We start from the raw sequence: 288,358 nt of genomic DNA, 5'->3' as shown, positions 1-288,358 counted from the left end.
ACAGTGGATACATGTCCAGTTGCTGGGCAGAAATTGACAAGACTGAACTTCCACACCTTCTCATATACACACACACACAAAAGCTGTTCTTTTTGTGTAAGGGGACTTTTTCTGACATACCCAGTAGCCTTCTCTGTCACACTAAAACAGATCTCTCTCCCTGTGAATGAGCAGCGTCAGTCTCTAAATAAATCACTTATATCCATGTTATTTATCCGTTTGGTTCACTGAGTTTACAGTTTTATGTGGAGGTAGAAAATGCACTCAAGCAGCTAGTTGTTTTCAGACACGATGGAAGGAAAAGACGGACAACAGATTAAAAAATAATATTTTTTATAAGATTTTGTTTTTTTCAGTACAGGTGACAAAAAGAGAATAAATAACTTAATATCTACAAAGAACTATTAACAGATTTTTTTGTACATCATTTACAGTTTTACATGTTTTTATATTAACATTTTCTTACATTTTTGACATTTTTTAGACTTTTTTTGACACGCTTTCAGTATTATTTTGTTCATACAAACATCCTCTGAACAGTTTCAAAACACCACAGACTTTTTTTTTAGCTACTAAAATTGGCAACTTTGAATTTAAACCAGGGTCATACGTACACACACACCAACAAACACACACTCGTTAAACGTTTTAAATCTGAGCACCCTGTGTTGTCAGCAGGGTTTGAATCTGAAGGAAAAGTTTCAGAGCTGATTCAGATCCCTCTCCCGGCTGCCTTTGAGGAAAAGTCCTGACATCGAGAGCGACCGAACGCTTTCTGACCCATCAGTTTCCCTTCAGATGCAAAACTGAAACCTCCAGTCTGCCCATTTAACACTTGAAATGAGATCACAATAAAACTGTGCAAATGAAACTGGTACAGGAGATGAGAGTGGCCATGCTCGCTAACGCAATTATCTTAAGAAATGACAAGTGATGCTCAAATTTAGTTCTCAACCCAGTTATCACTGCTAAGTGCTGATCAAGACTTCGACAAACTGGCGACAAAACATGGACGTGGTTGAGTTTCGATAATTATATCAGATCCCTTGTTGAATCCAGCTACGTTCATCTTTCAACATTTGAAACTTAAGTTAAAAATGAAACTAAAAATAAAGCTTCAGTGGAGATCTCGGTCTGTTTTACCAACAAGGAAGCTACAGTTTGCAACATGAGACAACAATGACAAAATCCTGTTCCCAAGGTAACAGCTGGACGTCTTGTCAATGTGCTTTCTTGTGTTTCTTTGAATAACTATCTGAAACTATAAATATGAGCACCAAAAATGGCACTCTGTCATAAGATCTTGCAGATAACGAGCCTGCAGCCGCTCTCAGCCTCTGTACATCAGAGAAACTCCTCCTTACCCTTATTAAAAACAGTCTTAGATTAATAACAGTCAAGAAACATTCTATTAAATAAACACCTTTTTTTTTTCATTTTGTCCATAGGATGAACCGTTTCAGGTCTGAACTGATGTCTCAGTGTTCAGATTTTATCCTTCCGCAGTGTCTGCTAGCTCAGCACCATTAGGACGCGTTGAACTCATCTAACATCAAGCTTATATCCTTAAAATCTTTGCGTCCCGGAATGTGACATCTCAACATGCACCAACACGTCTACGAACTAAAAAAAAAAAAAATCTACCAAAGTCTACCAGGAAGAGTCCAGACTGCTCAGCTGCCAGTTGTTGTGCGATTATTCCCCACCAGCACCGGAGCTTATTCGACAATAAATTAAAGACGTCGGGTTAAAGAGGTCTTAAAGAGGTGGGGGCGGGAGGGTGGAGACGGCGAGGCACGTGGCGGCGGAGGGCATCAGGCGTGGAGGTGTTGGCGGTGTTTTTGGCGGCGGAGGTGCAGAGGGAAGAAGGGCCCCTCGGCGTCGCTGCCCAGAGAGCTGCTGAGAGACTCCTCGCCTGAACTCATCACGTCCTCGCAGGAATCCTCACTGTAGAGACACACAAAGGAATGGATTGTCAGTATACACTCGTACACACACACACACACACAGGTGATTCAGATGCTTAGCTTTTCTACTGTTTCTCTTCACCTTCATGTATTTTAATACTCGTCTCCATGGTGAAAAACAGCCATCCCCGTCTTAGTGACTGATGCTGAACTGTGAGTTTATACATTTTTTTGTAATATGTTTGAATAAGACCAGAGTAGAAATGACATTTCCTTAGCAGACATTACTATTTATGTTTCTTTGTCATGATTAGTTTTATATCAATACTGGAAAGTGCTGACAGTTAGTCAGGTAATTAATTAGTCAACAAACAGAAAAATAATTGACAATTTTGACAATCAAATAATTTCACTCATTCATAGGGCCAAAATTGTCTTGTTTAAGGCAATTATGAAAAAAGCACAGGTTACTTTCTTGTTCATTCTTTTCTCTTAAGTACGAAAACATAATGTGATAATTTTGTCTGTCATAATGTGAAAATATCTTTAAGGGCCTGAAAATGTGAAAAACATCTTGTAACAAACTTTTCACATTACAACGTGACACTGATTAAATGTCTTGTTCTGGCATGCCATCAAATACACTGCCATAAAAAAAAGCTACAAGACTTACATAACTTTATATCTGCTAAATTTACTTTTAGTTTAGTTTTCGTGGCTGTTAAGCAAATGGATGCAGTAATCTGAAGATTAAAGTTGTCAGACATTGCTCACAATTTCTGGTGTTTGAAGGACTAAACAAGAAATATGGGTAAAGCTTTGAATAAGACATAGGGATTAACTGATCCAGCCCTGTGAGGATTTGATCCTTCCTGAGCTTGTTAGCATTCATGTCACGCTGGGACAGAAGAAAAAGATGACTGTGAAAAGAACGTCTGTTTCATCTGCTGATCTCATGTTCTGACTTGTGACAATAAAAGTGTGACTCAGCTGACTGTCACTGTGTTAACATCTGCTGATGTTGAAGTTTGAACGTCATTTAAAAAAGTTTCAAACAGCAGATTTGACTGAGCTGCTCTGTGGGTTTAAGATCATTGTTTACTGGAATCAGCTGGTGAACGTGTCCGTGCTCACTTCCTTCTTTTTCTCTTTACACACTGCCTTAGGAAAAAAAAAGTTGTGGCCTCACATGACGTCATGGAAACGTCTGTGTCAGTGGGACGTGACCACCGACTCGCACACGTCCCATTATGCAGTGCTGGGAGATATGAGAGGCCCTGACAGGCTCAGACAGTCAGAGGGGCTGGGCTGCGTGCGTGTGTGACGTGTTGTTACAACACATCAGAAACTTGTGTGTTGCTGTGGCGGCTGGTTGCCTCACAGGAATGTTGAAATCAATCTTCAAGGCAGACTTTTCTCAACATTGATCCGTGTTGTGTTGCTATACAAGCTGAAACTTCTTGGGTGTGTGTGGTGACACACAGGGTGTGTCTGGTTCCTTTTAAAATTAAAAGCCTCTGTTGTTGTCTGCCGTGTTGGGTATTTTACAGCAGAGTGTACTTGCTGTGAGCTGTCACATGATGTCATTTGATCTCTGTCTGACATCTATCAGAATCAAAACAGAAACCAGTAGAATCCCCTTTCAATTAAGCAACTCAAGTCTGATTATCGAAGTTTGGTTTGAAGCACAATACATCAGATTTCTCCTAATTTAACATGAGTCTGTTGTTTTTATTTCTTATGTTATTTGAGCAGAGTAATTTTAGTTTGATCACACTTTTCTGCATTTTTAGTTCCTAAAATCTCTGGATTGATATTTGTTGTGTTCATTTCGGGTGTGTTTGGGGTCCTGACAGAGTTAGTGTCTTGCTCAGGTGTGTTTGGGGCTCTGACCTCTCGCTCTCGTCCCAGCAGCCCTCTGGGATGGTTGGCAGCTCGGGGATGCTGCGGTGGCTGTGCAGGTTCTGGGCGGTCCGCCGCGACACGATCCACTGCAGCTTCTTGTGGTTGGGCTTGCTGCATTCAGGGGAGGCGTAGTCCGACAGACAGAGGGCCACACGCTCGCTCCATAGCAGCAGCTCGCTGTCCGCTATCTGAAATCGAAACCACACGCAGCAGTTCAGTTTAGCTGTCTGGCCCTCTGCCCTGTTCACTGACTGACTGATAGTGTGTTTAAAATAATCTAATCACTTCACACAGAACTGTACAGTATGTTGCTGTCTCCTGTAACAGAAACCTGGTTTCTGTTTACAGGTCAGGAGGGTAAGAGAAAACGAGCTGAAGCAGCTACTGTAGGTTTGTGCTGAAACCTGATCAGCTGGTCACGCAATGCCTGAACTTTAAAGGGGTAGTTCGTTTTTATTTGACCGGGGTTGTATGAGGTACTTGTCCCTCGTCAGTGTATTTCCTTCAATTGGTGGCGGTTTGGAGAAGCAGGTAGAGGCAGTAACACTGGCTGAATTCATTAGTTTGTTTGTGTTTTTGTCTGACTTTGGTGAATCCCAACTAACTCTTTACTCATAAAATAACACAAACAAACTAACCGATCAAGGCAACGAGGAGTCTGGTGACTTTGTTAAGGGCGATAAAACATGTTTTGCTGCTGACCCTGTCCACAGCAGTACATTGCTTAGCTTCCCACCCTGTACTCCTGCTGCTTCTCCAAACTGGAGGCATGTCAGACGCCATCTACTGCAGGTAATACACTGTCTCTCAATGAACCCCACTTCAAAAATCCGATCTGTCCCTTTAAAGTGTGATGTCAAGCATTCACAACACAAGATACCAGGTTACATAACCACAGCCGTCAATTGAAAAAATGTTTTGGACCAGAGCTGGGCTAAGAATAAACAGACGTCCTGCCTCCCACCCTCCATGCTGCTACTCACAATATGATTTCACATGATTCCACGTTGTATTCGCTTCCCTTCTGATCAGCCAGAAAGTTTCACATTAAAGTAGAAAGCCTGCAGATTGTGCAGCTGGTTAAAAAAGTTGTTTGTCATGTTAATGTTGTGGAGTTACTGTCTCTGTAGGTTTCTAAAAAGTTTTCCTCTTCGCATCTGATCCGTGAAATTATGAGCTGAAACAGACAGTTAATTTTACTTTTATGAAACCACTTGAGTCCCACGAAATGAAACCTTCAGACTCTCATTTCCTCTAAATTAATTTGCCGTAAGCTGCTGTTATGAATGTTTTTGCCTCTGTTGTGGAAAAGCAAGGTTTTATTTTGCTTTTTGGGTCTCCACAGGTGTTACTTTCCCTCCCTGGATGAGTTGTTGTGTAATGAAGTCGTGTGTGTGTTTACCTTCAAGTGTCTCTGGATGTGATAGGCTATCTCCAACATGTCCTCTGACTGAACGGCTTCGATCTCCTGCCTCAGGAGGGACAAGGCTAGGACGGACGGCTGGATGGACAAACAGAAACATGTTAATGTGTTACCAGAGTTCCAGAGTTGTTGTCAGAAAAACAACAACATAACACAACTAATATATGACAGTGGTCTTAGACTGCTGAGCCACAGTCTGAGCTTTGACCCCTTAAATGAATTCTTACCTTTGCTTTAGAGAAGGAGATCCGGCACAGACAGGCTTTGAGCTGAGCCTCCAGCTTCTCCAGGCTCAGAGTCTCCTTCCTGTTCACACAGACAGACACACACACAGTCAGATTCAGGTGTGTTTTCAGGTCAGTGATGTTTCCCAGACAGACCGAAGCCAAATGCAACTATTGACTCATCACAAGATGTTTAAGCTCTTTTGAGCTGCTAAAACTTGAAACATTGTGAAAACTAAATCTGATGTAAACTGCATGTTTTGGGTTTCGAAGCTGGGCACGATAAAAACAATGCGCTGTGCCAGGGTTATGTAATTGTGAGGTGTTGGTGCCAGTTGGCAGCCGACAAGAAATCTTATCAGTGCACTTCGGTCAGACGCTGAAGCTGGCCGATAGTTAACTGCTGCCCCACATCAAGTGGAGCTGCTGGGACAAACAAGCAGTGGTGTGGAGGAGCTCCACCAATCAAATCATGGGAAAATCTTTGTGTTCACACAGCAATCTGAGTTCCAGTATTTTATGTTGACATTCAAAGATGTGAAACAAATCCTGAATGCCTCAATGAGGGCTACTAAAGTGTGACATTCAGGAAACACCTTGTGCTAGTGGTTTCAGCAAAAGACAAAATAAAGCTGACTGTTCACGTAGATTTTCATGGAAATGAACTGAACTGACTAAAACTTTACAGAGCGGCAGATAACTTCCCCTACGCGATGGTCTCACCTGTCTGTGGAGTGTGAAAGTGCGATCTGGTGGTACAAGTGCAGAAAGGTTAAGGCAGTGATGGCTTTGGACTTGAAGTTGAGCTTCTCGGCGACGATCTTCTCCATGCGCCCGAGGTCGGACACGGTGAACCTGCACTGTCCGATGCGGATGAGCTCGTCGGTGGGCGTCACGTTGCACTCCTCCTCCGTCACTTTGGCCGCCATGTGGAGGCAGCTGAGGCTGACGCAGGACAGGTGCTTCGGCTGGATCTGAGGCGGGACAACACGCGGGTAAGACACGGTTTGAAAATGACTGGTCGAGCAAGAATTTCTCATTAAGTCTATTTACTGTACACATGAGTATTTTTTTTTTTTATAAATCCCATACTTGTTTACTGTAAACGTCTGAATGCACCTAAGGTTGCTGCATCATACTGTGCATATTTGCTCATCTACATTATTGAATTCTACTGTAATAAGAAAAATGTAATTCTATTATTGTCGTATTACTAGGAAAAATTAAACTAAATTAACTAAATTAACTAAAGTTGCAGTTAAAAAACTGAATTCCATCATAATCATGTTACTAAAAAAAGTTAATCTACATATTAGAAAATGTAATTAACATTTTGTGAAGTTATAATAAAGCCTTTATTAGTGTTAAAGTCATAATTAGTGTTAATAAATAAGAATAATTTACTATACTACAATATTTTCTAACACTGTTATCGTAGTGTGAAAATCTCATACTGCTGCAACTCTATGTAAATAACGTATCATTTCATTTTCAAATTAACCAGACAGTACATTTGTTTAATCCTGTTTGTGTCTGCGTCTGTTAAAATTACACTGAAAGTGCCTCAGGCTTTTACAAACCACACTGGCAACCAAACTGTGTCACTAGACTGATTAAAAACCCCAAGTGCCCTCTGCCTGGTCCTATCAGACGTGAACGTGTCGTACCCTCATCATGGCCAGGAATCTGTCCAGCAGGTTAACAGCCAGGACAAAGGTCTGCGTGCTGTAACCGAAGAAGCTGGTGAGACTCCAAAGATCCTCCACTTTGGCATCTCTGCACTTGGCTGAGATCCGACTGTCGTCCTGGAATACAAAGACGTGCTGTTAACCTCATTCATCAGTCACAACACAGATGAATAATTGCATTTTTGCAGAAAAGTTTAGAAGGACAGACTTGGATTATGACATGGAATTTGTTTGACTTTATTAATAAACAGTTTTTTTTTTTGTTTGTTTGTTTTTGTTAAATGTGCTCACCTGCATTGTGGACTCGATGAGGCTCAGGCCCGTCTCTTTGGGGAGATAATGAACCTCCTGTTCATAATTCACCCTCAGCTCCTTCATCAGCTTGAAGGCGTCCATGTCTCTGGCACTGACTGGAGTAAATAATCTCTTTGTTTTCACCACAGTATTCTTACTGCAAAATAACAAGGGAACAAGATCCAGCAAGAGTTCAGGTCAGAATACTTCCTGACCAGTTCACAACACAAACCACAAACCACTAAAATCACAACTGTAATCAATGTCAATAGACTGTTTTGTATCATAGGTACAGCTGTGTTTACCCCACTATTGCACATCTATAGGGTTGTTGTGCAAAAAAGTCCATTCAATCTTTCTAATACATTTTTCTTTGGCTTTGTAATACAGCACTTGTAACTAATTTTCAATTTTATTTAATACAAAATCAAATATTTGTACCTTTTCTCTGTTTTATGCAATTTTATGATTAATATGTTTGGGTTCTGACAAAAAAACAAACACCAGAAGACCCCAACATGAACACTTTTAATCTATAATGAAAATAATTTTTATTTTCAGCTTGAGTAATAAGAGAGAAATCATCAAACACAACAGCATACACATTTGTTTCACGACCCTTCTGAAAAAAAAAACACTAATAAAATAGAAAATGTCGAGTTATATCTGTTGTACAACTGTTATATTGTCATTATATACCCGTGTTTGGTAAAAACCTGTGTTATTACTGTACTACACTGTATCTGTATGGCCTATATTCAGTCTGAGCTCTATCAGGGGTCACAGCTCGGAGCCCAGCCCACTTCTCTCAGCTGGGCTCTAGTGTCAGATTTCCTCTGGTAGACGCCTTCTCTGTCCTCTTGACCGAAAAACAACTACCTTTTCAAGGTTCCTTCTGTTAATAGACAATCTAAAATACACAAAACATAATCCACACGGCTGAAAACCCTCCTTTTTGATCCGTTTCAGTTGATGGTAACAGAGAAAGCTAACGATAACAGCAGCAAGCTAACGTTTTAAATCCTCTCTGGTAGGAGCGGGGGAGGGGCTGCTTTTTCCCATTCCTCAGACGTTAAAGGCCTATTAAATTATACTGCACAACACGGTTATCAACATAAAAACTAATGTTTTTATAGATTATAGCGCAATACTCATGGATTAAATCGATTTAAGCGAGCTTGTGGCGGTTTCTCTTATGAATATAACCGAGGTGAAATAACCCTGCTCTAAACCAGGAGACGATCCAGAAGATCCAACAACAACAGAGGAGCAGAAAAACAGCTTTGGCTTAAGGAAGGAAATCGTACATGCAAATTGATATTAAATAGTCATTTTGAATCTTAAAACCACGACAAGAAAAAGCAAACACTTGCCGTAAATGACACTATTTCCTTATTTCAGAAACTGAAACTAGAAAATAATTTTCAATAACATTTTTAACGAGTTTTGTCGAAATTGTGAGATGAGAAATTATTTGCAAACAAAAAAGAAACACGTTATTCATTTTGTAGATAATATTTATTAAAATAACAGCTAAATTAACGTCCCATTGTCGACCGTTCACTTTCAATAGCTTTTTTCTCCTTCTCCTTCCTCTTTCGAATTAACCTAAGTGGTAAATGTAGTTCAGTAAATACTATTATGCTATACTACATATTATTTCAAAATATTTACTATACCTGTTATTACAGGTTAAATCCACATATCTTCCTCTTGTGTTGTAGCGTATAGTCCCTCTCGTCTTCTCTCCTCTTTCTCCTTTTTCTCTCTTTTGTTGATGTTCTTAACGATCACGCCCACATGCGACGTCACATAGTAGCAACCAATCAAAGGCTTCGTTTCAAGACGTAGAAAAAGACAGAAGTCACCCCTTTTCGGGCTTCACCGTTCAAAGAAATTAAAATATTAACGCTTTAGTATCATTTTGTCTTAATTCCTAACAATACAAACGAGAAGAGTGTACTTGAGGTCGATAATAAATCTTCAATTCATATATAAACGCCAATGAGGTTGAAATGCTGCCTATCTATTACATGAGACGATCCCCCTCTGACTGATGTTTCCGTTAGCCAATCAGCAAGCAGCAGTTTGGTATGTTCAAATAGTCCGCCCAAAATGGGACGCTTTGATTGGCTTGTGGTTATACAGTCCTGACGCAATCTTAGCATTACGTAGTGCCTTTTGACCGTCTTGTATTTATTGTCTTCAACAAATTGTATGATAAAGCTCTGTAGTAACGTCTGTGCAGCTTAAATAGTTTCAGACTGAATGTGGGCCCGTTGTGCTACTAACAACAAGAAGAAATAAATGTCCAAAAAACGTGAGAAGACAACAGTCTGTATTTAGGAGGATAATTACCCACCAGAAAACCATTTAAATGCAGTTTTTCGTGATATTATAAACCCACATCTGTCTTGTTGTGGTTAAGAGAAAAAGGTCAGTAAATACGTCTTTTCTTTGGAGCTCCGCTTTATTGAGGAACCACCACATCCCCATATCACGATTACATCATAATCAAAGTTACACAAAACTCCCCCAAAAACGTCACATTTTGTAAACTAATCATAACTCATCTTTACATGCTTCCATGCTCACAGCTATATCCAGACTGAGATCCAGAAGGATGTTTTGTGTTATTTGTACTGATGTCTAGATCAAACTCCCAGATCACCTTAGATCTGTTATAACTATTTATGCAACCAGAAGTATTACTGAAAACTTTTTTGTGTAATTGCAGTAAATGTGGGTTCTTTTGGGTGGGTGGGTTTGCAAATGTATTTCGATGTAAAGCAACTGAGTTTACTTGTAATAAAATGTCCTATATAAATACAAACGTTTTCACATAAACTAACATTAATATAATGGAATGTTCCACAGAGGGTATGATTGTTTTGTCCTACCGTTGTGCCTGGAGGTGGGCGGAGTCTGATTTCGTTCTCTCTTCCCCCAGTCCCCTCCTCGGAAGTAGACGTATCTGTCTATATTCCGTTCTTTTATTTTTATATATTTTTTACAAGAACCCCTTTTCCCCAACACTTAGCACCATGGACGCCAAGATGGACGACTAAACCGAAGAGAGGGTCCCCGATTCACCCCTTTATTTATCGCTGAACTGAGAGGACCGGATGAAATCCAACTGTGGTTTTCTCCGCTTCGCAGGGGAGGTAAGGCTCGGGGCTACGACTACTTACTGGATCCGAGTCAGCCATTTAAATGCCCCTACATATAGTTAGCGCTGTCGGTGCAGTAAATGAGCTAAAACTCCTTTTACATGACACAGTCCGAGGGTATGGAACAACGTTTTCAACATTAATAAGTTACACACGCACCAGTTTGTGTGCGACGTCAGGTCAGCTATGTTAGCGTGTTGCTAACGACGCTAGGCTGTCAATTTAGCTTCGTACCAGGGAATAGTCGTATTCAGGGTAATAATGGAAGGGAAAGCTTGGCAGTGCACCTGCTCCGGGAGGCCCGGTGCTTCCCAATACAGTGGGAACTCCTGCGGGGGGCTTCACGGTGGTTCCTAAGGAAATATTAAGACTTTTGCTTCACTTTGTCACGGTTTAAACGGTAACTGATTTCATTACAGTTAGTTAGATTCAACGCTACCTCTAAGGTGGTTAGTTGGCTATTATGTAACTTACAGTGAAGCTCAAAAGTTTATAGCGGGACACAGAGGTTGTTCTCATGGGGTTTCTTAAAAGAAACGGCTAACGTTTACACGGTCCGATTGCGGTCTGCTTCCACCAATAGGGGAATGATAACTTGACTGATGCAACCCTCAGCATCTTCAGTGGCCTGAATAAACAAACAACCCCTCAGGCAAGACCTCTCAACATCTCTGATCCTGTCTTCAGTCTGTTTCGTACTAGGTTAGGAAAGCAGACAACAAATATTTGGTTAACACAAATTTCTGATTATTATTTTTAGTCTTTGCTCCAGGGAGGGGGATTTTAATTCATGTCTGTATCCTCATATCTACAATGTTATATCACTTTATAGATAAAATATTTTCTGTAAAATCTTCAATTTCTTAATATTTTAATGGCTGAGAAAGGAATGTCTGATTTTTGGTTAGTCCAAATAAAATACCTGACAAATCAAAGAACTTCATCACATTTGTGCAAAACTCATATTAAAATCAAACCCTGCAGTAAAACAGATTTGCTTATATGTTTGACATATTGTCCACAAGGGATAGTAGCCAAAATACAACAAATTTATGCTGTATTGTCACATGACAAATCGCATCATATCCCCCACTTCTTTTTTGTCAGGATTTTTTCTTAATCGTTACTCACTGAGTCATTTCACCTCATCAGTCCTCTAAAAAGTGTAAATTAAGAATTACCATATTACAGTTGTATGCCTTCGCCAACCAGTCAAGTTGCAGTTGAAGGAATGTAAAAGTTTTCAATAATAGTCTAAGTCTTCACTTAAAGACTATTTTTATAGAGGAGTACAGAGGACTGATAGAGAGCTGAACATTATGATGTCACAGTGAGGTTGATCTTTGACCTTCTAGATATAAAATGTCATCACTTCATCCTTTTATCTTGGTAAACATTTGTGTCGGATTTTGTCATAATTATGGCTGGATTTCAGGCATGGCTGTGTTGCATTACAGTTGCACCATGTCAGCCAGAGCTGATTAATGCGATTCTACACAGTGCTTGTTTCCTCCAGCAACACCTCGGTGCATCTCAGAACGGTTCTCCACGGTCACTCCACTTCAGATATGTGTTGAGTCTATTTATGGTGGATGCCACATCAATATGAACAGAGCAGATCGATCAGGCAGGAAGTCAGACACCGAAGAAACAGAGAGAGTCAGGTTAAATAAAAACCCCATGTGCAGACTCATTAAGACAGATGGAAAAGCAACAATTTAACCACCATGATAGAAGCACAAAAAGCACGCAAAAAGGACCAAGTCAGTCAAATCTGACCAAGTCAACATAATCAAACAGGCAAAACACTCCACTGCTGAAACACTGCTTATGGGGTTTTGCAGCCGCGTGGAGGTCAGATCAAAACCATGGTGCAGATGTGCTGTGTCCAGTGGAATCAACTGGTTAGTCTGAGAGGGAAAAGCTACACTGGGACTAACTGGGCACAATGTTTTTTAACATATGCAACCTGTGACAAGGGACCGCAAATACATCCCACTTCATTTTTAGCCTCACCAGGCCACCTGTGGTAAATATTGTCCATGAAAACATTGTACACCACACACCATCATTCACACCTCTGCCTGTTCTCAACCACCAGTGTTTTGTATTAGAATGAAAACAGTGGTATATTACCATAACTGAGAACATTGAATGTACTTCCTTTGCTCCCTTGGTCGCCAAACTATTAACATGAAACATCAAGATTTACGAGAATCTTTCATCGTAATTCTAAACAATTGATACAAAATGTGACATTGTTCGTGCAAAGTTCAAATCAAGCCCACCAGTTTTTGATTGATTATTTGAGTTGCAGAATGTGACATTCTGATGTGCTGGTTCCCTTTGCAGGTAGCTGTATCCAGTGGGGAGGTAGGCTCAACCAGGGGAAGACAGAATGAAGTTCTTCGAACCCTGGGGACGCCAGAGGCTGTCTTTTCTTCTGGAAAAGGCCGCCTCTAGGGAAGCCAAGATGTGGAGGATCTACGTGCCAAAGAAGCCCCCCTCACAGGTGAGCATTTACCTTTAGTTACCTCCATTCATTAAACAAATACATTTCACTGACAAAATGCTCTCAACATTAAGAAAAAAATGCTATAGTTTGGGACAGTGACTTTTTATAGAAAGCCGTCTGTTTTCTTGTTGAGATAGCGATTTTCTTCCCAGTGCATACTCTGTTCCTGGCCCTGATGCATCAGAGACATGACAGTAAATAGCCTAATAATGAAGCAGCAATGTATCAGAACCACAGTGAGTCACAGGACAAAGACTCCACTGACAGAAACGTTTTGTTTTATCACACCACCAGACCCAGCTGGTCTCACCCAGTTTGTACGTCTCAAAACACATTCTCAAATAAAGTCATAAGTGTTTAGTTTCATCACACCCTCAGCAGGGCTCACCCCATTCACGGGTGCGTCCTCACATGGTGTCAGATACCTGTGAAATTGCTCCAGACCTTCTTGTCTACTTTGAATCATTCAGTACTTCTTTATCATATGAATTATTGCAACCCATTATTTTTGCATTTTGTGAGTTATTGATCATTTTTTGTTTAATTAAATAGTAATGATGTGTCAGTTATTTTTAAATGACCTAAAGACATTACTCATTATTATCACTTACAAAAATCCAAAAAGTGACTGATTAATTACATATCAGATTGTTAATTGTACAATTCAAAATGTTAAATATAGTGAAGTATATTCTAGAAATCAAATTAGCATTATGTTCGTTGGTTGAACCCATTCGCTTGGTCACCAGCTTCAGTTTTCCTTTTTTTCCTCTCTATCAGGTCATGACCCAGGTCAGCCCTCTCCCTGTTTCATATTTTACAGAACTACAATTGTTGTATGACATGACACAGGGTTTCTTTTTACCTGCTGGTGGAGGTGTGGCTCTCCCTGGTTTCATTGTTTAACCCTCACCCAACACATAAGACATAGACTATTGTCTGCTGAATGTTGATACTGTTGTCCAAATACACCTGAGAGGCACTGCAGTAGTAGTCACGGTAACACACGTCACATGAATTTGATCACATAAGTGTTTTTGTGGTCCACATTTAAATTAATAGTTCAAGATGTACAGATCCACTTTTTTTCAGTTCCTATCAGCTGATACCAATATCAGCACTCTTTTTCTCTTGATGATTAATTGTATTATTATTATTGTCATTAATATCATTGTTAATACTTTTTACATTAATTTTAGGTTGACAACTGGGTGACAACTAGCTTTTTGGCTGATTCTGGTGTATTTACAGTGATGTTAAGTAATATACGCTGTCCCGGAGAAATACATATTTTTAGGAGTATTAAGATTACATAAGGCTGACACTGAACTTCAATCTGGAAAGCTTGTTTAGTTTGTGTAATTTAATTTGTGTAATGGCGTCCTCCAACCATAGTGGGACGGAATGATGTTGTAAGTCTTATACCCGATGAATGTCTTGCGTCAGTACAGCTGTTGGATCAGATTGGTCTCATCTCTGTGAAGGATTAAAAGTGCGCCTATAGTCAAAGTTTTTTGGATATCTCTGTCCACATACTTTTGTGTAGTTTTAGTCTAGGTCTGTTTTTCCTCCTGCATTAGTTTAGGCCCCTTAGGTCCAGGAAAAAAAAATCGCTCTATGATATTTTAGACAATAGTGTTCTCAGAACTTTGTGTCAACAATTTGTGTTTGACCCTCCCCTGTTTCAACATGGCAATTCCCCCATGCACAAAGCCGAGTTCATAAAGAAAAGGCTTTCTCAGTTTGGTGTTGAAGAACTTGACCCTTACCCTGACCTGAACCCCGCCCCAACACCTCTGGAATGACCTGGAAAAACAACACCACTGTCAAACTTACACATTAATGCTCTTTTAGCTGAATGTGAGCAAGTCCCAGTAGCCAGGTTCCAATATCTGGTGGATAGTAAGAAACCAGCAAAGTGGAGCCTATTTCAGCCACACAAATCACATGGTTTTGGAGTGATATGTTCAGCAGTCACATAGGTGTGTAATGTCCAGGTGACCACATACTGTTAGTCATGAAGAGTATCATCGAACTTCAACAAGATTTATATTCCATCTAATTTTTTGTTGAGCTCATCTGCCCATCTTTTTACCCTTCATCTAGTACTGTAATATTTTCCTGGAACATTTTCTGTGTGTGACTTGTTGCCATGCCTTATCCAACATCCCATGAAGGAGTGATTGTAACTTCATCTCATCAAGTTAATCATTCTAATTGAGCTAATGGGATTCACAGTGGGATGTCCCTAATCACTTATGTGTATATGAGAAACCTGCAGTTACCCAAATGGAAAAAAACAGTAATGCATGTAGATTATCTAGACAACAAACAAAATGTTGATCTGTGAAAGTTGGTCATGACAGCACTGATGTATGACCAAGATATGTGTGTTAAATCATATTTTTAAAATTATTTTTCTTTGCTCACTCATGTTTTTTAACATCTCAGACATCTGTGTGTTTTATTTTCTCCCTCCTCTGGTCTGGTTGTGTTTGTGACACCATTGCAGCTACCTGCAATGTTTGTTTCCGTATCACAGCTGATCTAAATGTGTAGCTATCCAAATTAAATGGAATTAGCACTGTGTTAATCTCTGACTGTTAATCCAGATCTGCTGCTGCTGAGTCACTGCAGCACGTTCTCACACACACAACGCTATCGACCTTCTGTTGTCGTCTGGTTTTGGGTCCCAGATTGTAGCCAGGTTTGCCAAACCTTTGGTCCATTAAAGCACTACTTTTTGTTATTTTCCTACGTTAATTGATTATGTAAAATTTTGACAAAACTTTCATTCATGCATCAATTTTTTTCTGGATATCTGGGGTTGGTTTGTGGTGGCAGCAGGCTAATCAGGTTGTTCAGACATCCTTCTCCCCAGTAACATTTCCAGCGCCTCCTGCAGGGTCTCGAGGTCTTCACGGGCCAGACAAGATATGATCACCCTGTGATCTCCTCCCTGTTTGACATTCCCAAAACACCTCAAAGGGAAGGCATCCAGGAAGCAACCTAATCAGATGACCAAACCACTTTGCTGGCTTCTATGGTTTTACTGCAGGCTCATTACAGATTTTTCCAAGCCCCTCACCCTATCTCTAAGACTGACCCCAGCCAACCTCCAGAGGAAAGTCATTTCAGCCATTTGTTTCCACAACCTCATGGTTTTGGTCACCACCCAAAGCTCTTGACCATACATGAGGGTTGGAATGTAGATAGACTGGTAAATCGAAAGCATTGCTTTCTGGCTCATTTTCCTTTTCATCACGACCGTCTGGGACAACACCCACATTACTGCTGACGCTGCTCAATGACAAACAAAGTATGACCTTAAGATAAATGAATTTAGCAGAGGGACAATCTCTAGGAAAAGAACATCTCCTCACGTTCTCAAATTCATACATATCCTGGAAGAACAATCCAGTAATAACCTGAACAAAGACTAGGACCTTTAAACAGTGGCTCAGAAGTGGCACAGAAACCACTGCCGATGTGGGCTAGTAAAGCTTAATGAGACACTTAATGATATCAAGATAGACAGATAAACCTGACTTTATTTGAAGAGTAACAAACATCTGTTTGTTTAGTCCCTAAACCTGCCTATTTATTCTTTGGCACTGATAATGAAGTGGCTGATAAAAGGTAGTAAATGACGGCACTGATGCAGTTATGACACATATCAGTGCCTTTGGCCGAGTTAGCAACATGTGAAATGGTCAAGTCAAGGAGGCAGTCGGGCTTCTCAGAGGCCATATAAACTACGGCAGTGTTGCTGGATAAAATACGCTCCTGCAGCGATAATGTTTGTCTTAGTTGAATCAAATGTTTCTGTGATTATTTGCCTAATCTGACTGTATTCAAAGAGTCAAGACAGAAAGGCAGCTGAACAGCATGAAACTTAGAAAGCAGAGCTGGCATGCAAATATATTGTTGATGAGTTATGACTGTACTTCTATACGTTTGCACCATAAACCAGCTTTGTTCTGCACACAATCTAGACTTGTTAGTCAGTGAGCAACAAATCCAGGGGAAAAAAAGCTGACTTTAGATTTTACCTGGTTACCTGTAAAGAAAACTTGCTGTACTTTAGGTCTCCAGATGATGATGGTTGTTTGCTTTTTGAAAGGCCTGATAGATGAGAGTAATTCGGATAGATTTAACAACAGCAAACCACTTTTTGACACTTTCTGAGTTCTTGCAAACCATCAGCTGACTCAAGACGTTTCCCTAGGCTGTACCCAGCTGAAGAGCTGCTGAGTTCAAATGTTGTCAGTGTCAGGCAGTGGAAGGAAGACTTTTGAGTAACCTGACCAACGACACCAAGTGGATGACAGCAGATGAGTGAGCTTGGCACCACGGTCACCATTCTCCTTTCCTGTTGCCTGTTCTTAGATATGCTAGGCTTTGACATTGCACCTGTAAAGCAACATATTACCATCTTAAGTTGACAAAAAAATATTTTAATGCTAGCTAACTAGCTAGCTAAGCCATCAATCCTTTAATCATCAAGTATTTTGCTGACACAAACTGTGTGACTATATGTGATGTTTACAGTAAAAAAAAAAAGTTAACCAAGTTTCCAAACTTGCTCAACTGTGATGGGAGCACAGTGCAAAAGCTGCCCTTTGCCTTCCACAGAATCATGTGCAGGTTTGTTAATTCATTTGAAGGTTGTGTGCATTTTTGCAGTAGGCCACTCCCATTGCCACCCCACCTTTAGCCAATTGGCATTTAGGCAAAAACACACCTTCACATACCTGCGCACACACTCACACTTGACTTTCATGCCAAGCGTCATTCCCCTGAAAACTGTGGCTGCCAAAGAGCAGGAAAATTTTTGTGGACTGACCAACCAGCCAAGTGATAGAACAAGCAATAGATCTAGGGCTGCAGCTAAAAAGACTAATGTTGGGTATGCGCCAGTTGCCCTGAACTTGTAAAAACACTAAAAGGACTACATGTCCCTGCAGGATCCCTCAGAAAGAGCTGAGGAAAGTGTCACAGGAAAAAGAGTGTCTGGACTGCCTTGCTTATCTGGAGAAGCAGCAGAAAATGGATGTCACTGTCAAATTTTGTCTTTTTTGTTCACCAGTGGAAAAAGTCTGGAAGTAGGCCAGTTGTTTTTAGTTTGAACAGCTAAGACCGAGAGGCTTCCTGGTGTAAAGTTGCAGATTAGCTGGCCTACAGGGCCAGTTGCCCTCTGACCTTTGACCCCTCCTGCTTGTCCAGTGTTACACATTCCATTCACTGAAACAGTGTTTGAACTCACTGAGCCAACCTCTGAGATGAATCAAAAATTAAGAAGTGATTCAGAAAACGGTCTTGCTGTGTGGCCAGATGTTTGGCACCATCATGGCCAGCCACAACTGGTCAGCTTTACCAGCAGCTTTCAGTTGTATAGACTCAGCATAAATTCTGACATGTAACCAACTATCACATGGGAGGTCTGTGGTTTTGTGAAGCTATAGTTGGTTGGTAGAAGAGTGAAACTATCTTGTAATTTGGTGTTAAGAGCAGCTTTGGGGAATACTAAATATTATCTATCTTAAACCACTTTCACCCACTAATGAATATGTATTCAAGCCGTTGTTGACCCATTCAGAACAGACTTCTGTAATGAAAACTGTTGACACTGATGTGTGGGGAGTAACAGTAACAGTGACAGGGTTTCTGGAAAGATGTGCTGCTGTTGAGTCATTTGTTAGTGCTTTTCGCACAGGAGATAAAATCACCTCAGTTGTAGTGGGGGTGATGGAATAAGTCTGTACTATCTGTGAGAGCTGCAATGATTACTTGAAAATTAACCAACAACTATTGTCATGATCAATTAATCATTTTAAGTCAGCTTTCAAAAACAAATGCCAAACACTTGATAGATCCAGCCTCTCAAGCGTGTCCTGTTTTTTTGTATTACTTTGTAATAAATCAAATGTTTTTGGCTTTTGGACTGTTAGTTGGACAAAACAAGACAAGACCACTGACATCACCTTGAGCTTTAGAAAATTGTTCTGATGTTTTATGGACTAAACAAGTCAACTAAAATTATTTATATAGCGCCAAATCATAATAGTTATCTTCATACTCTTGACATATAGAGCAGGTCAAGACCTAGTTCCTATAACATTAATAACAGACACCCAACAGTTCCCACCATGAGCAAGCATTTGGTGACAGACGCAAGAGGAAAAACCCCCTTTTAACAGGCAGAAATCTCACACTCTGCGTGGGCAACGATTTGCCTTAAGTGGTTGAGTTGATTTAAATTGAATGATCTAGAAAATAAATGGCAGTTTAATCAGTAATGGAGAAAAAGCTAGTTATTGCCATGTTATCTGCATGGATAATACATCACCCATTCCTCTTCTATCCTCATTCAAAGCAAAAAATAAATAAATTCTAAGCGCTAATGCTAACAATTGAATAGTTTGGCATTCAACATATTATATAATTATTCTGTTATTAGCCTATTGTTCCATCATCTAGCCCTTGTACAGAGAAACTGGTGTAATCTCAGGTTTTTTTTTCATTTATTAGCTCTTCTTATCAGAGGTTTATGCAACAACTGACACTCTACAATCTGTTTCAAGTCTCTGTTGAATTAACAAGACCTCAGTCTGAGACTCAGACTGCATCTGCATCTGTTGAAGAAACCTGTGTTCTAACATTCACAACAAAGCAAAATTGTGTCTGCGAACTGTTCAACACGGGTCCGCTAACACATGTAGACCCCCGTCCAACCAACATCTGACGCTGGTTGTTACTTGATCCTGGCTTCATGTTTAGTCCAAAAACCTATCTCAATATGCTGAGTATGCAAATTAAAATCTTAATAAGAAACAGCCTCCATACAGTATAACATTTGATAGACTTACATTGGATAGAAACATTTGAAAAGGAAACGTCAGCTGGTAAATTATGTCAGCTGTCAGATGGAGAACAAATGGAATTCCTGGAATGTTCTTGGATCGGGTTTTAGTTCAGTTGTCAAGCTGACTTAGGAAACCCATCCTGTTTCACCTTTTAGTGGAAGTGTGTCAGTAGCAAAGGCCTCCCCTAGATCCTCACTTAATATCTGAAACTAGGTGATTCAGTTGCATCAGTAAGTCTTGTTTAGCAGTGTTTGGCCCTGCATTGGAAACCAGGCCAAGTGTTGGCCTGAAATAGTGCTGCAGTCTTAGAGAGAGAAGAGAAGCTCCTCACGCCTCACCCTTCCTGTATTGTATGTTTGTCCAGAAAGAATTTCCATTGTGTCTGTTGTAAACATGGTTTTTGCAGTGGAATTGGCTTTTGGATCATTATGTATTGATAGAAATGGCAGACGGTGGTTATAGACAGATTTTTCTTTTAGTTTATGGATTTTAGTGCCCAGATGTAAACCAGCAAGGTGAGAAACTAGACGTTGATGGAATCTAAATTAGTGCAATCTGGCAGTATTTTGATCTACAAAATGAAAATAAAGTTGTATGTAGGCTTTTTCTGAATAAACTAGCATATAACCACTTGGCCAGAGCAATGTGTAACCACATGCTCCTGGTGGTAGCACTGCTAACGTTAGCCACACTCATTAAACTGATGTTTTGTTTTTTTTACTGCCTTTGAGTGTTTTCTTACTTTTTGACCAGTTAACAAGTCTAAATCTAAATTTTCAGTTAATCTACATTTGTCATCAGGAACATCCTTATTGCTTTTTGCAACTTTTATTTTTAGTAATATTTTCATGCAACAGGAAACATAATACTTTTGCAGCTTCTGAAATGAGAGGATTTGCTGCTTTTCTTCAGAATATATCATAATAAATAAACTGAATATCTTTGGATTTTGGAGTGGCTTAACTAAACAAAACCATTGATGTGTCATATTACTAAACAGTTAACTGGAAAAATAGTCTCAGTTGGCATCAGTTGAACTTAGGTTAGGTTTATATTTCCTTATTACCCATGTCTTGGGTAGAGATGAAATATCTTGAGATAGCAAAACATTTTGTCTTGAGCATGAGAAAACCTTTCATGAACATTTTCATATTCTAAATGTCTCATACTTTTTCTTATGAAGGGCTCTGTAACTTCAGATATCTGTGTAAATGATCCGCCTATACATATTTGAGTGCATGTGCCTTAATGTCCCAATAATTCCATATACACCGTAATGTTAATTCATCAAACTGTTATTGAAGAGTTTGAAGGGGTTGTTCATAACTGAGAGAAAACTCAAAATGTGAGAATATTGGTGAATGTGGCACACCAGTGAAATACAAATCGGTTTGTACAAGAGGTTCTTACATGAGGCCCATTCTGCCTCATTATTCTGTGTCCTCAACATAATAAATAACTACTCTGTGACCTCATCACAGCTAACTGTTAAAACTGTTTACTTGTAATAGCAGAATATAATTTCATTATCACAGGAAAACAAACCAAAGCTGGATTGTGATCAAATGCATCTCAACAAAGAAGGCTTTGCAGGGAAAATCTGCCTCAGTGCGTTTCAGTGAAAACAGGTTTAAGTGCACAACAATGTTGCCTTTCTAACAAAGCAAGACCCATTGAGATGAAGCTGTTGATGTTGTTATTAACCTTGCTGTTTGTTGTTTATTGCAGAATACAGACATCTCCCCGGCCCAGCGGGACGAGGCCGTGCGCTGGTTGACGGAGCTCCATGGCAGACTGCAGCTGTACCCAGAGACCCTGGTGTTAGCTGTTAGTATCCTGGACCGCTTCCTCGCCCCCATCAAGGTAAAAAATACCACCAGCACTACTTTTTTGACTATTAATAAACCAGTAGAAAATATTAACCCCACCTCTGCTTTTAACTCAAAATGGATACTCTGACAAGAGAAACCATAGTATGTTGGGTGTTGGTCAAATGTATTCTGTGGGAGGCTCTTGGTAGCTTTGGCTGCTGTACAACTATGATGATGAGCCTTTTCTTACAGCTGACAGTCTGCATCTACACAGGAACAGGAAGTGTCAGTTCTGAATGTCCTGTCAGGTTAAGGCAACATTCCCCACCACAGACAGGAAGTTAGTGGTTTTAATCTGAAGAATAATATGTCCCTTGAATATCAGAGGGAGAACTATGTGTATCACTGATAAGAAACTGCGCGCGTGTGTGTGTGTTGTAAGCATTAGAAATGTCATACCTCTTTCTTCTTGTGATCTCAGCCACCTCATCAGTAAATACTGCTGCTGTTGAAGTAGAGGGCAGACTGCTGACTCATGTTTTGTGCTTTCTTCCTAGCACAAAAATGCTGATTCATGTTTTACATAGTCGTTGTAGGCATTATTGATAACCAGTGCTCTTGAAGTGGATATTGATCACTGCCGCTTTGCTACAAACAAAAGTGGAAGAACTTATTAGATTGCAGTTATGACTTTAATTGGATAATCTTCATATATTTTTCTGAAGCCAGTGACAGCAGTTTTCGGACGCTCGTGGCATGTCTGGCACTTTTCTCCTTTTTAAAAAATAACTCCTACATGGATGTGACAACCGCTCAGGTGTTTAGTTGCCTAAAAATCAGCATATGGAACATCAAAAACACCTGTGTGGGTGTACAGGGGCAATAAAAGGGGCATTATCTGCTAGCCATAATGGACAGTGTAATTATAACATGATAATATCTTTGAGTAAAAAGTCAAGTCAAACTTTAATTATATAGCTCAATATCACAAATCACACTTAGCCTCAGGAGGCTTCACAATCTATACAGTGTGTTTGTCTTTAGACCCTCCTTTCAGGTAAGGAAAAGCTCCCCAAAAACCTTGATTAAGGGGGAAAAATGGATCTCCCAAGACAGACAGAGATGGAATGGATGGCATGTCTACAGATCAGACCAACAAAATAATAACATATTCAAAATTTATGATAGATGCAGTGGAAACCTCTTAGAGTTAATACATCTGTCCAGATCAAATTGATCACTACAAACAGATGATTATTATAACGAAATAGTTTTCTCTTTCTTTATTTCTCATGGAAATAACCATCTAATTTACTTTTTTATATTTATTACATTAATATGAAGAAATGAAACAGCTTCCCTATTTTTCCCTCAACATTGGCTCTTTGCGTGAGAGGTGCTTTCCCCGTACCTATTTGTTTTCTGTCTCCATCATGGCAGACTGCTTTTCATTGTGTTTGTTGGCTCGTTTTTGAACAGTTTGTCCTAAGTTCAAGGAAACAATGTTTTCCATTAAGAGAAAATGACTTTCTTTTTCCCGTCAGGATTTCACTGTGCACACAGCCTCAGGTAGCCAGCTGGAAGCTGACAGATTACCAAAAGGCAAAGTATGAAGGGAGTACAGGAAAATAAAAAACCTAGCCTACCAAAGCAGAAAAATTGTTGTCCATATGTAGTCATGTATGAAAAAACCTAAAATGAACACTGTAACTGGACTACTTGATTACTAGAAGCAAATTATTTAAACAGCATTTGTTGAGGAATGATTCTTTATCAAATCTTTTCATCCATATATTAAATAATGTATATTAAAGATAATGGATCCAGGAAGGTTTTGAACCTCATCAGACGTCACTGAGTGTTGGCAAGTGGAACCAGAGCCATACAACCTCGTCTCCACCATGGAGACCGGGAAGAGGACAGGCCCTGCAAAGACAGAAAGAGAGAGAGAGAGCTAGAGAGGGGAAGAGAAGCTCTCACAGCTTGAAGAGGCATGTGAGAACAGAAGCAAAAACAGAGAGTTAGATGTTCTAATAGACTTGTCAGCTGGGGTAAAGTTGACTTCAGTACACTGGGTGACTGTAAACGTTTTATGGATTTACTGACTGATGGCTTGTTTGTCTTCAGGCCCGTCCAAAGTACCTGCGCTGCATCGCCATCGCCTGCTTCTTCTTGGCTGCAAAGACCTGTGAGGAGGATGAGGTAAACACACCAACGCAATACACATATACATACACAACAAAGCAAAGACATCAAATTTGAATGTTGTTTGTTTCCACTTCCTGATCTCGTAAATGGGTCAGAAATCTGCAAGCCCAAAGTCAATTCTTAATTGCCCTTGCACAAATGTTTTTATTTATTTGTTAATGAAATAACGACAAAGACCAAAGTCAATTGTCATGTTTTTCAAAGTCCAGAGTGAAAAATGTGTCTTTAAATGTCTTATTTTGTCCATCTAAAGATAGATAGAGGTAGGATAAGATATGACAAGATAATCAGTTTAATATGATAATTAACAAAGAAAAGCTTGAATTCTCCATATTTGAGAGATTTTCTGCCATTTTGCATGAAAACTTACTTTAAGATTTATTAGCCCAACATGGCATTTTACTTGTGAGCAAGCATTATTGTTGAGTCCTGGATACTAGGGGTGTAGAAAATGAGTATGTAAAGGAGTGTTAGAAAGCATAGAGGGTCAGATACTGTATGCGCAGTTCACTGCAATAGAACAATCCAGGTAACTGTGTTTGTGTGTGTTTGTGTGTGTTTCAGCGTGTGCCGTCTCTGAAGGAGCTGGCTGCCTCCAGCAGCTGTGGCTGTTCACCATCAGAGATCCTGAGGATGGAGAGGATCATCCTGGACAAACTGAACTGGGATCTGCACACGGCCACAGCACTGGACTTCCTGCACATCGTACGTCTGTCTCACACACACACACACACACACCCTCACTGTGTCACATGATCTAAGCTACATTTAAAGGCCTTCAAAGTTAACGATTTCTAATCAGTGCAGGAAGTGACACCTAGTGGCAAAAAGATGTTACTGCTGCCTTCCGACAGATAATCCTCCTGGACGATGGTTTTGTGTCAAGTGAAACCAAATCTGGCTCACTAGTAAACATTAGGTTCTTTCCGCAGTTCTTTTTTGTTTGTTTGTTTTTAATTCCTACCATTTGTAGATGTTAAACTCACTCAACATTTTAACCCCAATCTGGCTTGAAGCCATCATCATGAGTAACAACATAAAAGTACTGTATTACATAGGTTTGGCTTGCAAACATGGTGAGGTACTTCAAAGCTTTTTTGCTGAGTTGCTCAAGCGTTACTTGTGATAACATCTGAACAGAAGAATATGAAGGACCACATTTGTCATTGTTTTACCTCACTTGACAAGCCAAAGGGCACATTGAGCCTGAGCACATAGAATAGTTAATAGGAATAGGAAAAGCAGCAGGGAAATAGAAATGCAAATGGGAAAGGGAATTGCCCTTTTAAATGTCTGATTAAAATTTGTAGTCTTAAATCAATTTGTGAAACCGGTTATGGATTTACTTTTAAAATTCATTTTCAAATAGATTTCCATTGATTCCATCATTTCTTTAGGAAAGCATTCATGTATTCTTTTATTGGTGTGTTTTTCTGTTAAATCCCCTTTTAATTTGAACTATTTATTGATGGGCCAATATTGCATTCGTAAATTCTTTTTATAATTCCTTTTTTTTTCACCCATGAAAATATAGTCAATTAATTTATTCCATAAATTAATATTAAAACACATTTATTAACTATTTCTATTAGTTCTTAATCAGTACTATTATTATTAGGACTTAATCATCTCCTACAAAAAGTGAAACTGTTTTCAGTGTGATATTATCTGGTTTGTTTGAGGATTTTTCTTTGACGTGATTATAGATTTGTCTCAATAAAAGAACAAAATATGTAGTACTTACAAATGTACATAAATGACTTAAAATGTAATTCTTAACCAACCAGCTAAATGTCTGAAATAGAATAAGACTCATAATAATGACTGTTTCTCTCAATCCCCACCTCTTCTTCCTCTTCCTCTCCCATAGTTCCATGCGATGGTGTTGTCGTGTCGTTCTGGGTTTTTGGACGCCATGTTGGGGCTAAACCGCTCTCAGCACCTCGCCCTGCTCACACGCCGACTCTACCACTGTCTGGCCGACCACACGCTCATACAGGTACACACATACACTCTCACTGTTCTCAAACACACCATGGAAGCTCACGTTTTCATACATCTGAACTTGTCCCTCATGGGTTCCTGTAGCTCAGAGGATCCATGCTGGCCTTGGCCCTCATCACCCTGGAGCTGGAGACCTGCTGTCCTGACTGGCTGGCTCTAACCATCGACCTGCTGAGAAAGGCACAGGTACCACACTGACTCTTGTCATTATCAGCTACAGCTTGCAGCCAATCGGAAACTCTGAATGTCCGATGTGGACCGTCTGACCAAAGCAAGCAAACAGACGTGTTGATGGTGAAGCTACTACAAGTTCACATTGAGCTTCTGTGGAAAAACCACAGCAAAGAGGAAACTCATGTTTAATTTAGTTCCTCAAATGGATCAACAGCTGTCACCTGTAGAAACAGAAGAACCCTGCCAGAGATTTTCTTTAAATCGAAGCTGAGAGTCTGAGCAAATTCAAACAAACAGCCTTAAATGATAAAAAATAAACATGCAACAAATGTAAAAAAAATAATGTTCAGATTGCTAAAAAATGTACTAATCACATTCATATTCCTCAAAGGCAAAATGTAGATAAATGTAGGTTGAATAATTAACTGTTTGCTGCATATTGTTATTTTATGAAAACTGTTTACAATGTTTACTGTTTATTTATTCATGTGTCCTTTATTTTCAAAGAAAGACACATTGTTTTTTAAAGGAACAGTTCACCCCACCTAGATTTTTTGGTGTGAGTTGCAGAGTTTTGGACATATCAGCTGTAGAGATGTCTGCCTTCCCTTTAATATAATGGGACTAAATGGCATTCAGTTTATGGTGCTCAAATCACAAAAAAAAATACATGTGAAAAATTCAAAACCAGTGTCTCTTGCCATAAATCATGACCTGGTTATTCAAGATAATCCACAGACCTTGTTATGAGCAGTTTCATTTGGAGCTACTTTCTCCCTGCAGTGGAATCTACCAGAACTACTTAAGTATCTACTGGAACTACTTTCTTTTCTACTAGAAAGAAAGTACTTCTGACATGAAATTGCTTTCAACAAATTCTGTGGATTATCTTTAGTAACTGGGTCATGATTTTTGGACACTGGTTTTTAATTTTTTAGATGTACTTTTTGTTGGTGTGTTTGAGCAGCACAAGCTAAATGCCATTCAGCAACTCACACCAAAACTATCTATCTATCGAAACAACACTACAGGCCAGGGGGAAAATATGTAATTTTCATTTTGAGGTGAACTGTCCCTTCAAGGTCACTTCATCTGGATGGACTAACCATCATGCTTCATTTAAGGAACTATGTTAGCAGGATGAAAATGAACAGGAAAGCTTTAGCTTGATAATGTCATGTTTTGCCACATTTGAGGAACAGGACTCTAATAAGGCTCAATTAAAAGTTAAATCAGTATGTTGATTCATCTTCATCATTTTCATACTGTGGCTTTATTGAAAACAACAGGTTCTAGAAGACACGCTGTATGTCTTTCTTATTTTCTGTCTCCCTCTCCTCTGTCCTTTCCTCCTCTTCCCCCTCTCTCTCAGATCGACAGCTCCGAGTTGATTCGGAGCCGAGAGCTGGTGGCTCGTAGTCTGTCCACACTGAGAGCTTCCCTGCCTCCAAACACTGTCTACATCTACCAACCCCTGCAGAGCCAAACCACCCAGCAGGAGGACCCCACAGGCCCCTCCTGCACACTGGGTATGTTTGAAGGGGACATGTGGTTCCATGTTTTGGGGAGTACTAGTAGAGGAGTTATGCTACTAACAACATGAGCTGCTACTGGCATAACAAACTCAAATCTCTGACTGAATTGTCAGTGGTCAAGTTGGATTGTGGGTAATGTAGGTGTCAGGTTTTGACAAAGAAGAATGTGTGAAGTGGAGACAAGACAATATCTCTGTTTTTGTTTGTTATTTGAGTACCAATTTTTACTGCAGAACCTTCAATGTCAGTCCAGAAGTAGTAAAGTGTTTCTGTGAATTTTCTCTCCAGGGATCACCACCTCCACCACTGAGTCTTCCAGGGACCACGCCCTCGTCACCGCCGCCTCTGCCCAGCCGCAGATACCTGCTGGTGTGGAGGAGGGGAGCCAACATCCCTGGAGCTCCATCTCTTCCACCAACAGCAACATCCCAGCTCTGCTGTCTCCACCCAAACACCTCCGCCATCTTAACCACCTGCAGAAGGTCACGCTCCGCTGCAAGGCCTCCGCCAAGCGCAAGGTAACACTATCTCTAAAACTACAACCGTGCCAAGTTTGGACTTGGATAGAGCAGAAAAAAACTTAGTTTGTTTGCATTTTCTTAAAGAAAAATTGTGCAAAAGCTGGAAGGTTGCTGCTGCAGTGTGTGTGTGTGTGTGTGTGTGTGTGTGTGTGTGTGTGTGTGTGTGTGTGTGTTTGTAGCTGCTGCTGTTAGTGTATTTGTCAGTAATACACATATTTGTGCTCTGCATGAGCATTATGTTTGTCTCCACTAGAATTGAAAAACCTGTTTATATCAGTAAAAGTCCCGCAAATATAGAAAAAACAGTGTGTCAGTCAAAAATCCCCCCATAGAAGTCGGCTTCAGTGAATGGAGAAGTGAGCCTCCTTTGAACAGTTTATTCACAGAGTTAATAATAGCTTGGATACTTTCAGAAAGTTCCCCGTATTTGGAAATGATAGATAAAAAGCATCACTATGAAAATGAATAGTTATATGTCTCATCCCTGTTATCGAATCTTTGTGAATGGTAATTGAGTAAGCATTGTATGATAGCCTGTTACACTCTGTCAAGAGGCACGTTCTCCTTTTTTTCTTTTTTAAATATACAAATACTAGTTTTTAAATTTGTAATGTATACTTAAATATTAAAAAGTGTAATCAGAAAAAAATAGACCTCTGCAGCACAGAAACCTGACACTGGGTGGCAGCACTGCCTCAAATGTTGAGTCGTCTTACACTAAGATAAGATACAATTCCTGTGGACTTACAAAGTATTATAATGCAGTAAAGTGACAACACAAACTAATGTTTCAAAGCTTCTCTGTAAAGTCTAAACAGAAACTGATATATTATTGTATTGTATAGGTCATAATGTCATTTAGTATAACCTGTGTATTCATGTGTTGTGAACATGCATAATTTTCTTTTTTTTTTTTTCATTCTTAGATTCTCTACAATCTTCTAACGATATAGTTTAGGGTCTTATGTACATAATAATATGGATACAAAAGTATTAGAAATCAGATTTAACCCAAATTGAATGAACTATTCCCTTTGCTGTTTTTTTTCCTGTGTTCAGAGATTTACTAAACAATTAATTCCACAAATCCATCTTAAAAAATCTGCATCAGTTGCTATGTTCATGCAGCAAAACTTATCTGTTCCACTGCTGCAGCTGCTCTCTGAGTCTGAACAACTCAACATTATATCACTCTGTTAACACAAATCAATACTGGTTTAAGTACACGCTGTATTTAGAACATTGTCCCCACTTAACTTGTCTGACAAACTTTTCCAACAGCGAACTGAAGCCATCATGTGTGCTCGTTCCAGCCACAAAACTCCATTGAAAAACAGTCATTTTCCATATCATGTATGCATTTTCACTATTGCAAGCCAGGTGTTCAGTGGCTTTACGAAAAAAATCCCCACAAAGATAGAAACAACTGTGTGTGTTAAGCTTAATATAATAAGTAATAATAATACATCTTACAGAACTGTTCCAGCTTTCTCTTAAAATCAGTTAACTCATTAGTCAACTGACAGAAAAAATAATTCCTGTAAATTCTGATTATCATGTAAAGGCATTTTCTTTATTTTCTGACCTTTTCTAGAGCAAATGATTGACTGATTAGTCATGAAAATAATCCAGTGACCAACTGATACTGAACATAATTGTTTGTTGCATCTCTAGACCTGAGTGACAGTGTAAGTCCATGTGTGTGTTCAGGTGGAGGAGATGGAGGTGGACGACTTCTATGACGGCATCAAACGGCTCTACAACGAAGACGTCACCACTGCTGTCCAGGAGGGGGCAACACCTGCGATGGGGGCGATAACAACAGGTGGAGGAGGAGGAGGAGGAGGAGGACTGGGTGTCTGCAGTGTCCTGTTGTCCCGACAGGAAGGCAGCTCCTCCCCCTGCCCGCCTCTGCAGCCAGTCAGTGCCTCCTAGAGACCAAACTGGAACCTGTTCACCAAAACCACCTTCTCAACTGTCACCAACTTCCTGTTTCCCTTTCAAAATTTAACTCCACAAATTGAAATATTCAAACTCTATCTGTTGGCAACAGTGGTGGGCAACTTCCTCAGCAATAGGCAACAGAGTCAGAGAAAGAGAAAGATTATATTCTGTGTTCCAATTTGCATCAAAAAGCAATATAAAGGCAGCTCCTCAGGAAACGTTGCCTATCAGAGTTGCCAGAGAAACTGTCTGTTACATCACTGGACAGGAGAAGAAGAAAATATTGATGTTATAATACAAGTAAAGCAGAAATACTGATGGTTCCAGTGGTTAAGGTGGTTTTGGTTTCAGTACAGATGACCCCAGTGTGACCCCGAGCCGTTCAGCTGTCCTGAGCTCAGTTCCCATCATCCCCTGCAGCCGGAACACAGAGCCCAAAAAAAAATTAAACATTCAAAAAATAAAAAACCTGCTGCTGCTACTATCTTATTAATTATTATATTTGTTGAACACAAATACAGTATTACAAAAGGTTAAAAAAAAATTATAAATAGAAAAGTTACCTTCAAAAAAACCTAGGATTGACTTCTCTACCCCGGTGTCTCACTCTCTGTCCTGTTGTGGAAGATTTCATCGTTTGTCAACTTATATTTGTTGTTCACACCTTAACCTCTTTTCTTTCATTTCACATATTTATGTTTTTTTTTTATTCTATCTTCATCCCTTTCCTTCCTCAATCTGCATGTGTTCATCTCTATTTATAACCTCATGAAGTCTAAATCGAATGTATCTATGTAGACGATCTGTATTACTCGCCCAGATAGAAAAAAAAGATTTGTTTTGTTTTTTTTTGTTTTTTTAGTGAAGTGCAATTTGATTGTTAATAAGACGCTAATATAAAAATCCCTCCTATGAATTTCTCTGTTTTTCCCCTTCCCTCTCAGCTTGTTGTGACGGCTTGACTGGATGAAAGTTTCTCAGGTTGTTTTATTCACATAAACTCTGAAGCTGCTGCTTAAATCTGGTTTTTACTGAAGAGAATCAGGGGACTTCAAAGTCAGATTTCTGAGAATGAAGTTCTGGCTTTAGTAATTCTGACTTTAAAGTCAGAATTCAGATGCTAAACATCTGACTTTATTCTTAGAATACTTAATTTAAATTCAGAAGTCTGACTTTAGTAAGCCGGACTTAAAAGTCAGTATTCTGACATTATTAATTCTGACTTTATTCTCACAATTCTGATTTTGTTCAGTCTCACTTTAAGGTCAGAATCCTTAGAATTTTGACATGGTTGTAAACCCCAGGCCATCTGGCACTCCTGAGAATTTAAAAAATGTGTCCAAAGTTCTGAAGAACCTACCACATTGTTGTCCAATCAGGGCCCTGTTCTCTAAACGTGGTTTATGTAATCCAGGCCAATGTGATGTTATCCAGCTAAAACGATCCTGCCAATTCTCATCCAGCTAACTTGGTTCATTAAACGTACAGACAGAGAGATAATTATTATTTCCCCATTACTGACATGCTCTCACCTAAAACCTTAAAAAGAAAAAAGGGGATTTACAATCAAGCTAACACTGTTGTCCTCGTACAAAGAACAGGGCCTGAGTAAAAATCAGACTGCATGTAATGTCTGTGTTGAAGCAGCCAAAGTATAAACATATCCATGTGTAATAAAACAGCCTTGAGTCATTTAAAGCATTTTAATATTATGCTAAAAGACAGAAATGTGGTTTTTGAGTTGATGTCTGAGCTTTAGAAGGAGAAAAGTGACAATCTTCACTTTGATGGTCAAAAAAAAAAATCTAAAACAACACGCTGTTTAAATCTCTTGAAGTTCTGTTTAATATATTTTTATTCCTGCAAAAAGCTCTGTTGTTCCTGCTGTGGGAGCTGCTGGCGGCTGCTCCAGGTCCCTGAACGCACCGTGGCACCAATAAATAAAGAGTATGAAAACTGAGCAAAGTGTTTGTCTTCATTTTATCATACAAAAAACACCAACTCCTTGAATCATAATCTTTATTCATGTTCTAAAAGGTCAAAACCTGCAAGTCAGTAGATCGAGCACAGCAGATGAATAGAGAAGTGTTACAAAAGGAAATCAGAGCTGAGAACAGTACCAAACAGGACGTTTGCATTGATTCTGCTTTTCTTATTAATTGATATATAAAGTGAACAAAGGAAGGAAAAGGTAGAGGAAACGAGGAACAGAGAAGATGTCATGTGGCTGTGTGTCCTGTGTTGTGACAGTCTGACGATTTAGATGCTCAATGACCCAGTTTATTTCTTCAGCCGAACCCTTTACTTGTTCAAAAGGAAATACTAGCTCTAGTAAGAGCTCTAGCAGGTGGCCATAAACAATGAACCTTCATGTTCCCTGCAGCGTCCCAAACAAAGTCTGGTTGGCTGTTGCTCCACTGTTACAGCCCGGACATTCGTCACATCAAAGTCTGGGACATTGTACTAGTGGATCCCTGCCAGCTGCTTTGTTTCCACCTTCCTTGTTCTCTACCTTTCTCTTATAGGGCTAGTTTGGATTAGTTGAAATGTGGTTACATGATGTACTTATCCATACTGAGTGTTACCTACAGTGGATTGTGGCTGACATGCCCCTAGTCTGGAGAAGCAGCAAGAGTAGCAGTGTAGGAAGCTAAGCAATGTTCTGCTGTACAGCAAAATGTACTTTTTACACATTCAAAAAATCTGTATCAGTTTAAATGTACAATATATTTAGGATATTTTCACTACTTTACCTTGCTGACACACAGCCTTTTCAGATGGGAGACCAACATTATATAAGTTAAATATTACTCTCTCCAGAGCAACAAAACTTCATTGGCAAAAACAATCATTTTACCTCACAGAACAGAGGAGTTGCTGGTTTGCTGCTGCCTCCATCAGTTAGTGTTATTGTGTGAGTTCATTGTCTTAAAGGATTAGATCAGATTCACCAAAGTCACACAATAATGCAAACAAACGAACAGATCACGGCAGCAGTAGTTCAGCAACTCCAGTGTTCTGCAAGGTAAAATCACTGTGGAGTTTGGTTGGTTTGGAGAGCATGCTATTTGGCTTATATAACGTTTTATCAGTTCATGTTGACAGAGCAAACAGAAAATAAGTGTACATATATGGAAACACTTTTTAAATAAGTAAACTTAAATTACTTAATATTATGTTATGCGTGTACACAAAAGTACCGAGCCTGCAGATAAAATACAAACATGCATATCTATGTATACCTTAACATAATATTGTGTACACATAGATACAGGCTGCACCCACAATTCAATCCATGAGAAACATGGAAAATAATATGGATTTTTTTTTCCATCACCTGGGTGTAAAGAGCTCAGCAGTCTGAAACTCTGTCAGGAATCTCAGTGTGCACTCAACAACAGAAAATCAAATGAACCCACTGTCCCACTGATAGATCATCAGCTGATAAATTATACTGGTGATCAAAGGTTTGCAGAAATACTAAATATGTGAGACCACATCTGCAGAAAAATAGAATATTTCCATTTGATTGAATGCAGGACACAAAAATGTGACTTTTTGCCATTTTAGAAAACTAAAGTATTTTTCTTTGTTGGGTGCATCATGTCCTTTCATTTCATGCTGTTACACTTTATTTTTAAGGCTATCAATTTATTAAACATTTAATGAAAGTTTTAAAAATCTATTGGATGTCTATATTTTTTGGGGGGGTTGTAGCTTCTTTTGTAGGATTCTCTGATTCATTGGCTTCACAAGTCAGATCAGTGCTTGTAATTTATGAAGACCCAGGTTTGACCCTCAGGTTATTTCTGAGGCTTCTGTACAACAGCAAGACTGAAAGGGTCTCAGAAAGAGGCTTGAGGTATCTGTGATTCATTGGTTCATCTGTCTAGCTAGATAGATCACTACTTTCAAGTTTGAGGACCCTGGTTCACTATTTGACTTACTGTTCAATCCTGGTGCAACAGGAAAGAGTGAAAAGCTCTAATAAAGAGATTTCATGTCTCTGATTCATTGACTTTGGAAGTTATTACACTGCTGTTAAGTTCTGAGAACCCAGGTTCAATCCTTGTTTTTTTAGGCCTGTGTTCAATGGAAAGAGTGGAAAGCTCTAAGAAACAGACGTCAACTGCCTGTTCAGAATCACAGTGGACTGTCTTAGGTTTCATTCTTATGAGGCTCAGTGAATTTTGAAGTCCAGCACCCAAAGTGAAGACAGAAAACCATTCAGACAGGACATCTTAGTGCAAAGTGGCCTTTTTGACATGCTGGGTTGATTCATGACAAACTAAAGTCATTAGCTCACTCAGTTATGTATTGGATGAAGGATGTCAAGGTTCTGGGTTCAAACCTGAATCCTGACAGAACTTTTTGAAACCAGAACTTTCTTCAACAACTCATAAAGAATCCCAAACAAGCTGAACTTGCTGCAGAGATCAGCTCAGGAGGCTAAGAGGCTAAGACTGAAGTCGTCTGATCAGTGTTGGTTTGAATCCTGCTTGAGGACATGTGTTATTGTCTTGAAAGACACCAGCAGAGCAACGCCCCCTACAGACTGCTCTGATTCACAGTGGATGTGGAGATGATTGTTTTTAAGACAAGAAGATTAACCTTCATCTGCAGCCACTTACCTGAATGATGATCAATTGTTTATGAACTCCTGCTGTTCAGCCTGTCAGTGTAACAGATTCATATCTCAAAAACATACTATGCCTACACTCTTAATGGCATGTTTATAGAGCGTATGTGGGAATATATATATATATAGAACTATGGGTCAGAATGGGGTTATTGAACCATCAACCTTGGGACACCAAAACCCTGGAGACTAGCCTCCAAGTTAATACAACCACTCCACCCGCCTCCTTCAGCCAGAATTGACTTAACTGTGGCACTGAGTATACTTGATATGGCTGATGTTCATAAATGAGCAGGTGCTCCTACCCAGAATACTCAGTCTACCAAGTCTACCACAGTCCTGTCAAATCATGATGAGGTGTTATTTGTTGGGGTCTGTACCAAACAAACTTATTTTTCATCTTTTCATCTGGAGATACATTTCATTGCTGACTCTGTTCACAGCAGTACATTGTTTAGCTTTCAGGCTGGTGACCAGCTCTTCTTCTCAGAACTGGGGGCCGTTGTACCGCTGTATTTACACTTATATGTATAATCAGAATGAACAGTAGAAAGTGGACTAACCTGAAGACTCCTCTGTAGTTTCCCACAGACAGTGTGAAGAGCAGAGCAGTCCACCTGGAACCATCTACAATCAAACACAAAATAAATTCAGAAAGTTTGACAAAAGCGATATAAAATGATATGTGACTTCCCACAATAATCTCACAATTTTCCCTTCATTTTAAATTTGAACTTTCCTTCATTTATTCGGGTGGAATGGCCGCTGCGCGGTTTGTTTATCCGCCTCAAACTTAATGTACCCACAGGTGTTGAGACAGCTGCTTCAAGTATAATTGTCTCTGTGTCACTCTGTCTGCCTATGAGTCTGTTTCTGTCTGTCTTTGTCTTTCTGTGTCCAATTTTGACATTTTTTGTCTGCGGTCTATTTCAACTGTTCATAAATTACAACCTTGATCTGCTTCAGGTTAAATTATTTTTCTACTTTGGTCCTTTCAGTATTCAGATTTGTCTGTGCTGTAAAATACAGGTGATTGGCCAGTTTCACCAACCTGAGGCTGGTCCTGTCTTCTGACTGGTGGACTGACCTAAAGCTGTTTTTTGACAGTTAAAACCTCATACAGAGAGAATTACCCATATACATACAAACATGCATGATAACGCATGCACATACACAGAGACACACACACTCACATACATACACACATGAGTGTGACAGCACGAGCATGTGCACTCACACAGACACACACAACCTCAATGATACATCTACTGCTATTAATACTTCTGGCAATATGGTGGGGATACTAGTCAGCAGAGAGCATCACTCAAAATTTCGTTTGAAATTTTCTAGTTCTATTTGTTGTCTTGTGGTTATTTATTTGTTTTTCTTATGAAAATGTTTTATTCTGTAATTCCAGTCATTCCAGTACAGCTTAATCTTTAATATGAGAGTGAGAAAGAGGATTATGTAAGTCTACATACACCACAGGTCTAACCGGCTGCTTCAGAATGTACACACCGACAAACTTGTTCAAACAAAACTCTACACACACACAGGGTCATGAGCAAACACGTCCTCCAGCCTGCAGTGTTTCTCCACACAGATTGAACATGTTGTTGCAGGTCTGAAAACCACCAATGACAACACAGGTATCAGTGCAGGGTGGACCCACTGAAGCTCCTCGTAAATGATCCAATGAAACTAAATGCCACTGAGCTGTTCACATGTTTGTGCATCGTTACTGTGCACTCTGTCCTGAGACCAATCCTACTCAGCCCCCAGGTTTCAGTGTGTCAGGTCACTTTGGAGTTAAACACTATTTTATTTTGGAACAGTAAAGGTTTTAAAGGCACAGTTCACCCCAAAATCAAAAGTGCACATTTTTCCTCTGGCCTACAGTGCCGTTTATCCATTTGGATTATTTTTTATTTTTTATTTTTGGCATGAGTTGCAGAGTTTTGGAAACATCCGCTGTAGCGATGCTGTGAGCTATTTCATGTAGCAACTACTTTCTTTTAAGCGGAAAAGAAAGTAGTTCCAGTAGATTCTACTGCAGAAATAAAGTCGTTCTCACATGAAACTACTCACAACAAAGTCTGTGGATTATCTTGAGTAACTGGGTCATGATTTTTTGGAAAGAAACACTGATTTTGAATTTCCAGATATACTTTTGGGTGTTTTGATCACAGATTTTGATGAAGTTCCAGTCAATTTAGAAGCGTCAGAACACACTGAATAGATTTGATTGCACAGACAACTCTGCTGTAAATTATAGGATGTTTATGAACACAGTTATCTAAATGGGATTTTAAATTTATCCCAAATTAAAAATGCATATTTCAACACACAATAGTATAAATTAGCATTCAGCAATAGATCAATATGAGTTTTGTCAGGTAAAAAAAACAGCCTTGTTTCAGCACAATTTCTTTCAGTTTTTAATTGCGTAGAAAGACTAATGATCATGTAAAATGTGCTGATGAGATTAAGATTCAGAAACCCAGTAGCTCATGTTGTAAGAGGATGGCTTGGAAGTCTGAGATTGTGTGTTCAATCCTTATCACAGCAAGGAAGAGTGAAAAGCAAACCAGGTTTGATTGTTGGTTTAGTTTTGAGACCAGTGTCCAACAGAAAGAGTGAAAAGTTAAGGAAAACAGTTCTAGCGCCTCTGAAATGTTAGCTTAAGAAGGTAGAGCACTATCTGGAAGTTTTGAGGACCCAGGTTTGAATCTTGTGTTATTTTTGAGGGCTGTGTCCAACAGAAAAAGTGAAAAGCTCTGAAGAGACTTCCACTATCTCTGATTCATTGACTCAGGAAAGAAGAGCACTGCTTGAAAGTTTTGATGACCCAGGGACGAACCCTGTGTTAGTTTTGAGGGCTGTGTCCAATGGAAAAAGTGAAAAGCTCTAAGAAAGAGACTTCCAGTAGGTCTGATTCATTGGTTTAAGAAGGTAGAGCACTGTTTGGATGTTTTGAGGACACAGGTTCACTCCTGGTCTCAATTTTGAAGCCAGTGTCCAACAGAGTTTAAAGAAGGTAAAGTGCTTAAAGCCAGCATGTCATGACTGAAAAGCTTTGAGGGAAGACCCACAACAAGCCAGAGGTATTAGCTCATTCAGCTGTGCATTGAACTGAAGACGTCAAGGTTCTGGGTTCAGGCCTTAAGTTTGACAGAGAGTTTTGAAAGAAGAAGTCTCTGGAACATCTCTAAAAAAAATCACCAACAAGCAGAACTTTATGCAGAGAGATAGCTCAGGAGAATGAGCTGCTGAGATTGAAATTGACCGGGAAGAGTGGGTGATACAGTGGCTTTAGCCTCATGGTTGGACTCCAGGGTTTGTTGCATCAAGATTCATGGTTCAGTTCCCCTTTCTGCCACCCAGTAATCATCTACTGCTGAGGAGTGAACTACTTAAAGTCTTTAACAGTGTCTTACAGAGCATCCAAATCACCTCCTAGAAATCTTTATTTTAAAAAGATTCAATATACCCGTGTCTGTAGAGACACCAAAACTTTGTTTCTAAATGGAAAAAAGAAAAAACTCCTTGTAATCAACCAAGTTCATGTAACTTTATTGTTCATATGACATGATGATGATGATGGATCACCTTCATATAGTGCTATATGCTGCACATGCTATTTTTTGACTGTTCGGTATTTGAATGAAAACTGCAGGCGACTCTCACTGGTAACCTTTCCTACATTTTCTTTATGTTTTACAACAGAGATAAGTCAAGTTTACGACCACCTGAGGAATAGCTCAACAAGATAAGCAGTTAATTTCTGGTCCTTGAAGTGGGAGAATCAAATCCAAGCTCACCTGTCTGAAAAGCTCAAAAATGAGTTTAAGGTTGTTGGTTTGATCCTTATGAGGCCCAGTGAGTTTTGAAGGCCAGAGTCCAAAGAAAAAAGTGGAAACCTCTGAGAACCAAAGATAAGCTGCTTAATCCAATAGCTCAGGTTGTTAGAGGACAACTTGGGCAGTTGAGGTTTTGTGTTCAATCCTGATCACTGTGAGTGGATTTTTGAAGTCCAACACCCAATGTTAACACTTAAAAGCACCATGTGACAAATACCATCTAGTCCCATTATACTGGAGAGAACTATCAGTCTAAACAGATAAATAACACTACAGGTCAGGGGGAAAATATGTATTTTTGATTTTGGGGTGAACTGTCCCTTTAAATTAGATTTTGACCTAAGCCCGCTCTACCACAGGGTCACAAATTTAAGTAATACTGCAGGACACACCTTAGTTTATTTTGTACTTTAGACGCTCACATTCCATAACACGCGTGCAGTCAATCAATTCATTTATTCTATAAAATATCAAAAAATATTGGAAAATGTTGATCAGTTTCTCAAGAGCTCAACGTGATGATGTCAAAAGTTTTGTTGTTGCTGACCAGCAGTCTCCAAAACAAAAAGACGTTCAGTTTACAGTGACATAAAACAGATAAAAACAGCTAATCCTTCTTATAGAAGATGAGAATATTTGGAATTTTTGCTTGAAAAGTTACTGAAAAGATGAATTGATTATTAGTGTAACAGCAGAAATTGAAGGGACTGCATCAGAGAATAATACTGCAAGTTATCAGCTAAATAATAAAAAATGGGTGGAAGGAACTGATGTCTGATGCTGCTTGTATTAATTATAATAAATCTTTTGTTATGGGGGAAATATTTTAAACTCAAATAAACTAAAACCGAGAGCAAAGCAGGGAAATATATATACATAACTTTATACTTTGTTTAACCGATCAGCTGATAGAAAAGACAAAAAGAAAAAGTAGCAAACTTAAGGAGTAGACAACAAAATAAAAATGACTTAATGAAAACTAAATTTATTTTACCAACTTTACCAACTGCTAACATGACATTTTCTTTGTGTTCTCCATTTAATCTTTTAACCAGCAGTATTTTGATTGAAATCTTCAGTTATATTTTTGACTTGTCTGATATTTTTTTTCTGCCTTCGTCTGTCTCGGGTCTCCACAGAAATCAGCTCAAACTGTAAAATAGTTTGACGAGAATCTGAATGTAAAACTTGAGGTGAAAACAGAAAAGTCTTTAAATACAAATACACACAACACCACCAACTGTGAAACATATTTAATACTCAAGAGTATAAATTTTGACCAGTGGTGTGAAAAATACTGTACACCTACATCATGGAACATCACATTACAGTAAAATTCAGACTGCAGTCATTTACAAACCAAAACACACCATGTTTGTCCTGGTGTGGAGAGTTAAAGGACAATGCTAGTGTTTATTTTACATGTTAGCCTAATCTCGAAACTGATGGATGATTTTTGCCAGTGTTATGAAAAAAAAAGATCCTGTAAGTCATTATAATGAGAAACTTGTGCTCATACAACTCATTCTTTTAAGAAAGTTTCTCATTATGACTTAGAGGATCTTTTTTCATCACAGAAATATGCATAAATTGCTTCCAAAGAGAGTAGTGTAGTTATCATTTCTGTATTCTCTCTGCAGCTGACTGTTCTAAGAGTAAATCACAGCTTCAGAGTGAAACTGGAGCTCACGTTGCCCTGTGGCTCATAAACTTCCACCTTGACATCAGACAATCACGCTAAAAACCAATCCGCTCTGCCAAGTGCTTCAAAGTCACCTCTTGCTTTGAGCCATCACGTGTCTCAGATCCAGCAGTCTTTGTGATACAGTCTTTTGTTTGCTATTCATATCCAGTGAAACCGAAAGCTCAGGCACTGCAGAAACTTGCTGCAGTTATTGGACTGAGCTCAAGGTTTTAGGCAGGAAGGGATCCAAGCACCACGAACATCAGTTGATATGAGTGCTGAGAAAAAGTCAGCATCAACTGTGAGAAACATGTTTCTCTTTTCAAGTCATGTATCTCCTGCAGAGCAGAGAACAGACCTACAGGTTGAGTAAAAACTTGTGTTTTTTGCGTCCACAGTGAAGTAAATGTAGCTTTCAGAGCAGCTACAGTAGCAGATCATGAACAAATCCTGTTAGTCCTGTTTCATATCATTTTCATACTGACAGGAACATTGCAAAGTGGTTTATGGTATTGATTCTTGGTGGTAAACAGTACTCATGTTCCACTATCAGATACTCCTCTCTGCGGCCAGGTACCATGTCAAATTGGTTGCTTTTGCCACTGTAAGCTCCCTGGTGAGATCAGGCAAAAAGCAATATTCACTGATGTGTCTTTGTGAAGTAGGTGGTGCTGGAAGTTTGGTGACACAGTGGCTGCTTAGAGGGTTTGGTGAGCTGACGGACAACATGCTAGTTATTTGAGCTGATGTGAAAGCTGTCAATCAAACTCCAGTGCGGACTAAAAAGAAAACATAACACGACACAACAGAGACCAACTGAAAAGGACAGTCTCGAGTCTGAGCTCACTCTGGTGCAGTTTATTTGTGACAACCAGCCACAGGATTCTAAATAGTTAGTGATTTCAAAAACTAAATTACGAATAAATCCATCTGGTGATTGTGAAATGTTCATAATCAATCTGTAGAAGTGATGTCTATGATTACATAAATCACTTGGTGACCATGGAAATACATAAGCGCATGAGTGCAGGAATAGAGAGGTGAAGTAATACCCCTTCAGGGTGGCATTTGAATTATGAATGGTAGTCAATGGCGAGAGACAAATTATTTTTTGATTCTGTCTGAACTGCGACACAAATCATACATATATTTGTCAATTTAAAACATAATTTTACAAGGCAAGAAAGTCTCAGTTTGTTGTAGTTTAGGTTTATGTGAAATCTCTCTGTGAACTCTGTGAATCTCCTGCCTTGTCAGAATATACGTCACTAACACTAATCTCGCTGTTCCTTTTAACATTATCTTACCTGAAGTGTTTTATCAGCGACTCTTTTATCAGCCGTGAAGAAAAAGATCGAGTGAGACCCGCGGCTGTGTGACTACATCCCGGTGTGAAAACACACAGGCATTGTAGCTTCAGCGACTAATGTTAGCTTTTGGAGGGACAAAGTTATGATGCGTGACTTCTGGGTGTTTAGTCTTTCTAACTACGTACCTTCACAGTCTGATGCTTTAGTAGTTTCACAACAAACTGAAACTTTATTGACTTAAAAATTATCTTTTAAATTGACAAGCATCATATGCATGATTCTTGGCACAATTCAAACAAGATCAAAAGATAATTTGTCTCTTGCTCTGGACTACAGTTCATATTTTCTGTGAAGTAATGTCCCATGGTGGTCCACCAGAGGGGGTGTGACTTCAGCTCTCTGTTTGTCCTGATCAGTAAGGACGGTCTAACACAGTAAAAACTGCTGCTGTTGGGCTTGTTTTCCTACTCTGTGTACTCTGGCAGTTCATAACAGCAGTACACAGTAATACTCCCATCAAACTGCTGAACAACATGTCTCGACCTGTTTGTCATTATTCTTAACACACAGCCGATTTTCAGTATAATATTACTAGTAATGCTCACAATCAGTTATTCCTAGGTGAGCCCTTTGAGACACCACAAAACATAAATATATTCATCGGGAGCATTTAAGTGCTGCACAAACATTTGTCAGTCACCAGAGTTTGATTTCCCTGCATGCATCCTGATGATGCAGGATGACTGCCAAAACTGTCCAACCACTGTGTTGCACTGCGGGACTCATCAATGGAAGTGACTCATCTTGAACAAGCAATGGCGGCTCCTGAAGAGGTCAGCGTAGATAATGTGACAGCACTAGTTATATCAGAACTGGAGAGTATTTCTTCAATGAGCAAAGAATGACACTGAAGGCTTTTCTCAATGGAAAAGATGTTTTCACTTTTCTCCCGACCCACTGCAGCAAGAGTTTGATCTGACTGGTTGAAGTTATCCCGTGTTAGACACGACAGACAGACAAGTGTTTTTTCAAAGTGCCTGCCCTTTTCCAAACTGTTTCAAAGGACAACTTCCCAGTTGGTTCTATGTAACAAACTGGCATGTCAGGGTATAGGTGAGTATCATATGCTTGCAGAGACTTCTGTCAAGCCTAAATCAACTGAAGAGAAACGGGAATGGCCACTAAAAAGTTGTTACAGCATGTTTCACAACAAAAAAAACTACATTGTGTCATCGGGTGTGTTTATGTCGGCGACATGAGGCTGAAATCAGGTTTAAACCTGGTTTCTGTTTGTAAACCAAATTTCACAAGTCTCCAAAGAAAATCCAGCTTAATCCATCAGTGGACGTTTTTACATGGACGATTCAGATTGGTGTCCATGAAAGCGACGCATCGATTTGTGTTTGAGGAACGCAGCGAGAGATGACGACCTCTTGACCCTCACTGTGCCTGCAATGGTCAGAGGCCTCTCTCCCGAAGCTGACGAGAAGTGATGCCGCCGCCGCCGCCGCCGCTGATGCGGATCCGGTCTCCTGGTGGAGTCTGCTCTACTGACCCCTCCCTCTGCTCTCACGGCGGCCCGTGGTGGAGCTCCCAGCAGCTGGAAGACGTCTACGGAGGTGGTGCAACCCAGGTACTGCCAGGGCTTCTTTCCCGCCGTGTCCCTCAGCTTCACATCTGCGTTGAACTTGTTGACCAGCAGCCTCATTATGTTCTTGTGGCCATGCATGGCGGCAATGTGGAGGGGCGTGTGGCCACATGTTGACCTGGCATTGATGTCAAAGGTCAAACCAGCCTTTTGAACTCCATACCTGAAACCACAGCCAGAGAACATCTGTGTCTGTAAATATATCTGCCTCTGATGTCTAGACATAAACAAGTTTTTACAAACTAATTTACTAAATATTCTTAAGTGTATTTTGATACTGTAAGACATTTGTTAAAGGGACAGCACACCCAAAAATGTATTTCCTCTGGCCCTTCAGTGCTATTTAACCATCTATACTGTTTTGGGATAATATGCAGAATTTTGGAGATATCAGCCTTAGCAATGTCTTCTTTCTCTCCAATATAATGGGACTAAATGGGACTCAGCTTGTGGTGCTCAAAGGATCAAAAATATACATTTGAAAAATTCAAAACCAGCATCTCTTTCCAAAAATCATAACCCAGTTACTAACGATGATCCAGACACCTTGTTGTGAGCAGTTTCATATAGGAACTACTTTCTTTCTGTTCTCCCAACGCCCCCCTCCCTTTTCTAATGGAAAAGGAAGTAGCTCCTACTTGAAACTGCTCACAACAAGGTCTGTGGATTGTCTTGATTACCATGATTTTTGGAAAGAATAGCTGGTTTAAAACTTTTCAAAAGAATCTTTTGGCGCTTTAAGCACCACAAGCCGAGCGATATATAGTCCCATTATATTGGACAGAAGGCAGACATCTCTACTGTGAACTGCCCCTTTAAGGTCAGTTTTTCACCACACAAAAAAATAAGAAAACAAATAACTTCTGATGGAAATTCAAGTCAGCTAAAGTGCTGGCAGTTCTTTTAGCTACATTAGCATGTGGGTCATTTGGTGAGAGTGAATATTTCACAAGCAGCTGTCTGGACTGTCATGACATTAGACAGACATTCATGGTCCACAGAGTGTTTCTTCTGACTTTAAGTGCCATTAGCAGGACAACAGTCCCACATGTCCAACACTTCACTTCATAACAAGACAGCTTTAAAACTGATGACCTCCCTCTCAGCCTCAGCTCTACTTTGCTCCTGATGCAAGATGGAAAGAGTACTGAAAATCTGTACTCAAGTACAAGTACTATTACATTGCTAAAATATCACTCACTTACAAGTAAAAGTACTAGTGTTAGAAAAATACTTAAGTAAAAGTACAAAGTATTTATCAAAAAAAAAAATATTCAGAGTATTATTTACTTTTAGCCGATGATGTCACCATCACCTCTCCAGACTAGGGCTCTAAATTTTCTGTGTTTTGCTTTACCAATAGTTAAAACACTAACAATCAATTAATCATTAATAATTGATTTGATATAATATTTTTTTCCCTTATTTTGATTGGCTGTTTTTTTTTTTGTCTTTTTTCTCAAGTGTTTATTTCCTTATTCAGCAAATGTCTCCAGCAGACAAAACAAAGTTAGATGAGGTGCAGTTACTGCCACAACTACTGATTAAATATCCATGAATACATTTTAACTGGTTAAATTCTTAATGAAAAATCAATTAAAGAGCAGTCATTAAATATACTTTTTTTTGGTTTTGTTTTGTTTTTTGTCCATATGTCCTGGTTTTCGTTGTTTTTTTGCTATCAAATCACTTTATTGGCTATAGAAATGCAGATAATAGGTCTGGATATGAATTCAAATTGTACTCAGCACACAACTATGATTTTAAAAGTAACTAAGTCAATTACATGGCATAATGAATACTTAAGTACAAGTAAAAGTACAGACTTGAAAATCTACTCATAAAAGTACCCCAAAAAACTACTTAATTACAGTAATTTGAGTATTTGTAATGAATTACTTCCACCCCTTTAATGCTTAATGTTACATGCTAAATGTGTTAACTGTTAGCACTGTGATACATCAATATTAGCATGTGAGCTTTAAACACAGCATTAAACTGTACCTGCATACAGCTGAAGGTGACAACTCTCAGTGTGACACGAAACAAAGTTTGGTTTTGTCCTTATTCATTTTCTGTGGGACATGAGTCAATGACCTCTCAAAGCATTGTGACTGATACAAAACTTTGAAGATCTTCATTAATTTCTTAATCCTTAATTTTGTATTTCCCCATGCATTTAAGATTATACATTTTAAAGAATAAAGGGTAACACTTTCTATGTGCGAGTGTCATGATTACTGTTATAAAGCATCATGAACATTTTTGAGTGCCTATCACTGTAATTATACATTGCTGTACACACAGTATAAGACATTACAGGATGTTTATCATGTATTACAGACATGGGAGTCATAATGTATTAATGAATATTCATTATTCATATTTTTGAGTGCTTATAACTATAATTATACACTGAAATAAGCACAGTATACCACATTACAAGTATCTTTATAATGCATTATAGACGTGTCATAAAGCATTATAATTATTGCTATACAGCATCATTAATATAATGCTTTGAATTATAAATTATAATAAGCACAGTATAACACATTAGAAGTATCTTTAGAATGTATTGTAGACATCTGTGTCATAGTGTTATAATTATCATTATAAAGAATTATGAATATTTTTGAGTGCCTATAACTATAATTATACACTGCAATAAGAATAATAACACAATAATAAATAACACATTAGAAGTATCTTTATAATGCCTTGTAGACATGTGTCATGTTTTATGATTAATGCTATAAAGCATTATTATTTGTGGGTGCTTATAACTATAATTATGCATTTTTATAAATAAAGTGTAACACATTAGACGTATCTTTATAATGCATTAGAGACATCCGGTCATAGCGTGTTATAATTACTGTTATGAGTGCTTGTAACTATAATTATACATTGCTATGAGCACAGTATAACAAATTACAGTATGTTTATCATGCATTATAGCCATTATATGGTTATGTGAGACACATTAGAATTATGTTTGTAAGGCATTACAGTCAGGGGCATCATAGCACTGTTTGGCCTTAAGTCAGGTAAAATGTTAGGCTGCTTATTTACGTAATGTTTACTAGAGTTCAGAGAAGCTATTAGAGGTCATACAACATGAGCATGAGTATTCACACAACATTTCATGAAAACCTGACCAATATCACCCTCAGGCTGCTGCTGGAGTTGAAATACCCCTGAATCAATCACAAACATACTGATGACCGTTGTGAGCAGGTCACTTACCACTAATTACTTCTGCTATTCTAACTATTTCTTTCTGGAGTGAAACCACTCTCAGAACACTACATAAACCAGACCTTCCTGTTTCACTGAGTGTAACGTGACAGAGCGAACAGTTAGCTGCGTACCATAAAGTGTTGAGGACTCTGTGGTCACCGTGTTTGGCGATCCAGTGCAGCACCGTGAAGCCGGAGATGAAGTCTCGTCTGTTGAGCAGGGTAGAGTCCTCTCTGAACAGGGAGTAGATGTCGGGCCAGGCACCGGCCGCCCCCTTCACCAGCCAGGCGTGCTCCCTGGCCTCCAGAGGAACCACTGACTGATAACAGGAACAGACAACAATTGATCAATCTCCCTCCTGGCATCACTCAACTGTTATCATATTATCATGTCTGCTGTATAAAAAAAGTTTGGGCCGGATTTGTAGCAAGAAATCTCAAAAAAAAAAAAAAAAAAAAGACATGAAATGAGGATTAGGACAATAATTTTGATTGATTGATTTTTGTCTTCCATCAGGATATCAGACTTTATTCTCAGAATTCTGTTGTAAAAGTAGACTAAGAATTTCAACTTTAAACTTGGAATTCTGACAAAAACAAACTCCACTGTCTCACCTGTCGACTGGAGCCTTCAGGATGAGCAGTGGAGACGCTCCTCCTCCCTCTTTTCCCCTCCACCCCCTCAGCCAGGTCGGCGAGGCTGTGGCAGCGGGGCGGGGTGGAACAGGACGACAGCGAGGAAGATGACAGGTTGTAGCGAAGGCTGAGAGAGGAGGAGATCATATGGAGGCGGTTCAGACGGGCCGCCTCGTTTCCTCCTCCTGCTTCTCCCCTCGCCTCCTCCTGGAGGAGCTGGTCGAGGTCGGCGCCCAGGCTGCGGCACATCCTGTTCCTCAGCTGGCTGCTGAGCTGCCTGGCGACCCCCGGGCGCTGTCGCAGTGGCGGTGAGGAAGTGGAGCCGTCGCTCGATTCTGTCTCCTCGTGGTCGTAAAGATCACCTGTTGGGTGAAGTAAAGGGGAAGGTTTAAACAAGTCAGGTCCCACAACATGTCAGCTCCAGGTATATCAAGGAAAAGTGGTTGTAGCTGCTCAAACGAGGTACTGCACACTTTAAATATGTTTTTTGGCCTGTAAACTAGATTATATTACTGTATTGTGATGAAACACATCAATTCTGGTCTGAATATTGACATTTTTTATAACAAATTATCTCAACAAATTCATAAAAAATGGCATTTTATGGTCAGGGGATCAACAAAGTCAACATGACCTGTACGTTCCACTGACAGCTGCTTCATCATGTAAATGTGCTACAAACTTTAGCTCTGACCTGTGGAGAGGTGCCATGGCAACGCACGAGCTCTGGGCTGGTCGTCACAGAGATTGCCTGTGGAGTGATGGAATGGTGACAAATGAGCTGGAGACTCCTGGTCGTCATGGAGATGGCCTGTAGAGTGATGCCAAGGCACTGAGGTTTTACTGTCGGCATGATGCGTCTCCGACTCTAACTTGGTCCTTTGGGCCCGCTGGAGGACTTCCTGGATTTTGGACCCGCCTGCTGACAGAGAAGGGTTAAAGAGACAAGCCACAACTTTTTTTTCTTTTACTTGTGTCAGTTTTCTGCTCTCTACAGATCAACAGTGATTTGCCTTAAGGCGTTTCCACATGCTGTTCTTCAGATGGAAGAATGTTGTAACTCTGCCTGCAAACTGACCTGTCACATCTATATCCATGTCATATAACATCCATTGTCATATCTAAAATAAATGCCAGCTATAACCCTAAAAACATAAAATAAAAACAAAACAATCTGTATTATGTTTGATAAAAAAAGGTTTTCAAATCAACACATATCAGACAACACACGCTAATAAAATACAGACTGATACAACTGTCAATATTGAGCTAGTAACAACTATATCTGTCTGATTTCTACAGTAGCCCTGAGTGGACAAACCTAACACTGGCTCTACAGAGGGCCTTTTGCAATATTTGTGAGTTTCACAGCCATCCTAGTGTCTCCTACATATTTGGAAGGGGAGCGTGAAACAAGGTGTTTGCAATCTGCAAGTTTGTCACTAAATACCTGTTCTGTCCAGTAGATCTTCATAACTGCTGTTCCTCCGCGGTCCTGTGGGGGAGCCTGGTGGTGGCCAGTCGTTGCTGGGGACGCCTGCATCAGATGACTGGGAGAAGACGCTGATGTGGCTGGATGACAGCCCCACCTTCTGGCTCTGATCCAGCCCTCGCCTGGGCTCCGGCTGGACTCCTGCAGGCTGCGAGTACCTGCGGTCCTTCTGGGCGTTGCGGTCTGGAGATGGCTCATCAGGGGGCCGCATCTCCCCTTTCACATCCTGAATGTAAATCTGTGGGAGCTTCCTCTCTGATGAAGAGGAGGCTTCAGAGGGAGGCATAGGCTGGTCTATGATGCACGGCGAGGAGGCAGAGATGGCCCTCGACACATCTCCAAGGGGTGTGCTCAGGGGCCACGCTCCTCCCGCTGAACCTCGCCTCACCGGGACCGCCTCTTCTTCCTCTTCCTCATCATCATCATAAGAAACAGCAGATTTGTAGCTCTGCCTGTGTCTGACACGGCGTGGAGCCACCTGAAGACTGGGGTGAGGAGGAGGGGGCTCCTGATGAAGACCTTCCTCAGGCTGCAGGACCACCTGAGGTTGATGACTGGTGTGATGAAGAGGAGGGTCCTGATGAAGACCTTCCTCAGGCTGCAGGGCCACCTGAGGTTGATGACTGGTGTGATGAAGAGGAGGGTCCTGATGAAGACCTTCCTCAGGCTGCAGGGCCACCTGAAGATGATGACCAGCATGATGAAGAGGAGGCCCCTGTTGAAGATCAACGTCAGGCTGTAAGGCCACCTCAGGATCTCGACTGGTGTGATGAGGAGGAGGCTCCTGATGAAGATCTCCTTCAGGCTGCAGGGCCACCTCAGGATCTCGACTGGTGTGATGAAGAGGAGGCTCTTGATGAAGACTGATGTGATGAAGAGGAGGCTCCTGATGCAAACCTCCTTCAGACTGCAGGGCGAGCTGAGGCTGATGACTGGCGTGATGAAGAGGAGGCTCCTGAGGATGAGGACTAGCATGATGAAGAACAGGCTCCTGAGGATGAAGACTGATGTAATGAAGAGGAGGCTCCTGATGAAGATCTCCTTCAGGCTGCAGGGCCACCTCAGGATCTCGACTAGTGTGATGAAGAAGAGGCTCCTGACGCAAACCTCCTTCAGACTGCAGGGCAAGCTGAGGCTGACGACTGACATGATGAAGAGGAGGCTCCTGAGAATGACGACCAGCATGATAAAGAGGAGGTTCCTGAGAATGATGACTGGCATGATGAAGAGGAGGCTCCTGAGGATGACGACCAGCATGATGAAGAGGAGGCTCCTGAGGATAACGACTTATGTGATGAAGAGGAGGCTCCTGAAAATGATGACTGGTGTGATGAAGAGGAGGCTCCCAAGGATGACGACTGATGTGATGAAAAGGAGGCTCCTGAGGATGACGACTGAAGTGATGAAGAGGAGGCTCCTGAGGATGACGACTGAAGTGATGAAGAGGAGGCTCCTGAGGATGACGACTGAAGTGATGAAGAGGAGGCTCCTGAGAACGATGACTTCCGTGATAAAGGAAGTTATCCTGAGGATAACGAATTACATGATGAGGAGGAGGCTCCTGAGAACGATGACTGATGTGATGAAGAGGAGGATCCTGAGGATAACGAATTACATGATGAGGAGGAGGCTCCTGAGAACGATGACTGATGTGATGAAGAGAAGGCTCCTGAGGATGACGACTGACATGATGAAGAGGAGGCTCCTCAGTACGATGACTGATGTGATGAAGAGGAGGCTCCTGAAGATGACGACTGACATGATGAAGAGGAGGCTCCTCAGAACGATGACTGATGTGACGAAGAGGAGGCTCCTGACGAAGACCTCCTCCAGGCGGCAGGTACGCCTCCCTCCCTCTCACGGGTTGTGGGACCTGCTGGCTGGGTCTGACCACCGGTGTGACTCCTGGAGGAGGGCCGGGACCCAGCCTGGGCTGTCCCACTCTAGTGAGCTGTTCTTGGGCATGAGGCTCTGACAGACTGGGGGTGTTTTCTGCCGGTCTATCCGGTGGTCTGGGGACCTGTTTGAGGTTTAAGTTTGTCTCCACAGTGTTGTTGTTGTTCAGAATGACTCCAGCAGCAGGTAGGATTGTAGTTTCGGCGGTTTCTCCCGCCGGGGCGGGTGTTATCACCTCCCTCTGCTGAGCCCTCTGCCCCGTCTTCTCTACTCTCCCCGACGGGTTCAGTCTGTCCCTCTCCGGGGAAGGCTCGGTGTTGCTCCCGACAGGGACTCGCAGCGGCCCGGGGGAGCCTCCTCCACTGTCTCCGGGAGGGACCCGTCCTTTGTACTTCCTTCTGAGGACGACGAAAGAGACGCCGTCGAGCTGTTGGACGGTGGCCACGGTGTTGACAAACTTTTTGAAGAGCTCGCGGTTCCTGTCCCGGTCTGCATGGTCCCGAATGAAGTTTCTGTAATGCTGAACCAGCTCCGAGTTCTTCACCGAGCCCCCGACACTCCGGATAAACTGTAAGACCGAGTCCTGGGACAGGTCTGTAGCCATTCTCCTCCTCCTCCTCACTGCAGTTTCTGTCTTCCTCTGCCTGCTGCTGGTATCAAAGGTCGGGGAGGTTTCTGTCAGACAGCAGTAAAACCCCGCCTCCCTCAGGTATTTTAGCCACGCCCACCTGCTGCATTCCTGCAGGTAACCCGGATGTGTCAGAATGATGGATTTATTGCTGCTGTCTCACAGCTAAATAGTATGATGACTGTCCAGTAACAACATATTTATGATCAAAATAAAAGAAATATTTTTCTTTTGTTTGAAAAGAAGTGAAGCAACTGATGAATATTTATTTAACTAGTCGATAAAAACAGAATAAATAAAATAATTTACATTATTATTATTATTATTATTATTATTATTATTATTATTATTATTATTACACAGCTGATAATAGTTTGGTGCAGAAGAATATTAGAGCCAGGTATAACGAAAAAAAGAAAAAAATGAGAGAAGGACTTTTTTCTTTTATTTTGAAAATAAAGTCAAAATATCAAGAATAAAGCTGAATTTTCAGTATAAGACCTGGTCTTAAGGGGAAAAAAATAAACAGAGAAGGAAGATTTTAAAGTATAAATTTACATGTTAGATTGACTTTATTCTCAAAATGGTATTTATGGACATTTAAAAAAAATTTTCCTCATGCCGGGCCTAGTACATCATCAGACTGTTATTGTATTGTTGTTTTTTTTCCAGTTTGAGAATAAAGTTGAAATGTTGAGAATAACCTTCAAATACTATTTCAAGGAATAAGCCAAACTTGCACTGCAAGTATACATACATACATATATATATATATATATATATATATATATATATATATATATATATATATATATATATATATTATATATATATATATATACATATATATATATGTATATATATATATGTATATATATATATACATACATATGTATATGTATATGTATATGTATATGTATATATATAAACTTCCTCCTCTCGTGATTTTCCTTGTTCCTGGCTCTAATACTCGTCCATACATAGTTTTCTAGTCTGTGGTGGAATTTAAAAAGCACAAATAATTATGGAGTTAAGATGAAACTTAAATGAAAACCCATCAATGACGTGTCTGCAATTTGGGAAAATAATCCTTAGTTCCATTAAAATGCATTTTCATATTGAATTCCATTATCCAACACATAATGCATCCTTTTTGGCACAAAAGAGTATGTGGTCAAAATGGGCTCTGTTATTATTAAATTATTATATATTATACGATTTTATGATTGATGCATTCATATGCAAGATGAATTTTAGTATGGTAGTTGGCTGCAGTAAAGCTAATTGTATTTATTGCAAGGTTTTAACAAAAACTAAACCAGAAAACAACAGAACGAAGACATTTTTATTTTAAAAAAAGAATGAAAACTACTTGAAACAATATTGTTTACCTAAACTATACAGCAAATGTTGTTGATTTTAATCTTTGTCAGTTTCTGTCAAATTTGTCCACACATCATGAGGAGGCATTGGTGCATCTGTTTATTGAGATTGGGATGTCTACAGGACTGTGAGTCAATTGTCTTCACAAAATGTTGTGTTTATATTATAATACCTAATCTGAATTTGTTACATCTCACCCCTGAAAAGAAAACCTCATATTATAATAAAACTAACCTAAAATGAAATATTTTAAACAATAAAAACTAAACTGAAATTAGCAAATCCACTAACTGAAACTAAACAAAAATAAAAAAATATATATATTTTTATGTACTGTATATGTATAAACAAATCATTGTGTTTTCTGTGTTCATTGCAGGCTTTTAAAATCGTCATATGCAACGTAACTAGTAACTACAGGTACTTAACAAATATAGTAGAGTCAAAAGTATAAAAAGTATATTTCCCCTTTAAAGGGCTTGTGTATGTGTGTGTGTGAGAGAGAGACATTTTGACGAAGACACAAAGTCATTTACAAAATACTTTTATTTTGCAAAAACCGGGAGCTGTTATTTAATCATTCTTCTTTCATAAAACAAACATTGAATTTCATTCAACGATGAACCACAAAATGTCTGAGATATTCTGTTGTGCCTCTGCAAATAACATCAAACAAACAGTAATCAACAGTAAAATCTGGGTTATTGATGAGGACATATTAAGGCAGACTGTGTGCTGTTGTGTTTGGAGAATAATGACAAAGTGAGAATATTTAAAAGGTGCTCTAAAAACTACGAGTCAAATGAAACATGTGGTGTCGGTGTAAAGTGAAACAGGTAAAAACATCCACTGAAACCCCCTCTGTGTTTTAGATTCCACACAACGCTGACCCTGTTAATTAAACAATAAATATTATGATGCTCTTTGTGTCGTTTGGAGTCCCCAGATGAATTGAAGGGAAGGGAAGCCAAATGGCGCCTGATACATGGCAAAACTGTTAAGTCATTTTAACAACATGCAGCTCAAAAACAAACCTGATCCTTCACTGACAGACAGACTAATGGCTCTAAAGTGGGAGATATGATCATCACAAAATAATCATACTGTGGTCATCAGAATTGATATTTTATGATTATGACTTAAAGAGGAGGAGAAAAGACAGTGATGCAACATTTTACATTACTACTATTTTATACAGAAGGCCTGAGAGGCAAGTGAGGAAAAAAAATCTGGTGATCCATTATTAAAAGTCTGATTTAATAGCTTTAATCCTGTGTTTATGACTTAAGAACAAGTGAAAAAAATGCTTTTCCACGGTCATTTTCCTAATTTACTTTTTCTGTGGCAGGTGATTGTTTTTGCCAGGATCATAAAAAACATGAATTCTTTTAATCCTGGTAGAACATGAGGCAGTGGTGCACTTCAGCCTCTTGTGGCCAAAATGAGCATTACAACAACAAACACCTGCCAAAACTTTTTTTTCACATATTTTCACAGATGATTTTTATTTTACATTATTTAATTTTTATCAAACCTTAGAAGGATGATCCTGGCACAACCAGGACCAAAAATAGATTACCAGATTTGGTTTTTTTTTCTCACTTGCCTCTCATGGTTTCCATGATGTTATTATTGTTATGATTAATGTCTGTATTCTTGACTGTTGAACATTGCACCTTTTTCCTTTTCTTGTGTACTTCATCTCATCTGATCACAAAATTGGAACATTTCTTATTCCAACATAAATAAATACTTGATAGTTGCGCCGTTGCGATTTTTGTCAACAGTTCACAGAAAAAAAGTTTGATTGCTGCAATGATGAATCCACCAGAAGGTAGTTTAAATACGATTAAAGGGGTAATCAACCAACTTTATGCATAAAAATCAGTTTACTGGTCATGAAAGCTCTGGAGGAGTCTGAGTAAATAACCCTGATGATGTCATAGTGATGTCACCAAGGTTATGTTTGTTGGCATTGAGACTTCAAACATATAACAGAGTTATTTTGTCTTGGAGTGCTCCTTTAAAATGTATTTTTAGCCTTCATTTCCTGTAGGTTTCAAACATGTTTGCTCAGGAATGATGATGAATGATCACATGTCCCTCCTCTCCTGATCCTCTGCTGACATCACTAACTAAAAAAAAAAAACAGAGTGCTAAAACGATCACACTGTCTTTTGTCCTTCATGTACGGTAAGCTTCAGCAGTTGTTTGCGACATGGTCTGATCAGAAAATATTGTGAGACAGCTTGTTACTGACAAGCTGGAACTTAGAAAACTTGATTTACATCCAAAACTGAGCGAGTGGTTTGATGAAACAACTGGTCAGTTTAATTAATTAGTTGATTGACACAACATTTACCAGCAATTTCAATGATTGATTAATTACTTGCAATGAAAAAAAAAAACATTTTCTCTTTTTCATATCATTATAAATTAAATATCTTTTGGTTTGGTAAATTGTGGCATTTGTTGCTGTTCTTCACATTTTGTAGACTAATTTTAAAAAATGACCTCTAAAGTGAAAGTAATTGTTGCAGTTGTGGCAGTAAAACTCCAAACAGCAGGAAGAAAAATACTAGATTTCTGGACCAGATTAAACCAAGCTGATGTCAGCCAACATTTCATCCTGTGAAAATCTTTGGAATCTGAACATTTCCATTTTTTTTTTTTTTTTGACATCATCACATCAACGTTTAAAGAGGCACAAGTAGAGCAATTCAGTGTAAAATGTGCTGCAAACAGTAGTCAAACTGCTAAAAAAAAGTGCTACAAGCCCCAGACACACAGGCAGTAGTGACAGTAGTAGAGTTACAGTATTATGTGACAGTGATCAGAACAAAGCAGTTCCTCTTCAGGTGTCTCTGATGAGCCCAGAGTCTGGATTCTTTTTGTTGCAGTAAAATAAAAAACTGTGTCCCTCTGATTTTGGTGTTCTTGTATTGTTGTAAGTTGACTGTACATGTGCCACAGCTGAGCAGGACCTGTGAAACTCTCTGAAGGCTTTGACAAGATGACTAAATGATATTTTATTCGAACAATAGTGTTTTGTCTTTGGGAGATAACACACCTGCTCACTTTGTCCTGTCATTAGAGATAAGGAGTTCCTGGAGGGACGTCTGAATGTTCCTGAAAGCACCGTCAGGGTTGTTAAAGGGCAATTCCAGTGTGATCGGGACTTTTTGTTGACTTTTTTTTTTAATTAGTTCAGACATCTGTCTAAGCAGGATTATTGTTAGACAGTTAATTAAACCCCTGGGGCTCCTTCAGCCGAGGAGACCTCATGTTGTTGAAGAATGCAGGACTGGAGCTGACACTGAGACAGCCTGTCCTCACTCCCAACATGTCAAATACAGCAGCTTGGCCACAGCCCCTCTGTTTTAAACTATGACTGTAGAGAACCCTCTGGTGTTATTTCTAGAGGCTCATGTCTACTGTTATATTCTGATGTTCCATCAAGGGTGAGTGGGTACATATAAAGAATGACAAAGTCCACATATGGAGGATGTAGGGTGGATTGCTGGACTGAGCAAACACAGGACTCTGATCTAGGAGATCAGGTTCAGTCAGTGTTGACTTCTTTTTATGAGATCATGCAACAAGCTTTCTTGTGAAAATAAGTTACATATAACTTGCCTAACTGTTGCATGTAATATAATGGTTTGGGTTCAAATAACTACGCAACATTATGTAAGTTATGCACATAAATTATGGACCAAGAAAGTTACATATGTCATTTATGTATCATAACATAGATTATCGAAGTAACATTTTTGTTACGTAGGTTATGTACATAACTTAAGTAAAACATTATGTAACATTACAGTCTGGGTTAAAATTGGTGTGCAATGTTACGTTACATAAGTAACTTATTGGCAGAGAAAGTTATGTATGTATTTTATGTAATGTTTATGACATACACAACTTTCTTGTTACATATGTTATATATACATAACTTACTTATAATTTTATGTATGTACCTTAGACCAAGAAAGTTTCCTACATAATTTATGTAATGTTTATGTAACATACATTTCTCATGATATAAGTTGTATACATAACTTATATAATGTTACCTAAATTACAAACACAACGAAGGAGAAAGTTAAATGCATAATTTACACAATGTGACGTAACTTAAATTACACTGCTTATGTGAACTCACATAACTAATGTAGTTCAACTCAAACTGTAATCTTTTCTGAAACTACCCAAGTAATTTTTGTGCCTTTATTTTGAACGTCGACCTGGATGTCGTATATTTGTTATTGCTAACTTGACCACGGCGCCGTCCAAGTGCAAATTTGACACTAGTGGGGTCCTGCAGCATCACAGCTTGAAGCATAGGCCACTGACCAAGCTGCTGATGAGTCAGGAGTGAGAACATGTTGACTGAGGAGGTCCTTGGCAATACTTCTGGAAATGTGGAAACTGTGGCAAATTGAACATAGCTTTAAATCGCTGTGTTCATCTTCACTAAGAATTGTAAAAATACAGGAATTACCCGAAACACTGGAATTGTCCTTTGCAGTATGTGACGATGAACCTCCGACACCTGATGGTCCTTAAAACCAGAGCAGAGGATGATCCGAGATGTTGGCAGCAGTGAGTTTAGTTCACACAGCGCTGGTTGCTGATGTTGAGGTGAGCAGAGGTGTAACGTACAGTCAGTCGTGAACAGAATGAGGCACATTAAAGGCTTTTCTTCTTCTTCATGTGTGAAGTCTGCATAGTTTCAGTGTGAACGGAGCCTGTTTCAGGCCACTCCTCCTTCATGTAAAACTCCTTCAGTTCAGAGCATCACCCGAGCTCTGTTTGAGTTTTTAGGGAGCCAATCGTCTCTTCTTCATTTCCTGTCCTTCACTGCCACTTGTAAAAGTGGCCTGTCCGTGACATCACAGTGATGTCACTGTGGTGGACCTGACTGCGTGGGCGGGGCCTGGAATCACAGAGGGTGGAAGCAGCGGTGGGAACGGAGAAGAACAGGGGGCGGGGCTTGATGATGAGAACGGACTCGCTCTTGACCAACCGTGAGCCTCCACCAGCTCCTGCGGCAGGCTCTCAGCCAGCCGCGTCAGCTGATCCTCCCCCTGCCGTATGAGGTCATCGAGTTGCCGCTGGCGAATCAGAATGGAGGGCTTGGCGCTGACAAAGCGGCGGTAGTCCTGGAGCTGCGGTTCAGTGAGGTAGCTGGACAGGATGCTGTGGACCACGCGCTGCCGCCGGTCCAAGTTCTCCTTCAGCTCCCGAGCATCTTCAGTTTGACCGAGAAGCAGAGAGCGTTTGTGAAGGAGGCAGTCCTGCAGAGGAGGAGACAAAATATTCATCACTTTACACAAATTAGATCAAATTAAACACAGAACCAACAACCAGGAGCCCAGAGTCAACACTGAGTTATTTTTAAGAAGTTACATAATGTTCCATACATTGGGTTAAAATAAGTATGTACCTAATGTTACATATAACATTGATAACATTATGGTTTATGTTACAGTAAGTATAGAAGGTTTTGCAACATTACGTATGTAACTTTCTTGTTATATACATAGTTTTCCCATTAGGCACATGCATAACTTAAAATATTAATTATGTATGTAACTTTGTTGTTATATACTTAGCTTTCCCATTACTTACATAATTTAAAACCTTAATTAAGTACATAACTTACATGCTAAAAAATGTGCATAATTCTTTTAACATTTTGTAAGTTATGCAATGAATGTACATAACATTATGGGCTTTACTAATACTTTATACCATGGGTCTTCAACAGAGGGTCAGGGACCCCTAGGGGGTCCTAAGAGTTACTACAGCAGGTCCTACAAATAAATGTTTGATATATTTTTTTAAAGTTTAAAAAAATAATAATTTTGTTTTCTTGTATTGTTTGTATAATTAAAAAAAACCAAAAAAACTCAACAGCATTTAATTTACACAACTTTGCCAAAACCTGCTAAATCACTGTGCGGCAACTATCCATAATGTTAAACTAGTTAACTACATATTATTTAGACACTCTGCAAATCAGAATGGATCATTTTCTAACCTTATGACTCTGACATACACTCCACCTCAGAAACCACCAGCAAAAATGCAGAGGGTGAAGCTAATGCTGCTAACATTAGCCATAGCAGCTACAAGTTAGCACAAACGAGAGAACTTTCCATAATGAATCTCTGGACTGTGACGCTGGATAAAAAGAGACACGTTTCTTTAGCTCCACCTTGTTGCAATAGTGTAGCACTGCAACCCAGAAGAGACACTCTTTTTAAAAATGTTTTTACATGTGATTACAAATGCTGATTGATGAATATTGCAAATATTACGAAATGACTGAGATAGCAGCAGTGTGTGAACGTTCATATTTGATCAGTGAGTTCACTAAAAAGCTTCAACACTGTGATTCTTTCATCATATCAGTTTGGGAGTGATACACATGAATGAAGACACAGTAAACATTAACAAAGACAGACTCATCTCCAGGGATGATGTCATGTTTTTTTTCTACTAATATGATTGCAGATAAACTATGACCCATGCTAACCACTACATGGGCAATATCAATGTTTTTTTTGTTTTGTTTTGTTTTGGTAAAGCTGCTAGTGTACACCTGCACCTATGGTCATGAAGGGTGGGTCATGACTGAAAGAACAAGATCGCGGATACAAGCCGCCAAAATGGGTTTTCTCAGGAGGGTGGCTGACATCTCCCTTAGGGACAGGGTGAGAAGCTCCGTCATCTGTGAGGAACTCAGAGAAGAGCCGCTGCTCCTTTGCATAGAAAGGAGCCAGTTGAGGTGGTTTGAGCATCTCATAAGGATGCCAACAGCCATGTCAAGCCTGGAGGAGACGACAGGGCAGACCGAGGACTCAGTGGAGGGATTATATCTCTGCCCTGGCCTGGGAATGTCTCAGGATCCACCAGTTAGAGCTGGATAATGTAGCAAGGGAAAAGGATGTCTGGGGTTCCCTGCTGGAACTGTTACCTCTGCAACCTGACTTCAAATAAGCGGTCGAAGATGGATGGATGTTAGTGTACAGTAGCAGTATTATAGGTCGGTTTGTTGGCTTTGTGGTGTATCGGGTTTTCCACAAGGTGGCAGCATAACCTGTGCTATAAATGCTGTGTGACTGCACAGTAAGAAGCATGCACAGGAGTGTGTGAAGTTTCAGGGCTTTCCACCAGAAATGATTTCATTAGCGAGGTTATATGAAGTATTCAGTTTATGACTAGATAAATGAGACTTGGATTATACTGCACAACTTGTATGAGAATTTCATGTATGAGAATTTCTAAGAGTTTTTTTTTGCATCAGCTTCTACAAATCTGGATAGTGTTTTTTTGATTTAATCTATGTTTACATGGAGGCAGTGGGATGTGAAGAAAGAAAATCTTCAGGAATTCAAGGCAACACATGATGAGACATCAACTCAGCTGAGAATTCCCAAGACACAGAACATTTTCATGGGATCAAAAACCCAATTGACCTGCATTTAGTAAAGTCACATGAGATCAGATAATATGAGTCCTGTGCAGACAAGATACAGATGGGTGGGCAAGTAAAGAGGCACACAGACTGTCAGACAGGTAGATGCCGTCCTGTCTCACCCTCTCCTCTGCTCTGTCCTCCTGCGACAGCTCCTCTCTGTCCAGAGCCAGCAGAGATCTGTCGATCCTCGACATGCGGCTGCACAGAGACAGCAGCAGGTTCACGATCCTCTCCAGGTCTCCTGCAAACACAACAACACAAGTCAACATCTCAGTTTCTGACACACCGCAGGTACGTCAGCAAAGCCCACTGGGAGCTGTAGTCCTTTGTAGTTCTTTTACAGTGACAGTCAGATGTCGTACCGATGAACATGCTGTACTTGTCCCTCTCGTTGGTTTTCAAGTGTTCCTGCACCAGGGCTTCGATGTTCACCCCCAGTGCCTGGTGACACCTCTGCTCCTCACACAGCGCTTCCTTCTCCTGCCTCAGAGCAGCCACACTGCACCTAAGAGCCTCACACAACTCCACCTGGTACACACAACCAGAAACACAAGAATACTCAGACAAACGTTTCATGTTACTGCTGTAACGTTTAATTAAAAGTACTGCATCAGAACATGGAGGGTCAGTGAAGACAAGTCACCGCTCTCAAAAACTTCTTTCTATCCTCATCTGTTCTTTTTGCTTGGCTGGTTTGGTTTGGTTGGTTTTGTTCTTCTGCTTGTGTCACATATGGAGCGGGATGAACTGAGATTTTTTATTATTATTTATTATTATTATTTACAAATATTAACTCTCAAGGTAATAATAATAATAAGAAGAAGAAGTAGGGGAAGAAAAAGAGGAAGAAAAAGAATGAGAGGAAAAAGTCAAAGGAGAGGAAAAGTAGACAAAAAAGAAGAAGAAGAAAGGTAGAAGAAGAGAGAAAAATATGAAAAGGAAGAAGAGGAGGACGATGAAAAGGTAGAAGAAGAAGAGGAAGAAGAAGAAAAAGAACAAGGAAGAAAAAGTAAACAAAGAAGAAGAGGAGGAAAACTATGAAAAGGAGGAAGAAAAGCTTAAAATAGTAAAAAGTAGAAGAAGATGAAAACAAAGAAGAGGATGATGAAAAGGAGAAAGAGGACAAGGAAAAGAAGGACGAAGAAGAGGAAGAAAAAGACAAAGGTGAAGAAAAAGAAGAGGAAGAAGAACAGGATGATGAAGAAGCAGTCAAAGAAGAAGAAGAAGAAGACGTTTCAAATCAGTGTTTTACCTTCTTGGTGTTCAGGTCTTTCTCATCCTCATCCAGATCAGTCTCCTTCCTTTGATCCGTCGCTGTGCTCTGATCAGAATCACAGACACCATCTTGGATCCTAGGAAGGAAACAACATTATTTAAAATCAGAAATCCCATTCTTTTATTTTTTTTTTTGAGTGCCATTTCCCCATGATCCGCCATTTTTCTGTTTTATCCATTTGAATGTTACATTGCTGCTGCTGATGTAGAAAAACAGGAAAGAAAGAGACAGCAAACAACAGAAAAGACAAAAAAACAAACAAATAAAAAAAAAGAAATCAAGAAACGGAGCAAAAATGGAAAAAAACATGCAAAATTTAATAAAAGGACCACTACAGAGATAAGGTATGTAATTTATACCTGTTTTTCCTTTGTCATTTTTATTTTATTTTTGTTTACTGTTTTTAATTTTTCAGTTTTTAATATTCAGTCCATGAAAAAAGAAGGTTCTATCATAAGAAGTTCAAGATAGAAGTTTACATTAATGCTGTATTTTACAGGTCAAGTCCATTCTGTTATACCAACTCTGGTCACTAGGTGTCAGTGTTGTTCAGCTGTTTAGACTACAGGAAGCCATCTGTCAAATCTGTCCTCAAACTGAGACTTGAGCCTTTTAGTCTTATAGACACTGATACCTTTATCATACTGATCAGATCAGTAATTATTAATCTGCAGTTTCATGCAGGGAGTTTCATGAAACAATCACTTTGTTTGGACACACTGTTGAGAAACATTGATCAGGTTTGTCTGGTCTCTCCTGTCCTGGCTGACAACTTGCTAGCCTGGTTCCAGAAACCCAGCCAAACTCACATGACACACTGCTTAGTAACAAAAGGCAACATTTTTGCAACATTAGAAGTTGAAGAAAAACTACACTGAACTTGCATATGAATACAACATTACAAAGAGTATAACTGCAGGATATGTTTCACTAAGGTCAAAGGTCAATGAAATGATGCATCTAAATTAAAAGTTGTTTGTGTTCTTTCAGTGAGGACACATTTCTCCCCTGAACACGACGTTCACCAGCAAACCAAAACACATTCAAAATGTCACTGACTTTAAAGGCCACAACATGCAGAGACAGCAGAGGTTTGTGATGTTTCTTGTCTGTGTCAGCTACAGATAGGACAAGGACGGTGTCAGCAAACACAACAAGAATGACAAACGATGGTTTACAGGAAGTCCTTTTCCCCAGTGCTCATCCCGTCCTCCAATTACATGACTTCGTTTTCTGCAATTTTGGTCTTACGGCTAAATAAACACACTCGAGATCAAGCTCTTCATCCTTGTGTTATATAAAGCACTTTAGAGGACATTCACAGTCATCCTCCTCCAGGTTTAAACTACGTTATCAATCTGATGTTCAGTGCATTCCAGTGTTGGCTAAACACAGAAAGTATTTCATTGAAAAGGCGTAGTTAAAATATCACTGAAAATGTGAATATTCAAAGGCAAAACTCATGTTATAATTACCTGTCATCCAATCGGCTACTTCCCCTGCGCTGCCATGGTGATTTACCGACCAATCTGCTGTTTGGAAAGATCTCCTCCATGAGCTCTACTGTGGATTTACCCCTCCACGTGTCCAAGAAGGGCGCCAGAGAGCTGTCCTGCAACACCTGTGTACCATGAAAAAGGAAGAATCAAACTATGTACAACAACAAATGAGGAGTCAGAGCTGGGAACGGGGTACGTTGGAACCTGTTATGAGGATGATAGTCAGAAGTAGGTTACTTTGACAATGGTAGACTAAGCTACCATATTACAATTAAAGATAAAACTTGTAACAACATATAAGGCAGAGTAAGAACTAAATTTGACAAGACAGACTCAGAACAAGTAACGCCAAAGGTAGAGTCGGACCTTGGTACAGTAGAGTCTGAACTAGACAGGACAAGGAGGGAGTCAAAATTAGTTACTATGAAAACAGAGTCAGAGTCAAGTATATGAAGGTCGCATCAGAAGTAGATACAACGCTGTTTAATGCTAACTTTAAGCCATGACTTGAGTGCACTAAGTATGATCTCTCCATCACAGAATCAATGCCGTAAAAATGAATATCGTTCCACAATTTTTAGTTCTATTTCAACACTGACTAAAATGATTTCTAGTTTAATTTGGAACAAGAAAGGAGCTGGGGGATGGGGGAATGAGATCACCTCATATCCAGTTGTACTACTGGGTGTGTAACATTCATGCTGTCTCTTTTTGGATTCTGGCCAATAAACATGTTGAAAATGCACTTGTATTCTGCAATGCCTTTGTCATTACAATGATGTTAAGAGCAATCCTGTTTTAGCTCCTCTGCCCATCTATCATGGATGAATTTTTTGGTATTTGGAAGCAGAATGGCATAGACAGCATAAAGGCCCTTTTCATAAATAAAATATTTCCTACCTTTGAACAATTACAAAATAAATTTAAGACACGAAATTTAATTTTCTTAAATTTAAGAAATTTAAGAAAATTTAAGATACCACAATCATATTTTTTCAAATTCCTCCAGGTCCATAGTTACATTTAAGTTAACAGCTTTCCTGATTTACCCAATGAATCACACTTAGAATCCTTGTTTTCATTTGAGCCTTCAGAAAGGGGCACAATATATTTTATTTATAATTTCTTATCTAATTTACAAAACCCATCATTGGAGACTCTGAGGTCTGCATGGAAGAGGGAGCTGGACGTGGCTGTGATGGAAGAGCAGTGGAGAAAAGCCTTAGAAGGGATGCATATGGCTTAAATCTAGCATCCAGCATGTCCTTATCCAATTCAAGGTGCTGCATCGCCTTCATATCTCTAAGGTAAAACAGACTTGCAGACTCGTACCCGTCTCTTTAGTACAGTCATTCTGGCTGTGTATTAATTGGCACAATTTCTGGAGTTCAGGCTTTAAAACAGTAAGATGTTTTCAAAATATCCCTGTGATAGCTTTTTTTGGCATACCTGGAGAGAACGATAATAATCTCTGTGGAACTAATTTCAAAATAACTAAATTTCAGTTTGTCAGTTTGTGAACACAGATTGATCCTCCTCCATTGGAAGACTCCTCATCCACCACCCCAACTCCCACCTTCATCCTGAAATTAGACCCTTTTATTTATTATCTTGTATGTACTTTTGTTCATGTAGCCCCTCAAAATTTAAGTCAGAGTAAAGTCTGAACTAGGCGTGACAAAGTTAAGAGTTGGAAGTAGGTGCAATAATAAAGGCAAACTCAGAAATAGGTTGAGCAACATTTATTAAAGGTGACGTCTGACTCCAGAACAGGTACTCACCAGTTGCCTGGCCAGTGTCTCCACTCGCAGCTCCTCCGATGTCTTTTCCCTCTTGGGCAGCGGCTGGTACTCAAGACCCAGGCTGTCGTCGGTTGTGCTGGATGTGGTGATGGAGGTGATGGTGGAGGGTGGTGGTGGATGTTGGATGGACGATTTCCTGGTAGGAATGATGGAGTTGTTTTAGGTCCAGAATGATAATATTGTATTTCAACTGGGCAATATTTTGTACAACCAACCTTTCTGCTGTCTGAGGTCCGGCTTCCTGTTCCAACTCCATGGGGGGAGGAGGAGGAGGGAAGTCTTCCACGATGCTTGTCTCTTTGATTGGCAGAGGAGGTGATGGAGGGGCGGGATTCTGGAGGAAGACCTCATCAAACTCCTCCTGCACTTGGCCTGTTTGTAGTGGTAACTGCTGCTCGAAGGAGCCAAAGAGGCTGGATTCTGAGATTCGCAGTGAGGACAGGTGCTGATGATTGGACGGATGTGGGAATGGGGGAGGAGACGATGCGGTGCTCCCGCTGTCCTTCCTGTTTGGTGGGGCTGCCTCCTCTAAATTGGGCAGGTGTGTTGGTGAAACTCTTTTGAAGTTGTCTGCCGAATATCCTCCTCTCATCTCCAAACTGGAGGCTCTTTCTTGATACATGTCCTTTGCAGTGTCTTCTGACACGCTGGCATCAGTCAAACTGTGTCTCGTCTGTCTGTCCGCCATCGGGGTTTCATTGTCGCCAGCAGTGCTGGTTTGCGGGATTCCTGGGAAGGTGATGGCATCCAAGTTGACCTGCGTCAGTGTCTCGCTGGTATGCCCGTCCTGAGTCCCAGACGGGGAGAAGGGGCAGGGCAGGCCAACAGAGGCCGCCAAGGTGGAGGTGCTGTTGGCTCGCTGCCGCTCACTGTTCCTCTGACGCTCCCTACGAGCGACAGGAGTGTGGGAGGAGCTCGGGGCTGTGTCAGGACAGAAGGAAGGGTCAGACAGAGAATTCAAAGGCTGAGTCACACTGCTAGGAGAAAATATTGTCATGTGCCAATGACTGAAGAATCAAAGAAGGATTCAACGGGTTCATTACATCATTTATCTCATTTACTTATTTTTAATTTTCATCCTTGACCTTCTCCTCCTTCCATTTGCTGTTGACAGTAAATCAAATGAAAAAGCCAGATAAGGAAAACTTCTTCGCTGGTTGAAGTGTTAAGTAGTCTGCACATGCTTTCTTTCAAGGAGCTGAGAGGAGGCCACAAGTTTGGTAAATATGTGGTGTGGTGAACATATCGTTTTTTTAAATTTTATTTCGCTCACCTGGCGAAGGTCCTGCAGACTGGACGGTGTTCACGCTGTTCTGGGAGTGTTGTGGAGAGATGAGGCCCCCTGATGCCTGGATATCTGTTGGTCTGAGAGACAGACAGACAGATAAAGTACAAATTAAAGAAGGGGAGGAGAGAGTATGAGCCCTTTAGATGTTAATGACCTGATGACCTTTCCTCTAGCCACCATCAGTACAAGGAAAATAAGGAGTAAATTAGATACTACATTATATAAAAACATGAATGGACACGAAATAGGCATATTCTCGCAAAATGACAATATTGGACTTGAGTGAAAAATTTGTATTGCAGGACATTGGCTGAGTGTTGGGGGGGGGGGGGGGGGGCAGAGCAGAGGGACGGAGCCAATGGACAGCTGCCGAGCTTCAAGGAGCAGACTGGAGCTTCTGGAGGAATAACTCCAGGAACTCAACCTGTCTGCAGCAGCGAGGTACAGAGGAGTCATGGACTCGTTTACTTGGGGGGAGGAGCATTCAGAGTTTATTTTTCAAACTTTTGGGATTAAAAAGTGGCTTCATCTTCACTCTTGCTTCTCAAGCTGTCTGCAGCAGTGAGATACAGGGGAGTGGTGGAGGAGCATTCAGGGTCTGACATTTAAACTTCTGCGATTAAAAAAATTGATTCATCTTCACTCTTGCTTCTCAACCTGTCTGCAGCGTGAGTAATGCTGAAGAATAGTAGCTAGATCATCAGTATACTGTCTGTTATGTTCAACTATTTTACATCGTAGCTGTCATGAACACTGCGGCCTCTAGGACAGCAGCTGGACTTTAGACTGCCTGAATGGAATCTAAAAACTGATGGATGATTTAGCTACAGAAATATGAAGTACATGTTATTTCTAGTTAGCAGGTTAAAAACACTGTGTTCTGGCATTCCAATATGTTCTGCATTAGAGCTGTCATTAACTTGTCCAGTTTCCTCACAGCGATCGTTAAAATGTCTGATCTTATGAGCTGATTTTTAAAGGTCAGTGCTCAGTAACCAGCAGTGATGCATTCATGTTCCTTTACAAAGACAGATCTGTGTGAAGCTCACACACACACACACAGAATTCCTAGAGTGACCTCTGACCTTCTCATTTTGAGAGCAAACATATTTAAGAGTTTTAAAGTTAATAAATCCCTGAGGACTGAAGTTGGTATTTTGTTTATTTTTCTGTCTCTGTGCCAGGGAGTTTTCTCTGCTTCCTTAAATTCCTCAGTTCATCCGTCCTTTAACTCCTCTCCTTCACTCCTCGTCCCATTTAACCTCCTCTGAACTCTTTCACTCCTCTTAACTCCTCTTCTTCTTTCCTGTCAGCTGAACCCTTGACTCCTTAGTCTTGTTTCTTAGCTTGCTCCCTCCTCCTCCTCACCTCTCGATCACCTCTCACCCATCTTTAACTGCCAGGTCTCATCTCCCCCTCCTCTCCTCCTTTCATACCAAGGAATACTCCCTCCTTCCTCCCCAAGAGCTTTCAGAAAGTCTGTTGTAAAGCTGCCTGGAATTTAATTTCAGACTATTTGAAGAATGAAAATAGAAGTCAGTCTAAACTTTTTATAAATGCTATGAAACTGAAAATGAGTTGAACTTAGCAAAACTGAACACTGTGAAACAAGATGAAAGAGAGAAAATCAAGATGATTTTATTTCTTTCTCTTCATTTCTTTCTCCTCTCTCTTTCCTCCTCCCTTCCTCTTTCCACCTCTCCCTCTGTACTCCCTCTTCTTCTGTTCTTCCTCCTCCTCTCATCTCTGTTTACCTCCTTACCTTTTCTGGTAACACTTTCTATAAATGTTGTGTCTATAATGTATTATAAGCACATTCATAAAACATTAAGTTTCTGAAATAAAATCTCTTATAAACATCATAAAATGTTTTATAAACATCAAAAATACACTATAACATGACTGAGCATAGCATAGCATGAGCTTTAAGAATGTCATGTCTATGATGCATTATGAGCACATTCATAAAACATTATAATGGATTTATAAAACATTCAAAAACGTTTATAAATGCTTCTATTCATGCACGACAACTAATAACAAGGTTTGTAAAGTATGTAAAGTTGTGGACATAACGTATCATAAGTTTAGCATTCATAATGCTTTATAACTCCATGCCAAAGTGACAACAGTGTTTGAAAGAAGAGTCTGAGTCCTGGGTTACTCAGCAAAGTCAGCAAATGTCTTATAATACGCTATACGCTTCAAGTAAAGGCACAGCACTGTGGCAACACTTTTTATGTAGGTCATGTCTATAATGGTTTATAAGCACATTCATAAAATATTGCAAACAGACAAAATCTATAGTGGTGTTAATGGGGGCATTTATGATGTCTTGAATGTGCTTATAATGCATTATAGACGTGACCTTCCTAGAGAGTGTTATACATTTTCTCTGCTTTTCCTCAGTTTCACCTTCTTGCCCTTTTCTTTCCTTTGCTCCTCCAGTTCTCACTTTCACCTCCTTTATTCCACCTTATCCATCTTCTCCTCTCCTCTTCATCCCTCCTTCTTACAGCTCATCTCTACTTTTACCTCACCCTTATTCTTCCCTCTTTTCTCCCCTAAACACCATACTTCTTCTGTTCTTCTTTTTTCCTCCTTTGGTTCCTTCCCTACCTTCTTTTCACCTTCTCCATCCTGTCTCTTATTCCCCTCTTCCCTCTTGTACTCCCTCTTTTAACCTCCCCCCTCATTCCCCCTCACTCTTCCCATTCCTCCTCTACTTGTTTCCTTACCTGTTTTCCTCATCTCCTCTCCTTACACTCCTCATTTTCTCTTTTCTCTCCTTCATCTTTTTACCTTTTTCCCTCCTTCACTTTCCTTTATCCATCCTTTTCTCACCTCCTATGTTTTTCTCTTCCTTTCCCATCACTCCTTGTCCTCATTCCTTACTTCCTGCTCTCCTCTCTCTCCATCTCTCTCTGTGGTGCCAGCAGCAGGGCACATGGACTCATAAGGCCACAGTTAGTTTTAAAATAGCAAAGAGCCTAAAGCACACACACACACACAAACACACACACAAACACTCTGGCTGACTGTTAACAGCCTATTATGGAAGAGAGCTAAAATATCGGTGCAGAAATGATCTCAATTCCCATGATCCCTCAGCTGTCCAAACAGCGGTTTGACATTCTTAAACTACTTCAAAAGAGCTGTGTTTCATTTTGTGAACAAACGCATCATCACACAGAAAACATCTGAAATTTGTGACTTTTTTAGGCCACCATAATTGTGTCGTGAAAATCTGATACTGTGACGGCCTGAATGCAGATGCAACATACCTGTCCTCAGCCAGAGAGCGGCGTCCAGGTTCAGACATGAAGACACCGAACATCTTGACATCACCTGGAGGGAAGTCCTGAAACACACACAGACAACACTTAGCCATTTATGCAGTTAAGATAATAAGATAATTCCATTACTTTTGTTTATCCTCTCCATATGGAGTCATAAGGCATTCATATGTATTCATATTTCATTTTTTTACAGCTTCGGTCTGACCTAAATCTGTCCAGCATATAGATAAATTACACTATAAAATTTTTGTCTACTACCCCACAACACAACTATGACTAAGTGTGATGAATGTGAATATGACTTTTTATTATCCTTAATTAAGTATGTCAGGGGCCCCTTGGCCTAAGACATCTGAACAAAAATGGGTTCTATATGTACCCAAGAGTCTCCCCTTTACAACATGCCCACTTTATGCCAATCCCATGCAGGTTTAGATGCAGCATAATGTGTTATTTTCATCTTTTCTATTTGAATATTTCTGCATACTGTGGTTCTTAAACAGTATTTGGAATATCACAAACCATCTGACTGTAAAGGCGAGACTGTGGTTTCAATGAGCCCAGTTATAGTCATGTGTTATGACACACAAAACTGTTTGGAAAAGGGCACGCACTTTCAAAAACCACTTGGCAGGTGATTATATGAACCATTTGTCTGTCACGTCTAACAAGTCGTTTCCATGGATGTTTCTCGCTGTCGTCACACCTACAACCTTGCCTGTATCTGTCAGTAGTCCTTGATTGGCTGCACCACTTTCGGTGCATACACAAAGAGACAACTTGAAGTCTGGCAAGATGGATTCACACGTGATCTCTGCCTTGCAAGGTAAGGCCATAGTAATGAATGTGAGACCAGTTTTTGAAACTTGACCTCACCGTATAAAATGACCTATAGTGACCCCTATATGCCTCATGAAACTTCACAACCTGGGCCATTCCTAGATTTATTGACAATGAGGGGGTTTCTGCACAATTCAAAGTTCAAGTTTTTGATGCCAAATCACAACATGAATTTTACTGTGGTGTTACTCAAGGTCTTGGTTTCTTAATGTGGTATTTTGATCATTCTTACCAATTCCTGAGTTGACAAAAATGACAAAATTTTGCACCAAATCTGTATAATAAATGGTATTTACCCAAAAACTGCTGCTTCTTACTTACATAATATTGTGTTGAGCCCTTATACATTTACACAATGTTTATTACAGATCTATGACTAGAAAATTATTTTATTTTATTTTATTTTAGTTTTACTTTATTCCAAATTTACCTTTGCACTAAACAAAATCCCCAGGAACAAGTTTATCTTATTCTACCACAATTCCTCATAAATGCTACTGTTACAGTCCTCACAGCACAACAACTGGTTACAGAGACATTTTGTTTTATCCAGCGCTCACAGAGCTGTAACTGTCAAATCAGATTTTGAAATTTACAGCAGTAAAATTTTTCTGTTCCTACAAATCACTGTGAGTGTGTGCTTTAGGGTTTTCCTCGGCTGTAAAGCCCTTTTTGGGGGGCTTTTGGACTATATTCAGAAGGTGAACCTTCTGGCCATAAACACAGAGTATTCCCGTTTCTGTGTTTCTGACCTATTTCAAAAAATAAACCCAGACTGTGGCATCAGAAGTCACATGTTTGACCACAGCCCTTCTCAGGCAATAAAAACACACTTCTCTGCTGACCTCTTTGTTAGAGTCCGCGATTAAACAGTTTTTAGATTTACATTAAGATGAAACTTGCACTGTTCCACTCCATCACACACTACAGACAGTGTTACATCAATCAAGTGCAATAAAAGGGTCAAAAATTGTCTTTTGTGGTGCGTTCAAGGACATTTCAAATGCTTTGTCATCTGCTCAGATTAAAAAAAATTAAAGTGTAACAACAGGACCATCGACAGCCTGCAGTGAAAACTATTGTTTAAAGTAAGAGGACAGTGTGTCTGTCTGTCTGTCTGAACTGTAATGATGTTTATGTGACACTGATCACTGAAGGAGATAAAAGAAAAATTCATCCTTTACTACATTCCTTTAAGGGCTCTGTAGATGTGCGTATGATACATGTATACGTGTGTGTGCGTTATCTTTGCCATCGTCCACATCGGACAGCGCCCAGCCACCGTCGCCGGCTCTCTGGCACCTCACAGGAAACTCTGAGGATTCTGGGTATTTCCTGTGTGACTCAGGGCCAAATGACCATTAATGGCTGAATGTCACAAATAAATGGTAATGCCAAGAAGACCATGAACACAGGATTTTCTAGCAAGTTTTTTGACATATTTCATTTTAGACCAAAGTAGACAAGAAAAGTAAAGTATAAAATTTTAAGATGAATGGTGAGATGTCATTTTTAAGTTGAGTGAAGAGTTAAGTTTAAGTTTTTTATTATTTTTTGTTGTGTATCGTTTTAAAAATCCACTAGAGCTACTTTATTCCTGTTCATTCATCATGATAGTTCTTTAAATCCTTGACTTTGTTTATTGGGTACAACTGGACAAGACATCTGGAATTCACATGATAATACACTATACAATATATAAAATTATAGCGATATTTGTAGCAAAGAAATGCATCATCATTCACTACAAGCAAAGTGTCAATATTAGAATGAGCTCTGGCCTCTCACAAGCTTGAAGCATGCGGGTGCTTTTAGTATTGAGCATGTGATTTACATACTCAGCTCTGATTGGGCAGTTACTTTCCTACACTGCTACTATACTGACCATCAACAAAGATGTGTAACATTTACAATAAAGTTACATTAATTAACACTAGTTATGCAATAATAAGCATTAACTAACAGTTAATTAACAGTTAACTAATATGATTTACTAATGATATTCATGTTAACCAGGGAATTAATTTATGCATTATTTAATGGCTTATATAGATGTTATTAATATGAGTTAATACACTAAAAAGCATTAAAAGTTAATTACAGCTGTGGTGCAATAGTAAGTATTGAATAAGTGATAACAAATGTCTCTTGGTAACATTATTAAAAGTTTACAAGTTATTTAAGGTACTACTTAATATTACTATATGACTGCTTCAGATATTAATTCAAATTTATATTGTGAAGCTAAGCCATTTCAGAAAGAGAAAACTATCTTTATAAATGTTTATTTAAAGATGCCATAAGTGATTCTGGGGAAATGTAGTTGATCGTTCAGTTTCATTCTGAGGTTGTCAAATACTGACGCCTTGGGTCGTCAGTAAGACTCAACAGTCTGCTATCTTTCTCCAGAATCTCTTAGTGCAAGGGTAATGATTGTCCACTTGCTTGTCCATTCTCCAACTTTTGACTTATTTTTGGCAAAGGCTGAGACCAGTGGATACACTCCAAGGTCTTTGAGTAGAGGTTTGCTTGTTACTTGTTGATTCTTATAAAGTTAACTGAAAATTTAAATGAATAAATAAATAAACCAAACTTTTATGAGGTAAATAAAATAAAAACAAATGAAACTAGTAAAACTTCTCTCAAAGCAGCTGTTCTCATAAACTGTTATGGCTATAACTTCAGACATGACGTAACTGAGAAACTAAGTACAGGATTGTGATGTTACTTCAGAAATATCTGCTGCCGTCCCCTCGAGATGCAGTTCTCGCTCACTGGAGAAGCATCAGTCTAGGAATATGTTCCTCTTTGCCCACGTGTGGCACAATAGCCTTCAGTGTTGATGGGATATTACTGTGACGTGTGACCAGTCAGATGTGCTGTGGCTGGGACACACTGTAGTGAAGTGGTGACTACAGAGGTAGGTGCCTGCATCAGATCCAAAACTGCACATATTTTAATTTATTAATGTGTAATCAGATTAACATAATCATTTGACCCCTAACCTTGATTTCAGCAAAACTGTTTACTTGCTGACTCCCAGACTATTGCATGCTTCCTCCAGTTTCAGTAACTGCACATTTTTTTATACTGCACAGTGATTTATAATTGTCAGAGGCAGGACTAAAATGCGAGCTCCTGGTGAAGTCCAATGTTACCTGGTTTAGTTTCTCTCCTGTGGGGGAGGAACGAGAGCGGGAGTGTTGAGGAGTCATTTGTCTCTCCTCGGATCTCTCCAGGAGATCTTCAGCGGATGCTGACTTCCCGGAGCGCCGAGCCGACCCGGCCCTCTGCAGAGCGCTGTTGAGCTGCTTGGACAGTCCCAGGTTGGGTTGAGGTTCCGCTACCAGCTGCTGGTGGCTCCGGCCCAGGTCTCTGCTGGAAGACTGACTATGTCTGGTGAGCCCTGCTTCAGGAGGGAGATACTGGGATATCTGGGCCTGGAGCTCAGGAGGGGAGCCAGAAGGAGCACTGGGAGTAAAACCCAGGAATATGAGTTATGAAATAGTAAAAGTAATGTAATAATTACACTTAATGTTAAAAATGTAAGTTATTACAATTAGGGGTGCAATGGATCAAAAAGCTCACGGTTCGGATCGTATCACGGTTTTGAGTCACGGATCGGATCATTTTTTCAGATCAGTAAAAAAGAAAAAAGTGGTGGGATTAGGGTTAAATTATATTTAAATTATATTTGATCTTTGTCTGTCTGTAATTATCACCATAGTTATGTAATGTAATAATAATAATAACAGTAATGATAATGGTAATAATATTAAAAACCTCAAATTTATACAGTGCTGTACTATGTATATACTATACATATATTAGATCATTATACACTGTATAGTATAATACACAACTACGCTCTGTAGTCTGGCTCAATGTCCCGCCTACAGCAGCACATCTGATTGGTTAGAAGTCATGATCAATCAGCAGACACACTGTGTCACAGACGGGGTGAGACAGAGCTGCACCGGTGAGCAGAGAGGAGCTGTGTAGAAGTTAAGACAGCTGATATCACCAAAGTTTCAATGAACACCACAGTTTTATGATCTGTTTCTTTGGTGATAGCAGAGTTACATCAGTGAAAAAACGTTATGGTCTGGATTTCACTCAAGGCAATGTGACGCTTTTAAATCAGTTGCTCTTCACAGAGATGAGCTGCACACAGCAGCATCTGTCCTCTTTTCACTGCAACTCTGCATGGAGATGTCGGGTATTATAACTTATACAAAAGTAACAGTGACAGGAAACTATGATGCTCACATGTAGTCCGCGGATCACATGCATGCCGAACTGTAGAGGGCGATCCGTACAGGACATCGGTCAACCGCGATCCGTTACACCCCTAATTACAATGCATTCTGTAGCAACCAAACCAGTTTTCATGGCAATCCATCCAAAATTTCAAGACATTTTACACAAAACCATGTTGCCCTTTTCCAAAACCACTATTATCTATGCAGCTGGTGTCCACTTTTGGTTACCTTAGCTGTGTTTGCACCGGAGGCCTCGGTGTGGTCACCCTGCCTGGGTAGAAGAGGTCGGACTGGAAGCTCCGCAAGTCTGATCCAGGAGGGAGGGTGGAGCAGACGCGTCTCTCTCCAGAGGAGAAGCTTCGATCTGTGCCAGGATCCTGAAGGGAAAGCAGGCTGGAGGCAGAGGAGAGGCTGAGGGTGTCTGAGGAACAGTAGGAGACTGGAGAAGGAGAAAGCACATGATTCATCTGTCTGTTCCACTATCAGTCTATCAATTAAATATTTGCTTTTCCTACCATTTACTTTTATCCACCCATCAAACTACCACCCTCACTCATCCTTTTTCCTCCCTTCCTCCCTCCACCCACCTGAATTGTGGCTGTTGTCAGGCTGTATATAAGCACTACGAGGCCTTGATCCACTCCTAGGTCCACCCTCGTCTCTTTTCACGCCTCTCTTCCTTTCCACATACTCGGCCAGAGCGTCATGCTGAAGCTGCCGTAAGTCGGGCCTTGACGTAGTGTTTTGCAGAGCCCCGTCCCCGACTCGACTTGCTGCAAGCTCAAACATCTTCCGCCGGTCTGCCACACTGGTCTCTGGTAGACAGGGAGATCAGGGTAAATGCCCCATGGTTAGCCACATACAGACTTTAGCTGGATTTTGATGTGCCATAATAAATAACCAATGCTGACATTGCTATCAAGTTAATTTAGTTTTGTACGCAGATTTTTTTTTATTTAAACGTTTTATTTACCTCCTCCACGTCTGAAAAGGGCAGTAGTCTCGGCATCTGAAACCCCAACCTCATTCAGGTTCTCTGGCTCCGAGTATGAGCGCTTCTTCTGGTCTGCCGCCAGACGCTTACGGCCACAAATCCGTATCAGAGCAGGAGGTCCAACCGGTGGGACACTGGGGAGGGCTGGGGGACTCGGGCCTCGAAGATCTGGGCTGACCATGTGGCGCTCCTTCGGGGTGTGTGGGGAAGTGATTGGTGGTGGTGACTGTGGTGTGATGATGATGCCCTGTGGTTTGGGCATGGTTTTTGGGCCTTTTTTCTCCAGGGAGTGGTGCTTGGCAGGGACGGATGGAGGCTGATGGCTGTTGGAGGAGGAAACCGGAGGAGCTGTAGGAGGCGGAGGGCTGGTTGTGGAGCTGAGGTCTCTCCGTCTGAAAGAGGTGGACCGCAGGACCTTAGACTGGGCATCTTTCAAGGAGTCCCTGTAAGACCTAATTGGAAGAAAGTTTCCAGTATGAGAATGGATCAGATAGACTCAGGACACTGACCTGTTGAGGACTCTATCCAGTTAAAGGACCTATTGGAGGACTCTGGCCTGCTGAAGGATCAGGGGAAAGACCCTCACTTGTTGAGGGACTGACTCTAGCCTACTGGAAGGCTCTGACCTTTTGGAAGACTCTGACCTGGGGAAGGACTCTGACTTACTGAAGGACTTTGACCTAGGAAAGTACCATGAATTGTTGGGGGAGTATGGGCTGACTCTGACCTTTTGGAAGACTATGACCTGGCAGAAGACTCTGACTTGCTGAAGGACTGACTTGCTGAATTGTTGGAGGACTCTGGAAAGATTCTGACCTTCTGGAAGAGGAATGGCTATGACCTCGTAAAGGACCCTGACTCACTGGAGGACCCTGACCTGCAGAAAGACTCTAAATTATTGGAGAGCCATGGCCTGCTGGAGGATTCTAACCTGTTGTAGGATGTGTCTTGCATGGGGCCCAACATCTCTTGAATATCTTGTCTCCAGGGGAAGTCTTTGCTGCTGTCACCCTCCCTGGAATCTTCCAGCTGGAAGGTGCTGCGGCTCCTCTGGAGTGCTGAACTTGGATCTGCCGGGATTCTGAACACCACACAGAAATTTAACTGCCTTTTGACAGGGACTGAAGTCAAATAACTGTGACCCAGTTTCAGTATAGCCAATCTGAAAGGACTGCCATGGACTCGTATTACACATTTCTGCTGCTGGGTACAGTTAATATGATAAAGAAATTTATTGGTATAATATAGATCTGTAGTGCTGTGAATTAATATTTGTAGTTATTCAGTTATTCATTACCCGCAACCCTTCTACCTGTATTTCATGTATTCACTGTTGCCTCCTCTGAAGCTCAGAGTCCTGTGGGCTTTGGTACCATTGGTGCTCCTCTCCAGCATGCTTCTGATGTCATCTGCTCCACAGCCAGAGCTGCGGCCTTTGTCAGTCATCTGATTCAAAATCACAACACATAAAGCAGTTTTGTGATGATCTCGTCTGATAAGTCCAAATATACAAACAAATGCATTTCTGTTTTAAGTGGTGCTGTTCGTACACAATTGTGACTGACCCTCAGTGTGTGCTTTGAAATCTTTAGCTGGTTAATCATCAGAATAAAAGTTTTTAGTTACCTTCAGATGGGTGGCTTTGCTGTTTGCGTTGGTGGTGCTGTGACTGCGCTGCTTTCCTGCACGTTCCCGACGCTCAAAACGACTAACCTTCTCCAGGACAGAGAGGCTGCGGGCAGGTCCCTGGCTGCCATCACCAAAGCTACTGTTGCCATGGCTACTACTGGCAGAAACAACACTATCGGGGCTGACGCATCGCTGGACCTCAGCGAGGGCGTTCTCCAGACGGGTCAGTGGATGTTCTCTGTCTTTATCACACTCTCTGGGGTCCCAGTGCTGGTACTGCAGAGCTGCTGAGTCACTGAAGTGACGGGGAGAAGACTGGGAGACGGAGGCGGGTTGAGGCTGAGGCTGAGGGTGAACAGGTAAGTGGGTAGTTGGCACCTGTCCCTGGGCAAGCCTTGGTGACACCGCTGGCTCTGAATGAATGCTGGTCTGGTCCATTGATCTAAAGAGAGGGAGGGAAGAGAATAAAATGGAGGGGAAAAATGAGGGAAAGATAACACTTCACTGACATCAACTGACTTCCATCTATTGGATATACTAACCAACTATTTATTCACTGTCAGGAAGCTGCTTTTATCATGGAAAATTTGGCATCTGGCAAAATGTTATTGTCAAAGGACCATTTGATTGTTTAGCAGTTAACCGCAAAAGTTTGACCTGTTTCAGCAAAGAGTGTGGAGTGTGGAGACCTCTGCTTGAGCAGCAGAGATGAGGCTCAGTGGGCATAAACATAAAATGTAAATGTTAAGTGGTCTGAAAGTTGAAAATTTCAATCTGAAAAGCCTCCTTCTAGACCACGTTGAAGCACTGTGATCTGTTCAGACTGACTAGTTGGAGGATTCTGACCTGCTAAAGGGCTTAAGCCTGTTGAACGGCTGACCTATGAGAGACTCTGCCTTGCAAAAGGACTGCCACGTCAGCAGTTGTACCATGATGTCGAGTCAAGTTTGTATAGCCCAGTATCACAAACAATGTCTTAGTGGTCATTACAAGATCTCTGAGGAGAGGAGGAAAAACTCCTCATTGGTTCCTCCAGCAACTAATTTTTTAGAACAGATAGTTATTCTACAGCCGGGAGCCTCACAAAGTCTACTAAAGGCTGGAAAATACTCTCAAATGGATATTTACACAGACAGCTGTGGACAGCTGGAGTAGACCTGGAGGATGCGTGGGCAGATGGTATTCCAAAGCACAGTGACAAGTCTGCATGGTCACAACAAATTGGAGGTACACGGATGTCTGTATGACATCTATACATACACCATCTAATGATGAAATTTCCGTCATGCAAACCCTAGTATACTTGCATGGAAAACATAATTTTGTTTTGAGTAGGCTACAAATCAACTTCAGCGTATGTCTTGATAAAAAACAAACTCCTAACTCATTCATTCGCTGTCATTTACAATTTCTGAGATGTTTTTGCGGAGCTGCTGATCATATCTCAAAGGAGGTTCGGAGACAGAATCTGAAATCCATCCATACTGTACCTGCTCCTGTCTCCCCTGGTCTGAACAGGTGTGCAAGGGTCCCTCCACTCTTGTGAGGAATGGGGCCTGAGTCCAGGGGTCGAATGGATGTGGTGATTGTGGAAATCCTGGTCCGGTTCATGGAACGCTTGGTTGTGAGGTCCCTGGCTTGAATGAACATGGGATCCTTGGAAACTCTGACTGTGACGTCCATGATGGTTTTGGGGCCTTTGAGCCCCTGTCTGGCCCTCTGATCCCCCTCCACCAGTTTTCATGTTAGGTCTGTAGAGTCCAAAGTTAGAGTCCTCCTGTTGAGGCCTGATAAAAGTAGAAGACTGTGTTAGCATTAAGGGTCAATATGAGCAGTGCTTAACACCCCATTAGACAAAATGAGAGCAATATCAGCCCGATTGCCAAACCCAGCAACTATCTACAGCCACAAACTTTTTACAGACACTTAGCAGTATGTAATGACACTCGTAACACAGTTGCTGGTTGAAATCTCAGTATAAAATCACCTGTCTGCCTCGTGTGCTTGAGTCCTGAGCTGTGTAGAGGCCGATGTTGAAGAAGAGGGATAGGAGTATGATGAAGAACAAGTGTTATTTTGGTATCCATTTTCTGTTGCTGACATTCTCCGCCCATCTGTCAGTCCTTCCTCTCTCCCTCCGATGCCCTGTAGTCCCTGCTGCTGTCGGCTGCTCTCCTTGGCCAGGGCGGGGTACACGCCGGAAGAACCTGGCCCGGGGCTGGCGCTGGGTATCTGTGCATAGTGGGGCTCAGGCTGGGGGACGGGGTACATGCCCGTGGGCAGAATGTACCGGCCAGACTGTGGGGTGGGGCCCGTGGGTCCAGTAGGGGAAGAGGTCTGTGGAAAGCCTCCGCCCTGCCGTGGCTTTGTGGTGGGGCTGCTCTCTGGACTCTTCTCGATCACTGTGTGGAGCTGACCCTCAGCGCTGTACGAGCCTTTAGCTGGAACCACACGAATGATGTCAGTGTTTATAAGAGAAATGCACCGGATGATGATAGCATAGGTTGTTCTAACTGTCCTCTTAACTGTCTTGTTAGGGTTTTCTGACTGGATTCTTTTTTTCTCATCTACAGCAATAACGAATAACAGATAACTAAAAGCTGGGAGACCAAAAGGTGAGATTTTTCAGATTTTATTTAGGTTTTCTTTACATTTAACATATTCTCAAAAAAACAAAAACAAAAGCAAAAACAAATTGAACTTGTTAAGGGGAGTGGCAACTGGGAAAAATTGAAAGCAAGGCTTAGGGGCAATGGCCTATTAGACATCAATGTAACTAGCTAGCTAATCTAGCTAAACAGCAAAACACAAAGCAAAACACTAGGTAACTAGCTCACTAATCAACATCAATCGCTAGCTAGCTAGTTACATCTCATAGACTCATAATATTACTGCTCAATCTCACCGCCAATTTTTCCCAGTGGCCACTCCCAGTAAAAAATTCCCCACCTGCCCAAAAAGCATTTTCCCCCATAGTCAATCATTGTAAAAGAGACATCTGTAAAACTGTTGACAGGACACCTTGAACTGCAAACAGTCAGTTATGACTCTTCCTATCATGAATTTTTGATCCATAGTGTTTTTATAAAAATACATTGGTTGAGCCAAAAAAAGTTTAAAAATCTGTGACATCATCCCGATGTAAATGTATAGCAAATGTATTATAGTTCCTTATAATAAATCTATGTACATCTGTTAGCTAATGTTAGCAAAACACTAACCATTTAGCCAGCTAATCTACATCAATTGGTAGGTAGCTAGCTAGGTAACATTTTGCTAACATTAGCTAACTCATTGGCTAACTTCAGATATGATCTTATATATAACCTATGTTGCTTCACAGGTCAACCAGCAACATCTTTTAACCCTCTCAAAAATGTTGTTTTCCTTTCAACATGAGTGAGCCTGGTGCATATCGCTAAGCCCAGGAGACAGAAAAGGAGAGCTACCGACAGCCACTGCTGTTATTGGAGCACAGAGTGACTTACAAAGGGTCACCTTTAGTTTTAGTTTCCTACCTTTGGGCTATTGAAATGTTTTGGGCCTTTTATGAACCTCTTTCTATACCTTGAATTGATAGAGCAGAATTAAATTAAATATTTAGATCTTGTTCTGCCTGTAAAATCAGTGAAATCATGGAAATAGAATTACCTGCACCTGAGGCCACGTTGCCACTGGAGTGATGCCAGGAACCTTTGTGCAGAGACCTGCGTAAGATACATTAGATTAGACAAAATTAGGTTAATTTAAATGACATTTCATTTTACACAATTATGCTGTATTTCACAACATTTTATATTTACAGTACAATCATGTTGCAGCTAATGTTTCTGAATTACATATACTGTGTCATTTTGTTTTGGAAAATACTGCATTGTACTGCATTGTACCATACCGTATTTCACCATATATCACAGTGAAATTAATCATTTCATATTGTACCTTAATGTGCAATACTTTGTTGTATTGTAGTGGATGGTATCATAGTGTAGTGCGTTGTATTGTATCATACTGAACTGAATCATATGTATTGTATTTCATTGTAGTATTTTGTAGCATACTATATCTATTGCATCACATTTTGAAACCCAAGCTAGAGTGAAAGTGGGGACCTTTTGCTTTTGATTTTATTATTTTTGGATGAGAATCAATATTCACCCTGCTTCAACAGAACCTACTCACCGTAGTGACCTGGCGTGCTCCAGACTGGACCAGGAGTTCGGTCTCTCATGGTTTCTGATAGCTGCGTAGCTGTCGCTGCGCCTTGGTGGAGCTGGTGCCCCCTTCAGGCTCTCGTATGAGCTTCGGCTGGTTGCCGGGCCCCATATTGGACCCACACTGTGTCTGTTTGAAGCTGGCACGCCACCGCTGCTGCCACTACTGCTGCTGCTGCCACTGCTGCTGCCACGGTAACAGACCCCGCCTGCTGAAACTGGAACCAATAGTACAAAGAGAAAAAAAAGTCATTAAATTAAGATCACATTTCCTGAAAACCATTCTTGAAAAGAGACTTTACCTTGCACATCTCGGCTTGGGCCCAGCCTTGCTCCTCCTCCGCTTCTGGAATCGCTGTTGCGCAGCAATGCGGCGGAAGTGGAGCTCAGCTCGTGCTCTTGAGACAGCCCTTGCTGGGCATCGTAAACTGTCCGGACGTAACGTATGTCAGCCTGCTGCATCTCTCCACTTCCTCCTCCTCTCTGAGAGACGGTCTCCAACGAATAGGAGCGCTCTGGGCTGAAAGAGGGGGTGGAGGCAAGGTATTCTGGGATACTGGAGCTGGTGGAGAAGGAGGAGTAGGCAGAGTCCCGTTTGCTGTGTAGATGGTCAATGCTGTTGGACGACCTGGAACACAACAAGAGATTTAATTTGAGATCAGGACATTGAGGTATTTGCAGCTGTGAAAGACACACCCTATCAACTGGCTAGTCAAGCTGTACTTGACTTTCAAAACAACATGGTGACCGTTTCATCATACATGTGCACCCTGGATTTTCATTGTACTGTACTGAGCTAACAATTGGCAACCCTGCTATTACACCTTTTCCACCAACATGGAAGCAATTTCATTATGGTTTGCACACCTAATTTTGAACCGTTCAGAACATTTCAACCCGAAAAGGTGGTTTCAAAGTGGCACCAAAAATTAGTAGGTTTTCCTTGAGAACCAACCAGAACCTTCCATTGATGACACATCCTTAATTTCAATGGTTCTGATAGATAGATAGATAGATAGATAGATAGATAGATAGATAGATAGATAGATAGATCTCCACCTCCTCTTTCTGTCTCTTTTCCTGCCACAGTAGCATCAGGGGCCATCGTATTGTTATTCAAAACCACACACTGTGCTTTCTGTATTGTTTTGTGTGGTGGATCTCAGCAAGGCCAGCATAGCCCCAGTGGCCTAATGGATAAGGCACTGGCCTCCTAAGCCAGGGATTGTGGGTTCGAGTCCCATCTGGGGTGATTGACAGCAGAGTGGCGCAGCGGAAGCGTGCTGGGCCCATAACCCAGAGGTCAATGGATCGAAACCATCTTCTGCTATTAGAATTTTACTGGCAACAGAAGTGTCTTCCTCTGCTTGACCGACAGAGATATGAAGTAAACCCTCATTGTAGTAACTTTGAAGGTCAACAGCATAATGCAACCAGAGTCACTCACTGTGTCAATCAGAGGGCAGTGGAAAACACCAATAGTAGAGGATGGTTTATAGCCATCGACCTCTCAGTTATGGGCCTCCCTTTATATGAACTAAACCCACATCTATACAACTCTGAATGGTCAAAGGCACTACCCTGATGCTCATGTATAAATCAAGCCAGGGATTGTGGGTTCGAGTCCCATCTGGGGTGACCGACAGCAGAGTGGCGCAGCGGAAGCGTGCTGGGCCCATAACCCAGAGGTCGATGGATCGAAACCATTCTCTGCTATCAGGATTTTACTGGCATCAGGGCAGTCTCTTCCTCCAATTGACTGACAAGAAGGTAAACCCACATTTGTAGCAACTCTGAGAGTCAGCAGAGTTAATGATCATCATCCTGAGGCCCATAGACATGGAGGGACTATTGGCCATTGTACATTTGCTGCCATGTTGGACCGTGCAAGACTGACCCATAAAGAAATACGTGTGAACTGGGGGCTGTATTGGGCTGAATGAATTCAATTAATTAGTCATTTTTAGATTCAAGGACTCATGGTCTATATGGACTAAGTTAGAAAGAAAAAAAATCCTACTCCAAATAGATCATAGACCCTTGACTATAATGTGACTCAATGTAATCAGTTGAGAAATGTGAGTGTTATAGCGCTTTTTATCAGGAAAAAAAGACACAGCTTCCCATGGGCCAGGCTTGCCAAATATGGCAGAAATTATGACGTACAAAAAAGACCAACATGACATATACATGAGCATCAGGGTGCTGCCTTTGACCATTCAGAGCTGTATAGATGTGGGTTTAGTTCATATAAATGGAGGCCCATAACTGAGAGGTCGATGGATATAAACCATCCTCTACTATTGGTGTTTTCCACTGCCCTCTGATTGACACAGTGAGTGACTCTAGTTGCATTATGCTGTTGACCTTCAAAGTTACTACAATGAGGGTTTACTTCATATCTCTGTCAGTCAAGCAGAGGAAGACACTTCTGTTGCCAGTAAAATCCTAATAGCAGAGGATGGTTTCGATCCATCGACCTCTGGGTTATGGGCCCAGCACGCTTCCGCTGCGCCACTCTGCTGTTAATCACCCCAGATGGGACTCGAACCCACAATCCCTGGCTTAGGAGGCCAGTGCCTTATCCATTAGGCCACTGGGGCTACACTGGCCTTGCTGAGATCCACCACACAAAACAATACAGAAAGCACAATGTGTGGGTTTGAATAACAATATGATGGCCCCTGATGCTACTGTGGCAGTGACAAAAAAACAGAAAGAGGAGGGGAGACAGAGTTAAGCTCTGGTAGAAGAGAGAGCTACAGACAAAAGCTGTGACAGTGCCAAAAGCATATTGAGACAAACAGGGATAAACCAGAACTACATTTCTACAGAAATCTTTATGTTATGTCCCTTTTCCATACACAGAGCTGGCCTGGCTTGACTCGGTTTGACTCAGCCCATCAGCCCAGCACAGCAGGGGGTTGCATTTCCATTACAATAGGACTACCCACTTGAAGGTGTGTCTTTTACCTGAAGACAAGCTCGAGAGGAGGCTGTATAGCGGTGGATAAACCGTTACACGTCTCTGGGATAAACACAGTGTTTCCTTAAAGTCTTCACAATAAAAGTCCCCTGTTGTTTCATAATTTAAATGCTTTTATTATGATGCAGCACAAACAGGAAATGTTTTCATTCATGGGTTTCATCAGCAGTAACTTAACATGACTCAGACACGGCTAAAAGGAAATACGAAACGGTGAAATAATGCAGATAACTGAAAGTTCAAACAGTGACACAGGAGAGAAACTAATTTCAACACATAGAGAGTCTGTTAGAAGCTACAAAAGTACTGAGAGCTGAACATAAACAGACTTTAAGAAACGTCTTTCTCTCTGCTCTCCTGCACACATGAGCCCACATCACAACACTCGCCTGTTCGAGGGGGAGACAAGGAGGGTCATCACGCATTGGCCACAGCCAGCGAGATGTCACCACAGCCCGCTTGGAGGCAGGTCGGGGGGCACTTTGGACCTACTCCAGAGCAGGTCCATCTTAGGCATGGCTTGGCGCAGCACAATGCGCTGAAAATGATAATGGAATGCAATTCGGCGCAGTACGGTTTGGCACAGCCAAAAGTGCAGGTGGAGAAGGCCCATCTGTGTACTCCCTTCAGCTCTAAGATTGTATCTGAATCACTGAAGTGAGCACATAAATGACATTGGCACTTGTTCTGAACTAGTGCTGTTTTCCTGATACCTACAGTAGATGGCTTTTATCCAGCTGTTGGTCAACAAAAAGCTTCAATGCTGCTATAATCATAGCATCCTGTTTCCATTAACATAGAACCGGTCCCACTCTAGTTCACGCACTTAATTTTGAACTGGTTTGGGACCCAAAAAGTTGGTTCTCACTTGGCACCAAAAAACAGCAGATTTTCCTTGGGAATCAAAGTGAGGGTGTCATATTCTACATATTCCTGTAATATTCTCTGTTGATGATGCACCCTTGATTACAACAGTTCCACTTAAAACTGGTGGAAATAATAAGAATTTTGAACAGAACTGGTTCAATAACTAGTGCTAATTTGGGGGAAAAGGGATGTATGAGTACAAGTCTTCTGAAATTATATGAAATGCTTGAAAAATTAAACACTTCATTTATGATTCTGAGGATGTTGCTCATAATTAACAGCTCAGTTACCAGAGTTAACAGAGCCAGCTGATAACCAGTTTCATGATATGGGTTATCGAGAATCATCAATGTCTGTCTCAATGATCTTGATGATATAGGGCTCAGGATGGAAGCAAGGCTGGGTGGCAACACTGTATCTAGATTTTCTATTACAGCTCTGCATTATGCTGTTGACCAATTCAGATTTATGTGGGTTTAATCCATGTCACAGACCACTGCCCTGCCAATAAAACACCTCTAGCAGAGGATGGTTTCGATCCATCGACCTCTGGGTTATGGGCCCAGCACGCTTCCGCTGCGCCACTCTGCTATGGATACATAAGCATCAGGGTGATGCCTTTGACCATTCAGAGCTGTATAGATGTGGGTTTAGTTCATATAAAGAGAGGCCCATAACTGAGAGGTCGATGGCTATAAACCATCCTCTACTATTGGTATTTTCCACTGCCCTCTGATTGACACAGTGAGTGACTCTAGTTGCATTATGCTGTTGACCTTCAAAGTTACTAGAATGAGGGTTTACTTCTACTCTGTCAGTCAAGCAGAGGAAGACACTGTTCTGTTGCCAGTAAAATCCTAATAGCAGAGGATGGTTTCGATCCATCGACCTCTGGGTTATGGGCCCAGCACGCTTCCGCTGCGCCACTCTGCTGTCAATCACCCCAGATGGGACTCGAACCCACAATCCCTGGCTTAGGAGGCCAGTGCCTTATCCATTAGGCCACTGGGGCTACACTGGCCTCACTGAGATCCACTACACAAAAACAACATGGGAAGGACAATGTGCAGATTTGAATAACATGACAGCCCCTGATGCTACTGTGGCAGTGACAGAGAAAAAGACAGAGGAGGGACAGAGTAAAGCTCAGACAGAATAGAGACTACAGACAAAATCTGACGTGTCAAGAAAAATGGGGAAAAACTAGACCTATAAAAGACAACTGTTTCTGAAGACATCTAGTGTACTTAGTTAAGCTCAAATATTGCACTTCAACGCAACACTGAAGTGGGCATACTGGTACTTGTCCTGAAAAAATGCTGTTGTCCGGACATCTACAGTAGTTCTGTTGTGGTTTTTAGTTTCTGTTCGGTCATTTTCTGTTTTATTTTGGTAAGAGCCTAACCTCATGTGTTGTTCTTTATTTTGCTTCCTGTCTTTGTCTTTTTTCCCTCCTTTTTCTGCATGTTTCCCTCATTTCATCTTTGTCTTAAGTCAAATGTCCTAGCCATATCCCAGTGTTTCCCCTGTTTGGACTTCTGTGCTTTGTTGGACTCTGCTTGGTTTTATTTGGACTGTGGATTTTTGCCTATTTCTTTGGTTTTGTTTGCCTTTAGACAATTTTGACCGGTGCCTGCCTACCCTCTGTAACCATTTTGTGTTTTGTACTTTGTACTTGTGTTTTGAGTTTGAGTCTTATGTCATTTTAAACTTTTTGTCATCCTTCTCGACACATTACAGCAAGGTGGCTCATATCCTGCTGGTGGCAAACAAATAGCATAAATGCCAATTGCTGCCTGTCTCCTTTTAATATTTTTATATCTGTTCAATAAACAAGATACAACATGTAAATCAGGCAGTTTTGGAGTTGTTGGAAGGTGTTTTTTCTCTTTTGATGATGCTAGACTAGCAGTTTTCACCTGTTTCCAGTCTTTAAGCTAAGCTAGGTAAGACACATCCTGAAGCTGCCTCTGTACTTAGTTAATGGCTGAGGTGTTTGTGTGTATGAACCTACCTGGCAGAGGATAGCTGGTGGCAGGAGGAGTAGGTGGGGTGGCTTCCACTGTGGGTGTGGTGGCCCATTGGGTGGTGGTGGTGGTGAGCTCCGGAGTGATGCTGGGATGACAGAGGAGGATCCAGGCTCTCCATGCTGCCCCTTGAGCTGTACTGGTCCGGACTCTTCCTCAGGTAGGTGCCAGAGTCAAACCCTGACAGGTCGGTGGTCGAGGCACTGAAAGGCAGAGAATTTAAATCTATAAGAGGTTACATGAGGCTAAAACATCACACATTTTAAACTTAGATGTGCTTTTAGCTTAAAGCTAATGTTCACATGCTAACATGCACATAATGACAATGCTGACAGTCATCCTCAGGTTAGATTTACTATATTCACCATTTCAGTGTGATGGAAATGTTACCAAGCTTGACTTGACTTTGACTTGGGATTCATGACTTGAGACTTGAATGAAACTTGAGGCAGATGATTCGAAAAGACTTGAGTTTTTTAAGAATTTAATTTTAGCATTTTTCTAGATATTGAGAAATCATGTTTTGCTTTTGAAACATGACTGGGTAATTTCTAGTGCAATGCCAATGAACCTGGCAACTTATTAGGACACGGAAGACCAACAGAAGCCAATGCACGAGGACGGTAACATGTAGGATACTAGTCCAAAAACAATACAATTTGGATTCAAGGATTATGTTGTAGATGGTGGTAGTAAGAAGAAAATTGTAGCCTGCATGGTCTGCAGCTCAAAAAGTGACACAACCACCACAACATCCAACTTCATCCGTCACTACAAAACACACAAAGAAAAGTACATGAATGTGTCTTTTTAGCTAATTTATTATATAGGCTAAGCTTAAGTTATATTAGACATGGTTTTGAACTGATTATGCATTTTATTGAGAGGACATATGGTTAATGTAAAAGACAATCAGGGGACTCACGTTTGGCTATATAACCAGTTAAAATACGTGGATACACAAGCCTGCTATCTAACATGCAATTTTTCCCCCAGGATGGTGAAGTCATGACCCACCCTACTCTCATTCTCACTGGCTAGCACTCATTATCGTTGCTGGTTTGGGTCATTAGGGTTGGTTAAGTTCAGGCATGAAGTCCATCAGAGGCAGAATAGGGCAGGTCATGCCTTCACCATCCTGGAAAAAAATAATTGCAGCCAACACAGTTGTGTGCTTATGACTAAATGTTTACAGGTGTAACATAACCTCTATTTTTCCCCTGGCCTATAGTGTTTTTTGTCCATCTTCATTTTTTTGATGTGAGTTGCAGAGGAGTAGTAGTTTCTAGCAGAAAGAAAGTAGTTCCTACAAGATTTTGATTTGGGGGTGAACTGTCCTTTCAAGTACACCATTTATTTGAATTGTGTGCCCGTTCATCATCAGGATCAACAGAACTTTGTATGACTTGACTTGTGACTTCCTTGACCTGAGAAATAAATCGACTTGACTTGCTTAATTCTCACCACAATAACTCGGGACTTTCTTAAAACTCAAATATTTAGACTTGAGACTTGCTTGTGTCACCTTTAGCAACTTAAAACTGGCTCATTTACAGTGTTTCCTGGTTTATTAAGATGGTGTAAGTAATTTTTTGTTTGTATTTAACCTTGTGCTGCTCCAGGTTTGATGTTAAAATTGACCCTTTTCAATTCAAACTTGTGCCTTGATGAAGTTTTACAGAAATGTTACAGGTCCAGCCTTTAGGTAACCTGGTATTTGTCTAAAAGGAGCTTTATTTGTTAAAATTGTTGGCTGTAAAGTTGGTGATTTGCTGCTGAAGCTGCCGTTACCTCACTCTGACTGGAATGTAAATGTGTGTGCGTGTGCATGTGTCCACGTCACAGTTTGACCCACCAAGTCCTTCAACCGAACACAATGCAATTACTGCTGTGGAAAAGAGGACAGACTCTGTCTGTGTCTGTCTGTATACATCTGTTTCTGTCTCAGTAACTTCTCTTGAGTCTAACCTTTGTTTCAGTGTCCGTCTCTTCCAGTGAGCTCTACTGTCCACCTCTGTTTGACTTTACATCTCCATCGTCTCGACAAACTTTTTATTCAGATCCCTACTTTACTAACAGGACACGACCAGAGCATGTGTGTGTGTGTCTGGGGTGGGATTTTGGCGAGGGGGGGGGGTTGTCATGGGAGACCCAGAGGTGAGGGGGAAGGGCATCAGGAATGCCCCTTTCTGCAGGCATCGACGTTAATGCGCTGTCCAACCAACCCACACACGGCCACGTCAGAGGCTTTTATTTGCCCTTCACTGCGGTTTAAAAGAAACAGTGATGTAACTTCCTCTGATGACATAAACCCACTGACCAACAGCTCTGCTTCACATAGAACACAAGAGACACAACACTAAAACAAGCCAATTATCTATTGATCAGTTGGTGCAACTGGAATAACTGAATGCTCAAAATATCAGTGCAGATACGTCAGGTGGGAACAGACATTATTTTGTCATATACAGACTTTATCATAATTTGTATGTCTGCAGCTCTTCACCTATCAGGAGGGTTCTGATGGGGGAGACAAGTGATCTGCACTGGGTTGCACCAGCAGTGTGTAAGGTTCAAGATTTAAAAAAAAAAACAGTTGTGAACTATTACTTAAAGGGGTTGTTCCTCCAAAAATGAAGATTAATTTATCTATTTATCTATTCATGTATCATTTATCTTCTCACCCTCATGCCGATTGAAGGTCGGGTTTAGTTTTTCAGTACAAAAAATACTGCTGGAGTTTCACAGGAAAACAGTGGGAAAGCCCCGACATGCCAAGTTGACTTGAAAGACGTCATTTACACCATGTTTTTAGCCAGAATCTTCACTGTAGCTCCTTAGCTCGGAGCCACGTTCACATGTGCATATACACTGTCTGAACTGGGTGTGTGTGGTGTGACCGTGTGTGAACGACATGTCTGTGGTATTTTTTTTAACATTTGAAAACTAAGACTAACAAAATAAACCCGATATTGGTAAATGTTGATCATTTTCATCAACAAATGACTTTAATGACTGATTGTTCTTGTGCATTAATCTCTTTACTGTCTGCACCCATTTGCTACTCCACATTACTGACACTGTTGTGTCACATGTTGATGGTGCATCTGAACAACAGACCTGTGAAACGATTGCCTGTTTGTTCCATTACCAAGGGATACGAAAGGCTGTTTATGAGCCAGGGTGTATTTACTATGTGATTTCATGCGTCAATGCATTTAATGCATTGACGTGAAACTACTGAACATTTTATTGAACAATTTTCTTATCACTATTGATGAAGTGTCTTTTGCCAGTGCATATTATATCACTACTGTTTTATTGCCCAGGCATATTCCAGGATAGGTGCAAATCAATCAATGTCACAGAATTATATTCACTGATGGTAAAACTGCAGTTTTAAATTTACATATAAATCTTCATTAATTGCAGCAACACAGTAATCCAGTAGTTACTGGATTAAGTCTGTTTATACACCTTTCTGAAGTTAACTTGGAGGACACTTTATACACATACGCAGGTACAAAGTCATGGATAAGTCCACATTTATATCATGCAGACTCTCGCATACCCTCCTGAACACAGGAGAGATTTGCCCCAACTGGTCCTCACACAGACAGACGTACCTCCAGGGTTGCAGGTTTAATTTCTAATAGGGCCCCCAGGATTCAACATTTTTTGTTAAGTAATCAATAATCATGATATTTATTGAACTATTATATTTCAGTGTGTAGTAATTAACATTTAGGATCCTATCGAGAGATCAGTATGTAAAAAATGTAAAGTTTGAGGACACTGTTGTTAATAAACTGACATTTTGACACTTCTGAATGAAAACACACCACACAGACAGACAGACAAAGGTCACATCATGTACATCATCATCAAAAAGCAGCTAACTGCTCCACGTATTGATTTGTCTCTATACCTCTGTCACCGCAACAAATTCCTGCCCCTGTAACACAAACCGCAGTTGGAGCGTTACACAAACACTGAATGTTCGCTGACAGTTTCAATTAAACTGAATAAGCTGGTTTGTGCAGTATAAGAGATAACATGATTGGCTGAGACGCCGGCAAAGACTTGTAATCCGTTGTGTTTAATTGGTGTCATTATGCCATTACGTCAAACCACAACTGTCCATCAATTTCTCAGGAGCACCGTGAGGCTGGAAATGACTCACAGGTACAGAACAAACAGAATCTACGGGGTGGAGGGGCAACTAAAAAGGCCTGCTAAAACACGCCATCAAGAACCCGAAACTACAAGTCCAGGAAAGTATTGACTGCAGAGTTAAATTCACACAATTTCAACCTGTGAGCTGAGGTCCTCAAGCATGTTTGATGTCAAGAGTGAAGACGACTAGTGTCTGTTAGCTAGAGATAAGACATGAAACATTATACGTCCCTTTGAAAACATGAACTTTGACCCTGACAGTGATAGCGGAGTGCAGTAAAGCCAAAATCCAGGATCCAAAATGTCTCTTCAGACAGTTAGTGGAAGACCATGATCCTGAGCAGTATCATAAGAGAAATCATTGTGTTTCTTATCTTGTGTTATTACATTTATGACCACAGTGTTATTGTCTTCTTATCTCCAACTACAGGCGTCCACTGATTCTACACGGAAGAAGGTTAGAAATAGCTCTGCTAATCACAAGCTTCTTCACTGATTCATGCCTATGACTGATGGACGGTTGAAATCTTAAAGTAGAGAAAATCTCATCAAGAATCTTTTTTATCATATCTATATATAGATCTACACATAGCGTACTGTGAAAAGCCTCTCAAGTTACAGAAGAAATCAGATATTATGAGTTTTCTCACAGAAATCCAGCTGCCAGGAATGGCAGGTATGGAGCATTATTATTAGATACAAATATTCAGGAAGTCCATAGACACAACAATGCCATGGGGCAAACGTTGCCATAGCAATACACAAACCATGTAGCATACATAGTGTAAAGGTAACAGAGCAATCCAGCTACCACGAACTGTATGTTTGAGCTGGAAAAGAGACCAGAACTGACCAAAGTGACCACTGGCCAACAAAAACCTGGTTTAAAGTCAAAGGCGAGGTATTTTCCTGCAGTTTAAACAGACATAGGGGTGCACAGCAGATGGGTTGCTAATAGGACAAATAGTGCAGTCTGCACATTTATGCACAAGGTCCTGCAAGTGACATTACTGCACACATAGAAATATTAAACATGACTGAAAGCAGCCTCTCTAATCACTGAATGATGTCGAGCAGTGCAAGCTTTCCAGGTGATTTCTTTAATGTGTGTTGTGTTCATGTATGAGTGTTTTATTGTTTGAGGTATTTTGCCTTTACTTGATGGGGACAGCTGAAGATACGACAGGAAAGAGGGTAGAGAGAGAAGGGATGACACGCAGCAAATGGGCTGCAGGCGGGAGTTGAACCGGCAGCCTCTGCAGAGGATGGGGCGCTTCTTCTACTAATAGAGCCACAAGAATGCCCCAAGTGTTTTGTTTAACAATTGGCTTGTGCCTAAATCTGCACAGGGAGACGCTTCACCCTGTTTCACCCATCCACAACCTGTCCACTATTAATCAGGGCCTGCTGCTTGAACTGTGGTTTGTGCATCACTACAAGTGGGTCATTTTAGCATCCATAATTGCATGTCCAACTTGCAGAATCCATCATTTAAATAGCAGTGTGCCAGATGCAGCCACACCTGGCTTATAAAGGGAAAGGGAGATGACACTCTAATTGGTCTAATTCATGTTACGCCCAAAATACACCTTGGATTAATTAATGAACTAAATACAACCCCTTTGTGCATTGTGCCTTACCTTGTGCCCACATCATGCACCTTTAAATAACAAAGTGGAGTTGTACATGCCCTAAAAGCACTAGCACCATGCACTTTAGACCATGCACTATAGATTGTATACCTAAAGCTACTGCTGCAATAGTAAAATATATGTAGGTAACAGGTATACAGCTGTTATTCTTATGAAAACTTAAAAGGAGCAATAGAAAGCACCCTGACAGGGAACATTACAAACTGGCATGGGATGTGCATGGTTCAAGACAGGAGGAGTTTTCAGCAGGTGAGAGCAGAGAAGGTCTCTGAGACCAACAGAGCTGCTCTTGAACACTGACCTGGGGTGGTAGCCATGCTGCCAGGTGCTGCTCATCGTGTCCATGGCTCCGGGGTCCACTTGCTGCTGACCTTCACCAAGCTTCGTTGAATGCCATGAGTGAGGACGAGACGCCGGCTCACTGCGTCTGCAGGGTTAAAACGCAAAGAGTCAGTTAGCGAATGTGCAGTATTTGACTCATGTTCACAGTGTCACAACACATTCTGATGTCAAACTCAAAAACTAGGATGGGAAGGGTGAAAGACAGCGAGAGTCAGATTGTCAGTTGTTAGATCCTTACCACATTCACATACACAAAAAGTGTAAGGGTGTGCACGCCAAAAGTTACATCATAACACTTTTTGCATCAAGCATTACCTCCTGAGAATGAAATGCAGGACTGTTTGGACCTGTTCATTTTGACAGAGCAATGGTCAGTGGGGAAACACTCCACTGACCAATGCTATAACTTCATCAGTCACTCAGTCAGTCAGGTTTCTTGCCAAATAGGTTTTCATGTACAAAGAATTTGTCTTGGTAATAAATTTATTAAAAAATCCGGGATTGGGGTAACATATTAAATATAACATGTTAATGTTTATCAGTGTGTAAATGCTGGCAAAACATGCTAACATGCTAACATTTTTTCTCCACCATTGTAGAGAAGGCTTTGAAGCTATGGGGCTTTTGAGCCTGCATCGGTGGTATTGAGTTTATATGTACTTTCTGATGATTAAGAGAAAGCTGCATGTCATCAACACTCACACCACAGTCATGGTTTCTATTTTTATACCATGTTTGTCTCCTTTCATCCTGCACAGATCTCCATTCACAGACATTTAGACGTCTCAAACTGCTGCAGGGAAACAGCCACTGAACAGTTTATTCTCAGAGCTGGAACCAGAAAACGGATCATTTCAACATTAAATAATATCCTCCCTGGGCAACACAACACAACACACACAGCTGTATGGTCTCAGAGGTCTGACTCACCTTCTGCCTGTCTCTGCCTCTCCCTTCCCCTCCAATCAGAAAAACTCTGAAATACTTTCAGCTTCAAGCTCCCAAAAGACTAAAGGCAACTGAATGCACAAAAAAGACTTTACTGTAGTAAAAGGTCACTAAATTAAATATTTTCTCATCTGCATCCATTTTAATGTGCTGTTGATGTTGTTTGCAAATCCATGTTCAACTGCTGCCTTGATCAATTCAAAATAAAGTACATTTAAACAGCACTAGCTCAATCACATGACAACATATTGGGAGTGAGAACGGGCTGTTCCATCAGTACAACATATTTTCATTCATTCAATATTTCAGTCACTTCCACTTTGACAGTTAAGCTACTGTCACAGAGCAAAGTAAATAGCTTCCAAAGCAAATATTCCACATTAAAAGCCTTACAGTGGGCACAATGGGCACAATCCTCTCTTTTCCTGGTTGGTACAGTTCACCTTTGAATTAAAAATGCATATTTTTCCCCTGAACTTCTGGCTATTTATCCATCTGAATTTTTTTGGTGTGAGTTGCAGAGTTTTGGAAAAATCGGCTGTAGAGAAGTCTGCCTTCTCTCCAATATAATGGGACTAAATGGCATTCAGCTTGCTCAAAGCACCAAAAACTACATTTGAAAAATTCTAACACAGTGTTCCTTCACAAAAATCATGACCTGGCTACTCAAGATAATCCACAGACCTTGTTTTGAACAGTTTCATGTAGGAACTACTGTCTTTCTGTAGTAGAAACTACTGGAACTACTTTAGAATCTACCAGATGTACTTTCTTTTCACTAGAAAGATTGCTGATTTTTGAAACTGATTAGTGATGTCAGTTTTGGTTAATGTTGCTTTCAATAGCCCAATAAACTTTTTAAGAAAACATGCAAAATGACAAGGTGAGCACTAACCTGGCACCGGTTCCTATACGACCATTACCTTCCGACCGAATCACAACACAGATTACGGTGCCTCATTCCAGTGCCACATGACTGAGCTGCCGATTCAAATAATTGCCCCCTGGTGTGGACGTTAGAGATGCTTCTCTAGTTAACATTACCACAACACTGTCTCTACATGGCTCTAGCAGCTAGCCTTCAGTTAGCTAGTAGCTAACATAAACAAGGTTAAAATGCAGAGCTAAATGATCTAAAGTGTGGCTTTATTTCACATGAAATGATTAAAACAGCAGGCAAGGCAAGCAGCAAAGATTTAAAGACATTTGCTTATAAAGTCGGGAAGCATCTGGCAAAGCATGGGGACACACTTGACAACAGAGGGACACGCCAAGCTGACTGCTTGCAAGCTCATCAGCTGGCAATGTGGATGTCCCTGACCCCGGAGATGGGGAGCAGAGATAGAGTGTCTAGTCTTTGCTCAGTTAAGCAAATATAATCATATTCTTGCAATAAAACTAAGTGAAGTGACAGTTTGTCGTGATGTAGCTTTTGTTTGTAAGAGCTGTCCAGCAGTATGTGTTCAAAGCTAATGTTAGCTTGTCTCCCCTGGCTAGCTTGATTTCAGCTCAACCTTCTTCTTCTGAAAGTATTTTTCAATGTGTTTTGTTACAGTAGCTCTCGATGGCATAATGCATATGGGCACTGAACTAACGTTAGTTTTTTGACTCTCTTGCCCTCTACCCCATTGATTAACATAATAACAGTGGCACGCAACACATGTTCTTCCCCCGGCTAGCAGCAATGTGATCTTTGACTGCAAGCCATCCTTGGACATGGAAGCCAAGTTCTTGTTCTTAATTTGGTACAGTATAGTGCTAGTCCTACAACTAAACTGGAGCATCTCAAAATTCACCTATGACTCCTACAACTGCCTAGCTAGCTAGCTAGACGGCTAGCTAGTGAAGCCATTAGTGGAATGAGTGAATGTGTGTGAATATTATGCAAATCCACTGATGGGCCAACATGTGTAACCATTCAAAAATATTCTTGGTGGTTGACCAATTAGCAGTTTACTGTTCACACCCCTAGTATTGACTGATTTCTTTTTTCTTGAGATGTTTTATTCATGTGGACAGCTGGACATACAGAAAACAACTTAATTTCATTTCGTCATGGTGATATAATTTCAAGGAAAAAATAATGTGTCTCTGTTTGTAGTGACAATTGTTATGACATCACTATAATTATATTTGAAAGTGTTATCTAGACAGTTATGATAGCAGAGACGTCGGAGAGACGCATGGCGGTTACAATAATTTTCCCTCATCCTCATCATATTTGACATGTTCTGCTGCTCGCTATTTATCCACACAGATAAACAGGAAAAGATTGTATCTGAGTAAGCAGGAGACAGAGACATGAAAGGCTGCATGTCTCTGAAGCACAGGACCCTGGGTAATTACAGGACGTGACTGGAATACCTCGGCACGTTATCATTGCTGTTATTCTTGTACAGATATTCACCCTCTCCATTAGCTTTGGCGGGGGTGCTGGCTTAAGTGCAGTATGGTATGATTTGGTTTTAGTTTCAAATCCAAGTCTGTTAAAGCTGCACCACACTAATGCAGATAAATTGTCTTTTATCTCCAGTATTTATCGTTATTAGAGTTATTAGACAAATTTCAGGGTTGCAAAGGTTGCCATGCATGAGTCTACAATGGCACTGTTGTAGGTTAACAAAAAACAAAAGAAAACATAGAGCTAGGGGACAGAGGTAATAGAAAAAACTTTTCTGACATTAAAGTGGTTTTAATTTTACAGATTTATGACTGTATAATCTCATAGAATATCCATATGTGTCACCAAGGTCATATGTGATATATCAAGGGCATTTCAAAGACACATCTTAATTAGAAATGTCATGCATATGTCATACATATCATGTCTGAGTCACTGAAGTTATAACCAAGTTTAAATGTCATCTCTGAGTCATTATTTTCAGTTTTCAGATGCAGTTTGGTTAGGTTCAGGCAACAAAACTACTTGCTCATTGTGGGTGTAAATAGTAACATTGGCTATTCCACCCTGGGTGCAACTTGCATTGTTGGCTACAGACACCTGGGTGTTAATACCATCTGCCATATTTTAATATTGATTTGCATGGTAGAGTTCTTATCTTTCTTGCCTCCCAGCCACAAGGTTGCAGGTTCAAATCCCAGTCTGGGCGGTAATTGTTCTTTTTATTCTGTATAACTGTATATGTCCCAATAAAGAGCAACCAGAGCATTAGGTGCAAATTTAAGGTTGTGCATTTGAATTCATGAATCTTTAGTGTGCAAATTGGAGTTGAATCATAATTTTTAAAAAAAGGGGGGATGAAGATTAGACAAGTTTCACGTTCAGTCTGATCATCTCATTGAGTTAAAGAAAGAACCTCAAACTATTTCCTTTGCTAAGAAGAATTACTAAAATGTTTCATACCAGTTGATCTCCTCAAATATTCCAGTTTCAGTCATACAAATCAAGTTGGTGTATGTTGGTATTTAAGGAAAACCTTTTACCAAACATCTACGAGCTTCACTCTGATTTCTTGACCCAAAAACATCTAAATCAGATCTCTTTTCCTAAACATTTCCCAATATACATGCAACATAAGCCATGGCCTGATCAAAAAGTTACTCTGTGGCCTCCAAATATTTCATGTAGGCCACCAAGTTTTATTCCCGTATTGCAAGCCTTCTCTAACACAATGTTACAGGTCACCTCACCTCACCTTTTATTTCAACATTGTTGGGGCTGCTGAAATATGGGTTTATTAAGCCTACTCAAACTGCTAACACGATTCTTACAGATAAAAACACAAAAGATGGACTACAAAAAAACAAAACAGCAATGAAAATGTAGGAGTGAATGAAAGCAGGAGTTTAAGTGGCTGGAATCTGAAACTTCAGAGGACATAATGTACTGCAGTGTGTGCTGCCAGTTTCCTCAACTAGCTGAGAAGTCCTGTTTTTATTTTCCAGTGGAAACAATGCCCTCAGGAAACACCTCACCACAATTCATGGGAAATGTAGTCAACACAGTTAAAGAAGGCTGTGTTAAGTTCCATTAAATTGCCTTTTGGTACAGTTTTTACATAGGTTTTACAATTGAGCTACCAAAAATGTTCTTTGGCCATCAAATATAGGGGTTTGGTGGCCCATGTTGGCAGTGCTAAAAGATATTAGCGCCTATCCTTGACATGTGACCTGTTTTACCTGGATGTGAACCTGAGGACTTTGGAGATGAGCCCGGTCGCCAGGCTGTTGACGCTGGCCTCTGACGGCGACCGACACAGCGCCCCGTCCGACTGGCCCAGCTCGGCTTTCTTCTGCTTCTTCCGGAGCTTCCTGCGGTAAAACGCCTCCAGCAGCTCCATGGCCTTGATTCAAAGTCCACTCTGTTCCGGTTTCTTCTCTATTGCTCTCTTTTAAACAGTACCCTCCTTTTCTATTTTTGTTCTTCTTCTCTCAGAAAGTCCCAGAAAGTTCCATTTCCACACTCTCGAGCTGTTTGTTTGGAGTTTCCTTCTACAAAGCTAAGAGAAAAGTTAGTTTCTCTGATTTCAACAGAACTCTACTGTTCCCCTACATGCTCTCCTGTTCTTCCAAAACTACTTGTTCTCTGTAGTCTCTTGTATTCTACTGTCCTTCACTACACCTCTTGGACCATTAGCTGTCTTACTTAGCCATATCTTTTCTGAACTTTTGATGTACTTATTTCTTGTTAACCCTTAACCCTAACACAACTTAAAAACATCTTTCTGGTCCAATCCATGGTCTGCTGTGTGTCCTTCGAAGCTGCAACCCAAACTGACACAACCGGCATCAAAACCTCCATCGAAAAGACTCGCCTGTACCAATCCTGTCTCTACCTCGCTCTGATTTCTCTCTTTGCTCCTATTGCAGTCTGGGGTTTGTTGCCTGGTCGAATTGAGCGGGTCTGCGTTGGTCCCCGGCCCCTGAGCTCGTTAAGCAAATGAAGCAATTAAGCGTCATTAGGCCACCATACGATAAAGGCATAAAGTAAACATCCTTGGTAAGGCTTGGTCTGGATGGTAGCTGTTGATGTGGTGAGCAAGAGACACTGAGAGTCTAAGGAGCTCGAGAGAGAGGAGGGAGGGAGGGCGAGAGATAGCAAGAGAGAACCAGTAGCAAGAAAGGGAGGGAGGATGGAAGGAGATAAGAATAGTTAGGGAGAAGATACTGAGGAATGGAGCAACCAAAAGACAGATAGAGAGATGGTAGAAAGAGAGGAAAGATGAGAGATGGAGGATGGGGAACTCCCAAATATTGTTGTGAAATGAAAATAAGTGAAGTAAGAGAGTAACTTGTTAAGTGAGGAAGAAGGGAGGAGCAGACCAGTGAGGAGGAGGATGGATGATGAGGAAGAAGAGGGAGGATAGATACACAAGGACAGTGAGACAGAGTTGCTGAAGACAGTGGATTATTGAGCTCACTGGAGCAAACATGGATTTTAAAGCCGTGGGGAGAAAGACGTCTCATGATGCAGCATGTGGTCCTACAGTGAACAATGACCTGACTATTATTGACTGTTAGATTATCACTGTCAGAAAGACTGCAGTCTAAAAACGCGCGCAGACGTATTGACAAAGGTTAGGAATCACTCCTCAGTATCAGGCAAGTTAAAAATGTAATAAACACTGATTTACTACTAAAAAATGAATAATTAAACAGACAAGTTTCCTAGATGACGTTTTCTAATGCCTTTGGTAATCCCCTGTCTTTTTCTCCTCCCGGTGGTTCAGAATCACATTTCTTAACAGCTATTGAATGCAGTGTCTATTGGATTACCAGGAAATTTCCTGCAGACATCACTGGTTCCTAAAAAAAGTAAATCTCAATGAGTTTTGTGATACCTTGACATTTCCTCTTGGGCCATCATCACTTTGTGCAATACTTAGCTCTATGACTTAATACTGTACTGCATCGTCTATTGTGTTAAGTGCTAGTTAGCAACTGTTAGTATGTTAGCAAGTTAAACAAACATGGTTAAGTGAGTAAATATTACCTGCTAAACATTAGCATTGCAGCATTGTCACTGTGAGCATATTAGCATGTTGATGTTAGCATTTAGATCAAAGCATTGCCAAAGTACATCCTCACCGACAGTATGGCTGTAGACTGAACTGAACAAATTCTGAACCAAGATACATGGTTTTGTTACATTTTATGCATTTGTTCCGGTTAGTTTTGGTTTTGCATTGCATTTATTTATACATGACATACCTACTTCCTGTCATCATCACCTGTGTGAGCTGTGTCTCCCTTGCGATTGATTGGTTTGTAGACGGGTGTGCATTTGACATTGGAGTCTTATCAGTGCAGCTAATTTCAATTCTTTCCTGTCAGAACGTCCTGTAATTGGTCTGAAAGTCTAAACTATCCAAAAAATGTTTTCACAGTAGAAATGAACCAAACCATGTTTTAAACCAGACTGAAAACATCTCTTTTGTTTGGACCGAGGTTTGGTTGTTTGGTTCAGAGACTTCACACCTATAATTTTGGTGCCAATCAAACTGAAATGTCCAAAGGTCCAGACAGGTATAAAAGGCCTCAAAAACTATGACAAAATGTTGGTCATGATTGGCAAAACACTATCCTCTATCACCCTCAAAAAATCTCTTCTTCAGAGGATGATTTAGCTGCTAAGATCTCTGGAAACCTCTCAAGAACCACTGTAATTTCTTCTTTGACCCATTGAAGGACTCCATGCTTCCTTAAGGACCACTGTGATTTCTTCTAGTACCACTTCAATATATCTTGAACGTTTGCAAGGACACCTGGAATCAATTCAAGGACACCATGGTTCCAAAAGGGCTGAAGTAATCTCTTCTGACTCCTGGAACCTTTTTAGAGATACTTGGTAGCTTCTGGGGGATTTCTGGAACCCACTCAAGGACCCCTGTAATTTTTACCGCTGAAGGATTTCTTGCTTCTTTAAGAACCACTGTGATTTCTTCTAAGGCCCCTGGAACTTTCTTAAAGACAGGTTGCAAAGACTCCTGTAACCAACTCAAGGACCCCCTACACAATCATATTCTTTCCTGGGACCATCTGAACCTCCTGAAGAATATTTGGACTACTTGTTCAAGTTTATAATCAGTCAATACTCAATATCATTAATGTAGCTGATCTAAACTCATATCAGTCATATGTAAAGTTTTGGGTTTATTTCTGATAACATAGCTGACTGCAGCTCTGCAGCAAACCTTCCACACTGGACACAGTGGGAGAAGCTGCTTCCAGTCAGATACCCATGATTCACAGTGGTTCAGTGGCTGGATTCCTGGGAATCATGTGTCATGGGATTGTCTTCAGATGAACCTGAGACCACAGAAAAAACACAGAGAAGTGTATGTGTGTTCTGTTCAGGTTGATGAAATGTGAACACACCCTCAATAATTACAGATAATAACCAGTCGTCCTCACTGTCACCCAGGACTCTGTGTGTATGCATACATTTGGGAACATCTTCCTACAAAACATTGTCAAGAACTTCATCAAGGACCTGTATGATCTTCCAGAACCCCTGGGGTCTCATTAAGGACCGCCAAAACCTCTTCGAAAGCCTCTAGACCCTTTTTAAAGGCCCTTGGACGGGAGTTCTTCAGTTACATTAGAAACTCCTCAGCCTGCCCTGGAACACTCTAAAGTACCTGTCCAACCTCCATATGAACAGACAGGATGTGCAGACAAGCACTTAACTAAATTAACCAACTAACCAATTAACTCCTGGTCTCCGATTGACGGACAGGTGTCTGGTAAAATCATACAAACATTTTAAACATAGTTCAGCTCAACTTTAACCACCAAAAACACTGATTCTACACACCATGTTACCACTTAATTCTCTAGAATCATCTGGGAATCATTTAAGACTCCCTGTAAGAGTGGGTATTAGGTAGGAACTATGTTTAGGTTTTTTAATTGCTAAGTTGCTGCTTTGCCATTAGTAGAAAATGTAGTCAGATGATAAACTCTACACTAACCAAACCTACAGGCTAAATGCAAACTGATTGGATCTATCTATCTATATTCCAAGATGGACTTAAGATAACCACATACCCCTGCCAAGTCTCTATGGACTGGACAACTGCTGCCCTAATCTATCCCATATCAACTACCCTTACCCGAACCCTACAACTATCTCTGTGCTTGAACCTAAACTCATTGCAATCCCTTACCTACTTCAAACAACTATTTCCAAATGGGACCAGTAGCTAAACAGTGTTGACCTCAGTAGCAGCCTGAAGGGGAAGCTAACTCTGATCTAACTGATCAGACTCTAAGCTAATGTGGGCTAATAGCTAAGTCTAAATTAAAATGATACATTACATCTAACATGAAGCCACAAATGTGTTGTTTTTTTTTTTATCTCAAACTATCATTAGAGACACTGACACTTTGGGAAGTCCTTCTTGTCTAATACATGCCTAGCTATGTGCCTAGCTTAGTACAAACACTGGAAGCAGAGGGAAAACTGCTACCTTGGCCCCATCCAAAAAAGAAGAAAGTCCACCTTCAAACAGCTAAGCATTGGAGCTACTGTTGACCAACCATGGCTGGGAGAAGTGGCATGATGCATAGTGTCTCAAAAGTCCTGTCCTCATAGCTGTGTAGCCAGGTTTGAGGTCTAGCCTTCCTTATCTTTACTGTCAACAAAACCCAGACAATATGATGGATTGGGAAGTAACTTGTTAGCATACAGCCCATGAAACATAGATAATACAGAAAGACATGCACCTACTCCAAAACTAAACAAAAATTATGATTGTATTTTTGATTTGCATCTGGATCAAAACCTGATTGGTAGTGGAGGTATGAGACATGGGGAAATAAAAACTGTGCTGAGAGTGTGTGTGTGTGTGTGTGTGTGTGTGTGTGTGTGTGCAGGGTGTGTCTCTCTGAACAGAGACCTTATCTGTTGCCGTGGGAAACTGTTCCTTCAGCCCATAATAATAATCTCTCTGATCTGACCGGAAACCAAAATTGGAGAGAAATAGAGAGCGAGAGGTTAACAAAAGTGGCTACTGATACACTTAATTGTGTGTGTGTGTGTGTGTGTGTGTGTGTGTGTGTGTGTGTGTGTCTGTGTGTGTGTGTGTTTGAGTATGTCAAAACATGTTTGTGAAACTATGTTAATAGCTTGTATGTGTGTGTTCGGGGTGTGTCAAAATTGTATTAAAAGTATGTTTCAAAAGCGTGTGGATGAAAGTCTTTTATATACTTACTTGTGCTACCAGTCCTGGTGTCTGATTGGCCAGAAGTTAAAGTCACATATACAATAAGGACCCTTCAAACACAATTCTGATCAATAATTTAAAGTTGTGCAGTGTTTTTATTAAACTGCAGGTATGGTATGGTACAGATTCTATACACTATGTTACCGGTTTTCTCACTCAAGGACCCACAAAAACCCTCTCTAGGGTCATTGGTGCCTTCTGAAGGACTCCTGAACCCATCAAGAACTTCACAAAACTCTCTGTGTGCTTTTAAGTGAGAGGTTTTTTTATGGGTGAAGAAGCAATTCCAACAGTCGATGGATTTTTATGTGCATTTTCAGTTTGATCTTAAAAACACCTGAGTGGAAATACAGGGAAAAAAAATTCAAAATATTGCAAAAAAGAAAAAAGAAAAGTTGGCTGAGGTGAAAAAGTTTGTGTATGGACCAACACATCCTCATACCAAGTACCAGATTAGGTTGATTGTCAGTTAGTTGTAGATTGTTTAGGTGTAGGCACAAAAACTACTAAATTAGGTTGAGGCAATAAAACTACTAGGTTAGGGTTAGGGAAAGATCATGGTTTGGGTTAAAATAACAATTTTTCGTATGTCACGAGACAGAAGTGATGTCACTCGCACAACGACAAAACTCAAGTGACACGTAGTTTAAGTTCTAAAACAGTTGCAGTTTGGTTACAAATACTACGTTACATATGTCAGGTGATGGAAGTGATGTCACTCATTCAAAGACATAAATAATGTAACATTACACGTCATTCACATTGTAAAATGGTCACAGATTGGTTAGGTCAAGGCTCAAAAGCTACTTGGTTAAGTTTTTTAGAAAAGATCATGGTTTGGGTTAAAATAACTACATTGCGGGGTGCCCCTATAGCTCAGTTGGTAGGGTGTGCCCTTCATGTACTGAGGCCGTTAGTCCTCTGCAGTGGCCGCTGGTTCGACTCCCGCCTGCGTGTCATCCCCTCTCTCTTCACGACCCCTTTCCTGTCATGTCTTCAGCTGTCACTATGATTACAGGCAAAAAAGCCTAAAAGAATAAAATAACTACATTGCGTCATGTGACAGAAGTGACGTTACTCAAAAATAACTCTACCTTTACTTTCCATTCCACACAGGACATGAACCACCAGTCTCCTGGGTGAAAGTCCGGTGCTTGTTTGAATGGTCCATATAACCACCTCCTCCAAGTGCGGACTTTCTAGCTCCTTATACTTCTCCTGTCACTCTTACTACATCCACTAGGGAGTGCTGCCTATCAGTAAACAGGCATATCAGTTGCAGTAAGCTGCTTGCACTGCTTGCACCAACACACGTGTTTCTGGTGAGGATGGGTTGCTATATGACGCATGTGACTTGGTTGGTTAGGGCAGGCTAGACAATGGTATCACCTATCATGGAGCCCAATAGATTTATGACAGCACAGCCTGATACCCACTGCAGGGCCTAGTGATGGGTCACAGCATCATTTAATATAAATGCTGGGATTTCATAGGAAGGCTCATCCAACTTTTGGCACATATTACTGTGTATTGATAACGATGGGGCCCTGGAATACCCTCAAGTACTGCTTGAACCCCATCTAGGATCACTGGAAACTCTCCAAGCCCCTATGGACCCTCCCTGAGGACTGCTGTAACCTCTTCCAGGACTCCTAAAACTTCCTCAAGGATCTCTTGGACCTCTTCAAATATCACTACAACAACCTCTGCAACTTCTGGGCCACTCTGACGGACTTTTCCAACCTCATCAAAGACATCCAAAATATATGTAAGTAAATATAATGGAAACACTATGCTGTACATGTGTGTGTGTGTGTGTGTGTATGTCTAAGGGAGTTTGATTGAATTGCGTGTGTCTGTTGTGCAATAATGTTATGATGTCCTTGCAGAAAAATGTGATGATTCAACTAAAGAAACATCTAAGGAGGAGAGAGGAGAGGAAAGGAGAAAGGAAAGGAGTGGGGAGGAGATCAGGGGACAGGGAGGAGAGGAGGAGGAAGAGGGACAAATAGGAAAGGAAAATAGATAAGGGAAAAGTGGATAAAAGAGAAGAAAAGAAAAGGGAAGGAGTGAAAGAAAAGAGCCTGTGTGTGTTTATAAATCAGTGTGTCTGTCCTCTCCAGATTAACACCCAGCCTCATGGGGCTCTGATGGCCCACTTCCTGTTTTTGGACCAATAAGAGACAAGCATTGCCTCCCCATTTACCCCCTCCTCTCTCCTCAGTGGTATCTGATAACCACCCAGAGCCCAGGGGATTGTGGGAGAATAGAGTCATTCTGGCTGTTTATCTGACTCAGTAGAGTACATTTTAATGACTGTTGTTACATTCACCTGCAGACATGCTGCTGCTCAAAGGACCTGCAGCAGAGAACTTTTACATCTTAAATCCTCTGTCATCCTTCCAAAATAAAACTATTGTGTTTATCCTGGAGCTGTGAAGCTTTCCAGGAATCAAGAACATTGTTTTCAAACTGCACAGTTTCAAAATGTTTCCAGGACTGACAGGATTATTTTTAGTAAAGAGCCTGATCTTTACTGACAGGATTAAACTTTGATTCTACTCCAAGAAAAAGAAAAATCATCAGGAGTAAATGTCTGCAGTCACACTAGCACCCTCCTGAGGATGTGATGTTCATTACACACACAAACACACACACACTGAGTGCTTCCAGGACCTGACCTCCATATTAGGATGAAACTGGCTGTGGCAGAGTGTCTGTATTTATAGACTGTTTGTCTGGACAGACCGACTTTATACACACAACACTGTAAGAGTCAAAGAGAGAGATGACAGAATGTTGAACCAGGAAGGTAATGGACATTAGATTGACAGACCCCATACATTCAGGATGTTTGTATGGAGTTTAAGTGTCCACCTTACTCATATCTCTGCATGTGATTCCAGTGATGGAGGGCATATTCAGACCCTTTACTTAAAGGGAGAAAATTTGTCAGAGCTGTTCTTAAATGCACCAGAATGTCCCAGGATGTTACATACCAACATTTTGGGCTGGTGAAATGTCCTGAGCTGCAAAATAATGAGATAAATAAGGAAATACAGGCAGACGCAGGCTCTCTGCAGATACAGCCACCACCACGCACTTCTAGTGGGTCATCAGTGGTGATTAACAGGGACTGTCTATGCTTTGTTTTTTAGGAAATTGCTGCATATTATTTCTTTAAGTAAAAGTACTAATTCAGCACTGTATCCTGCATATGCATAAGTCCTGCATTGAAAATGTTACTAAAAGCATGTAAATATAATCAGGAAAGTGTACCTAAAGTATTGTAAGAAAAAGAACTCAATGCAGTAAAATGTCCCCTGTGACTGTTCTACTATTATATATATTTTGTAATTGTTAAATAATCGATTCTGATTGGTCAATTGCCAGTTATTGCCAACTGTCTTATTTCTTTACAGCAGAATAGAGAGAAAATAGAGAGAAATGTCATCACAAGGTCCCAGAGCCCACCTACACAAAGTTTGTTTTACATTTTAAAAAAAATATACATTTAAATCCACAGTCATCTTTCCAGCATGTAATGAAAATACATTTTATAATCTTATTTTCTGGATTGTTCTTTTAACAATTTACTGTTTACTTAACTTAACTTCTCTGTCAACTGACTAAGCAAATAATTATTTCAGCTGTAATATTAGTAACCGTTGGATAGATGTATAACAAAACATCATAGTTTATAAAGTCTTCATTTGTTTATGTGTGAACATCTAATCTAATCTAAAGTAATCTGTAACTAAAGCTGTGAGATAAATGCAATGAAGTAAAAAGTACAATATTTCCTGCTGACGTAACAAAATGGAAAAAATACACTTAAGTACACTTAAGGTGAAAATCTGAAAAGAAAACTGAAAAAATAAAAACAAAAGGATTTAAGATGCACGTAAACATCATCATTTTATCCCTCACATTCCTGAGGCTAATTGTGACGCCTCATTTATATGACCATGTTGTCTCACAAACAGCAGCACTGAGCCTGGTGATGGAGGACTCAGCAAACACTGTGAGGTGGTTACCGTAGCAACCCAAGCAAATTGGGTTTACACAGTTTGTTTTCCTGTTGATCTGAGTTTGAACCATGTGTCACAAACACAACAGGACGCTATAATAAATAATCTGACTGTCACACACATATATACACACAAAGGAAGCCCAGGCAGGACATCCTAACACCAGGGGGATGACCTCCTCAGTTGACGGCAGTAAACCTGTCACTGACTTGACATCACTTCCTGTTTGAACCCGCAGGGCAGCTGAGCGTCTGATACGGTTAGAAAAATAAAGAGAATTTATCGACACTGGAAGGAACTCTTATCACATAACAGACAGGAAGTCCCAGTCAGTGACTCTATGGCAGCAACCACAATTTTCTTTGCTGTACTTCAGTTTGAAAAATATGTCATTCCCATGCTCACCACACATTTCTAGTGGGTCATAAGTGATAACTGTAAGGGACTGTGCTCAGATAGGTCTATTCATTTTTAGGGAAATGTTGCATTATGCCTTTAAACATAATGCATGAAATAACTGTCACTGAAACATCAGTAACACTACATCAGTCTCATCGCTAATAGAAACATCAGTTCATCAAAGCAGCCCTCAGACAAGCCTGAGACGGATCATTTCTTATTTAGTGACTGCACAATCCAGCTGTGCACTTGGTAAACCCTGTGCCCTTGAGTTACTGTTGCTATGGCCACTCGTCCTCATTCCCAGGCCATCAAATACAGCACATGACGTAACATACTCACTGTAACCCAAACCATGATCTTTTCCTAAACCTAACAAAACTGCAAACATTTCACAATGTTAACCACATTTTAAAAAGCCTTTCATACACTAAAGGGTACCTCAATGACAAAGCAGCGTCGCATAGCACACATATGGTTTATATAGGTTTATAGCTAGACCGCACTCTACATAATAGCATTCATAAAACCACAACAGTTCCCACCATGAGCAAGCACTTGCTGACACTGATGAGGAAAAACATCCTTTTAACAGGCCTATGTAGACCTATGTAGACTCACGATCATAAAGACAGACAGAAAAGAAAGTATTTAACCATGTAGCCTGCTTATCCATGGTGGAAGCACAAAGAGCAAGGAAAGAGGACGTCATCAACAAAATCTGAGCAAGTAAACATAATCAGGCGGGCAAAATGTTCCACTGCTGAAATTCCTCTGAAACGCTGCTGGTGGGGCTTGTGATGATGATAGCAGCTTACGTTAGAGCAGAAAAACACACTAACACACTTTAATTGATTCCTTACATTTTTGCTCTTTGCTTTGTAAAAGAAAAGAAACCACCATAAAATACTTGGACAACATCTTCTCTCATGGAGTACCTCAGCTCTGTCCTACCTGTTCTTGATGCGTAGTTGAACTCCTCCTGCTGAACATGATCTGCTGTGGCGGGGTGCTGGTGGTGTTTGTTGCTGTTGTGGTGGTGGTGGTGATAAAGAAGACAGAGGAGGAGGAGAAGGAGGAGGATGAGCAGATAGGGAGGGACGTGAAGCCCCGAACTCCTCGATGTATCCTGGATCAAACTCCCTGAGGAGACAGATGAAAACATTATTCTGATGAGAAACTGATGGATGAATTGGTGGAATTCAAAAATACCAACAGTTACTCTTCTTAATAGGATACTGTCACATACTTTTCATTCAGCAAGTACAACAGTCTCTTCTACTTTGCCATTTCTTAATCGGTGTTCAGATTGGCTAATCTATAACCAGCACAGAATCACCACATGGCTGCCAAAATAAACCAGGTCCGACCGGTTCAAACGGGACGGTCTGCATACCTGTTCTCTGTTCCTATGACATCACATTTGCAATTAAGTCACTTATCAAACACTGTTCAGCACAGTGGCTACAGAGTGTGATGAATAAGCTCCATGTCAAAGTTCAACTATGGTATCAACAAGGGTGAAGAGACCACAGCATTCTGGCAGAAAGACTCCAGTGAGTGCTTTTGTTATTCGAACAAAGAGTGAACAAGATTACTGTCAGTTTAAGTATGTGGGTCAGTGACTCACCTGTCTACCAACACACACACACACACACACACACACACACACACACACACACACACACACACACACACACACACAAATTAGATAAACGGGTTAATTTAGTTCACATACTGTTTATTTGTACATCTGTGCTCCACCTCATTATTTTTTTTCTTCAGCAGAAGTGAAACAAGTTTTGAACATAACATGTTCCCATGTCAATCATCATCAAGTTAGCATGGTGAACCTGTTACTGTAGTAAACAGTTGCCTTTTTGCATTATCATTCATCTGGAGTCCAGTACGTCCAGTATTCACTGTATTTTAGCTCTGTTTTTGGTCGCCACCAACTCGGATAACTTACATGGACAGAAGTCTGTGTAAAGGAAAAAAGGAGTTTTTCTTCTAAATACGTTATACGTTTTATTCAGCATATAGTTGCTGAATAAAAATGAGAACGTTGTAGTACTGAACTGAGGAATTAGACTGTTCAACTTTTGTTCATGATTTCTGTGTTCATGATTTTCTGGGCAGACCTGAAACATGGCTCGGTGACATGTTGGAGCCATAATCCCCCAACACTATGTAAGCCCCACACACTGACACACTCACAACACCCCCTGTACTCTACTAACCCTCTCTAATGGTCAGCTACTAATGTAGCTTCAGTGACTCTCTCAGTCCAAATCAGCCCAGCAGTTCACTTCAGTTCACTTCAGTTTCAAACAACCCGACACAGGAGAATAAAAAATACCATCCTGTCACCATCCTCTGGCTCTGATGGCTCAAACATGTCTGGACATGTCCAATAAACCTGCTACACAGAGCATTCATGTTTCAGGAGGTTTTCAGGTCATAGTGGTGTTTGACACTGAGACAGCGGAGCGGACACGTCCCCCATGTTCACATGTTAGTCATAATCATTAAGTCAGTATGGTGAACCCGTGAAAAACAGCTGCTCTTTTGTACATCCATCAGTTACGGAGCAACATTATAATTCATGTGGAGTTGGCTGAGTCCAACATTCACTCTCTTTTAGCTTTGTTTTTGGTCTCCACCATCTCAGAAGCGTTATATTAGGATATGAGCTTAATGTTACAGTTACACATACATGAATGAAGGGAAGTGGCCATCACCTGCTGAGGGGAATAACACATGTCATTGCGATTGGGTGAGGCTTCAAAGTTCACCAAAGTTGAACTCCAGGCGCAAATTTGCGAATTTGTGACAGCAGCCTTATGGTGAGCTTGAGCTCACTGTTTAGCAGTCAAGCTGCAACTTTACCGTTCAGGTTCACTGCACCAGTCACAGCAGGTAGCTGCTCATATTCATTCTCCTGCAGTCCAGCAATGAACCTGGAGTTCTCATACTGCAGGCGCTTGACCAATGAACATGTTCTCCCATTATTAAGTTATTCTAACTCAGGTTCAGTCAATCCAATCACATGTTCATACCTATATAAACATGTCTATCCCTTCTCTCCTGTCTGCCTCAACACTCCTCACAGCAAGAACTTCAGATGTCCCAGTTATTCTTGAAGTTAAAGAATTTTTAATATCAAAATTTATATATGATTAAAAAATACTGTCAATGTCATTGCTGTCTTTAATAAGTGAGACGTGTTTTGTCCCTCCACCCAGCAGAGCCATTTAAACCTACAATCCTTTTAAACACAGAGATGAATACAGGACAATACACAACTTACACACACAGAAACACACCCTGACTTATATTATTAACTGAGGACATTCCGCTGCTGACTATTCAGAACTTCATAAAGAAGGCATCTAAACACACACACACACACACACACACACACACACACACACACACACACACACACACACACACACACACACACAGGTGCATAGATAAAGGCCCATTAAATGAAACCTGTTGAGCTCGTCAGAGGAATGTGCGGCAGCCATGACACCCTGAAATCACCTGAACAGGAGGGACGTTGCTGTCACATTCCACTTTCCATCTCATTACACAGAGAGAGAGAGAGAGAAACTGTTTACCTGAGTTCAGTAGTTTCCAGGTAGTTACTCTGAGGTTAAAAGTAGCATTCAGCCAGAGGAAACTGTGAATAAGACGCCTCTAACCTTCAACTGAACCTCGTGTTGTTTGTCCAAACTAAGTTCACAGAGTGAGATCTAAAAGTTTCCAGATATATTGTGCCAAATATGTCTGGATTTTTGGGGAAATCTGTCTAAAATGATGCACAAGACATCAAGAATGCCACAATTTGATGGAATAGTGCAGGGAAAGTACACATAAATTACACAGAGTGACAGACAATCATGAGATACACGTGCCAGAGTGTTTTCATTCCACTAGGTTCAATAGTTCATGAGAAAATGGAGAAATCTTCAGCAGTGTTAAGGGCTGGACACACCAGCATTTAAAACAGCAAACCTTTGTGATAAAATCAATTCAAAATGCCATAATCAGTGTTTTAGTAGTGGAGGTGAAGTAAATCTTACGCCTTTAGATCAACCTTGGTGAAATTTGACAGACAGAGTTGGAATATTAGACCTTCTGGTTCCTTTGTCTCAAAGTCAATTTATTTTTTGAAAAGGTTAAATAAAGAGATTTTCCTATTTTGTTCTATGACACTAAACACCACACTGGTGAATTTTGAAGCTCTTACGTGTCTTTAACAGGTGGTTAACAAGTGGTTATGTGACACCGCAGAGGATGCTGGGGACATTTAAGGACATAACACCGAACACTAGTCATTTAGTGGTGGTGATGTGAAGTCATCCCTTCAGAGTTTATTTTCAGCACTAATCCAAAATCCACAGAAACAGAAAACAGAAAAATACTATTGCCTTCTTGTGGAGAGAAACACAGCGATGCTAACTTCCAGGCTGGCCAACAAAAATACGGCATCCCTGCAGCACTCTGTTGCAGACTTTTCTCAGTTCCAGTGTGCCAAAGACTTTGATCAGTGCATTTATTCTTCAAACTATAATGGTGGAGGTACCACTCTGGTGTAATTTCTGGAGGCAGTCCTCTAGCATTATGTTCCAGTGCTGTCAGGTGACGTGATATAAAGAGCAAGAAAGTCCCTGTATGGAGGAGGTGGGGAGGATGGATGGATCAAACACAGGACTTGCACCCGGTACACCAGGGTTCATGTTCCATGAGAAAAAAATAGTCAGCATTGACCAATCTATGTAAGTTGCATGAAATAACTTGCGTTGAGTTGACTAAAATAAATTAATCACATCACAGTTCTTCAATATTGCTTAGCAGGATTTTTCAGTCTTGACTTCTGAAGGGTGATTTCACACCAGAGCATGTGAGCAGAGCGAGAGCGCAAACGGAGGAGGATTGAATGGAGCCCAAAGTGGCTTTTTTTAAAAGGACGGAGCGTCGACTTATGTCCCACTCTGTCCCGCTCCAATTTCAATCAGGCACCGCTCAAACACCACAAGTCTGACACATGCCCAAGTGCCCATTGCACAGACAAACACACTATTTTGACCTGTCCCATTGATGATGTGTCCAGACGCCGTCTCTCCCTCTTCATCTCCTCTGTGTGTGTCGGTGTTCAGTTTGCTGCCTGCTGGGGTCTAAAATGTCCTCATTGATGAGTGAAACTGATGTCAATGATCCTGCTGCCTTAATACAAAAACATGAATATCGTGCACCGTTCAGTTAAGGACTAATCTGAAAAAAGCTGAGGATGTTTCCCCTCAGAGGACAAAAAATGTATTCAAGAAATAAACTAATATTAACAATAATAATAGTGAAGATATAAATAGATACATGCATATGAATAACAACCTGCTGATTCTGTGGTGTTGGAATTTAAAATCTGAAGCCTGCAGTGCACCACAGAAGCTTCAGTTGACACAAATATTGAAGCTTTCAGTGCATCTTGGCCTACAGGCTTCGGTTTAAACTAAAGTTTTTTGGAGCGAGTGATTTGAGCAGAGTGGACTGAAATTTGAGTTGAGCGTGGAGCGATAATGAGCAGAGCAGCCTGGTGCAGCTTTGAGCAGAAGAGTGAGACCTCAGAGAGCCACCTTATCAAGTGGTCTTGGTCTGGTTTTTAAGTCTGCACCAGAGTTTGACGGAACTGCACCAAACAGGTTAGAGTTAGCCTGGCATCACTAGACTGATTCATTCACAAATGTGAATTTGTCTGGAACCTCTAAGTTCGTTTTGCAATGTCCAAGAGGAGGTATCAACGTGAGACCTACAACCCGACCTGCATCTAATGAGTGCAACAAAACAAATGACTTAGCCGCAATATTTCTCAATCCTCTCATTATTACAGCTAAATGGTACACTAAAATATGTTCCTGAAAACATATGAGGTAATAAATAGGCTATGCAGTGATACAATATTGGTCCAAATTTGATCAGCGCTGCTTAGTTTGGCAGTTCAATCTGAGTTGCGCTGGAGAAACATGCTCACTGGATGCAACTGGATAGCAACCAATCAGAACTGTGAAACATGTGACAAGTGACTTTCCAAATCTGGGCCGGTGACGACCTCTGTCATCATATAGAACCTGCCCTGGTTGTGATTGGCCCGAACCAAGGCTGGTGGAATTCTGTCTGAATGGAAAGGGAGCCAGATGTATCTGCCAGAGCAAATAAAAACATGAGCTTGGCAGATTAGTCTGATTCCCAGGCTATGTTAGACGTGAAAACACTGCAAAAGATTAGACATAAAACATATTTTAGGATCACTTAAATTTGCACCTACAGTTATTCCCTGCAGGTTTAACCTAACCTTTCTATCATACTGAAGTTCCCATGTATAGATAGTGTGTCACTGAATGCAGAATTTTGTAGAATGGTCAAATATCAATGTTTTTTTTTTGTTTTTTTTTTGTTACTGTGTTGACAGATTAGTCTCCACAAAGTGACTGTGTGAACATTTCTGTGTCCACACATAGTGTTACACACATACGCACACACATGGAGCAGTTGCCGGGGAAACGGTTTTGTGGCAGTTAGTCCCTGTAATGACTTCTTCCTCTTCTTTTTTGAGCCGAGAAACTCAAACATTCATTAAGCTCGATTACGTCAACCAACAACAAAAGAGCACGAAGACAGAGAGTCACTGGAGATGAATGGAAGGAGACAAAGAGAGAGAGAGAGGGAGACAGAGGGGGACACCTACAGACAACTGCGCAGCATCAATTCAAACTTGCCACAAGACAAAGTAGCATTTCCAGTCTCAATCCTCCTGATTTAACTTTTTTTTTTTTAACAATGTTTCACATTTTCAGTTTCTTCATTAAGAAACCTGAAGGGAAAAAACAAAAAACTAAAAAAAAAACACACTGAAGTTAATCACCTTAATGTTAATATTCGTCTGACAGATAATGTTAATATTCATATAAGCACATCAACATCACAACCAAATCTAAGGAGGTCAAAGGTCACAGCAGCTCAACAACAGCTGGAACAAATATTTCTGCTATCACAGAGATCTCTGTTATTGTAAGCAGCTACCATCATCTTTCACACACACACTGTGACACACTGCTGAGAAGTGTGCTGGTATGCTGCCTGACCTCCTAACAGACACAGACGCCATGACTCACCTCCTGCTCTCATTAACTCTCTCACCTCCCTGCTGCCTGATCTAAAACTGGACTTCATGATCAGAAAAGCTGTGTAGCATCTGTCTAAACATATTGATATTTTACCAAAACTGTGATATGCGACTAGATAAGGTCTTAGATTTTGGATGGTGTTTTATCGTGACATGACACAAGTGAGTCATTTTCTGAATTTACCAGGGCCCTGTTTCCCAGAGCCTCAGCACTACATGCATCATAAGCTGAACTCTAAGCTCTCCCTTAAGCTTACAAGCTGTTTCTCAGAGTCTCCTTAGCTGAAGTATACCTTCTGAAAGGTTCACCTTTAGAAAGAAGGGCGGTCTGAACCACTCATAAACCGTCCCTCAGTGATGTGCTCCATTCATCCTGTCACAGTTTTAGCTTTATTACACCAACATCATGCTTGTCAAATGGACAACTGTAGTATTCTGTGCAATACACATCACTAAAATGTTGTCATTTAATCTGTCTATTCCTATCATGATGGCAGCCTGATAAAATATAGGACCTCTCCATAACACTAATCCAATTTGTGAAAAATTGTGGATACAGGCTGCGTATTTATTGGAACTATCACAAGGTCTCGTCTGAACTCTTAAATAGATCAGCAGATGATCTTTAGTAGGCATAGCTTCCTTTGCTGTAATATTAGATTGAGGTAAAATGATTATGACAACACTTGCTATATGAAAACGTCATTTATGGTCTGTTACAAGTGATCAGTCGATGTGTGCACTGTAGCGAAAGACAGCTTACATCTTATAATGTACCTTAGCAGTTCTTCCTTAAGGCCACCAGCTAAGAGACAATCTGGGAAACACTTGTAAAAAAAATAATTTCCTATGCTAAGGCATACCTTAGAAACCTTCAGACAACGCTAAGGTGCAGGGAAACTGGGAAATGCGGACAGCTCTAGCTGTGTTTGCACCACACAACCCCACAGAAAGAATTTTCTACCAGTATTATGTGCAGTATTAGTTTTCAACATCATGTGTGGGATTATTTTTCAGTATCATGAGCTATATTGTGTTCATTACCATGTGCAATATTATTTTTCTATTATGTTTAATGTCATGTTTTAATATCCTGTGCAACTGCAGACCAAGTAAAGTTGTATCAGCTAAACCACTGAGTGTGTTGAACAGAGAAGGGTTGTGTTTTATTGTGAATCATTTTCAGGGTTGACAACTTTTTTGATTTTTGATGACATTTTCCTCTACAAGGACTGGTCACGGGTCAGTCTCAGCAATAATCTTCAGCAATACATCATATCCTATAAGATCATAACTAAACATAATTTATGATAGAATGTACAGTTTGTTAATTTAGAGAAAACCTGTATATTGAGATATATATCTTATATCACGGTATAGCCTAAAAATATCAAGATATTATTTATAAGTCATATTGCCAAGCTCTATTCTAAACCCTTACAAAGTGTTACATGAATAAACAACACAGCAAAATAACTGTAAGACAGTCATTACATATACAATACAGTTTAGTTTCAGCCTTCCAACAAACCCCCAAATATTGGTATTATTCAACTTTTCAAGACAGCAATGCAGTTTTGGGTTAGTTTTTCAACAACCAGCATTCATACCTGTAATTTCTGCAGAAACCGCCTCCTCTAGTTACATAAATCAACTCAGATATCCAAACAGTATAAAAAATAACAAGAAATTAGGGATAAAAATAAAAGCTGTTAGAAAGTAACCTATTAAAATTAGCATTCTGTGACCCGACTACATTTGAAAGCTTTAAGTTTTGCCATGCTTTATGTTGTGTTAGTGTTTACTTTGTAGGTTAACTTGTTGAACTTTGTGTTTGCGTGTTGCATAGCTAATGTGGCTATGGGCAAGGTCAATGCTTGTAATGCAATGTTGTAATATTGAGGGGCAGTCAAGAGAAACTATGTGAAATTTAAGCCTCATTTAACAACAACTATATAGCGAGTAGAGTAGTGGGTCAGATACCAGTAACTGTTTTCATGTTGCTTTTCGTGGATCTTTCTAAAACAGTGTTAGCTCAGTTAGTATTAGCTTTGCCAATTCTGCTCGGTCATCCTTGCCAGTTTGTGTGTGTTTTTCCTGTATGTAAATGTACTTGATAAACATGCCCAGAAAGTAACAATGTAGCTATGTGTGAAAGAGAAACCGTCAGTTTGCAAGAATTCATGTGCCTGGCAACTTTGTGCAACATTGATTAGCACCAAATAAGACCAGCAGGTAGAGTCACTGTGGCTGATTCAGTTAATGGAGAGATAATGTGCATCATGCTGTACATGATACAAAAAAAGATTTCACTATCTTGTGTTGTGATTAATGTGTGTGGATTCAACCAAATCTTTGCCAGAACACAGACTGAATGAGGAGGGACAGGTGTTATTGTATGTGGTCAGTTTTGCATTCTGTCTGTGTCACACAAACAAAGCACATGCAAACACTACGACCATTGAAGGACAGGGGGAAGACAAACCTGCTCGACAAAACACCAACTGAGTCTGTTCACACTAAGGACACACAACCAGGCTGAAAAATGTACACATTAATATGGATGAGACAATTCTCCCTGTAAAACGTCCAGATGCTGCTTGTCAGTCGCCTCTTAGATTCCTCACAGTAGATCCAGCAGGGACTCCGCCAACACTCATCAACCATGGCTGCCTTATTACCAACTGCAGCAAAAAGGCTCATGTTGTTTTCACAATAGTCTGTGTGTGTCTGTCTGTGTCTCATCATGGCAAAATGTGGTCCTGGAGACACCTTCTGTGGTGGGAACAGGAAAATGAAGGCCAGGTTTGAGGATGGGTGTGATCCAAGCAACGGCGCTGAAAGTAGGAAGGGTAGGAAGGAGGGAAGGGGCCATCATTCCCGTCCATTCTAAGACATTTGGTAAAATTAGACCTTGTGAGTCTGTGTGTGTCATCATGGCAAAATGTGGTCCTGGAGACACCTACTATAGCAAGAACGACCAAAGAGACGGTTTTGAGTAGTTTGTCAGCTGTTAATATGTCTGTCTGCAGACAGATTTTGTCAGTGTGTTACAACTGTGCATGAAACTTGACAGGTGTGTGGTTGAGTTCAAAATAAAAGCTGAATTCAAAGATGAGTGTCATCTGACATAAAAGACGTAACAAGATGAAAATGACCCAAAAGACGTAACAAGACAAAAACAACCCAAAAGATGTAACAAGACAAAATCTTCTTAAAAAATGTTACAAGACAAAAACGACCTAAAAGATGTAACAAGACAAAAACAACTTTAAAGGTGTAGCAAGATGACAATGACTTAAAAGATGTAACAAGACAAAAACAACTTTAAAAGTGTAGCAAGATGACAATGACTTAAAAGATGTAACAAAAGGAAAACAACTTAAAAGACATGCCAAGACAAAAACGACTTAAATGACGTAACGAGACAAAAGCGATCTAAAACGATGTAACAAGATGAAAATAAGTGAAAACCAATAACAGGACGTAAAATGATGCATCAAGATGAAAACGACATAACAACACGAAAACAACATAAAAGATGCAACAAGAAAAAACAAGTAACAAGACAAACAGACAGAGATGGAGGCTCAGCCGTGGAGGAAATGTGAGGTTCAGTTAGCTTTGCACAGAACGGTCAGTAGAAATGTCCATCAGAGGACGACTTTTTACTTTCATACTTTTGGGTTCACTTCAGAGTCTGAACTTGACTGAAGACGTTGAATGAGTACTTCTACTTTTACCAGAGTTGTTTTTTACACAAGTATCTCAAGAATGTGTGTACTTTAGCCATCAAACACTAAAAATGATACTCGCACTCTGACAGCAGGTGCCTCCTGTCTGTAGTCTTTTTTCTTGAGCCTCCAGGAAAACAAGAACTCTTCATGTGTAACACAACACCAGTGAAGGGCAGACTGCTGCTTACTGGGGATTAGAGGACAAAACAGCTGCAAGGTGCACGGCAATAGAGGTAATGAACACACACACACACACACATACACACAACACAGGAGCATTGTACACGCTAAACACACTCAAACACTCAAGCATCTTAATTTACATAGGTACACAATAAACTGAAGTTCTTCTGGAATCATGACACACACTTTCACTGAACATGACTAAAACCCTCCAATACACGTGTGGTCCACAAACCCACATTGAACACACACACACACACACACCCTCACAGGTGGGTGCTGATAACCTGACCTCACTCACGAGGAAAGCTGCAAGTGTCGGGTATCAATTAAAACAATTAAAACACACTCGCTACACACATGCTCCACAGGGAGCGCACACACCATCCGCCCACACACACGCACAATGAGGAAGTTCATTAATAAAAAAAACCTTTTGACTTCCTTTGTTCACCACCGTCAAATGTTCTCTCAGTTGTATCACATCCAAACTCCACTGCACACCGCACCTGTGATACTACATCAGCTAATTCATCTGCAGGACTTTAAAGGAAGAACACGCCTATTAACACGTCTAAATCAAAATAATTAACACACTGTATCCTGTTTGTTTAATCCGTACGACAAGTTATAATGTAATGGGGAGTTATGTGCTGGAATCACCTCTTGACAAACAACAGTGCATCTGTCCGCCCAGTGCTTCTGTCCAACGTCTCTCTGGTTGCCTAGAAACCTCATGGCGAGGACAAGACTTTAGGAAGTCACTGCACCCATCTGTTGTTCGCCAAGAAATAATCCTAACAGATAACTCCCCCTTCAGCCCACAACTGTCCAGATGTAGGAGCCAGTATGGGCCAGAGCCGGCTCACATTTGGTCTGATTGACACCGGCAACATCAGGGAGTGCGACAAGGGGCCTGACACACCGGAGGGGCCAAGAAAAAACTGAAATTAAATGAAAAAGTCCTGTCCATAAATATAGTCCAGTAGGTCAAGCACCAACTACAATACATGCACTGAACTGTTCTTGATTCTTGGTACGTGGGGTTTCGGTACCCGCCCTGCAAAAAAAAGCACCAGGTACCAACTACCATCCACACCTTTAACTAATGGTAAACCAAATAAGAGCGGCTCCAAGAAAGTTGAGTCAACTTAGCTGTCTCTCTTTCATAAACAGAGTTTTGGAACGAGCCACAGAGGAGGCTATGCAGCAGCTAACACTGTCCGGCCTGTGGGGCTTCTGTAATTGAAGTGATATTACAAACTGTTTTTAATTCCCACCCACAGAGACACACCACCAATCAAATTCCAGTACCAACACTGTCAGCCTGGAGCAGAAAAGCACACACTACCACTACTACAAGGTGCTATCACTGCAGAAAAATACATTTATTTTGCTTGGTAATAAAAATTTTGACACATCTACTGACTTTACTATAGTGACTGCAAAAAATAATTAGAATTTCAGTTGCACAAGTACAGCGATGACTGGTATATTTATTGATACAAGCTCTGCAGTTTTATTTTACACGGTCAGTGTCTTGCCTTACATGTCAGGAATTTGTACTCAGACTTTATGGGAATTTAAAGAAAAAATATTTTGGAAATGTCCAAATAGAGCCATGGACTATAATGAACATGGATGTAGTCTCACCCATAGGTTTCTAAAGAGCCAGCTTGAAGTTCTCAGTGTGGTGGCTCCAGATGTTACCATCTTGGCAACTCTGCCTAACTCCTGGCTAGTCCAAAAATGGACAAAAAGGTTCAGCATCAGAGGAGCTGAGACGAGCCAATTGAAGCGACAGGTGATGACACCCACCTGTCACTCAAAGCACCCAATCAGCTAATTATCCAACCAGAGTATGCGCAGTACTAACAGAAGTGTGGAGCTGATGGGCGTCATACTGCGACTTGGGTACGCCTTAGTTTTGGCTCATCAGATTGGCAGGAAAAAATGGCGGCCTGTCTGGCCACAAAGCTCCTCCTTGTATACCTAAAAAATACACTGAAATACATTCTGAATCAATTTTAAGTGAGAAATAGTCGATGAAGTAACAGAACAATAATCCATATTTGATCAACACTGACTAAATTGACAGTTTGATCTGAGATTTGGGAGCCTTGGTTGGCAACTGGACACACAATGGTAACTGTCTGGTCACAGTTTTTCTCATATTATAGTTAAACGGTACACTAAAATGTGATTTAAAAACATTTTTGGAAATGCAGTATCAAAGTCTTGATTCAGATTTAATCAACGGCATCTAGTTTTACAGTTTTTATCAGTTTCATGAGCCCTGTGTGCTGCATTGGACGGATTCACCGAGACTGGCTCGTCAATCACAAGGTGACCCCGTCCTAAAGCATACCATGTCATTATTATAATTAACTAAATGAATATCATACTGAATTGAAGAAGATTTTAACCCACAGATTGACACTATAGACTCATTAGAAAACTCTTAACTGAGGTCTTACAAGAAGTGAGAATTAGGGTCATTTTGCCATAAGAGTACATAAAATCAGCCTTGTTTTTGCAACCAGTGGAGTTGGCCCTGCTGGTCATTAGAAGGAATGCAGGTTTAAGGCCCTTCAGCATTGGCCTCACATTTCTGACCCAAAAGCGATGTCTATATAAGTAATATACAGTCTATGTTGTGGAGCCAGCATCTAGTGGCCATTTAAGGAGCTGCAGTGTTTGGCACTTTTATGTTGGCTTCATTTTTCAGCCCCAGAGGTTTTGAACAAAACTAGAAAACATTTGTTAGCGATAACAAACTGCATTCCTACAGGCTGATGCCTTTAAGATGTTAAAATTCAGCCCGGCCCAGCAGCCTCAGATGGGCGTGACCTGCTGAAAGCCTGTTGCCAAAAGTTGTTGTTGTCGTCGTCTCACAATCTCCAATAGTTTTGTCCGTCATTTCTAGAATAACAAAGTACTTGGTAGACTGTACAAAGCCAATAGATGAGATATGTAAACATGAAAACATCACTGAAAAGAAGTCTGACAGTTCAAGAAACATGTCAGTCACATGATCAGACAATAATAACATTAAAATAAAATTAATTATATTTTCTCATCCATATAACAAACACACTAAAAACCACACACTTACAGGTCTGATGATGGGCAGCTCCTCACGAAACACTCTGCTTTGTTCTCAGCTTGTTGTGAGTACACTAATGATGGCATGGTTCTCTCTGACTCTCTGTGGCTCTCTGTGGCTCTGTCTCTCCCTGTGTGTCTATTTACTACCCTGTTCTCAGCCAATCAGGGCCCACCTGAACGCACCAATCAGAGGGAGCACAGCGGGTTTGGAGGAGAGAGACAGACCGGTGTGGTGAGCGAGGGCGGTGCCTGACAGGTGTGTTTGGTGTCGACATCACGCACACCTTTTCTGTAACTGACGGAGGATGGAGCACGCACGCGCGCACACACACACACACACACACACACACACACACAACTATAAAACCAGCAAGCACCTGCCTCAGATAATCTGCCTCACACACACTCACCAGTCACACGCACACAGACTTTGGTCTTGTGCAGCAATAACCATGAATAGAATTCAATAAATCTTTATTGTTCCTGAGGAGCTGTAACTGTGCAGCTGCAGGAGGAGATCTGACAGAGGAGTGATGAAAGGGAGGAGCAGGACGGAGAAAGTTAACTATGTAGTAAATAAAAAAAGAAAGACTCTTCGCAGAACAGCTATGACAACTTCAAATTGAAAAATTCCAGCTTCCAGCAGCTCCACAACAGATTTACATGTTGTACTTTGGTTTTTATTATTGTTATTTCAGGTGAAGTAAAAGGCGAAACAGTGGCGCCAAACACGTGCTGCACGCTCAAACAGTGTCTGCAGCTTATAGGCCTGCATGATTTTTCTCACCTAGATTTGAGATCACAATTCCCTCGGATGATTCTTATTTTTGCAACAAAAATATTCATTGCACTCAAGTAAAAAAAAAAAATGCCTGAGATGTTTGCTGTCTAGACAGCAAAAGTCAAAAATGAAAATTCAGACATTATCTACTCACCCTCAAGCTGATTGAAAGTCAGGTTTAGTTTTTTAGTCCACAAAACACTGCTGGAGTTTCACAGGAAAACAGTGTTGCAGAATTTCCCAAACTATTGAAGTGAATGTTGACCAGTTTTCAAATGGTAAAAACAACCAAAAAGTCTCCTAAAGTCCCAAAATGCTGTTCACTTGCACGTGCACACCGTCACACCACGCACACAGTTCACACGGTGTTCATACGCATGTGAACATGGCTCCAAGCTAAAGACCTACAGTGAAGATTCACTTCCATTGTTTGGGAGATTCTGCTTTCAATCAGCATGAGGGTGAGTAGATAATGACTGACTTTTCATTTTTGGGTCAACTGTCCCCTTAAAGGAATTTCAACAATTTGTTTTTGTTGGAGTTTGTGTTATTCTAAATCTTGTCACATGATTTTTAATTGTACTGGAAATGCATATCGGTTCCAAATATTAGCTTCAGTTTCCTTAATTATTAATGATCATATCGGTGTTGGTCATTAAAAAAAACAAAAAACAAAACAGATTAATCAAGCCTTAATACACAGAGTTTCTATTTTCATGAAATCACCTTAGCAGCACTGTCCCCTGCCTTTTCTGGCTGTCAGTGCTCATGGGAACATGAGTCCACTAGCAGGATATAAGAGTCCAAAGGTGAATGTGGATGAAGTATGGAGCTGCTGCACAGTCCACTGCACATGACCACAACATGCAAACAAGGCAATCTACCTCAGCACAACAACAGCAGAACAGAATATTAGTATTAGATTACAGCAGAATCCAGAGTACATCAACAGACCTGAGAACAGCCAACTTGTCGTGGTTCTCCATCACATTCCTGCAGGAAGCTGATCAGACCAAAACACACGCCGCTGCTCCCTGCTCGTCTCGAGGAGCAATTCTCACGCCTTTCCTCCTCACCACGCCTTCCCATAATGCCATGTGTCGCTCTACACCTGCCCGACAGTGTGTGTGTGTGTGTTTGTGTCTAAAGTCTAAAGTCCTGTATTGTGTCATGACTCTCACGCGTCTTCCAGTAAATAAAAGCTGCAGTAGCAACAGCAGCTTTGCTGGAGGTCACACCCCAAACCCAAATACATACCAGGCTTTGTACCTGGCAGGGCATCAACCTGAACACTGAAAGAGATGCTATGTGACACCACACACCCTGTGACGGCCATCATGGAGGTCTCCCAGTCTTCCACTCAATTTTTATTTGTAATCTCCACACAACTAAACAGACAAGGTTAAAGATCCCCTCCAGACATGAACCAAGACGTACATACAAATAATCTGCTTTGTAAAATCCTTCAAAAGACAACTACTCATTCTGCCTCAGTAAAAAATCTGCAATCTATGAATATATGCAAGCTTTCCTGCTGGAAATAAGATGTCTCCTATTTCTCTGTGAAGTCCATCCTCAGTGTATGAGCATTGGCAGCTTCAGGTTTCTACGTCACACCTGTACAGATGAATCCGGTGACGTACTGGAAGTTAACAAGCCGCCGTTGCTGCGGTGGCGTCTCCCTACAGTATGAGTGCGAATGAATGTGAGCCATCATAAGAAGTTTACAATTTTCTACTTTTACTTTTACTTTTTATGTAACTTTAGTTTTGATAACGTCTAGGAAGTCAGGAAGAACCTGTGCAGCTCAGCTGCTCCAACAGTGGTGTCAAATTTCAACTTCAGAAAAAAATGGAGCAAAAATATTAACACAGTACGTCATCACTTAAATGTGGCAGAGGTAGTCTGTTTTTCTCTTCTTCATTATTGGTTGTAGTTATTGTCACAACCAGCATCTACACCTGTGTAAAATTTGAAGAACATTAATGTCACCATACTAAAAGGAACCTTCATCAGTTACTGAGGGTCGCTGTGTAACGTCATCGATCCGATTATCCACACCGTCACTGTCAGCAGGCAACAGCAGGCACAGTGTCTAGTGAGGACCCCAACATTTTGACCGCAACCATGAAAAATCTCACAAGACTCTCACAAATTTGGGGTTCCCTTCTAGACACAACCAGCAGGCACAGACGTGCCACCGCTGCAATGGCGGTGCCGCAAGATGGCAGAGCACACAAAGCAGTCGGCAGATTCATCTATAAGCTGCAGACTGGACCAGGATTGACACAACTGAATTAGTTGTGATGTCACAAATCATGCTCGTAGGCCTGCCCCTTAAATTCAGACTTTCAAAGCAAAGCAAAGAAAAACTTTCCACTTTCAGCAAATGAATGTGAGAACCAAACTCTGCACAGTGAAGCTTAAACATTTAACCGTAGGAACAAGATGAAAAACATTTTTGAGTGAATCGAGGCTAAAAGAGTCGCAAGTGTCATAGCCTGTGGCACTTGTTTATGATTCATAGGCTGGCAACAGCCTTCACTAGAGCAGCAATGATTAATTGATTAATTATCAAAATTATAAGTCAAAATTCTCTGATTTCAGCTTCTAAATGTGAATATTTTCTGGTTTCTTTTCTCAGTAAACTAAATATTTATGGCTAGTGAGTAAAACAAGACATATGAGGACATCATCTTAGGTTTTGGGACACACTGATCGACATTTTTCACCATTTACTGACATTTGAAAAAACAACTACTAATTGAGAAAATAATTGACAGATTATGGTACAGAGTATGAAAATAATCGTTAGTTTATGTTTTATATTGGGTTAGATGAAGATGAGTGGCACAGAAGATGACATTGTGTTGCTGAAAACATGTATCATAGTAAAATTACTATTTTAATTCACAAATAAGTAGAAAATGTTAAAAAAGAATGTCATACTTAGATCAAGGTTTTTAATGCCAAGGATCAATCAATCAATCAATCAATCAAACAGCTTATGGCTGGGGCCTCCTTTGCAAGACGTCTTTAAAAATCCAAAGTCAAGTGTTTTTTCAGCTGTTTGTAGGCTGCTTTTGTTTCAAGTGGTGCTGCAGTCTAGACAGTTTCAAAAACTTGTTTGAGTGAGTCTTAAATCCATACTTTATGTACGCTCCGTCATACTTGTGAGTTTTACTTGGTCAGGAGTTCTTCGAATTTGTTTACAGCTGAGGTTTTGTCGGCCGGGTCTGTAGGTCTTTTCTTTTCCATAAACCTGTCCATTTTTGTGAGTTTGGACTAAATTTCAGGAGCAAAGGAGCTTCATGGAACCATGTCAACACTGACAGGACAGTTTATGACATGATGAATGATGTTTTGATTGTCAGGCAATTCAGAAATAATGATCATTCCATTTTATTCCCTAAAATGATTCATGTTTAGGATTATATTGAGCACAACTACATGCTGCTTTAGCTAGATCTCTATTTATAGCCTCACTGGTACAAAAAAAAATTCATTATACATCTGAGTTCACTTTCACTCTGTAGAGCATTTAATCAATACTAACAGCACTAGTAATGAATGATGACAGATAACAGGTTATGAGCACTGTTTGCCTTCTTATTTAACGCAACCAGGTCTGATCTGGACTATGAACCAGGATATACAACAGAATCCTGACCAGTTAGAGATTACACTGGTTGACTGGAAGGAAGCAAGAAACTTCAAGGCCTCGTTCATATCAGTCATTCATACTGTTGGGCTCTGTGTGCAAAAATTACAAACTATTTTAATACAGTCATTTTATCAGTCAGAATTGACTCATAATTCAACATTAGCACAAAGCTGCTCGCAACTACAATGTTACTGTATTCCTACTTGATTGACAAATGAATAATCATAATTTTGACATTGATTTAAATGAGTTTTAGTGTAAAAATATTAGCGGCTTGACCACCTCTGTAGTACGAGAATAAAAATGTTACTTTGACACTGGGAACTTATGATGGACATTTGTTATTGATTATAACATTTTAAAGATTTAATGATTAATCAGTTATATTTGAGAGATAAAAATACTGGTTTTGGTCTCAGTTCTAGGCCAGTGCAGAAGTCACTCACACACACACACACACACACACACACACACACACACACACACACACATACAGGATATGTACCTGTACCTGCGGATGGTGAGCTGCAGCGTCTTGTAGGATCCTTTGACCAGAGCGATGGCCTCCTGTCTGTATCCGGTCAGCTCCACCTCATTTATGATGATGATCTCATCCCCCACCATCAGAGGCTGCTCCAAACTGTCCGCCTTACCGCCCTCCTCCACCTGCGCATGCACAAACACACAAATAAGACCAAATTGCAAATGTAGCAATGTTAGCCCCTGATTTACAGCACCAGCTCATTATACAGTCAGGTCCTGACATTCAAATGCACCCTGTGAGTTCAGTGGTATTTCAGATGGGGAATAATGGAGTGACCTCAGAGGTCATACCGCAGTCCTCTCTCGCCTGCAGTCTTTGTGCTAAGCTAGGCTAACACGTCCAGGATGTCCCTCGGTACTGGACACACACTGATGAACTTGTTGAGTCACACTTGCAGTGGCAGCTGTTATCAGTGTTTCTATTGTTCTGGGAGGTAGGAAACACTTGTGGTGTGTGTGTGTGCATGTGTGTGTTCTGTAAAGAGTCACTGTAGGGGAAAGTGGGAGTTCCTGGCTGCTTGCCTGGTAACTTTATTCACACGTCCTGTCTGTCTTGATTGTTATTTATGAGAGTATTTTTCAAATAAATCACTGCATATGTATACACACAAAGTTAGCTCTACACGTAGTGAGAAATTAACCCCAAAACATCAACTGGTGGCACATGTTGAAAGCAAAGAATCCCCCTTACACACGTTAGCATTTAGCAGTTAACGTTAGCATTTCAAAAGTTATATTAATATTTGCTGTATGAACTGCTATGATGATGCGGTAGGGATGACATATTTTTGGAGGCCAACCTGGACGTTAGCATCGCACTGATTCCCTTCATAAAAGGCCAATGGGATTTTTCCATTGCATTTTGGATTAGTGCATAAAATAAGCTCTGTTGTGAACAAAAGTTTGTGAGTGTTTGTAAATGGGAATAAAGTCATTCAAAATTATTCAACTACATTCCCTGACGTTACTTAGTAAATGATAAATGGCGCTTACAGTGGTACTGTTGCCTTCAAATACAATACAGCTGGAGGCAGAGTTTCCTACCAATTCTTGAAGCTAATGTTAAATTAGCTAGCTAGCTACAGCTGATAAAATCAATTACAATCAACCACCAAAGTTAATGGTCATGTCTAAAATGAGCCTGTTAAAGTCTTTTAATCAAGGATAAAACCACCGTTACTGTGATATGCATACTGAATATGCCATCCTAGATTAGAAAGACTAGCAACTAAAAATATTACTTGGTATAATTAGCATTAAAATGCTTTACATTTCATTTCAGTAAATCATCACCACCTCATCACACGTACATTGTTGTGATCCAAAGTGATGATTCAACTGAAACTCTTGAGTAACACACACACACACACACACACACACACACACACACACACACACACACACACACACACACACACACACACACACCCATACTGGATATATCAGCATGACCCCACTGCATTATCAGCCCTGCCAGTGACGGCTCTTAGCAGCCTGTCAGTGTCAGTATCAGAACATACTGTATGTCTGCGGCTGCCTGGTTATCACTGTGCGTGTGTGTGTGTGTGTGCGTGTGTTTGTCCTCTTTAAGGTCACATTGTCTTGTGGTCTTGTCCTCTGTGAGATAAGGTCAATCAAGTCCTCAGTTGGTCGTCAAAATGTCTCTACACGTACGTCACCAGCTCACACTGAATTCTGGATGCGTTTGGTGGATGAATTCACTCAAAACATGTTTTCTGCTGGCGTTCTGACTCCCATGTTGTACACAGAGGAGTCAGACAATTCAGCGGAGACTAAAAACTAGGTGTGCCTCAGTAGGCGTACTCTGAGTGTGAGTCAAGTTGATGCAGAAAAGACTCAGTCATCTTCTGTTTTATTGTTCTTTTGTTACGGATGAATGGACAATGTCCATCTTGGACTTTGAGGTTGGAGCACTCAACCCTTGCAGCCGTATGTTCTCCATTTTGATTTTAGCACAATGACCAAGGTATACTAAATATTCTTCCTGGTTTGTGTCCTTGGCCAACACACTGGAATGTCCAAAACTTGACCAGAGTTAACATTTTCAGTGCAAAAGTCTGTGTTTTTTGTTTTTTGAGTTGCTGTAGTCTGTCTGAACATGGACGAAAACATCACAAATGCTGATGCAGAGGACTTGAGACCTGAACATATGGCGTGAGCGCTGTATTAAGACTAAATTTCCAGCTGGCATGACCACATGATCTGTATCTAGATATCTTATCTGGATCAGGAAATACTCATGTTAATTCAGGTGTAAATGAACTGAAAACACTGCAATCAGCACGCTATTGGATCATCCAGGCCACATCTGGATGATCTATCTTACACCTCTGATGTGACCCTCATAGCATATCCTACATTGATTCCCTTAGCCTGAGTCAACCAGTGCTGCCATATCTAATTATGCAGAGATCCATTCATGATACATTCATTTCAAGCTGATATTGAAATGAATGGGAAAAACCCCAACCTTCTATCTACAAATACAAAGCCATTACGGTTATTCAAGGTGTGTGTTTATGGGTGTGTTTGGAGGTAGGCTTAGCTCGATTGACTGGTGTCTCATCCTATCACATTCCACTGCCCCTTGATTGTCCTACCAATGTCAGCAGCTTTCAGTGAGTCATAAACGGTCAATCCCAACAATCCCAACAATCCCAATCCCGTGACGAAATCCTGTCCTGCCCCAATCCTGGAAGAATGACTCCCGTCCCATCCCGATCCTGTCATATCCACAGTCTATGATTCCCACTCCTGTCCACTCCTGTTCAGTTTTTTCCCTGTCCTGTCCCAGTCCCATGAGCAATAGTGAAAATGACTCCTAAATCCATTGATCCCCCCAAAAAATGTCAGTTTCTACTTCAAACCAAGGCGCTGTAGGTACCCGCTGTTTCTGGAGGCGTCACTCTTGCATTATGTTGTGATGTGTCATCCAAGACAGGTGACGTAGTATTAAGAGTGAGAACAGGAATTTATGGAGAAAGTGGGGTGGATGGATGGGTCAAACAAACACAGGACTTTCACTCAGGAAATTGAGGTTTGTGTCTGACGAAAAACCAAAAAGTCAGTGTTGATTTCTTTTCAACGTTTGTAACGTGTGTGAATTATTTAAGTACGTTATGAAAGTTACATTACATAAGTTCACACATTACTAATAACATGGTAAGTTACTTTGTGCACGTTAACTTCTCTAACTAACTCCTATTTTAACCCAAACCATGATATCTTCCTAAAGTTAGCCATGTAATTTTTGTGGCTTTATTTTAAAGTGTGACTGGACATTACACATTTATTATTGCTAACTTCACCATAGAGCTCAATGACATATAGCCTATGAGAAAAAAACAGGATCGCAGCACTCCTAAAGTGAAGCCACAGCATCTTGGTCGCCCCCTGGTGGCTGGCTGCAGTACAAGTCATGTATCCTGCCTCCCAGTGTTAATAGACAGCACATGGACCAAACTAAAACATCAAAATACACTTCAAATAATCTTTTCCCAAACAGTTTCTGTAATTTTAGGTAGCTTTTATCATGCTGATGTTTGTTCAAGTGTTCACGTTTCTGATCAGTTTTTTTTTTTTTTTTTTTTTTTTTTTTTTTATTTGTAAAGCACTTTATAAGCAACCGCAGTGGACCAAAGTGCTGTACAGAAATAAAATACAAGAAGAGATTAAATGACATAAAACAACTATACAATTTAAAGCAATAGAAAAATAAAATTAAAACAAATATATATATATATACATATACATACACACATACATATGCACATACATACAATACATTCAACATCTCACATGATGTTAAAAGCCAGGGAGAAGAGATGGGTTTTAAGATGTGATTTAAAAACAGGCAGCGAGGAGGCCTGTCTGATGTGGAGAGGCAGATCATTCCACAGTTTAGGAGCTGCTACAGCAAAGGCACGGTCACCTCTGAGCTTTCGCTTAGTTTTAGGTACACTCAGGAGCAGCTGATCAGCTGACCTGAGAGAGCGGAGGGGTGTATAAGGCTGCAGCAGTTCGGAGAGGTAGGGCGGGGCGAGACCATTTAGGGATTTAAAAGTAAATAAAAGAATTTTAAAATTGATCCTAAAATGGATGGGCAACCAGTGAAGTGAGGCTAAAATGGGGGAAATGTGCTCGTGCTTATGTGTGCCAGTTAAAAGACGTGCCGCAGCATTTTGCACCATCTGAAGACGAGCGACAGAGGACCCACTAACCCCCACATAAAGTGCATTACAGTAATCCAGCCTAGTGGTCACAAAGGCGTGGATTACTGTTTCAAAGTGCTGTTTTGAAAGAATCGGTTTAATTTTGGCAAGTTGCCTCAATTGGAAAAAGCTTGACTTAACAACTGACCTGATTTGACAGTCGAGCTTGAGATCAGCATCTACTTTAACCCCAAGATTAGTGACAGTTGGCTTAATGAACTGGGCCAGGGAACCCAGATCTACAGGGGGAGCCCCAGAGGTGCCACCAAAAACCATCACCTCTGTCTTTTTCTCATTAAAATTTAAAAAGTTTAAAGCCATCCAGGCCTTTATGTCATCAAGACACCTGAGTAGCGGTTTGACAGAATAGGAGTCTTTCTTTTTGAGAGGGACATAAATCTGACTGTCATCTGCGTAACAGTGGAATGAGATACCATGATTTCTCAGTATGGAACCAAGTGGAAGCAAGTAGAGAGAGAAGAGAAGAGGCCCTAAAACTGAGCCCTGTGGGACCCCACATGAGAGATGAGCAGAGGAGGACACAGAGTCACCAAGGCTGACACAAAAAGTTCGATCAGCCAAGTATGACCTGAACCACTCCAGTGCTACACCCCTGATACCCACCCACTGTTCCAAACGAGAGATTAAAAGTTCATGGTCCACTGTGTCAAATGCAGCAGTTAAATCTAAAAGCACAAGAATAACACAGTCACCGGCATCAGTGGCTAAAAAGATATCATTAAAAACTCTTAAAAGAGCTGATTCGGTGCTGTGCAAGGTTTTAAAACCAGATTGGAAGACCTCAAGAATGTTGTGCTCATCCAGAAAAACCATTAATTGGCTGCAAACTATCTTCTCAAGGATTTTTGAGATAAAAGGCAATTTAGAGATTGGTCTGTAATTTGAGAGAACAGTAGTATCTTGGCCTGGTTTTTTAATCAAAGGTTGTACTACTGCATGTTTGAGATTTTTAGGGACCACACCTGAGGACAAACTACTATTGATAAGTGTCAGAACAGAGGACCCTATAGTGGGGAGAACCTCTTTAAAAAGTCGAGGAGGGACCACATCATTCGGAGAACCTGAGGGCTTCAACTGACCAACAGTCTTCTGTAACAACAACAGAGTTACAGGCTCAAACCTGTTAAAGACAGCAGAGCAGGACACAGAGACTGAAGTGTCAGACGCAGAGGGTGAGATTAAAGCCCTAGTGGAGGAAACCTTATCAATAAAAAAGTGAAGGAAATTTTCACACACAGCAGGGGAGGACTCAATACAGACAGTCTGTGGGGCATTAAGAACAGAGTCAATGGTCTTAAACAAGACACGAGGCTTATGACAGTTGGACAGAATAATATCAGAAAAATGTTTTCTTTTAGCAGCTTTCACAGTTGTTTGATAATGACGCCAGTTTGGTTTTGATTAGTTATTAAACAGGGTTTTATGCCATGATTGACAGTTGAGCTCCTCTTACAATTGGGTCAGTCAGCTCTGTGGGCGGGAACACGATACTGCGGCTCCGGTACTGGTCACTACTGCACAGACTTTGGCTCCAAATGACGTCACCAGCGCAAGATGGCAGCACTCGTATCCAGGATATTTTGGCTTCATTTATGTTCAATAGCAGGAAGTGGAGACGTGTCGTCCATCCTTATTTACTGTCACCAGTAGAGGCCCGCATGTGGAAAACTGACACTAAAGGGGTAACTACAGCGTCACAGTTTGAAGCGACCAAGCTGCCATATTTGAAAAACTGGGAGTGGGAACATGTTGCCAGCGTCCACCCTGCATTTGCCCAAATACTTATTTTCTGGCTCCAGTGTTTGACAAAGGTGAATCTCAATCTGAGCAGTGAACTCAAACTCCAGGCTTAAAACATGTAGACACAGGTCAAAGGTCAGGTTCACCATGAGAAATACAGTAACCAAAACCAGAAAGTGCCTCAATTGATGGCTGTTTTCACATACTTTCCTGCGATTGACAAAGGTGTCTAACCCTGCTCTGAAACAATAAACCCCGCCCATCTGAGACTCTTCGAATGTTAAAACAACTGCCAAGAATTTTTTGCAGGGTGTGTCTGACCCTCCTCTGAATTACAACATGTGTTGCTTTTTAAACAAAAGAATAATGGGTTTTGGCCCACACACTGCAGCTGCAACATTCATGCTCAAACAGTGTTCACGCTCATGTACCGTATGTGGTAATCGACTTCTGTACAGCGGCCCTGAGGGGACAAAACACAACAAAATGACAGAAAATACATCAACAGCTGGGGGATTAATGTAAGTTCCAGACCACTGACAAACAAAAATTGTTTTTCAAATGTATCTACACTGTTGAAACGGAAATGTGACAACAAAAAAAACAATAACACACAAATGCGAGATATGTCTAATGAGCTGTGCTGGTGTAAAGGAAATGAAACATCCTCTCAGAGCTGTGAAAGAACAACAGTGTGTTAAAATGTAAACCATTCCTCTGCTCTGTAGAACGCTGCACATGCCTGCACTGTTTGCCTTTTTCAGGAATAAATATACCCAAATAAGGCCCGCAGAATCACCGAGTAACTCTGTGTGAGAGTGTGTGTGTGTGTGTGTGTCTGTGTGTGTGTGTGTGTGTGTCACTGACTTTGGTATTCCAGCTGAAATTCATTATCCTGCAGACAGAGATATCCAAACAGAGCGGCTCAGCCTGTTCATACTGTGACTGAAACAACATACCTCCTCTAATCAATAAAGACTGTGTGATTTGGGAAAAATATCCCCGGACAGCAGTGGGGGGGCTCCGCTGAGAGAAGACGCTCAGTTTCTGAATCCAGTTTGAAGAGTCGCCCTCAACCTGTTGGCTTGTAAGAACTTATATCTACTTCTCACACTTCGTCCCAGGTGAAAAGGTCCAATGTGTGAAATTTAGGGGGATGTGGCACAATATGGCAGAAATAGAATACAGCACACTCATTCTTGAGAACTGTGTCCTACCAAAATAAGCAAAATTATAAAAATTACACAAAAAACAAACAAACAAAAAAAAACTACACTCTAATTAAATTTTTTGGGTGAAATGTATTCTTTAATGATATACAGATATATGAAATATAATGATTAATAAAATCTTTTCGTCTCATTTTTTTATTTCTAAACTTGCTCTCAATGAAAAACAGCCTTGTCCCAGACAAGAATTCACAACTTCAGACAATTCAAAAATGTGTTAAAAGCTTTCAAAATCTAAAACTGACAATACCTACTGATGGCATGGGTGTAAAAAAGTTTTAAAATCTATTTTTCATGAAAATGTTGGCCCCTTTACAGTAAATTTTCCTTCTGCTCCGTCAGATTTTTATAAAAACATGATTTAATCCGGCATAAAAAGGGTTAGCTATATCCCAAGGACCCCTGTCCCATTTCCTGGTTTAAAAAAGGTGGGAATACTGCTGCTGGTAAATCAAAGCTAAATAAAAATTATGGTTTTAAAAAGGTTGTTGATGTCAACATTTAATAAAAAGTTTAACCACTAGGAGGTTGGCCCATCACAAGTTCGATCTTTTAAAATATATTTTCCAGCATAATTAAAACCATAATATAGTTTTGTCCAAATACTCAAAAGCTACTTATCTACTAATACTGATATCAGAGCTCTTTTTTCTTGAATATCATTAAGGCTGTGTATTGGCAAGAATCCAATACAGGGGTTACAATTCAAAATATGGCAATACTGTCATCTAATTTTAGGAAAACTGTCATAGTATAAAGAACACACCACCATATGCATTAAATCTGAGTTTAAAAAAGTTTTTATGCAATCAGAAGAGAGAAGATAGATAACGACACTTCTGTCTAGCGGTTGATGGTTTAAACATGACACAAACTAAACCACTGCCACAAATCTTTGCATGTATCACGATATCAAGACCCAGTATCACAAGACATAATACTCAATTGCGATACTGTATCAATATTTGCTTACACCCCTAAATATTATTAGTTCACACAAACGTACATAAAAAAGGTGTAGGAGTGCTAATTGCTATTGCTATGCTTTCATTTTTTGAAGTAAGTAAAGATAATTTCAGGGACTGCAATGGCAAATTGCTCTCCAAATTGTTACAGATTGTGTATGTCCCTTAAAGAAAGGATCACTTTATCCCACAGTCAGCTACACTGGTGCCTGAGCAGTTCTCCAGCAGTTCCAATCAGCTGTTCCCTTAACGTTGATTATAAACGGTCAGCGCAGATTCTGAGTGTTGGCTCTGACCTCTATATGTGGTATTATGCTTTCTGCTTCCACGAGGATTTGCAGGGGTCTGCGTGATGTAAATTTCATCATTACAAGGTTCTGTGTGGACCTCTGCGTACCACGTTCTCTGCATACCCCCAAATTTATTGTGATGGAAACTTCCAGAAGGTAGAATAAACACTATGCAACACCCATGTAACGGTGTGCAAATGGCATGTTGGGGCTTTAGGAGACTTGGTGAGCAGTATGGAGGCATTTTAGTTTTTAATGGTTTTATTGGTCACCATTCACTTAAATAGGTTGGGAGATTCAGCAACACAGTTTTCCTGTGAAACTCAGCAGTGTTTTGTGACCTTCAGTCATTGTGAGGGTGCGTACATAATGATTAAATTTTCTTTTTTTGGGTGAACTATACCTTAAAGATCAATCTGCAGCAGAACAAAACATTGATCATTGCTGTGGTGAACCATCAAATGGAATGGTTTGAACTTGGCCAGTGGAAAACCAGTCGGAGGCTTTCCCATCCCAGCTGTGTCACCGCTGGATGAGGTAATGCACCAGGAGCTTCCAACTAAATAGAGACACTCACTGATGAATAATTTTTTCTAGCATCTGTTCAGGCTTTAGTCCAGCTGCTGTTGGTTTATACTTCTTTTGTGTTTGTTTTTTTTAACAGATATGATCCTGGGTGAGATAGTCATGGATCATTTTCATAACTAAGATAGAGCCGCTGAGTAGTTTCAACACTACTAAACAGAGTAGACAGCGGAGAGTCTGGGTCACCGTTTGCCGTTCACCTTCAGTTTGAAGGTGTGACCCCGGTAATGTTAGTGCACACATCCAGTTTGATGCCAGTCATGAGACCTTCAGATTAAGACTCATTAGGGCTGTTTAACCTGAGCTGAACCGCCTGGATTAACAGAACCCTTCACCGTGACCTCTGACCCCGGCTCAGAACCACGAGAAAACGCACGGCGCTGATGATAAACAAGCCAACGCTGCCAAATCTGATTCAGTCTACGCTCGCTGAAAAAAAGGTCACATCTATTTAACCACTTTTTAACAAATCTGAATTTAAAGGATTTGAAACTTTATCTGATCATTCCTCACTCCATCAAATCACTGTTTTATAGTTGTACAGCTGTCATGACGACTGAAACATAAACCTCTGCAAATGAGAACTAATAAACACTGTGACTGTAGATCAGTGGTGTAAGAAATACTCATATATTTTACATGTAAAAATATTTGTCTTGCATTCAAGATTTGACTTGGATAAAAATACAAACATATTATAAGCAAAATGTACTTCAGCCTCAAGATACTCATTGGGCATAACAGTGTTATATTATCATATATAACATATATATTTTAATGTTAATTTAGCTAATCTTAAGTATACTGTTGGATAGTTTCATATATAACTAAAACTACTATAAAATTAAGTAACTAGTATCTAAAGTTGTCAGTCAAATGTAGTGATGTAAAAAATACAGTAACACTTTATTTGAAGGGATGAGCATAAGACTGACGTACCCATGTCATAACACCTGTCATGAACATGACAGCCTACTTTAGCGACAAGTAAACTAGCTATCTGTCCATCTGGTAACTCTGTAAATCACTTCAGTACTTTACTCTGTCAGCAAACTGCTCTTATAACATTTTGGTCTAATGACACCTTCATGACAGGTCCAATTTGTACCACTTTGTTGATGCAAGAAAATTATTCATGACACAGTTATAATGGTCTCATGACAGCCAATATCAAACCCAACAGCGTGCAACATGAGCTAACAGTTTATTTAAGTCTGATCATGTTAAGTTGTCATGATGAAGACATTTCAAATAATAATCACAACTTTGCATTAAAAATGACATAACTGAGTGAGTGACACTTAATGACAGCAGTCATAAACATTCATAAAGACTCCTTCATGGTCGTGGCAGGTGTCATGACATGGTTGTGACAGTGTCATATCAGTGTAATGCACACCCCTTCTAGTAAGTGTAAGTATAAACTAACAATAAATGTAAGCATGCCTCAAAATTGTACTCAAGTACAGTACTTGAGTAAATGTACTCACAGCTGTAGTTACTTTCCACCACTGCTGTACTGAAGTACAGTGTAGAGGATGAGGAAAGGATGGAACAGAAAAGCAGCTGAGACACAACAGAGAACCCAGACTGTCTGTCTGTCCCGCTGCTCAACACATGTTGACAAGGACCAACTGTTCACTTGTTTGTTGACTAAAAGAGGAGGAGGAAGAAGAAGAGGTTCTGTTGCTCAGTGTGGACAGAGAACTTCACGAAAGTTACATGAAAACTAGTGTTTGGACTGTTTTCAGATTTAGAGTGATCAGAGAGAGGGACAGACAACAAGGAGAGGCATCAGCTGAAGATGTAGAGCGCTCAGTCTTGAGAACTGGGACAGAGGCATATTTTCAGGAAGTCACAATTTTTAGTCTTCAATTATGCTGGAAAATACATTATATTTTCTATTAAATTTCATTTCACAGCATAGTCATAACGAGGAGCCATATTTTTATATAAACATTTTATATATAATATAATAATATATTATATATATATATATATATTAATATATTATTTTTTTATGTATATATATATGTTCTTTTACCATACTTCTTCTTTAGCTTTGATTTAGAAGGGCTACGAAGTTGACTTGATATGGTCGAGACAAATCTGATAGTAATATTATTTAATGAATTTGTCGAAAAAAATATAAAGTCTTCCAGTGTCTGAGCAGTATTCCCACCTATTTTAAACCAGGAAGTGTGACAGGGGTCCTTAGGATTTAGCTAACCCTTTTTCTGCCTGATTAAATCATCTTTCGGTAAAAATCTGGCAGAGTTGACAGAAATCTGGGACACAACTAAAAAAAAACTTTTAAGACATTTTTAAGTTGTTTGAAGTTGTGAATTCTTGTCTGGGACAAGGCTGTTTTCTGGCACATAGCAAGTTTACAAATTAAAAAATTAAAGCAAACCAAAACATTTCATAAATTGGAAATGGAGCGTTAGTATTGCTGTGTTTTTGGTAGGACATGATTTGTCCCAATTTTCAAGAATGTGTGAGAGACAAACAGACAGGAAAAGGCTGAAAGTGTGAAGTAAAGAGATAAATGAAGAAGCCATACTGAGAAATATTTTACACAGAAGCTGAAGAAGAGAGATGCTGTCGAGCCGACAGACAGACAGACATCAGGCACTTGTTGGGCCAAACATGGAGAGCGGTGCTAACACTGATCTAGGACCAGTATTAAATAAAAGCATGAGTGTGTTGAAAAGCACCCAGGAAAACACATAATTCACATTCTTGTCCTATTTTACAGCCTTTGGCCTCCATCCCAGAATAACTTGTACGCACGCACACACACACACACAGACACTCACACACACACAAACTCGTACCAGCCTGCTGATTTGCATTTTAATAAAATGAGGCCATGATGGCTGTAAGGACAGAAGGGGGATCATTAGTGGTCATTTTCCTTATCACAGTCAGAAGAGCTGCTGGTGTCTGTACAGTAGCTGTAGATAACTAAGCTAGCATGAAAATCAACAGCCAGTAAAATAATATCGACTATCACACTCAGAATTAGGTTATAACTCACATTATCAGTGATGCATTAACAAGCTAAAAGAGGTAAAATAATGATTCAGCAACCAGTGATTTGGTTGGTCAACTACAAGACTCTCTGTCTGTCAGCGTTGCATCAAAGACGGTTTTCGTGTTGAACACTGTGCCTCCCACAGAGCTTCCTCCCTGTGTTGAGGATGGGTCTTAGTTATGGTCAGGTGTTGCAGAGTTCACCGTCTGGTACAGGTTAAGGTCACAGGGAACAAATCAATGGTGCAACCCACTTCCACACACAGGAGGCTGTGCAATTTATTTTTGGCTAAAGATGAATTTAATGAGGAAGAAACATCACTCTTTGTGTAAGTTTGGGCGCTTCTTAAACAATCAATAGCACAAGGTCTACAGTGCATGATGCAAGTGCATATAAGGTGTGTCCAACTCCACTTTTGCAAGTTAAATGGCGCATAATCTGTCCGCAAAATATGCACAAGGTACAAAGTGGTTGTCTTTAGTCTCTTAATTAAACATGGGCGTGTTTTGGGCATAACATGAATTGGGCTAATTGAACTATGGGTGTGAGAAAAAATATTCAGTATCAGGATGATGTGTTAAGTGATACTTATTGATTTTCAAACTACTGTATTGTGATATTCTGATACATGCAAAGATAGTGGTTAATTATGTGTTTAAACCCCCTATCGCTGAATAACACTGTTGTTATCTATTCCACTGTTCTGATTGCATGAAAAAGTAACTTTTTTAAACTCAAATTCTATGACTATGGTGGTGTGTTCTTTATACTATTATACTACAGTTTTCCTAAAATTCATTTTGAAAAATGGTAATAAATCATCTTAGTTACATACAGTACTGCAATATATTACAATATATTGAATCATAACGCCTGTATCGTGATAAATATGCCAATACACAGCTCTAATTAGAGCAACAACAACAACAACCCTAACAACCCTTAAAATCGTGTATTCAGCAAGAAGTGAACAATTTTCTGCTGAAGCTGCAGCTGCCATTAGTCTCTAAATCATTTGACAGCAGATTACAGATGTCTAATTTACAGTGACATTTATCTTCATGGAAGTACATTTGACTGTATATGAGCAAATGCACCAGTATGTGCTGCTTATCCCTGTGTGTAACAAGTGTACATACATGTGTCTGCTGCCTCAAGATAGCAATGCGCCCACAATGCACCTGACTGCAAATCATTTTAAGATCAAACCACCCAGGTTGCACCGATAGGCATAAGCATATTCACCTCTTGCACATCACATCGTTTTAAGTGTGTCACTGATTCAGGACCTCCTGGATTCAGGGTTGTGGCGCAGGTTGTGCTTTCAGTCTGTGAAGCTAATGCTAACTTAGCAGCTAAAGTGAAGCACTGTCAACCTATGCTGGTTCTACACTACAGGGGTTTTGGGGTGATTTTCCTCAGAATCTGAATTCTTGAGAGTCAGATGAGAAGTCTGGGCTGGACCTTGATTTGGCACCAACTTTCAACCCAGATTATCCCTTAATGTGAGCGGTTTACAGATCCAATCTTAACCCCCATGACTGATTTGCTCATAGAATCACTGGGGCCACCCTGATAGTTTCAAACAAATTTACAATTCAAAATTTGGATGTTTACATGGGTAAAGAAGTTAAAGAGAGGTGTTGCCAAGCAATCATAAAGTCTAGCCCTTGTGGGTAACGTTAGTTTGCATACTACTGTTGATGCCAAAGAATAGACATGACATGTTGCCCCCGTCTCCCCAAACATGACTACACAGATAGAGCTGTTATCCACAAAATCAACATCAACTTTGAATCCATGATTGTATTTTGCAAATGAGTGACTCATTTTATATATTAAATGCCTGCTAAATTAGCCAAAAATACAGATCTGGATGTATATTATGTTTTAATGCTTTCAAAAGTCTCAGGAAAAACCAGTGTCTTTTTCTAAAAATCATGATCTGGTTACTCATGATAATCCACAGACCTTGTTGTGAGCAGTTTCATGAAGAAACTACTTTCTTTCCAGAAGAAAATAAAGTAGTTCCGGTACATTCTACTGCAGAAGGAAAGTAGTCCCTGCATGAAACTGCTCAAAACAAAGTGTCTGGATTATCTTGAGTACTCGGGTCATGATTTTTGGAAAGAGACACTGGTTTTGAAATTTTCAAAAGTATTTTTTGGTGCTTTGCGCACAAGCCAAGTGCCATTTAGTGTCATTATATTAGAGAAATGGCAGACATCTCTACTGCAGATATCTCTAAAACTTTGCAACACACACCAAAACTTTCCAGATGGATGAACAGCACTACAGGCCAGATATACAATGTGAATATTTGATTTTAGGGTGAACTTTCCCTTTAAACATCATACTAGCACTGTGCTCTCAGTCGCGTATTATAGTAGGACATCATATGACATGTGTAATACACGTTATAAAGTGACACAGTACCTTGGAGATGATGAGCGGCTCTTGGTGCTCCAGGCCACCCTGCACGGTGAAGCCCCACGGCGCTCCTCCCTGCAGCCGGGCCTCCACCAGCAGCCAGCCGCCGCCGCCGCCGCCGCCGCCGCCACCGCCGCCGCCTCCTCCTTCTCCTCCGCCCGCCGCCTGCTGGAGCCCCGCCCGGCCGCCCTCTCTCTCCATGCCCGGCCAGGGAGCGCTCACTCCGGGCTCCTCTGACCTCAGCCCGGCGGGGACAGAGGAGGGGGGAACCGGACTGAAGAAAACGACCTGTCCTTCACGAACGCATTTCCTTCATTCATTTAGAAGTCCTCGTTAAGAAACAGAGTAAAAAGCAGAGCAGGAGGTGTCCGAGCACCGAGCTGCGTTTCCTGCAAAGTGCATTCCTGAAGCGCAGAGAGCGGCTGATCCTCCGGCGGACACACTCCAGCTACAGCCCGAAACTAGCCGCTGGAGACCCGAGAGGAGGTTCAAAAGTTTAAGAGAACAAGTGATAAAACTTCAACATACACGAAGGTCAGATCGTATCAGATCTGCTCCAGCATAAACCCGAACCTGCTCTCTGTCTCTCTGTCCCTCTGTCTCTGTCTGTCTCTCCCTCTTTCTATCTGCCTTCCGAAAATCAGTTTAGCATCACAATAGGATTTACTGCGACTCACTGAGCGAAAAGAAAGGAGAGAGACAGAGAGGGAGAGGTGGAGTGAGACAGAGTGAGACAGAAGAGGGAGATAGAGAGGGAGGACAAGAGAGGAGAGGGAGAGGAGAGAGAAAGAGAAAGAAAGAAGGACAGAGAGGAAGAAAGGAAATGGAAAAGTGGAAGACGAAGAAAGTAGGAAAGAAAGTGGATAATTTAAATTTAAAGAAAGAGGAAAGTAGATAAGGAGGAAGGAAAGGAAAAAGGTGCAAGAAAAAGGGAAGGAAGTGGGAAACAGGAAAAACTTGTAGAAAAGGGATCATTTAAAAATGAAAAAGTTAGAAAGGAAGAATGAATGAATGAAGGAAAGTCAGAAAGAAAGAGAAATGAAAGGAAAAGATGTAAGAAAAAGGGAAGCAAGTGGGAAAAGAGGAAAAACTTGTAGAAAGGGGATCATTAAAAAATGGAAAAGTTAAAAAGGAAAGGAAGGAAGGAAAGAAGGAAGGGAAAAGGTGTAAGAAAAAGGGAAGAAAGTGGAAAAGAAAAAAGGGGGAGAAACTTGTAGAGAGGAATCATTTAAAAAATGAAAAAGTAGAGGGAAGACAGAAAGGACAGTAGGAAGGAAGGAAATAAAAGGAAAAGGTGACAGGAGGCAGGTGTGAAAGAAAAGAAAAAATTGTAGAAAAGGGGTAGCAGTGAATAATTTTAAGAAATAAATAAATAAACAGTAAGCAAGAAATGAAAGAAGGATAAAAGGAGGTGGAGGGGGAAAAGGAAGGAAGAAAGAGGAAATAAAGGGAAGAAAATAGGAAAGAAAACAGGGAAACTGTTCTTTAAATGGGATTATTTTCAAAAAAAGGAAAAAATAGAAGAGCTGTGAATAAAAGAGGGAGCAGGGAGTGAAAGCAGAGGTTTCCTGTGTGTTTCCTCTGTGTGCTGATGAGTTGTAATCCAATCCTCCACAGCAGAGCTGCACTCTGCAGCAGACGCTCTGACACCGCTCCCATTCACACTGGAACCAGATTACTGCGGAGAACCACATTACACCGCCTGCTGGATCAAATCGTTTACATGGTTCGCAGTAAACTACAACAGGAGTTTACATCAGCTGTGTGGTGATCCGGTTCACGTGTGGCAGGAAACGCCTCGTCAGCAACGCAGACTTAAGGCCTCAGTATGCTTTAATTGAACTAGTTCGTACGAAGTGCCGTCCAGCCACGTCTAAAGTCAAAACTCCAAGAATTTCGTCTTTTCTGTGTCTGTCAGGTTTTGACAGAGGCTTTCCCTGTAGTCTGTGGCAGATTCAAATAATTTATGATCCCATTTGAACTCGCCACAAATTACACATGAATTTTATCAAATTCAAAGATAATTTTACAACTCAAGAATGTTGCAATTTGTCGCAGGTTTGTTGAACTTTAGTTCTGCATGAAACCGCTCAGTGACCTTCATCTCTTCCCTCACACAATATATGACATCAACAAGAATACCGCTGTCCCTTCTAACATTATCTTACCTGAGGTACCTTTTATCAGCCATGAAGAGAAAGAGGGAGGAAGGAGGAGCTTTAGCAGCTAACGTTAGCTTCTAGAGGTAGAAAGTCATGATGTCTGTTCCGTGACGTTCCGTGATGGAGTGTGTAGTCTTTCTAGTTATGTATCTTCACACTCTGATACTTAAACAGTTTTACGACAAATGGTGGTTTTCTTGACTTGTAAAATTAGCCTTTAAATTGACAAACATCATATATGTGATTTGTGGTACAATTCAAACAGGATCAAAAAATAATTCATCCCTCACCATTGACTGCGGTTCATATTTTTTCCAAAGTTATGTTTGATGGTTGTCTACCAGAAGCGGGGTGACTCTGGCTCTCTGTTAACCTTGGTCTGATGGCTCATGGCTACACAAAGTTACTCTGTGGCCACCATATATTCCATGAAGTTTAAGATCAGTCCCCATACTGCAAGCCTTCACCAAGACAACATTACAGTCACACAAAAATCCCAATGATCAATACTCGTCGCTGCCTAGCTGCTGATATGTTGGGGCTACTGAAGTTTGGGTTTACTAAGCCTGCTCAAACTGCTAACATGATCCTTGCAGAGGAACCTGAGACACAAAAGGTGGACTATGAAAAAATGAAAGGCAATGAAAATTTAGGAGTTTACGTGGCAAGAATATGACAAATCTAAGGATGTAATGTATTATGGTATGTGCCACCATTTTCCTCAGCTAGCTAAGAAGTCTATCTTGCTTTTTGTAGGAAACACCACATCATAGTTCATGGAAAAATCGGACCACGAAAAACAAACTTTGACCACTGAATTTAGGGGCTTGGTAACTCACGGGGACAGTGCTTAATTAGCATCTAGTTTCACACAATAACTCGTCTAGATTGGGGAAACAGTGCACACTTTTAGAGTCTCTCCTCAAAAGTATGAATGATGTTGCACTCAGATGTGAAACATGACAAAAGTAGCTGTATGAAAATTGAATCGACTAAAGATTCTACAGCCATGTGCAGCAGACTAACATGCCCACAGTGACAATGAAAAGAAGAAAGAAGAAAGAATCTCATTAACATTGTAGGTATTTGGTCAAAGAACAAAATATTGGACAAACTGAAAGTTTGAACTGATGATGGCGCAAAATGAAAAGTTCAGTTTGATTCAGTTTGAGATTTCAAGGTAGTCAATCTAATAGTTCAGATATTTCAGTCTGGGACAAAGCATTGGAACAACCCACTCACGTTTGACTAGCACATGACCCCAGCCACCCCCTGAACTCATTCTCCACTCTACTTCCATCCGGCCGCAGATACAGATCTCTGATCTGTAAAAAAAACAAGCTACAGTAAGAGCTTCATGCCCTCTGCCCTCAACAAACTGCAGCACTGACACTAATAGATGTCTTTGTGGCTGTATTGTGTTCCCTGTGGCTGGCTTTTCTGTGTCACTTTTATTTTATTGACTATTGACACTAAACTGATTTGAATCACTACATTCAGTTCAAACATTTGTTGTCACTGACTGTTTTCCAGAGGCGGAAAGTAACTAAGCTAAGTACAAATACTGCACTTAAGTACAGTTTTAGAGCAAAGTAACTGCACTTTCCTTGAGTATTTATTTTTCTGACTCTTTACTTTTATTCACTACATTTGAACACAAATATCTGTACTTTCTACTCCTCACATTTTCAGAACATGACATAAAACGTGACAAGATGAAAAAGACATAAGGTGAAAAACTACTTAAAATGTAACAAGATGACAACAATGAAAAGGACATGACAAGCATAAAAACTATGTAAAAGGTGTAAGAAGACAAAAAAGACGAGAGACGAGACGAAGCCAACATAAAAGAGGCAAAAACACAATATAAAAGACATTAGACGGAAATGACACAAGACAAAAATGATATAAAAGACATAACAAGATGAAAAGTAAATAACGAGGGAAAACTAAGTAGAAGATTTAACAAGCCAAAAGATGAAAACTACGTAAACTATGTACTAAGACAAAAATCAAATAAAATATGTAACAAAATGATAAAATATATAAAAGACATGATGAAAAGGACATGACAAGCAAAAAAAACTGTAAAAGACAAAAGAGGAAAAAGAGAGAAGACGAAACCAACATAAAATAGGTGAAAACACAATAATGATATAAAAGACATTAGACGTAAATAGCATAACAAGACAAAAATGATGTTAAAGACGTAACAAGATGAAAACAGCATAACAAGATGGAAAACAAAGTAAAATACATAAAAGGTGTAATAAAATAAAAACGGTGTAACAAGACGTAACAATACGAAAAAGACAACTTACAAAAACTGCATAAAAGACAACAAGATGAAAATAATATAAAGGAGGTAACAAGAAGAAAATGACATAAGAAGACAAAAACAATGTAAAAGATGTACAAGACAGACAGAGAGACTCAAGCATAGAGTAAGTGGAGTAAAGACAGTGAATCAGTACTTTTACCAAAGTCTTCTTTAGACAAGTATCTGTACTTCTACTTGAGTAAAGAATGTGTGTACTTATGCCACAGTTGCTGTTTTTTGTTCATTTTGTTCTCAAGCTAAGTGGTCACATCACCGTTCAAATGCACTTCAGTATGAAAATCAATAAGTGATACCGTTCATACTGCTGTGACAGTGGTTTCCTTCAACTCCACTTGTAAAAGGTAAGGATTTGGTCAGTGACAATGGTGAGTCAGCACTGTCCCATGTTTAAGTTATATAACCTTTGGGATATATAGGAAATAAAAAAGACCTTGGTCAAAAAAAAAAAAGAAGGTTCAGTAGTGATCCCTCCAAGACGACTTCCTCTGGAGGTTTTCCAGGCACATCCAACTGGGAGGAGACCCCGGGGAAGACCCAGAACTCACTGGTGGGATTGCCCATCCAATCTGGCCTGGGAACGCCTCAGGAAACCCCAGGAAAAGCACAACAGCATTGCTGGGGAGAGAAACATCTGGAGCACTCTGCACAGCCCGCTGCCACTGCGACCTGATCCCAGATAAGCGGAAGAAACCGGATGGATGAATTCAGTTACCTGATTCAGTTTCAGTTAACCGATCTATCCCTCACAAGCATCTCTGAATCGATTCCAGACCTGACCCAGCTCATTAATCCAAGGTCTGTAACCCTTACCTGGACTCAAACAGGCTCACACCTGGCTGCTGGTGTAGGTAGAACAGAAAAAATCTTGGGGCACTAGGGTGTTTTATACATTTCATGCTGATCATGTGGAAGCAGCTTTTCTAAACCTGTGCAAGATCATGTAAACCCTCAACTGATCTGAAATATCCACAAAACTTTGGATTTGAGGTTTTCACAACAACCCAGTCACTGAGCTCCACTGCAAACATCCACCAAAGTAAAATTCCAGTGAAGCAGCAGTCTTTCAGGCTTTAAAGCTGGGTGTGTTGGCTTTTGGGAATGTGGTTTGGTGGAAGTGTCATCAAGTGTATCAACTAACAGGGGGTCAAAGGTCACAGGGAGGTGTGAGCTAGAGAGGAGCCAGGTATCTGCATGAAAAAGGTTCAGGTGACACACAAGACATTTCATCGTCAGAAGACTAGAGGTTCGAGGAGGATTTCTTCCTGAAGCTCAGTCTGATGGATTGAGGTCAAGCAGACGAGAAGGAGACAGAGCAGTCTGACTGTCTGTCAGCCTGTCTGTAGCTCTCTGTCACAGTCAAATAATCCTTACTGACAGGACAGGATGAGACTGCAGGGTTGAAATGTAACTCAATGACAGCTCTGAAGTGATCATAAAGTGATCACAACTAATTTTCAAAAAGAGTGCCTCTATTGAAGGACCACTCCGATAAGGTCAGAAGCTACATGACAAGTAAATCATAAAAAACTTTTGTTTCTCGAGGGGAAATCAATCAATCTGACTGCTGTCAAGGAGTCTTTCATTTGAAGGTCAGTGGTGAGGAGACAGCAGAGTACGCAGTATTTGATTAGAGATCACCATCTAGAGGAATATATGAGAATTACACTCTTTTCCTAAAGTCTGTTGAAAATTTCACTGCAACACAGTCGATAGTAGATCAGTGTTTCCCGACCCTGGTCCTCAAGGCACACCGCCCTACACGTTTTAGATGTTTCCCTGCTCCAACACACCTGATTCAAATGATCGGCTCATCATCAAGCCTCTGCAGACACCTGACAACAACCTGATGATTTGAATCAGGTGTGTTGGAGCAGGGAAACATATAAAACATGCAGGGCAGTGGGCCCTGAGGACCAGGGTTGGGGAACACTGTCCCAGAGCCTTCGTAGCGCTACGTACGTGCGCACAAGGTGAAAATATGAGAGGACGAAGATTTTTTAATTACTATTTTGCATTTTGAGAATAAAATTTAAATACCTACAAAATAGTTGAAATGCAGAGAATAAAGTTGAAATGTAGAGAATAAAGTGCCAGGCCAAGTATGAGTGCCAGACATAATAAAAATATAATTCAGAAGAAGATTTTTTTGCTTTTTGAGAAAAATGCCAAAATTTTAAGAATAAAGTTAAAATTCTGTTTTGACTTTATTCTAGAAATAGCATTTCAATATTTTGACTTTTTTTTTTTCCTGATTTAATGTTCTATTTGCCTGGGACCAAAATAGACCAAAAGTTCAAATTAATTCTTAACATTATTACTTTATTTTCAACATGTCAACTTATTCTAAAGATTAACTAAACAACAAAACAAAACAAAAAAATGTAAAAAGAAATTAGAGGAAGGTTGTTTTTTTATTTGCAATTAAGTCGAAATGTTGACAATGAGATTGAAATACCATTTTGACTTTAGTCAAATTTAAAATATAAAGATAAATCTTCCTCTGACATGTTTTTTCTAAAGCCTTGGACCAATACTAAAAGTTGATTTTATTCACAACAATTCTACTTTATTCTCAAAATCACAATAAATAAATCTCCCTTCATCTTCATAGCTCACCTTAATTCTCCATATTTTGTCTTTGGTCTCCAGATTGACTTAATACTCTGTATTTTGACTTAATTCTCTCCATTTCGTATTTATTCTCCAAATGCAAAATAAAGAAAATCTCTCTTCTCATTTTCCTTCCAAAATGCTTGGCCCTAACACTCTTCTACATGTTCTACTGTAGTTGAACGACTGTTTTTCTAACTGGAGGTTAAATTTCTTCTTAGAGACCGAGCTGGAGTTCAGCAACCTGTTACTTTTTTAATAATTATTTTGCTGTTTTGTGAAGATTTTGAAGAACATTTTGTAACAAAAAGAGGAAAACTGGAGGAACAAAACTACAAAAAACAACACACAGCCACAACTGATTCTTATATTTTATACATGTACATTTAATTTAATAATATACATATAAAGTCCAAAGTTGAGAAGACAAATTGTTCCACACTTACTGGAAATACAGTTACTGTGATTCTGATAAGGCACAATTTAAACCAACGTGTGCAAACACCAAACAAAGAAAGATAGAAATCATTCATATACACATACATACATATATATATATATATATACACATACATACATATACACACACACACACACATATATATATATATATATATATATATATATATATATATATATATATATATATATATATATATATATATATATATACATATATATATATATGTATATACACACACACACACATATATATATATATACACATACATATATATATATACATATATATATATATATATATATATATATATATATATATATATATATTTAAAGGTGCAATTCAAAACATTTTTAAAAACACTGTCAATCATAGCTGGTGCTACAAAATATAGCAATATGAACCATTATTGCTTCAAAGGATTTTGATTTAATCAAAACCTAAACGTTTAACACTGAATAAGGACAGAATTTTTAAATATTTAAAAGTCTTTACATGCATAGATTACTTTTTTTTTTAAAGATGGCTATTTGCAGGCCTTTAAATATTTTTACAGCTGTGCTGCAGCTGACAGGAAGGTACAAACTTAAAACTGTAACAAAACCTCAACAAGTTGACAATTAAGGAAAGGTAACATTTTCACACTTGTATTTAAAATAAGTTACAGGACTTATTATGTTATAGTAGGATATTATAATTCCCCATTAACACCATAAGATGTTAAACAATGAAACATTAAAACATTAGTATTATTACAATTTTACAATGATCTGTTGTCAGATCCTACTGATTGATAGTGCAGGTCTTCCAACTCAACATTTCCAAAGTTCTTTTGGCAACAATGTATTTTTCCTCCACAAGTGCTGAAGCTATAATAAGTTAGAGAGGTGCATCACATGTCAAACATGTTTTGTTCGACTATCTGGTCTAAATTTTAGCACTTAAGAGAATAAAAGTGAAAAGATTCTTTTATGGCTGAAAGTGTGAAAAACACATTGATGCACAAGCACCAAAATTCTGCCTCGAGGTAACCACAGAACTGGATGTTTATTACTGTCAGTGAAGGCTGGAGGAGTATCTGGTGAAAATTTGGCAGCTGAGGGTCATTTTCCATCCTGAGCTGGACGGAAGTTAGCACCATGGCTTTTCCAAACAAAGACAACTGACTTATGTTGTGAAAAATGTCTATGAAGAAAAAAATTTACTTTATAAAGGACTCGAACTTAGATTTTTGATTATGAAATGATTGTGTGAAGATAAAAATGTCTAACCCACCAGCTCATCCTACTTTACATAAGCAGTTTTATCCCATAATGAAATTTTACTGTAAATGCAGATCTAAAAACATACATTTATAGAAACTCTAATTTCACATACTGGGTATGTCATTTTGGAATAAATCTCATCACTGTGACAGCACAGTGGGACAAAGTACTTTTGGTGTAGGGAATGAAGCAGAAGTTTGCATTTTTCTCTTTCCTACTCTCATGGGATTTTCTTTTGGTTTTTCAGGAAGGACCTTTAAAGGTAAAATATGCAGGATTGTTTGTAAATGGACCAGTAAAAGTTGGCCCCTCCTCGCAGACTAAACGAATGAGAGCAAGGGAGAGAGACAGAGAGTGAATGAAGTGTGGGAGCCCCACCAGTGAAAACAAAGCAGTGAATCAGAGAAATAAAACATTATTTTCTGATTGTGTCACAGCAGTTACATTATAAAGCAAATAAATACGTTCACACCTCTACATAATGCTGGATTTTGCGTGAATGCAGTCGAAGCAACCCCAGGTCTTCTCTGCCTGTGTGTGTATGTCTTGGTGTACATACTCTTTCTGCAACTCTCAGGACAGAGAGCAGAGGAAAGAGATGGAGAATGCGCTGTAACATTGCTGTTTTTTAGAGTTCCGACCTCAAAACCCGTGCACTTTACTGGCTAGGGGCTGGGAAGATTTAGAGGGACTATGTAAAGCACAAACTCAATCATAGAAGGGGCCAAAATTTAAAACAGTCTAAGTCAAGGGCAAAACAGGATCAATATTTATTGAACAGACACACAGGTTTACCTCTGATGTTGACAAACAGGTCCTTTGCCTCCCACCTGCTTTGAAAGTCTCTGTTTTCAAAGTCAGCTTTTCGTTTGGCCATTTATTTTGGGGGCTAGCTTAAGTGTCACTGACTGATGCATTCATCAATAATCAAATACATTTTAAAAGATCCAACTCTTGGCTATTGAATCTTATAACAGGCCAACCTCCTAGTGATTACATTTTTTATTAAATGTAGATGTCAACTCTGTCAGATGGAAAATGTTGACAAGTTGATGTCTCACAGAGCTGACAAGATGTTTTTTTTTTTTATTTCACAGTGGTGAGCAGTCATTTTATATTTTAAAGTGTCTCAGAGTTCTCTTAATGTTAATCAAAATACACATTTTTAATCCATAATTCTTATTTAGCTTTGATTTAGAAGGACTACAGAGTTCACATGCTATGGTTGAGACACAATTTGTCTAGTTTACCAGTGCTTGAGGAGTATAACCACCTTTTTTGAAAATGGGAAGTGAAACACACCCTCTTTATGCCTGATCAAATCATGTTTTTGTTTTTGTAGATTTTGAGGGCTTTTAACACATTTCAAAATTGTTTTAAGTTGGGAGACTTTTTTTGGGAGGACATGATTTATCCCAGTTCTCAAGAATGAATGATATGCATTCTCTTTTTAGGAAAATTCTGTACATTATTGTTTTTAAATTTAACTAATGGGTTACCAATTATAGTGGCATTAATATTAAGATGTCAGTCAGGCCAACAGAGTGAGATGACTGTGGTGGTCCCCTGACTAAAAATATTCACTGGTCAAACACTGACTTGGTAACCTCAGGCATGTTAACATGATGATGTTTTCGTTAAGGTGCTACTTTTGGAAAGTTAATCTTCTAATGCGATGTGGCATGCTAACTACTGTTAGCAAATTGTGGTGGAGAATTAGCATTTCATCCATCACAGGTCACTTTCAGATTACATCTCAAGACATCTCATCAGTTCACAGAGAAACATCACTGACCCACACGATCAAAAATGAAACTGACTGAAGTGACCAAGTGTAGCTGTGAGGTTTCAAATCCAGGCTACTCACAACAGTGGAGGAGGCAGCACTGCTGAAAAGTAAACCACAGCTCACACTGACCGAAACTGCTCTGCCACAGAATGCAGTACCAGTCAAAAGTTTAGACACACTGCTTATTCAAGTTCAGATTATACCAAAAGTGTGCAAAGTTGTCATCAAAGCAAAAGATGGCTAGTGTGAAGGACCTAAAATACTGAAGAGCAAAACACTTTTGCAAACTTGTGGGTTGACGGGTGCGTAGGAGAAGACCATGGGTTGACAATAAATAGCAAAAACACTTGCACACTAACTTCTGCACTTCAAATCAAAGATTTACTAAAGTTATTAAATCTTTCATTCCAAGTGCAGAAGAAAGTGTACAACAGTCTTTTCACTTACTTCTCTTTTCTGACTTATAAATGTTGTCACAATGTTGGATACTCGTGTTAAACGATTCCAAAGCAACAAATAATGAGGTTCATGCATTTGGAAGCGAGCCCCACAAGCTGTTTTGGATGGCTTTGCAGGCTGTGTTTTACTGGCTTTTTTTTAACGGTGTAGTAACATTGACGTCAATGCGTGCCAGACTTACTTATATGGTCATACCCCGGCATGTGCTCTAGGTCTGCCTGCTCCCCCGCCCTGCTTCGGAAGTTATATCGCTGCTCTGAGGGCTGAACTATGAAGCGAGATTAATGTGTTAGCGAGCTATGCTGAGTCTAAACCCAGGATTTTCAGTGTCACGAAGGTGGCTCTCTTTTAACATGGTAACCATGGTAACTACTAAACTCATAACCTGGTCGCGAGCAGGTTATGTTCAGAGTTTCAAATTAAATCGTCTGTAAAACGCGCTGTTCTTTAACTAATTATTGTCCTTAGCTTTTAAACTGAGGGTGGACGTTAACATTAAAAAATTACTGAGCTGTATGTTCGAAATATCCCTGAACGAATCCATATAATGTAAAAATGAAACAGTGGCACAAACTGTCTGCATCGCGCTGTCATGATGGTAACCTCCGTTTGGTGATGCAGAGTCATTTTCCCCGTTTGCTCCAGATCATATTAACACTTTAAATTGACATGGTATATAATCCACACAGTAAAATAATGATGAAACAACTACAGACACTTTGAATACTTTTTACTGTTATCTGTTTTGTCTCGGTGATACTGCAGCTCAGATCACTGATTAGAAAATTCATCATCATTTATCACGGACAATCTTAAATCAGTTACACTCATTTTACGTTGGTTTGGTCAAAAACTTCAGTGATGTCCACGTCTCTGTCATCATAGGACAGTGTCAGACAGACTTCATCATGTTTAAATCTGCTGTATGGAGTTTTATTGTTTAATGTGCAGTTTTCATGTTAGAATAAACGGCAGCATTAAGACCACATTTAGTCGATCAGTAATTTTCTGACAGCATTCTTCTTCTCCTGCTTTATTTGCAGCAACAATGTTGCTTTTTGCCGTAATGTATTTTGTATATTTTCTACAGCTCATAATTATAACAACTTGATGACAAAGGAAAAATACCTCCGTGTTTGTCTGTCTACGGCACTTCACAAGGACTGTTTTGTCAACACGGGCCAATACGAAGCTGGATTAGCCGGTAGCCGAGCTCGGCAGCGCTTGCCAGCCCTTCGGAAGTCCTCGGGAGTGTGACCAATCACAGCGGACTGGGCTCGGCAGGAGGCGTACATGGAGGAGGGCCGGGGGGTGGAGTAAATTACACAGACCGTTTTCGCAGGATGCAGAAAATACAAGGAAGAGATGCAGCGAGAGGCACAGCGTCCTGAATATCTACAAAGCTTTCTGTGCGGGCGATGGTGTGTAGCTGCTCTATAGGAGTCCAAATTCAAATACAAAGGCCCAAAAATGAGTAAAATAGGTCCCCTTTAAAGAATCTAAAATTAAAAAACATTTTGCCTTGTTTTCACATTTTTTGCTCCAGTTTTAGTCTACGAGGTACAAAAATAATTTAAAAAATACAGAAAAAACATTGAATACGATGTGCCCAATCTTTTGACTGCATCTGTCTGTGTAGAAAGCTTTATATAATAGAAGTTTTTGACCCTGTTCAAACCTTACACAGGTTTCTAACAAGGTCCAATTTGGAATGTGAGGACAGATGTGGAGTCGTGTTATCACAGCTGTTAGGAGGCAAATGGAATAAGATAAAAAAAAAAACAAAAAAACAGTGAGACTGACTTGAGCTTCACAAACTGTGACAAACTAAACGTCCTCTGACACAGTGTGGATTGTCTCGATGATCTTCTTCTTCAGTTTCTTCACTTTGTCTGGCGGCGTCTCGTTCAGACATTCCTCCACGTACTTTAGGAACCCTGCATGTGGCGATGCAGTCTGGCTTTGACAGAATGTCCTCATGAAGTCCAGCAACTCACTGGAGGTGGGAGGCGGGCGCCGGCTCGCTCGCTTGCGTCCTGACACTCTGCTGTCAGTGCGCGAGGAGGATGTGGAGGGGGAGGAGGAGGGGGAAGAGCGCTGAGAGTCTGGGGGAGTGGGCGAGGGAGGGGCTTCAAGGCTCCGTGATGTGATGTTCAGTTTAGCGGTGGTTTGGGTGGCGCCGTGGTAATGTAGGGAAGAGGAGGGAGGGGCTTGGCAATCCAAGTGGAGGAGGCTGGACTCCTGCGGTTCGGGGAAGTGCAGCTCTTCAGGTCGCTCGTCCTCGTCGCAGGACTCACAGAGGAACATGAGATCGCGGTAGTGTTTCCACTTTGGGAGGTAAAAGTCCTCGGAGCCGCACGTTTTGTTTGAGCTCACAGCCTTGTGTTCACGTTGGAAGATGGTTCGCAAGTTCCTGAACTTTGTCTTTATGTCCTCCACTGGAGAATGAAGAGTTACACAATCTGTTAGCCTCAACAGCGTTTACCTCTAAACTAGGCTACTACTTTTTGGTGAGGATGGCTGAATGTGAGCAGCTGCAGATAAATACAATCCAACTGGTACCCCTACCTTAAAAGCTTAAGAGTTTGATGCATCATGATGCACCGAGAATCCTTTTATCATCGAATCGTAGCCCTCTGAATTGTAATCAAATCAAATTGTGAGGTACCCAGAGATTCTCATCCCTAGTATTGCTGAGATTGCTGCAGCAATCAGGGTGAAATGGGCTGCACTGTAATTCCTCCACGCAACAGTGAACTGTAAAAGTACATCCACTAAAAGTGCTTTTCTGCCACTGACCGGCTCAGATTGTTAAGTGTCTGACAACATTATGGAAAGTATCCCTACAGTGACAGAACTTTTTTTTAAAAAAGAGGATCCTTCTGTTTAACCAGAAAGATGATTTATGGCTCTTGCTAAACCCACCAGACTCCATTTGCGGAAACAGTTCAATGTAAAACTCACTTCTTTCAAACTCCACAGAAATAAAATAAAAGTCTTGGCTCATTTTTTCCACCGATTACAAATTTATCTGGTTGTAAGAACATCGGGAGAGGAGTGAGAGGAAGGCCTGACATCAGAGAAGCACTGTGGAGAAATGGCGTGTAGAGCACATCTGATTTGATGAATTATGGGTTTATTTCAACCAAACCAGGGTTGATGTTGATTGTCCCGAGTTTGAATGATGTGTGTTTTATGATGATAAAATTACTCTTTCTGTAAATAGAATCTGGTGACTTTGCTGAGAGTAAGAAAACAGCTGTTTCTGGTTAAAGAAAAAAGTCTGTAGAGATCCTTTGCATAACATGGGCAAGATGTGGCTTTCTTTTCAACACAGACGAGCCAGGCACATAGCATATCTATGTATAGGAAACAGGAACAGAGAAAGTTGACCAAGGTACCAAGCTTACTCAAATGTTACTGGAGCACAGAGTTTTTTGTTTATTGTCTCATTAACGTACGTATTATAAAGTATAAAATATTTGTCTTGGTTTGAAAATCAAAGTTCTCCTACTGATAACAGCAGAATACTAACAGCATCACTGTTACCTGTGAACAGGACTGGCTCGTTGTCAGACAGGAGGTTACTCAGCGTCTCCAGCAGACTCTGTCTCAGCAGCCTGTTCCTGTAGCTCTCTGACTTGTGATTCCACAGACAGCTGTGCTCTAGAAAAAAACAAAGAAAAACCTTCCATTATCACATCAACACAATAAAAGCACCTTACATAAATACTTAAGAAGCTTTAAGGTGTTCAACATTTAATCAGTAGGGCTGACTAGCAGCAATTTAGTTTTCACTTGTAGAATTCACATTTTAACATCATATCAAAATAAATATGGTAATTTCCACTAGTCACAGTTCTTTTTCAACATGTGGAGATTTAAATGTAAATATCCGTAATCGATATTCTTACAAGTGAAAGATAACATGTCAAAATTGCTTCAAAGATATGTTAAAAAATTTTTTCCACTAATGAAAACTACAACACTACTAGTCAGCTATACTAAGTAGGTGTAAAAAGGGCTTACTATGATCTGTAGTGTAAAAAACTATGAACATTTCCACTTGTGAGAACTGTCTTGTTGATATGAATAATTAACATTTGACTAGTGAGAACTGAGTTCTAGATATCATTAATTAGAGGTGAAACTTCAAAATTACATAATGATAAGTCTAACTAGTCAAAAAGCAGTAGTTATCTACAACTGCTTTAATCACAACTGATTAAATGTTAAAAGAGCTCACAGATTAACTGTAGAGACAAACGTGCTCCTTTTGGTCTCAGAGGAAACTCTTAGCTCAGAACCTTTAAAGTCACTGTTGAGGACTCTTGATGACCATAGTTGCCTAACTTAAGTTACTTTTTTGTTTTTCTGCATAGAAAAGCTGATTATGGTTGATGTTTTGAGTGACATATTTACAGTTTCCTGTAAATAAAAAGTCACAAAGGAGCTGTCTAGTTAATCCCTTGTTAAGAAATTATTCCACAAAAAAGACATGAAGATTCATCAGACCTACATTAAGTAGTAATAAGAAAACAAGCTGGCCCTTCTTGACAAGTGAAACAAAACTAAAAGTGAGGGAGAATCCCTCAAGAGTGGTTTGCAAGCACACAAAAATAATAAAAAATAATAATAAAATAAACGAAGTCACCAACCAGAGTAAAATGATATCAGCTGCTGGACTTTGGCCTCATTCCAGTGGCAGCGGGAATCAACACTCAGCCTGCCGTCTGGCTGAAGCGAACCGGATGTGGAGACATTTAGAGGGGAGGGGTTTGTGCAAGATTTGGTGTCTGGTAGTGAAGTGGATGGAGAGGCGGGAAGCATGATGGGAGCAGGCTGTTGGCTCGTTAGTTTCAGATGGTCTGGTGACGGAGAGAGGACGATTTGGTACGCAGCGCTGCTGTTGGTTTTGGCATCGCTGGAGGCGGCGGAGAGGTTGTTGAACTTGATGCTGTTGGTTTGGGTGGAGCTGGAGGAGAAGCTGCTGAGGGTGGAGGAGGGTGTCTGGTTTCCATATTCCAGGTCCTTGTCTTCCTGTGGCATCAGGATCTGCAAGTCGTCTGAGCCATCGTCTTCATCACAGGACTCGCAGAGGAAGAGCAGCTGATGGTAGTGTTTCCATTTGGAGACGTAGGGTTTGTCAGACGCTCTGCTCACCTGGACTGCCTTATATTCACGATTAAACACTGTCCGAAGGTTCTTGAACTTGCATTTTATGTCTTCAACTGCAAAACAGCAACAAAGAAGTCACCTTTCTACAAATATCTCCTAGTCAATTAAAAAAATTAGTTTTTCCACGCCACTGTCGTCAAGTGCTTGCTCATATTGGAATTTATTGGGTCTCTATTAATATTTAAGAGTACAGACGATAAAAAGTGCCCTGAGATAACTTCTGTTATGATTTGGCACTATAAAGATAAAACTGGCTTGACAATTATCACAAACTCTGCCCAGCCAGGAATTCACAACTTCAAACAATTTAAAAATAGTTTTAAAAGCCTTCAAAATCTAAAACTAACAATACCTACTCATAACATGGGTATAAAATATGCTATTATTTATGTTTGTTTTAAAATCTTTTTTTCATGAAATAGTGGTCCTTTAAAGTTGTGTCTCAGATTTTACAAAAACAAGGTTTAATCAGGCATAAAGAGGGTTAGCTATACCCTTAAGGACCCTCGTCTCACTCCCCGTTTTTTTTTTTTTAACACAAATTCATTAAATAATAGTTCTATCAGATGTGTCTCAATCATAACATGTCAACTCTGTAGCCCTTCTAAATTAAAGATAAATAAGAATTATGGTTTAAAAATGTGTGTTTTGATTAACATTAAGAGAACTCTGAGACACGTTAAAAAATAAAATGACTGCTCACTACGACTATGATGTGAGATAAAAATAAAAAAATTATGTCAGTTATGTCAACTTGGCCCATTACAAGGTTTAATAGGCAAAAGTTTGACAAAAATATATTTTTTCCTGCATAATTGAAGAGTAAAAATCAAAACCCCCTCAAAATATGATGATGTAACAATGTAATGGACTGATTTAAGGAATGAAAATAAAATATGAAACATTCAATAAATATGTTGATCAACATAAGCTGTAATTTCTGGATGTGCAAATGCTTCTGCTATTGTACTTTTTTTGACCTGTACTGGGAACTAACCTACACACTTAGTGATTATATACACTTATTAAAACTCTCACATTGTGTTAATATTTTGTGTAAGCACCAACAGTCACCTGACAAATAACGTGATTTGATTGTCCAGCCCTAAGCTGAAGGCCTGATCCTGACTGTGATATTTACCTGATAAAGTCAATGAGTGGTCGGACAGCTGACTCCTCAGAGCCTCCAGCAGCCTCTGTCTGAGCTGACGGTTGTTGTGGTTTTCAGACCTCTTGTTCCAGAGACAGCTGTGCTCTGTACATAACAACACAGAACAACACCCATAAACCACGACATGCCGTCGCTGTAATAATCCAAACTATCATTAGGTTCTGTCTGTGGTACCTGCCAATGATTCTGAATGTAAAATCAGTGATTTGTTTACCAGAGTAGAAAGCTATGAGTGCACGCTCCCTGTCCTCGGTCCAGTAACATTTAACCATCATGTTGGAGGGAACGCAGGTGGACAGTGAGGACGAGGAGGAGGTGGACGGGTTGGGAAGGAAGGAGATGATCAGTCCCTGGGAGCTGAGGACAGACTGGTTGTCCTCCTGTGGAACGGTCAGTGGTGACAGAGGCGGGTCATCCGGGCCGTCATCCGGGTCCCAGCAGCCCTGCAGAAACATGAGCTGCTGGTAGTGTTTCCACTGCGGCACGAACACGTCGTCCGACCTGCACACCTTACTCGCCTTCACCATCTTGTACTGACGCTGAAAAGTGGTACGGAGGTTTTTGAACTTGTTCTTGATGTCTTCCACTGGAAAGAAAAACAAGTATAAGATTAGATTTTGTTGTCATCCACAAAATAAAGCTTTGAAAATGAATCACAGCCTCACCTGTGAAGCGAACAGGTGGAGGGTGAGCCGACAGAAGGATCCTCAGGTGTTCCAGAGTTTTCCATCGTAGCTGTCGGTTCTTGTAGCTCTCAGACTTGTGGTTCCACAGACAGCTGTGCTCTGGGAAATTAAAACAAACAACATGATCTACCACTGCAATACTGTTAAGTGTTTCCTTTTGTTTTGGCAAATGTTGGTTCATTGTAAAAACTCCTTCACTGTTTCATACTACAACAGAGTCAGCAGTTCCTAACAGCCTGTGGTGAATGAAGGTCAACGAGAGTTTTGAAAAGAAGAGACTGTTACATCAAATTTCAGACCACAAGTTGCACCTGCAGCCATTTGTCTCAACCTTAACCTTTAATATCCTCACACAAGTGCCCAAAAAAAGAATCACTACATACAATGTCTTTGGTATCAAAATAAAGGATGCTGGAACGTCAAACTTAATCAAGCACCTAAGCATGCATGGATAGGTGACTCACTTAATGATTAATCAATTATTGCTTAATCATCGTGATGAATTTGATCGTTCAAGTAAAATTTAATGAAGCTACTCAAATTAAGATATGAAAAATAACTGATTATTTTATAAATTCCCTCCGCATGTTATCTAAATATTCAAGCATATGTGTTTAATGCGTAGGCTATTACATCTTTATATGTTTGTCAGGCTACGTAATGCAATAATTTCTATGTTTTATTTAATCACTAATCATACCAATGATTAATTAAGGAAACTGCTTACAATTAGCAACCCTGATGTATGTGCAGTATTCTGAGCATAACAGATGGTACGTAGCAGGCGACAGTATGTTCATTACAACTGTTACAGACTTGAGCCTTGACTTAGACTTGCTATAGAATAACTTGTGGGCATCTCTTGCTGTAGATCAATCAAAATGAAATGTTTTCAGCCTGCATAATGAGAGATTGTGACTGATACTGTGTATGTTTTAGAAGAAAAATAAAATCACACACTAATATTTCGTTGGACTGCCTTTAGCTTTCATTGCGGCATGCATTTGCCATGGCATCGTTTTGATAAGCTTATGCAATGTCACAACATTTATTTCTGTCCAGAACTGCATTAATTTTTCACCAAGATCTTGTATTGATGATGGAGAGTCAGACCACTGTGTAAAGTCTGAGTCCCATGAATCCTGACATTGTCATCCTGGAATCTGTCCGGGTCATCAGGGAAGAAAAAATCCATTGATGTAAAAACCTGTTCATTCAGTATATTCAGGAGGTGAGCTGACCTCATTTTTTGGACACATAACGTTGCTGAACCTCAACCTGAGCACCTGAAGCAACCCCAGATCATAACACTGCCCCCACAGGCTTGTATGGTAGGCACTCTTCATGGGAGCATCACTTCATCTGCCTCTCTTCTTACCCTGATGCCCCCATCACTCTGGAACAGGGTAAATCTGGACTCATCAGACCACATGACCTTTTTCCATTGATCCACAGTCCAACCTTTATGCTTCCTAGCAAACTGAAGCCTTTTTTTTCTGATCAGTCTCACTGATAAGTGGTTTTCTTAAGGCTCCACAGTTGTTCAGTCCCAATCCCTTGAGTTCTCTTCACATTGTGTGTGGGAAATGCTCTTACTTTCACTATTAAACACAGAGTTCGACTGTTGATTTTTTTATGATTTGATTTCACCAACTGTTTACATGATCTCTGATCATGATCACTCAAGATTTTTTTCCAACCACATTTCTTCCTCAAAGATTATGGTTCACTACTATCCTTCCAGGTTTTAATAATACGTTATTGCAGCACTATGCCTATTAATAACTGCACTATTTATCCATTGGAAGGCTCTTACTTATTTGCTAAGTTAAATCCAGATGGTTACTGTTTTTTGTCCAGGCAGTGTATATGCATAATAAAGTGTCTGTTTTGTAATCAGGGCAGGGCAAATATGCTGATATTTCAATAGTGGCAGTTTGAAGGATATTGGGTCATTGTGGTGTAGCTGAGGTGATGCAATTTTTTCTCATGCTTTCTGGCTGCAGACCTTTTTGATAGCAGCCATTTTGACATGAAATAGTAGAATAAACACTGGTGTTACCAATGATACTAATTAGGTTTCCATTCAGTTCAGGCCAAACAGGTTGCAGCTGTTGTGCATGTTATCTCATTGGAAAGATTCTGCTACATTTAAATGCAACTGGACCTTAATTAGTATAACTGGTAACACCTGTGTTTACTATTTCATATGAACATGGCTGCTTTGAATGTCCATTAAGTCACATTTAGTTGTGTAAATCATGTGTACGTGTATTATTTATGATTTTCTTATGTGGAAAATGTGTAGGATCACTAGAAGTCATTATTTACCACTTTGAGAGGGAAATTTCACTCACCAGAGTTATCCTTAAGTATTGTAAAAAAGTGCATTAGGCTTAAGACAACACTAAAGAATAACTGTCAACTAAAATGGCTAGCGTCATAAATACGAAGAATAAAGTTGACGTTTACAAAGCCAAAAACTTTCGCAACTTTTTATATTTCTGTTCAGACCTGCACGTGAAACGTTTAAAACACACAGAGAATCCAATGTGTCGTTTTGACTCATTATTTTTTAGCAGAATAACAGCTAACTTGACTTCAGTTGCTAGTCGCCATTGCTGCAGCTGTATCGCTCATTGCTAACAGCCGTCGCTCTCGTCGAGCAACGGTTGCCCACAAATGTTGCAGGTTCCGACAACCCGTCGACGAAAACGGCAACTTTTTGCGGGATATAAAGTTGCCGGTGTAGAGAGTGTGACTTACTGGAGAAAAAGGCAATGAGCGCCCTCTCCTTCTCCTCCGTCCAGTACCGCTCTGGTGTGAAGCTGAACGGAGACGCCTCCATATTTGTTGTTGCCGTTCAATCCTTCCTTTAACCGCTGTTACAGGAGACCCACAGACCGGCCTCTGATTGGACGATTCCTGCACCGCTCTGAGCGATGACACGCATTGCCCAGTAGAGGTCGCTGCTGATTGGTGTTCATCTCAATGAGGACTCTGTTGCCCAAAGTCAACCAATAAATAAATAAATAAACAGACAGAGGCTCTTCTGTTCTACATTAAATTAATTCTACATTTAATTATGTTTTTTATTTTAAATCAATTTAATTCATTTTTGCTAAGTTCATTTTGATTTAGGCTGAGATTTGATTTTTTGTTTTTAAATTAGTATCTATTTAGTAGCAGTTGTCTTGGAGCTTTTGATCAGTTCAAGAATGAATCAGTCTGACCCGTTAAGCCCAACCTAGAGGGGAAGTCCTACTGTGCTGACAAATGGAAATGTGAACATGATATCTAATGATTATATGCAGTATATATATATATATATATATATATATATATATATATATATATATATATATATTATATTAGGAAGGTTTTGTTTATAATATACAGTTAATAATTAAAGTAACAGTTAAGTGAAATTATAACTAATGTTTACATAGTGTTAATGTATTCAGACTTCCTTTTGTAATAGTAAAAAGTAATTTTGCATGGATTAAAGGTCCAGTGTGTGAGATATAGGGGGATTTATTTGCAGAACATGGCAGATATTAAATATAATATTCATAGCATGTAGTATGTACATACAGGTTTGTTTTTATTAGTGTATTATCACCTTGTAATAAGAACTGTTGTGTTTTTGTCACCTAAGAATGAACCCTTTATATCTACAGAGGATGTGGGTTCTCTTCCATGGATGTATTAAGGAAAACTGAATACAGCATTGGAGGCAGGCCTCCATTCATTCCTATGAAAACCGCTCAGTAGTGATGGAGTATAAAATTACCTGGATCTTCCACATATACGTCCATATCATGTGGCCCAGAGATCAAGTGTGCCAGAGTCTTCCACTAACCGAGGTGACCTCCAGATTAGCCTTCCACTAACATGAATAGAGATAAAAATGATTTAATCGTGCAGCTCTTGTAGACTTTCCACAAGTTATTGGACCGACTGGATCAAACTGTGACTGTGAAACGTGTCATTTCGCGGGGGTTGTGATGCTTAAAAAAATTATCCACTATTTTACAACTGCTTCTTTCATAGTGTAAATTATGGGAAAAAATGTATTTTTGCGCTGCTGTGTATCACATGACATTGTCATTACATGGTTTGACCACTGTGACAATATTGTTTCAAAGCCTGGAGGACTTCCTGGAGGCTTCAACTACCATGTTGAACCACTTTGATTTTACAGTAGCCCCAAATGGACAAACCAAACCCTCACTTTCACAAGTTTCGTGGTCTCTGTAGCTTCTCCCACACACCTGGAAGGGGAGGGTGAGGAAAGTGATTACAGTTGGTTCAGTCTACAACTTCACCACTACATGTCACTAAATCCTACACACTGGTCCGTCAAACAAGAAAATTTTCTTAAACAAATGTGTGTATGAAAGTAATTTTTCCATGGTGATGTCCTCCTGACCTACTCAAAGTACACACAACAAAACTGTTTGAAGTTTGAAGAAGATATTACATATTGCAAAGGCAGCTGGATTTTTCTTTTCTTTTTTAAAAAAGCATTCATCATGCAAATGCAAAGTGTTGTTATTCTGTTTTAATTTCCAATAACCAACAACTGGCTGGTACACTTCCAGACAAGACAACAGACAGAGTGTATTTACAGTGAATCCCATGTACAGTACATTTCATCTCTTCACATGTACAGACATCCAATCCATGTACAATATTTACACTGTTGAGCCAGTTTCACTGCTGCTGAAGTAAAGAACTCTGAGTATTCACATTCACACTAATATCCTCCTTACTGCACACACCTGAATAATCAAGCCTGAATTATGTGACTGGGGTTATTCCAAAAGAAACTGGTACATTAGTGAAAAAGCATAATGGCAGCAAAACTAGCCATCTTTGTTATTGTGTAATGAAATCTTTAATTAATGAAAGGGGTTAGATCTGTTAAAGTCTGTACAAGAATAACTGCACATAAGTTGATCTGATCTAGCACCAAATTTTATAAAAAGAGTCAATGAGTTACAAAGATATGAAGAACCAGTTTCTCTTTGTTTCATCATCTTGTTCCAAATATACCAAAGACAGAGAGCAACTGGGATACTGGTGTGTATGTAAACATACTCAGGAGTGAATAAGAGAGGAAAGGAGGGAATGAACTGTTTGTTTCATAGTCTGATCTGAGTGAACATGAAGCACAAAGATTGCTGGTCTGCACAGGGGGGACTGACACCCCCCCCCCCCCCCACACACACACACTGTGTCAGTGCCTTTGAACTACACAGGACTGAAACCTGAAGGAAAACCTTCATGTCAGCCACAACAAACAAGCCAAGCCCACGCTTCACTTACAGTATATACAAACCAATATATCATTCACATGTACATTTACATTTTAAGGTCATAAAGCAAATAACTATGTACACTCTGTGTCAGTTATATACTGTTAAACTCTTCAGCGTTTGTTCTTAAATCTTCTCTAAAGCTCTGGTAGAATCTCTTTCTGATGCTTCAAGTATAAGTTCATTCACAGGAGTGTCACTGCTGGCAGGGGAAAACCGCACGTCTGCAACGGGTCTGAAAATCATACAGTGAAGGACTGCGGGCTCACAAGTGACCAGCGGGTCTCACAGTTGACGTAAAATCAGAGTATACTGTGGTCCAAGCATGGAGCAGCTCGGAATTGAAGGCACACCAACCCTGGGCAGTCAGAGCCAGAAGCTTTGTGGTTTTGGAACAACTTTGTGGTGTTGTGCTGCCGACTAGTGGCAGTTTTCTAAACCTGCACTTTCAAGGGGCTCAATGCAGCAGCATGACACTAAAAAAAAAGCAGAGCGATGAGATATTCATGATAGAAAATGTAAAATATCAGCTTTACAAAGTGAAGCAGAAACAAAAAACACAAACACAATTTCAGAAGTTTTTGCTCTCGGAAATTTGTGGCTTTATGATCTTAGAGAATATCCAAGGTTTTTCCCATAAATAAATTGTAAATTTACCACTTCATTCCCAGAGAACATTTAAGTTTTTTCTTGTATATTTATCAATTTAATTTTTTTCTCATACATTTTGTGAATTTTTTTCTCATAAAGTTCAGAATTTTTCTCATAAATTTACTTTTCTAACTTTACTAAATTTACTTTTTTTTTCTACATTTGTAAGATTTTCTCAAATTTAGCACTTTAATCTCTCTTCATCATCTGAGAGAAAATAATAAATAAGTTTTTTCTTGTCATTTCTTTACAAGTTAAAGAAAGTTAAATCTTGGGAATTCTGCATGTTTTTTTCTCAGAATATCCCCCTTTCCTGGCTTCATAATCAAATTAAAAAAAAATCTACAATGGTCCTAATACTACACTGTTGTGACCTGGATTTTAAACATCATCATTAAATATTCAAAAATGTATAACACTGCCACCTACAGTTCAATTAGCACCAAATGGTTATACTGTACACACCAAAGTTGGTGATAACACAATCCTGAGATCAACTGTGGACTAAATCAGAGGACTTATTGTTATTCTAGTGTCCGACCACTTTTCACTGAAAGTAAAAATAATAATGAGTTGCAGCTCTGAGGTTTCCCCACTACCAGCAGCCAGCAGCACTTTCATAAAGTGACTCTGATATAAAAAAATAAAATAAGTGTGATAGAAGATGAGTAGATCCAGGTTGATTTAAAAACACACTGATCTGAGGTAGAGTGACAAACGGGGACACTGACTGGTGAAATTAAGAATAAAAACTGTCCTGTGAGGTGTTTGGTTATTTTTGTTTCTCATAATTTTCTAACATATTTACAATAAATGTATTTTTTGGGCCTGTCACAAGCGCATTGCCTCAAAATTTCCCTCTGTCTTGTTCTGGATGATGGAAATTACAAACCGGCCATAAAAATGAGTGTGAGATGAAAAGAATTTGATATTTTGACGTGTTGGATTTCAGGTGTCTGACTCAGCTCGTCACATTCGGACCTCGTTAGCGATCGATAGTTCATAGCAGGTAAGATACTGTACACTTAAAAAGAATAAAAATCCCTTAACCCTGCCAAAAAGAAAAAAATGTAACAAAAATTTCAACAAAAAAAAAAAAAAGAGTATAAACCAACACTGATGTTTTGGCTGCTGTAAATATGTTGCAGACTTGTTTCTTTTGTACAATAACCAATAAGAAATAATCACAGCATTAAAAATACGGTTGCTTCAAAATGATACAGCAGAAGGTAAAAACACCTTTTCTTGTTTATCACAAAAACAATCAACAACTTCAAGCTTAAAGATGAACAATAATCCTCCAATAAAACCTCAAAAATACTTCTCTTTCCCTTCAGGGGATTTTATGTGGGCGTGTCCCATAACTGGGCACACCCATTCCATAAAAAAAAACGTGGTTGGTCCCTCCTCCCGTCAATCAAACGATGGTTTCCTTTCAAATTGTGTTGTTCCTGTTGGCCCCACCGTCTTACTGTCAGTCAAATAATTGTCTTTGTCTCCTCTGTCGAATCGAACAATGACATCTTATTTGCAGTTTTTTTGCCCCCGCCCCCTTGTGAAAGAAACGTCCTTATTGGTCGCTCAGAAGATGTTACTGCGGGTACCGCCTTCTGGCAAAGAAACAAAGCTATTGGAGCTTCTTGCTGTCAATAGCAAATCTTCGGACAATAAAAGTATACTTAGTCCTGCCCTGCGGCAAAGAAAATGTGTTATAATGTTAAGTCCCACCCACTGTGGTCCTTCCATCTGTCCATCAAACAATACTGTCCTGCAGCAGTGGCTCAAAGTCTTCATCGCTGGCGGTGGGAGGGGTGTCCTCGTCGCTGCCAGGGAGGGGCGTGTTGATGTGGACGCCGGCCAGCGAGGACATGGACTCTTTGCTGTCTGGGTGGGGCTTGTCACTGAGGGACAGCTGGGAGGAAGAGGATGAGCAAGAGGGTTTCTCAGGGATGAAGAGAGCGACGAGGAAGGCGACGACCACGGTGCACGCCCCCAACAGGAAGGGTGGGCCGGGAATGAGGGCCCGCTGAGGGGGGGAGGGAGGGAGAGAGAGAGAGAGAGAGAGAGAGAGAGAGAGAGAGAGGAAAAAATGTTTCATTTTCTCATCTTTCATCTGGCTTACAACCAATCCAATACTGCTCTTTATGGCTGCAACTAATGATTATTGTCATATTTGATTAATCTGCTGATTATTTTCTTGATTATTTGATTTATAGTTGTTTTCTTACAAAATATCAGAAAATAGCGAAAAATATTGATCAGTGTTTCCCAAAGCCTAAGACAACACCCTCAAATGTCTTGTTTTGTCCACAACCCAAAGATATTCAGCTTCCTGTTAGAGAGGAGACACCAAAGACAGACACCAAACAGAATCTGGAAACAGAAAATTTGAATTTTTGTCGTAAAAATGTACTTGTTAGTCAATGATATTCTGTCCCTGCCTCCAAAGTCACAAAAGTCAACCTGAAGTCTGGGCAAATGTTGGGCAGTTACACGCTCATCGCACACGGACCAGAAATTCTCCCTCGTGAGGATGCTCTTCCACTGTGCGCTCAATCATGTGCATGTCTGTTTTTTATGTGCGCAGGTTTTCAGACAAATTAAACACCATATTTTGCCTCTTTATCAGTGCAGCTGACACAATGTCTCCTTCCTCTCTTTAAAAAAATGAAACATTCGAATACTGATTTGGGCATCATTAACACGGCAACAGTAGAAGCTTACAAGCTTCAAAGCGTTCAGGTCAGCCATGTTCATAATTAAAATGTTTTAATGTGAAGGTGGGCCTTTACTGTGAAACAACCACAGGAAACCGTGACAATGTCAGTGGCTTTAGTGAGGTTTTTTGAATATTTTTCTTGTCACAAAGACATTTTTAAACATTGCGTGAGCGTTAGGATGGAGTTGAACGTATGCGGTACCTCAGTTGGACTGTGCAGAGGCAGGGGGTCGATGTTGAAGTCTCCCTGGATGGGGTCCATGGTGTTGAGCTCCACGTTGAAGAGGAAGAAGATAAACCCATACAGGGCTGGACCCAGACCGTTACACAGACCTCTGATCCCTGTTATCATCCCCTGGACCACACCTGCAGGCCGAGGAGACAGAGGAGTCATGTTGTTGGACATGCTACTGGAGACATGTTACTGCTGACACTGCGAGAATGTATCCACTGATATATTTAACTGGCAGTGGATTGATTTCACTGCCTGCTTTAGTGATACAAATAACATGCTGACCTATTGATCTGAGGAGAGGACAGAAAAGAGAGGAGAGGAGAGGAGAGGAGAGGAGAGGAGAGGAGAGGAAAGGAGAGGAGAGGAGAGGAGAGAGGAGAAGAGACTTTCAGTGTCACCTTGTTTGTCAGGATCAGCAGACTGTGACACCAGAGCAGAGACAGCTGGGAAGGTGATGGAGGACATCGCCGCTACGGCACCAGCCGCCCACATCATCCTGTGAACACACACACACACACACACACACACACACACACAAACATGTATATGTCAGTTCTCTGTGATATCATCCATATTGTTTTTCAGTGTGTTGAGTAGCTGCTGTTGACTGACGTTACAGGTCCCTCCCAACTAGCTTGTTAATTATGTAAGCTAATGTTCTGCCCAAAGCATGAGCTACTTCTGCTAAAAAGAAAGTTCAAAGGGATGAGCTGGTAAGAGGACATCTCCTTCATAAAAAAAGCAGAATATGGAGGTCTAACCACCCAGTCTGATGTGTGTAGAGGTCTGTATGGTTATACTGAAGCAGCCTGGTGTCGTTTTCTGGCTGTTTAATGAAGGTTAACATGGTGAAAAGTCATGTGCAACAGTGCAACACTTCTCGGAGGCGGCAGATTTTTCTACATGTCTCCTGCTGCCTTCAGATGCTGCAGGGATTTCATGAAATGAAGAAGTTTTTCATACAGTATAAAGCAGACACTGTAAGAATAATGAGGTCCTGCTTTAACCACATTAAATGTTATTTTCTGTATTGATTGGTGAGTGTTTAATTGAAGTAAATTATTTCACCCATTCTTGAAAATTGGGACAAATTATGTCCAATCAAAAAACCCTAATTATTAAAAATAAATAAATAAATAAAAAACTAATACCAACACTTGAATTCCAATATTTTAGTGAAAAATTATCCTTTAAAGATTTATATACATATAAGAAATATATGTGATTTCTGAAATATTTTGGTTCACTTTAATAGTTTAATTAGTAAACTTGCTCTGTGCCAGACAAGAATTCACAACTAAAACAATTTAAAAATCTGTTAAAAGCCTTCAAAATTACCTTCTGATAATACAGGATTAAATATGCTATTATAATCATCTTTGTTTTAACATTGATTATTTATAAAAATGTTGGCCATTTGAAGCTGTGTCCCAAATTTTTGTCACCTCTGTCAGATTTTTACAAAATCATGATTCAATCAGGCATAAAAAGGTTTAGCTATACCCTAAGGACCCCTGTCTTACTTCCTGGTTTAAAAATGTCAGGAATACTGCTCAAGCACTGGGAAACTTTCTATTTTTAAACAATTTCATTAAATAATATTTCTATCAGATGTGTCTCAACCATAACATGTCGACTCTGTAGTCCTTCTAAATCAAAGATGCATAAGAATTATGGTTTAAAAATGTGTATTTTGATTAGCATTAAGAGACTCTGAGACACTTTAAAAATAAAATGGCTGCTCACTATAACTATGCTGAGAAATGGAAAAAAAAAGGTAACACAACGCAGTAAGACGTCAAACCTACATTTAATAATAAATTTATCACTAGGAAGTTGGCCTGTTACAAGGTTTAATGGCAAGAGTTTGATTTTTTAAAATATATTTTTCAGCATAATTGAAGAGTAAAAACAAAACATGTCCTAAATACAGATTTGTTGCAATTCTCAAAAATCTGTGATTTATATTTTAAGCATTAATCTGTTGCAGGAGCACATCTGCAGCAAGTATCTAATTTGAAACACAGGCACCAGATAAACTAGCCAAGTGTATCACTCAGAAGTCACCCAAGTCACCAAATTATCTCGACACAAACTCCTACCACCCCAAGAAAAAACACCTCTCATATTTTGAAATCAACTTCTAACAACTAGAGACTGTGTGACAACATACTGTTGAAAACAGGGTTATGTAAGAAGGAAAGTCTGATATATTATTTATATTTTTCCCTTACCATACTTTTTCCTGGGACATGCAACTTCAGTCTTTAAGTATATCAATTATGCAGCCATGAGGGACATATTCAGAGAGGGTTCTTGTTTTAAAATGAGTCAGCCAAAGACAGTATTTTAAATCAACTGAATGAACCAACATTAGCTTAATTAGCGAGCTAGCTAGAGCTGACAGTAGCTAGAAATGAGAAATTGCTTCCGTCTAACTCTATTAAGGATCCACTGTTTCAAAACGTACTATCTGAGTGGTAAACTGCCACTGTTTTCACTGTAAACTGCATATGTGTCGTGCTAGAGCTGAAAGCTTGACAGGTGACACAAAAGAAATGAAGTGGTCAGGACTTAGTGAATGCTCAATTAACAGCTGAAGTGAAAATGATGCAGGAGCACTTTTAACTGTAACCTGACTTCTCTGAATTATACACTTCTTCACCAGCAGTTAACATGCATGACAATCAATAAAAACCTCAGCTCAGTCTGAGTATCTGGTCTGTGCCAATAAGTAACATTTAAGACACTGTATTTGGTAGATGTTTTAACTGTCATACTGCTAACCCTCCCCTCTGCTATAAGCTACACCCCCGCTCTATTTGGCTTCATGGCGAGACGAGAGTAGGTGGATGGCAAAATCGAGAACGATGACGTGTCTCTGCAGCAGACAGAGGAGGAACCGTTTTCTGTTTGAAAGCAACTTTACACCTGCAGAATGAAAGCGACGTTCCACAAAAAGAGAAAACAGCCCCACCCACACACACACACACAGAGACACACACACAGATCTCACCATGGCTCTGATCCGAAGCCGTACCAAGCCAGCTGAAGGATCTGGAAGCCCAAACCCAACAGAACAGTGTTTTTATTACCCAGAGTCCTCATCAGCAGAGTGAGAAAGAGAGTCTGAGGAAGGAGGGAGACAGAGAGGAAGATTTTTAAAAATTTGTTCTAACTTTGTATTTATGTGTGAAATATGTATAATTCATCAACATTTTAAATCATAATAAGTAAAAAGTAGTAAAAACTTTATTATTATAACAAAAAGTTGTAATAATAAAAACATATTTGACAATTTATGTCCATTTACACTTTTACATGCTGTATTTGAATCTCCCGCAGCCAGACAACAAGCTGTCCATGTGTTTGTGTTGGTTTATCATAGCTGCTAGCTATCAAGCTTAACAGTTATTGTTGCAACTAAATTGCTGGAGTGCAGAGGTTCTTCAGTATTTTTAGCAGTTAACTAAAAGGTTCAGGTGGACTGGAGTGAAACAAGCTCTGATTTGCTTATATTGTGAGGAGCCCCAGACAGACACGATCAGATTTGTGATGTGGTTAACAAAGACGCACACACTACAGACAGGTATAAACAAAGATGTGTTAAATCACATCTAGATGTAAAAGAAAAAATCAGCAGTAAGTTCCTCGGTGTGCTACATTAACCAATAAACCTAAATAAAGCATAACATTTTAATCAGGATATATGACATTTGAAAAGACAAGTGTAAATGGAGCGTGTGTGTGTTACCTGCGCTACAATAGACAGAATGCCCACCACTCCAATAAAAACAGCGATGGTTGTGGAGGAGAAATTAATGACCTGGAGGGACAGATGGAAAAGGTTGTTACTGAGGAGCCTGGTAAGTTATTTAAAAGGTATTTCTGTTTAGAAACAAAATGTAATTACATCAAAGCAGCTCATTTACTGAGATTCACAGATATACTTCAAATCTGCTTGTTGTTGTGTTATCTTTGACATCCTTTAGACATAAAACATCACTGTCCGCTAAAGTGTCTTTTTCTATAGCACCACTTGAGGCGCCAAAGATAAACATTTTTTTAATCCTATGTGCAGCGGTTTTAAAGGGATAGTCTGGATTATTTTAAGTGTGGTTGTAAGACGCACTTCTCCATAGTCAGTGTATTATCTGCAATAGATGGTGATCAACATGTAACCAGTTTGGAGAAGCAGCAGGAGTACCGGTGTAAGACGCCGAGGAACGTACTGCTGTGGACAGGGCCAGCAGCAAAACATATTTTATACACCTAAATAATGAATATCAGTTTAAGTGTATGCTATATTTAGAAACTTTAACGCTTTACCTTGCTGTATGATGTGAGACATTCATTATAAAGCATATGACAAATATCACTCTCTCTAAGACAACCAGACTCCTTTAGGAAAAAGATAAATTTTACCTTGCAGAACACAGGCGTCGTGGTCCACTGCTGGCTCAATTGTTTAGTTTGTTTGTGTTATTGTGTGACTTTGGTGAATCTGAACTAAACTTTTAAAACACTTAAGTCACACAATAACAAAAAGTAACTAACAGATCAAGGCAGTGGTAGACCAGCAACTCCCAAGGTTTTGTCTTAGTAGTCTGGTGAATTTGGAGATTGGGATATTTGGCTTAAATAATGACTGTTTTCTGTCAGAAAATGCTGTCTGATGGCAAGATAAAGCAGTGAAAATATTCCAAATATAGCAGACACTTAAATTGATGTTGATTTTTTTCTGTCTAAAATACATCTTGCTGCTGACTCTGTCCACAGCAGTACATTGCTTAGTTTCCTAAACTCCTGCTGCTTCTCCAAACTGGTCACGTGTCACCATCTGCTGTAGATAACACACCGACTTTGGATAAGTACCTCATACAAACCCACTTCACAAAATCAGCAGTGTCAGTAATAGTGTCAGCAGAAATAATGCAGCAGTAATGCTAGTATTTGTGTGAAAACACTGCATTAGGCCACACTGAGTCTGACCTGTCTCAGGTAGAGGAAGAAGCTGGAGTACTGTCCGGCTTCCGGCAGGTAAGACAGGAACACAGTGATGCAGATCAGTAAGACGGTCGAGTCCTGACCCACTTTCCTCAGAGACTGAAGGAGACAGAGACAGACAGAGAGAGGGACAGAGAGATAGAAAGTACAACACCGACACGGTCAGATGATCAGTCAGTCTTCAGTTCATGCCTGGGACTCAAAGGATCAGTGTTACAGTCTATGAAATGCATCTGTACCCTATTTTATTATTATCCTGGCAGTAAAGGACTTCCGTATATACTGCAATCATAAAGCATCATTTAATTGTTACAATAAAGTTACTGTGCTGAGGAACACTGAGGTGCCTTCACCCACATCTCCACTCTACATACTGTGTCTAAAAATAAAGAAGAGAATCAGATCATTGAGAAAAGACTTCATGCAGCTACAAACCAAAGCAAAATCAGTCTGCTATAAGGTTATTATTCAGCCAACCAATCAGTAAGTTATTAGTTACTGACCGCGAAGGGGTCAGCCTGCTCCCAGGATATGGGCGCCCCCCAGGTGTTGAGCCTCATCTTGTCAGGCAGAGATTCGGGCACAGCCAGCAGGATGAAGCAGATGTCGGCCAGAGCGATCAGCGTGGCCACCAGCACCACCAGGTTGTCTCCGTACCAGGCGGACAGGTACGCCCCAATGGCCGGACTCGTCACCAGGCTGGCTGCGAAGGTAGCCGACACCTAGAGGGGGGTGGTGGAGATGGAGAAGATTCATTTTAGAGACTGGACAACTAGGTAAAGGCTGCACTTTATTTGCTGAAGCCAAGAAATGAAGGTGCAAGGATCAAAAAATCAAGCTGTCAAAGGTCTAGAGAAAATCACATCAAAACGGTGGCAGGGGCAAATAAAAACTGTCTAAAAACTGTTTCCTCTTTTATTTAGTAGTCCTGGTCCTCCCTCATGTGTCTGGACTTTACTTCCTGTCTTTGTCCTTTTCCCAGCCTTTTTGATTGGTATTTGTTTCACCTGTCTGATTAGTTCCACCTGTGTCTGATTAGTTGCGTGTCTGTTTAGTCCTTTGTGTTTCTCTGTTTCTTTGTCAGTTCGTCTTGGTTGTTTTGAGATATCCCTGCGTTTTTCATGGGCTCTGTTTTTGATCCGTTTTGGTTTGGTCACTGTGTCGTTCTGTTTTGGATTTTGTCCCTGTTAATATCTGCACAACTGGCAATAAACCTCCGAAATCATCCTCCTGCATTTCTGTGTCATCCGTACTTGGATCCTATCCTGGTATTCCTGAGAACTTAAAGAACTTGTCCATAAAATTTTAAGCATAAAACTTTACGGGGAAACACAAGCACAAAGGTTGTTGTCTCCTCACATATTTTCCTGAGTTGATGTTTGTACTCTGATTAAGCTGACCTGTCAGTTTCTGCTCTAAGGTTGCAGATTCAGTGTCATATCGGTCATTCAACACCAGCATCCATCCATCCATCCATCCATCCATCCATCCATCCATCCATCCATCCATCCATCCATCCATCTGTCTCACAGTATGAGGTCATTGTCATGATTATGTCACTGCCTATGTGAGTCCTCTGAGATACTTTACAGATGCCCTCATCAGAACATTCATCCTCTCAGCTTTAGATGCGTTTTGGCAGGACATGCATAACTGCGTATCCTTTAAAGGGACAGTTCACCCCCAAAATCAAAATTACTGCCAAAAAAAAAGTTCACTAAACATAAAAACTTAACAGCAGAGTCTCTTTCAAGAAATCATGACCCACTCAAGATAATCAAAAGACCTTGTTCTGAAAAGCTTTATGTAGGAACTACTCTCTCCCTAAAAAAGTCCTTTAAAGTTTCTACAGGAAACTGCTCACAACAAATATTCTTATATATTTGATTTTGGGGTGAACGGTCCCTTTAAAGTTGAAATAATCTTTTTCAAAATTTATTTTGATACCCAATTGCTGGCTATTATTAATCTGATCCTTCGTTAGTTGAACATCATATGTATCCTATTATTCTAAATGTCTTTTGTATACTGTATATATATTTTAAGATGTATATATTCTGTTTAAATTCTGGGACAAACAGGAGTCCTTACCAGACCGTATGCTGTACTCCTCTCTCTTTCGTCTGTCACATCAGCGACGTAGGCGAAGATGACTGAGAAGGTGACAGAGAAAGCTCCAGACATGGAGATCATGGCGAAGTACCACCTACCAGGATGAGCAGGTGAGAGGAAAAACTGTTATCAGCTTCACATTTCGGCAGACAGACAGTTCTATCTTTGACTCATCATATGGCTTGTGTTTGATCCAATTAGCTCAAAAAATTGTTGTATAACAAGGCTGTACAAATTTGGACAGCGGAAAACCACGTGTTTCATCAGAGGAATAGTGATCCCTACCAGGGGCTGAGCCTCATCAGAGGGATCGGCGCACAGGTGAAGAAGACGGTGACCAGCAGGAAGGACCGTCTCCCCCACACGTCCGACAACGCACCAATCAGAGGAGCAGACATGAATGACAGCAGACCCTGGACATGAAGAGACAGAGTCAGTGACAACATGAACAACCTTCAATAATTAAAGTGTCACAAAATGAAGTGTATTTGTGTTGTTTTGTCCTACTGAACAAGATTCCACAACGATTCATCTTTTAAACATTAAGATAATTTTACTAAGACATCTCACTCTGTGAAAACAGTTCCTGAGAAAATGACCCTGATGATGTATAATGAGAAATGTAGGACCCAGTGTTTTGGAGCCTGACCCATTCTAGGAACTAATGTTAATATTAATCTGTCTCTTGTGCGTCCTACTTTACATAGCTGTAATTCTACATCACTGGAGTCCTTTTTTAAAATGTATCAATATCTACAGAAAGAGTCACCAAACTGAAGTACTGAAGTTCTTACCTTCACGCCCTGAATGAGTCCATTCATCAGGAAGGTGTGCTGGGGAAATGTTTCATGCAAGACCTAAAGAGAGAGGAACAACACCAACATTAATAAAACCAACACTGATTTCACAGTTTCAGCAAACAACTGTAGATCCAAACTATAATATAATAATAATATCTTGCTCCACCAGATACAAACTTGTTTTTGCACTTGTGCCACAACATATTTATCTTTCTAACAAACTTTCCAGTCCATTTTAAAGACTCAAGAGGTTGAGTGTTGATTAGGGTTGGGTATAGTTTGGTTTTATCTGATAAAGGTGCTAAAAAGATAAAATGGTACACGTGCCAAAACCTTGCCTGAACCAATACTTTTTTAAAAAGGAAGCACAAAATGACAGCGGATGGCATGAAAGAAAAGCATTTTTCATTAATATGTCAAATTCATGGTGAAGTGTTTTCCCACTGGTCATGACTTCGAAAAAAAAAAAAAAAAAAAAAAAAAAAAAAAAACCTAGATAAAACAGGTAACGTTTGAAGTCTCTGATACCTGACTTTTGGTACCAATACAAAACTACTCCTGTCTACAGTAGATATGTTTCAGCCGTCCGTCTGAGTTCTAATGAGTAGCTGTCTACGTCAACAGTGTGACAGCTCATGTTTCACTCGCACGTAACTGTGACGTAACTACTTTCAGGTGCACACTCTCGATCTCTCAATTTCATTTTTAATCCAGACTTAAATTACCTACTTATCTAGGGTCTCATGAATTCTGGATGCCTGCTGGAGACAGTATGTAATAACCTGCATTTCCACTATGTGTGGCAATAAGAAAGACTTATGTCTTGATATAGCAGCTTGTCACAAATATTTACATTTTGTTTTCTTTGTTAAGAGGACACAATAACTGAATGTCTGCTAGAAAAAGGCAAAGAACTGCTGTTGCAAAGAACACTTAAGACAGGGACAAGAATCTATTACTATACTGAAGTGACTATATATATAATTTACAAAACACTTGCAAAAGACACTATAAAGCAAAAAAGACTAGACGAAGAAGCTGCTTTCTGACAGATTTTCTGGCATATTCATATTCAGACCTAATATAAAGATAAAGAGTTAAACTGGACACTGATGGCGTCAGTGAGATATTTATAATGAAGCTGCTGACATGACAAGTTGGATCTAGAATTTTACTCGAATCTCATTATCGAGTACACGGCCTTCTCCACATGGGAGCTGGTCCCTCGCCGAATGATGCAAACGTGTGACCACCATGTTTCCACCACCACACACAGTTACTTACAGTGAGCATGGGTGTGGTGAGTAATCCCCAGGCAAAGAACTCCAGGAAGATCACCACCACTGCGTGATACACACTGGGCCTGCCGATGCCCTGCTGGAGCTGAAACACAAAGACACGCATATATTACAATCACAGTTACATTTCAGTGTGACTCTATAATTAAATGGAGATTTTTAAAGTTTACAAAAATAACCCTGATGGCATCACAGTAACATCATCAGTTATCTCAGCTTGGGCTTGGGAACAATAAATCTTAAACAAAAAGTCCATTAAAAGTCTTAGTGGAGTTGAAAGACATGATTGGTCCATGCCGTAAGAGTCTAAAGAAAAATGGGATCAGAATAAACTTTTGAACCTGCAGGAATCAGTATTTTCGCTTGATCAATTCCAGGGTCTAAATGTTTGGATATCTTGCCGTCTGTTGTCCAGATTTTGTCTTTTACAAGTACAACATCAGTGCAAAACTAAATCACTGGAGTTCCCCTTTAATTTCAAGTTTTGGCCCATGTCATTCTAACTGATCATTTTCTAAATCATTCATCAGGTTTTAGATTTATTCTCCTCCTTCCAGGCAGCCACTACTTGAAGTCAATTTCTACAGAAATCAACTGGCAGAGACACAAAACTGATTTTTGTGTCGTTTTATAACCTTTCATTATCATCATGTGGTGACACAGTTGAGAGCAGAAACTACTGTCCAAAATTGTTTCTTTGTGGTCTCTGTCGTCTAAACAAGATAATACCATAGGTATTTCAACACCAACTCCAAATTTATGTGAGAAATCATACAAAACCAAGCAAAACTGTGTTTGTTCTTGTGCCTCAAAGATGTAATTTCACACAATGGAAAGAAATGTGTGAGCCGTGTTTGTTTCTTCCAAATTTTGCTGGCAGAAATTAGGGTTTGATCAGTGAAATCCAAGTCTGTTTAATGATGCCAGGGCTCAACAATTAGGATTACCCCGGGCAAGTCAAATGACACATTGGGCTAGTAAAAGTAGCAACTCACTTGCCCAGTCCGGCAAGTTATTAAAAAAATGGTTAAACATATAATTTTTTGCAGCACTGATGATAGAAGTAGCTAAGGAGTGAGCCATCTCACTTCTTTCATAGCTGCACATGAGCTGCACTGATATGGCACTTGCAAGAAAATGGCAAACAAAGTTTATGAGATACAGTTTGAGAGAAAGGTGGATAAAATGGGGTTGTTTTTTAACATGTCAAGGTTCCGAAAACATCGCTGGAGTGCCATAAAAAGACCTGAAAGTGTCAAAGGTACAGCTGTTTACTGCATGCTCCAGTGCAATTGTTCTTAAACAGAAGAACAAAATTGACCTATGTATGCAGTACCACATCTACATGGCTTGTTGAAGGTATGTTTGTACAGAAGCAAGTAAAAATTGACATTGGGCAACTGGATTCCTGACTAAACCAGGGAGGTGGAAAAAAAAACTACTTAAGTTGAACCCTGGTACACAGGTTACTTATGAATTATCAAAGGTATTATGGTTGTCACAGTACCAGAATGTTAAAGTTTGACGCAATACTACTTTAAAAATAATACTCTTTCTATACCAAGACAGAAAGAAAAAAAAGCCCTTGGCACACGAAACAGTACAAGACTTGGTGTACACTGGGAAATTTATGTCAGACTTGAAGTTCAGTGTCTTCAATAAGCAATGTTGTCTAAAAACGAATCCAACAATACGAACAAGGAACTTTTGATATTGTGAAAGGAACAGATCAGATGTGTCAACACAAGGCTCCACAATAAGGGTTGTCCACTTGCCCAGGGCAAGTAAAATGCCATGTTGGGCTAGAAAATTTTGCAACTCACTTGTCTGACCAGACTAGTGGTAAAAAAAAAAACAACGAATGAAACTATTAAAACCATTTTTATTAACAATTAATCGTTAAAAGTAACTTTTGATGCAAAAATGGAAGAAAAAGATGTTTTCAGACTCAAAGCTGGAATTTCCTGTTTTTCTCTGTTTATTATCACATTAATCTGACAAACCAAGATATTTAAAGACGTCACCTTGATTTTGAAAAACTGTGATGGACATTTAATAGATATTGCAACCCTAGATTAAACATGACAAATAACTTTAGTCTTTGTTGTCATTTGATAACTGCTAATAAATAAGGGCAAGTAAAAATGATAATTAGCATGTAGATTTCTAACCCACTTGCCTGAGTGAAAAAATCATTAATGTCAAACCTTGCAAGGTATCTGAACTTTCCCTTTAATACAACTGCAGAGCATTTTCCGAGCAAAAGGGCCTCATTTAAGTCTCATTTTTCGAACACAGATGAGCGTTGTGGCTGATTTAAATGGAGCGAGTGTGAAACTGGAGCACCACACATGAAGTGATCATCAGCCTACTGACACAGTTACACAGGATTTAGATGGTGATATGAACTATTTTCTATCTTTAGCTTGATTAATAACAGGTTCTTCTACTAACACAGATTTGAACTACTTAGATAATGAGTTATTCTTCGCTGCTCTCCTGTATCATTAAGCTTCGTGTCAGCAGGTGGGAGGAAGATCATGAGGGTGAAGATTTCAATTATATCCTCATAATTTGATCACCTTTTGATACCTGAAATATGGCCGGTACTATTTTTTTCTTTATGTATTTCATTCATCAAGCAATGCAATGACATAATAACAATATTTTTCTACATAATACTGATCTGATTTAAAGGGAACGCTTGTAAATTATATGTTATATCTTATAGCTATATTTGACCTGTTATTGTTTGCCCTACTGTTGTAATGACTAGTTAATATAAATAGTTTATAGAATATGAATATCTACAATTTTAATATTTTAATAATCAATTATTTTTAAAGCAAAAACAGCAAAAATTCTCTGACTCCAGCTTCTCTGATATTAGGGTTCGCTGCCGTTAGTATTTAGCTCAAAGCACCACTGTGTCTCAGTAGACCCTTAACCACCAACTAAGTGATTCATTGAAAAAATAATCACCAGATTAAACAATAATGAATAATCATTAGTTGCTGCCACTGACTGTACATTAAGATGTACAAAAATGAAGCCAAAATATTACAAACACGTGTGCTGCCATCTTTAGGGGAAATGTCATGTTGTCCATCTCTGCATACAGTCAGTGGTTTCAGCAGTTTGGTTCACATGGACGTACTGATGACTTGTGACTGGCAAAATGTATATTGTGTGCTAATATACACTTATGTGGTAATCTCAGTTTGAAATAAAACTTTTTTTTATGAGTCAAAAGGTTTTTATCTCCACCAAAACACCTTTATTAAGAAGTTAAACCATTTTGCAAAAGGACCTCTTAAAGTCTAGTATTCTAAATAGTGTTTATACTGCTGTACATAATGCATACTACATACACTTATTCACTTACTTACATACTGTAGCTGTACATGCCTATTATTATTCTCAGTGCTTGTATTTTCAAGTCATACTAATATCAAGTTCAATAAGCATCGGCTGTATAGTCAGGAAGTTGTATTAACTGACAACATGATCACATGCTGAATGTGTCACACTGACAGGAAGCAGTCAGTGTGGGTCCAGGGAGTTAACATAATAAAACTGATACTTTAATGGAGAGCTGACGCACATCATTGCTGGGAAATAAGACTGATGTGCATCCTGATGGGCTGATATGAGTCAAGATGCCTCTGGTGTGTGACGCTCTTGAGACATCCATGTGCACTTTAGACTAGACTACAGCTGACTCTGTGTTGAAGGGTTATGCAGGTGGTTACGTGTGTGTAGGTTACTCTGATGGCTGCAGCGTAGCTGATGTGCGCCTCTGAAAAAATGTGACCACACACAGGGACAACAGCGGTGACGGAGACAGACATCTGCTTGTCTTTTTCCCTTATACGTTTTTTAGCGTGATGGGGATTAAAAGAACACCTCCGCTGACATCATTAAATTAATATTTACTTTTATAAAATGACTCATTAGCCATCAGTTTAAAAAGAACAGAGGTGCTATTTCACACAGCAAATGCCTTGAATTAATGAGTGTGACTTTTCCACCATCACCTACAAACTAAATCAATCACAAGGAACACAATCGACGTGTCAGGATCTCATGGAGGACAACCTGGTGCTGCATTAGGGCCACAACTAGAGCTGCACGATTCTGTAAGAAGTCATATTGCAATTAATTCGTCTGAAATCGTGTTACAATTAGTGGAAATCATCAGTTTTGCATGACAATTTCCATGTTCACTTATAAAAAAACCTATTAAGATTGTGATGATGTGATATTTATTGAGGTCTGTACCAAACAAAACTGTTTTCTTTCATCTGGAGAACAAGGATTTCAGACCGGGTCATCTCTGCAGTACCACAGAACCTCATTATGATGATGTTTTCTCACACATTTTTATTTTTAAAAAAATTGTGATTTCTGGCTCTGCAATTTGGATACTGCACATGACCATATTGTGATTGCGATTAATTGTGCAGCCCTTGCCACAACTAATGATTATTTTCATTATTAATCTTTTGGTCTATGAAATACTAGAATGACTGTTAAATTGTCCAGAGCTCAAGTTGACGCATTTGAATTGACTGCTTCGGCCACAAACCCAAAACTTTTCCTTTTACTGTTAGGAATGTCTATCTTTAGGTTTTTATCGTTCCCAATATTGATAATGCTTATTGATGCTGACGTTGCTGATGCTGAATGCTGACAACAATTTCCAGTAACGTTTCTGGGGAAGTCATTTTAGGCTTTGGGACACACTTGATTGACTTTTTTCAACATTTTCTGACATTTTGTGGACAAAACAACTGAAGGATTAATTGACAAAATAATTAATCGACCATGAAAATAATTGTTTGTTGCACTTCGTATTTTGTATTTTTCACTTATTCTGTCATATTTCAGACACTGAACAGAGGTACAGGGTAACACATACAGCATGTGATAAATACTAAAGCTTTATACGTGTTACAGAAAAGAGCAAAAAGACTTCTAAACAAGGTGGAAGCAAGTGAACAAACCAACAGATTTTTATCAAATCACGAGTTGAAGTTCAAAGATTTAGTTGATTTCAAAACATCATCAGTGATGCATAAAGAGATTATTACCTGAAAATGTGTAAAAGTGGTTTATATTACGTTCAAGTGGCGAAGATCATAGAAGGAAATTTAATTTTAAAAGTCTGCATGCATGTTCAACATGAACACAGGTGTGTATTTAAGGGTATGGAGTGAAACTATTAAAATGCTGTTCAAATACGATTCAATTAAAGAAACTTTACACAGAAAAAATAATGGGACATTATACACTTACTGAGTGACATTTATGTTAAAGTCATCACTGGTACTTGAGTATGGTTGAATCTTAGAGACTGTATTTGATGATGTATTGTTGAAGCTCATTATGTGATTTGTGAAAACAAAAACATCTGTAGTTATGTTTAATATAAGATTTAACCCTAACCCTAACCCTTTTTTTCATTATGGAACATGCATAAGTTGCCTGTATGAGTCTTACCTGTTATTGAAAACACTCAGAAATAAGTAAAATAAACTAAATGAAAAAAACACACATTAAAATTCAAGCATTTTCAGCAGCTGTAAGAACACTGTGTTTTGATCAGCCTCACTATCAGTCCAGACCCAAAACACCAAAATACATCGTAAAATGACATCATCGAACAGAGACAAGCAGCAAAAGGCAGTGTGTCTTTGCATTTACTCCTACACACTTTATATTTTACATCTGTATTTCACTTATTTGATGATCTAATACTGTTATCAAATTACTGTAATTTTGAAGCAATTTGGCAGAAGAATTCCCTTCAAAATTAATTCAGTAATTTTATTGATTGAACTTGAATTGACTGAATAATGGATCATTTTTTTAAAAAAATGACTGACAGATGAATCAATAAGGAGAATAACCACTGGTCGAAGCCCTACAGACAGTATAAAAACAGATGATACACATGATAAATTAAATACAGTAATATTTACATAGACAGGACTAATATAGGACAATGTGATGTGGACAACAGAGCTGCAATGATTAGTAGATTAATCAACTAGTCGGTTAAAAGAAAATTAATTGCCATCTATTAGATATTAGATTAACTGTTTCAGTCATTTTTCAAGCAAAGATGTCAAACATTTGCTGGTTCCAGCTTATTACATTTTAGAATTTGGTGCTTTTCTATGACATTTAAATTAATTAAAGAAAATTGTCAAATTAATCAATAATTCTACTACTACTACTACTACTAATAATAATGATGATAATGAGAAGAATTGTTAGTTGCAAATATTCACACTTAAGAAGCTTAGACTTTTTTCTTAAAACCAATTAATTGATTATAAAAATAGCAATTAATTTAATAGTCAATTAATATTTTGAGATAAAGGTATGTTATTCACATATTACTGTTTCCCTCACATTTGATATCAAATAAAAACTACATCACTGTTCTGTGCACTTAAATGATATGAATGTCTGTGGCTGTTTGTCATGAAGCAGAGCTGCGACTAACGATAATTTTTCATAATCAATTAATCTGTCGATCAATCAATTAGTTGTTTTGTCAACAAAAGTGTCAGATGATGATGAAAAATGTCGATCAGTGTCCCAAAGCCCAAAAATGACTTCCACAAATGTCTTGTTTTGTCCACAACTCAAAAATATTCACTTTACTGTAGTAAAGAAGTAAAGACACCAGAAAATATTCATATTTAAGAAGCTGAAATCAGAGAATTATGACTGTTTTTCTTTATAAATTTCTCAAACCAATTAATCAATTGTAAAAAATAGTTGGTGATTAATTAATAATTGATTTTTCTGATTAACTGCTGCAGCTCTATTTGAGATAAAGGTCATGTTGTTGACATGTTTCTGTTTCCCTGATATCTAAAAATAACTACTGTTGTTCTATGTGCTCTTAAAATGATATTAATGTCTAAGTGTTTGTCATGAAGTAGGGCTGCAACTACTGATTATTGAATAGTCAGTTAATCTGTCCATCATTCAGTTAGTTGTTTTGTCAACAAAACGTCAGGAAATGGTGAAAAATGTTGATCAGTGTGTCCAAAAGCTCAAAATGACTTCTACAAATGTCTTGTTTTGTCCATAACTCAAAAATATTCAGTTCAGTTACTCAAACCAATTATTCAATTATCAAATTACCAGCCAATTAATTTAACAATCCATTGATTGATGAATTGTTGCAGCTCAGTTTGAGATAAAGGTGATGTTATTGACATATTTCTGTTTCTCTCACATTTGATTTCTACCAGAAACTATGATTCTGCGTGTTGTTAAAATGATGTAAATGTCTGTGGCTGTTTGTCATGAAGGATGTTAAAATGGACGCTGATGGAGCCATGTACGAGGCTGTTGAATCTGCAGTGTGTGTGTGTGTGTGTGTGTGTGTGTGTGTGTGTGTTCCTGCGTGCCCTCAGTGTGTTGCAGGCAGAGAGCTGTTATGTAAGAGATAATGGATCCATCCTGACCACATCATCCTCCTCACACTAAGCCGAGCTGTCTGTCTGTCTGTGGGCCACATTAAACCCGCTCTGCTGCCGCGGCTCCATTACAAACACGACGAAAACAGCCATTTTGGACCAGAGCTGCTGTGTTCGGGCCCATTTTGGCTGTTAGTCATTCATTCATTTTATCATTTCACTTCATCAGTTCTTGTCTCTCACAGACACCCACACAAACACACTACAGCTGGAGATCATCAACAGACAAATCCAGAGCAGTTTTATATGTGAAACGATGCTATCTGATGATTATTTTGGTTGTTAAATTTGCATAAATGTCATTTTTTGATGTACCACCGAATTCATAAATTATTCATACCTTATGTGGTTTAATAGCCCGTTATGTCATACACATACCGGCGGAATTTAACGCTTATAACCGCTCATATGGAAATATGAAATGTAGTTGTCATTAATAGAATAATTTTAATAGCCTTAAAATAGCATTTGATATAAATATGACTTGTCGTGGATTCATTCGGGATAAACAATCGTACAGGTTGAAAAATTAATAATTATATATGAATAAAAATGGCGGGTCGTCCACCTACCGCGGCTCCGTCCTTCATGACGATCTTCTTCACCAGCACCACCCGGCCGGTGCCCGCCGGCGGCTCCCCCGGCATCTCTTCGCACCTGCCGCGGGTCACGAAGCATCCATGCCGCGTCGATATCCGCGGTTCTCCGGGTGCTTCCAGGATGCCTCCTTGTTTAGCCCCAAAGAGGCTGACGCGAGCTAAAGGGTGGTGGTGATAATATGAACCTATCCGTTCAGATAACGTCCACGGTTTCTCCCGTTAAATCCGTCGTCAGGTCAGCCCGACGGTCCGTGCAGGTCGGCTGGTACACTCACTCACACCGTCAAGCTAGACTGAACTAGAGGACAGTTTCCGGTTTACGTTGCGCTTCCTTTCAGATTAAAAGCAGACTTTGTAGAACTCCGCATCTCTTAAATTCTGCCCACAGATTCAGGTTTGACCAAACAATTCACCAGTGGTCGAAGAAGTGCTTTGATCTTAGATCCAACTAACAATTTTGCAGCGTAGGAATACTCTGTAAGAAGGGGAAAAAGTATATTAGTGTCAAATGGTTAATATTTGTATCAAAAGTACCAAAAGTAAAAGTAGCCCTTATACAGAATGGCCTGGTCAGAGTATGTAGGGGAGACCCGGGAGTGTTGTAACACTGTTTTAGTTGTCAATAGAGAGGTGAAGTTACACCTCTCCTGGTGTGCCACATGGGACCTAACTTCAGAAAAAATATAAACAGTATGATGAGAGACAAGTCATTTTTTGATCCTGTGATACAATGTTTGTCAATTCAAAACACAATTTTACAAGACAAGAAAGTTGCAGTTTATGGCAAAACTGTCCCATGGTGGTTCACTAGAAGTCGGCAGTTTCATACAACCCCATATCCTTTTGAAATAAACAGATTTTTCGAGAAGAAAGTAAAATATTATTTTTTTTAATCAAGATTATTAATTAATTAATTAATTAATTAATTAATTTTTTGCCCAGGATTCATTGTATCTGATGTTCATAACCTGAAGTAGTTTCTGGAGATTCAGCACAAACAAGCACTGAATTACTGATGCTCAAACAAAAAGGGTAACTACCATCCCTGGTCTCCCCTACTTCAGTAAAATGTAACATTTTTGCATGCATGAATTTTGATTATGCTTTGCTTTATTAATCTCAATCTGTCACTTATTAAGCTTGTACAAACTGCTTTATATGTTATACATTATAGTATAAATAAATGTACAATAATTATTGTGGTGTAAAAAATGCAATATTTGTCTCTGAAATGTGTCTGACTTGATGTCTATAGTATCAGAAAATGGAAATAGTTTGGTAAAGTACCTTGAAAAAGTACAAGAGAAAATGTTCTTACTTTCCACCACTGACAATCATTATTTACAAAAACTTAATTTTAATAAGAACTTTTCTTTTTGTGAGTAACTCAGAGGTGCATTTGTTTTAGTTTTCTATAATTTAGCTACATTAAAACATTATACATTATAATTACTATATAACTGCTTTCATTACATACATTTTATCAGTAATATGACAGGAACCTTTGTCCTGTTTTTCATGCTTAATGTAACTGTTATTTTGGCCAAATTCAATATTCAGAATTTAAAGTTTTCAAGCAAGAGTTTACTTTGACAAACAACACATTTCTTCTTCAGTTGAGAAAATATGCCTAAAAACATATTAATTTGTCCTTCAAAATTCACCATCTAAATCAAGATGCTTGGCAGTGAGAGATCCCTCAGTTTATTCTTTAACTAGAAATGAAAGCTAAAGCTCTGTAAATACCTCCATTTCAAAAGCACTTAATTAAAAAATTAAGTACATTTTAAGATCCTCATTAATTCATTGCATTATACTAAATAATTTTTAGTGAGTTTTCTGACCACATTAAAGGTTTGTAAGGAGTAAAAATGCAGAAAGAAAAATTAAAGTCCAGGATAAGATATCAAGGTATTAGGGTTTTTTGAAGGTAAATTTACACTAAGCTTCCTTTCAGATTAAAAGCAGAATTTGTATTCAAATAATACTTTGAGATAGAGGTATTAAGTTTATTTGAAGGTAAATTTAAGTTTTTTCTCTTTTTAACCATTCATTTAAAAAATATATTAATCCATTAATTTATTCTTTAACAATTCCCCTAAAGTCCCATTTAAAGAACCTTAATCACATAATTGGCAGTGGCCTGATTTTTTTTAAGATGAAGGTGAGGGAGAAGATAAGGGAATTTATTATATTCATTGTTTTGGCTATCTTATGTTCTCGCAGGTGGTGCATATTAACTAGTCCTGGATTAAGCAACTAAAATCTGATAACCTTAAATAATTTCATCTTTTGTTTTTCTTTTCTCGTTATACATTTGATATTTATTTTGAACGCCAAATCGCTCTACTTCCTGTTTCACTGACTGTACTTGACTTAGTCAGTGCGGTCCGGTCGGATCCATTACGGGTTTTTAAAGACCTGGACCGGGTCTCGGCCTCACTGGCCGGGGTCAGAACGGTTCAGAAAACAAACCCGGACAGGGTGCGTTTGATTTGTACACTCAGAAAATAAAGAGAATACAGAAGAGGTAAAATAACGGAGATATAAAATGAAGAAGTCTGTATGAGAGCATCTCTTAACCAGGAGCTCACGCCAAGGTAGGCAGATTGAGCCAGTCCCAGACAGGAACTAAGACATTACCTTCACAATAAAAGCGCTTTGTAACAAAACAATGCACATATAAAATATATTCAGAGGGAATTTTTTTCATTTTTCATGAATGATGAACCACATTCAAACAAGTGATTCATTCTCGTAAAATACTTTTTTGCAATACACCGTCTTTACGAGTTTATCAACATGTGGCTGTATTTTGAAAGTGACGCCATATTCCGGTTGGGCTGACAGTGGCAGACGGAGGTGAATGCACGGGCAGATCACGTGTCGGTAGCTGTGGTTTTGTGCGTGTGTGTGTGTCTGTGTGTGTGTGAATAAAACATGATAAGGAATAGTGACGGTGGGAAAACGTGACCAGCCGGCTTACATCATCAATCAGACGCAGATGAGAGAATCAGACGCAGAGGTAGAAGATGGAAATCAGTCTGTCGGGCTCCGTTTCATTTGAGAATAATTTCCATTTCCTGTCTGTTATATTTTTCTCAATACACTGACAATGAGGATTTTGACAATGATGTAAATTTTCTCCTTCTTGATCATATTTAGGTCACAGAGGAGGCTGGGGTCTGGAGACTGAACCTGGACTGGAAAAAAAATCTAATCTTTTATTTTTATTGTATTAGAAATAAACCACCTAATACATACACCTATAGTGCTTTAATCTACTCAGTGAGGACAAAGAGCAATAATTATTATAATGTTATAATAAGCTAAAATTGCAAGACAGCATATTGTTGAAATTGCAATATCCCAAACACAGGAGCTACCATTTTTTTCATAAAGGTACAATGTGTGACAAAACATAATTATTAAGAGGTACTCTAGTGCTGCAGAGATGCTGTGGCTTACAAATGTGTAACAGCCCACAAATGTAATACAAATCTGCAGCTTTTAATATAATAATTCCACAAACTTAATAAATTCCCACAAACGTAATAGTAGTTGCCAACTACAAACCTAACACAAAATTTGTTACGTTTGTGGGAAGATAAAAATCTTAAGCTTTCAAAACTTCCCACAAATGTAATATGAAAGTGATCTTTGTGGTCATTGTTGGTTGTTTATTAGTGCCTGGGTACCAAATGGTGCGAGGATCCTATTGGATTAGTTCAGATTCTTCTTTTTCGTTTTGAAGGGCAAAAACATTAGTTGTGGTGAAAAGTGAAAAGTGATTTCTGAGCTAGTGGTAGGCATGGTCACATGACTTGGCCACGGCCTCTAAACATGCACGAAAATCGGAACACACATATATCGTGACCAGATGCACAAAAAAGTAGTGTAGATGGCACACGCTGGTTTTGAAGTCAATCTGATAAATTCTCCAGGAGGGTTTTGATAAATAAAACACGTGAAAAAAGACAAAATTCAGCCCAAAATTCAAAAGTGGCTGACTTCCTGTTGGGTTTACGCTGTGGCTCCAAGAGGTTTTTTTGTGCACCTGGACATGATACATGTCCCTGCTGATTTTTGTGTATGTACCACGCAGGCTGCTTCATTGAAATATTGTAGGGGGCATGATGGAGCCATTTTTCAGAACTGACTAAATATTGTCCTGTTGATGTGTTTAGGTGACATCTTTAAATCTGTTTGTTTTTTCACACAAGTAATTGATTTTTGAACATACCTGTGAGTCCATTAAAAGCCTCTTTCATGGAGCAGCTGTCTCTGTGGCCGAGGAAGGAAGAAAGTGTAGTGGAGGCAGCAGTGAACATATATAGTGACCAGGTCAAACCAAATAACAAACAAGGGGAAAACAAGATGGACGCCAAGTACAACTAATACAAGGCAAAAACTAACTAAAGCCTGACTTTGTTTGGTTTATTTCAAAACCCTCAGAGTTTCAAGACTCTGATTTTTCAGATTTTGATTCAGAACTCTAAAATCTATTGAAGGCAACGGTTTTCAAATTATGAGTCTTCAAATTATGAGACTTTTTTTTTTTTTTACAGGACAGAACTGATTAATTTAATAATAAAAAACAATTATTACATGTTTGGGTAAAACTTAAACTTATAAGTTTTAGGTTTTCACTACTTACTACAATTAATTAATGTGAGCACTTGGTTTTACAGTGAAGATGCTGTACAAGTATAGCTAATTAGGGCGATATATGTCAAATGGTTTGTTGACATGTTGGACATATTGCAAAAGAAATTGTTGAAATTGGAAATGGGATTACAACTGCATTTCAGAATCCTTTTTGAACTTGTTGAAATTCAATTATAGATTCTGTAATCTTTATTCTAACTAGTAAAAAAAAAACTACTAATATTTAAAATTGAAAGAGTCAGTCTGTAAGTCAGTTTTGAATAGTTGAAATGTAAAAACAACTTTGTAATATGTCAAAGATATCTTCAATTAACATTTTAACATGCTGAAATGTCACTTCCATCCTGCTGATTAAATGTTAAAAGGACTTTCCAAAGTCCTATTAAACGCTGACCTGCTCTGGTCGGCGGTGTGTTTGGAGGTGTTGCCAGGCAACAGTGTACCTGCGGAGGAAAGTGTATCTTACCTGTAAGCTGAGACACAGAGGACAGCCGTTGGACTGCGAGATGACTCATCTGTTGCTTAAAGCGGCTTCAATAAAACAACGATAGAAGGAGAAAACCAAGAAGTCAGCGTTCTCAGAAACAAACAGGTAGGTCTCATCCTGCTGATGTTGTTTGTCTGAACCAGAGACTAGAGAACATTCAGAGTGAATACCTCCACCAAGGACACACAGCCCTTTCATTTGTTATCTTCATGACAAAACATGTTGAGAGTTTAGTCTGGATATGGACATTTAAAGGTACAGTGTGTAAGATTTATTGGCAGAATATGTCAGAAATGGAACATAATATTCATGTTTTCATTAGTGTATAATCACTTGAAAATGAGAATTGTTGTCTTTTTGCTGCCTTTAATGAGCCCTTTATATATTTAGTACCGCCATGTTTCTACAGGAGCCAAGAACAGACAAACAGCAGTTCTAGATATGGCCTTTCATGCTTTTTGGCAGTTTTGCGGCCACCATAGGTTCTCCAGCAAGTGTGTTTTCAATCTGCAAACTCACTCCTATAAATACTACACACTGGACCTTTAAATGTATCACTAATGCAGTGCCCATTTGGGACCTGGTTGTTCAAAGCGCACAGCCGTTTGGAATGCATGCCTATTGCACGTGGGACGATTGCTCTGCCCCCTAAAGTGCTTTTTGCAGCATCATCTGCAAGAACCGCTCATCTGATCGAATTTATACTTGACAGTGCTCTTCCCTGGAGCCCTCAGAAATATACCCGCCAAGTGTGAAGTTGATTGGATGAATGGTTCTCGAGATATGCGGAGGACAGTCATACACACATACAGAGATTTCTTTGTTTATAGTAAAATGATGCTGTTACAGCACCACCTGTTGGCCAAATGGCAATAGGTTATGGACACTCAGACATCACACATGCACAACAAATATGGTTGTAATAGCACAAAGCATTCAGGAGACATAGTTGTTGTAATATAAGCCCTGCTCACAGCATTTGAGCGAACTTTACGGGACAAAAACTGTGTGGAGTATCACAATTCAGGCAAAACAAACTTTTTCCAGCTTGTTCCACAGATGTTCTGTGTCAAATTTGGTGATGATTGCGTAAAATTTATAGAAGGAGTGGCGAAAAAACATTTGCACAAATTGATCTAGATGCAAATGGACATATCTAATATGGACAGATTTTTCTGGACCGACAGAATCCAGCTGAAAAATTCCTGAAAGAATTTTGTGGTTCAAACATTACAGGCCAAAACGTAAAGTTTGGCTTGTAAGCGCCACCTCATTATCCTTAATTATGATTATTACTGTCCATTAAGAGGTGGGAGTTTGAACTTACTGTTTGATGAGTATTTTTAAATGTGCATTGCTTTTCTTTTATATATAGTCTACTTTAAATTTTATTTTACAGGGTTAATTTACTTAATTAATAAATCATAAAAATAAAAGAATTTTTCATGATGTGTGTGGAGGATGAATTTATGAGTCTCACAACCTGAGGACAGATGTACAAAGGAGGTCAAATTTCTTTAAGAGAACTTAAAGAAAAGTAAATTTTTATATTATATCTTTAAGGCAGTACCCTGTTGTTTTGTGATTGATAGGACTATTTATCTTTTAAACAGGAATGTGAGATAGTGTAATGTTAGAAATGAAAGGAGATATATCAGAAATGATACATTAATGTGCACACGTGCAGTGTGTGCGTGTGTAAGTGCGTACTTAAGGTTAGCGCCCCACTTGAGCCACCCCAGTCAAAAATGTCTGGAAATGCCCCTGCTTGGGCCTCCATCAATACACCCACCAAGTGTGAAGTTAATCAGATGAACAGTTGTCAAGAAAATTGAAGGACATACATACACACATACAGAGATGCCGTCTTTCATAGATAGATGTTGCTGTAGCGCCAATGGCATCACATGTTGATGGTTGATATCTGTCATCATTCTTGTGTTTAAGAGATTATGTGAAACAGTTCACACCTAAAATAATTTGTCAACCAGAATGTAGTATTAAATATCAAAAGAGAAAACAGTTCATTTAAAAAGCTTTATCAAAACATGATGAAGGCAAATTTGGCTGAACTGTAATAAATAATTCTTCAGATTTTCAGATGACTAAAAGACCAAACCAACAGAGTGGACCAAAAATAAATCCTCTCCTGTAGAGTAAGTGGTTACTGCTATGACTCAGACTCATCAACAACTCAGATGGTAAAACTGTCTATGTGTGTGTGTGTGTGTGTGTGTGTGTGTGTGTGTGTGTGTGTGGCAGCAGCAGTTGATGTAAAGATGGCGTTAGCCAGCGGTCACTGGCTGGAGAAAGAGATGAGGGGAGAAACCCCGAGTCCCAGGTGGGTCACCTTGTTCTTAACAAAGTGTTTGGCAGTCTAAGTCTAGACGGATGATTCATCCCCTCTGAAGGATGTTTCTGAGCCATGTGATGACGTCAGCTCATTCAAGGCTTTATGTGACACTGAGATGAAACTGGAATAGATGTTTTATTGTCCATGCCTGCTTTCACAGACATGGCCACGCCTTAGCTGTGGCAGGAAATGTGGCCTTTCTGTTCGGAGGAGCCTACAGCAACCTAGAGGTGACTTTTTGATTCTCTTTTCAAAGCCGAGATTTGTCAAACAGCAGCCTGGTTCTTATTCACATGAACACACTGGTTGGTAATGGTCTGATCATTTTCTTCTTCTTTATGTAGGAGGACAACCCTGTTTACTTCAATGATTTCTACATGCTAACAGGTACATATCAAAGATGCAGAAGATATTTAAAGTAACCTGTGGAGTTTTTCCACCACAAGAGGAGCTGTGGAGCAAAGTTTTTACAAACGAGTCACCATTTTGTCTTGTTTGTTTGCAACATGATACCCTTCCTAAAGATTTCACTCTATTTACGATTGGAGGCTTTGATGCAACAAGAAACTTAGCAATATACATACTATACAGTACAATACTACACGATTCAATACAATACAAACATTATGGCATGATATGATATGGTACGGTATGATACAGAATGACACAATATGATACGCTATGACACAGTACGATACTGTACATATGTGACGATACGATACGATACAATATGATACAGTACGATACTGTACATACGTGACGATACGATACGATACAATATGATACAGTACGATACTGTACATACGTGACGATACGATACGATACAATATGATACAGTACGATACTGTACATACGTTATGATACGATATGATACAATATGATATGATATGGTACAATACAATATGATACAGTAAAATATTATATAATACAATACAGTACGGTACAGGATATGATACAATATGATATGATGCGACATGATATGATATGGTACAGTACATATGTGTATATACAACTTTATTGTCAGTTTACACTGGAATTAATTTTGCATCTGTGCACAGCTTCGTTCAAGAGATTACACACAGATACACAGATTAAATGTACAGTATACACTTTCAACAAATGTACTGGCTATTTAGACTGCATTACTCATTTTTATATTTACATATTGCTCCTTTAAAATAATAAAAACCATAAAAGTCATAAAAATCAGCTTTAGCATTTATGAGGAAGGAACTGCAATGAACAGTTTTTAAGGACACACAGAATATGTTCCTGTTTTTTGAAGAAACAGAAAAAAGAAAGCTTTGCATATTTTTTAAAACTTTGTAGCTCATCATTAAGTTAGATTTAGTCCTCAGTAGCACATCAGAGGCAGTTAGGCATAATTATAGATGAAAGAAACTCTAATCAGAGACTCTTGTTGTAAACTCATGAACACTGTTGCTGTTACAGGGCTGAGCTGCTCTGACTGAAAAAGAAAAAGTAATAGGCAGAGATTCTGTTGTTGTTTGCAGTTTCTCCTGATGATGTGATGTGGGAGGAGATTCCTCAGAGTGGAGAAGTTCCCTCAGCAAGAGAAGGACACACTCTCTGGTAAACTACAGCACTAATTTTAGACTGTTACTTGGAATGGAAGATTGAGAAATAACATAAAAAGTATTAGATCTTTTCCATGGAACTTGAAGGTTAACCAGTGTTATTCTATATATGAGCTGTGGAGGGCAGCCCAGATTATTTGGTACTGTGAGGATCCAGTCTTAAATGTGCAGGATTGCTCATCAGGGCCAACCAAAAAATGTTTAGACATTTTTTATATAATTACAAGAAAAAATCTGGATGATCACATCAATACTTAATGAGTGGGACCACAATAACCACTGAGAGAGAGGCAGCAACAATACACAACAGTAAACTCTAGCCCTTGCGGCTAACATTAGCTAGCAAGTTACTGCTGAAAAATAATAATAATAATACAAAAATAATAATCAGCCTCATTTCTTAATCCATCTGCTGCCACATCAGGTCTCTCTTTTGTTGTCTACTTCCCCATGTGTTCATGTAAAATCACGTTCACCTATGAGATCACGTGACATTATGCTCATTCCGATATGATAATCTTTATAATATCCTGTGTGATGTGCCATTATTTTCAAATCTTGTAGTGTGCATATGTTTGAGATTAGAGAGGAGAATGTGTTTGAAGTTTGCAACCAGATTTAAAAATCTGTTAGGATTGTGAAAGTCCTGTAGTGTGAGTTAGATTAAGACTATGAAAAAGCAAGATCAAAAAGATGAGTCTTGTGGAATTTAGAAAAGTTTTGAATATTTCATCCATAAAAATACCATACAGTCAGCTAGTTGAAGTTAGTTCAGTTAATGGCAGCGGTTGCCCATGGTTACATCACTGTTTTGCTTTTGTTGGCCTAGAGAACCAGAAAAGTAAGCTGAAAGCAGTGTAGACATGTTGATTCTTAGTGTGATCAGCAGTACTAGCAGTGGCACTGTGCACAAAATATACATCTTCTTGTTTCCTTTAAAGTGTTGTAAAAGGGAAGTTATATCTGTTTGGAGGAACGTCCAGCCCCAACGCCACCGAGTGTCTCCCAGGAGTCTACAGCTTTGATATAGGTGAGGATGTTACAGCAGGTGGAAGAACATAGGAACACGTCTAGGTTGGTTTGTGCTTGAGCTTTTTTTTTGCTGAAGGAAGAGTAAAATAAAGACAATCAGCTCTGCGATGGTGTTTCCATTGTCTCACAGTGTCTCTGACTTGGGATTGCTTAGCAATCGGGGGCATGGCCCTCAGAACCCTCAGACACAGCTCTGTTGCCATGGGAGACAACATCTACGTATACGGAGGAATTCAGGGAGGGAATCCAACCAATGATCTTATGGTCTTCAGCACAGGTCCATACATCATCATCATCATTAACCACACAAACCATGAAAACTCTCCATCTCTGCTGATCATTTCCCAAATCCATCCATCCACCATTTTCTTCATTTCTATGAAAATCAGCTGACAGACTGACATGTTTGTGTATGTCATTTTTGAATTTCCCTCTCAAAGTCTCTCTCTCTCACTTCTTTTCTGCTCTGTTTCAGTGTCTCTCACCTGGACACCGGTCAAAACTAGTGGATCGCTGCCTCCTGCCCTGTAAGACTTTCTTATTAGTTTCATAAACAGAGGATTTATCACAGGAATACTGTATTATATTAAAATGTACATGCTCATTGATCGCCCAGTGTGTAATATAGGTTTCACTGACATTTACTGGCAAGAAAGTTAGCATTTGTGTGTTTATCGTGTGTTTCCTGTGTGTGTGCAGGAGTGGTCAGAGTTTTGCTCTGGTTGCAGATCAGGTGTTCATGTTTGGAGGTTATGATGCAGGTGGAGACTTCTGTAAAGACCTGCATGTTCTCAACACAGGTAAACACTGACCCAGATTATTTCTGAAACACTCACCTATTTACCTCAGTGCCTGTACAAAAGGTAACTCTACAACTGACATTGGTTCAGCCAACCACAGAAATGCAGGCGACACAGGTTGTTAGACTTGTTTGAAGAATGTACTTGAGAGTTGCAAGTCGTCAGGGTTCCTACAACTTTTCTAAAGTCATATTCAAGCACTTTTCAAGGTGTCGTTTGAAGGTTTTCCAGCACCAGCTGTGTCAAAATGATTTGGCCAGACATTATTGTTCAAGCAAGGCTCAATAAGGGCAGTCATCTTCATTTTGTGTGAAAGGAAAAAGCAAAGAGGTGCTCTCTGACTCATCTCTGACACTCTTTAGGCCTAAATAAAAAAGTGAACTATACAGTCAGAGAGCAATTTTGATGTGAAAGTAATGTGATTACAATTTGAGGCCGTTTCAAGCACTTTGTCCTAAATCCAAACACTTTTCAAACCTTGAAAACTTCACATTAAAATTAAGGTGTTTTCAAGGATTTCCAGTGCCTGTAAAATCACCCTGGTAGTCAGGACTGGAAGAAACTAATTACAAATACTCAGATTACTGTAATTAAGTAGTTTTTTTGGGGTACTTGTACATTCATGAGTAGATTTTCAAGTCTGTACTTTTACTCGTACTTAAGTATGCATCACAAGATGTAATCTGCTTAGTTACTTTTCATATTATTATCATAGTTGAGTACTGAGTACAATTTAAATTAATAGCAAACCCTTCATCTGAATTTTAGTAGCCAATTAAATGACTTGATGAAAACAAAGACAAACAACACATGGACGGAAAACAAAACAAAATGCAACAGCAGCAGCACACATTTGTAAGTAAGGATGTCATTAAAAGATTAATGGATGTTAAGAATTTAACCAATTAAAAATGTATTCATGGATATTTAATCAAAAGTAATCACACCTCATCTGACACTGTTTTGTCTGGCGGAGCTATCTGTTGAATAAAGAAAATTAAACTTGGACTTAAAATGGGAATAAAAAGAAAAAAAAATGAAAATGTCGGAAACCCCCCCCCCCCCTGTTGTTTATCATAAAAATTATTAATGATTAATCGATTGTTAGCAATTATTGGTTCAGGAAAACATGACAGTGACATGAACAGTTAAAAGTAACTAATACTCTTAGTACTTTTTGCAACAAATACTTTGTACTTTTACTTAAATATATTTCTAACACCTTTTACTTGTAATTGAGTAATATTTTAGCAATGTAACAGTACTTGTTCTTGAGTACAGATTTTCATTACTCTCTCCACCACTGCTGGTAGTGTGACATTAAAGTAACATTATGTAACATATGATATTTGTACTGTTTCAAACTGTAATCCATGTATACATCTCTGTTGAGGTTGCAGAGCTTGGTGATGCTCAACCGGGTCTGATGCTAACGCTAAACTTTCAGTCATCATCATTGTAAAAAGTTGTAAAATTAAAGTTACTTTATTTCACGTCAGGTTTTATTCTCTCTCAGCAGTCAAGGGTAAATATTTTTTCAACATGGAAATCAATGGAAACACCATTTATTTTTCTTCATCTTTTCCTCTTTCTCCATTTCTCCATTAGTAGTAACAGTTTAACCCTGCACTCCAAAATCCTCCTTTTTACTTTCAATATGCGCTGCAGCTGACCTTACAAAGTTCAAACTGTTACATGCAGCATGCTTACAGTTGGGACACACTACTTCCTCATTACATTGTGCCTTGTACTTGACTCTCTTGCACAGAGGATTGTGGGTCAGAATAACCAGAGAAGCATGCCGGTTTGCATACTGCCAAAAGCAGATGCAAGAGGACATCCTGGTATTTTTGGCACATGGCCTTTGACATACTATGTACTGGGATGTACTAAAGCATACTAAATGGTACGTTAGGATGGTACTGTAACACACAGTGAATATAGTCAGATGTATTAGTCAGTGCACTCCAGAAAAACTGAAAGAGATCAGTATCTCATCATATTGTAAAATGTTTATGGTTAAAACAAGATGTTTTTATGTTATTACGACATACTAACTTAACTTGTTTTATCTTGTTGTTACATGAAACATTTCATATTATAAAGTGACACCTTATAGTCAGGGTTGGGAGGGTTAATATAAAAATGTAATCCAATACAGTTACTAATTACCTGTCAAAAAAAAATAGTCATTAACATAATCCTGTTATCACAAGATTAAAGTAATGTAACCTGATTACTTTCTGTTACTTTTGGATAACCTCAATATAAGAAATGGTGAAATTGTTTAGCCTAATATAGTGTTTTTACTGTTGCATTTTAATCATTGATTAATCAGTTGATTATTTTGTCAATTAATGCATTAGTTGTTTGGTCAAGAAATATCAGAAAATGGTGTAAAATGTTTCCTGAAGTCCAGGATGACGTTGTCAGATGTTTTGTATTATCTAACTTAAAAATGTTCAGTTTTCTGTCAAAGAGGAGTAAAGAAAACTGAAGATTTTTACTATTTTCTTCAAAAATGACTCAAAATGATCGATTATCAAAATAGATGCAGATCAATTTAATAGTTCATTAATAGTAGATTAATCGTTGCAACTGTAAGTCTTTTATGTTCATTGTGAGGTTTATTACTTTGTCCAGCTGTTCCTTCCTTTGTTGTGTGTAATTTATTTATTGATTGATTGATTTAAAGACAAAAAATGGTGACATTTCCACCCAGTGAAACATTTTTCAGTAGAGGCTGCGTGCACTGTGCATTTTTGAAATTGTAATCCTACAAATAATCCTCATTTTTCTAAATGTATCTGTAATCTGATTACATCTTTTTATTTTAACTGTAATGGAATACAGTTACCTTTTTTGTATTCAGATAATCCTGTTATATATAATCCATTATTCCCCAAACCTGCTTATTGTTAACATAACACTGCTTTAGTCCTGGACTTCCATACAGAAATATGGTTCTTAAAAAGTTTAGCACACTCTAAAGTTCAGACAGTTCTAACATGTGATCTCTACAGATGACTCTTCTTACTTCTGACCTCAGTGTTTCTCCTGATTTTAGACAACTTGGTTTGGCAGAAATGGGAGGTGAAGGGAGAATCACCTGCAGCCTGCAGTGGACAAACACTGACTGCACACCATGATAAAGTACACACACACACATGCACTGGTGTATTGCATTTCAAATTAATTAATTGTCACTACATGAATGTAAAGTTGCTTTTATGATTTAGACCAGGGTATAAAAAACAACAAGGCACAAGGCAAGATCTATATAACAAGTCTATATAATATAAAAATAATTGTACATATGTATACAGTAATAGAAACAGAAATATTTGTATCACTTTTATGAATTATTTCTCCACTGCAGTTTAATGTAATTCTACTGACTTTTCACAATTTTTCCTCGTATTAAATCCTGTGCAGGATATCTACCTGTTTGGTGGCAAAAGCACAAATGAGGACAACACGGTTTCGTCTTCCAATGAAATCCATAAACTCAGCATCGGTGAGTGAGACGCTGCGGATTAACTGACAAATAAAACAAATAAAGGATCCACACATATCTCACACTGTGTCTGTCCAGCCAAGATGAAGTGGAAGGTTCCTCTGTATGTCGGGATCCCTCCGGCCCGTCGCCATGGACACACCGCCTTCATCCTCCACAGCCACGTCAGTCTGCCACTGAACGTCTTAACATTATAGCATTTTTATCATAGTCATGTCTTATCATTTAAAATAAGCGCTTTCTGTATTTTTTTTTTTTTTTTTTTTTTGGTTGACAGCTGTTTGTATTTGGAGGGAAGAATGAAGAGCAGGAGTTTAATGACCTGAAGGTGATGAAACTCATTAACCCCTCAGAGAGACAACCAGGTATATTATTCATATTTTTTTTGTTTGATGACATTAAAAGGTTGAATTAAAGGTTGGATCCATTATTCAAAGTCAGTGTATTACCGATAGTAGATTTACTTTGCCATCAGAAACTGCTGTTATATCATCAAAATATCACTCTCTCCAAAGCAACCAGACTCCTTAAACAAAAACAGTCATTTTATCTCTTAGAGTATGGAGTTGCTGGTTTACTGCTGCCTTGATCAGCTACTTTGTGTTATTGTGTGACTACAGTGATTCTGAACCAACCTTTTAAAACAGTCACACAATTAACAGAAACAAACTAACTGATCGAGGCAGCGGTTGACCAGAATCTCCTGTGTTCTGCGAGGTTAAATGACTGATTTTACCACAGGAGTCTGGCTGCTTTGGAGGGAGCAATATTTGTCTCAGAGCAGTGTCCCGTCAGAAAAAAGATGTCTGACAGGAAAGTAAAGAGGTGAAAGACAGCGTGCACTTTAACTGATACTGATTCTTTTTAGGTGGTTAAAATAATGTCACTGCAATATTACACTTAAAATATTCATTACGGCAATATTACACTTAAAATAATACATTGTAGCAGCATTACTGCAATATTACACTTAAAATATTTGTCACTGCAATATTACACTTAAAATATTACATTGCAGCAACATCACTGTAACATAACAAAGCGCTACATTGCAGCAATGTTACTGCAAATTACACATAGGAGTGTGGTGGCTTTGGAGAGAGTGATATTTGACTTATATCACAGTAGTTTCCTGTCAAAAAAGTCTGATAGTGAGGTGAAGAGGTAAAAATATTCTAAATATAACTTACACTGAAACTGATATAGATTTTTTTAGGAGTCTAACATACATTTTGCTGCTGACCCTGCTGCATTATGTTGCTTAGCTTCCTACATCTGTACTCCTGTTACTGCTTCTCCAAACTGGGGGTGTCGACCACCATCTACTGTAGGTGACTGTGGATAAGTACCTCATATAAGCCCAAGTCAAATAAACCAAACTATCCCTTTAACACTAATGCCTAAAGACTGCAGCATCCACTACAGAAACGATGTGAAAGTGTTGGGCAGAACAAATCACATCCTGATGATTTGGCTATTCTTAGAGCTTTCCCAACAGAAGACCTAAAATGCAAGGTTTGTCCTGAAGGTGCTGCTCGACTTTTTCTCCGCAGTGATGAAGGAGATCCTGTCAGAGTTTGGTCTGCAGGGAGTGAGCCACAGGTCAGCAGCTGCTGTACACAACTGTGTTTCTGTTTCATCTGTGTGCAGTGTGTGTGTGTGTGTCTGCAGTTTCAGCCTCATGTCACGCTCTGTTTGAGTCTCTCCTCTCAGTTTTAACACTTTGGTTTCATTCTGCCTTTGACTGTTAACAGCTTCACTCCCACAAAGGTTCCCAACGTCCGCTACGAGCTGAGTGACTCTGTTCCGTCCAGCCAGTCCAGGAACACAGTGGCTAATACACAGGTGATGAACACACATGCACACTTTGTACAGTGACCCTACAAACACAGAAAGTCGCCGAAACATTGTGACTGTGATGGTTCATTTATGATGTACTGACCCTACTGCAACATTAGACTCAAAACACTATGTGGCAGCAAAGTTACTGCAATATTACCCTTTCAATGTTACATTGCAGCGATGTTACAGCAACATCACACTTAAAACACTACAGTGCAGCAACATTACTGAAATATTACACATAAAAAGTTACATGGCAACAATGTTACTTTAAAATTACCTTTTAAATATTATGTTGCAGTGATGTTACTATAAAACACAACGTTGTAGCAACAATACACAACAAAATTAGATTGCAGTGATGTTACTGCAACATTACACTTAAAATACAGTGCTGCAGCAACGTCACTGCGACATTACACTTTAAACGGTATGTTGCAGCGATGTTTCTGCAATATTACATTTAAAACACTACTGTGCAGCAACATTACACTTTAAATGTTACGATGCAGCAATCTTACACATAACACGCAATGTGGAAGTAGCATTACTGCAACATTACTCTTTAAAGATGACATTGCAGCAACATTACTACAACATTACAATGCAGCGATGTTACTGCAACATTACACTTGGCCTTAAACTGGCAATGACACTCTGGAATTTCCCTTGGTGTGTTGCTACAGCATCACATGTGATGATCCAGCAATGTTGAACTTTGCAGAAATAACATTGCAACCATGTTCCTGTGACAACTTAGTGTTAGCAGGGAGTCTGTGGGGCTTGGGAGAAGGTATCAAGTGAAGTCCAGATGAACTCCAGCAGTCTCTGTAGCAGTAGTCCTGGTGGTTGGTCCTCATGTTGAAACATGGTATCTGCTCAGACTAATAATAACTCAAGTAGTTTAATGCTCCCTCCAGCAGGTGTTTGTCCACAGAGACTTCAGCGCAGTTCGAGATCAGGCCATGAAAATGATCCAGACAGCCTTCACTCTGCTGGATCAGGAGTTCCAGAAACTGGATCGGTACATGTACATGTTTGTTTACCTTTGTTCACGTGTGTACACCAGACTATAAATACCACCACAAGTAATAAGATTGTCTTATAGAAATGTACCCACCATTTGTAAAAGTAACTTCAGGGGAAAACTGATGCAGCTGGGGTCATTTTGAAGAGATCACTTGGTTGACTGATTAACTGATTGACTGTTTCCACATATATGCCGACTTGTATTGATTTCTTGACAGCAATATTTCTTTGTTCCAGAGAAAAATCAGAGTTGTCTAAAGCTGCTGCTGCTCTGCAAAGAGACAAAGGAGCTCATGAAGTCCTCAGACAACAACAGCAACAGGTTCATCACTGCCTTAATCCAGTTTAATCTCAATCTAACTCATCAAATCTAATTTTATCCACTCTGTCAGTCTAGTCTACTCTAATCTAACTATAAATCTAATCCAATTTGTGCCATCAAATACTTCCTTCTTGTTTTACTATGTTTATTGTTACGCACTAAAATACCAAGGCAAAGTCCTTGTATGTGAAATCTATTTAGCAGTAAATCTGATTCTGATTCTGAAGAGTCTAATCTAAGATCATCTGATCTATTCTAATCTCAACTACTCCATTAAAAGGATAAATATGAAATATATTTAGTGTACTAAATTTTAAAATGACCATAATGTGTCATGCGACTATGAGATTAAGTCAACATGGTTAGTTGACATACTGGCTTCTCCTACAACAACACAACAACCAGAATGTTCTCCTTTTGGTCTGTTTTTGTTTGCTTGTTTCATATTTATTAGAGGTAAATTTAAAGCTGAATGTTTGCAGAATCATTAATTATCTTTAAGAAGGAGTATATGTTTTAACGGTTAAATCGAGCAAAATGTTAATGGAGTCTGGCAGGCAGTGAAGCAGGCAGTCACTGAACTCCAACTCCAGAGTGTGCCTTATTAAACATACCATCTTTGACTCAAACGCTAGGCTTTTTCATATTTCTTCTTTAAATTCAAAAATAAAACTCTATAGAAACGTTTTTTGTTACTGTAACATGCTAATGCTAAATGCTTTTTGATACGTTAGCATGCTCAATCAGGAAAACAGGAACATCTGGGCATCATTTTTGTGATGTTTTGTCGTATTAAGAGATAAATGTGATGTGTGTACGTCAGGAGCTGCAGGAGATGCTGGACAGACATCGCTCCCAAAATGAGGCGTGGCTCCGAGCGAGAGCCGAGGAGAACGACCGCGAGAGGAGGGAGCTCTGCAGACTCAGAGTCAGTAAACACACACACACACACACACACACACACACACACACACACACACACACACACACACACACTACACATAAGCTGTTTTCGATTTCTTGTTGTACAGACTTTCCGTCTGGCCCTCAGGATGATTTCTTTATTGTGGGTTGTCTGTCTGTCTGTCTGTCTGTCTGACTGTCTGTCTCTGTCCTCCTCAGGAGGAGGTCTTGCAGGAGCAGGAGAGGCTGAAGGAGGAGCAGAGCAGCATCCAGAAACGCAGCGAACATCTTCTGTCCATCATGCAACAGTTCAAAGGAATGTGATAGATAGACAGACAGACAGATAGATAGATAGACAGATAGATAGATAGACAGACAGACAGACAGACAGACAGACAGACAGATAGATAGATAGACAGATAGATAGATAGACAGACAGACAGACAGACAGACAGACAGACAGATAGATAGATAGATAGATAGATAGATAGATAGATAGATAGATGATATATAGATGGCCGGACGGACAGACAGATGGATGGTGTTGTCCCTGTTTTCCTTTTTCATGTTTGTTCATGACGATGTTTACATCAGGATGTGGATCAGATACAAATACGTGTCTGTTATGTTATATGTTTGAGAGACATCGCTCTTTATGCATTAAACTTTCTTTCAATAAAAATATTTTGCATAAAAGAATGCTAAAAGTTTGTATCATGTACTGTTGAGTGTACATCATTTGATTGATTAATTGATTGATCAGTGATGGGAGAACTTATTAATGTAGAAATTCTTCATGGCAGTTTTTTTTTACAGTGACCATTTTTCGTCCTGTAGTTTTTTTTTATTTTTATTTTTTTATTTGACACTGTAAAAAAAACTAATAAAGCCTGAAAAGGTGTTGCTCATCATTGACACAATCCCATTAGCATTTAGAATATGGAAAATAATACATTTCTTGTGTTTTTTTTTTTTTTTCAGAAAAACAACAACAGGGGTATTAAGCAATGAAAACTGGCATTTAAAGGGTTACAATTCTGAAAATGAATGAATATTTGGTGTTACTGATCAAGGTAGGTGTAGGTTAAAAAAAATAATTCAGTCAAAGTGGAAAATAATATTAATGTATACATTTTTTTGGGGCAGTTTTTTCTACGTGACCACTTTTTTCTCAAAGGTGCTCATTGTTAATAAACTGATTGAATTACTGATGGTGAAGTAAGAACTCAAAAAAAAAAAAGAAAAGAAAAAATACAGAAAAATAAATAATGAAAAAATAAAGGGCTATTACACAAAAGTAGAGACCATCTTGAGGGGAACACACAAGCAGCAGCACCTGTCAGCAAGCTGTTGTAGCTGAGATCAAAATGAAGGCTGAGTTTGAAGGTGGGTGTTATATGACCCAGGAGTCATTACTACTTTATTACATAAGTACTCACTACTAATGGGTGTGTAAGTAGTTTAGAATATTCAACCAAAAGAAATAAGAATATCTCATTTTAGGACTCAACATTTGACAAAAGCGTTTCTTTGCAGTGTACCATGGCAAACAGGATAGATGACAGTTACCATGGTTACCACTGAAGTACTAATGTAGTACTAGGGATGGCATACTTTCTGGTACTTTTAATATTTGTGGCTAACAAAGTAACTGAAGAAAAGGGTATCAAATGTGTTGAGACATCAAAAAGACGTCTGTGAGCTTCTATGCCTCCAGTTCATTTTGCAGTGCATTATGGGTTATGTAGTTCTAAAGTTTAGTGAAGAAGAGAATGCGAGGCAGTAAATCTTAATTTAATACCCAGTTGTATTTTTACTCATTGTCTTGTCTGTTTATGAAGCTGAGTCCAACTGAGAGTTGCCAACAGGGCGTCGACCATTTTAACTTGTTTTTTTTTTCGTGTTTGAACAAACCACTGAACCATGAAGAGCTGCACAGCTGCTGCAGGCCGCGCTGTCTCTTTAACTCCCAGCAGCAGAGCTGGAAGCAGAGTAACATGCATGTGTGATGTATATTATATAGGCTATGTGACTGAACAGTAGCTGTAGATTTGACTTAAAGCCAGCATGAGTCATGTCAGACTAAGTCAACTAATGGCTCTCTGACACTGTCCTACATAATGTCTCAAGGTTGTTGAGGCCTGTGTTGAATTACTGGGTAGTGTCAGTCCACAAGGGGCTTGAAGCTCTAGTTGTTTCACGTCCCTAAAGCTCACTGTGGAGTGTGGGCAGTAGAGCCAAGGGACAAATAGTGGCTACCACATGTAGGACTGTGTTTCAGGTCTTTCATTTTCTGTGTTGTATGGAAAAATGTAGTATATCAACAGCACAAAGAACTTCTATGGATTTCTCTGGGCCCGAGCTCTTCTGAGATGGTCTCACGCAAAGAGGAAAAGTGAGCTGTGGTCTGACAAGTCCACTTTTCAAATTGTTTTTGGAAATCATTAACGTCATACTGTCTGGGATACAGAGGAAAAGGACCATCAAGATTATTAGCAGCCCAAAGTTGAACTGGGAAAGCTTTTTTTTTTCTTATTTTGTCTAGTGGAAATGCACTCTAGAGGGCATTTAAAGTGATAGATAACCCCAAAAATGAAATTTCACTCAATATCTGCTCACCCCTGTGCTGATGTGAGGATGGGTGAAGATCTCCATCCATCCATCCATTTTCTGCAACCGCTTATTCCCAAAGGGTTGTGGGAGGCTGGAGCCTATCCCAGCTGACATTGGGTGAGAGGCAGGGTTCACCATGGACAAGTCACTAGTTCATCACAGGGCAGGTGAAGATCTCCAGTTCACGAAACACTCCCAGAGCTTCAGTGGAAAACAGCGTTGCAACCAAATCCAGTACAATTGAAGTGAATGGTGACCAGTTTTAAAATGTAAAAAAAAGAACAAAAAAACACAAAATGTCTCCATACTGCTCGTGTGGTGTAAATCCAAGTGTTCGTAAGCTGCGACATTGAAATTTGACCCAAAAAGACGCCATTTACACCATGTTTTTAGCCTAAATGTCAGCTGTAGCCTCTCAGACCTGATCGAAGTCCTCAGAGATTTTCTTCTTTGTTGAAAGTTTGCAAAGACAACTCTGCGCATAACAAGTCACTATTTCTGAGTCTGAGTCGCTTCCAGGTAGCATGTAAACACAGATGTGATGGTATCGCGAGATCTTGTATATTTCGTGTTGCGCCACTTGGGCGAGAGCCTGTGTACCCGCTTCAGGCGTGTGGATCAGGTCTGAGAGGCTACAGCTGACATTTAGGCTAAAACCATGGTGTAAATGGCGTCTTTTTGGGTCAAATTTCACATTCTGTGTTTTTTTCTGTATTCTTTTTTTTACATTTTAAAACTGGTCACCATTCACTTCAATTGTACTGGATTTGGATGCAACGCTGTTTTCCGCTGAAGCTCCAGGAGTGTTTTGTGAACTGGAGATCTTCACCCATCCTCACATCAACACAGGGGTGAGGAGATATTGAGTGAAATTTCATTTTTGGGTGAACTATCACTTTAGCCACGTTTTGTCCACTGGAAGAACATCATAGAGGGAACTTTATCAGATTCTGTCCACTGGAGGAGAACCCTACAAGGCAATTTTTCATGTTTTGCCCACTGGAAGGACACCCTACAAGACATTTTTTTCACATTTTGTTACTGGAAGGACATCCTACAGGGCACCTTATAATGTTACATGTCACACTGGGGCATCTTTTAGGGCACTTATGCTGCATTTTTCTAACACATCCACCAGCGTTTGTGCCTTCGGCATCATGGGTAACTTGCACCTCTATGAAGCGGGGATGGGAATCACAAACTGCTTCCAGCTGAGAGGTGGTTGAAGTCATGGCGGAGAGGGAGAAATGGTCCAGAGTGTGGCATCATTTCACAAAGAAAGATGAAAACAATTTCCAGTTATAATGTCTGTAAAATGATACGTTCAAGTCAGGATGGAAACACCAGCAACACGCTGAAACATCTGTCTGCGCAACATGGGCTTAAATTCCAGGAATGTTCGAATGCTCTACACACAAATGCCAATACTTCCTAACCAAGGAGCATTTCTGTACCAAAGGTAAATATATATTATAATCAGAGGCAAAAGTAGAAGTTTCTTTACTGCACTAAAAGTGTATTTTATGTTGTTTTCCATCTTTTTATCTCTTTTACGTTTTTTTTATGTCTTGTTGCATCTTTTCAGTCATGTTAAATCACTTTTGTTATGTCTTTTTCTGTCTTCTTGCATCCTTTATATTGTTTTTTTGCTTGTTACATGTTTGTAGTCTTAAGTCTCTTTTGTTTCATCTGTTGTTATGTCTTTTTTGTTTTGTTACACCCGTTGTGTGTGATATGCACTGATCCCAGGGAATCATTTTTTCTATGCATTATTGTTCCATATATTTAGGTTGAAATCCATCTTTATGTTGGGAAAGCAAATGAAAATCAAATAATCAAATAATTCAAATGCAACAAAAACAAAGTAAATAGCCTGTTTTGAAAATGTCAGGAGTAGAAAGTATTTATTTGTGTTCAAATGTAGAGTGTGAAAGTAAAAAGTTTTCAGGAAAATTAATACTCAAGCACAGATACCTGAAAACTGTACTTAATCACAATAACAAAGTATTTGTACTTAGTTACTTCCCACCTCTGGTTATCATAAAATTGCTTAGCAGATTTTTTTTTTTGACTAAGAAAATCTACAAATAAAGAATCAGACTGATAAGCAGAATTACTAATGGAATTCATATCAATAAATAATGTATCTATTCCCATCCCTACTGTGATGTCACCATTTTTGGAGCGACATATGCTGCCATCCAGACGTCTGTTTCAGGGACGTCCTGTTTATCTCAGCAGGACAATACCAAGACACTTTCTGCTCGTGTTACAACAGACTGACCTGCCTGCAGTCCAGACCTGTCTCCTGCTGAAAATGTGGGACGCATTATGGAGCCCCAGACTGTCAGCAAGAATGGAAAAGAATTTCACTTTGAAAACTTGTAGTAAACATGCCTCTGTCCCAACTTTTGTGAAATGTGTTGCAGGCACATTGCAGAATGTGTGTATATTTACAAAAAAAAATCAAATTAATCAGCCCACACATATCTTGTCTTTTTACTGTATTCAACTGAATATAGGTTGAAAAGGATTTTCAAATCATTCATTTTGTCAGTGTGTGTTTTAGTTTCTTTTTTTAAAATCAGGTTGTAATCATTACATATTTTTTTCATAATTGTGACAGTAATCATAATTTTTGAGATACAAAAGTTATTATTCAAATTGAACAAACATATAGATAAAACAATGTAAATGTGTGGTTTTGATGAATCCAACAGACTTTGAAGGCAGCACCATTATTTCTTAAATAAGAAAATGTTGCTTTAGTAACTGCCCAGACAGAAAATTGATCATACAACTTATTTTTTTAAGTCATCAGCTGGCTGAACTGATTGTCTACATCTGTCTGTCTGATTGTCATTGTCAGTCTGTCTGTCTCTCTGACTGTCTGTCTGTTTCTCTCTCTCTCTCTCTGTCTCCTGCACTGTCGCATTCAACAGCAGGACGGATCACTATTACGCAGGGAAAAACAGCGTAATGCGCCAGTCGGTGTCCTTGTATTTGCTCTCGGTTGCACTATTTGGCAGAACAAGCGAGGGGCGGGGAGAGGGACTGAGAAGTGTCAGGTCCGCAGCAATACGGCCGGAAGTGAGGCGGTAACGAAAAATAAGAGCTGTGTGTTTGACTTCATTTTATCATCGACTTCTTTCTCACATCCTCCATTTTTATTCTCAGTGTTTGCTTTAATGTATTTTATAACCATGATTTGCTCAGTGTTTATTTATATTCACTGCAGATTCTGATTTTATATTTTTCATTCACAAAAAGTTAATAAATTGTTTAAATAAAATTTCACAAACTTGTAAATTACAAGCATCAAATAAATTATATAAATTAATTAAAAAATAAAGTGTGTTTGTAAATAAAAGAAATGGTAGTTATTTAAAAAAAGGGTGAAATAGAAAAAGGGGAATGAATGGAAAATGGGTCAAAATGGGCTAAAAATACTTATTTATTCAGTTCTTAATTATATAGAAACCATTTTGTTGTGTAATTTTAAATGATTTGGCAGAAGAAGCAACTCATGCTAAAGCGGGCTGAAACTGTGACCCATCCTATTTGAATTTGTGCAGAATTTCAATAACATAATGATTCAGTTGACTACATGTTCTACACTCTTGTATTATCGTTCCTGTATCACCACTGCATTATACAATCTATCTAAAATGCTGGTATCACTAACAGCGAGTACACAAATCTGCACAGATGCAGTACCATATAATTCATTAATCCTCAAACAGGACCCTGCTACTTACCAGCAGAGTCCCAATAAGCAAAATCTTTCCACAAGATGGCAAAGTCATGTTCAGTGGCACTCTGAATGTATTTGTTCAAGTTTAACAAGGGGTTTAACCTGAGCCAGGCCATACAAAGATACAAACATAGCAATCATATGATATCCATTAAAGGATACCAGTATATAAGCTGTTTAAAAAAGTAATATGTAGGCTATCACTTGTATTGTATTGGTACTCGGTACTTGCCAATTTGTAAAGTATCGGAATCAGTATTGGGAAGAAAAATATCAAAGCATTGCAAGTATCATAACGTCTAGTTTTCAACTCATTACAACATACAAACCTATCACATTATACAACACATTATTAACAATGTACTATTTATACTGTGAAACATTTCATAATGTTTCACATTATAATTTCACATAAATTGAAATGTTTTAGCATATACCGTTATATTTTAACAATATTGTTTTATTATGAAACATTTCACAATTTAACAAAACAAATAGTATATTGTTTAAATAAGAAAACGTTTTTTGTTATAACAGTAAACTTTTAATATCAGAACTGTATGGCAGCCGTTCACTTCCTTACAACGTTAACCATTGAAATGTATAAAACTGATATCTGTTGAAACTTGGGAAGACAGGATTAATATTCGCCCAACTGCTCAATGTACTGTGGTGTTAGCTGGGTAATGTTAGCTAATGTTAGCTTGCTTGCTAACATGGACAAACTGCTACCTAGCTAACGCAGCATAGTCTTGAGAAACTTAGCTAACATTTGTGGACAATGATCCCAGCTACCTCTTTTTATTTTATTTTATTTTATTTTATTTTATTTTATGCTGTTTTATTTTATTTTATTTTAACTTCATTTGTTATTTAATTTAATTTAATATATTTTGTAAAATATACGTTTATTTTTGTTATGCGTATCGCATTTATTGTGAAAGGCTGAACCGGACATCTTGCCTTTCATCGTTTCTAACTTAACTTTCCGTGGTGAGATGGCCGTGGAGTCTGCTGGTTCCTGTGAAGTCGAAACGGGCTCTGTGGACAGACAGCAGGAGGCGAGAAAACCCCGCCGCAGTCCCCTTCGACCTCCATTTTTTAAAAATAAGAACGGTAAGACAGAACCAAACGTGCACCTGTCTCTTCGCTTGCTCGTCAGCCCGCAGGTAAACAGCCAAAAAACAACACACACTGAGCGCTCGTTTTGTCAGTGGCGTTCTCCCGCCGACGGTTGGTCTGGCGGGGGAGGGGCGGGGGGAAGCAGCAGCAGCAGCAGACAGCCTGAGACCGAACCCAGTCTGCCGCTGTCTCTCTGTCTGGGATATTTGTGTCTTTTCCGCAGAAATGCTGTCGGACAGTCCCTCCGTTGTCCGCTTGTCTGAAGCCCCTGAACGCCCCCTTTTCACCTGAGCTGGGGTGTAAATAATAGTAAAAAAGCAGGCGAGCAACATGGCTGACGCTGGCCCTGCAGAACCTGCTTGTTCGTTTGTCAGTGCAGATGATGACTGTATATTTATTATTTTTTCTAAAAAAAATTGCCAGTTAGCAAGATGGTGCTCGAACTAGCCACCTCATTTTAGCTGACAACAGAAAAAAAAGACACAAGATAGGAGACTAAAACAGCTGTCAGAGTGTGGACTGACAGCAGTGAAAACCTGAACACTGGGTCCAGTTTGGCACAGATGCATTTGCTGCATTTTCACATTCTAATGCAGCCTGTAAAGTACAAGCATGTGCAACTGTGTATGTGTGTGTGTGTGTGTGTGTGTTTTATGTGTGCTGTAGTTAGTTAATGAAAGCTAATTTGAATGCTCCAGTGTGCTGACAGCTACGCCCCCTTTACCAACTTCTAACCAAATCAAAGCAAAGGTCAACTGGAGTCTGAGCCTGCAGGTAGGACTGCAGCCCGCCGGCTGATGCTCAATCCCTGAAATAACAAGAAGGGAAGACGACTGTAGTAAAAGATTACAGCTGTGAATTTTTATCTTTTTGTGCGACTCAACGTTGCGTTATTTCAACACATCTGTCCGACTGATATGATACCAATAGTGAGGTTCTGGAAGTGAAAATCCCATGCATATTCTGAATATAGGATTTAGATCATTTGTCTTAATTTCAGAAACATTCAAGGTAGACCTGCCAGGCAGCCAGTGTAAATAAGAAGATAAAAATAAAAAAATAAAATTATTGTAAAAATAAATTAAATAAAAACTTACCACGAGCTATGAGGTTGTGAAATGACGGTGTATGCTCCTGAAGAACCCAAAGTCTGTCAGATATCAACCTTGTTTTAAGAAAAATATGTTTTATTTGCAATGTCATGGAGAGGTACTACAATACCCACAATTCTGAAGTTTAACAGCTCGCTACCACCCCCGCAAATAGCTAGTTCTGCGGGCAGGCTAGCTAGTTAGGCAGCTAACATGTACTGTACTAGTAATGACAAAAGTAACATTTTTGAAGAAGCGGTATCATTCGCAGTGGTTTATGGGGTGTGTAGTTCCGTCACTCTTAAAGTAATTATGTATACAGTCTTGTACCTTTGCCTTGTTTCCATTCTCCAATGTTTTTTCTTTTTTTTCGTCCAAATCAAATATTTTATGGTCATGATTCCTCTCGTAGTTGGTTGGTTTGGTTCCAGGCTTGAAATTCTTTATATAACATTTTTATCCATTCCATTTCAACCTTATTTTGAGAAAAAAACATTTATTCACAATGTCATGGAGAAGTACTACAATACCCACAATCCTGAAGTGTAACAGCAACGTCTCTGATTGGCTGAGCTTGCTGTTACCATGGAAATGTTTTCCATCCACACAAAGACAGTATAAACACTATAATAATGACACAAGTTAAATTTAAGAAGTGGTATCATTTGCAGTGGTTTATGGGATGTGTAGTACCTTCACTCTTAAATATTATGTACACAGTCTTGTACCTTTGCCATTTTTCTGTTTTCCAATCTTTTTTTTTTTTTGCTCTGAATCAAATGTTTTATGGTTATGACTCATCCTGAGGTTGATTGGCTTGGCACCAGGCTTATAATTATATATATGGTTGTATATAAGATTTTTGTCCATTGCATACCAATGTTGTTTTGAAAAAAAAATGTTTTATTTGCAGTGTCATAGGGAAGTACTACAATACCCACAATCCTTATGTGTAATAGCAATGTGTCTGATTGGCAGAGCTTGCTGTTATCATTGAAATGTTTACCAGCTAGCAAAGACTGTATAAACACTATAATAATGACAAAAGTTAAATTAAAGAAGAAGTGGTATAATTTGCAATGGTTTATGGGATGAGTAGTTCATTCACTCTTAAAGTAATTATGTACACAGTCTTGTTCCTTTGCCTTTTTATCCTTTTTCCGATCTTTTTGTTTTTGCTCTGAATCAAATGTTTTATGGTCACGTTTCATTGCAGTTTGTTGTTTTGGTTCTAAAGCTTAAAATTCTTTAAAAAAGGATTTTCTGAAAAGTCGATGGAGTGAATGAGAAATTCACTTCCAGAACTGCAGTGGATGGTCACTGTTAAGCTCTATATTGGTCAGCCAATATTGGCCTATCACAGTTATATTGGACTGTATTGGTATCGGCATATATGTATATGCATTTTTCGTTTGTTTGTCAGGCAGCATTCAGGCACGTATATTTGTTCCTTTTTTTGTAAAGGTCCATTATGTAAGATTTATTGGGGTTTTGTTGGCAGACGATGAAACAATTGGAATATATGATATTCATGTTTTCATTAGTGTATAATCAGCTGTAAATGAGTTAGCATATTAGCACTTCTGGCTCTGTTGTCTCGAAGTCAGTGGGTTTGTTGAATGGATTTTTTGTTATTTGCTTGACCCTAGAATCAAAAATAGATTTATTTCCCCTGGCCTGTAGTGCTGTCTGTTCACCTAGATTTTTTTTTTGGTGTGAGATGCTGAGTTTTGGAGTTTTTAACTCTAGAGATGTCTGATTTTTCTTAAATAAAAATCAAAACACCAAAAAATACATTTAAAAAATACAAAGCCAGTGTAATTTTCCAAAAATCATCTTCCAGTTGCTCAAGATAATCCACAGACCTTGTGGTGAGCAGTTTCATGTAAGAGCTACTTTCTGTCTGCAGTAGAATCTAATGAAACTACTTTAAAATAAATCAGAAGTACTTTATTTCTACTAGAAATAAAAGTAGTTCCTACATGGAACTGTTCACAACAAGATCTGTGGGTTACATTGAGTAACTGGGCCATGGTTTTTAGGAGGAGACACTAGTTTTTCATTTTTGAAATGTATTATTTGGTGCTTTGAGCACCACAAGCACCATTTGCCTTCTAGTCCTATTATATTGGAAAGGAGGCAGACATCTCTAGAGCCAATATCTCCAAAACTCTGCATATCACGGCAAAAAAATCTAGAAGGATAAATAGCACCAATGATAAGAGGAAAACTATGTATTTTTGATTTGGGGGATTTGTAGGTTCTCCTACACCTTTGAAAGGGGGGAGTGTCTTTGCAGTCTTCAGGCTCACCACTAGATGCCATTTAAATCCTACACACTGGTTCTTTAATTAAATTTTAATAAATTTTCTCCTTCTTATGTGTATTGGGATTGGCCCCCAAAACCCAGTATCTGTAGTGCTCTGCTTCCCACATTATGAAGAGGACAATCTGCAAACAAAAGCTCTGTTTTCTTTAAAGGCACAATTCACCCACATCACAATCAATCATGCTAACACTAATTAGCATCTTTTCATGCATAATTTTGGTTTCTATTTAAAAAGATATTGTGGTATCTGCCTCTGAGATGTTTGCCTCCACCCCATTACAAAGGAAATGGACAGAGCTTTGTTTGTTCAGAGCACAGTGTGGAAATATGAAAAATATTTGGTATAACTTCCCTCTCAGGACCAGTCTAAATAGTCCTTGACCGATCATTTGACTTGCCATCTCTCCAGACTCCCCCTTTCTCTCAATACATGCTTGGTCGCCTAAGTTGCAAGGTAGGGCTGATGGGATGTTTCAAAGCTTCTACAGTTGCCATGGGAATATCAACGTCCAAATTCATTTTTATTCTTTGAAGACGGGAAGGAGACGTTGCTTGGCTGAGGCAAAATACTGATGAAGAGAAAGAAAGGGAGTTCCTCTATGACATTTAATCAGTGTCAAAACTCTCATACATAAAACCAAGCGTGCACGTGTTAAGACTAGAGATGGGTATTGTTTGAGAACAATACCAGTGCCCTTAAAGGGATAGTTCACCAAAAAATGAAAATTCAGTCATTATCTACTCATCCTCATGCTCATTGAGGGTCAGGTTTAGTTTTTTTAGTCCATAAAACACTGCTGGAAAACAGTGTTGCAGAATCTCCCAAACAGTGGAAGTGAATGGTGACCAGTTTTCAAGCATAAAAAAAAACAACAGAATAAAAACATAAAATGCCTCCATATTGCTTGTCTGGTGCAATCCAAGTCTCCTAAAGCCCCAACATGCCAAGTTGAGTTAAAAAATGTCATTTACACCATGTTTTTAGCCTGAATCTTTATTGTAGATCCTTAGCTTGGCGCCACGTTTACATGCACACTGTCTGATTTGGGTGTGTGTGTTATGACGGTGTGCAAACATCAACATTATCAACATCATGTCGGAGCTTTAGGAAACTTGGATTATACCAGACAAGCAGTATGGGGGCATTTTATGTTTTTTTTTTCTTCATTTGAAAACTTGTGAACTTGAGAATTGTGACAGATGGAGGGACACCAAAGACATCTTCAGGCTATTTTTCGCTCCCGCTAACTTAAGTAATGGTAGTCCAGTATGCAAGTCTAATGAAAGTAGCTTACGGGTTCCTTCATCTGTCTCGTGGCCGTTCGGTGGGTCCTAATGTATCAAGCTGACAGGAAATGCTGTTGAAGATGTTTGTATTCCGCTTTGATGATTCATAATCACATTGTATTTCCTCTCTGTTATATACACACTCAATAATGCCTGGACTTCACTGTCGGTGTGTGGTTTCTTTCATTTTTTTAATTTAATAGTTAAGAGCTGTGGTTCACGATGCTAATGTTTATACAAGGATTTAAAAATGTTGGTTGATGGTGCTGCATCGGCTCATGTGTTGACCAATCAACGTATACTCACGTCTGGAACAATCACTGTGTACTTACGTCACTCATTAATCAATGATTACATTTAGGGATGCGTGCAGTTAGTCGGCTGATTAAATATTTCATTCATTCACAATGCCAGTTATCTGTTGCCTCTAAGATTTGGTAGGGTTTTAATCTAGAAAATGGAAATAATGTTGAATGTGACAGAATAAACTGGTATATAATCACTCTACTGGAGCAATGTGTGATCATATTCAGCACAGGCACACAGAGATGCTGCTGCTAACACTGCTAGCTGACGTTAGCCACACTGTGCAGCAGGCTGGCAGCTAACATCAGCTCCAGGTCATTTACCTGCAGACACTGTGATCCTTTTTGGTCTGCAAAAGTGAAGCATTTAATGAGTTGTTGTCTGTTTTGTACAGTAATGTGTAATGTTTGTATTGCACAGCTCAAAGTGGCACACATTTCAGTGGCATTTAAAGTACGATGTGGTGATTGTAGACAGCTTCAAATGGTTCTTAATACGCTATATGTGTTTTTTTCGGACAGTGTTTAACATTATCAATATATTGTGCTCAATTTTAACTGCTCTCTGAATGTTTTCTTACTGTTAGACTAGTTGACTAGTTTAAATTTAATTTTGCGTTTAATCGACAGGGAAATTAGTCACCAGGAACATCCCTAATTAACAGCATTTTTCACTATTTTCTGACATTTTATCGTTGCAGCCCGACAAAATACCTACAAGTACCTCTTCCTCAAAACTGCGTTCTAAGAACTAGAATCATTCATAGTTGCTGCGGTGCAGAACTATGGAAAAGTTCCTGTGTTCCACAGACACCTATTGATGCTAGCTACAAATGTTTGGTTGCAGACACAATCTGGGAACCTATCAGTGATCGTCTGACACAGATTTAGCCTCCTGAGGCAACGGCCACTGTGTCGGGGCTTTTGCTGTAGCCAGTGAATATCAGGATAATGAATATCTGGGCCAAGACTACTTATTTCATGTACCGGTCATTGTTTATAGTCCGATTAGCATGAAAATGGAGTTGAAATACTGGTCAGTATTACATACACGCACAACATAAATATTTTTGATAAGAATATCTTTGACTTTCCTGTGTTTGACGTTTATTTTTTTTTATCAGTCAACGTATAGGCTACAGCGATGTATTAGCTTGGTCGATTCATCAGAGGGGCTCAACGGAAATACAGAAAACAATTGATAATGGAAAGTTTTTTCTGATAAATATCACGTTTTGCTTCAGTTTTCTTACGTCAATTTTCTTGACATTTTATGACAAATGATAAATACCTCTGATATACAGCTGAACACAGTAAATTACTACAAAATAATTTCTTCATAAAGCTTCCATGAGATGCGGCTTTTCTTCTTATTTAAAAGTTTCATAACACAGATAAATGCTGAAACCTATTAAAAATAAGTTCTTAGCAGTGTGAGTCTACTACAACTAGTCTTTAAAACACATGTTAGGAAAACTTGAGCTTTATTGTTCTTACAGAGCTGAAGTCTGAATGTCTTCACAGTTTGGGCAGTGCTGCGACTTGATATAATCCAGATGTTTTGGGGGAGAATAGAGTGAGACATTCAGTGTTTGATAGATTTTTCAGTCTGGTTCCTTACAGTACTAGTACAGTGTGTGTGTGCGTGTGTGTGTGTACTCCCAGTTTCAGACTGAGCCCCACGTCTCTGGTTTCAGTACGCTGAAGTTATGTCCTGACAGAATGATGTTGAGTCGTTCCTGTCCAGCATCATTTGGCGCCTCATGACAACAGATGACTAATCTTGTGTTGCTCTGGGCAACAAGAGGGAAATCACCACCAGCTGCAGCCAAGTGCTGCAAAATGTCTCTTGTGTTTCTGCTGGGTTACTTTCCTCTGCAGGTAACCAGCAGTGAGCAGGAATCTCCATCTGTAGTACATAGTCTGTCTGTCTATCTGAAATTATGATTTGATGTTTTTTAAAGTGCAAATTGAAAAAGTACATGGACATTTCATTGTGTTAGCCCGTTGAACAGTTAGTACTAGAGATGTGAAAGATTAACCATTCATCTGTTTACCAGTGAGAATATTTTTGTCTGGCTTCACATCAGTCTAAAGATTAATTTGCATACACAAATAAAAGTGTGATGTGTGCTGGTGTCACAACAGTGTTGTGCTGCCATTCAGTGTGGTAGAGGGTGAATGATTCAAAGAGCTAGTGTGGTACTCTGAGCCCGACTATGTTCCATGGAGAGCTACTGGGACTAAACGCATTAAAAAAGGAGAAGAAGGATGATTTAACAGTCAAGCTAGCCGGGGTAGACAAACTAGCTGTGACCACCGATTGCTGCGCAACTCTCTTAAACGGAAGCTATGTCATAATAGGGTTGGGCTATGGACGATGGCATTGTCCGTTGCGATGGCTAACACTCAATCGATCACTGAGCCCTCTACCATTGTAACATCATGATGTTCTGTTTTTGACCTCTGGGAGAAAAGAGCTGTTCATTGCACTTGGTCTTCATGTTGTGTTTATTATTGTCTTTTGAAACACAAAGTTACGGACATGTGGTGCCAAGACAAAGACCCTTTTGGACCCAGCAACGATATCATCGGCCATCGTGATGGTTCACTGTGGACATTATCATATACCAGTGGGTGGACATCATCCAACCTTAATGGAGAGCTACTGTGACTAAACACATTAAAAAGTACTTTGAGGAGGAGAAGGACAATCTTAAAGTCAAGCTGGTCAGAGCAGATAAGCTAGCTCTGGCCACCGACTGTTGGACAGCTTACACAAATGAAAGCTTCTCTGTCCACCGTCTCCATCAAGGTCTGAATGTAATATTACTCCTCAGTGGACAGCTGTGGACACCACGGATGTGTAGAAGTTCAACCTTTCCATCCACCAGAAGTCGTCTTGCCTTTGTTTTTTTTTTAACTTAAAAATGGACTGGTTAGTTACTGCTTGGTGGACGTTTGGTTATTGGAAATAAAATGAACCAAAATTAGAACTGAAAGGAATAAAGCAAAAATATAGCTTCAGGTCTTGGGTTGGATTTGGGTGTCAGATTTGACTATATACCAGTTGGGATTAGTCAGACTGGGTCTTAAAGATGTGGGTATGGTTCAGGTATGTCTTTTAGGCATCAGCAAAATAATTGTAGCATAGGTTTTCTCCAAACTTGTCTTCTTGCCCTGGGCAATGATGGAACATGCAGACTCTTCACACTTCTCTAGATTTTTGTTTTAAATTGCTATTTTCTCAGCCATTTTACTGAAATGTGTATTGCCTGTGACAGAAATACACTCATAGGCCTTGGAGAAGGAAGCGTGAGGTTTGGATCCAAGAGCAGCAGACCTTGAGAAAATCAAATCAACCATGGCATCTTTTGACCAGATCAGCCAGATCAGCTGTTCCAAGCGCCACTGAAGGAGGAGGGGGAAGAGAGCTAACCCAGCTTGGGTTTAAGGCTGATCCTGGCTATTGTCCACTCACAAGAAAATGAAATGGGACTATGGCTGACAAGCAATGAGAAATCAGTGTTGTTGTGCCCACATCTTTACAGAGACCTGCTCCACAACAGCCCAGATCAAGCTGTTGCACTTGATTGGTGGACCATACCCTGAATTTAAAGACTCTGGCAGGACGATGGGAGTTGAAGTCTTGTGTTTTACATTGACAATGCTTTGTGAAAAAACACGGCCAAGTCAATGAATAATGTTTCCCAGATGCCAAACCTTTGATGTGAAGATGTCGACCATACTATCATCACCATCTTGTTGCTGCTGTTTGTAGTTTCGCATTAATGGCTGGTTGGATTTCTTTGGTGAAAGGTCTTGAGTGGAGCACACAGTGAAGAGGGCAGTCAGTGAGCAGTTAGAGGGTCAGATGTGTTACATAACACCCTCCCTGCAGATAAATAATACACTGCAGGCCTTCCTCACAGGCTCCACTGATCAATAATTAAAGTCTCATGTTCAGGACATGAAACCCTGGTCCACTGTGGGCTGAACTTACACTGCTCTGATTGTTCCCTCCAGTCCACATTAGCTTTTGTTTTATTAGTTTTCACCTAGTGCAGTCTGCTCACTCATCGCTTTAGATGAAATACTGACATTTTATGTATGTATGAAGGGCAAATCCGGGGCAAGACTTCTGTCAACTAGAAAAGGAGCATGTATACATGATGATGTACTTGTTACAACTTTTTTGTGGATTGTTTGTGTCTGGGTTTATTCATTTTAGATACTTCACACTACATGTTTTTGGTCATTGCTATAATCAATTTCTACTGTATTATCTTGTGGATGTGTGAGCACTTTCCTTTTGTGGTGTCACTTTCAGATTCTGTAGCTGACAATCAGAGTGAGCATGTTATTGTCATTTTTGACTTCATACTAAATCAGGAACCTGTTCTTGAGAATTGGGACAATCCATGCCCTACCAGACAAAACCTTTTAAAATTATCAATGCCAACACTCCAATTCAAATTAGTAAAAGTATTTGAGCAAAATTTATCATTTGAAAATATTCCATTATATTGAATATTTTGGGGCACCCATTCTTGAAAATTATGGATAAATCTTGTCCTACCAAAAACATTTTAAAATTATTAATTATTAATACCAACATTCTAATTCCAGTGTTTGGTAAAAATTTGGTATTTAAGGATTTTTTTTTTTGCTCTGTGACAGAAAACAGCCTTGTCTCAGACAAGAATTCACAACTTCAAACAATTTAAAAATGTGTTAAAAGCCTTCAAAATTTTGACTTTGTTTTAATTGATTTTTTAAATGAAAATGTTGTCCCTTTAAAGTTGTGTCCCAGATATTTTTTTAACAAAAAACATGATTTACTTGGGCATTAAAAAGGGTTAGATACACCCTGAGGACCCTTTTCTCACTTTCTGGTTTAAAAAAGGTGGGAGCAGTGAGTGAAACTGAAATGAAAAATGTAACATTTTGTTAACTCCATAAGGCATTGATGTTGTTTAATAAAAAATGTAATCACTTGGAAGTTAGCCAGGAGTTTAATCTTTTAAAACATATTTTCCAGCGTAATGGAAAAGTAAAACTCAAAACTGCCTCAAAATATGGTTTTATCCCATTTCTCAAGAGTGAGTGAAATAAATGTCCATGAATGGCTTCATGTGCAATTAGTAAGTACTTCTGAGTAATGAGTGATAAATAAAACACAGACGGTGTGATTCCTGCTAATGAATAATGTAACCTGCAGTCACAGTTCAGGGCAGAGTGCAGCTTTCATAGAATCAGACTCCTTCACTGTCAGAGGGCAGAGTCAGACCGGTGACATGTCGCCCCCTGCTGTTCACAACCAGAAACATTGACAGGATGATCTGACTGAGGAGATTTACTCAAGCTTGAAACTTTACAGTCAGTCATGATTAATCATCCCCCAGTTTTGTAAAATTTTTGACTTTGTGTTTTCCTGTCACAGGTTTGATCCTGGTTTTGTTCTGCAGATGAGCAGCCTGAATCCTGCAAACACAGAAGGCTGCTAAACATCTCATCAACACTCCTCAATACTGAAGACAGGGTAAGTACTGCTAATCCTGCTTAATTCATTTGTAAAAAGTATACATTGTGTTTTAGTTATTGTAAAGGGTCGTAGGGTCACTACCCTGATGAATAGGACTGGGGATCTCTTCAAATAGGATTGGTTACATACCAATACCAGTATTGGAAGTACCTCTGATACAACCTATGGACTGAGAATCAGTGAGTCCATGCACTAGTGTTGCATGATTAATCTTAACAAAATCTCAATCTCCATTCATGCACCTGTGTGATCGAATTTCTAAATGATGATGATCCACTTGCTCCTATTTCCCCTCTGCATTCACGTCACGCACTTACCACACTTACACAATGTAAAGGAAAACATGCCATTAATTCATCATTCACACATAGACCTAAAAGTTCTCTCATTACTCTTCCTCATTCACACTGCTCTGCTTTCAGTCCAGTACTGTATGGACGTTAGCTTATCACTTGGCAAGGCTAATTTTGAAACAATTACTGAGACAGATCTTTACCAACATTACAGCGGCACTTAACATAGACTAGATAGTCCAACGTCAGGAAATGCTGATGGAGAATCCAGTAACACAACAGAGAATGAGCAGAAAGACAAGGAAGTGGAAACAAATGTAATTTCAAAATAAGTCATTCCAGATGCATTTTTTGTCTTGGGACCCCTGCTACTTCCCAGCACCTTCCTGTACTCCAATTCTTTAGTAGTATACAGCTGTTGAAAATAATGTTAATAGACATAAGTATCTTTTTAACGCACTGGTATCAGGTTGGTACTCAGTATTGGCAGATATACAAAGTTCAGGTATTGAAATCAGTATCTGGAAGGATACTGATAAAAGTATTGATAGTAGTGCCAGTGTCATACCTGAGTCTTACTACAGCTAGAGCAAGAGAGCTTGCTTGGGTTTTATCTAGAACCCACCCAAAGGATTCTACTAAGAACTTTTTGATATTCCAAAGGTTTTCTTTATAACCCACCAAGGGTTTTACCAAGAACCCACTCAAGGGATTCTACAGAGAACCCTTTAATATTACAAGGGTTTAGAATGGAACCGCGTGTCTTACAAAGAACCCTTTCTGAACCCTTTGGTTCTGGGTGGAACCTCAGGCCTTCAGGAAGAACCCTTTTGAAGCCCTTATTTCTGAGAATGTACAGAGAAATTCAGGTCGGTACAGAAGAAGTATTGAGGTACAATATGAGTAATATTTAAAAGGTCCCAAGTCAGATGTCTTTGGGGTTGAAAGTGTATATTTTCACATGTAATTGAACCAGACTATGAGTTTCCACGTCTCTTCCAGTCTTTGCATGACTGGCTTCTTCTTAGCTTAGAACAAAGTGTCCAGCATGCAGCTTCACACAAATCAACATCATCACGACATCATGATATTTAATATCCAGTATCTGTGTCAGCCTTGGCAACAGTCTGTTGATGTTGTTGTAATTCCTACTTGTCACCAGTAGATATCACTAAAGGTCATATATGATCTGATTCCAGCCCAGAAGGACAGTGTTAGGATTCATAGACAGATTTTGGATTTTGTGGTTACTGGTAGTCATTTAGTTTTTTCTAATGTGTTCCCTGTTCCTGGTTTGTCTCATCCTGTTGTCGCAGCCCTGGACAGTTTAGTGTTGTAGCTGTGTGGCTGGGCAGCCTGGCTGCCTCCCTGCCTCCAGATGAATGAAGAGCACTCCGGGACACAGAGACACAGCTGATGCAGGTCAGAGGTCGTCCTCACTGCCAGGACACACACAGCTTTTAACATTAAAATTGCAGACACAACATGGTGGTAGTACATGTTTTTAGATTGATTTCCATTGGATTCAGTTTGTTTCTATGAAAATCCTGCATGAGATAAGATTAACTTTACTGATCCATACCAGGGGAATTCACAGCAGCTTTGGAGATAACAGTAGATTAAAATATTGATTGAGTGATAAACAGAAATACAAATAAAATAAGACATTTTCTTGTTTTTATTTTTCCCCTCAGGGCATGCAGGTGTTTCTGCAAATATGATGAAGAAAAAGAATCCTCACAAGTGAGTTAAGATGCTCTGCAGCTTATTTATGTTTTTGTTATGGCCAAAACAGTTGGACTCAAATATTAAGTATATAACACATAATATTAGAAAATGTCTCTGTCCCCACATTAGGGAATTCAAAGTACAAACAGTAAACACAGTCTCAAAGCAGGTAATGTTAACTGTGTTGTTTCATGTCTCCTGGAAGGAAACATAAGAGCAGTCTTGGTCCGACCACCAAAGTTCTGTCACAGCCTCGACGCAACATCGTCGGCTGCAGGATCCAACATGTCTGGAAGGAAGGAGGAGGACACGTCATCTGGAAAGGAACAGTGCTCGACCAGGTGAGCGGGGGGTCGACTAATTTACTGACTGAATGAGGGAGTTGTGGAGCTTGGCAGTAGTTCAGGCAGGCACAGGAATTATTTTATAGTCACATGTTTCATGTAATGTCTAATAATATGTCAAGACAGAAAGAAATACCAAAACAGTGTCTCAAATGTATGTGTGTCCACCAGGTTCCAGTGAACCCGTCTCTCTATCTGATAAAGTACGATGGTTTCGACTGTGTTTATGGTCTGGAGCTTCATAAAGATGAGAGGGTTCAGGGGCTGGAAGTGCTGCCTGACAGACTGGGTAAGACTGAAGTGAGATCACACTGACTGAACACTGATAGAGGGCTGCACAGTTTGTTTATTTTTTTACAAACAAAAGTAGGGATGCCCATTGCCAATGCAGATAAGATTATTGAGAATTTAGATAACTTAATTGTAGTTTATGAACAGCTGAGGGTAAAAAAGGCTCAGATATAGTGAGCAAAGATGGAGGATTTAATATTCTACAGCTGACTGAACAAAATCTGACTTTAAATGTTCATTTAGTTTTTCTCATCAAAAACTTCACTAATATAGTTCAGCTTTTATAAAGCATTTTGCCCCCAAATTCAAATTAAATGCTTTGACTATTTGTCAAATCAGGTATGAGTATTATTTGCTAATCAACTGATACCCATATGTATCAGCCAGTAATTTATTGGCCCTGAGTCTTGTGCATCCCTAAATCAGTGTAATAATGATTAGTGTATTATGTTGGTAGAACAGATGCTACACAAACTAATATGTGGCATGTAATCCCAAGACTGATATGCAAATGTTTTGTGCATTTGCGTATCAGTATTGGCATTACAGGTTAACATGCTAACATGTTAATGTAAGTGTGTTAACATTGGCAAAACATGCTAACATTTAGCATGCATAAATGTAACATTTAACATATTAGTATAAATATAAATCTTGACTAAAATTCCATAGGTTACATGCTACAAGTCAGCATGATAACATTTAATAGATGTGTGTTAAAATGCTAATTGTAGGCATGTTGACATTGGTCTGAGATGTCCTAAAAACACCAGTGTACAAAGGATGGTAATGATCTCAGAACAGACATGTTATGTCAGTGTAACATGTTAATGTTTATTACTGTGTTAATGTTGGAAAAACTGGATAACATGCAAACATGTGGCATATTAACAGGATGATAACATGCTAAAAGTCAGCATGATAACGCTTAATAGATGTTAAAGAAGAAAAAACACACAGTGTTACTTCTTGCCTTGATTTAATTTTTATTTATTTTTTTTTATCCCTGCAGCTAAATCCCGTCTAACAGACGTCAACCTAGCAGACACTATGATAGGTAAAGCGGTGGAGCACATGTTTGAGACAGAGGAGGGTCCGAAGGAGGAGTGGAGGGGGATGGTGCTGGCCCGGGCTCCCATCATGACCACCTGGTTCTACATAACCTACGAGAAAGACCCCGTCCTCTACATGTACCAGCTACTGGACGACTACAAAGAGGGAGACCTCCGCATCATGCCCGACTCCAGTGAGTGAAGTAATCTTACACAGCCTTTACTGAAACAGGTGGAGATTTTAAAGAGAAATCTGGGTAACACTTTATATTATTAGTTAATAGATAATAAGGTCCTCATAAGGTGTTATTAACATGAATATGTTTTAATAAGTCTGTAAAGTGTTAATAATAACACAATAAACATGTTTGTTAGAAGATTGAAAGACATTTTTAAGTCCTTGTAAGAAACTTCTAAACGATTTATAGACTGCTTAAGAACATTAATAAAAGCCTGATGAGTAATTTATAATTGTTTATAATAATATTACAAGCAAGTTTATTGTATTTAATTAACTTACCTTGTATGTCATTGTGAAAACTTAACCAAGCTTTTGTGGTTGCCTTATTAAAAATTCTACATATTTTATAATGCACTTATTAACATAACTGTTACACACTACAGTTACTATGTTTTCTGGGGGGCAACAGATCAGAAGTCTTATGCTTATTAAGGTTAATAAATCCTTTATTATGCACTTATTAACAGTTAACTATGCTTTTTGGGATGCACTGGTCTAAAATCTGAACAGGGCTTATCAAGGGTAATAAACCACTTATTTATTATGAACAGTTCGGTGTGTTTTTTGGGATGTACTGGATCTAAGATGGGAACAAGCCTGATTAAGGTTAATAAACCACTTATTAACAGTTAACTATACACTTATTAACAGTTCAGTATGCTTTCTGGGATGCACTGGATCTAAAGTGTTAGCAGGCCTTATTAAGGTTAATAAATCCTGTATTAGGCCTTCATTGGATGCAAACCTCCTTCCAGTGGTAAGAACTCAATGTATGGAGCACATGACTTACCAGGTGAGCTAGTGAGGCATTTCCAACTTTTTGCATTAAAAAATGCAGTTAAATATGCATATGCACAGTTGGGAGAGACTAAACTGATATACATTTGCTGGATGCGCCCACCAAGTAAGCCTTGTGGGAAGACCCGCAACTACTCTGCTCCGATTGGCTATACCCTTCAAAGCATTGCAGGCTTCTGCTAGACACTAATGTTAACCTCGCTATGATGTTAACCAGTGCTTCATCAGGACCAGGACAAGAGCAACTTACCCAGGGCAGTTCACATGTTAGATCCAATACCCCCGTACACATAGTAAACTGTTAATCAACTGCATAATAAATGATTTATTACCTTTAAAAAGCACTGTTCACACTGTGGATCCAGTGCCCCTAACAAACATAGTTAACTATTAATAAGTGCATAACAAAGGATTTATTAACTTTAAAAAGTCATTCACACTGTCAAGCCGGTACGCCTAAAATCATAGCTAACAGTTAATAGGAGTATATGTAACTGTTAATAAGTGCATAATAAAGTTTTTTAAAAATCTTAAATAAACAACAACAAAATCTTAGTAAAGGTTTAACAGTGACAAAATAGGTACATTAGTTAAATTGAATTAATTTGTTTGGAATGCTATTATAAATAATTATAAGAAACTCATAAGGATTTAATTAATATTCTTAGGCAGTCTGGAAACTAGTAACAAGTTTCTTGCAAGTGTTTACATACATTGTTTTATAACCCAACAATAAACATGTTTATAATGTTATTATTAACATTTATATAGCCTTAGTAACACATGTTATTCTCAATAAGCATCTAATAAGGGCCTAATTACTTATTAACAAATGCTTATTAGCACCTTAATATAAAGTGTTGCTGGAACCTGTGCTTTTATTTTGGACATTTACAGCTACTTCACTGTTTCGTTGACTTGAAGCAGGTAAGATGGCGGACATGTTAATACTAATTAGTGCTAACATCTCATTCTGTCCCTCTGTAGACGACAGCGTCCCAGCAGAGAGGGAGCCCGGCGAGGTGGTGGACAGCCTGGTGGGTAAACAAGTCGAGTACGCCAAAGACGATGGCGGCAAACGAACGGGCATGGTCATCCACCAGGTGGAGGCCAAGCCCTCCGTCTACTTCATCAAGTTTGACGACGACTTTCTCATTTACGTCTACGACCTGGTCAAAACTTCATAAGACTTTGTGGACGTCCCTCCCACGTGATGGAAACAAAATGCAGCACATGTTGAAACATCGGAAGCTTTTGATCAAGCACTTGTTCCTCAGACCATCAAAGATAAAGACTCTAAAAAAAATTCTCACTACGGAAAATGACTGGATAGATACTTCTTGAGAATCGCCTTGTTTTTGTGACCGGGAACGTTTGAGACAGAGGAAAAAAGAAACCCAGCTTGATGATGTTGAAGACTAATCTCTGACCTTCTTAGATCCTTAAAATAAATTCAAAAATGGCCGTTGTTTTATGTTACACTTATAAAGTCCAAAACATTTCAAATACTCTTAGTATGAAAGGCAAAGGCGTCCAAAAAGTTTGTTTTAGTCCACAAACAGAAACTAAACCTTCAAATTCATTTTCAGTGTTCTAATTTCTTCCAGTGGGCTGGTAGCAGTCTTTGTTACAGTGAAGAATGTCACAGCTAATTCAAGATTACGTCCTTCTGAACACCATCAAAAAGTTTGACAGTAGCCAACTCTTCTGCGCTCGAACCGGCAGCACGGAAAACAGACTTGAAATTTGGAGACGGCTGGTGGAAGGAAGACAAGAAAAAGGAGAATTCTTGGACTGCAGAGACAAACAATTGCGATCATGATGGAGAACTCTACAACAAAACAACACAACTCAGCTCAGTGTTGTTGATCGGCTCTGTAATCCTTGATATCCGTCTCATCCAATCAGGACTCGCATCACAATTGTATGGAAGTCCATTTCTAGCATGAAAAAAGGAAAAAACAGCTGGATAGTATCTCATAATTTTGGCTTACTTTTTGTTTTTATCACTACTCAGTCAAAATTATGACTTTCTAAGTCAAAATGATGAGATACTTCGAAAGTGTACTGCTGTCACACCAAAAAAGGAGACATGTTATAACATGAAAAGTTTGTTATAACAAGATATTTTCACGTTATTATGACATATATCACTTTATAACATGAAACGTTTTGCATTATAATGTAATAACTTAGATTGTTATGACATGAAAGGTTATACTGAAATAAAATAAAAATAAATAATAAATAGCTTAAAAAATAAAATGTTGAAAAATAAGAAAAATAGTTTATTGTTATAACAAGAAAATGTTATTACATAAGTTTTCATGTTGTAATAACTTGTAATAACCTGTTATAACAACAAACGTCATGTTATAATATGTACCAATACATTTTTATTTTTCTGGTGTGCATCAATACACTGCTGCAAGATATCGAGTCAAAAGAATCTCGACTTACTATCTCGTAATTTTGATTTGATTAAGTACATTTTTTACATCATGGCTTACTCTTGGTTTAATTTTTATATTTCATAATTTTGACCAAAAAAGTAAGCAACATTTCTTGTAGTGATTTTCACTTATTAAAAAATGATTATTTCGACTTAGTAAGTCACATAATTTGGCTTAATAGTTCATAGTTTTGACTAAGCCAAAAGCTTTTATTTGTTAAAATTATGATCTACAAAATCATTTTTTTTAAATTGTTAATCTATTTTTTTTTAAATTATAAACCTTTTTACTTGTATCATAATATTGTTTAAGTGAGTGTTAAACTTTTGCATTACTAAGTCTACATTTTTACTTTGGTCATAATTGTGACTTAAAATCGTGACTGTTTTTTTTTGTTTGTTTGTTTGTTTTCTTCGGGCTGAAGTGGGCTTCCATATAACTGAAATCAGTTAGACAGGAAACAAAAAAGTCCTAGTCTAACCTCAGGATTGGACTTGAGAGACATTATAAAAGAGTAAATATTAAAAAAAACAAAAAAAAACTTTAACCAAGAAATATCCCAAAATTTAATTTATGCCACTTTTGGTTTCAAGTGAAGGTAAATTCAAGTGGGATTTCTGTTGCGGTTGTTGTACAGAACAAAACAAGTTCCTTCATCATATAGTGCGCTACTTCACACAGGCTCCATTTCACCAACTTCAAGTGAATATTCATGAAGAGGGTCAGCAAATCCTCATCTAAAGACATCTGCAGTTAAAAACTGATTTAAAAAAAAAAGATGGGGCTTTTTCTTTTTTTGCTTTTATCATTGCCAAAACCCCTTCTTGTTGTGAAGTTGTTTGATGTTAAAGACGATCGGACAGCTTTTTCTTGTGATTTCACTAAAGCCTTTGGATTTGCTCTCGTGTTGTCTTTTCTAAGTCATCAATGAAAGAGTGAGGGGACGGAGAAACGAAACTTGGCCAAAGCCCTTTCTGTCCTTGGCAGTTTGTTTTCATGTTAAATACCTTGTTACGGACAGACAAACGCCTGGATCTGTGAATTCTTGGATTCCTCCATTTGAACTGGGAACACAGTGATTCTAAATGTCACACGTTGTTTTAAGGAGCAGAAAACATGGTTGAATGCACCTTAAATCCCCGTGAGGAGGCGAGAATTTTCCCGTGACATTTCCGGAGTACGTTGGACTTTAAATTGTCACCAGAATCTACAAGAAAAACAAATCTTTTCATTAGTTGTCAAGATGTTAAGCATTGGAAGCCTGTTTCCAGTTCACTTCGATTTGTTGTTCGATAAAACAATTACAAAAACAAAAGTATCCCAGTTTGTATTTACACACAAATCAAAAGATTATGGACTCCTCGTGGTGTAGATCTGATCCGATTATTTCTGTCTGAAGCCCACGAGATGATCCGGTCTTTTCCATAGCATGAATGCAGTAAGAGAGGACACAGTCGGATGTGTTTAGTATATAAAGAGATTAACAACCAGTGAAGGTTTAAATTTCCTTTTTCACAAATGTACATTTTATTTTATTTGGATTTACTCAAGACTGAAGGTTTTCCATAAATGCGTGTTCTGTACAAATCATATCCTACCAAAACAAAAAAAAATATTATTACCAGCACTCCAAAAATTTTACCGCAAGTGTTTTTTCAACCAGCTTCATTTTTAGACTAAATAAGAATCCTTGAGTCCTCATATACCCCTTTTCCACCAACGTGGAATCAGTTCTGTCTCAGTTCTTCACCTAAGTTTGAGCTGTTTGGAGCATTTGGACCAAAAATAAATTGGTTCCCATATGGTACCAAAAAATAGCTGGCTAGATGGCTGGTTAGCCAGATAGCATGAAGAGCCCAGAGCTAATTTGGTGAAATGCATTCTGATGATGTTTGCACCTGTAATTTTTAAAAAATGCATAGCATTATTAAGTCGACATTTTTACTTTTGCCATTATTTTGACTGAAAATTAGAACTTTTTGTTGTTTGATGTTGACGGGAAACAAAAGAAACTGGTCCCATTCTAACTCCAAGGTTGGACTCGTAACACGTAATTTGTGGCTCTTTTGGTTTCAAATGAAGTAAGATGTCTGTAGCGGCTGATAAAAAATGGTTCCTTTGATAAATGGTGAAAATGTGGGCTGGTTTACGCTGTAAGTTCAAGAGTCCAGAGCTAATTTGGTGGCGAAGGGGTAAAAGTATAATTCTGGTTTATTACAAAATAATAAATAAATAAATAAATAAATAGTATTTGCTGCAATTAAATAAAAAAAAAAAATTCCAGCTGCAAACATCAGAATACCTTACGAAGTCAACATGATTACAATGGTTCCACTTAAAACTGGTGGAACTGTGGGCTGCTTTGCTGATACGGTGGAAAAGAAGTAAATTGCAGTTTATTAGAAAAGAACAACAAAATGAATAAGTTTTAGTGTATTTTAATATTTTTTTCTTAAACACAGCAGGAAATAGGCTGATATTTTCAACTACACAAATGTTCATTTTCCATTTATATCCTAAATTTAAATTCGAGTTATGAATGTTAGTATATGACGAGACTTTGGGGTTGGAAAAATTGTGGATTTTTGACCTTTACGCACTTCATGCAGCATCAACCAGATAAGTGGCATTTTATTTTTCTTCCCAAACCAGTGAACATAAGAATAAAAACTGTGAAAAGAATCCAGTAAAGGCTGATGATGTACAGAACAGTCACGTATGTAAAACCTTCGGTCTGTGTACGTCCTGTGATGTAGTTAGTTGCCGAGGCAGATTACAGCTCTTATTATAACCGCACTAAAAAAAAAGAAAAAAACAGACTCTCCCAGAGGTCTGTATGTTTCTGCACTTGTATATCTGTTTTGTTTTTCATTAAAGAGAAGTATGATTGTGATCATCTCAGCAGGCACTATTTTAATGAGTTAACGAGTTAAGGCGTCGTTACTAAAGACTTGATTCGCAGCGAGGTTTTGTCCAATTCATTCAGTACTTTTCACTGTTATAACAGGTTATTGTTGTTAATGTTGGAATGACATGGGCCTTCTATCATCCTTCTGCCTTGTATTGTTTGTTTTTGTATGTTTTAAAATGTATGTTAATAATTTTTATTGTTAATGGAAAACCTGACACGGCTGCTTTGTTTTCTTTCCAGTATGATTCACCTTCAGATATTCGACAGCTCAAACTGCCGAGCAGGCAGGAAGGGAGGGAGCTGGAATAATACTTATACTATACTAGGTAACAATTTTACTCTTCAACTGTAAAGTATCTTGCTCAGTATGTATCTTGGTCACATTTCTTTAATAACCACATTTAGAGCATTTAGAGTTAAAATTGGCTGACGTGATCATTGTATTTCACCCATTCTTGAGAATTGGGACAGAATATATCTTACCAACAAAAAACCCTTTAAAATTATTAATACCAACACTCTTAATTCCAATTGGTGAAAAAACATTCTTTAAGGATTTATATATATGAAATATACACCGATCAGGCATAACATTCTGAGCACTGACAGGTGAAGTGAATAACACTGATTATCTCTTCATCATGGCACCTGTTAGTGGGTGGGATTATATTAGGCAGAAAGTGAACATTTTGTCCTCAAAGTTGATGTGTTGGAAGCAGGAAAAATGGGCAAGTGTAAGGATTTGAGAGAGTTTGACAAGGACCAAACTGTGATGGCTAGATGACTGGATCAGAGCATCTCCAAAACTGCAGCTCTTGTGGGGTGTTCCTGGTCTGCAGTGGTCAGTATCTATCAAAAGTGGTCCAAGGAAGGAACAGTGGTGAACCAGTGACAGGGTCATAGACAGCCAAGACTCACTGATGCATGTGGAAAGTGAAGGCTGGTCCGTGTGGTCCGATCCAACAGATGAGCTACTGTTGCTCAAATTGCTGAAGAAGTTAATACTGGTTCTGATAGAAAGGTGTCAGAATACACAGTGCATCACAGTTTGTTGTGTATGGGGCTGCACAGCTGCAGACCAGTCAGGATGTCCATGTTGACCCCTGTGGACCACTGAAAGAGACAACAATGGACACGTGAGCATCAGAACTGGACCACAGAGCAATGGAAGGTGATGAATCACGTTTTCTTTTACATCACGTGGATGGCCAGGTGTGTGTGTGTCGCTTACCTGGGGAACATGTGGCACCAGGATGCACTATGGGAAGAATCGCCTCTAAAATTCAGCTTCAGTTGAGCTCTTTACCCACACCTAAAAAAAAAAAAAAACAATTTGAGAGGCCTTCTACATTAGACGTGCTGAATGGTTAATGCAACTTCCTATTAGGCTGTACAAAAACCATGATGGCATGTTAAGGCAATTGTAGGTAAAACAAACAAAAAAATTTAAGTTGTAAATTTACAAAAAAAAATCGTAATGCTGTGAGAAAATATTCAATATTCATATGACATTGAAGGAGCATTATGTCGCCACTGCAGATGCAAAAATGAGTGTGGCAGTCCAGCAGCTCGTTGAAGCCATTTATAATAGTGTTTCCCCTGTCCTGGTCCTCAGAGCCCACTGTCCTGCATGTTTTAGATATTTCCCTGCTCAGACACTCCTGATTCAAATGATCAGCTCATTATCAGGCTTGAGGCTTCAGACAGAGGCTTCATGACAAACTGATTATGTGAATCAGGTATGTTGGAGCAGGGAAACATCTAAAACATGCAGGACAGTGGGCCCAGAGGACCAGGACAGGGGAAACACTGTATATTATATAATAATGTGTATTAATTAGATTGTAATCCTGTTTAATATGTGATCTATGATTGGAGCAAGTTGTTTGCCCCGCCCCCTCCTCCCCAGACATGGCAAAGATGGGCGGCCTGCAGGAGCTCTGCAGGAACGCACGACCTTGTAAATTGACAAGTGAGGACGAGAACTACAGTTGTTGAGTTGATCAGCTGTTTATAACTGTCAGTTGTCTGTCAGTGTAAAGTTAAGGCCGTTATCCTGAAAACAAAATCCACTGCTCTGAAATAACACACTCTGGATGTTGCGTTCAGTGCCTGCCTGTCTCACTGCCTGCCAAACTCCATTAACATTTTGCTCAGTTTAACAGGTCCGAACATCTACGCCTTCTGCAAGATTAATGGTTTCTTACAACTCAAACAAACACCTATTTGGTGAAAATGCTGCATTAACTTGAATTCCGAACGGTCATCATGGCTGTAGCATTTCTGCTGACACATTCTAGTCATTTTTCTTACAGTAAATATATTAGATTTCTCATTTAAAGTCATATTTACTTAAAAAAAAGTTGGAAGATTGTGGGTTTATTTTGTCAGTTATATCTTATAGTTATTAACTAAAAGTTCTAACACTAATATGCCTAAGATACCAGATAGCTCTGGATCAGTTTATCTTCTTCTTTTTTTTAAACTGCCCATTGAACTTTGGATGGCCCTGAATCTGAACCTGGAGAATGGTTGGCATTCATCCTTGATAATGGATGAATAATTGTGTCAAGAAAATAGAGAACTTCAAAATGTAACTCTGCTAGGGAGATTAATGTCGACAGTAGTCTTCTCAGGCAGAATGGAGAAGAATAGTTGTTAAATTCTGATATAAACAAAAGCTTTACTGTATTATTAGTATAGTATAGTATATTATTAGTGTAGTATAGTATTAGTATAGTAATTAATATGTCCAGGACATGGTGTGTTTCAAATTAAGAGTTAATAATTAAGAGTTAATAATGAATTTTCAGTGTCACATCAAGCATTTGCTGTCTTTCCTTTTTATAGCATGAATCAGCAAACACTTTACTAGTGTAACATTTCTCTACAAACGACATATGACTTAAAGGGACATTTCACCCCTAAATCAAAAATTCATCTCTTTCCTCTCGAATGTTATGCTACTTATCCATTGAGATAGTTTTGGTGGGAGTCGAGAGTTTTGGAGATATTGACCGTAGAGATGTCTGCCCTTGCGAATTTAGGCTAACAGTCCTAGCTACTCAAGATAATCTACAGACCTTGTTGTGAGCAGCTTAATGTAATGACTGTTTTCTCTCTACCCACCAACCTTACCACTGTGCAGAAGGAAGCGTGCATCTACTCATGGATGAAAGGCTTGTGCTTGTGACAGTGCGTCATGTGAACATTAATGGCGTCCTCCTCGGCTGAACTGTAATGTTAGCACCACAGAGTTAGTGTGTTGAATCACCTGGCAGGTGCGGTTATATTTTTTCAAATGAAAAACTGAAGGTCAGGTGTACGAGTAGGCAGGGGTGAACTTTTCTCTGGACTTCTTTTTCATTTTTCACACTGTTATTTCCTTCACTTTTCCTGTGCATCCAACAAAGCACAGCAGTACAACCTCCCCTCTCCATTTCCATCCAAATGTGTTTTAACTGAACGAAAAAGCAGCTTCTTGTTTCTTACCAGTGACCGTCAATTTTGAAATGGGAACTGTCACAAGCAGATTTTAGCTAGCTACGTAATTAAGCTAACATTAGCTCCAGTTGGCTAAGATGCAGTCTACATAGATTACTACATAGACAATCTAGCTAATGCTAAAAGACTGAGGTGTAGCTGCATATTGAAGACCTGAGGCGGAAAATAACAAAGAAAAAAAATACTCTATTACTTTACTGAAGTAGTGTTTTCAGGCATCTGTACTTTACTTATTGTAATATTTATTTTTCTGACAACTTTTTTACTTTTACTTCCTATATTTTAAAACAAATAATCTGTACTTTCTATTCCTTACGTTTTCAAAACTAACCTGCTCCTCCTTTTTTAAATATATTACTGGTTATTTTTATTTTGTGTAATTGTTCACCACCTTCCCAACATCAAGACTGATTTCAGCCTGAATGGACTGAACAATAAAGTAAAGATGACCCTGGTGTGTCCATCAGTGCATATCACACATGACAGACGTACAAAAAACAAAAAGATGCAACTAAATGAAAAATGATGTAATGGTACAATAAAGATAATAATACTAACGGTACGAAAAATAAAGTAACAAGACGAAAAACGACACAAATTGATGTGTCATGTTTTGCTACATAAAAAACATAAAAAATGAAAAACACGTAACAAAACAAAGACGTAAGACAAAAAAATAAGATGTAACAAGATGAAAAAAACAAAATGAAAAAATAACAGCGACACAAAATACAAAAAAAAAAATGACGCAACAAGACATAAAACGGTGTAAACAATCTAACAAGACAAAAAAGATGTAACAAAACGAAGAATATCATAAGAGACAATAACATAAAAGACATACCAAGACAAATTAGACGGCGAAGGACACCAACAATGAAGAAAAGGTGAGGTTCACTTAACTAACAGAAACAGCCAATACAAATGTCCTGTAGAGGGCAGTCTTTCACTTTTCTACTTTAAGTACCTGTTTTTTTTTTCAGTTTTACTTGTGTAAAGAAAGACTTCAGTGAAAGTAGAAGTACCGATACAACTTTGCCCAAGTATTGGTACTTCTACTTGAGTAAAGAATGTGTGTACTCTTGCCACCTCTGAGCTCAACACATTAGCCTACGATTTGCTTTTCAGAGGTTGAGTTTAGCAAAAGGTCAACTGATCTGCTGAAACAAACTTCTTTTAAAATGTATTCATAAATTTATTTATTTAAAAACCATGTTGTTGTGTTCATATCAAAGACTGTATGACTTTGTGGTTACAGTATGCGTTTAATGCCGCCTCAACACCAAAATGACAACAAAAAGACCAGTGAAGTGTGAAACAATAAATAATATTAAGTAAAACCAGTAATTTCAAATGCAGTAAACAGTAAGCGGTCACCTGAACTTGTGAAGAGACAGCAGAAACCACAATGACAAGCTCCCTGTGTAAGAAAGATCTGGCGTTGCACAATATACAGATACTTGCAACTTTGGCTTCCATTTACACAATAAGACTTTGTGATTTATACAAATGTTTGAAATGTCCTTGTCTCGTTTTGCTTCTGCTTTTTTTTTTTCCTAATAGAAAAGCTTCAACAAAACAGGTGAGACAGAAAATCCGTGGAGGAAATCATCTCTTTAAACCAACCGACAAGTTTATCAGTGTCTTTATGTTGGAACAGTGGACATGTCTTTCTACTGAACAAATTATAGAAGATCCCGAACAGCGTTCTTGCTCAGCATCACAATTCATTGACCAAATGAACTTGTTCAGTGCCTCTAAACTGGAGTTGTTACTATACCAGAAAGAGGATAAAGTAGCTTCAATGCTTTCAATACTGTAATTAATGAATATTAAATTATTTTAAATGTGATATTAAAAAACAAAGGTCTCTCTTGACAAAGAACCAGAGAACCTAAAACTTGCTTGACAAAGGTCTAAAGGGGCCGAAGAAGGTATAAAGACTACAACACTTGACAAAGGTCCAGAGAGACCAAAACACTGTTGGCGAAAGCCCAGAGGGACCGAAACACTCTTAACAAAGTCCCAGAGGGGCAAAACACTCTTGACAAAGACTAAAATGACCTTGATGAAGGTCCAGAAGGCATTATGATCAATAAATTGTGATGCTGAGCAAGATAAGGGTGCAGGATCTTCCTTTCTCAAGACCAGCATCTGAGATTATGTCCTTTGAAGAAAAAAAAAACACAAAAGTAAACAAAGGAACTAACTGTTTGTCTTATTCCCCAGAGTCAGATGAGAAGATGGATATCAGTTTCATCTTTTCACCACTTCCTTTTTCGGTCTTGTTAGCTAGCAAGCTAAAGTCTCCATCTTCACGGAGCCAGGCTAACAGTTCCTACTTGGTTACAGTCTTTGTGCTAAGCTAGGCTAAATACATCCTGGAGTCAGAGAAGATGAAATTGATATCCCTCTTCTCATCTGACTCTGAGGAAGAAAGTGAGGATTTAACCAAATGTCACTGCTCTGGTTTATTCATCATAAAAACAATAAATGCTAATAGACTTTTAGCTGATGCTCTGGAGCAGCAGGTGGCGGTCCGACACCTCGCCCAAGGACACTTTGACAGTAGGCTGTTGCAGGGTTCACACTTGTAGCTTTCTGATTACTAGTTGCTATGCTAATCGCCTTGCACCTGGAAGATGTCAGTTAATCCAACAGAAAATCATTTTACAAAAACTCAGGCACCAAAACGCATTCATCCATCTGTTTTTACCAGCAGGAGGGAACAAAAAAAGGGCTGGGGAAAATTACAGGAAAAAAAATTATTAAACTTCTTTAAAATGAAATAATGATGTAAAAAATTACTCCAGAATCTGAAGCTCCAGCTCACAGTTTATTCCACTTAGTTATCCCCTTTCTGAGTCCTGATCGCTATGAAAATATCTCTCACTATATAAACAGGCATAGTTAATCTTTCTGTACAGGTATTTCTCCACACAGCACGGCGTGTGTTGTCCATGTATGTTGGCACTGAGGCAGGTGTGTATGTTACAGACGGAGCTCGTGGCCGTCAGTCGTCGATGAACGTCAGCCGGCCCGGCCCCTCGTTCCTCATCCAGCGGCGGTACCTCTTCATCCTCGGGTCGGTCGCCATCTTCACCTTCATTTCCTCTTCCTGCTCCTTTCTGTACACCTGAGAGACGCACAGACACAAGTTTTGTGTTAAAACGATTTGAAATGCGATTTATTATGACACCAGCAATCATTTCATCCTTATTCAGAACGTGACTGGTATATAAGGGAGAGTGGGGTACTGAGGACATTTAGGCAAACGTTTACAGCAGGATGCATCACAGTTACGGTACAAGGCGCCAAACTAACCGTCTCACCACCTTCCTAAACACTCACAAAGGGGGCACTGACATTCCACAGCAGCCACACTGATGAGGCTGACCAAAGATTGTTTATCAGCCTTGTGCCTTAATGCGCAGGCATTACCAGTGCAGATTATCTGAAAATGCTAGAGATGTAGTGAATGACATTTTCATGGCCGATTATGACTTTTTAAGGGTCTGACCTGCCGATTACGATTTTGAAGAGTCCAGATTTTCAGTATTTCTAAGAACTATACTGTAATTGACAGAATACACAAACATTGCTGACATTTTTCTTTAATGTAAAATTAAACTGGATGTTCATAATAAAACACTGACCATTAAATAACTTTTCTCTAAAAGTGCTCCAGGTTACAGCCAGGGCTTGTTATGTTATTATATTAAGATTATGTACCAGAGGGAGCAAGATCTCACGAGAGTATGATTGAAATTGAACGTGATTTGACGTGATCTCATGTGAAGGCAGATGTAAACAAACCGGAGACTGATGTGATACAACGATTAGCTGAAAGAAAGTTTTGCAGTGAGAGAAACAGAAGCAGAAGTTGGACGAGCCTGAAAGAGAAAATGTCTGAGGAGCCGTCATCAACAAAGGTTGTTTGTTCTTCAAACAGAACAAGAGGTCAGATTTTAACTGTCAGTCTGTGAACAGCAGTCTGCTGCTGGCTAACATTAGCCTGAAGGGCTAGAAAGGTCAGCACTGTCAGCCGCTCTGTCTCCTTGTAGACTGTCTGTCTTCTCTTTATCCTGTTCTTAGAGTCTATCATAAATGCTAGCTTCATACAAGTGTGTGTGAATTTGACAGGTACAGACTTGGATATGTGAGGCTGACCGGACGGTCACGCTAACAACCAGCCATTTAAGATCAGTGCATCCCTAGAAAATGCCAGATAATAGGATTGATTCACTGCTGGTGAGGATGCTGGAAAAGAAAACGGTATCAACTTTTAGAGAAACGCAATGCGACGTCAGGCTGTAGCGGCCAGTCAAGTAAGCTGGCGATCAGACTGTAAGACGGCCATGGGAATGTAATGAGACAAAGACAATCACTTTGCAGTCGCTTGCTGTTGTATCGCTCTTCAAGTTGGGATTTCTGATTAGTATTTCCACTTATGCTACAATTAGCATGGCAACCAAATGGGCCATACAGGGCCCTTTTCCACCAAGTAAGCTTTGGTTCTTGATCCGGTTTTGTTTAAGATCCTTGGATACTTGGTGCCATCTAGTGAAGAAGCCCACATTTCCACCAGTTTTGAGCAGAACCACTGTAATCAACTATGTCATCAACAGAGGGGACTGCATGATGCACAACAACCTGTAAAATATGATACACCCACTTTGGTTTCCAAGAAAAACCTGCTAGTTTGTTGTTTTTAGCTGGTGACAAAAATGTCAGGTTCTGAACCTAATCATTGCTCTGAATGGTTCAACATTAGGTGCCTGAACCAGAATGGTGGCAGTTCCATGTTGGTAGAAAAGTGCCTGCAGTGGCACTAGCATACCACCGCACAACCCTGCGCTAATCGCCACAAGGTCTGATTTAGTGTGAACACAACCTTTGTGACAAATTTGCTAATGTTTTGACTGAGGGTTATGATGTGGGTAAATGGATGACGGAAAAGAGTTAAAACAAACTAAAAGGAAGACACTGAAAAAACGGAGGACCCCTAAGGATGAGTGAAAAAGGAGGATGACGGGAGTGTAGAGAGGACAACACACTATGAAGAGACGAACACAGAGAGAGAATTCTAAGTGACAAACCTCATAGTTTTCTTTGATCCAGAGCTGTTTGTCCAAGAAGGACTGTCTGGTGTTTTCATCCAGACTGTCAAACTGAGACTGAGACATCTTCATGTACCTCCTGAGAATTCAAACAGACTGATGTTAGATAAGCTGGTACTGACAGGATGCAACACCGTGTCCAAGTTCAGCTGTCTGTAGAAACCAACCTGATGATGTAGAGCTTCTCCTCGTCTCCGTACTCCTCCCTGCAGATGGTGAAGCGGTACACCCAGGAGACGTACCAGGCCACGTAGTTGGTCAGGTAGTAGGGGAAGAGGACGATCTGACAGAGCAGGATGTCCGACAGGTTGGGCTTCTGGTAGCCCCCCTTGATGTCGATCTTGTTTTTGATGATGTCTCGGATCACCTCCTCCTCCTGCTCCCGGATCTCTTCTTTGGAGCGACGGTTCTTGCCCTTCTCCTTGGTGCGGTTGAGGAGGCCCTGTTGCTTGGCGATCTCCGTGGCCTGGATTCGGTACTTGGGGACGGTCACCAGGTAGTTGATGGCCTCGTTGTAGCTGCTGTGCCAGCTGTAGTACTAGACGGGAGATAGGGAGAGAGGGGTGTGTTAATGGACTTGTTCACATCTGTAGACGTGTCAAGACTTAAGAAACTAGACAATCCATTGCTGCTGGGACAGGACATTAATTCAGTTTGGTCATTTTCGACTCTTAGTGGAATCAAGATTAAAGCTGTTGCAATAACGACAATTTTGAAATACTGCACTATTGACAAGCCAAATGTAAGGGATAGCAAGTGACTACAAGTTAAATATTCATGTTTTTTTTTGTTCTACACCTCAGTGCGTAATAAATTAATTAATCAATATTTCAGTTTCAAACTTTCGTAAGTCCTGCCATGTTTTATGTTTGTATTTATTTTTTAGGATAACTTGCTGAGCTCGACCTTAACCAAGCAGTGTTAAGCAGCTAATGTGGTGACCTCATAGGCTGAGTCGATGATGTAATACTGAGGGACAGTCAAGAGAAACTGTGCGAACAATAGGCTTAATTTGAAACAAATTTAATAATGAGAGTAGTAGGTCAAATGCTGAGAACTTATTTTTTCATATTGCTCTTTGTGACTAGTTATACTAGAGTTGCAACAATTGATTGATTAATCAATTATTAAATTAATCGCAAACAATTTTGATGATTGATTAATCGGATTGAGTAATTTTTTCAAAGAAAATTTTCTGGTTTCTTTACTCCTCTATGACAGTGAACTGAATAGTTTTGGGTTTTGAGCAAAACAAGACATTTGAGAACGTCATCTGGGACTTTGGGAGACACTGTTGACATTTTTCACCATTTTCTTACATTTTAAAACAAACTATTCATTGAGAAAATAATCGCTCTAATAAATCAACAGTAAACTGAATAAAATAAACTAAAAATAAATGACCGATTAATCGTCAATAAACTGAACATCTTTGGGTTGTGAGTAAAAAAAGACATTTGAGAAACACTGACATTTTTCACCATTTTTGACCTTTTAAAACAAAGAACTATCAATTGATTAATCAAGAAAATAATCAACTGATTCATCAATTATGAAAGTTTATACATTTACTGTAGCACAAGCTTTAGCTTTGTTGTTATATGGATGTGGTCCAGTTCTGTTCTGTTATCTTCATCGCTGGTGTGTGTAGGTAATGATCTGGCTGTGTGTGAAAAAGAAATAGTCAAACTGACTTCATCTGCAGTGTTGTGTAACCATGACGAGCATCCAGCCAGTAGCTTGCTCAGACCATAAACTTGCCTGCTGGGCAGTGAGGTGAGATCCACAGATAACGTTACACTCAGCGTTACTACACGACCAGACCCTTTTCACAGCAGCCATATTAATATGAAGGACCGATACAGGAAATCTTTCCTGCACAGTGCAATAAAGCTTTACAACAACACACCTGTCTATCTATCTATTGATCTATAAAGGTCTGTTACTTCTTCTGTCATAAATAAAACAGCACATGAAGCACATACCGTGCTGTTGAGCCAACCTCAATAAGTGAAGGGGAAGTTCGGTCGCTGTGACAACCCTAATGATAATTAAAGCTGAAAAAAAAAGTTCCCACGCTGTGGTCCAGTAAGACCCACTGGAAAAATGGAAGTTGTGTCTAGAAGCTGCTGCTAGTTTCCGACCCTGCTGGAGGCTGCAGTCGTACCTGGAAGATGGAGATGGCACAGATAGTGACCAGGATGACGATCCTGACGTCCACTTTGGGGGTGAGCTGTCGGCGGTAGTAGGCGTAGTAGTGCTGATAGTACTCCTCAGGGTGGTCCAGCATGTAGTCGTAGTCCCGCCGAGTGTCCTCATCCTGCACACACACACACAACGAGACAGACATTACTTCTATTTTTAGTGTGACTGTCTGTATTCACACATTCTGCTTTCTGCCTGTATTTTCTTATTATTTTGCTGCGTTCAGGATGTTTCTGGGTGTGAAGCCAGTGTGTAGGATGTGAGGTCGAGAACATAAACATATAGTGACCAGGTTACGCTGGTGTCTCCATTTTTTTTTTCATTTCCTCTGCTCTCTGTCTGTGAGAGCAGCATAATGACATATTCACATATACACACACACCCAGGAAAAGAAAATAAGGTTTCAGTTCTCTGATTCACTGCTGAATTCTTGCTAACTCTGCTCCCTCTCTTCATTCGCTCTCTAGCTTGCTCCACCACTGCCGCTCACTCGGTTGTTGAGCCAGGCGGAGGGTATGACCCGACCCATACTGATACTGATATTAGGGAGTAAAAAAAATCTGATATTGATATATTCGCAGTTGACAAATACACAGTAAAAACACAATTTTTGGTGTTATATTAGTGTGAAATAATTTTTTTGTGAAAATGTAAGGAGTCACTAACTTTGTCAATTCTTTCACTGCTTTTTCACTGACCTGCACTGTAAATGTGTCCTATGGTAGGACATAAAAAAAAATAAATCAAGAAATCTTTTTTTAGAAATTTATCTTCACTATTAGTCACTTATTTTCATATAGTGTTATTTATTTCATATGAAATTATGAATACGACTATTTTTCCCTCATGACTTATTAGACTTATTGTATTAATAAATCTTATACCAATTTAATATCAGTGATGATTACATCCCCTGATGCAATACTTTTGTTTTTTTTTTTTAGATATTTTGACATCCGACATTATATAGTTCTATTTGAATTAAGAAAAAAATAAAGAAAATAAACATAAAATGCAGCTTATAAAACTAAAACGTATAAAATAAAAAACAATTTGCATTATGTTCATATAAGCACATGTGAGACAACATATACACCAATACAGATTAGGCAAATATCGGCCGATAATATCAGCCAGCCGATATATCTGTCTCTAGAGGAGGGACTACTTTGACCTGAGTGTTTACAAAGCACAAACAACAAATCCTGAATAGTGTGCCTTTAAGGTATTTACAAACTGCAACGGACAAATTCTGCACAGTGTATTTCAGGTGTTAATGTTGCAAACAAGATACATGTATCTGTATCTGAAGTCTCTTTTTCTCTGTTTGGTCTCTTTTTCAGTTTGCAGATTTCTGTTAACACCTGCAGGCTGTTTTCTCTCAGACAAAATGTTTGCTCTTGTTTCAGGTTTCAGTTGCAAATAATTGGCTGTTCGGGAGTAACTTCTTCACAGGTCACATGTTTATGTGGCACTTTCTCATTGGACACAGAAACTTAACCATGTGACCTTCTGCATACATCAGCCCTCTAAATAATACTGATGAATATTAAAGTTATTCAGAGTGGAGCTGTACAGCCTCTGGAAACTGTGGTTCAAACTGGGAAACTATAAATCACTCTGTCTTGAGAACTGGGACAAAAAAAATATTTTGAAGGGGTTTTGATTTTTACTCTTCAATTATGCTGTAAAATATATATTATAAGACCAAACTGGTGGCTATTAAACCTTGGTCAACCTCCTAGTGATGACAGTTTTTATTAAATGTAGACATCAACTCTGTCAGATGGAAAATTTGATGCCGTTGACATCTTACAGAGTTGACAGTTCTCTTAATGTTAATCAAAATACACATTTTTTAACCATAATTCTTATTTAGCTTTGATTTAGAAGGACTACAGAGTCGATATGTTATGGTTGAGACACATCTGATAGAGATAATTTTTAATGAATTTGTTAAAAATAGAAAGTTTCCCAGTGCTTTGAGCAATTTTTTTTTAAAACCAGGAAGTGAGGGGTGTAACAAGGGTTAGATTGTTTGAAGTTATGGATTCTTGTCTGGGACAAGGCTGTTTTCTGGCACAGAGCAAGAACACACTGAGTTTGAGTAAGCAAACCAAAACATTAAATCAAACACATATATTTCATATATATCAATTCTAAAATTGAACCAGGCTGTAAACACATACTACAGATGCCTATAGAATAATATAAGTCATTTTAAGAATATTAGGACCAAAATAAACTGTAGCAAAGCAGGTAAACAGCCAATATGAATGAAAATTATAACTAGTAATGCTATATGACACTGGAATACACTTACAGTGGTATTACAAAGGGGTAAGAAAATATCAATACACTTGTGAATTGCAATATTATGTTTTGTGATACTATATCAATTGTTAAAAACAGTATATGTTGATATCACAACACACACAAAATTTCAAGGCAGTGTTCATTTTGTGTTGTGTTTGTTAGTGTTGTTAACTATCTCCTTAAAAGGAAACTTTTTAAACTCTTTAAACTCTTCTGTAATCCTCATGATGTCTAGTAAATCTGTTTTTTTGTTCCCAACTCAAAATACTGTCCGAAGAGTCTGTTTGGCGGCCATCTTTGTGACCATCTTGGATTTTGTTGAACTGGAAATCAAAGAGAGACAACTGAACTCATATTTCTGTATAATGTTGGTGTGAGACATTGATTTTCTGGGGGGTTTGTCACCGGTAGCTGAGATGAAGCCACCAAACCGTACAGCATGTTTCTTCTCTGCACAGCTCCCCACCACCCAGGCAAATAAACAGACGCGATACTCTTGGATGTACTTTGAGTAAACTTCACTGTTTTTTGAGTAAACTTTACTGTTTGCAGGGGGCGGAGTCAACACTGCTCCCTCAGGAAATTTGGGCCCGGGAGGTGGGAGGGGGGCCTCGGGTAAATCCAACTTCACAGAGCTTGTCATGCTCCACTTGTAGAGAGGGGGAATCCACTGATTTTTTTCCTTATTTTTAATTTAGCAATACCAAACTCAACGTCATGCTGTTGGACAGAACATCATCACAAGTGTGTGACAGTGATCCCACACTAATAAACTCTGAATCATGAACAAGACGCCTCCTGTCTCCTTCTGTCTCTATCTGTTAGTCACTGTGACGTTAATGTAGGCTGACAGTTATCAGAACACTGTAAAGTGGAGTGATACATGTCGTTAAATGTCCCAGTGAACTCATGGCACGTCTCCTGTCCAATCAAATTACTTGGTCAGAACTTAATGTTGAATAATTTGTAATATACCAAACTTTTTAAAATCATGACAATAAGCCTCTCAGTCTTTTTTTTCATGACAAAATGACACAAAAAAAATGGCTCATTATGTTTTGTACATTTTAAAATCCAAGATGGCTGCCAGACTTAGAACAATATTTTGAGTTGGGACCGTGAAAATGTGTTTACAAGGATTACAAAAGAGTAAATTAAAAATATATATCAATAGGATGCATGGACTCAAGACTATACGGTGATATGTTCTTTATGAAGGGGTTCCTAAAATTTGATTAAAGGGATAGTTCACCCCAAAATCAAAAATACATATTTTCCCCCTGGCCTGTAGTGTTATTTATCCATCTAGTTAGTTTTGTTGTGAGCTGCAGAGTTTTGCAGATATCTGCTGTAGAGATGTCTGCCTCCTCTCAAATGTAATGGAACTAAATGGCACTCAGCTTGTGGTGCTCACAGCACCAAAAAAATACATTTGAAATATTCAAAATCCTCACCTCTTTCCAGAAATCATTACTCTGTACTTCAAGATAATGCACAGACCTTGTTGTGAGCAGTTTCATGCAGGAACTACTTTCTTTCTATTAGAAAAACAAAGTAGTTGCAGTAGATTCTAAAGTAGTTCCAGTGGATTTTACTGCAGAGAGAAAGTAGTTCCCACATGAAAATACTGACAATGAGTTCTGTGGATTATCTTGAGTAACCAGGTCATGATTTCTGGAAAGAGACGTTGCTGATGAATTTTTCGAATGTATTTTTATGGTGCTTCTATGTCTGATATCTCCACAACTCTGTAACTGACACTAAAACTATCTAGAGGGATAAACAACACTACAGGTAAGAGGAAAAATCCACGATTCTACGACCAAATGAAACAAAATGTATCTGTCTGTTTCTCTACTGTGCGACAGAGGGCTCTCTGATGCACCTTTTCTGGCTCTGTCCTCATCTGTACAATTCCTGGTGCAAAATATTTCTGTGGTTCTCTGGTGTGTGTGTGGAAGAGACACTCCCCCCTGACCCAGAGCCGGCACTCTCTGGATGCTCAGAGATGACTTTGAACTACACATCTGAGGAACAATCGACATGGATGCCCAGAATGGCAGCTGCCAAGACGATGATTCTAACCAGCTGGAAATCGCCTACGTCTCCCAGCTTCCAGAAACGGCTCGATGAAATGCTTAATGAAGAAAATACAGTCCTACAAATCTGCAGCATCCAATACGTTTTTGAGCATATGGAGTCCATTCATTGACCATTTCAAAGATAAATGATTACTGAATGTGTTTGTCTACCTTTTACCAGACTATGTGACATCCTGAAAATGATAATACTGAGGGTATGCATGTCTGGCAGCTCCTTTCTTTTCCTTATTTTATTTATTAACTTATTTTCTTTCATTCTCACATTTTCTAGTCTTTTGTAGTTGTTTTCGTTTTGTCATTTTTTTTTTTTTTTACATGTTATTTCAATATAAAACTGAAAATTTGAAAACAAGATATTGAAAGGCAAGGTTTTTTGGGTGAACTAATCCTCTAAAACCCCCTACATTTTATCAACCTGTCATACTTGCACAAATATTAATTTTGGACTGATACATTTAATTTCAAAGCCTTTACCATTGACATTCCTATTATATTGTTCATCCCTACTGTATGACACTGGAATACAGCCTACTTACTGTTACTCTGGTACCGTAAGGCCAGTCCCTATATGAGTATTATCAGAAAATTATGAAGATATTGTAAGAAAACACTGAAAGAAAACATATCGTGGGATATAAGAAAATATACAATATGAGATCTATACTAGATATTATATTACTTTAGTACTGAAGGGATATAAGGAGGAAGTGAACAATAGTTGCTCTGGTCTCATAAGGAAACGTTTCATGAATATCATGAGAATATATGGGACATATTATATATATTATTGGTCACACTGGACATTATGAACATAAAGCTCATAAAGGCAGACACAGAGACATATGTGTCCTCTGGATTAAGCATCTTAAGAGAATCTCTGACAGACTTGGACCGACCTTTAGCGTCTCGTACGCGGTCGCGATGAGCAGGAACTTCTTCTGGGCGGACTCCTGGGTCTCTCCCTCCGAGCCGGGCTCTCCGGGCCTGAACCGGTCCGGGTGGTACCTGCGCGCCAGCTGCCGGTAAGCTCGGGCGATCTCCGCCTTGGTGGACTCCCGGGTGACGCCGAGCACATCGTAGCAGACCTCGGTGCCGCAGTACAGGCCCTCCACTAACGCGGTGACCGTGGGCAGCGAGGACACGGACAGCAGGAGCACCGCGAGCCGCCACCAACACTTCATCGTCCGCGGACATCCAGAAAACCCTCCGCCGCCGCCGCGGCACCGCTGCTCCGTGGGCGCAGCCATCTCTGTACTGCCAACTACAGAGCGCAGGCTTTCCTGTCGCACGCTGCTTACATCTTAAGGACGCGCCGGCACGAAAGGATGACGATGCATCAGAGATCGTCTGTGCCTGAGGCAGACGCTTATGTTTATGTTTACTTACTATGTTTGTTTTGGACTTTTCTCTGCCTTGTGTCATTTTTCTGTGTGGGACTGTTAGGGCCAAACAGGGGGAGGAGGGATGACAGGAGAAATGTCTTTTTATTGTCAAAAATAAATGTCAAAAATAAATCCAAAATGTCGAGAATTAAGTTCAAATGTAGAAAATTAAGTCAAAATGTTGAGAATTATGTCAAAAAAAGTTGTCGAAATGTAGAGAATCAAGTCGAAATGTCGAAAATAAATTCAAAATGTGGAGAATTCAGTCAAAATGTCAAAAATAAATTGTTGAAATGTAGAGACTTAAGTCGAAATGTTGAGAAAAAGTCGTCGAGATGTAGAGAATTAAATCAAAACGTCGACAATTAAGTTGAAATGTCGAAAATAAGTCGTGGGTGGGGACTCCAAGGAAAAAAAGTTGGGAACCACTGTTTTAATCTAACTCTTGGCAAAAAGCAGATTTCCCAAAATGTTGAACTATTCCTGTAATAAACTGTGAAACTGTGACACATTTGACTGTGATGGAGAAGCTACATGTATGCAGGAAAAGGCCACAGGCTGGGCTCGTTCTCAGGCCTTGTCCAGCTGAGCTACCAGGATACCTTTAAATATGATTCTAAACTTCTGTTTCAAATGAGGAAGGAAAAGGAAAAGACTGACTCCGAGCATCACAGAAATGCTGGGTCAGCGTTATTATTACCGAGTAATCCTTCTTCTTACATACACGATCTTTGTGTCCGGGACAGAAAGATGACGTGCCACGCAAAGGTGGACTGAATTCAGTTTAAGATTTGGATTTATGTGCTGTATTATTGAGCATAAATCACTTGTGGAAGGTTGAATTTTCTGGACTTCATTCAAAATGAATTAGCTTAACTTGTATTCCAAGTTATGTGGAGTTTCTTAAATGGTGCAGTTATTATAGTAGTAAAATAGCATTTATATAGTAAATAGTATATTATAGTAGTAAAATTCCAATTTAACGTTTAAACTTATAAGAAAATTCTTTCAGCTTGGTCTCCCATGTTTAAGCATAACTTCCTACCACATATGAATAAAAAGGACAATCTCTACAAAAATAAATAACTTTTTTTTTTCCCCTAAAAATCCTATTTGTCTTGAATGGTAGGCTATACAACTACTTAGATTCTCTGAAGAAATATCAAATTCCCATACTAATGAAGGAATATGCAGATGTTGTCAATACTATTCCTGTTGTTATGATGATGGTGCTGAAGTATATTAACTTCTCATGGCCATTTCATCATACTGTCAGTTTATCTGAGGCTTACTGTGGGTGGTTTGTGCTCTTCAGCACAGCATCAGACCAATAACAGAATGATAAGGGCTTTATTCAAAACAGATATTGTTCCAACTCCTTACATAATCACATTTTAGAATAGTACAAAATATTAAATGTGACTTGGAGAAAAATGTGGCATTTACTTCTCTAGTATTTTCTTACAAACAAAGGTAGAAAAGTTATGTTTAAATTAATTTACAGGTAAAATACAGTAAAATCAGTAAAATCTGTCCTTAAGAGACACAGAACATTGAGTCTGACTGCTTATTTTGTGAAAATGTTTCAGAGTCGTTCTCATACAGAGAAATTTTGGTCAGACATCATAAAGTGCATTGCAGATATTTCTTAAGTTTTAAGGATGTTGTCTTTGGCGTGTTGGATTTTAAGATGAAAAACGAAGGATAGATTTAAACAAACAGTTATAAACAAATTTGAATATTTCAACACATTATGATTAAGATATGGTCATATGATCTGTGATTAAAGGGAATGATAATTTTTGCAGCAGAATCTTCATTTTCTGTAAAAACTTAAATCCTTCTGGTGTGGTATTATTCAGGGTCCATACTAAACAAATGTGGTTTGTTACATCTGGAGAACATCTGTGGGCCAGGACAGCTCTACAGTACGTCATTATAATGCTGCTTTGACACACATTTTTCCCGTATCAAAAAACTGCAGCTTCTATGATTTGGACTTCAATCATATTTCAATTAATTGTGCAGCCCAAGTTGAAAGTGTCCATCTGGACTGACAGGTAGAAGTGGAGGAGATGGACTGCTGAATAGGCAGATTTTAGCTGCTGTGACTTGTCACTGACCTGATGGAAGACTGGTGTTTATTGACAGGAAAGGAAAACTGTGAAAGGGTGACACCTGGTGGAAAACAAGGCATAATACAGTACCTAGGTCCAACCACACTCAGAATGAGAACAAACTGACTACTCCAACATATGAAATTATACATTTAAAGCTGTATTAGGAAAAACAATAGTATGTCTTAACTTTTCAACACGTCAGGCGGGACAAAATACTCACAAGTCATCTGTGTATGTAGCTCACGTCACGATAGAAAAACACATTTCAGCACAGGACCCCTCAGGGCTCACACAGTGTGGTGTAAATTCACACCAGAAGGGATAGTTTATCCAAAAATGAAAATTCAGTCATCATCTACTCACCCTAAAGCTGACTGTAGGTTGGGCTTATTTTTTTTAGTCTGCAAAAGACTGCTGGGATTTCACAGGAAAACAGTGTTGCAGAATATCCTAAACAGTGGAAGTGTTAAAAATTAAAACATGAAATGCCTCCATACTGCTTGTCTGGTGTAATCCAAGTCTCCTAAAGCCTTGACATGCTGTTCGCATACAGTCACACCATGAGCACATGTGGCTCCAAGTTAAAGATCTACAGTGAAGATCTTTAAGAACGAGAAATCTTTAATCTGTACTCAGTAATCAATTGTGATTTTAAAAGTAACTAAATAGATTACACAGTGTGATGCAAGAAAATCTACACATAAAAGTACAGGTACCCCCAAAAAATACTTATTTTTGGTAACTTGAGTATTTGTAAATAGTTCCTTCCATCCCTGGGCTGTGGTAGTAGTTTTTTTTTTTTTTGTTTGTTTTGTTTTTTTTGACAAACTTCAAAAAAGTGTGATTTTATTAAGTATTACAGGAAGTCATCTTATAACAACCTGTAGAGCTGCATCAATATCCACACTTTGCCATTTGTCCTTTGCTATTTTTCTTGAAAATAAACAGCTGATTAGGAAGATGAAGTCCACATTCTTAATGTCATCAACAAAACACTGATAAACTGACTTTTTTTTAGCAAGGAAAACAGCCATCAATGGGCATAATAACAGACCAAGTTGAATCACTGAAAGAACTACTTAAGTGGGTGTGAGTCATTTAGACGCGTGGAATGAGGCTGTGGGCTGAACACTGAAGAAGCAAACATCAGAAAACTGTCTTTGGCTTATGTGCTGTGTGAGCAACTACCGTTTGAATGAAGGGGTGTCACCTTGGAGTCCTGCATCCAGTTCTTGTCCTTGTAAAGGAAAAATCAATTTTTTTTAAAAAGTATTTTACGTTTGAATATAGTTGCAGTTATGAATGTACCTTCAGTCACTCTCTCAGTCCAAATCAGCCCAGAAGTTCACTTCAGCTCACTTCAGTTACAACAACCCAACACAGAACAAAAAAAATACCGTCCTGTCACCGTCTTCTGGCTCTGGTGGCTCAAACACGTCTGGATATGTCAAATAAAGCTGCTAGATGGAGCGTCCATGTTCCAGGACGTTTTCAGACCACTAATAGAGTGGAATGGTCACGCCACCAGAGTTTTAGAGCAGAGAAAACTGCTCAGTTTTTCATGATTTTGAAACCTAATTTTATACATGTGGTGATTTTTTTAATCATTCAACATTGGCTGGGTGGTTAATAACACACTTTTCTGTAGTGTGACAAACTCAGAACACACATTTACTGTTGCTTTATAGCCCCTTTAATAATACATTCATGTCATATCCACAGTACACCTGTAAGGACAGCATGTCTTTTTTGAGTGACTATAGACAGACTATTTAAAATGTACATTTTCAAATACATACAAGCCTTGTGTAGCAGTAAAAGCAGTAAACACCAGTGCCACCATCCCCGGGAAGCATAGGCTTGCTCTGATTATTGGTATTGGTAATGCAAAGAGTTTTACTGTAAAATTCAACACAAATTATTTACAAATAATAGCACATTTAATACAAGCATCAATTTTATGGAAGTCCGACTCAATCGCGAGAAGAACTGATGAAGAAGAAACTGATGAGAAAAATTGACTCATGAACAAACATCAGCGTGATAAGAACTACCTAAAATGACAGAAAGCATCTTTAGGAAAAATATGTTTACGTGTAATACCCATCTCCTACCTAGAAACTTTAGTGAAGCAGGATTTATGACCTGCACCAGAGCCTGCCACCAGGAGGCGATCAAGATGCTCTGGCTTTCATGTGGTCCATTTCTCTCAGTACAGTCTATGATTCAGAGTGTGATCAGCACATATAGCTAAGCTAACATACACAGCACTCTGGCACGGTGATAATTTTGGGGGGCAAGTTGGGGAAAAGGTTTTTATAATATGGGATTTTCCTGATGAGCTCCATGACTTGTTTGGTGTCCTTGGATGAGTTGTTAAATATATGACAACGACCTCTGCAGCATTCAACAATGTGCTTGAGGTCATCATGTGCGTTAATAAAATACTCCGAACTTCCTTTCAGCTCATCTCCGTGGGTCAGCAGAACGATCGTGCTGTCCCTGATCCTCCAGCCGAACTTGTTCTCCAGCTTTTCTAATATTCCTCTCTCACCGTCTGTGAACCGGCCCAGCTGTATCACAAGTAGCACCACACATTTCCCTGGCTGACAGTATATCTTACACTTCTCTATGTGTGCCTGGGAGTTCTTAACTTCGTCGTTAAAGAAGTCTGGAGTGTCGACCACTCTCACCTCCATCCCGAATTGCTTCACCGTTATTTTAAATTGGACCTCTGTGGTGATCGGCAGAGAACTTGGTTGAGATTTGAACAGTTGATTTGGATGAAGCCGGGGCTCTCCAGCCAACAGGATGGTGTTGGCAGATGCACTCTTTCCTGTCCCTGCCAGTCCCAGCAGAACAACGTTAAACATGTCGTCCTGCTGTTGATAGGCACTGCAAACTGGAAGATACAGTTGGAGGAAATATTTCAATGTTTTTGACTAAATAATTACATCAAAAGATTCCAGACATAAAAACTCAGAGACTTCACTCTGAAGGGGTTGCTGGTAACGTTACACACTTGCATATCTCAGCTTTGTTTTGCCTCTGAAACATGTTTTATAAGCAAAGGGATACTGCATTTAATTTGTCACAGTTGCTATCATATACGCTGAATTTAATCTCTTGAAGCATACCAGTGTGACGTCCAAGTGTTGCTCCAGGAGCTGGAGCACAGGCTTGTTGAGAGGCGGATGGACTCATGGGGTCAGCACCTGTGAAGATGCAGCATACATACAGCCATTTATTGTATAATCCATTAAAATTCAAGGGTAACCTTTTCCAGGGGGAATCAAGTTGCACTCTGCTCCACACCTTACCAAAAGGTCTTGGGATTACAAACATTCAAACAAAATCTGCTTCATTTGTAAATGTAGAAGTGCACCTGTATATTCCACAACAAAGCAAATCTTTCTGGAGAACAACATTACAAATATAAAAGTGCACAGAGTCTTGATAAATTGCAGTAACAATGACAAACTTTGTGCTCTTTTGAGACTTGGAACTCACAGGAAGCTATGATGTTTGGTCAAATTTATGGAAAAATTGCGATGGTTGAAAAAAATTGCAAGAGTGTGCTGAATTCATGGGCTGAATACACTCCATGATTCCTTTTTAGAAATCTGTCAGTTGCACCTCACAACTGGGCCAGAATGGATCATGTAATCCCCCCAGCGTGTTCTGGGTCTGCTGTGAGGACATCTTTCCAGTTTGATTTGCCCCCAAATGCCCTGACAGTGAAGCATCCAGGAGGAGCTTTGGACATAACTTCCGTTAATCGCTTTGAATTGTGGTGGCTGTGCCCAATGAATTTTGCCATGATTGGCCAGCTGTATACAGATATCTCCATATCAATGGATTATTGTGTCTAACCCCGCCTTATATTTGCCATGTTTTCACTCTGGATTCAAACTGTCCAGACTTTTGTGCTCTTAAGAGTTTGAACAACACATTGTAGGAACTAGTTCCTTTCTAGCGTAACTTGACCCTTAAGGTTGATTCACAGCTTCCTGAATTGAACCAATGCAAGGATGATACAGTATTTCAGTTTTCTAATTGGTCCAGTTTGTGTTCAAAATGTCCAGAAATTGCAAACAAAAGTCATGTGGTAGAAATGTTCAATTATTGGTCATACAGATGGCAGGTAAAAAGACAGTTTCTACCAGTTTCTACCAGGATATCGTACAACATGGAGCACCATCAGGTTCTGTTCATGTTGGGGTATAGGGATTTCTGACATTGTCTTGAGTCCAGGTTTGTCCCCTGCCAATCCACATTTTGGTAGCAAACACACTACAATTTCACCAGTCACCAAAACAGGGAGAGAAAATATTTTTTAACCAGTGAAATGACACATACCAAGGTACACTTCTGTGACTGCTTTAAATGGTATACACAGCACTCCAAAGTTCACCGGACTGTGGTCTTAGGGTGCTTTCACACTTAAAAGCCCAGACCCGGGTCTGAACCAAGGGCAATTTTTAGAAGAGCATTGTCACACCTATTTACTGGTACTTTCAGATTTTTCAGTTTGATCCGGCCCAAAATTACTGGTGTTAAACCTGACATATGTTGAATTTAATCTCTTGAAACATACCTGTGTGACATCCAAGTGTTGCTTCAGGAGCTGCAGCACAGGCTTGTTGAGAGGTGGATGGACTCATGGGGTCAGCACCTGTGAAGAAGCACCGTACATACTGCCATTTATTAACCAGTCCCTCCAGGATTTTGCAGGCTATTTTGAGGATTGCTGTGGCCTAATTTGCCTGATTTCAAGACAACTTTTCTCAAAAATTGTGATTCATGTTGCAATGTCTTTAGGCATTTTTGCAATGAAACTGTGAGAACAAAGGTCTGAAACAAGGGTCATTTTTTAAGGGCATTTTCACACCTACCCCGGACTTTCAGATTTTTCTGTTTGATCCAGCCCAAAATTTCTAGTGTGAACCTCCCCCTGACACGTTCTGAACCAAAAAGCCAGACTTTGGTCTGGTGGAAAGAGGTGGTCTCATTTCTGGATCAAACTGAACCATGGCTCAGGATGTTTCACACCTGGAACTTTGGTCTGATTCAAACTGAAAAGTCTGAAAAGTCTGGACCAAACGAGGTAGGTGTGAAAACACCCTAAGAACGTCCCTTCAAGCTGAACCACAGAGTCCACCCCAGAGTCCTGCATTCACACCAACCTAAACGAACAACACAAAGGGGATAAAAGCTCTGGGGTTTAATAGGGTTTTTTTTTTTATGGTACCAACCAAAGGAAGTCCTGTACCAAACAGTTCAGGACACATACACATCCTGTTCCATCCCTAGTACTATTCTCTGGATGTCTGAGCTCCTCACCTTCTCCCTAAAACTCATCCAGGCCATCCTCATAAAACCAGACTCAAAAAAATACTTGAATTTCTTCACGTGGGGCAGTAACTCATCCCCAACCTGAGGATAGCAATCCACCTTTTTCAGTGCAGATTTCCATGGTCACAGACTTAGAGATGCTGACTCTCATCTCCACATCATTCACAAAAAGCAGGGATGCAATCCTGAAGTCAACATATTGTACTATCTATCTTTATTTTATTTTATTTTTTTCGGTTATTTTTGGGGCTTTTTGCCTTAATTGGACAGGACAAGAAGTGGGGAGGGAGTGGGGGAAGACATGCAGCAAAGGGCCACTGCTAAGGACCCAGCCCCTATAGCCACTGTGGCGCCCATTGCCTGGATTTTCTTTCCATGAAAAGAATCAGTAACAAAGCATAACCCAGGTGGAACCCAGTACCCAGTGAGAACAGCTGCATGGACCAAAATTAGCCAATTAAATACAACCTGGAATTCTTTCCTGCCAATGTCTCAAATCAGATTTGTATGTATGTTTTCAAATGATTAGCTACTTCAGCATTATAACATTTTATAAACAAATACAGTTGAAAGTAATAAAACTAGAGACTTGCCTGGTTCTTCATGGTCATGCAGAGGTTGGCCATTGCATCTGAAATAGTTATCATATTTAGTTTAAATCACAAGATTATAAAAATAGAGAAATCCCATCCTGCTTTGTGTTCATCCAAGTTTCTCAAAATGGGTTTCAGAAATCTGTAGCATGATATTGTTGTATTTTAAGCTAAATGAGCGAGGGAGCAATGACTGTAGAAGGCATGGCCTTCATAGCGTGTGATGCTGGGGGTCAGGGGACATGGGGGAGACGGACCACCACGCTGTGTGGCATGGACAGCGATGTAGAGCTGGTTGTGAGAGTTAATGAGCCGCAATCTCAGAATCTGTGTCTCTGCTGGAGAGATATGGAGACTTAAAGAGCTCCTAGGGGGGCCCACACTCAGTTTGGTAACCATTGCTATACTAATTGTTGAATTTCAGCTCTTCAGAAAGCCTGATGAAAAAAAACATATACTGAGAAACACAGGGAAGCCATAAAGTAGGATGGGACTTCTGCTCTCCAGGTATGATCAGAACCGTTGTGTAGTAATTAAGTTTTTACCCTCTCTTCTGTAAGATTGTCCTTCTTCTTGTCACAACATCTTTACTGTAGTTTTTGTAGTCATACATGAATGACAGATGGCCAGAACATACTTTCCTACAATTATTGGCCATATTTCCATCGCCCAAAAAGAAACAGCAGTCTTCCTGTAGATGCCTGAGTGAATGGAAGCTCTCCTCGTCCTGGAACACGAGGATCAAGTGTTCTAAGACGTTTTCTCCAAAGGTATGTTCAAGTTTCCTGATTTGGGCGATGACCTGTTCCTCTCCAGTGTTTTCTGGATCTAGTGCCAGTATGAAGAGATTTGGACCAGGATAAGATAGTGCCATCAAGTCAATAATGTCCTGGTCTGGGTGTGGACGTTCTTCATCACATAAATCAGGGGCACTGATGATTTTGAAAGAATTGCTTTCTCCCATGACAAGGTTGCTTGACATTGTGAGGGAAGTATTTTGACTATCGAGGATCGTATTTCCAATCATGGTCTTGAACTGTGCGCTCTTCCCAAACAGGGCGACAGTTAACTTTTGAGGATATGCTGTCAGAATCAGAATGAGAATCACAATCAGGTTTGTTGCAAAGTAGGTATTTGTCTCACTGGCACATAATAAACACAGTAAGTAGAAAATAGAGACAGATAAAAAGCAATTACTATAAATTGAGAAGCAAAAACAGACAATAAAATATGAAAAAATATAAAAGTTCATATTATGAAGTAGAAAGAATATTTGTAGAAACAGAAAAATACATTTATTGCACAACAGATTGTCATTTATAGATGTTTTTTAAACTACAAACACTTTGAAGTCCCAGCAGTAAAATTTTGGATTTATATTTGAATTTCTCACATGATGCTTGATAAATATATACACAGTGTTATTAAACATCTTGACAAAATATAATGTGATTTCATTACATTTATGAAGCATTTTATGGGTCCAAAGACGACTTTTGTTTATGTCCCACAACTGTGGTCTCAGTGTTCAGATATATGAAATGAGTTAATAAAACTGAAATTGAATTGTTCCATATAAATATTACTTTACACAATGCTAAAAATCTCCTGTTTGTTTTATTGATCATTTAAATGTTTTCTCACCCACTGTAAAACTGAAATTAATTAATTTATGTATTATTATTAATTTAGTGAACTTTAAATTTGTTTAGAGGTTCTAATAACTAAAAAATGTTTAGTGCCAGTACATCTTTCTTTCTTTTGTGTTTATAATAATAATGATAATAATGATAATAATAATAATAATAATAATAATAATAATAATAATAATAATAATAATAATAATAATAATGACAATAATGACAACAACAACAACAACAACAACAACAACAACAACAATAATAATAATAATGATAATAATGTTGATAATAATGATAATGATGATAAATATTTTGCTGACCTTATTGGATAATTTATTTTTCTTCTGAAATAAACTTGAATCTGAAGTTTAGAAACTTAAAAAAAAATCAAAATTTGTTCACAGTGAGCTGTGAGTCTGATTTGTCATCATTTGGTTTGCTTGAAAATTAAACGTTTTTAATTGCAAATATTAAAATGTTAACCACTTTTCTCAGTAAATTTTGAAATACAATTATTTGGCGGGTTCTAAATCTCAAAGATTCAAATTCATTTAAAGAAGAAAAGTAAATTATCTAAAAACAACGGGGCCTCATGCAAGAACATTTTCGTATTCTTAGCTTAAATTTCTCTTTCTTTTTTTTTTGAACGAAGGCCTCGTATGACAACATTGTGTCAGATTCCACAAACACTTGTAACTTCAGAAAACTGTAAATGATCCACCTGTGAATATTTGACTCCACGTGCAGACTTGTAAATTAGCATAATTAACGCCTCAGTAATACCATATAAGGCTGCACTTCCTGCTCCATATGTCAGGAAGTGTTGATTCATGAAAACAGCATCAAAGAGAAAAAGGAGGTTCTGCTTTCAGAGATCCATGAAAGAAAATCTGTCATTTTAACAGCATCAGCAGTGGAATTAAAAGACCTGCTAAAGCAAAGTAATGGGCGATTGATGAGGAAAGGGTTAAGGGAAAGTTTCCATCATGGAGACAGAGGACAGATAAGTGAGGATGTTCTCCTGGACAGAGACTTCATAAAGCTGCATGTGAAAATATACGACCAATACACCTGACAGCAGGTAATATTACAACATTGAATGCAGGATGAGAGGCTTTATATGTAAATTTCTAATTATATTATAATTTGAAATGTAGTCAAACAGTATAATTATTCAGTGTAATTTATTTTGAAAACTCAAAATGTCTTCAGACTAATGAAACATACAGTCATTAGTGAAAATTTTCAGTTTGGATGCCAGCAGACTGACTGTACATGACTGTACTACAGGTCTGAAAATAAAACTGGTGAATGCCAGAAGTCCTCTTAAATCACCTGTACACACCACTTCAGAACAAATCTGTTCGTATGAGTGGTTCTTGCATGAGGCCTATGAAGTACGATCTTTCACTTTTTGAGTGAGTTTCACAGCCACTGTAGGTAAGTTGTTGTTTTTGATGGCCGATTCTGTAGCTGTGACGAAGCCTATTGCACTTGCATTTCAAAGTTTTGCCTCCTGCCTGAAACATCCGTCTCATTTCCAGTAAGTTGCCTGTCTGGCAGGTTTTTCAGCCGACTGTGGTAAATGTCACGTCATGTACTGTTGCGGTTTTAGCCTCCAGATTCCTCTGTTCTCATTGGCCCATGAGAACAGTTTGGAATTTGTCAGTATTTGTTGGTAAAAACTTAAGAGTTTGAGTTAGGCTCCAAACTCAAAAATATATGAAATTATGAGTTTTCCAAACTTTTTCATTTTTAAAGTCTAGCACATTTTAGCCTACTTTATAAATGAGACAAAATAAGCACATTTAGGCAGAGTTAACAGGCTCTTGTTTTTCTCTCATCAATAGTTTTGAATATGCATATTTTAAATGCTTTTTTCTTTTATTATCACAGATGTATTGCAGATAAAAATATTAATTTTTTCAGGATTTCTTCCATACTCTGTTATTTATTTGTTGATTCAAATAAAATCTCCTAAGAACGACCTGTAGGTCACGACCATCAAGGTAGTTAACCTGCCAATGAACTGAACAATCCAGTCAGAGCAGAGGAATGAAAAAGTCACACAGGGCTGTCATGATGTCATTATTTTGAACTGATGTCACATACACAGTTAGATTATTAGTGTAAAAGCTAGCCATTTCAATTGTATTAAAAAAAAACAGAGAGAGGAAAGGAAGCATCACTTACGTGGTGGCGGTCTTCTAAGGGAACTGTAAGAATCCATTGTAGCTGCTGTGTAGAGAACAGGCAGCAGGCAGGTGTGACTGGACTCTCTGGATCAGCTGTGAAATCTGTCAGACTGAATCACATTGATATACTGTAAGTTGATCCACCCTGTGGGTGGAGATCTGCTCCATATAAGAGCTCACACAAACTACTTCACTCAGTCACAAAAAATTCAAGGACAAAGACGGATGGGTAACCTCATCTCACTACCTGACGGTGAAGTTTGAACTGTTTTAGCTTTCTTCAGCTCAGCACATTACTGTCAACACTGACTAATTAGGTGTTGTTTTTTTGTTTGTTTTGTTGACCTCGGTTTAAAGTATGTACACAATATATCTCTTTATGTTTGCAGGTCCTCCATTGAGGATTGTGATGATCGGGAAGACTGGGGTCGGGAAGAGTGCAGCTGGTAACACCATCGTGGGCAAAAAGGTTTTCCAGTCTTCGGCGAGTGCGGAGTCTGTGACCATAACCTGCGAGAAAGAACGTGTTAACAGTCGCAGGAAGATCCACATCATAGACACACCCGGGGTTCTGGATACGTCTAAAAGTGCAGAGAGCATAAGGAATGAGATAGCAAAATGCATCCAGGTGGCTGCTCCCGGCCCTCACGCCTTCCTGCTGGTCATCCAAATAGGCAGGTTCACCACAGAAGAGCAAAGCTGCATCCAAGCCCTGGAGAAAATCTTCGGGCCGGAGGCGGCGAAATACATGATCGTTCTCTTCACGCGTGGCGATGAACTGCAGGGCAGCACCATTCAGGAGTACGTGCAAGCTGGCCACCCGAAACTGCGAGAGGTGATAAACAAGTGCGGTAACCGGTACCATGTCTTCAACAACAAGCAAAGATGTAACAGAACTCAAGTGATTGAGCTGATCAGGAAGATCGATGACATGGTGGCGGGGAATGGAGGAACTAACTTCACTGAAGAGATGTTTCAGGAGGCCGAGAGGACTCTGCAACAGCAGGGGCTGAACAGACAGACAGCAGAGCAGCTGGTCGAAAACCTCCCCTTCATGGAGGAGCTGCTGCAGAAGGTCATTCAGTTTCAGACCGTACTGAAGGATGCTGCTGCTGCTGCTGCTGTACAGGACGCCACCGTCAACCTGTACGAGGCTCCTCTATATTAAGACGCCTCAAACATCTGAGAACATCTCGAAAAGTTTCACATCTGGCTGGAAAGTTAAGTTGTTCAACCCAGCAATGGTTTATTTTTCGTATGCCTTCGTTTTGTTTGTCTGTTGACAAAAAAACAAAATAGACACAATGAACACACAGTAGATACAGATACAGAGAACAACACTATGCAGTTACACAGGTGTTTGAAAAAATATTAGTCATTAAAAAACAAGTTTCTTCTATTGTGTGTGAGGGTTTTTTTGTTAGTTTGTTATTTGTTCAATACAAACATATTATATAAACTGTGATTCTAACTAAATGAACTGGTGATTTGTGGTCATTGATTAGTCATGAAAAACTGACCAATCAGTGACAGTTTTAATTATCAGGTAATGATTTATCCAGTAAAAACAGGTCTGTCGATGCGAGGATTTGCTGCTTTTTCTCTTTTTCATACATTTGTAAATAGAATCTACTACTGATCAAATGATCGATCAATCTAATGATCGATCAATCTGTTGACAAGACAAGGTGAAAGTGTGTAACTAACAGTGTCTGTATTTGTTTTCCAGTTTAGATTTTACAGCAGTGAAGCTCATGACACATACAATATTACTGAATATAAAGCCACTATGTTTATGTATTAATAAAATCTCTACTCGTGTTTATGGGTTTAAAAAACGTTCACTGGTGTTTTCCCTGCTCTGGGGTTTTCTTCCTTACTTGTCCAGCAGCTATTTTGTGCCTGTGAGACTAGTTCTTAAAATGCGTAAGTGCTGAACTGAAATCATTATTAACTCTTTCTATATAGATTAGTGATAGATTTATATATACATATATATATATAAAAAAACACAACAACAAAACTTCAGCCACAGTAAAAACATGTGATTTGCAGCATGTATGTGTCATGTAGGATGTTTTCTGTCAGATTAGTGACTTAATACAAACTGATCACAGTTATCTTTTCTGGCATGAAGCCCAGGATGCAGTGACGGTGAAATATAGTGTTTAGGATGAAACTAATTTTGGTGGAACTCTTTCATGTTGGGAGCTGAGCTTGAGTATTAAAGTGGCTAAATCCCTGCAAAGAAAAGGCAGAGGCTGCTAGCTTCTTCACGATCATGGAGCCATGTGCTTTTTATTTTTTGCTTTTTACATGGATTAAGTCTCATTCATGTTTAAATTACATTACATACATATAATAGACCATTGGAGTTGGACACAGTATTTTCTTTTCTTTTAATTAATAATATCCAATAAATATCAATATCATTGTGACTGTTTCCATACCTATATGTGCAATAACTTTGAATTAGAAAATACGATACTGCTGTTACCTGACTTTTTCTAAAAGTGTCTGTATTTTCATTTGAAATGTTTTTCATATTTAAATAACGCACAAGGTAAAGACAATGTGATCATTTTTTATCTGTTTAAGCCACAGACGGTCATACTGAAATTACCACTGTATTGTTACTTTTTGCACAGTTGGAGATGTATCTTGGTTGCTTAGCAACTATCATTGTCTCTGTCAATAAAACTTCACAAGTTGTCTAAATTTTCAATTTCCCAACATTAAAATACAAATAATGAATGAATTAGACTTAATTAAAAACAAAGTAGGGGGAGACGAGGTGGAAATGAGTTATTATTAATGTTAAAAAACATGTTTATCATCTTATAAAATATATTTAACTAATTGTAGATGAATCTAAAATTTGAATCAGATCACTGATGGTTATTATCCTGGGAATATATGTGGTCATTACAGTTTGCTACACATAATGCTATGCATGTTGACAAATATATAAATAAATTTGACAACATTTGGTGCTGTTTCATTTTTAAAATGGTAAACTAACAGAATAAATGCATTAATATGTATAGGTCTCTCTTGTAAAAGAGATTTTGAATCTCAGTGGGACATCCTGGTTACATAAAGGTAAAATAAATAAAATATCTTAGTCTTTGGAAGTCAAAGGTTAAAATGACACCATTCAATCATTCGGTCAATTACACATTTTTTAAAGCAATGTTGACATTGTTATGACAAAAAGATATTCTCAAACTTAATGGAAACCTTTAGCTTTATGTTTTAACATTACCACAAAATGACTTAATTACAGTAACATGACGAACATGATGAAGTTGTAATAAGAAGGGGTGTGAATAAAACTGTTATTACACTGTACTAACTATCTCATGCCCCCCGTCATGAATGTAAGTGAGTCGTTTTTGTGTTCATGACTGCCATTCTGTCAGTTTTATCATTGCAGGTAAAGACCAACATGAAAATTCCAAGCATTACTCTCGAGGGCCGGGATAATGATTAGAAATGAGGAACTAACCTGGGGATAAAAATTTACCGCAAGCATCTGAAGAACCTGTCAGACAGGACGTTACTGAAAATGACAAGCAGGGCTCCTGAGGGCTGGGTATCAGTACATCTTGGTGCACCTTTAAGTCATTGACAGAAATAACCCAATACCAGGAAGTATCAAAAGCTGTCCATCAAACAATACCTGTATTCAATCCTTTTAATATAAATATCTAGAAAAATGGCTGTTTGTATGGTTATGGTCACAACCAATCTCTGCAAGTGTTCTTCTAATCAATGTGACTTGTGATTGGTCCATTACTGCAGCTACAGCTACACACAGTCTGTGTTGGTGAAATTGAACCTGGTGTATTTGATGGACTTGGCCGGTCAGCGTGCTGAGATGCCACCAAAATGTTCTAAAGTATGGAAATTAAAGAGAAGGTACTGAATGAAGTACTCTCAAATAGTGAAACAAAGTACCCTTTACTTATCACAAACAGCAATGTTTCACCTTTCTTGGTTTTATTTTTGTATTAATTTCCAGCCTTTTCCCCAAGAATATGATTATTTTTTTGTGATTATTCTATGTGGAAATTTATTATTAATGTTAAAATAATACAAGCAACCAAAATGGGTTTTCTCAGGAGGGTGGCTGGCATCTCCCTTACAGATAGGGCGAGAAGCTCAGTCATCTGTGAGGGACTCGGAGTAGAGCCGCTGCTCCTTTGCATAGACAGGAGCCAGTTGATGTGGTTCGGGCATCTTGTAAGGATGCCACCTGGTCGCCTCCCTAGGGAGGTGTTCCAGGCACATCCAGCTGGGAGGAGACCACGGGGCAGACTGAGGACTAGGTGGAGGGATTATAACTCTGCCCTGGCCTGGGAATGCCTTGGGATCCCCCAGTCAGAGCTGGCTAATGTAGCTGGGGAGAAGGATGTTTGGGGTCCCCTGCTGGAAAATAACATGTTTATTGGGGCGCCTGGGTAGCACAGTTGGTAGAGTGTGCGCCCCATGTACAGAGGCAGTAATGGTCGATGAATCTAAAATCTGAATCAGATCACTGACGTTCATTATCCTACAGAAAAATACTGCTGTGAATATATGCAGTCATTACAGTTAACTCCACATGATGGTATGCATATTGATAAATATATAAACTTAATTCAATTTAATTCAATTTTATAAATTTAATTCAGCATGTACAATGACCAAAATATTGTTTTAAAAGTACTGTAATGTATGCTTGAATAAGAGCAAAAATAGCATTATAAAAGTACGGGTACTCCCAAAATGACTTGATTACAGTAACATGACTGGTTGTAATGAGTTACTTCTACTCCTGTTCTTATGAGAGAAAAAGCACTTAACAGGGTAATACTTTATTTGAAGGGATGTGAATAAGACTGTCATTACACTGTCCTAACTATGTCATGACATCTGTCAGAAATGGGTCTTTTTTGTGTTCATGACTGTCATTTGGGCAGTTATATCATTGCAGGGAAAGACTTCCAAGTAATGAAAATTCCAGGCATTACTCTCAAGGGCCGGGAACACGATTAGAAATGGGGAATTAACCTGGAGGTAAAAATTTACCGCAAGCGTCTGAAGAACCTGTCAGACAGGGACTTTAATGAAAATGAAAAGTGATGCTCATGAGGGCTGGGTATCAGTGCATCTTGGTACACCGGTAAGGCATTAACAGAAATAACCCAGTACCAGGTAGCAGCAAAACTTCTCCAGTCAAACAATACCTGCATTCAATCCTTTTAATATAAAGACTGCATTACTGCAGGTACAGCTACCTACCTACCCTAGTCTGACCTGGTCCAAGATAGAAAGAAGAAACTGAACATAACCTGCTCCAGAGCAGATATGCACGTGTTAAAAGAAAGAGAAAGAAAGAAAGAGAATTTGGTTACACTGACAACTCTCTCACTTTTCTGCATAAAACAACTATTTAAAAGTTTGTAAAAGACCAACACCACACATTCAGCTGTCATCTCCAGTGGGGGAATGTAACTAAGTACATTTACTCAAATACTTTACCTAAGTCCAATTTCGAATTACATCCATATTATATTACTTTATAGTTCCACTTCATTATTTTTACTACATTTACCTGACAGGTACAGTTACTAGTCACTTCTATGAAGATCAGCTGGTCCCAGTGTGAGGCTGAGTTCCACTGTCACTATGAGTTTATCATTTTCCTCTGATTGTTGTTGCCTTATGATGTGAGCTGATCAGGTTTTTTAACTCTGAGCTTCTCTTCTAACGTTCTCCTCTCAAAACACGTTGTTTATAGTGACATCACAGATTTTATGTCTCCATTCTAGCAGCTAATGCCCTAAACTCTTCCAACTATCAACACATCTCACTCTGTAGAAACACGACGGTGCAACTTGGTGGCTTCCATGAAAGAGGACCCACTACCTCTGTAAATATAGAGGGCTCATTCTAACAAAAAGAAAACATAACAATTCTTAGTTTCAGGTGATTATGCAAGAAAGAAAACATACCTATCTGAATATCATGTTCCATTTCTCGGGGTGCTGGGGGAGAGCTGTCCAAAGGTTTAGTTTGTTGGGACAGCTGGCAATTCATTAAGACTGATGAGGATGTTATAAATACATACAATACATAGATTCAGTTAGAAATACAGATTTACAAAAGAAATAAATACCTGTCAGCTCTTCCTTCTGTGTATTTAAGGTTGTGTCACTGTCAATACATCTTCCTCACTGTCCTCAGTAGGAAAAGGGATTTGATCAGTCCCTCCAGGACTTTGCTGACTTTCTGGGGGATTGTTGCAGCATAAGTTGCTCAATTTCACGGTAGCTTCTCTAAAAAATTGCTATTCATGTTGTGATGTTTTTAGGTGCTTGTTGCAAAGGAATTGCTGGAACAAATAAACCTTGGAAAAAAAGTTGCTATCTTTTAATTCTTTTAATCAATAAATTTAATCCAATAAAAACAAAAGCAACTTGCTGAAAATGAAACCACACTGTTCTGTATTCTATCTAACCTTAACAAAAAATCTCAAGATTAAAGTTCTGACAAAATATGCTTTAAATGTAAATGAAGAAGTTCATTTGGGGGGTATTCCACAAAGGAGCAAAATCTTATTGGAGCTCAAACTCAAAATCAGCACAAAATTTTGAAAAAAAAAATATAACAATAACAATGATAAACCTCTAAGTACCTGTATTAACGAGAAAATTTCAAAATTTCAAAAATTTCATAGTGTCTTCCTTTAAGTGTATGCATATGACTGTTCTGTATCATCATCGTGTTGTCTTCAGCTCTTTATTTCAATGAACACAACAGCATATTTATGCCCTGTACAGTCTCAGAGTACAGTTTCAAGTCACCAAAACACCCAGGGCAGGAAAAGGCCAATATGAAAATTCCAAGCAATTTCTCATGACTGGGAACACAATTAAAAGTGAGAAACTAACCTGGAGGCACAAATTTACCACAAGCGTATGAAGAACCGGTCAAACAAGGACATTACCATAAATGAGTAAAAAGTATGGCACTCATGACCAATCACCACAAGCGTTCTTCTATTCAATGCAACTTGTGATTGGCCCACAGCTGCAGCTACAGCTACATACAGTCATTGGTGGTTAAGCTGAGCCTAGTGTTTGACAGACTTGGCAGGTTGGCATGCTGAGATGCAACCAAAATGTTCAAAAGTATGGAAATCAAAGAGAAGATATCAAATGAAGGGTACTGGTTTTGGCACTGTCTCATTTTGTATCAGAAGTTCTTTAAATTATAGCTAGCCCTGGTGCTAACTGCCAAGCCAAGTTGTGGAATTTGACTGAGTCCAACTCTACCTCTCTGGATCTAGTCTACCTCCACATTTCTAGAAAATATGAACCTCCACTCAAACTCTTATATGGCAAGGCATGAGCCACCTTTCCTGCTTCTGATTGGCTAACCTAATACATGCTGCCATTTTGATTTCACCATTTTGTGACACTGCATGGACCAAACAACTAATCAATTGAGAAAACAATTGACCAATTAATCAATGATGAAAATAATTGTTAGTTGTGGCCTTGAAAACACTATATTAGGCAAGTTAAACAAGTTCACCATTATTTCATACTGAGGTAATCCAAAATCCTTTTTTGACAGCCAATTAGTAACTGTATCAGGATATATTTTTAAAGTAACCCCACCAATGCTGCATAAAGTGTGGTCTTTGTTTGGCAACCTTACCAGCCTACATAACGCTGTGATTCCCAAAGTGTGGGCAGGGGCCCACTGGTTGGACCAGGAAGGATGTGTAGGTGGGCCAAGAGAGGTCATAGAAAAATTAATTTAAGAAATGTTAATATTTTGAAAGTCTGCAATTACCATAAAATATTTCTGATTATTTCTTTTAAAGTAATCAGAACTAATAAAATAAATTAATGGAAATTTAAATTACATGTTATTTTTCATTTATCTGACCTAGTTTAACAGGTGTTACAAATTTGGTGACCTGTCACAACGGAACATATCTTATGTCTCCTCATAGGTGCGATAAGTCTGGTGTGTTGATCAGAGTTGGGTTAAAGGCCTTGGTGGGTCGCACAACCCACTATGTATTCTAAGATGAGAATGTATAAGGCTTATAAAGAGTATTGTCAGGACAATTCATGAAAAGATGGCAGTTTTTACGCCCAATTTAATGTAAAACCCTGAACATAATCTGCTCTAACCTGCTCAGATATTTACGTATTATAAGAAAGAGACTTTCGTTACATTGATAACTTTGCTTTAGGCTCAACATACCTCGCTAACCCATTAATCTCATTTCATATTACACCTCTCAGGGGTCAAGTTCTGTGAGACAAATAATCAAAGTTCATTGTTTTAAGAAAATAGTAATTTTTTCCTAAACATAACTAAGTACTTTTAGTACCTAAACCTAACCAAACTGATTGTCACCTGAAATGTTTCTCAGCAAGCCACGTCTTCAGAGTCTAACAGGACTTTGCATGCTATCGCTAACTTGATTAGCCATAGTCCAGGTAAAATAGAACACCACTGATTGATTGATTGACAGGGTTATTACATGCTTTGGCATGATGCCAGGTTGCAATAAACAGATGAATTTATTGGCATCATAAAGTGTGTTTTGATTTCCACCTGGTATTGGTTTAATCTGAGCGACAGCCAAACAATGTGAAATATCCGATTGAGCAGCTCTTCCTGTCTGTATAAATGGTCCGAGGCACTCTTTATTTGAAACAATGAACACTGAACAAGAACATAGACTAAACTAGTAGAGGTCACTCAATACAGTACAGATTCCCACCAGGCAGCAGGTGGTGAAGCACAACTGCCAGATACAACCAGCAGAGATTTGCAAAGTTCCACCAATATTAACATGACCCCACTTTGTCCTGAGCAGTTGTTGATCACTCGTGGCCACTAGTGGCTGGTTAAGAAGAGTGAGAAGTGAACTGTGAAGTGTTGTATAAAACAGAGCAGTCAAACAAAAGAATTAATGCCTCACAGTTATTTGTCTCCACCAACCAGTCAAGTTAGTTTACATCCAGGTTTGTCCAGATTAATATAATAGTAGTGAAGACTTTGAAGGAATTTAATATGGAACTTACCACTGACCTGTAACTTTGAAGGAATTTAATAAAAAGTATTGTATTTTTTTTTACAAAATGGAAGAAATTGCTATAAATGTGTGATTCCAGTGAATAATTTCCAGATAGAAACATACTGAGACTATTTTTACAGAGGAGTAGAGATGACTGATAGACAGCTTAGTATTATGATGTCACAGTGAGGTTGACCTTTTGGATATAAAGTGTCATCACCTCATCATTTTATCATATCAGGTATTTGTGTGTAATTTTGTTTGTTATAATTAGTGTATGCATGCTTGAGCTATGGCCAAAAATGTGAGTTAGTGAGGTCACTAAATGAATGTATATGTAAATATATGCAGGATGCATTGATTTAGAAACATTTTTCGACTTGTATTCAAATGAATTCAGTACAAAGACAAGGTATTTAATGTTTAAACTTATTAACTTTTTTTTTCTTTCATAAATAGACACTGAATTTGTTGCGTGCAACATGTTTCAAAAAAAAGTTGGGACAGGGCAAAAAAGACTGGGAAACCTGTTCGGAAATTCCACAGGTAAAACAAGTTACCTGGTAACATGTGACAGTATCATGATTGGGCATGAAAGGGGCATCCTCGAAAGGCTAAGTTGTTCACAGGCATGGATGGAACGAGAACAAAACTGTGTGGACAAACAGTCCAACAGTTTAATTTTTAGTTTAGTTTAGTTTTCATCTTGTTATATATTGTTATATTATTTTTGTCTTTTTACATCTTTGAGGGTTTTTTTGTGTCTGTCACTTTCATATGGTTTTGTCTTGTTAGGTCTTAATACATCTTGTCTTTCTATGTTGTTTTCATCTTGCATTAAAACTATAGTAACGAGCCAGTTTTGAAAATGTAAGGAGTAGAAAGCATAGATATTTGTGTTTAAATGTAGGCAGTAAAGGTAAAAGGTTGCCAGAAAAATACTCAAGTAACCTGAAAATCTACTTGTGTACAGTAACAAAGTATTTGTACTTAGCTACTTCATATCTCTGCTGATACTTTACCTGCTGCATCCCTGAATACTGACCTAAGACTGAGACATGGGTGACACCTGGTAGAGAATAGGGCATAATACATCGGCCCAACCACAGTTGTTCTGAGGGAGAATGACGATGTGGAGCTGTGGCCTTGTACCAGAATGCACTGTGCATATTAAAGCTTCTGACACCCACAACCACGTTGCTATGAAACATCGCTCCAGCTTAAAGGTATCATGCCAAGAGGCAGACTATGACTCTTTTTAAGGGTAATTCATCTTTCTCGATGCATTAATGATCTGACAGACATCATATTTTCAGGGAAATAAAACTTGTTTTGTTTTTCTCTGTGATCATGGTCTGTGTCAGCTGGTTGAAAAATGCGGAATGACATTGGAGAGATGAACAAAACATGAATAAAGGTTGTTTGAGACATCTATATGGGTGTGCCTTCACCTAAATAAGTGACCGAAATATCATGCAACACAAGTGCACTGACCTACATTGAGCAGGCGGGCAGCAGATCATATGAGACACATACATTCGTGGTGCAAATGCTGCAGTACACCACATGGATTGACATCAGGACACACTGTACTGCATGTCAGCACCCACTAGCACACCAAACGTGTGCAGCTGAGCTGCTGCCACAGAAATAGAGCCTCTAGAGTCAACTGTCAGCTCACACCTTTTAATGTCTTAGGTTTATCACTGTATCATAATCCTCCTCACCAGGAAAAGAGTGTCAGTTATTATTACACTAATTACATTAAATATTAAGATATTTTCTTTTTTTTGTGACTACATTTTTTATTTATTCAAAATGAGAAAAGACAATGCACCGCGATAACAAGTATAACAAGGCACAATCATTAATAGGAAGAAAAACAACAGTGCAAAATGACAAAGAGACAGCAGGGGCAAAAAATGATGAGACAAAAAATAAAGAAAAAGGAAAGAAGAGAAACCCTCATTCCCTCCCGCCACCCCAGGGCACCTCAGCAAACCAGGTAGTAAACCAGGTTGAATGTCTAGGTCCGTTTGTTTAATTTTTCAGCTGCCAATACCCACAAACCAATCTTGGACTCACTGACGCCCATCACACGAGCAGTGGACAACTCCAAGTAAATTAGATCAAGAAATGTGAGAATCCAGTTGCTCACTGAGAGCTCGTCAGGGTGTGTCCACCTTGTGGCAACCAATTTCTTGACTACAGTGAGGCCAGCAAGCATAGGTCTTTTCTGGAACCCAGAGGTCGGCAACTGAGATACATCATTCAAACATAAAGTAGTTGCTGATACATGCATAGTCAAAGAGAATATATCTGACAGTTGAGAGGAGATCCTGTTCCAAAAAAAGCGACAGGTGGGCATTCCCAGAACATGTGGAGGAATGTACTGGGAACCCCCAGAGAACACAAGGTGCATCGAGAATCAGCCAGGAGACCCATGAAGTGCAATCTTCTCGGAGTACAGTATATTCTACGGGCATTAAGCGTCCTTGAGGAGCTCTGTACCAGTCAGAAAACATACACCTGAACCTTTGAGAGCTGAACTTGCTGCTGCTCCTGAGATTTTACAGCTCTGACAGGACCCTCTGTCTTGTGGAGGCCTCCAGCAGCGGCCACTGTTGACTCATGAAGCAGGGACCACTTCAACCGGGTCCCATATGTTATATATCTTAAATGTATGTGTTTCAGCAGTTGTTGTTTTACTGCAAAAGAAGAAAACATTACAGTGATCACATAACACTTGGAAAAACCGTGACCACTTGACACCTGACTAGGCTGCTCTTACGTAATGTATGTGAGGTAATGTAGGGGTACTTCAGATGACATTGTTGCTAGGTAGGCTTGCTCATTAGCTTTAACTGTAACATAACACCATTACACAGAATACTGCAACTTTATCGGTGAAACACTGTAAAACTTGAGGTTTATTCTGTTTATGTGAAATATTGCATATCACAATTCATCCCTCCTTCCCTTCACTTTCTGTCAGCTCTCTCATAAATGTACCAAATGCCAAAAAATCTATGAGAGTTGTAATTTCCCATCCTCAGTAAAGCTTTAATGTACTATCATCTAATAAAATGTACATACTTGCATTGTTTGCATATGAATAGTTAATTATGAAAACAAGTATAAATGTTACTATTTTACAATACTACTTACATGGACATATTCATCAAATTCAAATAAATACTTACTGGCTCCTATATAGAAAGAATTGTATTTGTCATTCATGAAATACATTTTTGAATGCTTTTACTTTGAAATTTCTATTAGCCATCTTGAAGCAAATTATTTGATATTTAGGGAGTAAATGTGTTATATTTTATTCAATGATTAGTTACATCCTTTTATCTGAAATGTATATGCACATGTACATGAGGGTGTGAATGTCACAGATGAGCCATGTGGACAGACTGTACAGCTCTATTTTTACCACCACCACCACCACCACCACCATGTGCTGCCAGTTTATTACGTGTCTGTGCTATAAATCAGTTAGGATATCCAATGTATATATGAGAATATGGGTCATACATTTGTACATGCTGTTCAGAACCTTTTTTAAGTCTTCCCTCATGCTGTCTCCTGAGGACCAAGTCCCTCATGAGCAGTTGGCCAAAGGGTTTAATTTTGCAGTACTTTTTTGTACAAGAGGAAATATTTGTCCTGCACATATATTAATATTTTGCAGCAGCTTTTATGTGTCTTTTTCTTGTATGTTTGTTTCAAAGTTTATACCATTATATTTAGAATGAGTAAATCTGATTCTGCTAACCTAACTGCAATATTAGATCATTTATCCGCAGTGTTGGGACTAACACGTTACAAAGTAACGTGTGACTGTAACGCCGTTATTTTTTGCAGTAACTAGTAATGTAATGCATTATTTTTTAAATTCAGTAACTCAGTTAACGTTACTACATGATGCGTTACTCTGTTATTTTACGTTATTGTTTGTGTAGTCTCGGCTAGAGACTGAGCTGCAGCCAGAGCCATATAGTCCTGAATCTTCCTGTGTGTGTGTCGTGTGTGTGTGTGTGTGTGTGTGTGTGTGTGTGTGTGTGTGTGTCAGCGGGAAGATGGGAGAAGACACGCTGTATGGGGGTGTCTGTTTACAAGACTGGTATCATTATGGCATTGGCAGCGGAGCCCAAGTCAAGTTTCTTTACATGGAGATATTCTCACTACTTGACCTTTGTCGAGCACAAAGACAAGAACGTTTTAGTTAAATGTAAGTTGTGTCTTGGATCAAAGATCTTATCTACTGCCCAAAATAGCAATTCAAACCTGTTGAAACACCTACAGAAACAACATGCTGCGACGAAGCTAGTAGCTAAGAGTACAGACACAGACTCTGATGCCACTTCACCTCCACCACCTCAGCAACAGCGGCTGGATTTGAACCGAGGGACTGACTGCTCCTGCTATCCAGGAAAAAGTTGATAAAGCCATTGAAAGGTATGTTGTAGAAGACATGCAGCCAATTTCTATTGTGGAGTCGCCCGCTTTCAGGAAGCTAGTTAGCATGATACCGGGCGTCACACAGCAAATGGGATGAAACACTTTTTCTAAGTACCTGGAGAGTGAATACACAAAAATGGAAACCGAGCTAAAGAAAACTTAACTTAAAACGTAATGAGGACCTTTTTTGTCATAGTAACTAAAAAGTTACTTTTCACAGTACTGCGTTACCTTTTGGTGTAAGTAATCAGTAAAGTAACTGAGTTACTTTTGAAATAAAATAACTAGTAACGGTAACTAGTTACTGGTTTTCAGTAACTAGCACAACACTGTTTATCCATCCCTTCATCCATCCATTTTCTTCTGATTATCCAGGGTTGCATCACAGTGGCAACAGGCTAAACACTTTCCAGCTCCTCCTGGGGGATTCCCAGGCTTTCCCAGGCCAGATGAGATATGCAATCGCTACAGTTGCGGGTCTAGCCTGGGTTCTCCTCCCAGTGGGTCATAGCCGGAAAACCTCCAGATTCCCAAAAACAACTCAGCTGGTTCCTTTTAGGACAAAGGTGCAGCGGTTCTACTCTGTGCTCTCCCGAGTTCCTCACCCTGTCTCTAAGGGTGAGCCCAGCTAACCAACAATGGATTTTGGTTGCTTGTATCCACAATCTCATTCTTTTGGTCACTACCCACAGCTCATGACTGTAGGTGAGAGTTGGAACTTAGACTGCCTGGTAAATTGAAAGCTTTGCCTTCTGCCAAGCCTTGCCTTCTTCACCACAATAGTCCGGTACAAACCCTGCAAACTGCTGACACTGCATCATCATGAATTGTTGAATGATTTGCCTGAACATCCTTCTCATAGCCTCCCACACCCAGGTTTTTGCTACACTGACTTCAGGACTACTGGTACCTTCCAGCTGCTTCAGGAGACCCATGGACCAACCAAGCCCAAAAGGCCCCCTTCTTCAGCTTGATGGCTTCCTTCGCCATGGGTGTCCACCAGTGACAGGCACCAATGACCTCCTGACCACAGCTCCTGCCAGCTGCCTCTGCAATAGATACTTTGAACATGGCCCACTCACATATCCCCAGCCTCCTCCAGGATGTACAAGCAGGTGGGAGTTGAAGACCTCCCGGGCATGGGCCTCCACCAAATGTTCCCATTTCACCCTCAATACACGTTTGGGTTTACCTGGTCTAACTGGCAGCCTTCCCCACCATCTGATCCAACTCACCACCAGGTGCTGATCAGTTGACAACTCTGCTCTTTTCTTCACTCGATTGTCTAAGACATACGGCTGCAGATCTGAATATACAACCACAAAATCAACCTTGAGCTTAAGGTGCTCTGGTACCAGGTATACTTATGAACCACTTTAACTTCAAACATGGTGTTTGTTATGGCCAATCCACGGCCAGCACGGAGTGTTGAAATCTCCCTGCAGAACTATTAAGTCCCCAGATGACACAGATGAAGCAACCCAGAGACTCCAAGGAGGCTGTTAGTCACTTAATCACAACCTTCACCCCAGCCACATGCAGTAGCATGGAGGCAACCTTCTTATTGTTTGGGAAGAACTCCATCACATGGGCGTTCACCCAGGGGCTTGTGAGTATCCCAACATCGGCTTCGCACCTCTCACCCAGGGCGACTCTGGAGAAGGACAGAGTCCAGCCTGCGCTCCAGGAGTTGCGCTTCAGAGCCAGTGCTGTATGTAAAGATGAGCCTAGAGTGCATCTAGTTGGTATTGCATCACTTCCCGCATCAGCTTCAGCTCCTATTCTACCAGAGAGGTCACATTCTGCATCTAAAGTGCTGGTCTGTGCTGCCAGGTGTTGGCATGCCTAGCTTTTGTACAGCACTGTACCACCATGCCTGTCCCTGTGGGTGGTGGTGGTGGGTCCACAGGGCGGCAGCTCCACATTGTCTTCTTGGTCAATGCCCTGCCAATTCCCATGGAGCAAAACCCAGCCATTAGATGCCCGCTGGAAGGGGCCGCATTTTCCCACTTCTGGGTGAGCATCCAGGTAGAATCAAGGGATTTTTGAATCACTCTTAGTCTAGCCTCTCCTCTGAGACCAATTTGCCTTGGGAGTCCTTACCAGAGGCCAGTGCCCCCAACAAAACAGCTCCTGGGATGACAGGGACACACGATATTAAGATGGTGATTTGTTAAGAATTTAGGTCGTTTTGTCAAAAACAATGAAATAGTATACATACAACCACTGCATTGTATGATATTTAGACAGTAAATGTGTTTTTCAATGATTAGTTATATCCCCTCATCTGAAATGTCCAGTATGTGTAGCATGATGGTGTGTATATCACAGTGTGGACACACTGTACAGCTCTATATTTACCATCAGCACCACCATGTGCTGCCATTTTATCATGTCTAAACTCAGGATATCCAATGTATGTATGAGAATATGGGTCATATATTTGTACATGCTGTTCAGTCTCTTTTTAAAGTTTATGTTGCCTGTTGTTTCATCCCCTCCCCTGAGGACAGGAAGTCACTCATAGACAGTTGGCTAATAAGGCAGCAAAACATTCTGACATCAGTCACATTCAGATTTAAAATTGTACATTAAAATTTTGTTTGAGTGGAATTTGTAAAAATCTTTAGTGCAAAAGAAGAAATATTCCACATTGCGCATAAACACTGACTTTCCAACTTCTCCTCCAGAGAGTCATTTAAAAGACTGCTATTACTTTCCTCAGGGTCCTGCTTCGTTTCTAAAGTATTCCAGAATTGAATTGAGGGGGTTTAAAGAGCCAATATATATAGTATATTACCTTGTGGCAACACCATATCATTGAGGCTTAGGCTTGATCTGTAATGCTGACCTGTTAGTGGTGCTAGGAGAAAAGTCATAACCAAAGTCATTATGATTCATCCTTTAGAGACAATGGGCCTCATGCAAGAACATTTTCGTATTCTTGTCTTAAACTTCTCTTACTTTTTGTCGTACAAAGGGCTTGTACAAACGTGCCATGTCAGATTCAATAAACACTCATAACTTCAGAAAACTGTGTAAATGATCCACTTATGCATATTTGACTGCACGTGCATGAGACTTGTAAATTAGCATAATTAACACTCCAATAATACCACATGATGCTGCGCTTCCTGCTCCATATGTCAGGAAGTGTTCATTCATGAAAATGGTATCACAAAGTGAAAAAAGAAGAACATTACGAGTCTGGAGTTCAGAGATCCATGAAGGAATATCTGTCATTTGAACAGCATCAGCAGTGGAATTAAAAGATCTGCTAAAGTAAAGAAATGGGAAAAAGCAAGTGCTATTAATGCTGTATTACTGCAGGGTCGGACGGTCACTGAAATAAAGAAGAAGAAGAAGAAGAAAAAAAGGACTCACCACAGCCACACTAAGGGGCGATTGATGACTGCAGCGACAGGAGAGGGTTAAGGGGACTTTTTCATCACAGAGACAGAGGACAGAATAAGTGAGGATGTTCTCCTGGACAGAGACTTCAGAAACCTGCATGTGAAGATATACGACCAATACACCTGACAACAGGTAATAATAGATCATTGAATGTAATGTAATGTAAATTTACAATTATTTTATAATTTAAAATGTTGTCAAACAGGATAATTATGAAGTGTAAATTCAAAATGTCTTTAAACTAATGAAATATACAGTCATTAGTGAAAAACCTTTTGATACCAGCAGCCTGACTGTACATGACTCTACGACAGGTCTGGAACACTCTGTTCATATCTGAAAGAAAATTCAAAATACAAGAAAACTGGTGAATGCCACAAGTTCTCTTAAATAATTGGTATGCACCACTTAAGAACAAATCTGTTTGTGTGAGTGGTTCTTGCATGAGGCCCAGTGAACGACAATTTAATATTGTCCAACATGTCGGCTGTCACTTTGGATGAAATTGTTGGACCAACTGACCATCAGGCCAAGAGCCTAAAAGCCATGGCATTTGCCTGGTCTTTGACTGCACCTGTAAACAGCTTTTTTCTATTTTAGGTGATCTATTTTATTTCAGGATGGTGAATTCCCAAAATGCCATTCTCATGACAGCTCAGCATACTGAACGTGAGGAACAGAAGGTCACACCTCAGACCAGACAGGTCACAGCACCCTGACACGAGGTGGAACAAATATTTTTTTGTGAGAGACGCATGGGACATGCCAATTCATTTCACTGCCAAAACCCGTTCACATTCGCTTCAATGCCTAATGGGCCGCGTTTCAAATTTTGTTCATGGTAATAAAACGCGACTTGGGGTTGAATCAAATGGATGATTGCAGAAAAATGTTTCTGGCAGAAGTGAAAATAGGCTCTCTGTCCATGTGTCAGGAGGGCTGACATTCCCTCCATGCTGTTCTGCATGAACTATATATTTACAGCAGCAGGTTTGAGCCGGACACATGCTCCATAAAACTTAAGCCTCAAATACAATCCAGTTCAGGCTGAGAGACCTGCAGCAGGAGGATAAACCACCTCTGACTTTGATGGCTGAGTTCAAGTTATAAGTTATATCACTTATTCTTGAAAACTGGTACAAAACTGCATTTTGAGGGGGTCTGATTTTTACTCTTCAATTATGCTGGAAAATATATTTTAAAAAAAAAATGTGCCAACCTCCCAGTGATGACAGTTTTTATGAAATGTAGATGTCAACTCTGTCTTTAATTTCATAGCATAGCCATAGCAAGAAGCCATTTTATTTTTTAAAGTGTCTCAGAGTTCTCTTAATGTTAATCAAAATAGATATTTTTAAACCATAATTCTTATTTATCTTTCATTTAGAAGGACTACAGAGTTGACATGTCATGGTTATAAAAAGTTTACCAGTTCTTGAGCAGTTTTCCCACCTAATATAAACCAGGAAGTGAGACAGGGGTCCTTAGGGTATGGTTAACCCTTTTTATGTCTAAATAAATCATGTTTTTCATAATAAAAAAGAAAAAAATACTTTAAACAAACAAAGATAATCATACTAGGACAGTTTTGTGCCTATGTTATCAGTAGATATTGTTATTTTAAGATTTTGAAGGCTTTTAACACTTTTTTTTAAAAAAGTTTGAAATTGTAAATTCTTGTCTGTTTTGAATTGTTTGAAGTTGTGTAAGTTTTAAATGTTATGTTATGTTATGTTATGTTATGTTATGTTAAGTTATGTTATGCTTAAAGGATAAATGTTGACTAAAAATTTGGAATTAGAGTATTAATGTGGTATGATCATTCTTCAGGTTTTTCTAGGACATCAGTGATTTACATTTATTTTTATATTTATTGTCTCATTTATGTATATATTTATTTATTTTATTAAGAGCCTGTGTGTTCAGTGGGTCTTCAATGTAAAAACAATCCTTATTCACAAAGGCATCAATGTGAATAAGAACAAATCAGACAGAAAATTGTATATATATTTTTTCTTAGTCATTATTTGACCTAAATTCTACAGATTAAAAAATAAAAATAAAACCTCCCTAACAAAAGATTGAGGTCACATGTTAAGATTTACAGGACAGTCTGTGGGCTACATGTAGGTAATTTTAGGTTATAGGTACCAAACCTGCTTTACAGATTAAAGTGACCACTGACAGGGATGTTAGAGGCGTGTTAGGAGAGAAGGCAGTGCATCTTCCTGTGTGTGTGTGTGCGTGTGTGTGTGTGTGTTGGAGGGTGTCATATTTTTAGTGAGGACAGCCCCTCCCAACATCTCCCAGCAGGTTAATGACTCTTGGTGACAGTATATAGGAGCAGAGCAGCCTGCAGCGTCTCAGTACAGATGATCACTACAAGGTACATCATCTCCACCTTACTTCAAAATACAACAGACATGATCAGCATCCGAAAAGAGACTGAATGAACACATAATAATAATTCTGTGGCGGTTTCTTCATCTTTTTATCTGTGCGCAGGAAATTTGAAGATGTCTAATGAGAAGAACCCCGAGGTGGTCGGCTGCGACGCCTCCATCATGAGGAACGTCTGGGAGATCAGAGAGAAGGAGTACGGACAGAAGATGCAGCAGGAGCAGGAACGAAGAGACAAGAGTGCTCTGACCTCGTAAGGACCAAAACTCTTTATCTGTCTGTGTCTGCCTGTCCTTAAAATGTTTTTAAAGCTACCTCAAGTTTTTACCTGTTTATGAAACAGTCTAAGTTTACTACTGATGCCTCGATATGATCTACACAAGTTAATCCTTGAGAAGATCCAAAATTTCTTTATAATTAATGTCTGCCATTAGGACAGACTGTCCATGAAATCAGAAATCAGACAAAACGAGTCTATGTTTGCATCTTTTATGTAATTTGTGAAATTAAAGTAAAGTTAGTTAAAATGAAGCAGGATATTTATTAATCAAAATATGAAAGTGCTTTTAAACATAAAAATACGGTCTTTGTCTCAATTTCCACATAAACCAAACTTCCACTAAACAAGTCAACTCTCTGATAGACTGTTTTATTTCTGCTTTGGTGAACTTAACTAACACACTGTCCAGATTAATGCATTTACAATTTAAGACTGAACCAGCATTCTCCTTTAATTACAACTGCATTTTGTTCACCTGTAATATACAGTTGAAGGACATAATATGTGGTACTGCTGAACTGTATTGTGTTATACTAACAGAAGTTTATATTATTTTTGTCCAACCCATATTAGTGAGGATAGAATAATAGAATGGATAGAATAGAATAATAAATATTAATAGAGTTAACAACCAAAGCATCTCTCTGTATAATGCAAGAAAGTTGTAGCCAACCACAACCATTTATAGACGTTAGATTGGTTCTGTATGATGATTTATAGAGATATAAGAGGTTGGTTGGTAGCTGCCTTTCTGTGCCCTGCTTGGAAACAGACTGAGCACAGTTACATTGCATGTTTCTTTGCTCTCTTTGGTTCTAGGTCAAGTTTCATTGTTCTAATTGGTTGTAGATGTATCCAACTGCATTAACATGCATTTTGGCCTGTGCATGTTGATAATGCCTCTTTGAATTTGAAAGTTAACAGAGATTCCAGAGTAATTCACACTTGCACTGGTGATGCCAGGCGAAGGCTGAAGATATAAGCATTGCCAAGCCATGACACTTAAGCGTTCACTCACATATACTACATTGGTTTGGAGCGACGGTTTTGTACGTCATCAAAAATGAACTCTATGCAAATGTGTATATAGTATATCTCCAGCTTAATACTGTTAAACAGCAGCCACCCAAAATATCCTCAGGTGTCCGACACTGTTTTAAAGCAGCTTCAACAAAAAAGCCTTTACGAGGGTAGGATTTAGTACAAGACAGCTGTACTACGCTGCATTATAGGAAGCAATAGGTAGACAATCAAAACAGGTATCCAAGTCCAAAGAGGTAAAAGCAAGCAAGCAAAACTCTAAAAAGGCAGGCAAGGATCAGAAGCAAGTGCCTACAGGCTGAATTACCAGTAGATGAAGAAGAAGAAGAAGATGACTTCAATGGTACAGCGGGGACACGTATACGTATAGACAGGGAGGGAGTGACAGGTTCTGTAATTACAGAAGAGGTTCATTACTTACACTGACAAGCTGTTTCCTCTGCCCAAAATTTGATATATAAATAGAAGTTTCTCCGAGATCACTTTATTCTGCTGACAAACACAATTCAGAGAGGTGAGAATGGACAATGTAACTCTTTGGTGTAAATTTACAGTGAAAGCTGAAGAGTATCTGCTGTATTAGTGTCATATAGTGTCATACTGTAAACTGCAATACAACATAATACAGCACTTTAAGCACTTTAACTTAACGGTAAACAGATGAGCATCTTGGGAAGGTGAAATTAAAGCATGGGAAACTGTAAAAATGAACCACTCAACTTTGAGCCCAGTCTCTGCCAACACAAGCATACTACAACCATACTTGCCAAAATAGGGAGGATTTCTATACCAAATAACCCGAGTTTCAAAGACTTTTAAAGAATGAAACTAACAAAATAATATGTAAACTTTAACAGCATTTTTGTGCTGAATAATTTTAATTTTACCATAAATTCTCATAGAAAAGATTTTGTCCCTCTAACCTGAACTTGTGTACATTTCTGGCATAAATGTTTTCTTTCATTTATTCAATTTTTTGCCCCACCCCTAAAAGAAAATCAGATTTTATAAAAAAAATGCTTCTTTCTTTCCTTCAAAACTTTCCTTAAGAAACGGTAATTCTTCCTAATTACTCAAACTGATTAATCCATTATTTATTTATTTATTTATTTTATTTAAAAATGGACTAATAATCAATTAATTGTTGCAGATCTAGATGAAGGATGGAGCAAGGGTTTATTGAGGTCTAGTTTTGCGTGTGTTGCATTGGTGACATTTTTTAAATATTTGTAAAGAAGCTGTATAATAAATATTGTCCCTTTATCATATTTTCATTGATCTTATTGCCATTATCATTATTATTATTAACAGCATTCTAATAAAATTTACAAAAAAGTAAATACAGGCTAATGTTGTACTTTCAAATATATAATATAAACATCCAGTTATTTACTGACAAAACTGTGACCAGAATTATGTTGTGAATTTACAAGAATACAGTAATAAACTGCACATTTATTTGACTTCATATACTGAATTCTAAAATACAGTAAGAAACTGTAAAAAATACAGTACTTAGCAGATGAAGCTGCTGCCAGTTAATGACTGTAAATTTACATTGAAAGTTTTTACAGTGAAGGTGTTCCAAAAGGGAAATCTGATCCATCAGCAGTTAACCTCAACACCAGAGCTCAGACAGCAGCTACATGTTCTAGAAGGGATTATATGTCACAACCCCTCAGGCAGCTTCGGCAGCTGGACAGATTTACTGGGAGGAGTAATGAGTAGCTAAACAAAGTAACACAAATATTTTTTTTTTTACAGTGGACACTGAACACTGAGGGAGGGGAAGCTCAGGGCAGAGTTACTGTACATCACACAGAAAATGCAAAGTTTGGTCATGCAGTTCTGTGGATACATGTGCAATCTGTACAAGACTTTTTAAACCCACTTAAGAAGAACAACCACTCAATATTTTATCAATAGTGCCAACATTTTTTCATGTTTTAACATGTTTCTTTACTACTTTAGATAACTGTTGACTTCCTAACCTCCCAGACAGGCATTGGTTTGATTCAACCAGATACACAACCCTCAGTCCCTCCTGGACGTTGTGATCACAGCAATTAGTGCAAATTCAACCAGTCCCCGTGAATTCTTGTGCAACTTTGCAAACCGCAACTTTTCCGTGAATTGGACCAGTCATCATAGCTTTGTGTCAGTTGTACATCTCAATGAACCGATGTGGCCACGGTATTAAGAAAAGCAAGATGCAATGATTGACTCATTTCTTTTTTTGTAATTCAAGTTTTTATTACACGATATAGCAGACTACAGCTAATTAACATGAAACAAGTGGCACAACAAAACCAACAAAGTCTTGCACTCGGCAGTATAAATAATACAAATAATGATAATGCAAAACTAGTAATCATATTAATAGAGAAAGGAAAAGAAAAGAAAAAAAGAGGGTACTAAGCACATTTGAATAAGAAGGCAGAAACATTTTCCATCCTTTATGTTTCTTATGTACATTAAAAAATTAAACCACATGTCATAAAACCTCCCTGATCCTTGCTATTAGCAACTCAAAAGAGGCGATATCCATCATCAACTTTAACCATTCATCAAAAACAGTCTTTGCCTGACTCCTCCAATGGCGAAGAGCAATCCTTGAAGCACCAACATATGCTGCTAATGCAAGTCCAAATTTTTGTTTGTGTATACCAGGTGGTAGAAGAGACCTGTCCCCTAATAAGCACAGCCTGGTGTCAGCATGGTCTATTGACCCAGTAGCAGAACACTCCCAGTTTCTCATACATAAATATAAACTGTGTGGTTTAATTGAAGTGCTGTCAGTCAGTACTTTTACTTGGGTAACAGTGCATCACTCAGTAACACTATCTCACCCTACACATAGTGTTGTCACAGGCCTAAATATAAGCAGTGCAGTCATACAGTATATACTGGTATCCTCTGGACTTCCTTGTTGATAGCAATACATCACATGTACTCTAGCCCATGGAAAAACCCCACCTTTATTGTAATGTATACCTGTATTACCTCCTGAAAGCCAAGACTGACAACAAATCATTCTTCTTTGTTAGCAACAAAAGATGTCCTTCATTTGGACCTGCATTGCCAACATATCATTATGTAATACTGACATAATACATATATGAATCGATAATTACAGAAAAATGCTGTTACTAGTGCAAGAATGAGGAAGCAAGTGTCCATTACATTCTGTCTTTGAGAAATGTTATCCTTGTATTTTCTGCAGCCATTTTTACCTTTTTTTCTAACTTGCTTTACTTGTATTTTTCCCCACAGTATTAACAAGGACTGGGAAAATCGCTTGGCTGTCAGAATGGGAAAAGGTACGAGGGTGGAAAGGAAGCCCAAGCGTCGTGAGCTTGAGGCAGACGAAAATGTCTGGAAGAGCAAGCAACCCCAAGCTCCTCCCACTCTTCCTCGTGGCATAGGTTCGGGTCCACTTGGCATGCCAGGAGGCCAGAGGAAAGGCACGTCCACTTTAGCCTCCGGCGTGGCCAAAAGGGGACAAGACAAGAATTTAATCAAGCTGCAGTTACTCATGTCCATCACCCAGAATCAACCTTCTGCTATGGTGTGGGGAAAGTCATGGAAGAACAACAAATCTTTGCCACAAGCAGAAGAAGGCGCTGAAGCTACACCAGGCTGGGGCAAGTGCTGGATGTTTGCTACTCATCAGCCTTACTCTGAACCAGGCAAACCTTGGCTAAACGGGCCCAACTTGATGGATCCTCACAACCTTCATCTCTGGAAGAAACCTCACTATAGGATGGTGGAGTCAGAAGAACTAGACTTTAGTCTCCCCACTGAGGAGTGGCAGATGTCCTGGAGAAAATCTGACAAAAAGAATAAGAGGGGGGATACAGTAGATGGAGAGAATGTCCACAAATCTAGATTGTTCACGCTGTTGATGGAAACTCAGCATCACTATGAGGCCTTGAGCTCATCAGAATGGAGCGACTCATGGAGATCCACTAAGCCAGCAAGTCAGGAGGTTGGTTTTACTGAAAATAATGGTCAAATGAATGAGTCTATGGCTAACAAGCAAGATAATCATAGAAAGATGAGCTCCAATTGGGAAGAATGTTGGAGGCTTGCCAACCACCATGGATGCAACAACTCCAAGTTGCTCAAAGTCAAAAAATCTCACAGTTCGACTGAGTGGGCTGAGTCATGGAGAGCAGCCATGGTGGTCTCCAACAACCACAAGAATGCTGATCCCTCTCAGAGGCAAGGTCATGGTGAAACCTATAGTCATCACAGCCATCAAAAAGAGTCACGTCTCCATGAAGACATGTTTGTGTATCATGAGCAGAAGTACAGAGATCTATACATGCAACTCTGTGATGAATTTAAGGCTCTCTCTGAGTGGAGCAAGGCGTGGCAGGTGACAAAAAACAACTCTAAACCATGTGAAGAAATAGAGAAAGTCCTGAAGCTCTCGCCACCAAAGATGGAGGCCCAGAAGGTGGAGAAAGGGCATTATTCAACTTCAGATAAAGTTGACCCATCCTATGAGCAATTGAAACACAGTGTGTTATATCACCCAAGAAGAGAATTCACCCAATTCAACCTGCTTCGCCTGAGACACCTGGAAATTGTCTTACCTGCCCCAGAGTGGAGGGATTCCTGGAAGGCACTGAAGCACAGAATGAGGATGGAGAGAAGAAGAATGAGGCCTGACCCTTCAAGGCCTTTCAGATCATCTGAGAAGACAGGAGACATGAAGCCTAATGCCTCAGACCTGAAAGACTCATGGAAATTCAACTGTCAGCCTCTGCATCAGGAGCCTGAATTGTGGCAGCAGGGTTGGCCCACCATCCCCCAAATCCAAGTGGACCGCGCAAGGGACCAGAACCACTTTGCGCCTGTTGAACTCCCTAAGAATGGGCCAACTGGGGAGCGAAGCTGGGGAGAATCATGGAGGTTTGCAAGGCCCCAGCAGCGATCACAAGGGCAAGGTAGGGCACAAACCAGCCAAGGAAGGTCAAGTATGGCTTCCCAATATCCTGACAATTCACACACACACAGGTCAGTTGGACACTCAGTCCATGCTAGGTCCGTTTTTGACTGGCAGGATGCCTGGATGTTCTCAGAAACTCAGTTCCACCATGATAAGCCATCTCTAACCCAGTGGAGAGAAGCCTGGAAGTCATCTGGCTTTAACACAGAGCTCTGGGCTGAGCGGGTGCCAAGAGAGAACGAGGTCTATATGTTAATGGAGATCCACCACCAGAGAGGGAAGATGTCCCTACAGAAAGCCCAAGCTAAAATGAGCCGATCTTTTGATAAGCAGATGTTCAGGGAACGATATCCTGAGAAACAGTGGAATGTTTCATGGAAAAATGGATCACTTCTGAACCCAGGGATGTCTGGGAAAAGCATGAGCAGCAGTATTCAGCAGCATCATACCCCTACCAATGGGCATGGATCTAAGTGGGGAATGTCGTTCCGGATTGCCAACCCCATGCCCCAGGTGGAGCGTCCCTGGGTTGAGTCCTTTCCTAACCCATGTCACTATGCAGTCATGTGGTCAAGAGGAAAGAACAAACAAAACACCACCATCGCCACCTTCTGCAGTAGCCCTGCAGTCTTCAAGCTTTGGATAAACTCCATGCGGTTCCTGCAGAGGGCCAGTGCACAGATCAAAGACAAAACTATGTCAAAGGAATCTGTTGACCCAAGAGTTATTATTACAAGACATAGAAAAATGAAGGAGCATTTGTATGCCAGCATTGACAAAGACATTGACAAAAGGAAGTGGGCAGGAGTCCACCTGTTGGGTAAAACACAACCACGTCCCACGAGAGGCCCTACTTCAGGAAAGAAGCCTAAGATGGATGAGGAAGACACCTTCTTTGAAGAGTGGGCAGAATCTTGGAGGTTCTTTGTCCAGCCTAGCAGTTTGAAGCAAACCAAGTCACTCTCAGGTTGGAATAAGTCATGGAAGTTCCTCATTCCACCATATCCAACAATGAATGGCCCTAAGGCCAAGTAGAAGTCATGGCTCAGTCAACTTTTGGTTCAGTCAAATCAGATGGAACGTTTTCTTCAGATATCTTACATCAGATAACCTGAAGCATTAAACAGGGCACATACAAACCATGTCAGTAAATAAAAACACTAAATTCTGTACTACCTGCAGCTTTTCTTTCTTTCCGACTAATTGAAAATATATTGTTCTCAGTTGAAATGTGTGTTTATAAAAGTTGATGTAATGCCACTTACTTTATTATGATTAAAGGATTTAAAGCATTGGCATTTGCTGCGTGAATTTTTACACTGTAACACAAAATACACACATTATATATAAGGAGTTATGTACAACCAAATGATTAACATAATGGTACTTCCACAAAATGTATACCTTAATAGTTTGTCTAAAATGATCCACAGTGTATTAATAGGCTACTAAGAGGTTAAATCTGAAAATGTGGTTTGAAGTATTTCTTTATAACATTGAATATTATGAGTAAATAAGCAATAAAGTTAATGTTTGGAGAAAGTATCT

At 39.3% G+C, this 288,358-nt stretch overlaps 12 protein-coding genes and 3 non-coding genes across 17 annotated transcripts; 6 read left to right on the top strand and 9 right to left on the bottom strand.

The window, feature by feature from the left end:
* Positions 1–316: 316 nt before the first annotated feature.
* On the bottom strand, positions 317–9,264 carry ccng2 (cyclin G2). Its single transcript, XM_084746711.1, has 8 exons — positions 9,121–9,264; positions 7,439–7,598; positions 7,127–7,264; positions 6,183–6,433; positions 5,463–5,541; positions 5,215–5,313; positions 3,801–4,000; positions 317–1,947 (listed from the first exon to the last, which is right to left on the bottom strand). Exons 2-8 carry the CDS (start codon positions 7,541–7,543, stop codon positions 1,815–1,817), a joined length of 1,005 nt encoding a protein of 334 aa, XP_084602837.1. The 5' UTR covers positions 7,544–7,598; positions 9,121–9,264; the 3' UTR covers positions 317–1,814.
* A 1,103-nt stretch (positions 9,265–10,367) lies between these two features.
* ccni (cyclin I) lies at positions 10,368–32,154 on the top strand. Its single transcript, XM_084746710.1, has 10 exons — positions 10,368–10,605; positions 12,964–13,123; positions 21,721–21,855; positions 23,931–24,005; positions 24,576–24,716; positions 25,882–26,010; positions 26,100–26,201; positions 27,562–27,718; positions 28,013–28,242; positions 29,956–32,154. The coding sequence occupies exons 2-10, from the start codon at positions 13,010–13,012 to the stop codon at positions 30,178–30,180; spliced, it is 1,308 nt and encodes a 435-aa protein (XP_084602836.1). The 5' UTR covers positions 10,368–10,605; positions 12,964–13,009; the 3' UTR covers positions 30,181–32,154.
* A 10,426-nt stretch (positions 32,155–42,580) lies between these two features.
* Positions 42,581–51,244, bottom strand: sowahb (sosondowah ankyrin repeat domain family member B). 2 transcript variants are annotated; one of them, XM_084745629.1, is made up of 5 exons: positions 48,659–51,244; positions 47,903–48,130; positions 47,188–47,570; positions 46,705–46,892; positions 42,581–43,493 (listed from the first exon to the last, which is right to left on the bottom strand). In XM_084745629.1, exons 1-5 carry the CDS (start codon positions 51,198–51,200, stop codon positions 43,034–43,036), a joined length of 3,801 nt encoding a protein of 1,266 aa, XP_084601755.1. In that variant the 5' UTR covers positions 51,201–51,244; the 3' UTR covers positions 42,581–43,033. The 2 variants fall into 2 exon arrangements, with proteins under 2 accessions (XP_084601755.1, XP_084601756.1); XM_084745630.1 differs by having other exon boundaries at positions 47,903–48,127.
* A 5,920-nt stretch (positions 51,245–57,164) lies between these two features.
* Positions 57,165–142,282, bottom strand: shroom3 (shroom family member 3). Of its 2 annotated transcripts, XM_084745627.1 has the most exons (26): positions 141,556–142,282; positions 126,989–127,143; positions 108,770–108,958; positions 93,209–93,334; positions 87,067–87,282; positions 81,502–81,827; positions 81,168–81,417; positions 80,637–80,692; positions 78,973–79,426; positions 78,476–78,772; positions 76,983–77,427; positions 76,669–76,802; positions 76,288–76,437; positions 75,336–75,808; positions 74,950–75,177; positions 74,591–74,801; positions 73,259–73,571; positions 69,246–69,322; positions 65,947–66,038; positions 64,889–65,594; positions 64,653–64,809; positions 62,848–62,993; positions 61,349–61,448; positions 60,459–60,624; positions 60,216–60,337; positions 57,165–57,907 (listed from the first exon to the last, which is right to left on the bottom strand). In XM_084745627.1, the coding sequence occupies exons 1-26, from the start codon at positions 141,748–141,750 to the stop codon at positions 57,503–57,505; spliced, it is 6,189 nt and encodes a 2,062-aa protein (XP_084601753.1). In that variant the 5' UTR covers positions 141,751–142,282; the 3' UTR covers positions 57,165–57,502. The 2 variants fall into 2 exon arrangements, with proteins under 2 accessions (XP_084601753.1, XP_084601754.1); XM_084745628.1 differs by lacking the exons at positions 126,989–127,143; positions 141,556–142,282 and adding an exon at positions 122,040–122,145.
* Positions 82,379–82,451, top strand: trnar-ccu (transfer RNA arginine (anticodon CCU)). The gene has a single exon. It is a non-coding gene; the product is annotated as a tRNA-Arg (tRNA).
* Positions 83,730–83,802, bottom strand: trnar-ccu (transfer RNA arginine (anticodon CCU)). Its single transcript has one exon. It is a non-coding gene; the product is annotated as a tRNA-Arg (tRNA).
* Positions 85,992–86,064, bottom strand: trnar-ccu (transfer RNA arginine (anticodon CCU)). Its single transcript has one exon. It is a non-coding gene; the product is annotated as a tRNA-Arg (tRNA).
* Positions 142,283–154,032: 11,750 nt separating the features above from the next.
* LOC146308073 (uncharacterized) lies at positions 154,033–162,553 on the bottom strand. Its single transcript, XM_084746058.1, has 7 exons — positions 162,440–162,553; positions 159,653–159,772; positions 159,202–159,573; positions 158,958–159,071; positions 157,297–157,869; positions 156,188–156,304; positions 154,033–155,076 (listed from the first exon to the last, which is right to left on the bottom strand). Exons 1-7 carry the CDS (start codon positions 162,519–162,521, stop codon positions 154,466–154,468), a joined length of 1,989 nt encoding a protein of 662 aa, XP_084602184.1. The 5' UTR covers positions 162,522–162,553; the 3' UTR covers positions 154,033–154,465.
* A 3,428-nt stretch (positions 162,554–165,981) lies between these two features.
* slc71a2a (solute carrier family 71 member 2a) lies at positions 165,982–186,190 on the bottom strand. Its single transcript, XM_084746364.1, has 12 exons — positions 185,891–186,190; positions 177,803–177,901; positions 176,513–176,575; positions 176,004–176,131; positions 175,698–175,812; positions 174,110–174,328; positions 173,592–173,705; positions 172,354–172,425; positions 171,616–171,728; positions 168,998–169,095; positions 168,567–168,730; positions 165,982–167,671 (listed from the first exon to the last, which is right to left on the bottom strand). The coding sequence occupies exons 1-12, from the start codon at positions 185,963–185,965 to the stop codon at positions 167,399–167,401; spliced, it is 1,533 nt and encodes a 510-aa protein (XP_084602490.1). The 5' UTR covers positions 185,966–186,190; the 3' UTR covers positions 165,982–167,398.
* Positions 186,191–191,074: 4,884 nt separating this feature from the next.
* Positions 191,075–204,810, top strand: LOC146308071 (kelch domain-containing protein 1). Its single transcript, XM_084746189.1, has 19 exons — positions 191,075–191,177; positions 193,338–193,413; positions 193,586–193,655; positions 193,770–193,812; positions 194,940–195,018; positions 195,965–196,053; positions 196,186–196,332; positions 196,531–196,582; positions 196,755–196,855; positions 199,923–200,008; positions 200,291–200,372; positions 200,451–200,536; positions 200,650–200,737; positions 201,926–201,974; positions 202,127–202,217; positions 203,138–203,238; positions 203,481–203,565; positions 204,389–204,493; positions 204,688–204,810. The coding sequence occupies exons 2-19, from the start codon at positions 193,352–193,354 to the stop codon at positions 204,790–204,792; spliced, it is 1,521 nt and encodes a 506-aa protein (XP_084602315.1). The 5' UTR covers positions 191,075–191,177; positions 193,338–193,351; the 3' UTR covers positions 204,793–204,810.
* A 6,986-nt stretch (positions 204,811–211,796) lies between these two features.
* On the top strand, positions 211,797–231,504 carry spina (spindlin a). Its single transcript, XM_084746260.1, has 8 exons — positions 211,797–211,951; positions 222,413–222,511; positions 224,124–224,229; positions 224,502–224,550; positions 224,741–224,876; positions 225,051–225,168; positions 226,183–226,416; positions 228,249–231,504. Exons 3-8 carry the CDS (start codon positions 224,190–224,192, stop codon positions 228,446–228,448), a joined length of 777 nt encoding a protein of 258 aa, XP_084602386.1. The 5' UTR covers positions 211,797–211,951; positions 222,413–222,511; positions 224,124–224,189; the 3' UTR covers positions 228,449–231,504.
* A 7,081-nt stretch (positions 231,505–238,585) lies between these two features.
* On the bottom strand, positions 238,586–249,178 carry dnajc25 (DnaJ (Hsp40) homolog, subfamily C, member 25). The gene is made up of 5 exons (XM_084746300.1): positions 248,769–249,178; positions 243,417–243,569; positions 241,417–241,787; positions 241,229–241,328; positions 238,586–239,265 (listed from the first exon to the last, which is right to left on the bottom strand). Exons 1-5 carry the CDS (start codon positions 249,117–249,119, stop codon positions 239,143–239,145), a joined length of 1,098 nt encoding a protein of 365 aa, XP_084602426.1. The 5' UTR covers positions 249,120–249,178; the 3' UTR covers positions 238,586–239,142.
* A 4,166-nt stretch (positions 249,179–253,344) lies between these two features.
* Positions 253,345–261,276, bottom strand: LOC146308068 (GTPase IMAP family member 8-like). Its single transcript, XM_084746634.1, has 6 exons — positions 261,156–261,276; positions 257,868–258,405; positions 257,323–257,360; positions 255,972–256,049; positions 254,512–254,589; positions 253,345–254,276 (listed from the first exon to the last, which is right to left on the bottom strand). The coding sequence occupies exons 1-6, from the start codon at positions 261,190–261,192 to the stop codon at positions 253,630–253,632; spliced, it is 1,416 nt and encodes a 471-aa protein (XP_084602760.1). The 5' UTR covers positions 261,193–261,276; the 3' UTR covers positions 253,345–253,629.
* Positions 261,277–261,358: 82 nt separating this feature from the next.
* Positions 261,359–262,814, top strand: LOC146308067 (GTPase IMAP family member 7-like). Its single transcript, XM_084746022.1, has 2 exons — positions 261,359–261,410; positions 261,547–262,814. Exons 1-2 carry the CDS (start codon positions 261,383–261,385, stop codon positions 262,323–262,325), a joined length of 807 nt encoding a protein of 268 aa, XP_084602148.1. The 5' UTR covers positions 261,359–261,382; the 3' UTR covers positions 262,326–262,814.
* Positions 262,815–280,413: 17,599 nt separating this feature from the next.
* On the top strand, positions 280,414–288,102 carry LOC146308066 (uncharacterized). The gene is made up of 3 exons (XM_084746385.1): positions 280,414–280,518; positions 280,638–280,785; positions 285,127–288,102. Exons 2-3 carry the CDS (start codon positions 280,649–280,651, stop codon positions 287,843–287,845), a joined length of 2,856 nt encoding a protein of 951 aa, XP_084602511.1. The 5' UTR covers positions 280,414–280,518; positions 280,638–280,648; the 3' UTR covers positions 287,846–288,102.
* The last annotated feature ends 256 nt before the right edge of the window (positions 288,103–288,358 follow it).

This window comes from Lutjanus erythropterus, chromosome 20 (assembly GCF_056507025.1).
Source record: "Lutjanus erythropterus isolate fLutEry1 chromosome 20, fLutEry1.hap2, whole genome shotgun sequence".
Classification (NCBI taxonomy): Eukaryota; Metazoa; Chordata; class Actinopteri; order Lutjaniformes; family Lutjanidae; genus Lutjanus; species Lutjanus erythropterus.
This window is presented reverse-complemented; position numbering and strand designations above follow the sequence as displayed.

Bases quoted from the DNA above. Each gene is read 5' to 3' on its own strand.
- ccng2 (XM_084746711.1), bottom strand. From the start codon at position 7,543: ATGGACGCCTTCAAGCTGATGAAGGAGCTGAGGGTGAATTATGAACAG. The intron at 7,265-7,438 runs GTGAGCACATTT...TTTGTATTCCAG, and splicing joins TCATCGAGTCCACAATGCAG to GACGACAGTCGGATCTCAGC. The intron at 5,542-6,182 runs GTGAGACCATCG...CTGTGTGAACAG, and splicing joins CTTTCACACTCCACAGACAG to GAAGGAGACTCTGAGCCTGG.
- ccni (XM_084746710.1), top strand. From the start codon at position 13,010: ATGAAGTTCTTCGAACCCTGGGGACGCCAGAGGCTGTCTTTTCTTCTG. The intron at 21,856-23,930 runs GTAAAAAATACC...GTTTGTCTTCAG, and splicing joins GCTTCCTCGCCCCCATCAAG to GCCCGTCCAAAGTACCTGCG. The intron at 24,006-24,575 runs GTAAACACACCA...TGTGTGTTTCAG, and splicing joins AGACCTGTGAGGAGGATGAG to CGTGTGCCGTCTCTGAAGGA.
- sowahb (XM_084745629.1), bottom strand. From the start codon at position 51,200: ATGGCTACAGACCTGTCCCAGGACTCGGTCTTACAGTTTATCCGGAGT. The intron at 46,893-47,187 runs GTGAGACAGTGG...TCCTGTTATCAG, and splicing joins CTGAAGGCTCCAGTCGACAG to TCAGTGGTTCCTCTGGAGGC. The intron at 43,494-46,704 runs GTACGCAGCTAA...CTGTGGTTTCAG, and splicing joins AGAGTCCTCAACACTTTATG to GTATGGAGTTCAAAAGGCTG.
- shroom3 (XM_084745627.1), bottom strand. From the start codon at position 141,750: ATGGAGAGAGAGGGCGGCCGGGCGGGGCTCCAGCAGGCGGCGGGCGGA. The intron at 79,427-80,636 runs GTAATTCTATTT...GTGTGGTTCCAG, and splicing joins CAACGTGGCCTCAGGTGCAG to CTAAAGGCTCGTACAGCGCT. The intron at 60,625-61,348 runs GTAAAACACTGA...TGTGTGTACCAG, and splicing joins AAGACCTGAACACCAAGAAG to GTGGAGTTGTGTGAGGCTCT.
- LOC146308073 (XM_084746058.1), bottom strand. From the start codon at position 162,521: ATGGAGGCGTCTCCGTTCAGCTTCACACCAGAGCGGTACTGGACGGAG. The intron at 159,574-159,652 runs GTGAGGCTGTGA...TTTTCTTTCCAG, and splicing joins TCCACCTGTTCGCTTCACAG to TGGAAGACATCAAGAACAAG. The intron at 159,072-159,201 runs GTAAACAAATCA...TGTTATGTACAG, and splicing joins ACTCATAGCTTTCTACTCTG to AGCACAGCTGTCTCTGGAAC.
- slc71a2a (XM_084746364.1), bottom strand. From the start codon at position 185,965: ATGCCGGGGGAGCCGCCGGCGGGCACCGGCCGGGTGGTGCTGGTGAAG. The intron at 176,576-177,802 runs GTAAGTAACTGT...CTCTCTCTTTAG, and splicing joins TCACCACACCCATGCTCACT to GTCTTGCATGAAACATTTCC. The intron at 174,329-175,697 runs GTAAGGACTCCT...ACCCCCCTCTAG, and splicing joins GGAGTACAGCATACGGTCTG to GTGTCGGCTACCTTCGCAGC.
- LOC146308071 (XM_084746189.1), top strand. From the start codon at position 193,352: ATGGCGTTAGCCAGCGGTCACTGGCTGGAGAAAGAGATGAGGGGAGAA. The intron at 200,373-200,450 runs GTGAGTGAGACG...GTGTCTGTCCAG, and splicing joins AATCCATAAACTCAGCATCG to CCAAGATGAAGTGGAAGGTT. The intron at 202,218-203,137 runs GTGATGAACACA...TCCCTCCAGCAG, and splicing joins ACACAGTGGCTAATACACAG to GTGTTTGTCCACAGAGACTT.
- spina (XM_084746260.1), top strand. From the start codon at position 224,190: ATGAAGAGCACTCCGGGACACAGAGACACAGCTGATGCAG. The intron at 224,230-224,501 runs GTCAGAGGTCGT...TTTTCCCCTCAG, and splicing joins CAGAGACACAGCTGATGCAG to GGCATGCAGGTGTTTCTGCA. The intron at 225,169-226,182 runs GTAAGACTGAAG...TTATCCCTGCAG, and splicing joins AGTGCTGCCTGACAGACTGG to CTAAATCCCGTCTAACAGAC.
- dnajc25 (XM_084746300.1), bottom strand. From the start codon at position 249,119: ATGGCTGCGCCCACGGAGCAGCGGTGCCGCGGCGGCGGCGGAGGGTTT. The intron at 243,570-248,768 runs GTCGGTCCAAGT...GTGTGTGTGCAG, and splicing joins CCGCGTACGAGACGCTAAAG to GATGAGGACACTCGGCGGGA. The intron at 241,788-243,416 runs GTACGACTGCAG...TCTCCCGTCTAG, and splicing joins GTGCCATCTCCATCTTCCAG to TACTACAGCTGGCACAGCAG.
- LOC146308068 (XM_084746634.1), bottom strand. From the start codon at position 261,192: ATGGATTCTTACAGTTCCCTTAGAAGACCGCCACCAC. The intron at 258,406-261,155 runs GTAAGTGATGCT...TGATTCTGACAG, and splicing joins CCTTAGAAGACCGCCACCAC to CATATCCTCAAAAGTTAACT. The intron at 254,590-255,971 runs GTATGTTTCAAG...GCATCTTCACAG, and splicing joins AACACTTGGATGTCACACAG to GTGCTGACCCCATGAGTCCA.
- LOC146308067 (XM_084746022.1), top strand. From the start codon at position 261,383: ATGGGTAACCTCATCTCACTACCTGACG. The intron at 261,411-261,546 runs GTGAAGTTTGAA...TTATGTTTGCAG, and splicing joins CCTCATCTCACTACCTGACG to GTCCTCCATTGAGGATTGTG.
- LOC146308066 (XM_084746385.1), top strand. From the start codon at position 280,649: ATGTCTAATGAGAAGAACCCCGAGGTGGTCGGCTGCGACGCCTCCATC. The intron at 280,786-285,126 runs GTAAGGACCAAA...TTTTCCCCACAG, and splicing joins GACAAGAGTGCTCTGACCTC to TATTAACAAGGACTGGGAAA.